Source organism: Aythya fuligula, chromosome 17, assembly GCF_009819795.1.
Source record: "Aythya fuligula isolate bAytFul2 chromosome 17, bAytFul2.pri, whole genome shotgun sequence".
NCBI lineage: Eukaryota > Metazoa > Chordata > Aves > Anseriformes > Anatidae > Aythya > Aythya fuligula.
This window is the reverse complement of record NC_045575.1, coordinates 8041524-8285316: the sequence shown is the minus strand read 5'-3', so window position 1 is coordinate 8285316 and position 243793 is coordinate 8041524. Positions and strand designations below refer to the sequence as shown.

The 243793-nt window shown below is 46.2% G+C and overlaps 11 protein-coding genes across 22 annotated transcripts; 4 read left to right on the top strand and 7 right to left on the bottom strand.

Annotated features, from left to right (window-relative positions):
- The first annotated feature begins 1247 nt into the window (after nt 1-1247).
- On the top strand, nt 1248-19046 carry PATZ1 (POZ/BTB and AT hook containing zinc finger 1). Of its 3 annotated transcripts, XM_032199110.1 has the most exons (6): nt 1248-2597; nt 4974-5037; nt 8384-8455; nt 11470-11641; nt 16080-16217; nt 17556-19046. In XM_032199110.1, the coding sequence occupies exons 1-6, from the start codon at nt 1309-1311 to the stop codon at nt 17972-17974; spliced, it is 2154 nt and encodes a 717-aa protein (XP_032055001.1). In that variant the 5' UTR covers nt 1248-1308; the 3' UTR covers nt 17975-19046. The 3 variants fall into 3 exon arrangements, with proteins under 3 accessions (XP_032055001.1, XP_032055002.1, XP_032055003.1); XM_032199111.1 differs by lacking the exon at nt 8384-8455; XM_032199112.1 differs by lacking the exon at nt 8384-8455 and having other exon boundaries at nt 16145-16217; nt 17556-17653.
- An 11968-nt stretch (nt 19047-31014) lies between these two features.
- Nucleotides 31015-37647, top strand: PIK3IP1 (phosphoinositide-3-kinase interacting protein 1). Its single transcript, XM_032199259.1, has 6 exons — nt 31015-31150; nt 31259-31378; nt 31493-31609; nt 33608-33793; nt 33925-34003; nt 36014-37647. Exons 1-6 carry the CDS (start codon nt 31072-31074, stop codon nt 36219-36221), a joined length of 789 nt encoding a protein of 262 aa, XP_032055150.1. The 5' UTR covers nt 31015-31071; the 3' UTR covers nt 36222-37647.
- A 780-nt stretch (nt 37648-38427) lies between these two features.
- Nucleotides 38428-68542, bottom strand: LIMK2 (LIM domain kinase 2). 3 transcript variants are annotated; one of them, XM_032199158.1, is made up of 17 exons: nt 68503-68542; nt 66393-66492; nt 53097-53232; nt 51762-51871; nt 51316-51504; nt 50863-50968; nt 49809-50005; nt 49028-49214; nt 48229-48245; nt 46528-46636; nt 45617-45748; nt 45289-45345; nt 45040-45105; nt 44057-44231; nt 42566-42621; nt 40601-40758; nt 38428-40420 (listed from the first exon to the last, which is right to left on the bottom strand). In XM_032199158.1, the coding sequence occupies exons 1-17, from the start codon at nt 68516-68518 to the stop codon at nt 40264-40266; spliced, it is 1968 nt and encodes a 655-aa protein (XP_032055049.1). In that variant the 5' UTR covers nt 68519-68542; the 3' UTR covers nt 38428-40263. The 3 variants fall into 3 exon arrangements, with proteins under 3 accessions (XP_032055049.1, XP_032055050.1, XP_032055051.1); XM_032199159.1 differs by lacking the exon at nt 48229-48245 and having other exon boundaries at nt 46528-46614; XM_032199160.1 differs by lacking the exons at nt 66393-66492; nt 68503-68542 and adding an exon at nt 66002-66032.
- Nucleotides 68543-69262: 720 nt separating this feature from the next.
- On the bottom strand, nt 69263-82998 carry RNF185 (ring finger protein 185). 3 transcript variants are annotated; one of them, XM_032198921.1, is made up of 7 exons: nt 82922-82998; nt 77263-77453; nt 75660-75678; nt 74894-75006; nt 74260-74314; nt 72413-72530; nt 69263-70973 (listed from the first exon to the last, which is right to left on the bottom strand). In XM_032198921.1, exons 2-7 carry the CDS (start codon nt 77442-77444, stop codon nt 70876-70878), a joined length of 585 nt encoding a protein of 194 aa, XP_032054812.1. In that variant the 5' UTR covers nt 77445-77453; nt 82922-82998; the 3' UTR covers nt 69263-70875. The 3 variants fall into 3 exon arrangements, with proteins under 3 accessions (XP_032054812.1, XP_032054810.1, XP_032054811.1); XM_032198919.1 differs by lacking the exon at nt 82922-82998 and adding an exon at nt 82698-82766 and having other exon boundaries at nt 77263-77494; XM_032198920.1 differs by lacking the exon at nt 82922-82998 and adding an exon at nt 82698-82766.
- Nucleotides 82999-86069: 3071 nt separating this feature from the next.
- On the top strand, nt 86070-89997 carry C17H12orf43 (chromosome 17 C12orf43 homolog). The gene is made up of 6 exons (XM_032199094.1): nt 86070-86205; nt 86417-86462; nt 87226-87324; nt 88002-88075; nt 88406-88496; nt 88831-89997. Exons 1-6 carry the CDS (start codon nt 86070-86072, stop codon nt 89177-89179), a joined length of 795 nt encoding a protein of 264 aa, XP_032054985.1. The 3' UTR covers nt 89180-89997.
- A 2015-nt stretch (nt 89998-92012) lies between these two features.
- On the bottom strand, nt 92013-106895 carry HNF1A (HNF1 homeobox A). 2 transcript variants are annotated; one of them, XM_032198917.1, is made up of 10 exons: nt 106561-106895; nt 99416-99615; nt 98506-98692; nt 97948-98186; nt 97038-97195; nt 95079-95280; nt 93549-93740; nt 93170-93312; nt 92746-92887; nt 92013-92140 (listed from the first exon to the last, which is right to left on the bottom strand). In XM_032198917.1, exons 1-10 carry the CDS (start codon nt 106893-106895, stop codon nt 92013-92015), a joined length of 1926 nt encoding a protein of 641 aa, XP_032054808.1. The 2 variants fall into 2 exon arrangements, with proteins under 2 accessions (XP_032054808.1, XP_032054809.1); XM_032198918.1 differs by having other exon boundaries at nt 93191-93312.
- An 8287-nt stretch (nt 106896-115182) lies between these two features.
- Nucleotides 115183-172822, top strand: SPPL3 (signal peptide peptidase like 3). Of its 2 annotated transcripts, none has more exons than XM_032199018.1 (11): nt 115183-115477; nt 147789-147866; nt 154473-154561; nt 157529-157648; nt 160859-160937; nt 161697-161809; nt 166974-167080; nt 168022-168185; nt 169463-169662; nt 170743-170852; nt 171601-172822. In XM_032199018.1, exons 1-11 carry the CDS (start codon nt 115455-115457, stop codon nt 171670-171672), a joined length of 1155 nt encoding a protein of 384 aa, XP_032054909.1. In that variant the 5' UTR covers nt 115183-115454; the 3' UTR covers nt 171673-172822. The 2 variants fall into 2 exon arrangements, with proteins under 2 accessions (XP_032054909.1, XP_032054908.1); XM_032199017.1 differs by having other exon boundaries at nt 154473-154567.
- A 5461-nt stretch (nt 172823-178283) lies between these two features.
- ACADS (acyl-CoA dehydrogenase short chain) lies at nt 178284-184602 on the bottom strand. The gene is made up of 10 exons (XM_032199093.1): nt 184539-184602; nt 184217-184359; nt 182584-182733; nt 182271-182382; nt 181711-181862; nt 181271-181441; nt 180630-180767; nt 180262-180357; nt 179999-180055; nt 178284-179635 (listed from the first exon to the last, which is right to left on the bottom strand). The coding sequence occupies exons 1-10, from the start codon at nt 184600-184602 to the stop codon at nt 179483-179485; spliced, it is 1236 nt and encodes a 411-aa protein (XP_032054984.1). The 3' UTR covers nt 178284-179482.
- Nucleotides 184603-186962: 2360 nt separating this feature from the next.
- UNC119B (unc-119 lipid binding chaperone B) lies at nt 186963-191137 on the bottom strand. Its single transcript, XM_032198936.1, has 5 exons — nt 190927-191137; nt 190371-190484; nt 189745-189856; nt 189345-189517; nt 186963-188444 (listed from the first exon to the last, which is right to left on the bottom strand). Exons 1-5 carry the CDS (start codon nt 191135-191137, stop codon nt 188332-188334), a joined length of 723 nt encoding a protein of 240 aa, XP_032054827.1. The 3' UTR covers nt 186963-188331.
- A 6889-nt stretch (nt 191138-198026) lies between these two features.
- MLEC (malectin) lies at nt 198027-202931 on the bottom strand. The gene is made up of 5 exons (XM_032199353.1): nt 202816-202931; nt 200820-200998; nt 199255-199431; nt 199032-199089; nt 198027-198326 (listed from the first exon to the last, which is right to left on the bottom strand). The coding sequence occupies exons 2-5, from the start codon at nt 200982-200984 to the stop codon at nt 198097-198099; spliced, it is 630 nt and encodes a 209-aa protein (XP_032055244.1). The 5' UTR covers nt 200985-200998; nt 202816-202931; the 3' UTR covers nt 198027-198096.
- A 2733-nt stretch (nt 202932-205664) lies between these two features.
- On the bottom strand, nt 205665-231380 carry CABP1 (calcium binding protein 1). 4 transcript variants are annotated; one of them, XM_032199134.1, is made up of 8 exons: nt 230769-230830; nt 218928-219176; nt 214145-214321; nt 210739-210769; nt 209934-210077; nt 208584-208693; nt 208034-208181; nt 205665-206283 (listed from the first exon to the last, which is right to left on the bottom strand). In XM_032199134.1, exons 2-8 carry the CDS (start codon nt 218970-218972, stop codon nt 206258-206260), a joined length of 681 nt encoding a protein of 226 aa, XP_032055025.1. In that variant the 5' UTR covers nt 218973-219176; nt 230769-230830; the 3' UTR covers nt 205665-206257. The 4 variants fall into 4 exon arrangements, with proteins under 4 accessions (XP_032055025.1, XP_032055026.1, XP_032055024.1 ...); XM_032199135.1 differs by lacking the exon at nt 230769-230830 and adding an exon at nt 227319-227605; XM_032199133.1 differs by lacking the exon at nt 218928-219176 and having other exon boundaries at nt 230769-231380.
- Nucleotides 231381-243793: the final 12413 nt, after the last annotated feature.

The following is a 243793-nucleotide window of genomic DNA, read 5'->3' as shown; positions in this document are numbered from 1 at the left end:
CCAGCCGCTCCTGCCGGGGGGCATCCCTGCACCGGGGGAGAAGGGGGTGAAGGGAAAGGGGGTACCCCCCAAAAAACGCACAACGCCTCGCTTTTTTGGCCAAGCTGAGAGTTGCTGGGGAGGGGGTGAAGAATGCAATGAAAGGGCGGGGGGAGGCCGCAGCCCCCGGCCCCTCGGGGATCGGCTCTCCTCGGGCGGGGAGAGGAGGTGGGGGCCGCTCGGCGCCTCTGCAGCTCCGGGAGGGTTTGCATTGGCCGCTCCGCGCCTGGGGAGGGGGGGGGGAGGCTGCCTGCAACCCCCCCCCCTTCTCTCCAGCCCCTCCTCTCCCCGGCGGGAGGGGGGCCCGGGGGGGCGAGCTGCAGCCCGGATATTTGGGGGAGGGGGCGAGCGCGGCCCCCCCACCCCCCTGTGCCGAGGGGGGGGCCCCCGGCTGCCGGCTCGGCATTGGAGGAGCGGTGCTGGGGGAACGGGGGGGCTGCAGCCCCCAGCCCCCGCGGGCGGGCGGGGTGGGGGCCGGCCTGCTGGCTCGGGCTGCTCGAGCATTGGCGGATGCGGGGAGGGAGGGGGGCAGGAAGCGGGGGGGCAGGGGGGAGCCCGAGCGGCTGGAGGGGCGGGGGGGGGGGGGGGGTCTCTATGAAAAGGGTGGGGGGCTTCTCGAGCAAAAGAAGAGCGGAAAGTTTGCGGCGCCGGCGGTGAGGGTGCGGCGGGGCGGGCGGGGCCCGGGCCGGAGCCGGCGGCGGCGGCGCTCGGCGGGGGAGCAGCAGCCGGGGGGCCCCCGCTGGATTTTTGTAGGGGGGGTGGTATCGCCCCCTCCTTCTCCTCCCCCCAGGGGTGAAAGTGCAAGAGGAAGTGCAGCCGCTGCCATCTTTCCTCCGCTCCAAACACACAGGGACGGACGGGAGCCGGCAGCCCGGAGCCGCAGCCGCCGGAGCCCCGTCCCTCCCGGCTCGCTGCAGCCGCGCCGCGCACGCCCCTTCCCGCGGCGGCCGCAGCGCCTCGTGGCGGCCGGGCCCGGGCGGAGCTCGCAGCGCTCGGCGGCGGCCCCGCGCCCCTCCGCAGCCCGAGCCTTTTGTCTCGCCCCCCCTCTCCTTTCTTCCCCCCCCCCTCTCTTCTCCCTCCGCCCGCCATCCCCTCGCACTGGGCAGGGAGCGCAGCGCGCACCGCCGCCGCCGGCCCGGCCAGGGGCGGGGAGGAGCAGGAGGAGGAGGAGGAGGAGGAGAAGAAGGAGGAGGAGGAGGAGCAGCGCGCCGCCCGGCGGCCCTGAGAGTGCGCGCCCCCTGCGGGCGCCAGCGGGGCGGCGCAAGCCCCATGGAGCGGGTGAGCGAGGCCGCCGCTTGCGGCCCCTCGTCGGGCTGCTACACGTACCAGGTGAGCCGGCACAGCGCCGACATGCTGCACAGCCTCAACCAGCAGCGCAAGAACGGCGGCCGCTTCTGCGACGTGCTCCTGCGCGTGGGCGACGAGAGCTTCCCGGCGCACCGGGCGGTGCTGGCCGCCTGCAGCGAGTACTTCGAGTCGGTGTTCAGCGCGCAGCTGGGCGACGGAGCGGCCGGCGGCGGCGGCGGAGGAGAAGGGGGCACGACGGAGGCGGCGGCGGCCGGTGGTGCCGCGGCGGCGGCCGGCGGTGCCCCCGGGGGCGGGCGGGAGCTGGAGATGCACACCATCAGCTCCAAGGTGTTCGGAGACATCCTGGACTTCGCCTACACGTCGCGCATCGTGGTGCGGCTGGAGAGCTTCCCGGAGCTCATGACGGCTGCCAAGTTCCTGCTGATGCGCTCGGTGATTGACATCTGCCAGGAGGTCATCAAGCAGTCCAATGTGCAGATCCTGGTGCCCCCTGCACGCCCCGACATTATGCTGTTCCGCCCGGGGGCTGCTGACCTCGGTTTCCCTCTTGACATGACCAATGGTGCCGCCTTGGCCCCCAATGGCAACGGCATCGCTGGCATGCCCGAAGACGAGGCCACGCGGGCTGCGCTCACCGCTTCTCAGTCCTCCCTGCCCGTTCTGCAGGGTGTGGACCGCCTGCCCATGGTGGCAGGCCCCCTTTCCCCACCACTGCTGGCCTCACCCTTTCAGAACGTTGCTGCTAGTGTCCCCACCTTGAGTACCAAGAGGGGCAGAGGGCGTCCCCGTAAAGCCAACCTCTTGGACTCCATGATGTTTGGTGCCCCTGGGGGGCTGCGAGAGGCTGGCATCCTGCCTTGTGGCCTCTGCGGGAAAGTGTTTACGGATGCTAACCGTCTTCGTCAGCACGAGGCTCAACATGGGGTGACGAGCTTACAGCTGGGCTACATAGACATCCCACCCCCGAGACTGGGTGAAAATGGTGTCCCTGGTCAGGATGACCCCGATGCCCCCCGAAAGAGAAGCAGGACGAGGAAACAGGTGGCCTGTGAGATCTGTGGCAAGATTTTTCGGGACGTGTACCACCTGAATCGGCACAAGCTGTCGCACTCTGGTGAGAAGCCTTACTCTTGTCCAGTGTGTGGGTTACGGTTCAAGCGGAAAGACAGGATGTCCTATCATGTGCGATCTCACGATGGCTCAGTGGGAAAGCCCTACATCTGCCAGAGCTGTGGAAAAGGCTTTTCCAGGTAAGAGAGCACTTATAAGGATCGTAGGCACACACACAGAGACCTAGGAAGTTGCCTTTCCCATCCCTTGGGAAACGAGAACAATTTGTGTTTAGGATAGTTTCACTGTTCCAGTTTAAAATGCCTTGAGAAATGAGACTTCATCATTTCCGCTGGGAGGCTGTTCTACAGTCACTTGAGAGGATTTAAAAGTAATTAAGATGTAGAACTGGGAGTCAGTTGGCTTCTGGGTAACATTCCCAGCTTTGTCCCAGACTTGGAGTATGTGTGTCCTTGGGCAAATCAGTTAGTCTCTCCCTCAAACGATGAAATGGGTGTTGAAATAATTACCTACCTCACATAAGTGGCTAGAGACTACTGATTTGTAAGTAGTTTGAAGGTGCTGTTGAAGTGCAAAATATTAATACATCTCAAGTTTATTATTTTTCTCGTATCCATTTTAAATTTTCTTTTTCTTAACTTCCCTTCATTTCTCTTAGTTCGTAATGTTTTTTATCACCCAAATGTGAAGGAAGAGGTGAGATTTCAAAGGCTGCAGCATCAAGTATCTTTTAATACATGATCTTTGTGTCCTTTGGGTTTACATCCTTCTGAAGGGGATCCTGTTTCTGCCCTGCAACATACGTAAGATCTGTGCATTTAATGTTGCTGATTTTTTGTTGTCGCTGTTTGTGGGAGTTAATTTAATATAAGTAGTTTGGTACACGTAGTTATGTTAGTGGTATCTTACAGTCTAAGTTAATGCATTTGCAACTTTTTTTTGTAAGTTTGCTGCTCGCTTTCAGGCTAGAAGTAGTGGGGGGAGGGGGCATGCCTACACTCCGCGTTCCTTTTGTAGCAGCCGCCGATTTTCTGCAGCAGTTGGTTTGCTCCAACAGGAGAGGAGGAATTGAGGCAGAAAAATGAATCAAAAGGCTTCTAGGGCTAGAATTGTCCCAGCTGTATAAACGTAGGAATTGTGCTCCTGCTAGTTCTCTTGTGGGTAGAGGAACATTTTGTTACTGAAATAAAGAAAATGCAGATTTTTCTTTAAAAAATGAATAAAAAATCAGCAATAATTAGGGGATGCACCGTCTTCGGGAATGCAAATTTAGTGGTGGAAAGTCATAAAACATGAAATTTTATCTGTTAGCTAAAAGTGAAAGTATGCTTTTTACTCTAGTACTACCTGAGATCATCTGCCAATAGTCACGTTTAAAATTTTCTGTTGCTGTATGAAAGATTTTTGTTAACAATGGGAGGTGAAAGATACGTGTCGAGTTCTTAATTATCCCAGTAATTTAATGTGACCAAGCAGGAATAGCGTTACGAAAATGAACAACAAAAGTGTCGATACATCTTTGTAGAGTCCAAGTAGGCAAAGTAGAGAATCTTTCCTAAGCAGAAGTGTTCAGGTATAGGAGCAGCCAAAGGAAAGCTGGAAGCGCAAAGTCTGATTTTGGTGTCCTTTCCTCCATTCAGTAGCGCGGCACTGAGGTTGCCAGGCTTGAGGCACCTGGAAGGACCCCAGCCAGGCTTTCCGGTTGCACAGCTCCAGCCCCCGTGCTGCAGCATCAGGTTTAACAGCCTGCCTGCAAAGTTCAGTCAATTTTCTGTCTGCCGTGCGTGAATTCCATCCCGCGTCCTCTCATTGGCGCAGCTGGGAAGCTGGGGGAGGAGAGGGTGGAGAACTTGTTTCCAAGCAGTTTGGGCCTCATACAATGAAAAGCTTTCTTCCCCCTAGGAGAAACTCCCACCAGGAAAATCTGCAGCTATTCAGTCTTCTCTTCAAACTAGGCTTTACTGATTGTGAAGAACGGTCTGACTTTTTCAGTAATAATTTGCTCTTCCATTGCACCTTCTAGTTGGGACCTCCAGAGCACTTATTTGTATTAATGCAGTCTCCCCACCAAGTTGTGAGTTAGGACAGTTTTTTTTGTCTTGCTGACAGAAAACGTGTTGCAGCAACAGAGTTAGTCAGTCTTTTTTGCACAAAGGTGCTTAAAGTTGGCTTCTTACATCCATGTTTGGGACATAAATCAAAAGGGACCAACTTTCAAATATTCAGCAATTGTAAATCAAATTTCCCTGATTGTCAAGGTCTGAATAGGATTTTGGAAGAAGACATGCAGGTTTGAAAATCGTTGTAGCTTGCATTTCTGTTTTCTTTGGTTGTTCATTCATAATTTTTTCTTGAGAAAATGATGCTTTTGTAGCAAGTTGGAGAGAATACTTACCAAGGTAGAGTCCCAGTTATTGGTGATCTGGTTCTTGCAAAGTTAAATGTTGCTATATTTGGAATAGATCCGCCACAGGGATTGTCTCTTTTTTTGGTTAAAATTGTAAGTTTATTTTTAGTATTTGTTTTAAGTGTGCGTATGTGTATTTTCTTTTAAGGCCAGACCACTTGAATGGACACATCAAACAGGTGCATACCTCAGAGAGACCTCACAAGTGTCAGGTAGGAGCTGGAGGGGTTTAGACTGATGTATGGGTAATCTTTTTGTTTTAAGGCACTAGATTTATGAGTATGCAGAGAATTATGAAGTATCAATACAAATTTGTGGGTCTACATGTGTGAGGCTGGGACAAATGTTTGTAAATAATGGTGTTCTACAGCAGTAGCTTTACAGTCCTCCTGTCCCCCAGCCCCTTGTAATCTGCTGCTTTGGTCCTCCTGCCTCCCTCCCCATCCCCAGATGTTCTCCCTGCTGCTCTGCCCCAGTCTCCCCCCCTGGATCTCTTACCCAACCACTTTGTCCCTGGGCTTCGAGCCGATGACAAAGGCGATACCCCCTTTTTTCCACACCCACTTCCACATTCATGGTTGTTACCAGCAGGAGGCTCCAATCCTGACTTTTTTTTTTTTTTTAAAAGAATAATTTCAAATAAAATTGGTGAATTAACATCAGTTTCTAAGATGCTCTTTTTATCATGTAGCCTTCAGAACATTGCACTGAGCAAAATTGGAAGCTTTTTTCTTTTTCTCCCAGTGAGAGTACAGATAATATTAGCACAATACCATTTGTGATGTAATGTCATAATGCTGTTTATAGTTTTTTGTTGTTGTTTTTGTTTTTTTACAGTCAATAAATTATTTGTTGGGGTTTGAAAGAACAAATCCAGAAAGATATTTTGTAATTAATTTGTACAGAGATTTAAGAGGTGCCTGGAAGTGTTAATTAAGTTGAGAACCTGCTTCCGTTATCACCCGCTGTCTTCACATATTTGTTGGGCAAACATCTAAAGCATATGTTGAGTGAACAGTCTCCATGCTTGTTCTCTGAGGAAAGGTTTAGCTATTTATTTATGTTGAGAAAGTTTGAGCAATATAACTTCATTTTCTTTGAAGACAGCGAAGGTTAGAAGTTTTTTTCCTTTTAAAATTTTGACCACATTTTATAAACCAAGTCAATCCTATGTGACTGCTGCCTTCTGATCAGCTTTCCTTTTCCATCTCTTGACGCATCTTTGCTACGTTTTCTCAAAATTGTGAAAGTTTTGAAATGTTTTTGCAATTTTATTAATCCAGTGAACAGATTTTCATATAGAGAGAGCTATCTAAAGGTTTCTGCTGACTTAATCTGACAGCAGGATCTTTGGGGAGTTCATCACCTTTGAAAATCAGTCCATAGAGCTTTCATGTTGATTTTACATCTTGCCCCATCAAAAACCTAAGACTCATTTAAACTTCTTAAGATGATTTCGGGCTGCAGATTCATATAAATTGGGAAATTCTGCTCTCAAGAAAGACCTCACAATTTGGAGATAGCAAGGCATCTGTGTGGATACACAGATAACACAGAAGGTGACTGAAAAAAATTATCCATAAAGCATTTATTTGTGTGCAGATACAAAAACGAATATTTAGGTCCCCACATAACCGGAAAGTCATCAGTCTTTTGCCACTTCATATCAAGGTTTCTGAACGTGTGAAATTTGTGAATAGCACTGATGAGAATGGATTGTCCTTTGCCAACTGATACCTGATAATTTTTTTTTAGTTTTCTGATTGAATTAAGAGTGTTAAATATAACCTCTGCAAATGTGAATCAGAGGGTATACACTAAGAGCTAGGAAGTCAAGGAATACAGAAGCTAAGATTGTACAGCCAAGCTTAACTCTGTCTCCTTGCACACATGTATTTTGTGATAGCATTTGCTAAGAACAGTCTTTTTCATTGTGGGTTTGTTTTTTGAAGTACAATAATGTTACAGGCAGTGCTCATTTCAGTTAAAAGATACAGGCTATAGGGTACAAGCATGAGGGCAGAGATGAGGTTGTCATTTCAGGCTTGGTTTGTTGCTGATTTTTGACTGCTTAACCTTGCAAAGTTAATTTGTTATTAATCTTAAACAATGGGTAGACTTTTTTTAAAGAGCTGTCATGAGTCTTTGCGAAAAATACTTCACGATATCCTGTCAGATTAAGAAAGTCTTCTTGAGTTTGCACAGATCTGATACACATGGTACAACCACGGAAGGGATGATATCACTTAAAATTTGTTTCAAATCTGAAAGCTGATACATAAATTGATAAAGTTCTCTTTCTGCTTATCTCATAACCAATAACACTTCTGTTCCATGACGTGTATCTAGGCACAGAATCTGGCTGTTAGGAAGGAAAATAGCTTAATGTTGACATGTTGCTTCGCCACTTTCCATTCAGTTTGTCATTGATTTCATTTGGCAAACTATCCCCCATGAGAGTAGGCCAAGCAACATTGAACGTCTTTTTTGAATTTGTTGAGTTCCTGTCGAAAATTCCTGTTATTGTCACACTTTGTTTATATTTACCGCAAAAGAGTATTCTTTAGGTAAACAGAAAACCTTCCGGAATCCTCTGTTCTAGTGGAATTCTTGGAAGTAGTGTGCTGCTATGATCTAAACAAAATCCAGACTGTTTACCTGAGTCCTCATGTTTCTTGACATACCGGTGAATATCTAATGTTTTGTAGGGGTAACAATGTGGCATCAATGTACATTTTGGACTGCCAAAACAAAAGAGGGAGGGTGTCAACCCAACTTCAGAACAATAAAATGAAACCATGAGAATCAAGGCAGTTGTAAGCTGACTGTTACTGCAGTAGTGTAGCTCGGCATGTAGTCCTGTGCTCATCTCCCTAATGTAATGGTTGGGCTTCACAGGTCTTTGAAAAATTCTCCCAACCAACTGCAGCACATGATGCCAGACACAGACCTGATTCCAGCTTTTTCATTACTGTTAAAATAGATTCAGAATGGTGAATGCCTCCACAGACCCAAGGCATCTGAGAAATCAGATCCAAGAAATCGCTTTGGTGTCCAGATAATGACACTTTGGCTACATTTCCCCTGGATCGTTGCATTGTTGATAAATATTATTATATTTTTTAAATCTGACAGTTGAGTTCTGGATAAAGGAGAAGGGGTAAGTTAGTTTTCTGGCCATAATGGGGTAGGTCAATTTGCTGGCTCATGGGAAGGAGCGAGGCTGGATTGTTGGCTTTTGAGTATGAATGGTATAAAAGCTAGGCTGCAGTTTGGGAGGAAACTGATCAGAAAGTCTGTGAATGGGAAAGAAAAAGGGGAGAAAACAGAAGTTTGCGCCTTCTCTGAGAGAAGAGCCAGGTTGTTCCTCTGGCAGTTTAAATAAATAAAATAGAACAAAGTAGGTTAAATTAAAGCATGACAAATTATGACAAATAAAAAGATCTATTTATTTAAATAAACCTGAAATTGGCATCCCAAGTCCAGTGCTTTTCCCATTGATTTCAATGCAGAATGAGTTTCTTCCTGTCCTAATTTCTCTTACTTCCTGCCTATTAGCAGGAAAATGGCAGCCACCATGGAATAAGCTCAGAGACATCCACAGCCATAGAAAAGTTGAAACTTCAAGAGGTATTTCTTCAACAATGTTTTTTAAACTTTATATATATTCTTTTTGAACTATTTATATACCTGTGCAATGTTTGATAGGAAAGCACTGGAGTTTTCTTCTATGATTAACAATTAATGATAAATACTTAGTACTCACTTAGCACTTCACATCTTTTATAAAATAAAACTTTTTACTTTTTTGTTGTTGTTTTTGCTCTATACCTTTTATAAATATTAACTATTTGGATATTAACTTTGGGGTTTTCCTTAAGCATAGTCCTGTCTCCCATTGTTATGATTCAGCTAAACTGATTCTTGCTTTCTCCACTGGACTGATTTTTTTTAAGCTTCTTCACAGATATTTGCTATATAGATTATCCAAAGGTGAACTTTGCAAAACTCAGCAGCAACACAGAAATGATTATATTGCCTTTTCCTAAGCTTTCAACTTGATCAGTTCAATATGGGACAGATACGGTTTTACTTCTGGCATCTCTGTATTTGTGTGGTTTGTCTCTGGTCTGCTTTATAAACTAATGCACTCCCAATGCAGTTGTATGGACGCTTACTGTGGCTCAATGTTACTAGGGTAACTGATGATGCATCTTTTGGCTGTCATCCTTGATTGTCTAGTTATATACCTTCAGTTGATATCCAGCAGATTGATTAGTGTCAGTGCTAGAATCCTGACTTAACTGAGCGTTTACCTCTAATAACATTTAAGTAAGTGAAAGCTGCACCTGTTTTGCTCAGCGCTGTGTCCTGAGATTTTGAACGAAGAGAAATCTTTCATGTTCAAGAATTTGCCTCTTGATCTTCACTGCTTGTGATTTATGATTCCTTGTCTGGTGAGCTGAGTCAAATTTCTGTGTGTCATGGAAAACCAGATAAACTTCCTGTTGCCTTCTTAAGTACATTAAATCCTGATCGTGTGAGGTGCTAAGTCTTGTGTTTGCTGCAGGGTAGCCTCAGCTCCGCAGGAGTTTACCATACTTAAGCATCTCAAAGGATCAAATCAGTCTAAAGCTCGTTGAAATTGGTAGATACTTTTCAGCTACCTTCAGTGTTTTTTGGATTAAGCTCTTGATTAACTTACATGGGTTACCCTCTTTTGTATTTGTCAATTCCATTTATCCGAAGTTATCGCTTTGAAATTTTAGTAGCGTTATTACTTCTACAAGTCTCTCTCTGGTAAAGATTTGTTTAATTACACACTGATACTTGAAAAGACAGAATGTATCCAGTTCCCATATCACTTAATATTCTCATGTTATCTCATAAGGGACTCTGGTTATACATCTTAAAACTGCATTATTTTATACAGAGGTGTGATATAAACCAAACACTGTACACTCTGGAATGTCACTGTTCCCTGCTTGGTCAGATCATTCTAACATATGCTTGCTTTTGTTTTTGCTCTTCCATTTGTAAGCAATGTTTTTGGAGTATAATGACTTGCACAGTGTATTACTGGTAGTTTATTATTTTAATTCACATTAGAGGTACAGCCAGCCTTTCAGAACTGGCAGGCCATTGTAGTGGGCCATATACACAGCCTGTGTGCCTGTCGACTGCTATGATTATAAAATTGGGAGGGAGCCTTCCCTCAGCTGTTATATGGATTGTCTCTGGGAATTGGGCAAGTAGTACACTAGATCAAGAGCTGGGAAAGAGTAAGAAAATTTTGAAGAAAATAGGGAAGCCTGTAGCTTGTGTAGTCTTTTGCTGAAAGTAAGAGACAGGTTGCCTTGAGCTAGCAGAAGCAAGGAAGATAAGGGATAAAAGGTAAAAAACAAGAAGGAGAAAACCAGCTCCAGACTGACCTATAGTAACCTTTTGCTCATTAAGGGTCATTAACATTAAAAATCACACCCATCAAAATGCTAATGTATGCTAATGTAGGATTTGATGTTCCCCTCGCTGTTCTTCTGTAATGCACAACCTCAGCAGAGATAAGTTAGGTGAGCTGTAATAGCCAGTCAAAAGTAGCCCAAGGGAGAGTTTTCACAAGTTTGCTGTGTATAAATGACAGGGATTTGAATCAGAGGTGTGCGTGCTTTGCGAAAGATCGCCAGGCACCTGACTCTGCAGAGTTATATAATTAATTCTTTAATTAAAAGACCTCTGTGTGGATTATTGGATTTGTTTGAATTGGATTATTCATGTGGACCCTCTGTGTGCTTATTGGCATGGCATGTTGGGCATGAACCTACAGACAACAGGCCATATAAACAGCCCGTGTGCCTGCTGACTGCTATGATTATGAAATTGGGAGGGAGCCTTCCCTCAGCTGTCATATGGATTGCCTCTGGGAAGTGGGCAAGTGTTACACCATGTCGAGCTTGTTTCACGTTAGTAAGTGGAATATGATAACTTGATCAGGGGTAAGTTGTCACAGATCACAGTGTCATTCAGTTATTTTGGTATCTGCTCATTTCACTCCCACACTTTTTGTCTCTACTGCTACTGTGGATACCAGAATGGCTTTTATTGTCCTTTGTCCTCTCATCCCAGCCAATTCTCTGACGCTTCCTTTTATGTCTGCTTAGCCCAAAGGGTTTGATCCTCTGTACTGAAGTCAGATTGCTCAGATCGAAGAGTAAAATTTAGGAAGGTGACAGAGAGGACATTTTGAGTGGTCTAAAGTGATTGTAATGGCTCAGTGAAATGGTAGACTTCACTGTAACTGGAGTGAATTGGTTTGTGCTATTTCTTTTACTTAATATTACTCAAAGTGTCAGTATCTTCATCCTTAATGAAGGGGCTACAGCCTTAGAATTCTATCTTGATTTAAGTTTTACTGTCTGTAGTATGTTAGAGCTATTTTCTTGCTTCCTTAATTCTTTTAAGTAGTAACATCACACCTTCTGCAGTATGTTGGTGATCTGCATTGTTTATTTGTGGGGAAATGGCTTGTGTATCGTGTCATTTGCATACACAGGGTCTAAGGTATTTACTCTAAACAATACAAATTTGACAAATATCAGTGCTTTGAGCAGAACTGATGAGTCACATGGTTCTTGTTGTACCTGCAGACTTGTAATGCTTCCTTTGCCACTCGTGACCGACTGCGTTCACACCTAGCATGTCATGAAGACAAAGTTCCATGCCAGGTGTGTGGGAAGTACTTGAGGGCAGCATATATGGCAGATCATTTGAAGAAACATAGTGAAGGACCAAGCAATTTCTGCACTATCTGTAATCGAGGTAATGAGGAAACTATTATTTATTTATTTATTTATTTATTTATTTATTTATTTATTTATTTATTTTTATTTTTTATTTTTTTATTTCAGTGGAATGGGAAAGTGCTTGAGGGAATCTGTAAGGCTTTGTGACTCTGCAACAGGAGGAGGTTATACCATTTGAGTGTATATATTCTCTGTTTTCCTTATTGAATACTTAACCTTGAAACTGATGGAACTATAGGACTCGCCATTTTACATGGCCAATAGCTACTGAAAAAACTCTAAAAAACTTATAATTTTAAACAAATTATTTTTATACAATTTTGAGAATTTTATTTGCTAAATAGCCAGATGCCTATTAAATAACCATGATATGTTGCCTTGCCACTGTTCATCATGCCCGTATTTTCCTATACCTGGTTGGAACTGAGTTCCTGCATTCAGTCTGGAAGAAGAATCTCTGAAATAAACATGAAGTTGAAAATTACATACTGTACATAAAAGATCTATATCAGTCTTGCTTAGCCTCCTGGTGCAGTAGTAGAATGAAGCTGCTTCTCTCTCTTCACCCAATAAATTGGTTTGTATTAATGTACATTTCCAAAACACGTCTGGTAAAGAGCACTAGAAGTGTGCTTTACTTCTATTTGTGTAAATACAGCTTTGAAGATTTTCCATCTGTTTGTGGTACCATCCTGTTGGAGAGAGAGTTGTAGATACAGGTTATGTGGGATGTAAGGCAAGCTGGGCAAATTTCAGAAAGGAGAATAAATCATTTTGACTTACCCATGTCTGTTTTGTTTTATTTTGAATGATTAATAATTAACTTCAAAGTATATTGCTGGCTCACACCCGTGCACGTACCTAGTAAGTGTTTGATCGGGTTGCTGCTGTGTTTTGTGATCGTGTTTTTTCTGATGAGTTGCTTTTTGTTAATGTGTGTTCACTTCTATAATTTAAGAGAGGTGATATCTTTTGAGAGAATAAAGCTCTTCTGTATTTAATGATGTGAGGATTTTAGGAGCTTTTAGATGACTAGAAGGTGATGAGTAATGAGAGACATTAAATTGTGAGAGAGGTGTTTCCAGTATTTAAACCGTGTTAGGTCCTGAAAATGATACTATCAGTTTGAGTGCAAATGTCATCCGGGTTGAAAACTTTCAGATTCTGAAGCTCCGGGCAGATGGTTTGAAATGAAGCTTGGCCTCCTCTTCAGGTAAAGGCCTATCTTCTGAAACACCCCTTAGGCTTATCGTGATCCTTTCTGTGGTAACAACATGGAGGACAGTATTCAAGATCCAGGTGCTATCCTGCTCTCTTTCATCTGAACATGGTGCTAAAGAAAAACTCATACGGGATGTGAGAAATTGTCACTTTTCCAGGGCTCATAAGCTTGAGTTTCAACTTAACTACCACTGGATGTCACTACAGCTCTTTAAAAATTTAGCCAGCATGACAAAGACAGATCTGGCATTCAAACAATGAAACGATTAAAAGAATTTTTCATATCTTACAAGTTTAAATATACAGTGGAAATTTAAATAAAATAGGCACTTTGGTGTAGAAGGCTAGGGAACCTGTTGTATAGCAAACTGTAAGCAGCTACTTTATTCTTACAGTTTGTGTATTTCGTATGTGTTGCTGTGAATTTCAGTATACATCAGCACTTACAAGCCATGACTGAACTATTGAATAGTTGTTAAATATTTACCTTCTTTTAAAATTCATAGGAAAGGGAAGTTACAGACTGGCGTTGTCAAAATAATGGTGTTACGAACTCGTTATGTGCCGTGAATTTTGATTACAGATTTATGATCCGTGATACTGGGATTTTTAATCCAAAATGTTCTAGAATCAAATGATAGTGTTCATTATTTGAAAGAGATATCTCTTAGATTGCAGAGGCTGGAGACATGAAACACAGTGGAAAATGTACGAGTTAGAAACCTCTGTTTCATAGGCATTGGTGCCACCAGAAGCTATGTGCTGTCCTCCCAGCTGTGATCATGCCATGGCCACAGTGCTCATGCAATGGGATTTTTGATTTATTCTTTCCCTTGCTGATGTGCTGGTGTGTTGAATATGAAACCAAAAATGTGCATTGTTTGTTTCACAGAAATCAAATGAGTTAGGAGATGAGTGAATATTCCAGTCATAAGTAGGATGCATTTTTTTACAGTAAAATAAGTTCTTGTCTTTTTCATGGTGGATACAGAGTTGATTAAAAGCGGAAGCATTCTCCAGATGTTCTGGCTAAATCCAAACCAGAATTTTTGAAAAACGAGTATTCTGCAGCTATTTCTGTAGTCTGTCTCCTTGTAGATGTTAACTGAGACATCAAGGGAGAGATCCTGTCTATCAAAAGCAGATCATTTCCTTTGTGTGCATGTTTTTAATGTTTTCACTGGAATGAAGAAATCTGCTCTGCAGAGCTGTGAGATAGATATGGGTAAAGCAATGAATACATTACATTGAAAAATACTGCCGCTTTATCTTCTGCATTAGCCTGATTTTGTTTTTAAAGAGATTTTAAAAAGCAAAGGATTATTGACTGTGAATTCCCCTCGCCCTCCCCCCCCATCTACCTAGGACAGCTATTCATAATTAAGGCCTACTGAAAAAAAAAAGCCAGTGCTGAGTGCTTTAGGGAAAAAAAAAAAAAAGGATAAAATCAAAAAAATCTCACTTCAAACAGTTTCCTATGAAGCAGTTGGCATTCGTACTGCTTGATGGAAGTTGATGACTCAAGTGTTCATCTGCCAAGTGTGTGAAGGGAGGCTAACACACTTTGCAGGCAGCTTTCATTATACAAAACAATGTATTCTACAAATAGAATTGCAGAGTTCAGAAAAAATATTGTATAGCAGAGATTACAACTCTAGATTTTCCTGTGTCAGTTGTACAGAAAAACACTGAATAACTTTATGCAGTTCTTTTTTTAATCGTTGGCAGTAGGATTCTAATGTGTTGCTAAAACGTGTTAGAAGGAGGCTCATCTCAGCATGCATTTGGGTTTTAGACACATGTAGGAAGCAAGGGAAGTATGTACCTTGTAACTGGAAGCATCGTTGTTCCATCTTTTCTTTACTGGACAAACACCAGTTCTTTCCATATCTGCAGTGGATTTTGGTAGTTCTCTTTTGGTAGTTTGGGAATATATTCTTCTGCAGCCCAGAGACATTCAGTACAGCATTTTGTGTGTGAGGGTAGGTCTTGTCATATTTCAGAGGGGAATAGCCTTAGGTTAATTCCCTGGATGACTTGGCCTCAATAGTTCTGCTCCCTAGTATTTGAGAGTAGTATGTTCTTGGTTTCTTCGCTTGTGCTTTTCTTGCTGTATTTACTTCTCTGTACTTCTGTCTTCAATTCAGGGATCCACAGCAACCATCTCTGTTCATTCTCAGCAGCCTACCCTTTGTCCCCATAAGCAAATTGCTGAGGAGTTTTGTCTTGCTCTGCAGGTCCTGTATATATAATTATTAATAACCCCTGGATAGTCTTTGGTCCTGGCTTCTGAGCTAAGTCTGTGCAGAGGGTTATTTTTTTGGTTAGCCAAAAGGAATTCTAGTGTAAAGCCACATTCATTATTAAATTCAGCACCTGAAACTAACAGCTGCTGTCAGAAAATCCACCCAAGAAGTGTGCCAGCATTGGTTTTGCATCCTTCCTAATATATTATTTTATTTCACTGAGTGTAAATGCAATTATATCACCATAAAAGTAGGATTGCAGTATAGATGAACAGATTACAGCGTATCTGTTCATTTTTGAAGTGAAGCATTGACCTGATAGTGCTGTTTCAAGGGCTTGTGCTGCAAATGCTGTATTGGTTTAATAAGTCTCAGGTTTTCTCTATCCAGAACAGGAACTGTATCTGTGACTGTGAAACATGTGTTGTGCTTTCTGTTCTTAAAGCAAAATGTTTCCAACATGAAAGTGTGATAATATTCTGTCAAAATTTCATTTTAAAAAATGGTTGTTGAAAGTCTTTAAAACTGTCTTCCGTGTGCCTCATATATGATCCAAATGTTTCTATTATTAACTGCAAAGGTTATTAAAATCTTATTTTAAAAATGTTCCTAAGTATTTGTTAGATAATATATTACATTAAATGAAAAGTCCTTATTTGTGAGAGTTAATAAATAAATAAGTACATGTACAAATGTAAAAAAAAAAAAAAGTTTGAAATATACATTTTTAATTTCCATGGTTTGGGCTTACAGATCAGAGCTAATAGAAGTACTGAAATCTGATTTTGAAATACTTTTTTGCTAACTGCAGACAAAATATGAGTTTAAGTATGTTATTTAAAACTGGGGGAAAGATTTTTTCAAAAATTATTATTTAATGGCAAACTTGTAATAGGGAATATGAACAAGAGAAAGATATAAAGAACTGGGAAGGCAGATGTGTGTCTTTGCTGGTGGCAGGATCTCATCTCCTTTTATCTTGTTTAGGTTTCTCCTCTGCCTCCTACTTAAAGGTCCATGTTAAAACCCACCACGGTGTTCCCCTTCCCCAGGTCTCCAGGCACCAGGAATCCATCCCGAATGGGGGAGCAGCATTCCACTGCGTCAGGACCTATGGCATCAAAGGCAAGAGACTCCCTGCTCTGCACCTTGCTGCTCTGTGCAGAACTTTGTGTTGTAGGTTGTTGGGCTGGGTGTGAGAAAGGGAAGGGAGGAAGGACAAGGAAAATACTGGAAATAAGCTGAGGGAGATGTAGCGAAATCAGTGTGTGTAATGTTTGCCCTTGAACAGCTGATTTAACAAATCTGGGGGAATGACATAGGCAGGTGAGAGGACTTGAATGTTTGGCAGCTTCTTAAATTTTAGAGACGGGAAAAGCCATGCTCTTTCATCTTGACCTAGGAACAGGCAGTATTATGGGTTAAAGAAAGTCTGTATCAGTGCAAAGCTTCGTTTTTTTTTTCCTGTTGGAAGTCCTTATAGAGTTACTACAGAAGCCCTTTGGTTCTGGGTGGTGTGCTGATTTAACAAGAGATTTACTCCAGCTCAGTGCTGTGTTGATTTCATGCATATCCTGTTTGGTTCATAATGCCGAATCCAGAGCAAATCTGTCTTTTGGGTTGTGCCAAGTGGTTCTTTGGTCTTTTAGAGTTAATAGTAGATACAGCTTATTTGTATTCAGAGGCTTGTTTAGGGAGTATGTCTGGGTTTCCCACGCTCATTCATATACACTGAGCAAAAAGTGTGGACAAACTTTCTTGGCATAGTGCCAGAGAAGAATGGGGAATGCTCCAAAAATACCAATGGCTTTGCCAGGATATGTATCCAAATGGCTTAAAATAGTTTCTCAAACTCCTGTTTCACACTACAGTGTTTAAACACGAAATAATTTTAGATTATAAAGATCACTTCTAACAGTGTTGCACTTAGCATTTAAAAACGAGTTCTCCAGGATTAAATGGAATTGCACCTCTGAAACTGCAGTAGCTCTCTACTGCCGTGCTGAGTGAATGAGTAAAATATGTCCATTTTTCTTCACATCTTCCTGTGGTTTATTGTACTTTATTAGGTTTCCAGGCTTACAGTATCTACTGTATTTCAGAAGTGTGGGGAGTGACTTCTACAGTTAAAACTCATAATCGGGTCCATGTATTTGTAGTGCCTGAGGTATAAACTTTGTGAGACACCTTTGGGGATTCAAAAACCAGAGACACGTTATGGATGCGTTCACTATCACAACAAATCCATGATAAAAACCTGGATCTTGCTCTGATAGCAACTCTGTAGTTTGTAAAGAGGATGTGCTCAAGGGCTTCAGAATACATGGGATTGCAGTGCTAAGTGTGTATCATTCTAACATGGCAGGCATTATTGAATTGGGTGGTAAACAGTATCATCTGTCTGAATGCATGTACTTTGGGAGATAAGGTTCTGAAATCTTCTCTCTTTTCTTTTTTCCATAGAAGGACAGAAATGTTCACATTCGGACCCGATTGAGAGTTCTGATTCATACGGAGACCTCTCTGACACCAGTGACCTCAAGACTCCTGAGAAACAGAGCACCAATGGGTCCTTCTCGTGTGACATGGCAGTCAGCAAAAACAAAATGGAGACGGAGGGAGAGAAGAAGTACCCGTGCCCTGAATGTGGCAGCTTTTTCAGATCAAAGTCTTATCTGAACAAACACATACAGAAAGTTCACGTCAGGGCCCTCGGTGGCCCACTGGGGGACCTTGGTCCTGCTCTGGGATCCCCCTTTTCACCCCAACAGAACATGTCTCTTCTGGAGTCATTTGGGTTTCAGATCGTCCAGTCAGCATTTGCGTCATCCCTAGTGGATCCAGAGGTCGACCAGCAACCAATGGGGCCAGAGGGAAAATGAGATCAGTTTGACCTTAAAGCAAAGCAGCAGTCTGGCTATAATGATAAGATGCTGTGAATGAAAGAGGAAATAATGAAATTTGGTTCTATAGCTGAGAATTTTTTATTAATTTTAGCTTCCCTCTTTGTCTCATGCTCTACCCCACCTTTAAACCTTCTCTGGGGAGAGGGTAAAAATGCTTCTTAGCTGATAAATTACAGAAGACTGTGACCTTGGATAGGAGACATGATTTAAAACACCAAATGGAGCTTTAGAGGCTGCAGTGGGTGTTTTGTCATGATTTTCTAGAATAAAAAAGAAGTTGCCAGCACTGATCTGAGAATTAGAGACAGTCCTAGTGACCAAGGCACACGGGGAGCTACAGCTACATGGAGCTATACTTTGTTCCCTCTCTATTCCCCATCTTCCCTAACCCACCCCAGAAAAACACAGCAAATTTTAAAAACAGACCCCTTATTGACTGAATATAACATTAAGAAAAATGCCCCATGGTTACAATGCAGTTGTCCTTTTAAAAACAAACAAACAAAAATGTGAAGAAGGTGAGAGAATTTGAACCCCTTCTGCCATTTGTGAGGCTGTGAGTGCTTCAGCAGAACTGAACTGCTGAGAAAAATTACCATTCAGAACAGGTTTTGTTATTTTTAACCATTGAACTTGTTGTCAGGTTTTTAATTCTCTATTATTATTATTTTAGGACCTGTTGTAGTGAATTGCTACTAAAAAGCCGGTCTAAGGCGATCACAGAGCACTCTTAAAGCAGCAGTCACATTAGGGTTAGTATTAATTTTTTTTAGATGTACCATGATTAATAACTTGGCTAGTTGATTGTTTTAAGTCTATGAAAGAAATAGTTTTATGGGGAAAAAAAAAAAAGGAAAAAATACCATTGCAGTCTGGTTGACTGGTGCTCATTTTTCTTGTGGGGACCTAGGGTATAAACATGATCAGCTATCGGGTTAACACTATGTACCACTGACTTTGTTTAGTGTGAATAAACCCAGGGGTTCACAGAGTGATTTTGGTTTAATTGGATTGGACTCTATTAAAGAAGTTAGTATGTTACTTTGTATCCCCTCGTTTTGTCTGGTTTTTGAGCAATTTAGCCACCTGTCCAAAAGGTGAGCAAATGAGAACCAGTAAATATGATATTAATCCCTCTCTCCATTGTACTGTACTCTTCAGTGACCTGGGCTTTTTGGCTACAGTCGTGCTTTCCTGATCTGCCTTTAGTCAGGTTTGCAAAAGCCAGTCTTACTCATTTCTTTTCCAAGAAGGGTTTCTGCTATAAGAGATGGGAACTGTGAACAGTAGATCTCTGAAAAATAATTGATAACAAAAGGCAAAGAAGCAGCACTTCTAGGCTGTTTGAGGTTCCATTTAATCTGAAAAAAAAAAAACAAAAAAAACACTTGTGCAGAAATAGTGTTCTTTCTTGGCCTTCCCTCTCCTCCCATGTAGTTTTTCAAGGTCTTTATGTACCAAATCCAGGTATAAATGTTTGATTAGCTCAACACAGGGTTAGGAGTTAGGAATACTCTGAGTTAAAATTATGGTTCTGCTATTGATGTTCAAAGTCGTGTAGGACAGCTCATTGAATTTATTCCTTGATTTCCTATCTGTGCAGAGTTTTCTCTACATCACCAAATAGTTGTTGTGAGGGTTAATGAAAGAAGATTAAAGAAGTGATTTGGTAAACCAAACTGCTATGTAGGTACTGAGTATTTCTAGAAAGGCCACTCTGAAGAGCCCAAGTCCCACACCATTCTCGTATTCTGTGAAACAATAGCATTCATTCCCCATCATTAATGCAATGGCAGGACAGACCACTGCAGACCAGGACCTACATCCTCTGTAAGAGGTATGCCTGCATTAAATGTGAACGTAGCCACAAACTGCTGCTATGGCACTCTGTGTTGTACAGGTGCTCCTAATCCAAACCCTGCAGCTAATCTATAACTGAAATAAGATGTTGTGGGATACATTCCTCTGTTAATTTTGCATTGAAAACATAGAATATTTTGTAAGTATATAGTTTTTGGAATGTCATTCTAAGCTCTACTGATTTAGAAGCACCAGCTTCTCTCATGTAAGAAGCTATATTGTAATGCCTCCTCTTGAATATTTTAAGTGGAGGGTGAATAATCAATGGTTTTCTCTTCACAGAACTAGCACTTTCTAAATTGAAAGCATGTTGCTGCCGTGGACTTGACATTTTGCTATTAGTTTAGGTTGGGAGACTGAAAGACACATTCTTCTCCATTCATCTTCCCCCAGAATCCTGGGAATAGGCATGAGCCTTATTTAAAAGGGAAAGGAAGAAAACAAACAAACAAACAAAAAACAACAACAAGGAGAAAAAACACTCAACCACCCCACCCCCAAACCAAAGCTTCTATTGCTGTTGCTGTACTGATAAGCTTATTTGGCAAGCAGAAACAGGACATTTCAGAAAGGTAACAAAACAGTTTAAAATAATTTACAAATCCAGACCATGGCAAGGCAACCCTATAAACTGCCAAGCAAGTCAAGATAGAGCAGGTTTCCCACTCAGCATAACAATTCATTGGGATTAGCAAATGCAACTGCAGTCACCCTGCTTTATGGGTAGCTGGTATTTAAGCAGTGAGCAGCAAGCCATCAGCAAGCTTTCTGTTGAATTGAGGCTGTATTCTGAAAGATGCAAGAAGTTGGTGTCCCCATTGTTCTATATACACTTGAAGAACATGCAGTAGTCATAAAATTCAAGACCAGAATAAGGTAGTTTTCATCCTAGTTTTAGCTCCCCTGACTTCAGTGTTACTAGTGGGTTGGATTTTGGCCATGTGCAATTTTGAACACTACAGATTTTGACCTGATGAAACAAATAAATGAAAAGCCTTGAACAAAAAAGGAAGCCTTCTAAAACACTAAGTGTGCATTTTGGTTGTCAGAGAAAATGCTTACTAAGTTGTCATGAATAAATTGAATGGAAGCTACATAATTCTCAGTCTAGTGAACAGGAAAACAATTAGGCAGTAAATTAACAATCCTGAAATTACAGTTCTAGATCATCCTAGTGTAAATGGGAGAGATTTGCACCCACACAGAGATTGGTGCAGACTAGTTCCAAAATGAGTTGGGCAGATCTCAGCAGAGGTGGGTTTTCAGAGCTCTTTGCTGCTTTGGAGGAATATTACTCAGTTCTGGATAGGAATTTAATCTATATACAAATTTTTTACCTTCTGTACTTTGGGAAGTGTCTGCTGCTCACAGATCAGAGGACAGATCCAAACAGAAAACAGCCTCACCAGTTCAAAGTTCAAATGGAAATACTTAATGTGCCCCAAGCTGCAACCTCACTTAACTTGTTTCTATTATGTTTTTAATTGGCATGTCAGTGTATAGATGGTAACTTTTTTTTTTCTTCTTTGCTAGGACTGCAATCCACTGTTTGAGTCAGTGCACTTCTCTGCAAAGAAAGGAACTTCAGTTCATGCAAATTTTGATAATCAGAGTAGTAGTATTTCTTTGTATTACAGGAGTGCTTAAACCCCTCAACTGTGGCTCAGGCCCTTGTATATTAGGTATGATTAAAATACCTTCAAACATTTATAATTTAAGCATTAATGATAGACAAGAAAGGAATAGATGCCAGCATTTTACAGGTGAATGAATGAAACAGGTGAAGGACTAAAAAATGATTGTATGCATGCTTAAAGGTGTCAAACGTAGGATCTTAGACTTATTGTTAGGCTTTTCTTTTTGCCTAAAGTAATTTATGTCCCCAAGAAATGCAAGGTAAAGCATTTTAATATGAGTTTATTCCATACTGAGTTACGTTAAGTGACATTACCTTGCATTTGCCACCTGCTAGATGTGTGCAGACTTAAAGTGTGGCTTGTTTGATGCATGGTAATGTGATGGTGTGTGAGCTTTCAGTCTTAAGTGGTTTGCCCATGATGTTGTGGGAAATTGATAGCAGAACCAGAAATTGAACACAGAATTTCCTTCTCTCAATCCAGTGCCTTAACTATAATAGGGCAAAGTATTATGTGGTTGGCGGGGAGGGGGGAGGCTGTTTTGTTTGTTTTTTAAAGCCTAGAACCATAAGATTGTGTGGAGTTGGTCTTCATTGCAATCTTTTGAATATTTAATTGCAAATGCCCAGTCACAATTTTAGATCTATTTGAGTGCCAGTGACTTAGGGAATATTTGTGATTTCCCATGTATTCCCCAAAATTGTTGTTCCTTCCTCAACTGCTATCAGCAGTAAGGAATGACTTGAATAGAAGAGCTGTGTAACTGAATGTCTATCTAACTCAACTAATTGAATTGATAGTATGAAAGCTAACCTAGATTTTGTAGGCTCTGTTGTAACTTTAGTGTCTTGTTTTTTCACTAAATCTTTGTTCCTAGAAATCAGTATCTGAATTTATGTCTTGAGTCTGGAGTGGAGTACCACTTTCAGCTTTAATTTTTTTTAAGGTGCTTGCTTGAGGAAGTAGATGCCAAAGTAAATTTGAAAGGAACTCTGGACTTCAGTGTTGGAAGAATGAATGGAGAGCAAGAGCTCTCTCTGGGTTTCATGAGAGATGAATGGACAAAGTAAAAAAAAAAAAAAAAAAAAAAAAAGTTTAAAAAAAAAAGGAAAAAAAAAGGAAAAAAGGGAAAACAAAGAAAAAACAGCTACTGAAGTTTAAAATAATGAAACAGGAAAGGCTTTTCTGTATCACCAACAAAAATAATCCAATATTTTTATTGTTCAGGATGGCAGAAACTCTGAGAGCAAGTGCCAAACAAAACCATGGAATGTGTTGGCTTTTTCAGCATTATGAGTATACCTTAACAGCATTATGAATATCTTAACACAATTTAAGCCAGCTTTGTACTGTTCACCTTTTGCCTGGGCACAGTACATGAGTTTTAATTGAATAGAACATAAGCTCACATTGAATCCCTGAGTTTATGCTGTAAATTCCAACCCAAGGAACAAAACAAATAAGCAAAGAGGGGAAAAAATAAGAAAATTTGAAAAAGGAAATAGACTGTGGAAGAGTCCCATGTCTCCTGAGAGAGTCCCGCTTTTTGTCCTGAACATGCTTTTCAAAACAAGATCCTTTGGCTGTTGTGAATGAGCCTTTGGGAACAGATTTGGCCTTCAGCCCAACCTGCTGCTCCGTGTGCCTTTAAGAAGGCGGTGTGTTTTGGAGCTCTCAGCCTGGGACCCTGGCTGGGATGCAGCCTGAGGCCACCCTTTACTGTTGAAGAATCAGTAGCAGCAGCATTGGCATAATGTCTTTGTGCCTGCTCCCTTGACACCTTCACCCTCCACACATTCCTTTGCCTGAGTGTTTACTTACTCAGATACATACAGCTCTGCAAATAGCTGTTACCTGTAAAACAAACCAGAGAACTATTTGGCTAAAGAGAAAAAATAAATTAAAAATAGTTATGTGACATAGCTGCAAAGTGGTGCAGAACAGGAGCAAGAACCCTGGCTGTAAGGGGTTGTGGAGGTGGCTGGAACAGTTAAAGCATGCTAGTGGAAAACCACAGTTGTTTGCTCTGTGGTGGTGGGTAATGACTGCCTGCTTGTAAAGAATTAACACCTTGTGTCATCTCTAGCCTCTTCCTGTGTTTGGTTCTCATGTATAAAATTAGATGATGATAATCCATGAGTGGGAATGATTCAAGATTTAATTGATGTGCCAAATTGTGCTGCACAATCGTGCTGCTGAACTCTGCTACAAACATTTGTCCCTGCTGACTCCAGGCATGACGAAAAGTTAAACATTTGGTTACATTCTTCCTGAAAGGCAAAATATTTAAATTAATTTAAATACTGCCTGGCATTATTGATCTGCTCTCAGGGTTTATGTGAATGAAGCTGTTCCTGGGTGGCTTCTCTACTTGTACTGCGGTTTTGGAGACCTGGAAGTGTTCTGAGCTGAGAAGTGCTGAAGGAAGGAGGCAACTGGTGTCTCTCTGATCCAGTGACTCCCTCCCAACTCCTGGGTTCTATGTGGACCACGGGGTCACTTCATACAGCCACCGGCAGCTATAAATGCTCTTAAGCTTCCTGCAGTCACATAGTGAGCTTGGGTAAGTGCTTTTGTAATAAATTGGTCTCATTCTTGCTGATAGCTTTTTGGCTCCTGTGTCTACAAACTGGTGCCTTCTCCAGGCAGTTTTTACGTGCCCTTTGCAAAGTTGTCAGACTGACTGCTGGCTCTTAAAAAATCAACCAAGCCTTGCTCTTGGACTCAGAATTTCTCTTCGGTACTTTTGTAACCTGAAAGTTTGCTGCAATTAGTGCTGATACACATTGTAAGAGAAAATAAAAGGCTGTTCTCAGATGTCCTGTAGAGTGAACAACTGAAACATGAGTGTGGGATGAGCCAGGAAGACTGGCATTCTTTCCTGGCTGCATGCTATATGGAAGAGACAGTGCCTTGGAAGGGAAGGAGCAGAAAAGTTTGCCGTTGACTCTGATGAATCCTAATCCTGCTTCTACTGAAGTTGTTGGGAATCCTCCAATTGTCTTCAGTGTGAGCAAGAAGGGATCTTAGGTGAGGATGGATGACTCTTTCCCTACTTGAATGAAGTCTCTTGCCTATTTACGGGCCTGCTTCTATTGAAACCGAGCCTGTTTTAGCCTTTTTGGGTTCTTAGGGACCTGTTTGTATAAAGCAACTTACCTACCTATCTTTTTTTTTTTTTTCTATTGTGTGTATTTTTTGTATGTTCTGTTGAAAGGTGAAGCCTCTGTAGAAGGGGATGCAAAAACTGATTTTTAAATAGTAATAAACCAAAAGAGAATTAAACTCTGCAGGCTGCATGCATTCTTTTTATGGAGACGGAGAACAGAGACCATGAGTGCCCAGAGACAGCCTGTATTTCTCATATCTACAGATCTTCCTCTTCAGAGGTGGTTTCTGCCTTTGCTCATCTCCACAGCACTGTATGAGAACCCATGGGCAGGTTGCAACATTGTGTATCAGGATGGTCTTTTGATCAGCAAATCCTTTCTCTGGGGCTGTGCGATGAGATTTCTTACATCCTTTTAGTGTAAGTGATGGAGTGGCAAGTATCTATGTGAAATTTGGTATTGTCCTTATTGAATATGTGGAAGACGGTGAAAATAAAAATGAGATAGAATGTATAAATATATTTTTGCGATGCTCCTGGCCTGCCTACCTCAGGTGTTGGGTCATAAGTCAAATGTACAGTGTTCCAACTCAACGCCATTGTATTTTAAAGAATTAAGTGAAGTATGAGGTGAAGCTACCAATCCTTTGTTCCTTCCAGCTCTTTTTGCCTCCTTATGGTTTTAACACTTTGAGCCCTAACTTTCTAAGAGAATGGCAAACTCAAGACCAAAACAACAACAACAAAGATTTGCCCTATTCTGTAAATATATTTAAGGAACAGGGTCTTTGCTTTTGCAAATAGACATTAAAAGTCCATGTGCATTTATAACAGTCATGAAAGAGGCTATCCCTGCATGCCTATGGTATGTGTGCAACCCACAGAGAAAATAAAGAGGTTTGCCTTTCTACACAGGAAAGAAAGGGCAACTTCCCAAAATAAACACAGCCCCTCCCACAGCCTTCAGGCAAACACCTGTGGAGAGAGAGGTCTTTCACAGTACCTGTGTGCCAATGGTTTTATCTGCTTTCAGGTCAGCTAAGGAAGTAAAATCCGGTGGTGAGAGCTCTGCATTTTAAATGTCTGTGAATCCTGCGCTTTTATGAGGAAACACTAGTAGCTCTGCTGAAAGGTTTGGTATTTGCTCCCATGTTGAATCACAAAGACAGCTTGGATCTGAGTCCTAAAACCCTAGGTAGATAAGAAAATCTCTCTATATGTATGTATTTTTTTTTCTCCAATGTGTACAAGTTAATAATCTCATTGCCTTTATGTTGGCATGGGATATGGGAGTTGCTTGCTAATAATGAGTGTTTTTGCTTTTTAGAGGTGGTGCACTTTCCAAAGGAACTGGAAGTCTTGTATATTTAAGTGCAACTCTGTAACCTAATTCTTTCCACAGTGGCAGCTAACTCTTACTTTGACAATATTCCATGATTACTGAAATTTAAGCAGCAATGTTTTGGGCTATCACTTCTGTTTGCTTGTGAAATCAGTTCCCATGGTGAGTAAAGGATTGGTAGAAGGACGTTTAAATAGTTCTCTCCAATTCACTGGAAGTTTTTCTGTTACCCAAACAGAAATCTTTATTCCCTCTGATTCAAATCTCCAGATATCTCCAGGTGCTGCCTTTTTCATGCATTTCATCTGTAGATTTACATCAGCATTTTCTAACGAGTAAGGATATTTGTTTAGCTGACTATTTAGCTTTGCTAGTTACTGCTGTGCACCACGCGGAATGAAGAAAGAGGAAAGCTAAAAAGGTACTTCTATACCTAAAACAAACAAATAACAACAACAAAAAACACAAAACACATCCTCATATTTTTCTTCTTGCATTAATGTTTGTTTGTGCTAAGTCAGCACTATACACATAGATAACATGGGAACATCTTAGACTTTCTGTGCATATCCCTCTTCATGATTCCTTCCCCTTGAATACCATTTGATAAGGTATAACATATTTGAAGCTTTCAAAGCACTTTGCAGACATGTAATCCTTTCTCCCTTCTGTGATTTAAGTAGTATTAATATGACAAACAGAGGCAGAAGCTTGCCTAAGGTCAAACAGCAAATCAGTAGAAGAATTTAGAGCAAGGCCTTTTTTCCTCACTCATAAACCTATATATTCTCTGACTCCCTCCACCCTTAAACATACACGTTCTGTTTTTTTGTCAGCAGCAACCTGTGCTTGTAGAGGAGAAAAAAAAAAAAAAAAAAAAGTAAGTGGAGGCTGAAACCTCTTCAGCTCTACCTTATTCCTAGCAGTTTTGGGACAGTTTTATGTTATCTTGCTTGGAGACACACCCACTGGAAAGCAGGTAAAAACAGCATCTGTGATCTGTATGCTGATTTTAGAATGCTCTGGAAAGGGGAAAGAGTTATGGGCCATGATCCAGTCTGAGTCCTTTACAACAGTTGCAATGGACCACTGTGAACACACATGTCTATGGGCAGTTGGGCCTGTCAAAACCACTCAGGGAACTGTGGTAAGGCAGTATGTAGTTTGTCACAAAATGGACAAAGAGGTGTTGCTGCTAGAGAGGACTCAGTGTGAAATTTCCTAAATCAGGGATTGCTGAGAGAATTTAGTGCTAATCTCAGTGCTAGGAAAGTGTAGCTGCACTGCTTCTCCCCCAGTAAACAATAGGACCCAGATTGCCCTCCTGAGGCCCCTTTCCTTTTATTACAGCCCACACAGAAAGCTCATCTGAGAAGGCACTTTGACTAAGTAGAGCAAACTCTGAACCAGTCTGAACCAGTTCAAATATCACATATGGTTGTTTTGCTTCTGCAGACTTCCTTGTTAGTCCTTGGAGGCTGTGGCTGGCATTTACTTAGCAATAGCTCATGCTGTCAGATCGAAGGGGGAGGGGAAGCCTCTCCTTGAACATGTCAGCAGGGGGATGCAACAGAGCAATCAGATATTTCTATCGCTCCACACTGACTCCTTTGTAGTGACTGTCTCTGTCTTGAGTCGCAGTTATACTTAGCTCACAATTTCATAGATTCAACATCTGATCTGCTTGTTCCAACCCTGATGTTTTTTTCTTCTATGCAGATTATTTCTAGGTTAGGAATAAAATGTATTTATTTCTGACTCCTACATCATTGCTTACGGAAGGCTTTTCACAATTGAGAATCACAGTTCTTATGATCCGGACAGAGGCAACAAAGGAGTAAAACCCAGTTTTGTTGGAGTTGTAAGTACTTAACAGTGTTTGGTAGCATTTGATACTTAGTGTTTCAGGCTTTAAACACAAATTGCTCTAATACTCTGTTCATTATGGATGAGACCTCAGTTTACTATCCTTGGCATCACAGTTTATAAAGTAAGCAGAGAAATTGGAGAAATGGTAAACTGGAATGAAGAGAACTTCCGAAAAACCAGTTTTGAGGGAAACATTTGGAAAAAAAAAAAACTAGTTTTGAGGGAAACATTTGAAAAATTATTTTGATTTGCCTATAAAGAAATTAGAAGTGATAGGAACGTGGACAGTTTTCTCCATATTAAGCAGTCCATGTTAATTTGTCTAGGAAAGAATACTTAGATTGTGAAGGTGACTTTGCTTATTCCCCCCAGTATCTTATTTAGTAAGATTAAGTAATAAGCATGCTAGTTCTTTCAGTAGGAAATTAGATGAACTTTTGGCTGGGAAGATCTGAACGTACTTTGCTGTGGCCAGAGAAAGAGGGTGGGTTTGATGACTTCTTGTAAAGTTCTTCCAGAACTGTGTATTTTTAGTTGCCTCCCTTTGTGTAACGTGCTGTGCTACATGCTAGCTTCCTTGTAGTTTTCTTCTTAAAGAAAGTTCTCCATATACTTTGAATTTTTCCACAGGTAGGGGGGGAAAAAAAAAAAAAAAAAAAAAAAGCCCAACTGAGAGGCAGGAGAGAGAAAGCAGACATTTTCATTCTGGAACTTGCATAAGGTGAACAGCAGAAAGGTACCAGCTCACAGTTGAAACTGGTTCATGCTGAGTTTAGGGAGGATGCTTGACCTTCCTCATTCCTAAAGATGGCTTATGTATTCTGTGAAGTGTTTGTCAGTGTGTGTATGCATTATGGTGCACATATGTGTATGTACATACTGACTTTTACACTATGTGAGGGTACAGTTATAGAGCTATTTGTTTAGTTAAAGTTTGAGTAGTAATGTCAGGTTTAATCTCTGAAGAGTGTAGCAAGAAGAGCAAAGCCATTCCCAAAGAGCAGAAAGAACAATTGACTCTGCCCTTGACAGCTGCTACTGGCATCCTATTAAACTTAACTCCATGAAACTGCCAGGCATAAATCATCCCTTATCCTGGGGAAAGCTAGAGATGAAAGAGAAAAAATGATGCTTAGAAGTCAGTTGTGGAAAAGACTTTGATCTTTACCGTTAATGTGATGGTTTTTGCATTTCTCCCAGATTCCCCGTTGTCCTTCTATGGACTAAAAGCTCAAATTGTTTGCTGGAACTTGGCCGCGTGTAATGAGAAGTGCAAATTTATCTTGTTACATAATAGGAGAGAGAACTGAGGAAGGTCTGAGAACTGGGAAGGTCTGAGGTTTGTTTCCACAGAGATTACTGCCTGGCCTGCAGTTCTTGGGTCAGGATGTACAGGGAGAGATGCTTTCTGTGCGAGATGGCACAGAAGCTTTAGTTTCATGAAATGAGCTAAAAGAAATTAATTGTACAGGTTGGCAGCCCTCTGCAAACAGTTTTGGACAGACTGTGCCTCTGGATGCATGTGTGGCCCTGCAGTTTCTGGCTGAATGGATTTTGTCCCATAAAATCTCTTATGAATAGCTATTACAAACAGAAGGTCTGATTCAGCAGCCCTTAGTCAAAAATCTCTCTTCAGTTAGTGTTGCCTTCACAGAGGGTAAGTGGAGAGCATAACGAATGCAGGAACTGAGTGTCTGCACACAATGAGCATAATGACATGAAGCAGACATTTTAGTTGGTGATGTCGGTCAGTACAGATACACAAAGGATTTTTCCAACCTAGCAAATCTGGCTGGAGGTTGTTTTTTTTTTTTTAATTTTTAATTTGATGTTATTAAACTAAACTTAATGTAGTGTTAAATTGTATCGTTAAAGCACGAATCACACACAAGTGCTAAGGTTACAGTTTCATGTTCAGTGGTAGTGCAGCTTAATTGACCTGTTTCTGTCATTCCCCCTCTGTCATGCTGGTACATCTGCTTTTTGGCGGTTGCACTGTGGACTGGATCCAGCAGGCAATCTGTCTGTAATGGGTTAAAGTGTGTGTGACCTGGTAAGAAAAGGCTGAGAGCTGGGTTGGATCAGTTCTTTGAGCCTGCTTGTCACACCTGTAGCAGCCTGACAGAAAGCACTGCCAGGATGGAAACATCTGGGAGTGGAGGGAAGGACTGCTGCTCCGGCCAGCACTGCCCTGCAAAGTGATTCATCAAACGCTGAGTACAACACGCAGCTTCCCGGCATAGAAATACTTTCTGTGCGTTCAGTAGTTCCCATGTGATTTCAAAGCACCTTAAAAGAAGGGAACTTCCATGTCCTTTTCGGGGGAGGAAGCTTTGATTACCCCTTATTTAACAGAAAGGAAGGGAAAGAGCAAAGAAGTGAAGCAGGCAGACTGGCCAAGGTCAGAAGGAACGCTGTGGGAAAGCCAGAAATAGCACCTTGTGCTGCAGGCCGGGGCCTTGGCTGCAGCCCTGTCTGTTGGCCCAGGCCATCCGTGTGAGCTCTGTGGGCAGGTCTGAGGGTTCAGCTGCTTGTTTGTCTCTTGTGTCAGCCAGAAACCTTGCTGGTGACTCCAGGTGCTTTGGTGCTCTCACTGGCATCTCAGTATCTGAATACCTCTGCCTGTTTGGAAGATGGGCATTTATTGTAACCCATCTGAACTGCCTGCAGAAAGGCATTATTTATCACTGTGGCTGGATGCCTGCACTATAATTAACGTAAAGCATTTGGGGGCTGTTTATCTTGTTCTGTAAGCAGGCGGCTCTCTGAGCACATGGAGTCAATGAACAGCAAGAGGTGAGCGTGTGCCCCCCGTGCACCCGACTGGAGAACCCGACTGGAGATTTAGGGGAGCAGAACGCACCCCTCGCTGCTCGGCCAGGGGCAGTGCCCGTTTTACCCCCCGAGGCCAGGCAGGGGTCGTGCCGCGGCTCTCCCCTGCGGCCCCAGCCCTTCTCCCGGCTGCGGGGCTCGGGGCCGTGTCCCCGCGGTCCCGGGGCTCTGCGGGGCTCGGGGCCGTCCCCCGGCGGCCTCCCCTTCCCCTCCGGGGGGCTCCGCAGCGGGGCCGGGAGCCGGGAGCCGCCCGGTGGCGGCAGCGTTAGGACCCGGCGGCGGCTGCGAGGCGGGAGGGGAGAAGGGAAGAGGAGGGGGGGGGGGGGGGGGCGCGGAGCCCGGCGGTTGTTTACCGGGGAGGGGAGAGCCGGGGCAGGTCTCGCCGAGCACAGCCGGGGCTGCTCCGAGCCCCTCTGAGCCGAGGATGCTGCGCGGGGCCCCGCGGCTCGGCGCGGTGCTGCTGCTGCTGCTGCTGCTGCTGGCCTCCGCCCGGGGAGCAGAGGGTGAGCGGGGGCTTTGTTGGAGGCTGGGCCCGGGGGGGATTTAAGGGACGGGGTGTGCAGCGAGGGCTGCCCGGCTCTCCCCGCATACCCGGCCTGCTCTCCCCGCAGAGTGCCTCCGCGGCGACGGCGCGTCCTACCGCGGGAGCCGGAGCGTGGCCTCCGGAGGAGCCCCGTGCCTCAACTGGGGGCTGGCGGTGCGGAGCGGGCCCGGCGCCGAGCTCCCGGCAGGTGGGTGCGAGGGGTCTGCGTTTTGTTGTGTTTTTTTTTTTTTTTTTTTTTTTTTGTGGGGGGAGGGATCGGGCCGCCGAGGTCCGCGTGCTGACGGCCCCGTGCCTCCCGCAGCCGCCGAGGATCACAACAGCTGCAGGAACCCCGACGGCGCCGCCGCGCCCTGGTGCTACGTCCGAGGTGCCGATGGGGTCCCCGAGAGGAGACCCTGCGACATCGCCCCGTGCCCAGGTAGGAGCGCCCCCTCCCTTTCTTTCCCCTCTTTGCTGCCCTCCCCTGGGCTTTGTTTTTCCCATCCCGCTGCTGGGGTTGGGGTTTGTCACCAGGGTGGGTGGGGTCCCCCCCCTGCGCACGGACAGCCCCAGCTCCGCCAGCCTCCACTGCCCTTCTCCGGGAACAGAGTGTACCCGGGGCTCCCCCTCTGGCCCTTATCTGCACATCTGCCTCCCAGCTGCACCTTGCTCCACCCCTAGAGCTTTTGTGTTGGCACCACAAAATGCCTGTGCAAAGCTTTGCCCCTGCACCTATTTTGCTAGTCGCTATGGGGCTGTTGGGTCGTGTTGCAAAAGGCTGAGGTCTGGACATCTAGGAACTACAGAGACGTGGGTAGAACATTACCGTGGGGCGTGCTACAGCTGTCTAAACAAGTATGCAGCTGCTAAATGAGTGCCAGGGTGAGTTTGGACATAGGTAGGGGGAATAGAACTTGATAAAAACAAGAACTGAAGGGAGGACAGTAAGAAAAAGAAAACCCCAAGCATTGGATTCTTCCTGGATGGTCAGACGTGTCAGGGTGTGAAATGACCTGCCGAGAGAAGAACTGTAGCTGAGAGCATGCTTCAGGGAGAGAAGATATTTCTATTGCCTGAGGGCAAAGTAGCCACTTGTTTCTTGAACTTTTTGTTTATCTCTGGGAGCCCCTCGAGATTTACACACTTCACTGTCCCTCGGGATCGCTAGCCTTGCACGTAAACAGTTTTTCCCCACATGTACTTCCTCCACTTTTCTTCACTGTGCTTGTCTTTTGCCTGCTTTTCCCTAAAGATAAAGCAAAACAAATGTTCTACTGCCAAGATCTTTACTCAAAACAGCCCTGCAGCTTTGGGATCTGGAGAGTTAACTGACCTTTCAGCCAATACATGATTTGCATGTTTAATGGTTTGGCTATTTTTATGTCTCAGAGTGGGTACCTTTTTATTGTAGTCATGTCCTGCAGCTTGCCTTAGTTCAGCTTCTCTGGCTGACTTTAAGTAAAATAACTGTGCAGTGCAGGGGACCCTGATTTCTAACTCCCCTTCTGTACTTCCATTTCACATTCCACTGAGGACTCAAAATGGCTGCAGATAGAAAATCCACATGGAGTTATTGCCAGCTGTGGGGTGAGATCCAAGGGCCTACTGAGAGATGGAGGGAGTTTTCAGGTGTGGATGCATACCATGTATGGCATTTCCAAAAAGCATTATTATTTTTTTGTTTGTTTAGGACAAGTAGTAGATGCATACATTCCACTGCCATAGCTTATATTGTGCTACAGCTTCCATTTTAGCTGTGACGTGAAAGAAGAAGCTGTCTTGAAGATATCCATCCTTAAGCACCTTTCTTTGGGCTGTGGCTGAGGAGGGACTTGCTGTACTTAGGCCAGTCAGTGACTGTGCTGCCTGAAGTGTAGCTCTGACTTAGCCTGTCTCTAATGCTAAAGGAGTTTGCGATATGGCTGCAAAGAGGGGCTGCATAAGAATGTCCCCAGGTTGTTCTTCCACCAGCTGGAGTCTCTTTCCATCAAACCTTTCTGTGTCAGAAGGATGGAGGCAGGAGAAAGATAAAGACTCCTGGGAGACTTGGGATGGAGATCCTCATCATCTTGTTTATGTCTGTTCAGCATGATTGAAGCTGCAGCCTGTATATCGATCTATAGACTAAATGAAGTCATTCTGCATCCCCTGGACTCATGCCCTGAACCTGGGATTCATTCTGCTGTCTGACTTCTGTCTCATATGTGGTGGTGCCTTACACTCCTAGTTAAATAGATTCACGTAGAGGAAAGCAGGGGGAGGAATACGTGTTTCTTGCTAGGATTTTTGGCAACAGCTTAAGAGGGAAGAAATGTTTGTCAGTTATTTCGAAGGTAGTCCGGTGATAGCAGTCTAGATCTGTTCCACTCACAAAGCACATGTTATGCTAAAGTGCTCATCAATGCTTAGTATTTTGTCTCTTTTTTTTTCCCAACAGATGCTACTGCTACCACAGTCCCAGTCCCTACAGCAGAGGTTAATATTTCTCAGGAGGTCAACCAGGTGTTTGAACCAGCTGATACCTTGCCCTCCCGGAGCGAGGCAGCCGCTGTGCAGCCAGTCATTGGGATAAGTCAGAGAGTGCAGATGAACTCCAGAGAAAAGAAGGACTTAGGGACACTAGGTACAAACACTGGATTGTGTGCTGGATCCATCCATTCCTGTAATTCTGGCAGGATGGACTTTTTTGAGGCTCTGAAAGCAACGCTGTAACTGGATCTAATGCCTCCAATTCTGCCTCTTTTCTTTCCACAGGGTATGTGCTGGGGCTGATCATGATGGTGATAATCATTGCCATTGGAGCTGGCATCGTCCTGGGATATATCTATAAGAGGTCAGTGGCTACTCTTCTTCGTACAAAGGCTGGTTGCATGAAGCAACCTACATAGATAAGGAAAGTCTGAGCAGCATCTGCAGACCCAACTAGCTCCTAGTGAAAAGACAGCTACATGCTTCATGCTGTCTTTTCATACAAGTGTTTCTCTTGTCACAAGAACTATTTAAGAATTAAGATTGTTTTTGTTTTGGGGCTTGTGTGTGCAGGCATGTGTGTGTGCTTTGATGTGGCTTTCTCAGGTGCTCCCAGGGGAGCTGACTTTCAGGTAAGAGCTGAAGAGAGCAGATCCCAGGTGTCCTCACAGGAAATTTCTTTTGTGGTCAGAAGCAGCAATCCTTTTAGCAGGCCACCTGTTCCCCAGCTTTTTCTAGCATAGGTACCTTTAGAAGGAAAATGGCAAATTCTTTGCACACATGCATTGTATTCTGTGAAGCTGCATATCAAGTAGTGCTCTTTTTGAACAAGTTCTTTTTACCAAAAAGGAACCCTGTCTGCTCCTGTGTGCTCTAAGGTCAGTTTTGATTCATGTGTAAGTTATAACTTGTTCAGCCACTTCAGCGTGTTGGAAAGAAACCTTTCTGTAGCTCAGCAGCATTTGAGCATCAGAAGGGTTTGTGGTAACAGCAAGCAGCTTAGTTATTTGTAAGGGACAGGGCAGGATTAACAAATACCAGTGAATATGGTTTGCAGCAAGTGAAGGCCCGGGCTGTCTCCTCTGGAAGGGTTTGTTCTGTAGTTTGGCTGTCTGACAGCAGTCTGACACAACCAAGCAGAAGGAGCCCTCTCCCAGGCTGGGACACGTCCTTATGTAAGTGTTTATAATAAACGCCGGCAGAAAAAAAAAACAGAGGGAGGAGTGTTACATAAGGGGCAAAACACAGAGTGCTGCTTGTCGAAGAATCTGATTTGAGGTGTCACTTCAGAGAATGCTGTTTCATGTGCTGGCAGGAACAGCAGCCACTGCTGCACGCTTGTAGGCAGCTTTGAAAAGCTGCCAAAATGCTTATGTGCTGACTGGAAGCCCTCAGCAGCTCTGCCTGTTTGGGATCACAAGCCCCAGGAGGCGCTGAGTGGTGCCTGTCGCACCTCACTCCTGTCTTTGGCAGGAAGGAGCCAAAAACAGAGGCTGAGCTTTGTCCAAATGCAGCTTTGCTTCTTCAATCCCATAGAGCCCACTGCAGGGTTGCAGTGCAGGATGTTTCCTCTCTTCCCTGGTGTCTTGCTCTCTAAATTGCATGTGCAAGCTGGCAGGTTTGGGTGGGTGTGGTGAGAAACCTCTAATGTGTTTAGCAGCTTTTGGTATACACGCTTTTTCTGGAGACAACGTGCTATTAATGCCATCCATTTTTAAAGCAAGGCAGTTCTTCCTTGGCACAAATTACAGAGGTGTCATCTCCTCTAGCTACAGGCTGTAAAGCGAAGTCAGTTTGAGAAGCCACTTGTGGTACTAAGCTGTTAGCTGCAACAGAGCCAGCTCTAAAGTAGGCTTTAATACTTCCAGTAATGGTGTAATTTGCTACACAGGTTTGTTTGCTGCAACAAAAGGCAGAATCTGTCACTACCTCTGATGGTTGTTTCTGCTGGATGAAGCAGGCTACAGAAGCTCTTTTGCACAGCAGTGTGCTCTGTGCTGTCTCACTGCTCCCCTGGGCCTGCACCAGGCAGTGCTGTGGGACTGTAAGGTACTGAGTAACACGTCAGCTCCGTGGCTTGAAGCAGGAAGTTGGCTGTACAGTCATCATTAAGTCGAAGCACTGTCAGTGAATAAGCCAGTTAGAGAGAGGGACACTTTACTTGGCTGCTTTTTTTGTAAAGGTTCTCAACAGGGGCCTCTGTTTACGATAGGGAATGTTTCAGGGACCACTGTATGTAGCTGGAACATCCTTTTGTTAAAGAAAGAGCTAAATCTGCCTTTCTAGTATATTGTCTTCACTGGAACTCTGCCTCTAGCCAGTGGCACTCGCCTCATGCACATACCTATGTGTTTGTTTTTTTTTTCTTATCTAGGGGAAAAGATCTGAAGGAAAAGCATGAGCAGAAAGTTTACGAGCGTGAAATGCAGCGCATCACACTGCCACTCTCAGCGTTCACCAATCCTGCCTGTGAGCTTGTAGATGAGAACACAATTGTGGTGCACACGAACCAGACGCCTGTGGAGGAAACACACGATGGTAGCGGCCCGCTCATGGGGCAGGCAGGTACCCCTGGTGCCTGAGCAGCTGGGGCAGGAGAGGTGCAGGCTGAGCGAAGCTTCCAGCTTCCCACTGTGAGTGTGGGGGTTGTGTGTGTTCATTTCTATTTTGTTTTCTTTTTGATGAAAGCCAGATGAAGGTGATGCAGGGGGACAGAGCAATGGGCTATTCATCACAATCTGTTTGAGGGGCACCATTCAGTGCATGACCAGCTGGGGAGTGGTGGGGTGGACCCTGCTGCTTCCTCCCACCTGTCTCCACAGAGTGCCAAGGAGCTGGAGGGGATGATGGGCCAGGCTCACACCTAGCCACAGATCCCATAGCCCAGAGTGTGGTCTTGGCTTCCTTCTTCTGTTCCTTTCCTATTTAACGGTGTGCACTGTTACTTACGTTTCAGCCTGGAAGCCCAGGAGGGAGCAGTACTGCAGGGACTGAGGGGAGCTTCACGTCAGACTTAGCTAGATAATTACACTCTGATTATAGTTCCTGTCTTTTTGCTTTAGTGGCTGAGAGCTGGGAACACTATCCAGAATCCTGCTACTAGAACAGGGGTTGTTTTTTTATGTTTGTTTTCCCCAAATAAGTATTTGAGGGATGGCTCTGGCCAGGAACAGTAGGTTTAGCCCTAGTGTAAAATTTGGAAAAGCTCTCCTCAAGCTCTCGAAAAATCCAGGTCTTCCAGGGCTGAGGCCACTTCTCTATTTTCCTGCGGTGCTACATGCACAGCCACACTTGTAGGTGTCCAAGTGGTCTGCTTCCTGCTCACGTACACAGATCAGGAGACCAAAAGGCCAGCAGCAGATAGTTCTGGAGTAAAGAAAAAAAACCTGTGCCCTTCTGTTACCTACAGCAGGTTGAGCACGGAGGATAGACATCTAAGTTCCCCTGACTTTCTACAGGGCTAGCTCTGGACAGAGTGGCCAAGTGAGCTGTAGAGGTCACGCTGACCATGAGGCAGCAGCTCCTGCTCTTCTGGCTGTAAGGGCAGCTGCTCTTGCAAGATCCTGAAGTTACAGCATGGCTTCTGGCCCAGCCCTCTTCACACACAGCTTGTGCAGCAAGCCTGCTTGCTTACAGAGCCTGGCCTTATAAGAGAGATTTTGTAACAACTTCTATCAGCATTCCAGGGACTTTGGAAAGGATGGCTGCTGCACCATCTCCCCAATGGCACCGAGTCAAGGCCAGTTCAGGGAAACATCTATCCCCATCTCAGGGGAATCAAGCCATTCAAGTAAGTTTTCTAGCCATCTGCTTTATAGCTGAGGGCCTAACAGGGAATAGCACTTGGCAGCAGGGGTTTTAGTGTTAATGTTTGATTCAGGAAAGGGAAACATTTTATTTTTAAATGCCTTTGAATACCATTTCTTTGTAAATGTTTTAAATACCTCAGTATGAGAAGGTGCAGATTGTGCTACCTTGTATTAAAGCTTAAAAGAAAAATGCTCTGTAGATCTGTGTGGACTGTGGCTCAATCTCTACATTCCTTCCTGCCAGAGCAGAATCCTTTTGCTTATTGCAGATGTCAAACTGAGAAGGGAAGATGCTACTTCAGTTTGCCAAGCCCAAAGGTAAAATCCCCTACAAGCAGTGCCTCCGCTCACCAGGACTGACAAGGGGTACAGAGCTTTATCTCCTTGCTGCCAGCAGCTAGCCTAGTACTGGGACTGTTCCTGAAAAGCAGCCGGGGGTATGCGAGCTGTGCTGACTAAGCAGGCTGGCCCGTGGGAAGACTGCTCTCAGTTACAGCCCCTTCCTGCAGTGACGCAGGTCAGTTGTGCTTTGGTGCCACTCAGCAGCAGCTCCATCCCTTGGGGCCTTGCACTGGAAAGTATGATGGAGACAGATCACAGCAGGTTAGAGGAGGCACTGACGTAGCTAGCATTTTCCTTCTGTCCTGGCATCAACAACTGCCTCTTGAACTACATAGTTCAGAATGCAGTGTTTCCAAGAACGGGCTGTGTTTTTATCCCTGATTCAGAAAAGGAAAGTAGAGAGAGGCTCCATATTCTGCTGCCTTGTGTCAACTCTTAAACAACAACAACAAAAAAACATGTCACCTTCTTCCCTTTCCACCACTCCAGGTGACTAGGACTACAGCACACTTACACTGCATCTCAGTGATCCTGTGTGTGATAGAGCCCTCTGGCTCAATAAAGGGAGTTCTTAGATTTTGTGACAACAGAAACAAGTTAGAGCTTGATGTTTTATGTACCACACAGACAACACAAACCTGTTTCCACAGCATACATTTACTGTCTTTTAATTTAGTTAGATCATGGAGCTGTGCAAATCACAGTTCATAAACCTCACCCACACATGACCCAGGAATCTCCCCTTCAGGGGTCCCCTCACAAACCAGCCTAAGCAGGGAGGCGGGGAATCCTATTAACAATCCTGAATCCACTGGACCCAGTTCCAAGAGGCTCCTTCACTGACTCACAGCACGAGCCATCCCCAGGGTTTCTAAAATACCACTACACAGACTAGCCCCACCCCACCCCCACTCACACTTTGTCAGGTGATGACTGGTCCCATGTCATTTTACATGATACTTTAAATTAACAGGTAAGTGGTGGAAATCAAAGTAACTTAACACCCATTTCCCACCATTCAGCGCTGAGAGGGGTGGGGAGGACACAAGGAGAAAGCACACTAAAACTCCAGTTAAACCAAGAGGTTTGTAGAACTTAAGAGCAGGACTTGAGCCAGCTTTTTGTTCGGTTCTGACAACCACATGAGCTACTGAGACAGTAGCTTGCTTCCTTCTCCATCAGCTGAAGTGCTGGAAGAAAACAACCCCCACCCCCCTCCCAGTGACTCCAAGCCCTTTTTTCTTCCCCAAAGCAGGGAATGACCTTGAAGAAAGTTTCTGCTTGGACAATCAGCTCAGGGGCTACAACAGCAGCTGCAAGAAGACCTTCAAAGGGAGCAACTTGCACAGCCTGCAGGGAAAGATGAGGTAATGGCAACGGAATTATTAGTTCTCCAGCTGCCACTCCTGGCTGGATGGGACAGTCTCCATCACTTTTCTGTTTACTACCAAGTCCATCCTTGAAGTAGCCTTGGGCACATCTCTCATGCACAAAGTCTGAGCCACTTCAGACCTTCAGCTTCCTGAAGAGCACCTTCTGCCACCCTTTCTGTGACCTCATGTCCACAGGCCAAGCACTCCAGCAGCTTCATCTCTCCATGGATGAGCTCAGCCAGTGCCTAGTGCAGTTCTACATATTCAGGTTCAAATAATCTCATATAGGTTAAGGTCCTTAGGCAGGCAAGACTTGCTGTGCAGGCTCAGGGTCTGAAGATGTTCAAGTGCCTCATCTGCTGCCTGCCTGGGTCAGTATCAGGAGGGGCAAGCAGAGCTCAGTCTTAGTGTTTCAGGCTTTTGGAGGTATTCAGAGAGAGAAGAAGAAAAAACCCACAAAAACAAAACAAAACAAAAATGCATACACGTTTCCCCATGAGAGTTGTCCATTTCCTAGGCTTTTTCACTCCCTATACACTGGAGGCCAAAATTTCAACAGGCTGTTTTGGAAAACACATGCACAAACATACACACGCACAACACACACACACACACACACAAACTGTCCTGGTGGGGCCTTTTGCCAGATGTCCAATTTTCCCAACTTTCTGAGCAGGGTAGTCAGTGGAAGGAGTTCCAGAAGTTCCAGAAGTGCTGGTCCTCGCCCAGGAGAGTTTCCTATAGCAATTCCCTCCCTGGCAGACAGGCCGGGGTGGCTTCACAGCTTGCAGCCAAGTTCTAAGGCACCACAGTAAAGAAGCCTAAAAAGGCCAGAGAAACATTTCTCAAGCCAGAAAAATAGTGTTGAGCAGCTTTCATAGGTGCAGTTGGCAGGAAACAGCCCTTTTTGCTTCTGAAACATGCCAGAAATCCACAGTGAATCAGGATGTCCAAAAGGAGGAGGGTTGGGTGGGGAGAGAGAGGCAATGCAGCGAACGCACAGCACGGTGCCCCATTAATGCCCTGGAAGTGGCTGAAGTGCATCTCCCTCCCCGTCACTCAACTCCAACAGAAGTGGTGCAGGCAGCAGGACAAGCTGACTAGGTTGTGTTTTCAGGGAGCTTGTCACGGGTCAGTCCGTACTGCACGCTCACGTTGTGGTCCAGCTCTTCCAGCTCAGACGGGAGGGGGATGGCAAGTTCTCCCAGGTAGAGAGAGAGAGCTTCGAAGGAATCTTCCAGCTTGGAAAAAGGGGGCCTAGAAGCAGCAGTGAGGAAATGTGAGTGGGGAAGATGAAGCAGAACAGCACGTGGAATAGCTGGGCCAGTTGCCCAAATATGATTCCCCCCTCCTCTGCTGTGCAGAGCAATCCTTCCACCAAGGGTGGAACACACCCTCCAGGCTTACTAAGAGGGGTGCTCCCAGCACCAAACCTACCTGCTCTCTGGTTCCAGTCTGCAGCAAATGGCAGCCAGAGGGAAAAAGGCTGGAGGACAGTCAGCAGGAACAAACTTTTCCCAGAACAGCTTAACATTAAGGCCAAAATCCAGTGTGCGTGGGAGACAGTCTGGGTCAGCATAAACCTGGCCTATGATCTAGGGAGAAATGAGAGGTATGCTTAAGTACAGTAACAGCCCCAGAGCATTAACAAGCTGCAAACTCCAACATTAGGCAGGGACTCCTTCAAAGTTTTAGGTTGAAAGAGAAAGAGCAGAAATGCTGTTGCTCCTCTCCAATGGGACTAGCTGCACACGGGAATAAGCAAGACACTGCATACGGGCAAACTTCAGGTGAAACTTTTACAAGACCTGGCACATGGTTACTGTTGTAGAGGAAGGCCCAGACACCTCTTGTTTCTCCCCAGGGTTTTTCTGCTGGACAGGACAACATGTACCTCCCAGGGAGCTCAACAGTGTTTCATTCTGATGTATGGTGCTGGGGGAGGATGCAGCCCCTCCTGATCACAGGTAACTAACGCAACCTGCATCCCCATCCCATCTCTCTTCTCAATCTTACATCACCACCAGCAAAGCTCCCTTGTCATATGGAACTTGATCAAGGAAGTGCTGTAAATGCAACAGCACAACAGATTCTGAGCTGCTCAGTTACTGGCAAATTCAACTCACCCACACCCAGAGGGTAAGGAGTAGAAAGAACAACCGTAACCAATGCCTAGGAGGTTGCAGACAAGAGCCAGTAGAGGAAAGGGATGGGTGGAACAAAGAGAAGCCTTGTCCCAGCACTTGAAGTCCCAGTTCTCGCCACATACCCCACTGAGGTACACTCACCACCTACAGTGCTAGGGGACTCAAAGTACACTAAGAGGGAACATACCCATTGCAGAGAGCTGTAGGGTGCTCTGGGTCCAAAGGAGGCCAATGTCAATACAAACTCTCACATGGGAAGAGTGTTAGGTATAAAGACTCATCAGGTATCACAGAAACGGTGTTATTTGTAACTACTTACGCTTTTCTCTGCCAATAAACTCAGCAGTACAACCACATCCTGTAACTAGCTAGTGAACGCCTATTATGTATTTTGGCAGGGTTACTTCCTTTTTTTTTTTTTTTTTTTTTAAGCATTTTAGCATCTTGGTTTTGGTAACAAGTGAAATGTTCATATGCTACCACCCCCTTTGTCTTTTCTTTTTTCCTCTAGATAAAACAATTGTTTTAGTTCCACAAACAGATTTTCCGCATTCCTAAAACTATCGCTCATAGCCACAACATTCTCCAAAATGAGAGCCCAGTACAGAGAGAGCTCCAGATGAGGCCACAAAGATTTATGCACTGACATCTTCTGTCCCCTTCATCCAAACACTGAAGATGAAACTGTGCTGGTCTCTCCTGGTGTTCCTGTCAGTGCTGCGTTCCCTGTACACATAACACCGCAGCTTTCATCTGTACTTCCACTGTCTTTTAAAACTGAAAATACCTTGCAGCTTAAATGGTGCTCTCTGCTCTGCAGACAGAAAAGCCCAATATAATAGTAAGAACGTGCATTGACTCGAGATATGCTAAGCCAGCAGACTTCAGGGTGCATGCTTCATTAATCCACCTGCAAAGAAGTTTCGGTTTCCTCTTCTTTGAAAACATGTGCCATCCACAGGGGAGGCCCTGAATTTACTGAGATTATACAGCTGACTGTTCTTTTATTGAGGCAATATGAATAAATAAATCACAATTTTGGGGAACATCTCTTCTAGCAAAATGGATACCAGGGCTCACTCAGAACCTGACAGAGAACAGATGCAGGGTAAGTTTTATACTCCCAGCCTAACTCACGGTGCTGTCACAGGCTGCATACTCAGCCACAGGGAACTGTCTGATACAACATGTGGAAGGAGATGGTAATGGAAAAGGAAAAGTCCACTGAAGATGCCATGTGATGTCCTGGACTTACCTCACAAAGAACAATCCCAAATGAGAAGATGTCCACTGTCTCATCATAGCTCTGTCCTACAGGAAACATGAGGCATTCAGCTTTGTGACAGACAATTCCCCACCCATCTATTCCAGGAGCTGCCAGCATCTGTCTTGGGCTTGGCCTCCAAAGCTTAACTAAGCGTATTTCCTGGAGGGCCCTCCACACAGGATACAAAGCAAGGTTTAAATCTGAGCAGGGTCAGTTGCCCCAAGACATGTATAGGAAAGTGCAGCTGGTATACATCACCTCCACTTATTTTAAACTCTGCTTCTTCCTTCTGCTGGAGAAGAAAAGGACAAGGCAGGGAAGCCTCACATATCAGAGGTCAAAGCAAATGCTAAGGATGACTGGAATGCCCATTTCCATTGACTGCTGTTTTAGTGCCTCTCTACACAGCAGTAAGTCAGTGTTCAGCTTCCCCAGCAGTGAGTCCCTGCTGCAGTGACTGCAGAGGTAATAAATTACGTACCAGCAGCGCTTAGAATCTGGGAACTAGACTGGCTCCAGCACGCCACTCTGTGCGTACAGACACACCCCTCCCAAGCCAATATCCGGTATAAACAGCCTTTTTTGTAGAGGTGATGTCATACTGCATTCTTGCTGTTCTCCTGACAAATGCCAGGTCTGAGACAGCCTCTGAGAAGCAGCCTTGGACTCAGATGGGCCTGTAGGCCTTGAGAGGAGGAAAACAGGAGAGTACCCAAGAAGGTAACGTGAAGAACTGTTGAATATTGGAGAGAAGAGCCAAGTCCTCTCTTCTCCAATGGACTACGTCAGGCAATATTGATCACATAGGCAGCCCAGCTGCTCAGCCTGGCCAGACAGACCTGCTCACTGGGAGGACATGGTGTCCACTGTATTTCACCTTTACCTCAACTCCTGCTGGGGCAGTTTTTTGCCCAAAGGGACATAGTTCATCCTTAGTGCAAGTGTGGGCTATATGCCAAAAAACAAACAAACACGGATTTCCCTGCACTTGGGCAACCCCCACCCTCACCTCAATCCCAAGATTTCAGCAAAGCTGGCAGCAGATGGCTTTTCCCTGGATCTACGCAACCACACACATAAGCCTCATCCTGGAGTTTAATGACTCCCAGTTCAAGGGGCAGCTACAAAGCAAGTGGCTCTAACAGAAATTGTTCTTGGGTTCAGATTTGTTTCAGGCCTTTTCTATCTTCCCTGATACTGGACTGTAGGAAGTTTAGGTCTGCTGCCCTTCTGAAGAATCCTGCTATCTGCCAGAAACGTTACCTTTGATGGTACAAGGGCTTATCAGGGCAGGTACTGCAAAAGAAGTGCAGCTCAGGTACCTGTGTGTATAAATAAGCTTGTGTATTAGCAGGTCTAAAACCATAGGCTCTAATAGGTTTGATTGTTACTAGGGGCCAAGAGCTTTCAGTAATCCTATCATCCCTATACCTTGACACAGGCTGGCTCCTTGCCTGTGCCTTGCTATCAGTATCTTACCATTTAGCATTTCTGGGGCCATCCAGTATGGGTTGCCAACCACTGTGTAGCGCTTCTTCCTGTCACTTTTCCGCAGGGTTCGTTTCTTGGCAGATGGTTTCTCCAGAGTGGGCTTTTTTCTTTCCTCCACAATTAGCCGAGACAGACCAAAGTCAGCCACCACCACCGTCTTATCCTACACAAGGGATTTAGATTAAGCCACCGATTCTCCTCAACTTAATTCAGGAGCAAAAAGGCTGCAATTCCTGTTCACTGTCAACTACACTGTAAAGACTACTAGCAAGGTTTTCTGCATCGAGTGTAGCAAGCTGTCTAGACAGGTATATGACACCCAATTCACAATTCCAACCTATTATTTCCTCTCATATTTTTTCCTTTTGTGGTCACTAGCATGAAACCCATTAACTTTGCTACACTTGCTGGGGCAAACTTGGACCTTTCCTTTCAGACCGTCCTATTCTACCTGGCCAGAAATTAACTGAGCCTTTCATCCTGGATCACTTGAAGCCTAGATACTCATCTCATATTCCAGTCAAGTGAACAAGGGCTTGAGCAAATGAAGTTACACAAAAATCTTGCGACCTAAAAGCAGTTCAAAAGAGAGTGTACACATGTGCACACACCTGCACACTTGTCTGAGTCTTGAGTGGTAATAAAACAGTCAGCAAGTGGCTACAAGAACAGAGGCAGCTGTAGAGCTCTACATTTCATAGTTCAGATGTACTAACTTATAACACAACTTAATAGATGCTACCACAGGAAAGGAGGGGAAGAGAACAGAATGAAGAAACGGTAAAAGCAGGATCAATCTGGGAAATCCCACATGAAGACAAAGTTCCCTTGTTTAGGGCACTAAGCCTCTCTGAAATCAGTCCCAACCTGACAAGACGGGGCTCTGAACTCAACATCGTGTGGAGAAAACCAGGGTAGGAAGATGACAAGGAAGGGAACAGCATGCTGTGGAGAACAGAGGTATAGCTCACCAACTTAATTAGGCAATTGTGTGAATTCAGGTCTCTGTGAATGATGCACATGGAGTGCAAGTAAGCCTGGAATAGAGAGAAGTCACTGTTAGGGATTTCCAAGCAAGTATGTCCCTTTACATTTACAGGCCTCAACAACTATTTGCTAGTAGTCACGCAGGATCCACAACCCCTCATACACCACACTGCTGAAGCTGCTAACCCTCACCCTGGAGGTCTGCTCAGTGATAAATGAACTGTCTGACTCACCATGCCAGAAGCAATTCCTTTGGCAAAGCTGACCTTCTGCTGCCAGGGAAACGGGTCCTGAAAGACAAGTCCTCAGTCAGGGTCTACATTACCAGCCAGCTGGTGACAGCGATTCCTCAACAGGGACTCTTACGGCAGTCAGAGAAATGCTACAGCCCCAGGAAGAAGGCCCTTCCTGCTCCAAGCCACCCACAGCTAAGAAAAAGCTTTTCCACATAGCTCCAAAGCAAAAGACTACCAAACATCGTAAGGTTGGCACAGCCACAGCACACTGTCAACCTTGTTCCACAATGGAGGTCTACGAGGCTTCTCCTCAGCACATACTCACCGCATTGCGGAGGAAGTCCTTCAGGGTGCCACCCTCGATGTACTCAGTGAGGAGATTTAGCTTCTTGTCCTTGTACAGTACACCGATGAACTTCAGCACGTTGGGGTGATCCAAGCTGCGCATCACTTTCACCTGGGAAGCAGACATCCCACCCCAAAGTGCAGAATGGAGTAAGTCCTGGCAAATTCTGTCTGCAGTGATGTGTGTACTGCTCCTGCCCCAGCAGAGGACAGCACTCCCATCCTGTAAGTCACCTCCAGGCCCCACAGAGTACACTCAAACCCTAATCTTAAAGCAGTCAATTATGTGTTGCCTCTTCTTTTCCACACTGTGCGATTAACCTGATCTTAGTCTTTAAGGAGAGCATCCTTGGGTTTGGTTAACTTTTAAGAGAGATAGGAGTTCTCCAGGGCAGCTATCTGTTCCATATTGTGCATGCCAGGATCAGAATAGCAGTGTCAGCTGTTTAGAGAGCTGCCTGCTTTTAAGCTAAATCAGACTTTGAAAAACATGGTAGGCAGCCACCAAGAAAAAAGCTTAGTTTAAATACAGCAGGAGTCTTAAACATCTTATGGATATTGGCCCTCATCACTTGTATTTGTGCACAAGGCTCAAGGGATAAATCCTTTATGTATTTGCACAGCTCTATTTGCTTCAGACTCAGACCACTTTTTATCATTGAAAAATTAATGAACTGGGAGCTGAAGTCATGCCTACTGCTCAGTTTAAGCAAGTCACACTTCACTGCAGCAAACGTTCAGCTGGTATCAGGCTTTCCCCAGTGTAACGTCTCCCTCCTTAGCACCTCAATTCCTGCTAGTCTGCTGGCATGATCCCTTTTTCACTGGGGGAGGTGGAACGGAGTGCCACCATACTACTGGCTTGGTCATTTTTGGAAATCTTGCTCCTACCTCTGTCAAAAAAGTCTTCTGTGTTTCCTCATCACAGCGAATCAGCTCTTTCATCACCATCACCTTTCCCGTTGCTTTGTGAGTCACCTGGTGGAAACAGACACCACAACTACAGGCAAGGTTCAAGAATACATAGCTCCAAAGCTCTTGCAACTGTTCTGAAAGAGAGCGTAATATTCCCCTTCTATCTGGAGGAGGATATACAGAGGAGAAAACACAAGAGCCCAGGAATCTGCAGAAAACAGCATAAAATTTCTCCTTTCAGAATTCAGCAGAAATTCTGTAAGAGAAACAGAAATCCCCTCAAGCTGACAGAGGGTCATACCAAGAGACCAACAGCATCCCAAGAACCAGAGCTGAAGTCTCCACTTTAGGCAGCATAAGGTTGAGCTGTCAAAACCTCCGAAGGCATCAATTCCATACTTGTGCATGTCTCAAGTTCCTCTAGGAAAAACACTTGCCCAGTGTGATGCTCACATTTTGTACACGGGTCCTAACAGCTTCATTTGTATCAGAAAGGAACCAATGTTCATTTGCATCAGGAGTGAAACCCAGCAATGCAAAACTACATTACCACATGCTTTGGTGTTAATGGTGACTCTGAAGCTTGCTCTTTCTAATGAGCTTATCAAATTTAGTCATGCAAGAACTAGGATGCACAGCATATTCAGGTAAGGCGGGAAGCACTTGTTTCACCATGCTCCTCGGAACAGTGTATTGCTACCTGCAAGAAACATCCCGATATGGTGGCAAACCCAGAAATCCACACGGTACGTATTCAGCAACATATTTCCTGGCTCTTGACACTGAAAGCATTTCAAATATCTCAAGAGCTGCCTGTATCCAACTAGTTTCTAACATTTTGCTGTGTTCTAGAGGTTTCTTTTAATCAGCTCTGCCTTACGTGCACAAGGTACAGGAATAAATAGAAAGGGGCCAAATTCTGATGAGCAGGTTTTACTGGAAATCCTCTGTCCCTTCAGTCGCTTTGCTTGGACAGCTCAGTCTCCTTAAGATCTCCAGATAACTAAACAACCACCTTTTCTCTAGGAACAGAAGGAGACTGTTCTGACTGGATACAGTACTTGTTACACCAAAAACATTCAATCTGAAACTCAAATAAATTATCACTTTTTTTTTTTTTTCCAATCATACCTTTTAAAATAAAAAGCCTTTCGGAAAACCTCCAGAACTGTAACCCAGAACACAAGACCAGTTACAGGATTTAGAAAGCTTGTGAGCTCTTGCAAACTCTGTGGTACAAGAGTTGTTTGGAACCATTGGACATAGCAAGCTGATACAAGTAGAATACAATTTTATGGAATAACAGAATGACACAACAGAAGCAGGAGTACAATATTCTTCTGCTCCCATCTGAAATCAAGCATCCATATGTAAGTAGCGAGCCAGGGAACACTACACATTTCAGCCAGGGACATGAAAGCCAGGAATATCTAATACCCAAAGATAAAGGGAATTGAAAAGACAAAGACAAGACAAGGCTAAGTGGAATTCTTAAGCTGACATACCAGCAGAACTGAAACAGGTGTCATCATGAAACTCTAAGAGGGCAATTTTAATTTCCAGAGCATGCACCAGGATGGCTATCAGGTAATTTGAGCAGAAAAGAAATGCCTTTGTGCCATTAACTGTGGGGACGCAGATGACAAAAGCATGCGACAGAGGAAGGGTTCTGCTTACCTGGACCTGTTATTTGTCTATGAGCAGAGGAGAAGAGAAATATGCTCATTAGTATAGATCAAAAGCATTGGGTTTGTAGTACTGGCTCACCACCATCCGTGGAAGCATGAGATGAACAAGGTATAAGGAGAAAAGTCCCATAACATGGTGAATAGCAATCCGAGTACTGAGGAGATCACAGCACCTTTGGTAAGGCAGAGACAGCTGCCTCCTGATGCTGTCAGGGATGCTAGGAGAAGAGCTCCTGAGCACCCCTAGTCAAGATCAGAGAGCTTAAATGCAAGAGAGCAGAACTGCTATTAATGGAGATTTTAACTATGAGAGTCATGCAAGACCTGACAACTACCACCACATTCAGGCTCCGCTGGGGGTTCAGAGTTCACTACATCAGCCTCACAAACCCTTGAGTATGCCACACTAATGGTGGGTGAGAACGTGTTTAACTCTTCATTCAGCATCTCTTCTTCACAAAGATTTTTATAAAAGCAAGTGTAACTTCTTCCCCATTCTCCCTCCCAGCCCCGGTGATTGCTGTGACACAGGCACTAACTCAGGAGATGATCATGTATGGCCAAGGTTGACGTTCAAATAGGACAACGTCAAAACCATCTGCAGCTAGAGATGCTCATGGTCAGGGAACAAAACAGAGAAATGGATCTCACTGAGCAACCCAGGTGAGTTCTGAGACTGACCACTATCAGCAGAGCAAAGAAAGGCTACTGGGACAGTGGCAAGTTTCTGAGACAGGCAGACACTGCTTAATCGGAGTAACCGATGAATGTTTGGGGAGCTTCCTCACCTTGATTGCTTGTCCAAAAAATCCTTTTCCTAGTACTTCTCCATGAATCAGGTCGCAGGGCCGAAAGATTTGCTGGGAGCAGCTAGAGGAGGAACGTAGGGATTCAGAGCGACTGATGTCACGGCTCAGAAGGAGCGGTTCCTTCGGAGAACTGGGGCCAGGAGACTTAGAAATGCTGTTACTTCGCCTAGAAAGCAAAAGAAATGAGAAGGTCAGGGAAGTTGCTAGGAAGCTTTATGAGTCAATGTATACCATCATTAACTCCTAAGAGACCAGTTTGTAGATGTACTTCAGTGCTCTTCGTATCTCAAAAGCCAGATGTTCTCCCAGCACCACAGAAGCTCTCTGCAAACCTAGAGCAGCCTTCAAGCCAGGGCTGCCCAACATTTCCTGCAGAGTCAGAGATGGACCTTCTGAGAAGGAGGAAGCTGTGAAGATGAAGCTCTTATTACTTCTAAACAAAGATTAAAATATTGGTAAATGACTGAATGAGCAACTGAGCACACCAGCCTAAGAAGACAAGATTTTTCCCAAATACCAGGCCTGAGTCATATTCCGTTTGAGGACACATTCTTTCCCAGCCATTTTGTTTTCTAACTAAAACCCTGTAAACCCTGTATCTTTTCTATGGTAAAAGTAGAGCTCCTCAACCGCTTCACCAATGGCTCATACTAAGGCTCATACCACAGATTAGTCATGTCTCTGCAGTCATTTTCAATCACAGAGCAACCCAGCCAGGGCAAAGCAAGCAAGGTCAGAGACCGTGCTTTCAGGTCTTTACCTGAGGGATCGCCGGCGGAGCGTTCCTTCCAGATTCTCCTTGATGTCCAGTGGAGAGATGGAGCGGGGGGAAATGGGTGGCTTTATGTGGGTGGGAAGCCGTGAGTCCAAACGAAGCCTGTCTAAGCGCTGTGAAACAGGGTCATGCTCTATCAGCAGCTGAAGCGTCTGGCTTGTCTTGCGAATCAAGTCCTCCACCTGCAATCAAACCAAAGAACAGGATGATAGCAGATAGGAGGAACATGAATAATAGCAGATAGAGGAGACAGAGAAGAATGCCCTTCAGAGAGTTCAGTGAGATCACTCCATAGTTGTGGTTTAATTACACACACCACAGTTGTCTACCAGACAAGCCAAGAAATTGTGACAGAGAAATTTCTCATGCTATCCAAAGCCTCTTCTGTTCTGGTTAGCTACAAGAGACCAAACATATTTATTTTTTCTGAGAAGTGTTTGAAAATTACTCAGGATTCTATCCTGAACAATGCTGTAGAAAACAGCTTTGCAAAAGCCGTTGTGCTCCTACTGTTCTGTTCAATACCAACAGAATATAAAACCTTTGTGTAGTGCAGGTAATGGTGGTCTCACTACACACTTGCAGCATCACCTGGTAACTGTACAAAGCATTTACTTGTAAATATAGACACCAAATACTTTTTTTTTTTTTTTTTTTTTTGCAATGGGAAACTCACCCCTATGATCAGCCAAGCCTTTGTCTATTACTAGCTGCCTCTAAAGTGATCAGAACATCAGACTTCACCAGTAATACACGGAGGGTCTTCACAGCCTCTGTCCTCTAAGATGCTTCCCTTATCTTCCCTTGTGACTGAATGCCACAAATTCAAAACCGCACCCTAACTGCATTTCCATTTGTTACACTTCCCTCTTCAGTTGGGATGGGCAGCAGAGTTTGTCTTCATTTCTGTTAGTACTGTTACCATGAGTACTATGGTTGTACACACACACACTACGTAGGGTGGGAGAACAGTGCCAACAGACAGGAAAGTTCTAGAAAGACTGATGAAAAGGAGGCTTCACAACGGAACTCTACATACCTCCTCCACCTGTAGTGTACGAATAGGAGCTCCATTAATCTCCAGGATACGGTCTGCAGGGTGGATGGCATTTCGGACATCTGGGCTGATGTGCATCCTGTTAACTCTAAACATGGGAATTATAGCGGGGAGAAAAAAAGTCATTTTAGGCAGAATTATAAAAAATACTTGATCTCTGATGCTTCATTTTGAATTGGTATTTTGAAGTAAAATCTTTATTATGAATACTAATCTCTACTAGAGTAAGTGCTTAGGTCTGAGCTGGTTTGGGGAGGGCTTTTCATTTGCCCAGTTGCAAAATTTGAAAGTCCATTACAATTCTCAAATGTTCCTGTTCCACCAAGACCGATCCCCACAGCAGTTAAAGCAGTTGGCAGAACAGCAGTGTTGCAGAAGATTTACCTGCTCCCTCTGCACAGGCATGAACTTTGCACACAGCTTTGTCATACTCACTCCTTCACTTGGACACCAGTGGCATAGCTGGAGCAGCCACCTTCAACAGATACGGAGAAACCTCTCTTGCCATCAGTAGCTGCTGGCATGGAGATGAGTGTCAACGTGTAAGGCAACTGCTCACGCAGAGACTCAGTGGAGTGTTTTTCTATCATCGGTGTCAGCACAATCTGGTTATGGCATTTTCCACTAAAAGAAGTGAAGAAAGTCGTTATGGCAGTGTCCTTCCCCTCCCTGCCACCCTCACACTTCTACGTTCTGTCATTGACCCTAATCCATAGTTTTTGTGCTTACTCCATTCCTTCCTCCCTCCCACAAAAGGCAGCTTCCCAGCATTCCTTAGCATGGCATTAAGCTGACCCACACGGAGCCAGATAAACGTGCTTTAAACATACAGCAGGTAACAACGCAATTTCCCAGTGGCAAAGCATTCAGCTCCATCTTACCAGTAGAGAGTGGAATGCTGCACGAGCGCGTAAGTGTCCCCATCTTCAATGATCACTTTGCAGCTCATGCAAGCAAAGCACTCGGGGTGATACTTGTATTCGCCAGCCACCTACAGACAGAAAAGGGAAGCGCTTAGTAGAACTAAATGCAATCAGCAGCTGCAGCTCCTGCTTTCTTCTCATTAATTTGTTCATTCAGATCTCACAGCCAAGTGGCATTCTTTTACTTCAGAGTTAAATTAGCCCAGTCTACCTTTCCTGAACCTCATCCTTGGCACCTTGTTTAAAAAACTTCTCTGAAACAAACATATCAACACGCAAAGCAAAGCTTGTGTCCCAGGAACCTCTGTTATATTTGGCAGCTGTTCAACTATCAAAAATAGTTGATAGCCTGCTGCAGACTAGTAAACAAGATATTAAACCTTCCTGTTCAGTTGCTCTTGGCATGACAACTAATGCTACGCCTGAATTAATAAAGCTGAAAGGGCTTTTTTTTTTTTTTTTTTTTGGCAGACAGGCAACGCACAAATTTATATACTTACCAGTCAGCTGACAGAAAAAAATAAGGCAAGCTGAGACAACAAAATACCTTTAAAGACTATTCTTATTCATTGAGGTCTGTTTTTCTGTTTTCCTTGTAATAACTTCCCTTATTGATGATACTTCGCAAAGATTCAGGCAGACAATGAGAAATGGTCTCAGTACTGAGTACCATACTGCTTTTATTTAGGCCCTAGAAAATAATGGCCATGTTTCATTCTTGACAGTTATAAAGGTTAAATATTTGCAAGGCTGTGGCAAGGAGTGGAATATTTAGGTGAGCCCCGTATTGTCCAGGCAGAGTTCAGTGTTTCAAAACAAATAGGACTAACACCACTTCAGGATACCACTGGCCAGAAAACCACTTTGGCTATAGCCCAGCTGGCACCTGGATGGCAATCTAGCCCAAAGCCACAACCCATCACTTATCCCGAGCTGAGAGGTATCCACTACAGGGCAGTGGAAACCCCCCCCCCCATGGAGAAACCCAAACACTGTGCTACAGAAACTGAACAAGTGTCCCATTAATCACCCTTCTATTTCTTGTATCTGTGCATTTCAGCACCTTGCTCTCTTTGTTCTTAAGCTTCACATCCTCACAGCACCCTCCTTTAAGAGTTACTCCTCTTCAAAATGAACCTTTATCTAGACAACGCACATACAAGCCTCTTTGTTTACCTGTGACACAAAAGCTGAGTAGCAAGGAGACTGTTACTTTCAGTTTGATATTTGAATAGCCAGGACAACTCCCAGCCAAGGACAAGGAGTTGGAGGCAGGTATGCCAGAGTCCTTACCATCACAGGACCAGTCATCAGCAGAGAGCAGCCATGGCAAGATTCCCCAAACTTCCCCCAGTAGTCTTTGTGGCAGTACAGCTTCCCATCTTTCTCGTAGTACCAGTTCGTGAGGGGATCCTGACATTCAGAGCACCTTGAAGGAAACAAAAGAACAAGGTTCCTGTTAGCAACAAGTCCCAGTTCAATGGAGAATGTTCTCTCCTACGTGGGGAAAACACATTCAGCAGCAGCTCACTGCTGGCTGTTCTGGTCACTGACGTACTAAATCCAACCACTTGGCAATGCATTTTCAAGTCAAGATTAGCACCAAGGTTTGTAAGGAGGGGTGGTACCAAACAATTCAAGGGCAAAGACGCACTTTCAAAGTTTCAAATTCCATCCACTTCTTAAAACACATCAGCTGGTTTACAAATTATGTCATATAAATTTTACTCCTTTCTCCCTCTTCCCGGGAGTATGCAGGTTTCCAGTTGCAGGCTCGCCCAGCACTAAGATGGCTCTGCTACATTTCTGCCTAGGCAGTGTTTCTACAGCATCAAACCTTCTTGCACCAGAGCACCTGCCCCTCAGACATCAATAGCAGCTCCCTTTCCGAGAAGTGATTATTCATCCCTTATCTACAAAAAGGAAACAAACCAAACCCCCAAACAAGGAAAGAGATGCAGCAATTCTGTTGCAGATATCATTTCTGCAAATCACAAGCAGAACCCAGATCTTCAGGCCTGAACACCAAATAATCCTGCCTCAGCAGGACATACTGGGCAAGGGAGTTTAAATTCTGCAGCACAGAGGTGTGACTTAACGGAGAGATAAGGCACAGACAGGACTACATTCCCTCAGCCCTTGCATCATTGGAGATTATTCCATTAGCCCTGGGCAGCATGTTCTGAGGCTTTAAAAGAAAAATTAGTCTGGTATTGGCCATTTCTGAGTGCAGCACTTAAGGCAGGTTAGTAACCATTAACTGGTTCAAAGGAACACCTCCAAGATCAATGTCTTTGTCAGCACAGTGCTTTCCCAAAGGTAGGAGTTTCTTCTGCCCCTACCCCAACAACTGGCTCAGTTAGTACATTGGAGGGCAACTCATTGCACTGGTGGGAGGGAATTTTTAGGTGGAACTGTGCCCTCTGGGCAGCGTGCCTCTCTCCACAGCACCAAATGCACTTCAGTCAGCCCGTGGCAGTGGAGGAACACTTCTTACATGCTTCATTTCTAAGAGGGCTGCTACTGGTCTCACCTTTCACAAGCTTTCTCGAAGCTTATTTGTGCCAAAGGCATTCCTTGTAAATTCCACCAGCTTGTAACAAGCGTGGTGATATGAGAAGCTGGTTGTGCTCCAACAGAGAGACGTTCTCCAATATCTCAAGAGACTGCCAAACAAGATGAAGCTGCTTGTAAGTAGCCTATGGTGTTAGGGGAAAACACACCTCGTGAAGTATTTAATGCCATACCCTACCCTCAGGAAAGCTGCTCCTTCTACTTTAGACTGTTTGTTCTCCCAGCTGAGCAGCTCCCAGTCCTGTCCTTCCCCCTCCCTGTGACGGGAAAGAACTCCAGCACGTGCAACAGGCCCTGCCAATTTTGCCTGAGCAGGGGGAGCAGTAAGTGAGCATCATGCTACCAGGTACGTGCATTATTATAGCCTCAGCCTTGGGGCACTGTCAGGGTTACACCCTGCTCATGGTATGCAAGAGACCTGGAGGGCATTGCGATGCATTTTGCCTTCAACCACTAGTCTTTGGCTTTCATTTGCAGTAAATACCCCACGCTGAATGATCAAGTAGGTGAGTGGGAGGGAGAAAAGAGCAAGTGGAGACTAACAGCAAAGATTTCTATCACTCTGTGGCAGGAACATCTGGCTCAGCATGGGCAAATCGGATCCCTCAAACTTATCCAACTTCTGCGTGCATGCCTGTACCAGTGCATGCTCCATGAGTGATTACATCTTCAAACAGGGAGCTGTGACCAGACCTGCACTTGGGATGCAGATAGCAATACCGGAGTCTGGGGACTGCTCTACCAGGACTTCAAGACCTGGCTTTCTGACTAAGTTCTCTCCAAGCAGGTGGGTTATTTTATTTATTTGTTTTTAAGCACAATACCTTCCCTTCCTCACCCCTCTCCAACTTCAACTCCCTTTTCTTCTTAAGAAAATCTAATGTTTCCTCAAAAGCAACACAACTGCAGTTTGTTTTAGACACGTTCCAAAGGATCACGTACACTTGTCCTCCCACTTCATCAATTCCAGCCTCGCAGCACTTTGATTACTTTGCTTCCATCCGGAAACAAGCACTGGTATCTAATTTGCAACACACCCTCAGTGAAATGAAGGTGAGGGGTGGAGCCAACAAGCAGTCAGTTCTTTGCTATGCAATTAAACAAATCTGGGCAGGACAAGTTTGCAGCTTAAGGCTCAGAACCCCACCCTGGGCAGTGAGGCAACAGGAACAAAGCAAGCAGAGAGGCTAGGTGCTGGTAATGGGTCTAACTGGCTACTTCGTTAAACACTGTCACTTAGAAAAGGCTTTAGATTTGTCAGGTGCTGAGAACTGACAGCACACAGGTATAGTTATAACAACTTTTTCAGCTGTTTCAGTGTCTTTGCCCAATGATAAATGCATCACATGCTAGTTCCACAAGACTCTCATTGAAGAGATACGTCAGATTTTTATCACAGAAGATACAAGCGTTAATACTCCTTCCTTTTTCCTCCTCAGTGGAGCATGTGGCATCACTGCACTGCCATTGCTGGAGTTCACATTGGCTGAAACAGGAATACAATTACTTCTAGAGGCATTAAGCAAGCTAATCTTTGCCAGTCACCACCACCAAAAGGAAGGAAGATTTCTTCCTCTTCTTTTAGATTAGAAAAGGCTAATCTTTTCCTAAATGATTTGGTGTTCTTATTACCAAGTAATGAAGCATGGTAATCAAATCTCTTGGAGGACTGCTAACAACTACACTTAATGTGTTTCCTCTTGCAATGCAGCCACCATTTTCAGATCTGCAGAGCTCTTTTCTGATTATACAGACCCATACACTATGAGTCTTCACTTCCCATCCTTGGTAATCAAGAATAGATTAATCTGCCTTCCATAGTCATCCTCCAGGAACCCCAGGCAGCATCTGGAGCGCAGTGTTCAGCCCTGCTCTGTATGATGCTCTGTAACACAGAAAGAGTTCACAAATCGGTGCTTGATGGTTTTGCAGGTAGTAGGAAGATCAGGTCACAACAGGTAACCAGCCTGGTTTTCAGCAAGATGGAGATTCAATCCATGTGGCATCTCTTTTACATCTAAATGAAAGCCAATACCCTCATGGAAGCAAAGACTTCCCTGGCACTGAAGAGCCGATCCCTTTGAGAAGGGCTCATTAATAAAATCCACCCCCCGCACACTGTCAGGCTAGATCAGTTAACGCTAGACAGGCTTGAAAGAGCTGCGGTTCCAATTCTACAGGCAGAGAGGGGAAGAGGACAGTCATGCAGACAGAAGGCTGCGGAATAAAGCATAATCCCAGCCTGCAGCTAACCCAGAGGCTTCTCACCCAGGCCTAGCAGAAGCGTGTGCACTAGCTACATAAGAGATGTTTGCCAAGCAAGAACAGATGTTAGAAAACACAGAGTAAGTACTAGACGATGCAGTATTTCAGCTCTGACTATGCAAAACCACCTCCACACCACTTAGTAAAGGTGCATCTATGGCTTAGCATGATGCCCTGCACGTAGTACAAATAATGAAAGGCTGCTCCCTTTCCTTCTGGAAGTGGATGCTTTTTCGGAAGGTTGCCTAATGAAGCTCTGCAGTTGCACATTAGTATTTACTCCTATCACAGGTTGTTTTAACAAAAGGCCCACTACCCCCAAATCAGTACACCAGTGTTTGTAGGAACAGGATCAACAATAATGAGCAAATACAAGCAGAGGGGATAGGACAGAGACAATGAAACTGCCAGCCTTGCCTTTCCCCATACATTCACCTTATCAGCACATCAGCATCGCTCACAATCCTGGCTGTGCTCAGCCCCACTAACAGTTTGCACCATGGAGATGCAATGCAATCAAAGCCTTATTCTCTAGCTATCACCTTTCTCAAGCCTTACTTGTTTGACTGAGCCAACAATGTTTGTTAATGCAAACCAAAATATCACGGGACAAGAATCCTTTCCACGTAAGTGAAGCGTGTTGCTAGCCCCTAGTTACCTGCAAAGTACTTGATTTCTTTCTTAAACAAGATTGCGCACTGCCTCACTGCAGATTACATCACCTTCTCAAACTCTGCAGCAGCATGTGGCACTCCCTCAGCCTGTGCTGTGCACAAGTAGCATTGGAAGAGACGCAAGCAGCAGCAGCCATGGCGATCTCATTCCTCTGGCTGTGGAGCAAAGCACAGGGGCACAGGATAAAGCAGTGCACAGCGTCGCTCTGAAAGGGAGCCTGCTCGCCCCAGAACACGCAGACACTGCCTTGCAACACAGGTACCATTCTCTCGTACCTGAGAGCCTTCACCAGGGAGGCTGGCAATAAGAATCTCCTCCTCAAAAATATGACAGGACCCCGCATTGAGGCCAGCTGCTTCCTGCACACAAGCACCAGACCTGACTTCACAGCTCACATGCTAACTGCTTAGGATAGCATTACAGGAGCAAAATGACAGCTTGAAGATCCACTGCTAACCCTGTGCAAAACTTACCGAAAGGGATCCTTGGGAGCGAAGTAAGCAGGGGCAGACAAGTAACTTCCCATCTTCAGTACAGGATAAACCGGCTCAGCCACAAACTTGTCCAACTGCCTGCGAACAGCTCTGCTCTGCCAACATGGCAGCAGCCAGTGCTCATTTCGTCTTGCGCTGATTCAGATACCTCACCTCTCTTTCAAGCTGCCCAAGGAATGCCAGGTCTCTCTTCTGCTCATTCCTTGTCAGATTTTTCCTGGCTCCCATGGCTATGACCATCCTCTCCTGTGCTCAGCAGCTGCGGCACCCTTGGGAAGGACAGAATAACTGCTAACCTGGCTAGTTGGACATGCTGCTGCAATAGTTCTTGCGAGCTCTGTTGCTTGCTAACTATTGTCAAGTTTTCCCTTCTCTGGTTCCACCCAAGGGTGGGAGGGGAGGAGGAGCCATTGCAGGAGGACAGCGTGTGGCTACAGAGCCTGAATAAGCTGTACTTCTCTAGGGGTGGAGCTTTGATCCAAAGGGGGCTTGCATTAGTAACTGCTGAAAGACAGTAACTTTTGCCAAATGAATGAGCGTGAAACTGCTCTTTGCAGCAGTGGTACATCTGGTGGACAAGTCAAGGAAGGCTGAGTCTGATGGAGACAGCTAGCCACGTCTCCAAACACTTCAAATCAGTGTTTGCTACATACTTTCCCAAATCCTTCACAGTGAGCTGGGGTATACTACCTTAACAGTACCTTCAATATATTTGGTCATCCTCTTGCAGGAGGTAACTTCCTAGTGTGCTTCGTCCAAGGAAAAATAACTTTCTTTCCCACACTTTTAACACAGAGATCATTCAGTCATTTAACTGAATCTGCACCTCCTGAAAGGAAGCTGAGAAGTGTAAATCAGCACAGACGAGTACTCTCTCCTACTCGCAGCACATGTAGCTATATCACTTTGCTTGCTCTGAAGCCAAGCATGATCTCTAGTGGCCAAACCAGCTAAAACTGTTTGCAAGACACCGAGCGATGCAACAAACATATGCTGCTGCACTGAGCCTCCCATTTTTGTACAGTCAGCAAAGCCTGGCATGCCTGAACACAGCCTGAAAATCATACTATGTTCCAGAGGCAAGAGTACTCAAATGTGCTTTTACTGGAGCAGCTCATTCTGTTGGCATATTGTTCAAGGGATGCTTGGGGCTGAGACGAGGCAGTCTTGGCTACAGATTTGACAGCTGCTGCTTGCTATTGAAGTAAGCAAAAAAACAGGCAGCTTCTCTCTGTCCTGTCCTGTCCCGTCCCCCCCCCCCTCCCCCTTCATGAAAGAAAATATCATTTTCTTCCTTTTCTCCCATTCAATGCAGTTTCTGAGCCTGGCTGTAAAAGCACAGTGAAGCCTAGCGCAGCAGAGCCCAATGTGATTGTCAGTTCCAGCACGGGTCTAATTCCTTTTAACATTTCACACAGCTCTACTGGAAGCAGCAACACGGTGAGTCTGTGTCTAGGAATGCACTCTGGTCTCCCACATTCTCTATATGTTGCATGCTGAAAATGGGCCAGTGCTCAAAATCCAGCGCTCCCCTGGTTATCAGCACCACCCCACAACACACACATACCTCTGGTGCATCGCAGAGCCTCTCCCCTGCCCAGTATCACCTACAGACAAAAGCTTTCCCCCACAGAACTGCTACCACGGGCTGAACTCCCTCCAAGGGGGATTCCACGTGACCTCATAAATCCCAACTTTTCAGACAAAACCTTTGAAGTTTTGATCCACAGATGTGATAAGCAGCCAGCTAGTCTGTGAACGAAGCCAGCAGATAAAGCCCAACTTCAAAGTAATAAAAACCACCCAGACAGCCAAGCAACTGGGAAGGGATTTTGCTTGAGACTTCCTTAAAGCAAAAGGACACATAGTCCAAATGTCTATTTAAACAGGAAACATCTTATCAAAATGATTCTACTTTTGCAACAAGCCCTAGCAGCAGTCAGTAACTTACCTTTTCCTACGCAGAGCTCGTTACTTCTTGCTTTTTGTCTATATGACCTATTTGAAACCATAATAGCCCTGATAAAAGGGCTCTAGAAAAGGTGTTAATCTATTCATTAGTTCTAGACCTGAATTCCTGCCAGAATGAGTGTACTTCAGAAATGCTGATAAACAGGTGGTGGTGGTCAGACCTTTTCTGTGTAACTTTACTGATACTATCTCTGAGAGCCAAAATGCAAGGGAGCATGAGCTGAAGTCAAAGATATCCATATTTCTCTCCTGCAAATTCTGACAGCATCTGCACTACAAACACACAGCCACCACAGGGGTTTGCTTTCCTTACTATGGTTTGGAATTGCATAGTCATTTTTGCCAGAGATAAAAGCCTGAACATTGTAACTGGCAAATGAAGGGGACAAATAAAAACTTCAACAAACCCTTAACATGAAGTTTATTGCAAATTGAGTTGCAAAATGTCATAGATTTTATCATTTTATCCCCACAGAATGGCATCATAGCTGTTGTGATATTCAAGTCATTATGATCTTTAGACAGTAGGGGTTAGGTTGCACATCTAGACACACTATTTACCATGGTTCATGCTGTCCACAGACAGATTCATCAACAGAATAGCATGGTTACAGACAGATGCATTGCTCAGCATATCTACCAGCCCTAAGATATACAAATTTATCCTGGCACAGGCAGGCACTTCAGTATGTGTGTGGGATTGGTATAAACTGGGGAAAGGCATCTGCTTGATGCCTCAGGAGGCCGCAGCAAGTCTTTGTTTCAGCATGGGTGCAGTTTGGAGGCATTCCAGCTCCTTCAATACAATCCCAACACCTCATTGTATTTCCAAGGCACTTACACCTAACATATGCTTCACTGGTGTTGAAAGACAGAGTCAAGCTCCTGACATCAGGTACTGAAACAAATACTGTTTTGGTATGCATGTACCTCTGAGTGAAAGCTCTTGCATGCAGCTCTTGAGTAAACTAAAACGACTAGTGAAGTGAAACTCATCTTTGTCACAGCACCTTACTTCTAAACAGAGGCAGGGCTTTAGGCAGAGTGATGCCACCTTAGTATCCAACACCACTAAGCACATTAGGACAGAGGGAGTGCTTTTACCTCCAGCATACTTAGCTAATGCCTGCAGACCTACTGACTTCGTACAGGCTGAGAAGCAAAGTAAAGAAATGCAGCCTACCAAAACTTCATTGCTTATACATATTTTTAGAAGCAGTGACTTCTGATCCGTAAACACCTGACAGATGACTGTAAGACTGGCACTTACACCACTGCACCTTCACTTGCTTTCTAACTCACTGCTTTCAACTGCAGACTGCTAAACTTTTCAGGGGAAGGATCCTGTCTTACTCATCTGGAAAACCCAGCACACACTGCACTGTGTGAGTAATTCTAATTATATTGATACAAGAATGCTCTGATAACAATGCCCTTAAGGACAAGGTGCACCAGTTAACTAAGAAGTTCAGACCGGAATGCCCGGCTCCTTGAATACAAACAGTTGTCATCTATGTGCTGTAGCTGATAGATTGGCCTGAGGAATGTGACCATGTCCACCTGCAGAGTGCTTCGCTGTTCCTTTGGATTTTTAAGTCCTGAGCTTTTATGGCCATCTGTGTGCAAACAGGCACTTAGCAACTATTTCTCCCTGTATCAGATAGTGAGCTGCTGAATTTCAATGCCCCATGGAGACACCATCAAAGAGGCATTTCCAGGAATCTGCGGGATTAGTGGGGAAGAGCTTTCACCTCTCATGCCCAATAAGCTTTCTGTAAATGCCAGAAATTAGAGAAGACATGGAAAAAGAAAAGATTCTTGTATTCCTGCATTTGCTACATTTCACCTACGTTTTATTACTACTCATATTTCCCCTGCTCTCAAATTCAGCTGTTGCGTGTACAAACCTGCGTTCACAGCTGAAAAGTTCAAGGAAGAGTCAGAGTAGCAAATATCTCCACCTTTCCAGTGCATCTTAATAACACCTTTGTTTACATCTTTATCTGTCAACATTTGTAGCTTCATATCCTGACACTCTAGATCTATTTTTCCAGTTGTCTGTGGGGGAAAAAGCAGCCCTTGGAAAATGAAGGCCTGTACCAATCTGAACCAACAGAGGTGAACCAAAGGCCCAGATCCAGGGCTGCTTCAGTCTAGCAGAGACTGACAGGTGATGTGATTGCTGCTTACAAACTGGCAAAGAGAAGTTGAAGTTTAGCAGATATCCTAAGAACCACAGAAAATAGATCTGCAAAATACCCCTTCCAAGTCATCTAGTTTATCCTCCAACCCCCATAAGATATGCAACAATACATACACAATTCCTAATGCGAGGTTGCCAGGCTTGCCTTCCTGGGCCTCCACATGTAAAAAGAATCAAGGTAATTCACTACGGTTTGCTGGGCAAAAAATGTTTCTATAACACACAAAACATGCTATTCAGTATAAAAAAATCAAGTCTTTGTACAAAAATCAAACCACTAGAACTGGCAAATTAATAGTGGGTCTCTTTCTCCCCCGCGGCCGGGAGCTCAGGGCACCCTCAGCGCACAGGACAGTGAATGCCGTTCTGTTTTCCCAGCGGACACTTGTCACACTGCAGACCACACAATGGGCAGGCAACGAGGGATTCCGGGAAGAATCCACTTTTAACCTTGTTCCACTACTGAGAAATGGGCAGAAGGAGAACTTGTTTCAAATTCACTACACAATACCCATAGGAGACAGGGCCAGTTGTTGTTCTGCACTCTGCCAAAACCGGTCTGCTTTTTAAAGTGTTCTGGTGGTTACAACACTGTGCCTTTTAGTTTCTAGCTGCAGTAAAGGTTAACAAAAATTTAAATGGTTGAGTAACAGGTTCAAAAAAAAAAAATAAAAGAGTGCAAGCACCTGAATGCAAAGCAGTCTGTCAGGTGAATTGATTTAAGGAACAATGCAATTTCCATTGTGATTTAACCAAATTTTGTTTTATTACTTTAGACTTTTTTTTAACAAGTATAAGTAGTTTCTGAAATATTTCAAGACTGTATTTAATTGTAGCCAGGATGTTTTACTGGAAAGTCAACTTGCTAATTAACATTGTTTAAATATAATCTTGTAACCCCTAATCAGCATTAAAAGGTTTAATTTATGCTTAGATATCAAAAGCTTACACTTTTTAATCAGCTGTTTATATGATTAACTTAGCATCAACTATTTCATAACGTATTTTTTAAAAAGAATTCATAATGCCTTCGGGATTTTTCTCCAGGTCAAACTGGGTTGTATATGCATAAAAAGCTGGTATATTAAGCAAAAATGAAATTCTTTTCTAAATTGAATTAATAGTTTATGGTCACCATCATCTTCAGTCCCTTGATTCTTTAGACCTACTAATGAAAAAAAAAAAAAAAAAAAGAAGTATCAATATAGAATTTCCTTTTTTTTTTTTTTTTTTTTGTCTTCCATAAAAAAGAAGATGAATTTTTTCATTCTTCAAATTCCCGATGATTTTCTGTTTTTAATTAACTAGTTTGGGGTATAAACTAAATAGTGGATATTTAAATCTTTGACTGTAAAATCATTAGTAATCCATTACCTTCAGTAAGTTCAAGTATTTTGAAGTTATACTTTGGACAGTTTTTTCTGTAATGTGGTGGGTTTGTCTTGTGTTTCAGATTCCTGCAGCAAGCCTGTTTTACTTGGCTACTTAAGTTAGATTTTTTTTTTTTAATAGACCATAGTAATATACATCCTCTGTTATTTCAGTTAGGAAGGAACTGAACCTCAGCTGTCTTCCTTCCTAAAAAGTTCTTACAAAGCTTGCTACAGTAGGGATTCCTACCACCATTCCCAGTAATTTTCTTCATCTGGATCCAAAAGCATTTTTCACCTGAATGCATTCAACAGGCTTCATCTGAATTAAGTTTTCAAGTGATCAAAACTACGCTTTTCAAAAATACTGTGTCCATAACAAAACCATGCAACTACACATGGGTCTTCTCATCCCATCCTACTCAGATTCAAATACACAATATTCCTATTAAAAAAGAAAAAACGAGGGAATTATTCTTGTTTGTCTATCTGTGGGGTAAAAAACACCACCAAAGCAATGTACATCAAAACACGAGGTATCAACACTCAAAGGTGTAATTTAAGGCAGTATCTTCTACTTTGTAATATGAAAAAAAAAAAAAAAAAAAAAAAAAAAAAAGGACCAAAAGCAGTAAGAACAGCATGGTCTAGGTTAAAAACAAACACATACACACAAAAACCACATTCTTCTTCCAATAGTCCCCTTAGGTTAAAGTGATCCAGACCTAGGAAAAAGACAGCAACTTTCTTTCCTTATCGAGGTGGAGAGTTTGAATTTTTGTGCGATATTTGTACCAAATCCAGTGGAACTGTGTACCAATGGAACAACAACGACCTTTGAAAGCGACTGCTATCTCAACAGAATTCAGGGGCAAAAAAGTACATTCAGAGTTAATTCACAACAGACATTGTGACAGAAACATCCAAAAACGTCCTCTGCCAGATCTAACCCACCAAGCCTAAAGATCAGCTAGCCAAGGAACAATTGAAAATATTCAAGCTACACAAATTGGGATTTGCTTGGCCCTCCAGCCAGAGCAGAGTGAACGCAGGTTTCAGAGACAAAGCTCCTGCACATGCAGTTTGAGGAAGGAGGGAAGTGACAAAAAACTTAAATCCTCAGAGACACGCATGTACGTCAGCTACTGCCAGTGCCAAGCATGATCAGCAGCCTAGCCTGACCAAGAATAAACAGAGCTAACGAGCCTGGAGCGGTGCCAAGCGGCATTAGAGAAATTATGTGCCAGGCCAGAGACTCAGCTAATCCACAGGAAGACTGTAAAAAACACTCCACAAGAGCTGCCGGAACTCACAGCTACTAGCTGCCAAAGGCTCCTACCATTAGAGGCTTTTTAAAAGTTTGGCTTTGGGATATGAAGCACAAGACTGCAGCCCAGCATGGCTTGGGGATAACAGAAGAGAAGGGAGAACAGAGAGCAAACCGGGATCTGTTTTCATGTACAGTCCTAGCCTGGAACTAGGAAAAAGGGAAGGGCAGCTTCCTTTAGTGCAGGTTCCAATTGTTCACTCAGCATGGCAGCTTAGCTGGGTGTTGGAGCTAGCCAAAAGCACAGAGTGTAAGAAAAGTGCATCAGCAAACACAGAAAGCTACTACTTAGCTCAGGAGAAAAGCTGGCATCGTCACTTGTATGAAGAGGGGAAAAAACCCTTTCATTTTACAATATAAACTACAATATAAAATTCTCTGTAAGGTTCCCTGAGGGCACGATTTGCCTCCAGCTCAGCTGTTAATCCACCTCCACAACAAGAAGCACCCAGACATTCACAAATCAAGACCTACATCAGAAATAGTCAAAGAAAAAGGAAGACAGGCAGACTTACTGGCACACACAGATTTGAATTTGGCTAACTGGGAGAATTTTGGGAAGTTTAATAACAGGACACCGGCTTGTTAGAGAGGAGAGAAAAACAGGGTTCAGAGAAGCTGACTCAACATAGCTGAACAGGAATACTCAAACCCATAGAAACCAAAGAGACGGGGATTTGCAGTGATTTAAAACAGTGACTGTGATTAACAAGTCATTCTAACTAACTGCATTTTCGAAGTCAGAGCTAGCATTGCTTTGGCAGCCAGATATGCTTTTTTTTTTTTTTTTTTTCTTTTAAATGCACCAATAACCACAATACTTCATCAGTCTTTTTAAAATTAAACAACAGCCAACCAACAACAACAACCAAAACCAACAAGAAACCACAAAAGGACAGTAAATGCCTGTGCTGGCACAGCAACCACTCCTCCAAAGCCATGCTTTGACAGGGTCCAAAACATCAGCCTCTCCAGATTCAAGCTACAGGTACCCCTACACAGAAGCCAGTAGAAGCTGCAGGTACCCCACCACTCTCCCAAATATAAACCCTTTCAGAAATGGGATTCTGGAGCAAGAGAAATCGACGGAATATTTATGAAACACCCACAGGAGGCATTACTCCTGCTGCCAGGATGCAGAGCATGTCAGAGAGCCTTTTCTGTCCTTGCTGACAAAGGTGTCCAACATTATCGAAAACATTTCTGGCAAGTTTGCATGGCTTAGCAGTCAGACGGGGAGACAAAGCAGAAGGCAAGAGCTCCCTCCCCCAAATCAGCAGCTTTTTTCCCCAGCACCCTGCTATCGCCCTTGCACCTACCACATGTGGAAGCAGCGGCAGGCTATCCAGATTGCCCAGGCACTACTCCGGAATGCAGCTGAAGACAAATGTGCAACCCATGGCTTCTGCTACCGCCAGGAAATCAGAGCTTTCATGTGTACTTTATCTGTGTTCCCGTACGTGTTTACGTCAGCGTGGTGATGCTTTGCCAGCAGCAGCCGACTGTTAGAGCTGAAGGTCAGTTCCAAAGGGCTGCTGCAGGCACTGAGGTATGGCTGCAACCCGCAGCGTGCATTTTCTGCAGGAGGCTCCAGAACAGGTCAGACACAGAGGTGACAGCAAGATATTGCCGCTAAACTAACCTCCTGTTAACGCTTTGAGCCAGCTGAACAGTCCCAGGAGAGTTTAAAAAGGCTAAAATTTTACCTACCGGAAACAGGAGATATGCCAAGCTTCATTAACAGTCCTGTAGAGGCGCTGACCAGCAGCGATGCTGTCCCCGCATCCTAGGCATCTCCAGACTTCTTCACCTGTGTGCAGAAATAAGGTGACATACAGCAACCATTTCACATCAAGGAAAACTCAAGCATTGCTGCATCCCCGATAATAACAACCTGAAATTACATAGCTGACATTAAAGGCTTCACACACACACACACACAGAGCGATAAGCCAATACCTGGCATTTTTCAGCCCCAGAGAGTGGAGTTCCCAATACGAACCCTAACATCTATATGGACTTTTTCCCTTCAGACCTAACATCACCACGTGCTCCTTCATAGTCTGCAGAGGACAGCAATATCACTTTTCACAGAAAATGGCTCGGTTACAGCTGCGTTGCTCTTTAGAGCAGAGATTTCAGGAACTTATTGTCCCAGTGTGACAGCTCCTACAGAGAATCATGCTATGCCAGGAAGCCACGTTACCGTTTCCCCTGTGCCACTGACTCAGCACCTAAGATTTTCACTCACTTGTATAATTAATTGGATTTCCCAGAAAAGAAAGAAAGGGAAGAAAAACTCTACTCGGCAGAGTACAACTTGACCACCAGGAAGGAATTACACACTCGAATGGATATTCCTGTAGAGGCTGTACAAGCAACGTCACGCTAGAGCCAGACTTGGGAAGAGGGGTAGATGCTACCGGCCTATTGTCCCTTCCGAAAGCATTGTGAATAGTCAGAAAGTTAAAATAACTTCTGAGAGAACTGCCATAAAACCCCAGAGACGTCTAGGATGCATACAAGCAAGGAAAAAGCAGCAGGAAGACCCTTGCACAAAGAGCATTTGGCACACAGATAAATGCTATCCAAAATCCAGGCAGCTGTTTGGGCATCTTCAAGTAGGAGTCAAGGATCTGGATGGGCACAGGATGGTGCAAAGAACCCGCCATGGAGCTGGGCGCGTCTCAAACCTGTTTCTTCATGCTACCGAAAGCTGACTTGCAGTTAAGTTGCACAAGGAAAGCCTGCTTAGAGGAGGAAAACCACTAACCACTGACTTCCAGTTTCTAAAGAACGTTAGAACTCAGCAGTTGCTCAGGCGATCGCCCCTTCCTTCACTGACGGGGACACGTTTCTCTCTGAGGTCAGTGGCGATTACCAAAAACTCGTGGTGGGGTGAACCTGCTCAGAGCATGCGGTCAGATGCAGCCTGCTTCCTCCTGCAACTTCACCCCGAAACATACAGCTCCTCTCTTGACCACATCAAATGGCTACTCCAGACAAGCTCCCTCTCACTCTGCAGAAATCCCTCTGCTGCAGCACAGCCAGTTGTGCGATGCCGAAGGAAGACGCATTAGATTAACAGTTCAGCATTCGGAAGCGTGCCTCTTGCTCACGGGGAGGATGATTTCTTTAGTCCCCAGTCTCTCTTTATCTTCACGGTTTAGATGTGGAGAACGTTACTGGTAGATATGAGTCAAAGGGACAACCACGAGGTCACACGTTCAGCAGGGCAACAGCACGAGGCGAGAGGACAGCGCGGTGTGACTGTGAGCGGTTAATGAAAGCAAGCAGAACCTGCCCGTCAGTGCACGGCACGGCACAGCACCGCAGCCACCACGGCCCGGAGGAGCGGGGCGTCAGCTTGGGGGGTGGCAGCAGCCGGGAGAGCGCAGAGCGGAGCGGAGAGCCGGGCCCCAGCCCGGAGCACGGGGTGCGAGCAGCCTGCGGGGAGCGGCCGGGCACAGCACGGCCCCGCACAAGCGCCCAGGCAGAACCCAGAACCGAGCCCCCCTCCTTCGGTGGCCACCGAGCACCTCCGGGCGCTCCCAGCGCGCTGCTCCCCGCCAGCCCCTCAGCGCCCGCCCGCAACCGGCGGAGGCCGCCCCCTGCCCGGCCCCAGCCCTGCCCCTGCCGCCCGGAGCCGCTGCCCGCAGCCGGGCCCCTCCGGCGGGCCCGCAGCCAGCCGCCACCGACGGCGGCGGAGCCCGGAGCAGCCCCGGGATGAGCTCCCCCGCCCGCACAACGCCCTCCGGGCCCCGCGGCGCCCCCGCCCCCGCCCAGCGGCGCCCCCGGGCCGGGCCGGGCCGGGCCTCACCTGGCGGCGCCTCCATCACCGCCCGGCGGCCTCGCGGGGCGGGGCGGGCGGGCGGGGCGGGGCCGCCGGCGGGACACGCCCCCGATCGGAGCCCCGCCCCCCGCTCATCGCCGCAAGCCAATAGGCGCTCCGCCCACCTCACGGCTGCGAACCAATCCGCCGCGCCGCAGCGTGGCGCTGACCGCGGCGGGGACCAATCGCGGCGCGGCCACGCTGTAAGGCCCGCCCACCGTGCGGGCTCTGAGGCGCAGGGCGGGGCCGGGGCGCGAAGGGAGCGCGGCGGGGGCCGGCGGCGGCACCGGCACCGCGCCCGCTTCAGTCACCCCGCCGCTTCCATAACCCCGCGGCCTAGAAGGGGCGGTTCAGCCCCTCTGCCCCCGTTACGCGTCTGCGGCCCCGCCGAAGGCTGCCCTCAGCTCCCCGCAGCGCCAGGGCTGCTGCCCCGCGCCCGCAGCGGCTGTGAGTGAGGCGACCTCCGGCCTGTCCCCGCTCCTCGTCCTCAGCACCCCGTGGAGGTGAGGTGAGGTTCCGTGCACTTGAGAACCTCATGCAGGACACGGTAAGGGTCTGGAGGTGCTGTAGGACAGACCTTGAACCCGCACTGGGGCTGGCTTCATGTGAGCGATACGCTCAGCCAGGGGAAGGCAGGCCTAAGCCTGACAGGCCGTGACACAGCTGCCACTGCTTCTCAGACTTGGACCTGCCAGGTGGAAGTGTGGAGGCTGGGAAGTTAAACATCAGTCATCCTCTGACACGCTGCTCAAAGTAAACGTTTTATAGTTACATAAATATGCTTCTACAACAATTAATCAAAGTGCCCTGCCCGTACACATAACTTATCCATACACATGAGAAAAAAGTCTAACTATTGAAACAAACTTTCTCTGAGTTGATCTGTTTTGTAAGTCGTACGTCTGTTGTGAGGGAAGTCACAATATTCACCTTGCAGGAAATCATTATGACTATGGGTGATCTGAATCAAAACAATCTAAAAACAGTAAAAGAAAGACATGGAATTGCCTCGTCAGAGAAATATCAAAATTGTTCATCTTGTTAGGAAATCCATCGTATCTGCTGTTCTGAAGGAATCTATACAAATACATCAGGAATACTTTTTAAAGCTGTATACCCAACAGGATTCTGAAGAGGCTACAGAGTGCTCACCTTCTGAAATATTTTCCCCTCATCACAGAAGTGGTTGTGGTCTTCTCCAGCACTTAAATGAATATCTTTGGTAGATACTGCAGGGACTCTCGCACAAGAGCCGTTCTGTTGTGGCATGTTGTAGCTGTACACAGGTGCAGAGAGAAGCTCTTCCAAACGTTCCCTACTGTGGCACGTGCCAGCAGAGGCAGTATCTCATTTTTCCTTCTGTATAATTTTACAGTTTGACAAACTTAAGCTCAAAGCTCACTTAAAGATGGCCCTTGCTCCTCTTCCCAAACAAGCTGGTCTCAGGTCTGTTACAGGATTTTATTTGGAGTACATGACCTTGCGTAGAAAGTCTCACAGCCCTGGGAAAAAGAAATGTAGCTATGGTGGCAAGGTTGTGAGGGGATTATCCATAAGTGCAGCCAACGGCCGCTGCACAGAACCAAGGAAGACAACACTGTTTTGTCAGTAGGGAGCGGGGCTGGGGGAGGCAGACAGGTATGTCATACTGTTCGGCCTCCCCACCCGGCTTCACCAGAAAATCTTCCAGTGTCTGGCTCCAGAAAATTCAGGCTTTAAAAAAATTGCAGCATAAATTTGTATCCCTTCTAACAGCCACTTGAGCTGCTTCAGGCAGGAGTTTTCCATCACTCTGGTAAAAAATGGCAAGAAGAGAAACCAGTCTCCACGGCTGGTTCCATTTGCATCATGTGCTGTGCCCAAGGATTCCCAGCAGTGCTGCAGATGATTTCCTGAAGGTGGCCGGATGTTGATGTGAAGACAACGAATAACACCCACAGCTCTGGCAGATCCGTCACATTTGCCAAGCACGAGATGCTGTTCACGCTGCAGAAGTTTTTCCTTACCTGTCCAGCCTACCTTGAGGCAACTGTCTTTCACATGAACCTGCTGTAACTGCTTGGCACAGGATTTCAGAGCAGCACTCTTTTAAGGGCAGAGCTCAAAGCTAGGCCCATGGTTTGTGGCAGGAACCTGTTGTACAAGACAGCTGAGCTGAAATACACTCTTTAACCAATGTTTAATTTCCAACTCTGGTGCAAAATGCGAGATTCTTCACTGTGTTGTGGTACCATCGATTTCTGAAACCCATGGTTAGCTATGGAACCAGACACCAAGAGGTTTAACATGGGAATGGGGATGCAGTTTGTAACTGTTTCAATGGCCTTGCTGGCCATGAATAAAGAGAATAATGGAAGAGATTTATGCAATCAACAGCCAGAACATTATCACCAGAGCCACAAACAGGAAGAGGCGGGATAGGAACTGCTCATCCACATATTGAGGAGTCCCTGGAACAGCTGGAAAACAGGAAGTAAAAAACAGTTCAGCACCTTCCTCTTCTTCAGGATATTGTGTATTCTGCATATACTACATCCATAAATGGACAAATAGGCAAGGAATCCCTCTGCTGAAAAACTGTTGCTGTCAGTATTTCCTACTCTTAGATTGGCCAGCCGTGATGGAAAACCAAAAGGAAGACAAGCATGAGCTCCCTGGATCAGGACCTGCGGTAAGCCTGCTCGTGACTAATAGGAGTGGGCCGCTCCAAGTGCTAGAGTATGCACAGGGCTGTGCTGAGAACTTCTGGGGACAGCGCTGAGCTAACTTCACTGCTGCCAGGTGTCTCCATTCTAAGGACTCTTACCACCTCTGCCCGAGCGCTCCTTCCTCTCGAGGTGAAATCTCTCTGAATAAGCAAACAGTAAAACAAGGCTGCGTGTATACGCTTGACTAAGAGAACTAAGGAGAAGCACACAAGGTTAAAGCTCAAGACGTGCCTTTCTGGAACTGCTGAACTGAGACCACAGATGAAAAGCAGATAAAGGGGTTTGTGAAACAATGGCTGTTACAGCAGCATACATTTTCATGTTTCTTTGCTCTGTCACATCTCCACACGAATTTTCAGTGGAGAGTGAAGTGCAGTTAATAGGCAAGTTCATCTGACTGACAGACAACACAGGTGTGACATGAAGAACGTGCTGCCAGTTCTTACTATTCCTGGGCCGTATGGCACATGGAAAATCTGCCAGGCAGAACCTTTCACAGAGGAAGTCCAGAAAACCCTGGGCAGTAGGTTTTCTCTTTCAAAACAGGTAGACTCAGTTTGTCTACAGCACAGATGGGGAGGGGAGTTTTCTAGGGATTACTTAATTTTTAGAGAGGCAACACTAGTTGAAGTAATTGGCTGTTTTTCCTTAATTAAAAACAGTGAAGTAATTTCACCATAAATTTATTTCTTGTGGAATACAGCTGACTGTCTCTGAAGTAAGTTTCTGAAAAAAGGATCAATCTTCACTTTCATTCTGTTGTGGCTAAAAGCACCAGTTTAATTTTTTTCATTTTCACCTTTTATATATTTCAAAACACTCCTCCATACACCCCTGTGGACTCTTTTTTACTAGAAACTCAAGTCCAACTTGCCTCATTTTTCAGAATTAAAGGGGAAAGTCACCAGTGTCACTGTCCCTCCCTCATTCTAGCCTCTCAACAGGGCATCCAGCAAATCATACAGAAGTGACAAACTTGCTTGTTATATAAGCCCTCATACAAAACACGTAAGAAATAAACTGCCTTTCTCCACTGGGCATTTTCCCCTCATCCTCTGTTTCTATATACAGTACTGATTTACTTTACCATTAATGTTTGTCATTTAACAGGCTATTTGTCCAAGTTACGAAGGAGTTTGTAAAAGATCTGTTTGTGATAGGACCCTCTGAGAAGACAGGATGCACGGTACCTGGAGGAGGTCGCCCGTCATTTATGTTGAACGCTGTGGCAAATATACCAAAGGGAAACGCCCCAATTCCGAATGACATTTGGAAGCCACCATCCCCAAACCCAAAGCCCTGGAATCCCTGCAGAGAACAAAACAATGGAAGAGGAGAAAAAGGTACAAATAATTTAAAGCCTATTTCAAAATATTTTACAGAAGTGCAGATGTTCCCTCTCACTGGCTTTCTTAAGGCTGAAGGGGTATCATGCAGCCTGGCAACTTTCAGTCTTCCACTATTGTTAAATACTTCCCAAGTTCTCATGGATAAAGTGTTTTACACAGTAGCAAACTTGCCAGAGGCACCTAAGAGTTTGAGAAAATGAAAAGTAGGAATCACACTTCTTGCTTGCAGGCTGCAAAGTAGCAGAAGTGTTTCTACAATTTCTCAATTTAGAACAGTATAATGTGTATATATATGCATCAATGTATCAAAAAATCAACATTACCAATTCTTTTTGAAACATTTAAAAACTCTATCAATAATTCTGTATTAATAGGTATTAATCATATAGCTATAAGAAAGATACTGTGAAAAATAAACTGCATTGATTTTTCTGATACATGTGCATCATCTAAACATTATGTAAAAAAAAAAAATGCAAGTGGGATGCAAAGATCATCATAAATAAGAACAGTATCAAAAAACAAAACAAAACACACCGCCACACCAAGGTTCTAATTGAGATGCCATATAAAGTCATCTGGGACAGGAATGCAAGATGTGGATAAAAGAGGGGAAAAAAAATAAATAAAAAGGAAGATTTACAGTGCAACAACATTGATCCCAGAAGCTCCAGACTAAAATTCCATGTCAAATCAAAAGGTAAGTGTTCTGAATTAAGATGAATCCTGCTGTATAAAAGCAGTGTATTATTTGGGAACCAACTGTATACAAATCCAAGTAGTTATGTCATGTTTGAAAACTGGACAACTCACAGTTTTATCTTTTATAATCTGGAAACCCATCCTCTGGTTTCAGAATTAAAACAGTGATTTCAACTCTGGAGATGATAGGCCAGAGTGGTTTTTCAAACAGTGGAGAACCATTAGGATTTCACTCATATAATAAAAGCTAGACATTTCTGGGCTGATAAGTATTTGATGAGATTGATGATAAGATTTGATGAGTTAAGTCTTGACCACAACTCTTGTCAAGTGTTCTGTCACTATCTAAAAGGGACAGCAAAGTACCTTGCATGGCAAGTCCTACCTTTGTAGGAAATAAGAAAGCAGCATGGCTACTGCTGTCTTCATACCAGACTCTACTGACTTCCTGCAGCACCAGCAAAAAAGTCGAACCAAGCACAGCAAATGATTTAATAAGAAAGCAACTCCCTGGCGAGAGAGAACAACTAAGATGTTCCTTAATCACACCCAGCAGAGTTGTTTGCTTGAATCGTGAGGTACATGCTCTCTGAGGACCCTAGGCTGAGTTACACGGAAATAGGCAATTGTTTCATCAGGTCACTGTCATCATGCTAGAAAACACTGTGGTCTGTCCTACTGCCTCACTCCTATGTCTTCACCATATGCCAGCTGCTGTTTAAGTTCACTCTGCAATCTCCTCAACAAACCACAGATCCCACTTCAAGTGCAATTGAACTTAGTCCATTCTTTAGGATGCTAGAGTACTATGCAAATGGAATTTTCCGCCACATAGCAGCTGTCAGTTACTCACTAACAACCTCTGGTGATCTCTGCAGGACCCTCATACAGGACCTTATGCACACACTGTGTCCTCCAAGATGAAAAATACCACCTCAGTAAAAACAACCCAATTGCTCAAAGTCTTTTTTTTTTTCCCCACTTACCCCTCTGTTCTCTGGTTCAGGTCTCTGTCCTTGGGGTCGTGGCGGAGTTTTCTCTCTGCAGGAAGTTGTGGAATTAGCTCAAGTGCAAGGATGCATGACAACAGTATCTGCAATATATCTGACTAATAAGATCTAATAAGTATCTGCAAAAATCTGACTAATAAGAACAAACATGGAGCACGCTCTCACAGGGCCGTACTGCAGCAAAGCTGGAGGTAGTGTGTGACGAACTACACTAGATCAACTAGCTACATGAACCTTCAGGATCACATCCTTAACCTAAGATATTGCACTTTTGAGTAATAAAATATTCCATTGCAAAGGCTGGAAACTGAGGACCAATGAAGGCCATGAACATTTGATATAAGCTTCTCCAGTCAGATAACATAATTCCATGCAACCTACCATTTATAACTGATAATTAACACTCAATTCAAATTAAAACAAATTGCCAGTTGAACAAGAAGACCTTGGTCTGTAGACCCAAGCCCTGAAAGGGCCGGAAATATTTGGCAGAGTTGAATGTTCTGTCCATCTTTTGGCAATGTATCTCACATTGTGAATCAAACACTTCAGTAGTTTTACCTTAAACCCTGGTAGTTTTCACACAAATAGTTGTATTTGGGTTCATTACCTGGGGTCCTGTTGTCCAGTGCTGCCTCTTCCGTACAGAGGAATAACTTTATCTCGACTGATTCCTGCTTTGCACACAGGGCATACTTGTCTGTTCGGCCTGGTTTCTAGCCACTTAAAAAAAAAAAGAACAGAAGGAAATTATGAGAAAACTAGTAAAAGACCACGGAAACAACAACATGCAAACCTAACTTGCATCCAGGCAGAGAGATTTAGCAACTTCTCAGAAAGCCACAGTGGAAAACATTATACTAAATGCCAAGTACTCTTGAAGTGTTGGCATTTTGCCTGTCTGCCATGATCTATTTGCTGATGCATACAGATTCAGAATGGCACTGGAGAAAATGTTATGAAATAAACAGTACCAAAGTCCCTCACAGGCCAAGGGCTAGCACAGGTACCTTCCTGTCATCTTCCTTTCTTATAATGGTACCACAATGTGCAACACTACATATGCAACAAGTGCACTCAGCATTTAAGCCTGTAAACTACACTTCTGTAAACAGCCTACAGTAATTCTCCTAACAAAACCACAAATGTCCAGTGGTTAATAACATGAAAAGTCGGAGGTAAGCAGAATAGAATCTAAGTTTTCTTTTTTCTAAAAGACTCGATTGCAAGTTGTTGCGCATGAAGTTGCATTAGCACGCTGCAGTTGCCCTGGAGAGAAAGAAGCGCATTTGAAGAGGGGGATACTCCAGAGAACCGAGGGCTTTATTGAGTCATTGGAGCTGATGAAAGACGGAGTAAAAGGAAACCTGTCTTACCTGGTGTAAACAAGGCCAACTGTGAGCATTCCCAGGACAATTTGTTCACAGAGAAGAAAAAAGGGAAAAACAGAATTAGTTACTGACAACTCGATCTGACAAACATATGAAGTGTACCATGGATAGCACAGCTTACAGACAACAGAACCCTGGAATCCAGCTGGGCCAGTTCCATAACCTCCCATTAAAACAATTTTTGAAAGCACAGCCCAAGCCTGATCTCCACTGGTCCTTTCAGGTTATGCAATCTAACTATGTTGCGAACACGATTCTCTCCATATTGCCTTTGATTCCTGCATCTTCATCTATACCAAAGCCCCATACAGAGGGGGACTCTTTAGAGAGATACAATTCATCTTCTGGTGTTTACTGTGGATTTTCCCTACTGATCCCATGGAAGATACCCCTGAGCTAATATGCAAATTAGAAAAATACCAGTAATGAGACTCCAGGACCTTACCAGAAGTCATGCAAGAGACATTTAGCTAAAACACTGGGCACATTCATAGAATTATGGGATAATTCAGGCTGGAAGGGACAGATCTCAGGCAGCCTCTAGTGCAGTCTGCTGCTTAGGACAGGGTCAGCTGTGAGATCAGACCAGGTTTCTCAAGACAGAGAAATCTCCATTACACAGTACTACTCCTAAGGTTAAATTAATGTGGCAACTCAACGTTGAAGGCAAACAAGAAAACTACAAGATAAAAATGCTGAATAGCCATCTGCTCTCAAAACAGTCTTTCCAACATTATTTGAACAAGATAAGTGTTATTTTTTACAGTTCCAGTTTTCCAAATCCTTTCGCGATATTAAGATAAAATTATTGCAATAACTTCTATGTCATCATCATGTGATTTTCTATCTCCTTTAAATTAAAAACCTGTACCTTTAGATGTTACATATATTAGCAGATAGAAGTGCTCTTTTAGGCCTCCTTATTAATAAGCACAATTTAGCTTCCACTGTAAACCAAACAAAAAACCCAACACATTTGGACATGTCAATCCTACATAAGGGTTGACCAAGCTACTTAAATAAATGTGACATGCTTAACATGCTTGTGCAATACATAACCAAAACAAATCAAAGAACTGAAAATTTAGTAATTACAACTGCATACCATGGGTAAAGAGAATTAGATCACATGTAAAAGCATGTTTTTTAAGAATAAAAAAATAACTGCTTTCAGATGTAGTTTTAGGTATGCACAGGTTAGAAAGAATTTAGATAGGAACAAGATAACTATGCTAGACCAGGCAGCACTGATTAAACAACACACACAACTAATCAACATCGAACTGTTTAAGGAGGTTTCCTCATTTGTTTGCTTTTACAAAATAATCCAGAAGGTTTAAGATGCAAGAAACTTGCTCTTAGGAACATGAACGTTTAATAGATAAAAGCAGTTTAGATGCAAACGCAAACTGCTTCTAACCCAAAGACATGGTCCTTATTCAGCTTAAGACAAACAGATTTTTATTTGACATTTAGAATTATATATTAAAAAAAAAAAAGTAAAAAAAAAAAAAAGAAAAATATGCTTTTACATGATCATAGAGGTGCACGGTGATCTGGTTTATCTGTGGGGACTTGGAGTACTTACCAGAAGAGATGTCCACACAAGCTGATAACTGCATCCTTGGCAGTGTCTAAACAGATGTTACATTCAAAAGTGTTGTCCTGATTCGTATTTTCCCCAGCACCATTACTGCTACTGCTGCCACTGGTCCCTCCAGTACTGGAGCTCTTTGTTGATGTGGAAGTTGTGGGTCCTTTACTTGCCATTCTGAGGAGCTGCACAGATACAAGATCAAGAAAATTTTCCTGTTGGAATCCTAAAAATGAGAAAGGGAAAAAAAAAAAAACAAAAAAAAAACACAACACATTATTGGCATTACAGCATTGTATTCTTGACCTTTTACAAACTGGCAGTGATTTACCTAAGAAGCACCTGAATCCTCCTGTTGATGGTTTTAGTTTAACATATCCAAGAGATAACTTGGTCCTTTAGTACAACCTGGCTTTTAACACCACTTGCTGTGAGAAAGATGAGCCCACCTAGTCATACTTTCAAACTATCAAACATTTCTAAGTGCTAAGCTTAAATGTGCTGCTGACATGCTTTCAACTCTCATGATCTTCTTTGATAAATACGACGATAACTTATTTCAGCAGCAACAACCTCTCCAGTCTAATTCCTCGATATACAAATTCCATAGTACTTGAAACTCTGAGATTCAGCAGAAGACATTTACATTTCCAGAAACACTTTTACTATTTCAAGACTTAAATATAGGAACTAGAGACAGTTTCAGCAGTTACAAAAATTATTTAACCAAAACAAAAATGTTTAAAAAAATCCACTGTGCTTTTTATAAATCTGTTATCATGCTGCTGTTGCAGGGATATGAATATCTAGAAAAGGTTGAGAGAAAGAACCAGGTGACTATCTGAACCTTTTGCAAGTGCAGTTAAACATGTGAAAAGTGCACCCTAAATTTTTCAGAAGCTAATTTCCTTACAAACTTACCCCACAAGCTTTAAAAGCTTCCTCAGTGTTCTGTCTTTGTAGCAGTGCTGAAGCACAAGTGTGTGGGAGCAAAATAAAACCTCAGCATCTCTAGCTGTTATTCTCAAAAGCTTTTTCATAAAATATAATCCAACTGCACGGTCAAGAAAACATCAAGTAAAGCATCGTACTCGAGCGTCACAGAAGTACTGCAGCAATGATACTAAGTTACAGCAAGAGAGATGAAATTTATTTCTGTAGAGCTTTTCACTCAGTTACATCATTTCACACAGTGTCCCAGAAGGGCAGCTCAGTATTCACAGATGCTGTACTTCAACATACACTGCTTTCAACACTGCTGACTCTTAGCATTTCACACTGTGACCTCATTTACACTCAGCAGCAAGGTAGTTTATTGTACAAAATTAAAATTCATGTTAGTTCAAGGCAGATGGAAACACTGCCAGCCCACAAACTACGCGCTAAACAAGCTGAGTTTTCACACATCCTTACTACCAGAATCTTTAGTAGCATCAACCTATCTTCTTCAGTGATGTTTGAAAGCTTATCAGCTCAGACCAATACAAGTGTGCTGGAAATTAATATCAACATTAAGAAAACCTCCCTAAAACTAAGGAGACTAAGTCTCCTTAGTTTTAGGGAGTTAAGGAAACTACAACACATTGTAAAAAATGCTGGCATCATTTTATGGAACGGGTACAAGAGATGCTTGGCTCTCGTATCTAACCATATAACATAAGGTAAATATGTGCAGGAGGCAAATAAATTAATTTACATGTCCCTAAATCCAATGCGGGAAGCAAAGTTCTTTTCTCCAAATCAAATTTCATATATTTAACCCCAGAAATATGAAGAATCATTAAAAAAAAAAAAACACTTTATCTTCACAAACACCTGCTTAGAAAACTAAACCAAACAAAAAAAAAATAGCCTTCAGTAACTATGAAAAATGAAAAGAAATCAGCAACTTATGAAGACATGATAGAGAAATCCACAGAAGTATAATTAATGCAATGGAATAAAGGTGGCTGAGACAGAAGAAAGATTAAAATGATATAACGTGACAGGCACTGAATCTACTCTCCTGGAAGGTCATTTTTACTTTGTACTGGAATCCTCTCTTAATTCTTTCTCCATAGGCTGAATGTGCCTAATGACCTATTAGGATTTAAACAATTTAAAATATCAAAAATGTATCAAAATGTAACAATAAAAATGAACTATCTTATTCTGGAAAGCCTTCACGATCCTTTATTCTTCTCTGTGGAATATGTCTTAACATAACTAGGTCCACAGCAAGCGCTGTCCGTGGCTGTTGATCTGCAAAGCATGCTGGACACTTACAGAGATGCAAGCATGAAACAGCATCCTATGACTAAAATGTACATTTGATAATTGTGTATCGTGTCACTTGCGAGTGTGGTCTGTGAATCCTAAAGCAGAAGCTCAACTGCAAATTCAACTTGTTCCAGATGTAGGACAAGCTCAAAATTGTTGAAATAGCACTTGAGCCACTTAAACTGCAAGACAAAATTGGGGGTGGGGAGGGGTGGAGGCAAATAAACAGAGCAGGCCAAGCAGACCCCATTTGCTGTTCAACAGAGAGCTCAGGAGGAAGACTGAGTGCACTGGGCTATCTTAAAATTTTTGGAGCTAAGTTAACAGAATTTAGAGAGGACTGACTGGACAGATGCCAGTGCAGTTTGCTAAACCTTTGCCCTTGATCAGGTGTCCAAATTAACACTACAGGCATGATGAGCTGCAAACAAAACAAAAGGAAAGATACAAAAATCAGCTGTTATTTAACTACAAGCACTCAAAACTTTTCTCTTTTTCTTTATTTCTTTGCTCTCTAGATATTTATAGGAAAATCTTTGATCTTTGAAATTTATCTTTGAAATAAACAACTAGTACAAATGCCTTTTAATTAGCATTTTAATCATCACCTCTGTGATATCCCAACAGGCTGCTCTGAAAGTGACTGAATCGCTGACATTGACTACATCAGGAGACCAAGAGTGGCAGTAGATGAGTGGTTAAGAAACAAAAAAACATCCTCAATAGGCTTCCTAAACTGGCAAAGTCTGGTGGAAGTCGAAGAAGATGTGTAAGGAAAGTTACATGTTTAGGGATCCAGCATGAATCCCACAGAGCTGTGTAAAGAGTAAGTGTGGCTGAACAGAGCTGGTGAAAGCAGACCTCCAAGAAACAGATGGCACACTGGGACCTGAATGTTTCCTGACAGCTGGGAGCTGCTCCCTGAAAGAATTAAACATGGGAAACAGGTAAGGTCTGTGTGCTAATATAAATCTCACTAACAGGCAATAAGAAAGAAATTTTACTCAAATACTTTAAAAACTAATCTGTAAATCTAGTGGGAGAAACTGCACACCAGGGAAATGTAAGCACAATAGATAGAGTAAAAGATCATATTTCTGGACTCAGCAAAGTAAAAGTGACTGTATTTGCCAAAATACACTGACATGACTCTAAAAATACAAGAAAAACTGTTCAAGACAGACTGGGAGAGTTTTCAGCATAAGTTAAAGCATACGAAAATTCCATTGGAAACAGAGCAGGTGAACAATAATTCAGCCTGAGAAAGACACAGAGAGAGAACGTAAATTAGAAGCTGATATCATCAGTGTGAAACAGTTGTAGAATATGTTCACAGCACTACAATATTAGAATGTTTGAAGTATTTACTTTTTAATCTTCTTTCATGAGCCATAAGAATAATATCCAGTGAAGAGATAGGACTCTGGCTAGATTATTTATAAAACCTATAAGAAAGAATTTCTTTTTGCAATGTCTAACACATAACAATGAAATAAGAGGCGCCTAGTTAGATTTCAAATTCCACTAGAAAGACACTTTTCCATATTTCTTTGCCAATGGCTCTTATTTTGTCTGGAATTACAGAAACAGTCCCAAATGTAGTTCCTTTCTGAAAGTTCTGATTTAGTTTCTGAACTTCTTGCTGTTCAAATGGAAAGGAAAATGTCAGCTTATTTTTCTTATTACCACAATGATAATGGTATTTTTAGATACATTATAGATTGCATAAAAGGAATATTAACATTAGAAATCCTAGCTAAATCTAGAAAGTATTGCTCAGTATTGTTTGTATAAATACCTCCTGCTCACAAGCGTAACAAGAATCTGATTCTTAACCTATTACAGTTGTCTGGACTTCAAGTAGAAGTAACAGATAATCTGAGCTGGTAATCGTTGGCAGTGTCTCGAAGAAAGTACATTTACTTCTTGACAGTAACTTTAAGATAGATGTTACCAAGTACATGGCTGTCCCACAGTTAATCATTAAATACCCATTTATCTCTGACTACCTTTTTACTCTGTCCACCAAACACGTTACATTTTAACTCCTCAGAAACATTTTCTGCAACTTCATCTTTTCACTTCCTGGAAGCTGGCCAGCATCACGTAGCTGCTTTTTAGTACTGCCACAAAGTGCTCCCAACATACAACTTTGTGTGATCGCTTGATCTTTCAAGAGCACCTGTTTGCCTTACAAACCAATGTGCCCTTGCTTGGCCTCATTTCATTAATTGGGATTCTGCAGCGCAGGTCTGGGTTAGTCGCTGCTTCCAGGGTAAGAGCCCAGCTGAAAGGCGCTTTTGGCAGCTCCGAGGATTCAATGTACCTCACAAATGCCAGCCACTGTCACACGCTGTCAAAAAAAGGAAGTGACTACAATAATCCTCTTTCTTTAACCATTCCCTAGAAGCGTAATATAGACTGCAAGAAAACATTGTACAAATCCTTAAACAAAGATTTTATCCTCTTACCTCACAAAGTCTACAGGAGGAAAAAAAAAAAAAAAAAAAAAGAGCGAGAAAAAGCAAACTGATATAACCAGTTGGGTAATACTGCCCCAGCATTTTCCTGGTTTGGAGTGTTATGTAAAACATTAAGTGCTCCGTGGGCTAACCACGTTAACATCACGATGTAAAAAAAAAAAGAAAAAAGAAAACAGAAACCCACTCAAACTGGGTTCGAGGGGCGCCAGGCAGCTCCCAGCCCAGCACCCGAAGCGGCTCGGGTCCCTGCGGCCGCCCCGCACCCTGCCCAGCGCCAGGCGCCCCTCGCAGCAGCAGCAGCAGGAGGAGAAGGAGGAGCAGGAGGGTTTCGGCTCGGCCGGGGAGGCTCGGGAAGCCGCCCAGCACGGGAATTTCGCCAGAAAACGCCGCCGGGTGGCCCCGGGCCCAGCACACCGCCACGGCGGCAGCAAGGGCCGGAGGTCAGGCAGCGGGGGCGGCACACGGCAGGCCGCCGGGACCACCGCCGGGGCTGTCCCGCAGCGCCCCGGCACCGGCACCGGGGCTGCCCCTATCCCCCGCAGCCCCCCGGAGCCCCCGCCCCGCTCGTTGAAGGCGGGCGGAGCGGCCCCGGCCTCCCGGGGCTGCCCGTGCCCGGCCCCTCCGGGCCGCTCCCGGCTCCCCACCCCGCACCTCCCCGCGCCCCCTCCGCCCCCGGCCCACGCTCACCGGGGTCCCGCCGCTCCCCCGAGCCGCGGAGCCGCTCCCCTGCCAGCGGCCGCCGTCACCTGACCGCCCGGAAGCCCGGCCCCGGCGGAAGGGACCGGCCCGGCCTCCCCTTCCCTCCCCGCCGGGCCCCGGGGCCGCGTTCCGCCCGCACGGGGCTCCCCCGGGGCAGGGGGCGGTTGGTGCCTCCTGCCCGGCCTCCCCCAGGACCCCCGTGCCGGTCTCACATCAGCCGGGCCGCGTTCTGCCCGCGTTCAGCCCCCACGGCTCCCTGTCGGCTTTCTTCTCTGACGTTTTGTTCTGCTTTGATTGCAGCTCGGCAGCCTGCGGGGGCAGCGCCGGGTGTCCACTTCTGAAAAGAGCGAGAAGTGCAGGTCGTCAGCCGCAGCCAGCGTTTGGACCGGTGGGGAGAGAAAGGAAGGAGGCGGATTTGAGGGGAATCGTTGTTCAGATGTGTGCAGTGCTAGGATCTGAGCAGAGGAGCACATCCGGGATGGGAACAAAGAGCTTTATAAAGGTATTTACACTGCTCTGAGGTGCTTTGGAAGAGGGAGAGGAGGGGGCCTAGTGTCTGAAAGAGTTGTCAGAGCCAAGGTGACACCACCAGAGGGCTTTGGTCCTGCTGTGAGCGTACCCACCAGTCCCGAGGACGCTGAGGTGGAAAACAGCTTGGAAGTGCTGCTTGTTCTACCTGATAGAAACTGGGTGAATCCTGAGCTAAGGTCTCCTGCTAGAAGTGAGCCTTACAAGGGAACAGGTAAGGTAACAAGTGGAGATTAGTGCCAAGGGAGCCTTTCAGAAAGAGACCAAGGATATTGCCTGAGGCTTGTCCACTGACAGAGATGGCCTGTGACTATACAGGTCTCGTGTGGGTTTGAACGTGCCAGCTGGGAAGTGTTCAGCAATATAAAAACAGATGTCCTGAGCCTTCGTACAGTTTACAGTAGCACGTAGGCTTGGCAAAACCCATGACAACACAGTCATCCAGCAGCCCTGCTGGAACTGTTGTGCATGGTGATGGATTGCACTGGGAAATTTGTAGCTGGGGTGCAAATGGAGATAGTATCTGAAAATTACTGTGGTTATGTCCTAGGACATGCATTGTGAAGCTCCACTACCCACACTAGCAGTGTATTTACTGTGTGAAAATTTCTCTATTGAGACAAGCTTACTCATTTTCACCAAGACAGTAAAGCAGCATGGCTTGGCACAACTTCAGCACGTAAGCAAAACTTCGGCATCTCAGTGTAATATCAGATTACTGAGAAGTTAATGAGGCCCCAAAGGTATAAATGGTGTCCTCCAGATGCTGGTTAAAACAAGGACGAGCTTCTGAAATTTGGACCAGCTTAGACTAGTCACCATGTACGTCTATAGTCACAGGAATTTCAGTAGTAATAGAGGATTTTTTTTCCTGTGCTATTTTAATCATGGAAGTAAGAGCAATGCTATGAATAGCCTGTATTGTTTGGATATCTTATGATAACAAAAGCAATTTGTAAAGAAATACAGTTACTGCTGTAGACGACATAGCCAGGGAATACTTACAATGCCCAGTGTTCATTTTAATACTTTCCTTTATGTCTCAGAAAAAATGGAATATAATTATGCATTTCTATAATGCCATGTTTACAGTACCCTTGTTCCACTCCTAGTGAGTATTTTCTTTTTAAAATGGAAAATATCCAGAGATAGACAGTGAATAAGACTGGGTGAGTGGAAAGGATGTTCTACAAGAAGAGACTGTAAATGTTAAGCTTGTTTACAGAGAAGGCTGTTCCTGTCCGATTAATCTTATTTAAAACAGTAGGTAAACCCAGATTTACTCCCACTGGTGAAGGAATTAAATTGAATGGCAATAATAAACGATGCAAGGGAATACTTTCCTTGATGAAACTAAGAAGTCAGCTAAATATCACTTGCACGATAGGGATATAAATACCATTAATGTTTATGTATATTCTAAAGGTGTTATGTGTATTGTTTTTCAATGTATCTGGTAGTCAGTAATTGGTTAGAGGTAGGAAAAAAACTGTAGCCTGGTTGCCAGTTTATTCTCATGGCATGCAGGAGAATAAATTAATTTGATGTATTCACTTTTTCATGATCTAAGTCACAAGACTCAAACGATGGTTATGGCACTATGTATCTGTGCTATGCACAAACATTCTCATAGTTGTGGAAGTCATACATATATCAAGAATCAAAGACACAGAACTTCCCATCAGCATTTTTCTCATCAACTCTTTGTTTTACTTGTAGTTTGAACTTAATGGTATCTTAATTCAGTATTAAACCACATTTGGGAATATTCTTCCTTCCTTAACATTTCCATGCAAGGGTTTCTGTTTGGGAGTTTTTTGCCTTGTCCAGCCAGAGGAGCAGTTTGCAAGACCTCCTGCTCATTTCACTTTTCTGTCTCACCAGAAAGGTGGGAAACCACACAGCTTTCTGTTATGTGACATGCTTCCATCTGTTTTTTTTTTTTTTTTTTTTTTTTTTTCCCCTGTACTTTTGTCTCTGGGAACTGACACATTTCAAAAACCAGGCCCGTAAGCACACTGAGCTCTGCCTGATCTGCCTGAGTAAAACATACTTTGAAGCATCTGGTGCTTTGACATCTGTGAAGCAAAATAATCAAGCTGAAATAGTGTTACAGTCTGTGAGAGGAATCCCAGTGTCTGTAACAGCTAGAAAGAAATCGCCACAAGGAGTACTGCTGGGCTGGGATGAGATCCACCAAGCCAAGCTGGGAAAGCACTGAACAGAACAGCTGCCGGGCAGCCTTCGGGTTTTGTCAGTGAAGGATTTGATGCCTTCGTGCAGGTCAGCTGGAACGTGTCGTTCCGTGTTTGTGGATGAAGTGGCTGTGAAAGGCGCAGGCAGAGGAGATGCACGTCTCCTCTCCCACATCTCAGATGTTTTTCACTTATCTTTTACTAAAGAGATGAGATGTTTTTGCCTTATCTTAATGAAATTTATTTTAATGAACCTTGCACGCCTAGTACCTTCTCTGACCTGCTTCTCAAAGCTACATTCCTACAGCAGACAGGTGCCATCCTACCAGGCACTTAATGGTAGAAGGTTTTTGTGCTTGCCAGCACATAAGGACGCCAGTCCATCTCAACCTTCCCTTTGGGTGCCCTGGTTCAGTCGCTCTGAAGCCGTGAAGTTACAGCCTCAGAGCTTTGTTTCCCGGGGGAGCGGGGGAAGGGCTTTGGAAAGGCGTGGTGCCTGCCGCCGCCATCTTGTCGGGCAGCACCCTGCAGGCCTACAGCCCCCAGCATGCCCCGCGGCCGGCAGGTGCGGCGCGGCAGGCGTACAGCCCCCAGGACTACAGCCCCCAGCGTGCCCCGCGGCCAGAGCCGCCTCAACATGGCGGCGCCCAGGGGTGGCTCGGGCCCGGACTCGGACTCGGACTCGGAGAGCGGCGGCGAGGCGGCGGCGCGGTTCCGGGAGGCGGCCTGGGACTGCGCCAAGCAGGCGGCCGTGGGAGCGGAGCCGCGGGGCGGTGAGGGCTGGCAGAGGCCGGGCTACGCTCACCCGGCGCGGCGGCGGCGCCCAGGGTGGCGGCGAGCTTAAGGGTCTGCCCCAGCCCGGGCGGTGGGACGCTTCCCTCTGCCCTCCCGAGGGGTTTCTCCAGCCCCTGTGTCTGGAGGAGGGTTAAGGAGGTCCTGGCCGCGGGTTTCTTTCTCACATAGCTTTACTTCTTTCTTTGCCAGGTGGCTTTAAAAAAGATCGGTTACAGTCTGCGCAGCAGAGCCTAAGGTATTTGTGCTTCTTGTTTCAGAGCTGTGTTTCTGTGGAGAAAAGCCTAAGCTATGTTGTGTTTGTGCTACTTACAGTTAATACCTTGTGGCGCTTCCATTCGCGGAGCCATTTGGAAATAAATGACTGCTGATGGTTAAAGCATTAGTTCAAGTTGTCAGAAATGTCCTATTAAGGAATTAATATTTACTTGTAAGAATTTAATAAAGTTTAAAATAGAGAGTTATATGTAGAAAGACATTTAAAATATTGCAATTGCAAAGCCAATCATGTGTAAGCTGGGAAAGCAGCACCTAAGTTAGGAGCCTTGCAATGGAGGTGATGTTGGGCTATCTACGTTTGCAGCATTTCTGTAGGCTCAGTTTTGAAAGTTGTCAGCCAGGCAACTTCATAAAATCCTTTCTCATGGGACAAGATTTACATGAATTGTATCAATGTACACAGGAAGCACATAGCAGAGAAGGGATGTCCTGACATCACTTGTTTGCTTTGGTAGGCTATTTATAGGCTGTTTTGTAGGCCATTTCAACTACAAAATCATTGGATTACTAACTGTCAGAGCTAAATAACATGAAGTTCACTCTTGGGAGCTGAACTGTCACTGTTGAGCTATTTTCCACCTTTCTTAGTAGTCTTGTCTAGCAACAAAGTATAAATTAGTTCCTACAGAGTAGGAAACTTTACAGTCCCTTATCTCCTGTTTGGGTGAGAGCACCGGATGTTATTGCCCTTGGAAGAGATAACCTGTTTCTATTTTAAACAGGCGTGAGGTGAATGGTCATGATGAGGATGGAAATGAGCTACAGACCACACCGGAGTTCAGAGCACATGTTGCAAAGAAACTGGGGGCAATGCTAGACAGGTATTGGCATGTGATAGTAAAAAAGCTTGTTCTATGGGTAAAGTACAAAGATGCTTTTGTTTGCTAAAAGTAAAAAATTCCAGATCAGAGTGTAACCTGGATATGCAGGGGTAGCTGTTTCTCTTCTCATTTCTTTCAATCCTGTATTTAATGCAAACTTCCAGTATTCTAATCTGGCCCATCTCTTGTGTTCCCCTGTTAAAGACTTACCTCTGCAGCACCACCAGTCTCCATTTGCTTCTGCAGTAAATGTATGGTGGGAGGAAAAAGCACAGTTTGTCTGCCTTAGCGCTTTGGTCATTTAAAGGTCAGCACAAGAATCTTCCCTTTGTTTTTGTGCCTTAAAGCCATACTCTGTTCAGGGTTGTGCTGGCAGCGTGCGTCTGACTGGGCTGCTGCTGTCTCTATTATGTGTGTAACTATTGCCCTGAGAACTAGAATTCCTGGAGTTTAATGTAGCCTTTCAGAAATGTTAAGTCATTCTTGTGGCATGTGTTGCTAAGGAGAGAAGGCATAGTCTGCTTTGAAAGCAGAGAATTGAAATACTGAGAAAAAAGTAAGGAAAAAAATATCTTCCTCTGAGCTTGTTTCCTAGAAACACCCACCCAACTTTAGCTCATTTTTTGTACAAAACTGAGATCTAAGTGTCTAAGATCTGACTGGGGTTTTCTGTTTAGTTTCATCACTGTCTTGAAGGATTCATCAGGACCTTCACAGACTCATGTGCAACAGCCTGATGGTGGAGATGATGGTGAGTTCTAGTCACAGACCTCATGGGTGTTTTGTGATCTGATTAGTTAAATGGTGACGGGTGGGATGGATCCTGTCCAGTGCCAGCTGCCTAAAGAGCACTTGCAACAGCAGATTTTGTTAGCACCATGGCAGGCTGTTACTTTGATGTTCTGATTGTTGTGCCCTAAGTCCTCACAGACTGTTAGTCCGAAATAATTTCTGTTAAGCCCTGTAGCTATCCATTAACAGCAGTGAGGTTTCCTAGTGAGATTACTGCTGGTTGCTCTCACTTTTTTTTTTTTTTTTTTTTTAATCTTGGCTAAAATTCCTTTCTAAATGCGTATTTTAGGTTTTCGCCTCTTCTCCTCCTCTGTCCCGGGAGACTGTGAGAAATCCGAGTGTAGCCGAGCCTCAAGGAGGAGACAGCCATCTAGCTCCAGGTGAGGTGCTGTCAGCTGCTTCACTCCTAAACGCTGTTCTAATCCACATTTCAGAAGCATCTTGGACTCCCCCATGGGAACAAGAAGCTGAAGAGCCTGAGCAATGTTTTCTATGACTCTGAGTATAGCGGACTTCTTTTGTTACTTTTTTAATACTGGGGAACTACAAACTTTTGTGGGAGATACAAACTATTTAAACGCTAACTGTGGGTACGGGAGCCCTGGAGCCCCTGGATGTCTACCAGGTGCTCTGGTCTTAGATTACTATGCTCTCTCTGCATTGAATTGAAGCAAGCATATAACATAATTTCCTTTCCTTTTATTGCCTTTCTAGTGACCTGGACAGTGATCAAGAGTGGCAAAGGTACCAGGAGGCTGCTGTGTCAGCTGCAGACATTTTGAAGCAAAGCGCTTTTCCTGCGCTGTCCCAGGATTCCAGCCAGAATCCAAGTCAGGGTTATGTAGAGCACAGCCAGAAGAAAAAGAAGAAAAAGAAAATTAAGGGGGAGAACAAGACTGAAAAGAAATTAATAGACTCAGTGGAGTGTGACCAGGTCAGCAAAGATTTGCCACAGTTGTCTGCAAATGGGCTGCATAAGAGACAACACAGCAATCATACAGAGAATGCAGCGTTGCCAGGATCTGTGAAGAAGAAGAAAAAGAAGAAGAAAAAAAGTGAATGAAGGTTTTGCTCTGCAAATGACAGGTGATTGTGATGAAGAATGCAGAAAATAAAAACTAAGAGTTGCTAATTGGCGGAGCTTTGTTCAAAAAGCTCAGTGCCTTGAGAATCTAAGTGACTTCCTATGTTGTTGGCATCCCTCATGGAAGGGAATATTGTCCTAGTGCAGTGTTTATCTGTGCTGCTGCTTATGCAGACCCAACACAAAGGGATTAAGTACTGCACATGGACTAGTGTGGCAGAGGGATGTAACCATAGCTGTGTTCTTCCTGATCTGTTCTTTCATGTCCTGAAGCCAAGTCACATGTCATGGAGACAGTGTATGATGAATTGAATTTGGTTTACATGGCAACAGGTGATCAGCTCCTCTTTGCTTGCTCCTAGATGCCTACTAAGAATAGCTCTGGCCTGTGGCAGACTCATGTATCAAAAGCACCCTGGCAGATGTCAGCCCCCCCCCTTTTTTTTCCCCTTGTGATTGTCATAATGATCTGCTGTTGAAACCTGCCATGTTACTAATCCCTCTGTAGTCTGCACCTCTTCAGGGTGATTTCAGCTGTAAACAAAGGGTGTGCAGTGAGTTTATTTTGGGATTGTTACAAATAGGTAGTTCTGTTCAAATGGTGTCCTTTGAAATGTGTTTTCTACGGCATTTTTTATTAAATTCTACTACACCGTTAGTCTTATTTAATTTGGCAGCTTTTTTGTTTTGTTGCATTCAGATGTCTCCTTCAGCAAGGCAAAATACAGCTGAAGATGGCTTTTCAGTTGGTTGGTGGTCAATGCTATGAAATTGCTACAGGAAGAACTTAAATCTTAGTCACTGTGTTTTGGACTTCATTTTGGTTGACTATGACTTTTGTTTCTGAACTACAGTGGGCTTTAGTAGTTTTCAGTATGGTTCTTAATCTGTTGGTATTTCAGCTCCAGTATTTCAGGAAGCAGCCTGTTATTTGGATAAATATTCCGTTTCTGGTTTTAAGACTGTTGGGTTTCAGTAACTAACTCATTGGCCTTATTCAGGGGACCTAAAAGCCAGACCAGAGAAGTCAAAATAGTGAACTCTTGTTCTCTGAGCATGGGAAAACCAAAGATGCTTGCTTTGCTACTGTAAAATCCTTGCTGTATTTCACTCTAGAACACGCAGTTGGCATCCAAAAAAATGGAGAGACTGAGTAGAAGATTGGCTTGTAAACAAAACGAATGTGACAAAAAAATATAGCCAGTTAAAAGTTCAGCATACTGAAGCTAGCACCTGGGGTTTCAAATATATAGTGGTTGAAATATTATTTTTTTGCCTTGTTTTATGATGACTTTTTTTCTGACTCAATGTACTTGCAAGTAATGCACATAGGAAACCAGGAAGCCATTCTAGGATAAAGTTCCTCAGGGAATGTAATTACTGCCACTAATTTCTGATGCTTGACAGTATCAAGAGGAAGCTCTTGACAAAAGAAACTCTAATGGACATCTGCAATATTGAAATTTCCAGATATGATATCTGAAGAGTTCACTGCTGGGCATTTTCTTTTTTTTTTTAATTCTTCCTTATATCTTAATGTTATCAGTCTTGGGCATATTTTATTGTCAAGGAGTTCTGTCCCTTTCACAGCGGAATGAATAGCTCTGTTCCTGTCACAGTGGCAGAAGCATATTGATTGGGGCTTTTCTTGTGTCTGGCTAATGACGTATCAGTGATGTAAAGATTCAGAGCAAATAGAGAAGATGTAATTCCTCCTCTAATTATTTCTATAAGCAGATCTTCAGGGCTAAAAGCCTTCACTTAGTGCAAGCAAGACTCTTAGACCCCAGGGAAATTATTTACCTATCAAGAACTGTAGAATCTAGTCTACAAGGAAGCTAAGAATGAACAATTTTGTAAAATCAATCCAAGTTGACATCATTACAGAGAACAACTGAAAGAACTGCTGCTTGTGGAGCATGGGAACCCCCCCAGATGCTGTGCATTGTCAGGGACCTGTAGAGAACGACACCCCCATGGTTCAGCAAGACAGAGTTCATGTGGTTAATGCAGAGAGCTGGAATCTCCTTGCTGCTGTTAAACTTTAATTTCTGCATTTAAAACAAAGCAGAGCTATACCAAAAAAAATAATAATAACCAAGCCATTTCCACTGGGATAGCATGATTTTAGAACAGGTCATTTTGAGCTGGGACTGACTGGGATTTGTAGTTAACTAAAGGATTTGTGGCTTGTAGTCACAGGTTGTGACCCCAGCTTGTACCAACAGGCTTTTGCCAAGCCATTCCTGATTCAGTTTCTGGGTGATTTTTATTGCAAAGTTGAAAGCCAGGTTCTCACTCTTGCCTCCAAGATTAAACAATTTCTTGTAATTCCCATTTGGGATTCCTTACAGCACAGGAGGTCAGTGTTTTACAGGCAGTGTTCCTCTGTTGGCAGCTCAGTTTTGCTCTTTTCTGTGTGGCTTGGTTTGGTGTTGGCAGGCTTGTGCAGGCCCAGCCTCGTGAAGGCTGAGCGGGATGCAAGTCCCATCCACGCCCTGGTGTTTTTGCAGTATCCCAGTCAGATCCCTATCTTAACAGGGCTCCGGCAGCCAGGAGATGTCTGGCTGTTCTAGGCTGGCTTGTGGGGTTGGGCTTTGGGGGGGAGCAGTGGGTTTTAGCAGTGCCAGCATCATTGTTCCACAGCTCCTGCTCTGAGCCTGCGCCGCCTTCTCCCCTGGAGGCAGCTGAATGAGGGGTTTGTGAGGCGCGGCCGCAGCCTGGTCTTCCCGCGGAAGGCAGTGGTGGCAGATGGCAAACGCAGCTGGAGTCGCACCTTGTGTCATGGCAGTCCCCATGAGCTGGCTATCGGTTACTGAGTGGAGGAGGCCATCTGCGTGGAGATGAAGGTCTCGATGACGTTGTGAGAGGATGGCAGCAGCTGACTGTGGCTGTTGGTGGAGTCAGAGCTCTGGTACAGCACCAGGCTGCTGGAGGACACTGTTAAAAGCACAGGCATCAGTTAAGTACAAATTCTCACTGCAGTCTCTTTCTCAGTTGTGTTGGAAATACGGGCACACATAAAACTTCCTGGCATAGTGTCATAATTACTTTTTCTACTTAGTGTGCCGTTACATACCTAGCTCAAGTCCTGAGCTAGCTTGAAAGTGTTATGGGAGGCAGCTCTCAGGGAGTTTGGACTGGAGGATTCGACTTGTTTTTTAATGTCCTAGCTAATGTCTTCTCTTGGAGCAGAAAACAACCGGAGTCCCTTAATGAGAGACTTGAGCTCTCCAGCCCTGAAAACCACCTGCAGGACTGGCTGTGCATGGACATTGTTTTTGTCAGTCTTTATAAGGTTATTTTCCTCTCTCAGTTCTGGCGAAGGGTCCCATTTCCACAGTCTGGCCTTTTGCAGCTTGCACAGACCGTGCGCAAAACCATTTCTTCGTGCCACCTTTTCAGCAACCTCCATCCCTCCCCCAAGACCCTGGGAGAGCCCTCTTAGAGAATGCTGAGCCCCAGGTGCCATTTTTGGACTGGGTTTTACGGCATTGGCAAGAGAAATTAGGCAATGTGGGCGTTAAGGTAGTAGTGGCTCTTACCAGCAGGGCTTGAGGTGAGGCGAGGGCCGGGCTGCAGGTGCTGGATGGTTGTGTCTTGGTTCTGCAAATGTATCGTCGGAGCCTGCGATACCGGCGTGTGCATCCCAGACTCTGTGTGGGTTTCTGAGTCAGGTGTGAATGCCTAGAGGAAAGAAAGTTAGCGGTGCCTGGCTTCTGCATCCCTGCTAACAGGCACTAGAGAAGAGTATTAGAAGGAGCGAGCAGGTGCTGTTTCCAAGGAGATTAAATTCTCCTTGATGATGCAGTGACCAGTTTGTTTTAATGCCTCCAGTACTGCAGCTGCTGCCAGCGAGGCAAGGAGAGGAGAAAGGTGGTTCTGCTGGGACGGTGCAGACCACACACCCAGAAACTCTGACAAGCAAGGGGCTCCCAGCAGGTGCATTTGTGAGGTGGGAGAACAAACAGATGTGCTAGAGGCTGTTACCTGTTTAGTTGGTGTCAGGTTAGTCAGGGCGCTGAGGTTGGCGGTGTCTGTTATCACCATGGTCTGTGGTAAGAGGCCTGTGTGTGTGTACTGGGCCACCTCGGACTTGGGGCCGTAGAGAGCTGTGCACGAAAGAAAACAAGACCATGTGGGTGCTGGAGCTGTGCGTGCCATTAGCTTGGCTGAGCTTTTCCTTCATGCTGCCTGTGTGTGAGCCAGTGGGAGCGGAGGGGCAGGGAGGTGAGTGCAAGAGGAAAAACAATTCAATAATGACAGCACTTACGTTTCAGAACCAGCAAATGCTCCGGAGCAGAGCCTTTTGTTTGTTTTGCTTGAGCAAACGAGTTCACGCTCTTACCGTGAGGGTTCTGTATCTGGGCCATGGTAGCCATGAAGGGGCTCTGGTTTATGTGGCTCTGGACCTGCTGCATGAGGGGCTGCTGGTAGGACGGGTGCAGCTGCTGGGAGAACTGGACGGGCTGCAGGGTGGTGAGGCTGCTCCCCATGCTGTTTATCACGGGAACGCTCTGGGGCTGGGTTGAAGCCAGGCCTGAAAAACAAGGAGTGATGTCAGTGGTGTCTCACACCGCGGGAGGAGTGGCTGCTCTGCAGCAGGGCCTCTGAAATCGTGGTCATGGCAGGTCTGTTGCAGCAGGGCGAGTTCGGATCCTGCTTTTCAGGAAATCGGTTGGTTAGCCATGATTATGAGTAGACTTCATGCCTGTGAAAATGAAGCGGGGCTGTGCAAAACGTGTAATGCACACAGGTACCATGAAAACCCCCTCTGACTTCCCATGTTTGCTCCTGGGGTGCATCCCTTCGTAGATCACTTGCCAGTTTAGTGATAGCCCTGTGTAAAGCTCCGCTGGAGAATCCTCACTCAGAAAGGAGCTCAGAGCTACATCTCGGTGTCCAGCTCGATCCTTTATTCTTTTTTGTTATGAAGTTGTTGGCAACAGAGATCACTGTGCTGTAGCTGCCCAGCCACATGAAATGAAAATTAAACTCCTTTTGTTTGGGCTGCCAAATTTTGGAACTTGGACCAGTGAGAAAGTGGTAGAAGGTTTCACACATCAGTACTCACTTCTGTCTGGACCCTATTCATGGAAGTCACCAAGTCTCTAGCACTGAGACAGTGCTAATGCTCTGGCAATCTTTTTTTCTCCTCTTTTTTTTTTTTTTTTTTTTTTTTTTTTTTTTTTTTTTTTTTCTTGCACAGAATTAGAAACAATGTTATAATCCTGGACATAAATGAGGAAATGGAAATTAGCTCCCAGTTGTCACCATGGAACAAATAGGACTGCTTTCTTCCCAGGAAGAAGGTAGAAGAAGAGAGTATATATTTTTATTTTTCTTTATCTAATTAAATGCATTTTGGCAGTAGCCTAGTCCTGGAAAGAGAAGTAATCTCTTAAGTCCAGAAAAGCTGTCAAAGTAAAAAAATGTTTTTACTGCTGTAGGTTCCAAAGGCATATGCTGCTTTTTACAAGAAACAGAACAGGATGTTTTGTCTTTCAGGCACTAGGAACATGTTTCCATTTCCATGGGTTTAAGGAGGCATGACGTTTATCTTTGGGAAGATGCACAGGAGCAGGACAAAACATTGGCTTGGGAATAGATTGCAAAAGTCCTGTGCTCTCAAGGCTTGGGTTTATGTGTAACCTAATTCTAATATGAATAAGGAACATCTGTCCCCTAATTACATGGGTACCTGCAAGTAGTGCAGTTGAAGATCGTTAGTGTTTGTGGCAATTTCCCCAGGTACCTATCACTGCCAAATTAGTGCTTTTGTCCCTGAAAGCAGGGAGGTGATGCTGACAATTACAGGCAGCTCCCTATCCCGATAAGCAGTCATTCCAGAGAACAAACAGCCGGGGACACAACTCACCTATCACGAGGGTGGAGGCACCCGTGTTGGTGAACGCTGGTGTTAGGGATGAGGTCTCGCCAGCTCCGATCGCCATAACACCGGGCAGCGAGGCCATGATCAGGTTCTGAGTTTGCTGGCTCAGTGCGTGTGGATTTTGCTCCAGGCTGTGCAAGGCGGTCAGGGTGCTGACAGGGGGGAGAGTTCCTCCAGAAGCCGAGATCTGTGTGGAAGGAGAACTGTGAAAAAGCCACCTGCAGCGGGCTGAGTTGGCGAGTCTCAGGGCTGTGATAAAATTCTGCCTGCCCTAGGCCCCTTGCTAACCAGGAGTTCACACTTGCTTGTCTGCAGTTTTCCTGGTTTCTCATGCTCATCAATTAACTACCACAGGTCAGCTGATGAATTAATAAGAATAAATCCTTGCTCTGTTTTATTTTTTTCATACTTAAAGGGCTCAGAAGGGCTGTACACACATGAATGAGGTCAGTCCAACTGCACTCTGTAGGGAAGGCTTATCCTGTGCTTTACAGCTGAGGGAAGAAGATGATGCCCAGAGAAGTTAAGAGGCTCAGGTAATTTTACATGATAATTCTAGCTGTGAAGCTCAGTACAGAATCCAGTTCTCTTTTTGTTCACCCTTTCCTCTGAGAAATGTCTGTACTTTCTCCCAGTGCATGTCTTTTTGTGGCCAGTGAGTTTTCAGACTGAGACCTTAAAGGGATTGCTGAAAAAATTCTTTATATCTCTTTCCTTGTATTTTCTTCAGGCCACGTTAACTGACAGTTCCCTGTTCTTAGAGATAAAGCATATCTGTTGGGTAGAAATTATTCTATGCTTAGATGTCTTTCTGATTTAGTTTGTGACCTTGAGTCACCAAAAAAAATAATAACTGTTTTCTCAGCCCCTGAAATGAACCACATCACCTTTGTTCATGCTCTAACAGGGTTTTGAATTTTCAAGGCCCTTTAGAGATCTGTAGTTGAAGTACAGTGGAATGGCAAAATATCATTCTAATAATTCAGCTGATAAAGAAAATTGACATTTATACTACTTTTTTTTTTTCCTCCCGTCAGAAAAAATCTATAAGGACTCTTTAGGAAGTGCAAGCACTAACAGGTTAAACAGTGGGACAAATCATTTTGGTAGCAGTTCTGGAAGACAGCTTTAGAAGATGTTCAGCACTTCATGAAAGCCTTTATTTTTTTCTTCAGGGAGAGACCAGAAAACCAGCCAAGTGAGTGAGTGACTGCAGAGATTTAAATCATACTCATTTATAGTGAACGTAGCTTTGCCTCAGGCCAGTATGTGCAACTTCTGCCAACTGATTCCTTATAAGCCAGGGAACATGTGCAAACTGAAGGTGGCCAGTCATGTAGCCTTAATGTTTCATTGTTAATTATGTGGAAGGAGGTATAGTTTAAAACAAAACCAAAAAAATCTCACAAGGAAATTTGAGAAGGTAAATTGCTGCAGTCAGATAACAGGTAAGTGTCTCAAGGGTGTGTGTTGCAAACAGGCTATTGGGCTTAATTTTTACAGGCAAGTAATGGATCAGAGACCAGTTAATCTCATCTGATCAACTATCCCCAGATGTGTAGAGGTCAAATGACAGATGGAGATGATGAGAGACTGTCAGTGGGGAAAGGAGAAGAGAAAAGAGTCTCCTGGGAGGAGGGAAGTCATGTCATACCTTGAGCTCTGTGTTTTTATTTTTTATTTTTTTGCCAGGACAGACTTTTTTTTTTATTATTTATTAATCTTAAGGAAATGGCCATGGTTCTTGCTTTCATGTCTGAATGCTCACCCTTCCCATCAGTCACAGGTATCCCAAGCATGATCATATTACACAGCCAGTGCAAAGTGGCTCTGACACTTATCTGTAAGAAGGTGGCTTTAAGAGTATTTGAGGAAATACTGAGTAACCACAGGCAGAGGACCTGACATGGTCTAGGCAGCGGTACGTCAGTGTATGTCACTTACCAGCTTAGTGTCTGTGCTCAGTAGGTTCTGGCTGGGCTCCAGCCCAGGGGGAGAAACCTGATGCAGGATGGTTTGGGTGGTCACCATCGAGTTGTTCCCGTGGTGGTTGCTGCTGGAGGACTCAGCCTCGCTGGCTGGCTGCTGGTTGTACCTCACTCCTGCACCACAACGGGGGGGAAACCGGTCATCAGAAGTGAGAAACGGAGCAACTTTGGCAAGTGCTAAATTCAGCTTCCTTTGTGGGCACTTCAGTGTTTAGAGTTACATTTTTACCAGTTTGCCCTGGCTCTCCGCTGTAACTTGGCCTAGCTCCTTCCTCTGATCCTGACTTTAAGGCATGGCTGTGTGCTTGCTTGCTTGCCCTGCAGGGAGCAAGCAGGGTGCACTGGAAACCACCTCCTGGCATGTGGGTGTAGAGATGATCTTGCTGAGACTCCTCTCTTCCCAGGGTGAGAGCAGTTTACTACCTCTGGCCTATGAAGCTGAAGAAGCTCTGTTGTTCTAGGGTGTAGAATGACCTTTCCTGATGCCTGAAAACTTAAATCACAGTGTGTAATGGTGCTGATATGTATTGGAGAGAGCAATAGGCATGCACCAGAGTGAAAAGATACAGAATTAACCTGTGGTGGCAGCCCAGCAAATAAATTCTTGAAAGGGGATTACTGTCTGCCAGTCAGGAGGGAGTGCAGAATGTCAAAGAGTAAGTGAGGAGATCTGGCTGAAAGTTTTGTTACTGAATTTAATGTCACCCTGGCTTTTCTAGCCACTTGGGAGACATGATCTCTATGCTCTTTCCTTATAGCATGCTTTTTCTATCTGTGAATTCACTTCCTAAAAAGTGTTGGTTTTAATGACCGAATTCAGACAGGTTTGAGTGTCTCTTTCAAATCTCCCTCTGCTTGTTTCTTACCATGAACTTTGCTGGGTGAGAGAGCAGATGGTGGCTGGAGGGAGGACGAGTTGTGAGGAGTTAGGGGGGGAGCAGGCGTGGGCTGTGGCCCGCTGAAGGTGTCCATGGCCAGCTTGTGCCGGAAGGCCTCCTCCTTCCTGCGGTTGGCAAACCAGTTGTAAACTCGCACCTCGGTCACCAGGTTCGAGCCCAGGCCCTGGGCCTGGGATGGGGAAACTCCTCTCTGAATACACTCTGCTCTGTTAGGAGGAAGCACAAGAGGAGTCTTGCTGAGCGCGCCTTAGTCAAAGACACGGAGTTAAGTGCACAGCCCCAAAGTGGCTGTGGCCTTGCACACCATGTGGAAGGATCCTGCAAGGTGTAGCAAGACATGGGGTGTTACTGGATCCTGTGTGAACAGGAGATGTTCAGCAGTGGCATTTCATTCAAGTGTGGCTGGTGGCAGTGGTGACATGCGCTGCTGTGTCACTGCTGTGCCACCTCTCACAGGCTCTAGCATACCGGGAATGCAGAGAGAGCCTGCTCTGCCCTTCCTCAAAGCCAGACACCCAACTTTACCTGTTGCACTCCTCCACCAGTGCCTCCCTCTCTTCTTTGCTGGGGTTTTTCTGTCTCTCGTAGGCTTGGAACAGGATCTGTTGTGAGGCAGGGCCCCACTTAAAGCGGTTTCTTCGTCCCTTCTTGGTGGGCAGATCGTCTCCCATGGGTTCCTCTGTCAAGATACCCTGGCCAGCATGTGTGAATTCTGCAGGCACAAGAGGGCAAAGGAATTTGCTTTTGGGAAGCAAAAATGACAGGCTGCCTGTCCTTTTCTGCATGGATTATATCTTTGCTCACACCTTGGAGGAGTGAAAGCCGATGCAGGAGACTTCAGAGTAAGTATGCCTGGAGTCCTGTTCTCCAGAACAATATGAAGGTCAAATGCCTCATTTTACTTGCAACCCATCAATACAAAAATAAGTGTGGCCAGTTCCAGGCAGACTCTTGGAATACAGAATTGCATGCTGCAGGGATGGGTTCCCAATGGGTGCCCATAAAGAGAGGGTTTAGAATGCACGAGGTGACAGTCAACAGTGCTTTGCTGTGGCAAGTACTGCTGCATGCTGCTTTTTGCAGCTAGGGGAACTGTTGCTTTAGCTGAAACTGCAAAAGCCTCGTTCTCAGGTATAAATTTTGTCTCTGTTAGCCTACACTGTTTTAATCAGAGGATGGGTATCAAACTGTAATTGCAAATAGATAATGTTAGGTTGCTTCTCTTTAGCCAAATGAGGGTTGGGGTGTCGGATAAGTGCAGGCTGCTTCATGAGGGTTTTTTTTTCCATGTACAGTTTGAGTACTGGCATGGACTTCTCTAAGCTTCCTGCCAAAAGTGGCTTTTCCTTGATATAAACGGGGAGTAAGGATTAGCAAGAGACAGCACAGGCTTTTATGGAATTAGGGATAGGAGAACAATTGTTGCCATACTTACGCTGGGCCACCTCTCGCTGCTTGCGGACGTACCAGGTGTAGAGGGCTGCCCTTTTTTGGGTCTTCATGGGAGTGCCCTTGTTGAGGTGCTGTGAGAGGTGAGATTGGTTCAGACCAGTAGTGTCCACCACCTCGCGCTGAGGGATGTTGTGCTGCTGGAGGTAGGATTTCACCATCTTTGCTACCCGCCAGGGATCCTCTCTGGAAGGAGCAGAAAACATTCCTCAGGAGAACCATCTCTAAAGCCGGTGCTCAGCAGACCTGGATGCCAAGGATGTGCACTAGAGCTTCCTGAGGCACATCAGCCATCACCACTGCACGTAGTGAGGCAAGAGCGTTAACTGGCTGAATAAGGGAAAGGTATTCTGAAAGGTGTCCTGAACCTTGTTCAATTTTGGCTGTGCATTCAGGGTAAAAATTGCATGGTATCAGAAATAAGGTGGCAAAGAAATAGCAGTAGCTTCCCTTAAACTGATCTCTGCAGGCACTTTGATTTCCCTTTAGAAGAGGAGTCATCTGTGGTTATCAAATGAATTTCCCAATATGTAGCCATGTCTTTGCCATCTGTGCTCAGTTCTGTGCAAGGTTTTGCCCTGCTCTGTCTAGGCAGTTGTCATCTGTGAATGACAGAAAGCACTGACCAGCAAATGAGCAAAGAATTCATCTTTCCGCTGGAAAGTAATGCAAAAGTAATTTTTTTTTTGCTGCTAGTGAGAAATAAATGTTATAAGGAGGGAAATGACATTGCATTTCAGCATTCAGCTAGATGTTTTATGGTTATAGATATTTTTTCCAGAGTTGACATCTCTTTTGCCATTCTCATCCTTAAGGCATAGGTGCTGGGGTAAATGTACCTAATTTTTCCTGGACAGATTCATTCGGATACTATGCTGAACCTCGCTCATGCCCTGGAGGAGATCCCATACAGTGGTGTAGGAAATGAGAAGAGGCTTTCATCATAGTGTCACACAACAGCTCTGTATGCATATGCACACCAAGCCATCCAGGGTTACGGTTTTGCACATCAGCTGTGTTGTGCAATTCCACTGCTTTGCATCTAGACCCGCTCAAACTTCTACATGCTTCACAGAAGAACAAGAAACCTATTAATTCCTCTTATTGCCACCTTCCTTTGGGATAACAGCTGAAGGAATAGACAGACCTACTTGAGACCTATTCACAAAACTTGACACTAATCTGATTTGGGATTTTATAATGACTGAATCTCTGACAGTGAAGGTCACCTGTTGGAATATCCTTGTCAGTTCCTAAGGGAAACAGAGGAAACATGACTTTGTGTGTATCAATTTCACTAGCACTGAGAATTACAATAAAAACAGATGTGAAATCATGCAGTCTAGAACCAAAAAGTGCAGGAGCCTCTATGGAAAAGATTCTGGGTTAGTTTTTAACAGAGAGCATCCTGCTGTGTATCATCTGTGAAATCTCTGGTGGAAGTGGTTTGTGTGCTGTAGAAATGCAGTGGTGTGGCATCCAACACCAGCATCAAAGGAGTAACAGCAGGGGAAAAATGTACCTAGGATTATGGAGAAACTGTTGCAAGTGCACACAGGTCTGAGCAACAGGCAACAGCTGTACTATTCATGGCTTTGTTGACTCAGTAAGTTGCCGGAGGCTGCAAAGTGATAAGGAGGACAAAGTCCACACCTGTTCTCTCAGTGCAAACACCCTTATCTCTGTTCCCCTCACAGTCTCTTTCCCAGTGGCTGGATAGTCCAAGGAACAAGCTCTGCTGCAGTTAAAGTATGACAGACGCAGTGTCAGTTATAGCTCTGAAGATTCTGTTTTCTTAAAATAGAACCGTTTGCTTCTCTCCTATGATGGTACAGTTGCTATAGAGGATTCTGTCTTCTAGCCTCTTCCCTTTACCGTCTTTGTCTTTCAGTAGCCTCAAGTTGGGCTGAACTCATGAAAGCTTTCCCTTTCTCAGTGTCTTTTTCTTCTCTTACCATCCAAACCAAGGATAAATCTCTTCCCTCTCTATTTGTGATAGTCTAGCCAGCATACGTACCCTGAATTTGTTGCGCAAGTTCCTGTACAAAGGAGAAAAGGCTCAGACTTGGAATCTCTGATCTCTTAGATTTGAGCCCTGGCTCAGATGGGGGGAGGAGGGACTGGTATTACTGATGGGAACCTCTGTTATATATTGATTTCCTTCCTGCACCCTGATCATGAGTCACTTCTATCTCCTCTGACAAGGAGTCTCCTTCTGCCTTCCTTACTTCTTTGAGGTAGAAATAAAGCAGGAAGAACCTGTGAGTCTCTTTTAACAGGACTTCAAAGCCTTGTGTATTTCCATTTTGTTTTGAGACAAAGCAGAAAGAGTTCTGTGAGGTAAAATAGTGCAGGGAAGTCTTAGCCCTGTATGATTTTGTAGGGCAGCTGTATGAAATCCAAGCTACTCTGTATGCTGTCAAAACACAGGCTGTAATATCAATGCAGCAATTTTTTTTGGCCCTAGGCTACATCACAGAGCAAGTGGTGGCAGTTGGTCAGCTGGACCTCACATGAACCATTGCCCAAACACTGAGTTCCATGTCTTTATTGTTGTCTAAGACACCATAAAGTGAAACCTTCACTGGTGGTAAGACTCATTGACTGTCAGAGGGCAGGATTTCACTCTAAACCTAGTTTTCCTGGTTGTAGGTGCACTAAAATCTCAATTCCTGAGTTAGAACTGTAGTAATGGGTCTGCCTTTCTCAAACTCTTCTATTTGCAAGCCTCTTCTCTGTTTTTTTATCTCTTATTTCTTCTCAGATGCAAGCTGCTTCCCCACTCTTCTCTTGTTCTCCCAGGTCTAATTTCTGCCTGCAGATTCTTGTCACATAGTTTTTACTTCCTTTTTTCCTAAGTCTTGCTGTCCTGCTGTCAGCTTCATCTCACCCTCTGAGAATAGCCCTTCTCCCTGACTCATCTCAGCCACAGGGGCCTGGGTCCTCTCTGCATTCCGGCTTCCCATTTTCTTAGTTCTGAGGTCACTTTTTAAGGGCGTTTTCACCTCCCTTTTGTTACCTGAACAATAAGTAACCCAGGTAGTTAGTTATAAACTCAAAGGGAACAAGAGGCTGGTTGATAATTTATAGCAACATCTCAAATTTAAATGGAAAGTAAATATCAAGTTGTTAGCATTAAAGAAAACCCATTCCAGAGAGCTGGAGATGTAACATTCAGGGGACCTTCTCCTTCCTTCACTATTACTGACTTTTCTTTCTTTTTCCTTTGTTCCTTTCTTTCCCCTCCTCTTCCTCGTTTTTTCCCTTCTCTCCTTTCCTTCTTTCCTATTCTCAGATTCTCAGGTAAGAGAATCCTTCATTTCCTCAAGATAGGTTCTGAATTTCTGCTTTGGACCAGACCTCGCTTAAGCAGAGGTTCAGAGCGAGGAAGTTCTCTGGACCATCCTCTGGCCCTTTCTTCTGGAGCCTGCCAGACAACCCTCACTGATGTCAGTGCACAGACTGGAGCCGGGCTAGGCAGAGAGCAGGGAAGGTAAGACCATCCGGCAGGGTTCCTTTCTATTGAACTTGGCCTGGTTTGCCTCATCTTGGTTTATATGTGGAAATGAAAGGGGTGTGGCAGCTTCATCTCCAGATTCCCCAGCTAGAGCCATTCTAAGACGCACTGTCAATGGGGAAAAGATTGACCCTTTATCATCACATCTTTTTTTTTATTTTTTCCTTGTGGAAAACATGCTTTTATCCCTGCCTCCAGGGGAGATCTGTTGCTTATCTCCATTTCTGTCTGTCCTAATAGAATTTTACCCCTTGCCCTACAGGTGAATTGTTGCTGTACGTCTCTATTTGCTGTACATGTATGATCTGTCCCTTCTCCCAAGGTAGCTTCTTTCTTGCCTTCTACTCTAGGTAATACCTGATAATTACTCCACACAGCTCCACCTTACTAGTGAGTTATTTATTCTTTATCATAGATGCAGTTCTTTGTGTAGAATAACAACATTCTTTCTAAATCACTCAAATTGCAAATTTACGGAAGATCAGTAAGATAGGGAGGAAATAGAATATTAATTCCTCACTAGAGAAGCCATTGTATGCAATTCCTCTGTCAGCTGTTTTCTGCAGGGACAAAATGTAATAAATGCCCATAGGTTTACCCTGTTCGTGGATGTCTCTTGTCTACATCCTGTTTTGCTCATCTGTGCTTAGTGGTTCTGAAACTGTGGCTTCAACTTCAGTGGTCCTGTGAGGACATATTTGGTGTCTTGATGCTATCACTTTTCCTTTCCACCACCTGGTAAGCCTAGCAATGGTTTCTTTCCTGATGCTACTTAATGAGCAATGCCTGCAGTTACCACAAAGACTTTCTTCTATCGCTTGTAGCTGCCCACAAGTCAATCTTTCTGTTCAAATGTGGTTTACAGTGTTAGACCAGGAATTGTTAGGCCAAAGAAGCTTCTGTCTAAAGGCAGAAGTGCCTCCATCGAGTTTCTAGATGTGAAATCCTCATGTGGATGCTGAAATAGCTTTGCAAGCATTAAAATTCTAATGTGGATACCTGGGCTTGGAGATTAGTTCTTGCCTTCCTTCCTTTTATTTGTGGCTGGCAGTAATTTCCACTACAGACTGTTCTGCCTTGCCTGTAATTATTTACAATATTATTTTAAGGACATTACCTTTTCCATATGTTAATGGAAAGGTTTGTTCTTAAAACCAAAAAGATGTTTATTAATAGGTAACAACTGCTTAGATATTATCAAACCCTGATACTGGTTCGGATACTTTGAATAGATCCCCAGACATACAATTGCTTTAAATGCATTTTTATATATATCTTTGATCAGAAATTTGAAACTTGACGATACAGATTTCCTACTATCTTCACTTTATCTTGAATAATTTTGATCTATTATATTCCTTCATAAGTGCGCTTCTAACTTACTGGCTGAAACTGGGGCTTTTGGTCCCCTTCATACTGTCTGGAGCAGCAGAAGTGAATTACTCTATCTTGTAGTACTGGGGAGTGACAGAATAAAGTTTTGGAGTTCAGAACAAAACTTTGCAATTAAGACCCAGTATGAGGCTTAGAAGTTCCTGATTCTTGCCCAGTCCTCTGTCTGCTCTCCTAATGTTTAGGTAAGTCATAGAATCCCATTCTGTAAAAGGGGAATGCTGCTCAGTTGACTCTGCAGAGAGATGGGAGACTGATTGGAAAGCATTAATGTTACAGGTTTGCAGGAGAGGTAAGTGTTGTGCTGAGGCTGGTAATAAGCACAGGAAAGACCAGTAGCAAGATCCCAGAATGGCAGGGAGGGTCAGAAAACAGATTTCACACTGAATTGAAGGTGACAGGAAAGAATTCCTTCCATCTGCGAGTCTGTTCTCAGATCACAGGGGATGGCATGTTAGTCCTGCTTCACCCATTCATCAGAGAGAACGGGACAAAGCCAGGTGCTCCTCTTCAGCTTCCATGGCTGCCTTTGTGGAAAGATACCTGATCAGAAGTTAATGATCAAAAAGCTTATCAGGGGCTTTTCATCTATAAATTTATAAGACAAAAGAGAAATAATAAAGCCATTGGATAATTAGTAACTAGCCAGGGCCCGCCCGGTGCCACTGGTCTCAAACTACCCCAAGACCTGTACGCAGACTCAGGGAGACGAGAAGGAGACAAGGATGGGGGGAAGGAAGGAGAGGGAAAATTAGCCAGGAAGGCATCAAAATGGGAGGATTAGCAGCAGAGACAAAAGCGAGGAGAGAAAAGGGAATAGTTAAAAAGAACAAGGGAGAAGAAAAGTAAGGGGAACAGAGGAGACTAAAAGATGTAACAGAGCTGGAAGGGGGGAAGACAAGAGGAGAAAGAGTTACTGGTCCAAAAAGAAGACTGGATTGCTGGGAATGCTCTCCCCACCCAGGTAAGAGCTGATCCAGTGAATTTACCTCTGATGGGTACTGCAGAGTCATCAGCTCCCAGTCTCCCAGGGAGCTTTCACCTCTTAAGTATTTACAGTGAAATCAAACTCTTGACATGGTGTTTTTCTAGCTCTGGCCTTTGTGGTGGGATTTTAAGTTTGCCTCTTGTTTTTACCTTTTATATTAATTTCGTTTGCTTATGAAGAGGAGTGACCAGAAAGCTTGAGAAATTCTCTAACTGGGTTTTAGTGAAGATTTTAAGTGCAGAACGTTGCTGCATCCTGTGTCTTCTGTCAGCTTGTGATTTCAAAATACCCACCCCTAAAACAGATGGGCAAGATTCTGCTTCTGTTGTGCTAGATAGCTTGGGATGGACCCGGTCCTTGCTTGGGCAAACCTCTTAGCTTGCTCTCAGGAATAGTATCCCAGGAAGAATCCCAAATAGGAATCTTGGTGAATGTTTCTCTGAGTCTGTTACAAGGCTTATTGCCTCAGGGAACTCTGCCTGTTTTTCCATTTCAAAAATGCCTGTATGCAAAGGCAAAATTGTGTGGCAGTAAAACCTGTAATTGTTGCTGTATGTGTTCTGTTGTAGTTGTGACAGGCAGCAGATGGTAGAAGTGTAGTTTGTTCTGCCTAGATTTTAACCTCTGCGTCTATTTGATTTGTGCTCTTTCTACAAGAAAAATCTCCAGTGAAGTGAGGAGAACTTTGCACTTGCAGGAATGACAAGAACAAGTTCTCTTGGTTTGTCTTAGACCAATAATCTGTAGCAAAAAATGGTAAAACTAAAAATATTTATCTCCTTAAAAATAGCAGGAAAGCATTACAACTTCAATTTACAAAAAATTCATAGGCTAATATGATACCAGTTAAGAGTGACCACGTATGTTTTCATTTTTCATCCCTCGATGACTGAAATTGTGAATCCTACAAAAATGTAAATCTTAAACACTAGCATTTAGTCAGAGATATAAGTTATACAGGCCTCGGACTGTCCTCAAGCTAGATGATATGAGCATTTCAAATATGTAATCAGGGTCCAGGGCTCCCTTTATGCATTTTAAGTGAGATTAAAAGAGAAAGTTTGAGCATCTGTAAGGAACTGGGGGAGTGTTTTGGGAGAGCTGCTAGTCTGGGCATGGTTGAAGACTGTCTCTCCAGCTAGATCAATTGTGAATACCAGGAACATTGAGCGGAAGGGATAAGGAAAAGAGATTTAGAGGGAGAATACAAGAAAGCAGCAAAGAGGAGCCTTACTGTAATAGTCTTTCCACCACAGCCTTCTGGTGAGCAGCCTCCTCAGGGCTCAAGTTTTCCAGCTCCTTCATTATCGGAGGGGTAAATTCCTCCCCGTCATCAGAGGTTTCATCTTCCGATAACCTGGATTCCCCCATTCCATTGGGGAGATTGGGGATTTCGGGGCAAGATTCCCCTTTCTCTGTCTGGAGGGCATTGATGGCGCGCTGACTTTCACTCTGGAGCATGTAGGGTTCCACTTCGCTCAGTGCCTTAATCAGGGTCTCCTTGGTTAGCCCCGACTCCAGCAGCGCTCCCAGCAGCTCCACTTGAAGATGACTCAGCTTCGAGACCATGGTCTTCAGGCTGGTGTCCCTTGGCTCTGAATTCCAGGTTATCCCGCTTCCAGCTTCCCTACACCATGTTCCTGAGGTAACGCGCCCGACTGTCAGCAGAGTGGGCACAGCACAGCCTCCCGCCTTTACGCCCCCCCAAAAAAAACAAAATACAAAATTGAGCCACTTCAGACCCCCCACGACTGTCCTGAGCCAGTGCTGATAAAGGGACCCTTGGCTATCTGTTTACATTGGAGCAATGTAAATTCTCCAAGGTTCATATTTATCTGTGTGCTTAGCAAGTTACTGAACTTTGGACTTCAGCACTGCAGCAGCAGTTCACAAAGTGCAGAGGGAGAGAAAGCAGGGGGAGGGGGAAAGGGAGGGAAGCAGAAGGGAGAAGGAGAGTAAAACGAAGGGGTAGAAGTTCTGCCAGCATGGAGAAGAAAAGTAAGCTATGGAAAAAGAAAAGGGGAGAACGAGAAAGGAAAAACATGACTTATTTTTGGCCCTATTGGATTTAGAGAAGGAAGGAGATGGAGTAGCTAAGTGGAAGAGGCACGTTGGGCTCTGCCTGGTTCAGGAGAAGGTGCTGCTGTTGGAAGATGGCAGAGCCTACTCAGAGCACTGGCTGGGGTGAAGTTGAGCTACTTGCAGCCCTTAAGGAAGGCTTTGGGCTGAGAGAAAGCTGCTTGAGGCTGCGAGAAAGCTGCCTTGGCAGCCTCGTTAGCCCTTGTGCAACCCTCCAGTAGAGAAGAGCAATGGCTGGGTTTATATAAATGTTCCCAAGACTCACAGGACATTCTGGAGATCCAGCTGGCTTCTGTGGCAGAACATCAAGTGTTGAATGACTTTTTCACTTCTGCCTTTTTGTTTGCTGTGTATCTCGGTATACAAATCCCAATCCCACCATTATAACTTGCCATGTTTATTGCTTAACTGATGAGCAGGTGCAGCATACCCACATAATTCAGAGGATTACAGGGCTTGCCCCATTGAGCTTGTGATTCAAGCACATGATAAGGAATAGCCCTGGGTGTTGGTATATGCTGAAAGTCCCTCTCCTATCTTCAGTTGCCCTACTTCTGAGAAGTGCCGGCTTTGGTTCCCATTTATTACTCTCTCTTGATACCAGCCCCTCTCTAATGTTCTACTCCCACCTGTTGGGTGACTTCTGAAAACGTGTTCTCTAGCTCAGCTGGAATTACTTAGTGCAGTTCTCGGGGAGTCATTATGACAAAGGTCTTCTCTGCTCTGAAAATATATAAATGACTCTATCTGCTTCGTGTGGCTAAATTAGGAAATATCATGGTGTGGACTCGATCGTGCATGAGCATCTTGTGCAAGTGATTCCTTCTTACGTGATCAAGAGGATTTAAAACCGATGTTTTAACGGTGGTTTCCTAGGGGCAACTACTTGTCTCTTTACACGCTCCCATCAAACCCAAGCTAAGGGGAGCCCAGTTTCAAAACTCACTAGTTCCAAAACTCACTGGTGTCCTGAGACAATGCTGCAAGGTGACCTTGGCTCCGATTTCCCTTTGTGGGCAGCATTAGCCATGCTCTCCGGGCTGCAGTGACAAAATGCTGAAGTCAGCAGCTGAAGGATAAAGCTCTTTTTCAGACTGGATCCCTTCTTCTGCATGGCAAACTGCAGTTGGACTGCTGGGTTGATCCTTTCCACCAGGACTTGTTAACTGTTAGCTTTTGTTTCAGATGGCATCTACGCCCAGGGTACCACCAGCTCCCCTTGCAGCAGTGACCTGAGACAAGTTCAGATGGCTGCAGAAGACTGAGGCAAAAAAGAAGTAACCATTTGGAATCCATGTAAAAATACTTAATGTAAGAAACTTTCTTGTGAATATTAATATATAAATACATCTTTGGTTTCTAAAGGTTTGTTTATTGTTATACTGCAAGAGCATTTAAGGAGCGGTGAGTTCTTTGGGATCGTCCTATCACTGTTTTGATACAATTTATATGCATTTTACTTGTGATTTCAATTGTGCTCATTTTTCTCTTCCAGTAGACATGCCAATGCTGGTCAGTAACAGTAATTGCAAACTGTAATTATAGTATCCAACTGTGATATATATTTTATTCACAATACATCCTTATAATTTAAGAACTTTGCAAATGGGGATAACAGATTGTGGGCCTACTACCATATGTGACAGAAGATTCTGTCATACTAGGTTACTTCTGTTTTTCTGTGGCATGGTGATTTCTTTTACCTAAACTAAGATGGAAAATATCACTGTTGTTATTTAAAAGATTGTCCAATCTGTTTTCTGTAAGTCTGTCTCTTGCATGCTTGGGGAGGAATGAGAGGGCCAAACAACCTAAACTTCAGGCAAAAACGGCAGTCTTTGTCAAGGGAAACCGTGAAGAGAAGAAAACACAGCAACAAATTGTCTGTGTTGTGTGGTTTCGAGGATTCTTTATGCATCCAAAAGCCCTTTCCCTGTTGCTTCTGCTTGCCCTGGGGACCTTCAGTTGCAGGGGGTTTTAAAATAGCCTGTTTTGAAACTGGTGAAATTTGAAGACTTTAGAAACAGAAATGAACATCTGTTTGTATGTTAGGACCTCATTGAATGCTACAGCCGGCTGCCATGTGGAGAACTGTGAGCTGAAAATGGAAACCTTTCAAATACTGAGGAGGAGGTAAATACTCTATTGCTTTCACCTGAAGTGCTTTTTCCCTTGGTCTATTAGAGTTGCCCGCTTTAAACTGTAGTAGCCTAGACAATTAACAAAACATGAAAGAAAGAAACTTTCTTTCAGCTTCTACAGCATCACCTCTATATCCACTGTAACCTGCCAGACCCTGCTAATTAATGGTTCAGGACTCCATTAAGTATTTCAGGTTCTTCAGCGCAGGAAAACTAGTGACCTTTTTAGTGTTTCTTAAACATTACAAATGGCTAGCAATCAGACTGAACACTTGGGAAGTAGACAGGAGGCTGCTGCTGTGAATTACTCCTATTTTAGACATGGACAATAAAGATTGCAATATCGTTTTTTCTCAGATTATTACGAGTGCCACAATATACTGTTCTGAGGTAATAAGGACAGCAGAGGTCAAGGGTGGAGGCTGCAATGCGGTGCAATGCTTTAACCAACTAAATTATAGTTCTAGTAGGAGAGCAGGAGCTAAATAGTAGGGTGCCATAATCCATAATACTCTTGTAACTAAATTGTACCTCACAGATTTTGCCTTGAGAATGAGTATTTGAAAGAAAAGGAGATTGTTGCAATTAAGGAAATCAACATATACTAAGCACTGGTAATAAATGAAAATGGGTATGGCAAAACAATTTGCTGGGCCATTACTTGATTCTTAATTTACCCAGACTAACATGATCTTTGTAATTGTGATAGGGCAAGTTTTTGAAGTTTGAAAACACTGAATGATGCTGCTTATTCTTCTCTTGTTTACAGTATCTGTTTTTGTTTTTCTGCAAAATTGCTTGGTTTTCCCTAGATGTAACTAATATGGTTGCTGAACTCCCTCAAATTCAGTGCTTCAGTGACAAGGCACAAGCAGCTTTACAATGCTAAACTGGCCAGATTAACAGCAGGCTCACAAAAAATGTTTTATTATCAAATCGGTTTGGATTTGGATTGCAAAAATAGATCAGTAAATAATCACAGGAAGACTGATTTCTATTTTATTTTAATGGCAAGTTTAATAAAGATTGTTTAAACACACTTGAATACTTTGCCTTGTTTTCTGTGCACTTTAATACAACTTTGCATTTTTCTGCTGTTATTTTCTTCATTTCTCCTGAAGTAGCAGGCAGTCAGATAACACTGTATGACAGCCATTTCATAAAGCTGGGCTCCTGACATTCTCCAACATCCTTCCTAGGTAGGCATTTGTTGCCATTTGAGGCAAGGATGTCCATGGTTCCTCCAGTTTTTATTGATGTCTAATAGTCTGTCTCAATTAACTGTCCCAATGTAATCCTTTCTCCACTACATGTAATAAAGTGGATTATTTAACACTGATAACTACTGCATGAAAGCATAAATAGGTAGAAAACAGGAAAGTTATTCTTATTTTAGATTTACTGGTCTGTATTCTACTTATTACACTTATTACCAAAGTAACAGATTGTAGAGTCTGGTGAACAGAATGGAAAGCAGATAAGACTCCTAAAGCCTGAATTCTCAAATCAATGTATCTATTACCTTTGTTTCCATTTATTGAATTATATCTATCATTAAGTGTACATCATGAACAATACAGTAATATGCTAGGATAAAGCCAGCCTCATGTGATTTCAAGGAGCACATTGGGAAAGAAAGAAAGAAATCCAAATATTTTTATGATATAAGTGCTAGTAAAGGGAGCCTGCAGAGTTCTATGAAAAGGGTGGTAAAATTGCCATTGGCAAAAGAAACACAGAAGCGGTTCTCTTAATAGTTTATTTATTTTCCATTTTACTATTCTTCCTGCTGAGATCGCTAAATGCTTTATTGGCCTGAATGACATTAACATCCTCACCTCTGTGATATCTGAGTTGTTATATGTTCACCCCTATTTCTGTGCTTGGGGAAAAGAGTGTTATGCAAATAACAAAACCAATTATTTGTGCCCTGGGAGCTTGGCACATGACTCTGAAAAATCCAAGGTAATTGTCATTTATATATTGTTTTCATAGGGTTGGATTCCAGCTGTTTGTGCAAACCCTGAGTATCTCAGTGGGAAAGAACTTACTTGAATACATGCTTTTAATGTTCCAAATATATATCCATTTTATGCTTTAATTGAGTAGTCTCTTGTAAATATGTGATAATGTAACTGAAAATGTGATTTTCAGAGGAGAGTTGTGTGTGGGTTTTTTTTGTGCCTCCTTTCTTACTTTTGAATTAGAACCACCAAAATCTTCAGAACCCAGAGATGGAGGCTATCTTTCGACTGAGACACAGGAATAGGTTCACAAGTTTCTCCTTACCACTGTTTGCAGGTTGCAGTTTCGTTCAGAAGAATTCATGTTTTCCTCTGTATCACCAAAGATTGTGCTCGTTAAGTTTTAGGAGCTTCAGTGAGACTTAGGCTAAGGTGTAACAGCTATTAAGAACTGAACTAACTGGCTGCAGAGCTGGAAGGTGTGGTGTAATAATGCCATAGGACATAATGGGTTTAAAGTATAGGCTGGCTGTCTCTTTCTCTCTATTCCTGTTCTGGTATGGAGAAATAGGACTGTGTCATTCTCATTCATCACTCCATTTCCCCTTCGCTTATACACTGTTTCTATCATCAGGGTGAGGATGAGTTGGAGAACAGGAACAGCTCTGGAGTTCAGTTAATGAAGGAGTTTCCCACTAGGTGGTAGTGAAGAGAATCCTATCACATAACTGGTCAGTGCACATTTTAATTATTTTCTCAACAAGGGGAATCCCATAAGGATCTTACAAGCAGAACAGCCCAGAATAGCTGTGAGCTATACTGTCAAAACTGGATCTCTTGATTTTTGCACTCCCTAGTTGTTTCCATGCCATTTGCTCCTCCTAAAACCAAGCTGCATTAACAACTCTAGCTGTCATGTCCTTTCCTGAAAGGTGAAGTGAATCTACATGATGAATTTGCTCTGGTTTTCTTCCCACCTCCATTATAAAGGCATCAAGACATGGTTAGCCAAATGTCATCTAATGACATTTAAGCTCTTTGGAGATGAAGACTCTTTGTAGTCAGTACTTTCATCTGATTCTCTACCATACTTGCCTGTCTGTGTTCTGGGAACTACATAAAAAAATACAATATTTGTTTACTGCTAGTTTTGAAATACTTTGACAGGTCTAGGTAGTGCATCAGTCTGCATCAAAGACACCAGAAAGAACAGCTATTTTGGAAGGGCTTTGTAATGCCGGAGTAAATTGTCACTGAAATTCAGAGTAAAGCTCCCTTGTAGGTCCAAAGAAAATATACACAAAAGAGATGCTGGAAAAGCTACCTGCAGAATGCAAGCTGTGCTCCCTTTTGGTGTGAGGGCAGATGTTGAGTCTGCGAGGAGGAATAAGTTTCTCCTGTGAATTCATCTGACCAGTGTAACATGATGGAGCAACCTTGCAAAACCATTTAGTAATTTACACACAAAGTCTGAGATGCTAGAAAAAAATATATACTTCAATGCTCATCAACTAAGAATCACTTTTGTCAAATTAATGTGTTGCAAGTTTTGCAAAACTGATAAACTGGAAGCTATTTCAGTAAGGGCACAAAGCAGGGATATTGTTTTATAGATAGTGTCTTTTACATTGTCTCAGAAAAAAACTAAAAAAGGATATTTAGTATCAAGACAACATTGAAACATTGATTTATCTTTGCCTGCATTGATTCAGAAAGTCTTCTCTCTTGCATTTATTGTATCAGAACCATTGAAAAGGGTAGTATAAACACACATCCCAGATACTGGGATAGCACCACAACAGAGTGAAGATTCCAAATTATTTGTCAGTTTTCTAGTTGTTACTGTAGATTCTTCTGCTGTGATAAGGAAGGAGAAAGCAAGAGGACTTCTCCATTGTGCAAGTCCTATCACTAGTCTGAACGTTTTTTAATTTTAAACAGGGAAAACCCTAATTTCTACACAAACTGATCAACTAGGCTATGTACCCTACAGCTCAAGGTTTTATGCATGACTCGCTCCTCTCTGTTTATATCCTATCCACCAAAGCTTTAAATCTTACTGAGATAAGCACAAGTACTGTGTATGGGGTGCAAATTGGGAGATATATGGTCAGAGGAGAATTTTTTGCAAGGTAGCCTTGCCTGAGCTGGGTGAGAGATGTTAGTGTTGCTGCCTAATCCTTCCCCAACACATCGCAGCCATGACTGACCCCAGCAGGAATCCCACTAAGCCAGTCAGTCATGATGCTTTGATTATTCACACCACCTGGTTGATAAATCCAATTCCCAAGCAGATTTTTCTAAGCGTCGGGAGCTCTAAGGTCATTCCTGTCCACAAGGAATATGAAAAGTGCAGAGGATTTGTATGTTGAGGTGTGACAACACCCCGAAGCTGTGAATCACTTGTAAGACTCCAGAAAATAAAGGGGAGAGAAGATTACTTCCTTTGACTTCCTTTCATCTCCAGTGCAACTCTTCACCATGTTTTCAATGCATGCACAGTGTAGAAGCTTTTGAAGCTTCTTACTAAACACTTGTTTAAAGTTAAGCACAAGAATCCCTGGCCTTCCCTCCACCAGTAACTCTGCATCTGCCCATGCAGCATCTTCCATTGACAGTGCCCCTACACTTCAGGTGGCTGGAGCACGCTGTGTTTCTTTACTGATGAGGAAACCAAGCTAGCAGAGAAGTGAGCCACCCAGGATTACACAGAACTGAGAAGAAATTATTTGTTCTCAGCTTTTAATCCTGTCTCATGACTACACACAAACCTAAGCTGTTTGTTTTTTTTAACCCCCATTTAAGAGAATAACCCAGGTGAGCAGAATTAAATCATATAATCTATCCACCACTAATAAAAATAAGCCCAGGTGGGCTCCAGAGGCCATTTTGGAGCCGTGACGCACCTGTAGGTGCAAGGAGGCTGTCCTAACGCCCATTCGTTTTTCTGTAGATTCTTGCGGAGTTATATTAAGGCACAGAATTTCTACATACCTCGAAAAAAAACCCCCACCAACCCCAACCACCTATTTTTACCAGACCTGGGCGTTCTCCTATTTCGTGCGGTTCCCTCACCTCCAGCTGCGAGCTAATCTCGGCTCGCCTCCCTCCCCCGCCGCTAGGAGCAGGGAGCGAGGCCGCCCCGCACCCAGCGGCCCCGAGCCCAGCCCCGCGCACGGGGAGGCCCGGGACGGGACGGGCCGGGGGCAGGGCCCCGATCCCGGTGCCCCCGGGGGAGCGAACCCAGGCTGTTACCGTCCCGGCACAGCTTTCGCTGCTCGGCAGCTGACACAGCCCGGACGAACCAGGCTCCCCCGGCACCCCCACCGCAAGGGGGACACCCGGACCCTCACCGTCCCTCACCCCGACCCTGCGGGACCCCCCCCCCCAAAATCCGCCCGCCCGCCCGGTGTCGGTGCGGCCGGGCCCGCCAAGCAGCGCCCCCTCGCCCTGCCGCACGCATGCGCGCTGCCCGAGGGAGGCGGCGGCACGTGAGCGTGTTGTGGGCACGTGACGCCGCGCGGCCCCGCCCCCGCCGTGCGCGAGCGCGGGTTCGCGGCGAGGCCCGGCCCGGCCCCCCCCCCCTCCCTTCAGCCTCTCCCCCCCCTCCTCCTCCTTCCCCTCACGCCTCGCCCGTCCCCGTCCCGCCCCTCCCCGCCGCCGCCGCCGCCTCCCCGCCGGCCATGAGGCCCCGGCGGCTCCTCAGCGCGGCCCCGCGGCGCGGCTGCTGAGCGTCCTCCTCCTCCTCCCGCCGCCATCGCCCTCCCCGCCCGGGCGGGGACCCCCCCCCCCGCTCCCCTCCCTCGCTCCTCACAGCCGCCGCCATGTTGGGCCGCCAGCCGCAGCGGGGCCGCCGCTGAGCCCCGGAGCCTGCGGGCGGCCAGGAGGAGGAGGAGGAGGAGGAGGAGGAGGAGGAGCCCGGGGCCGGCCGGCCTGCCGCAGCCATGGCGGAGCAGACCTACTCCTGGTGAGGCGCCGGGCCGCGCTGCGGGCCGCGGGGGGGGGGGGGTGATGGGGGGTGTGAGGGGAGATCTGTGAGGGGATCGGTGTGAGGGGATCTGTGAGGGGAGATCTGATGTGAGGGGATCTGGGGGGGGGGGGGGATCCTGTATGTGTGAGGGGATCTGTGTGAGGAGGGATCTGTGAGGGGAGATCTGTGAGGGGGGGGGGATCTGTGTGTGTGAGGGGATCCGCTGTGAGGGGGGGGATCCGGTATGTGTGAGGGGATCTGTGTGTGTGAGGAGATCTGTGTGAGGGGGGGGGGATCCTGTGTGTGAGGCGATTTGTGTGTGAGGAGCGATCCTGTGTGGGGGGGGGATCCCTGCGTGTGAAGGGATCCTGTGTTTGTGTCTGCGTGTGTGTGTGAGGGGATCTGTACATGAGGAGGGATCCTGTGTTTGCAAGGGGATCCTCTGTGAGGAAGGATCCTGTGTGTGGGGTGCTCTGTGTGTGTGTGTGTGTGTGTGGGGTGTGGTGTAGGGCTGGGGTGCTGTGGGGGGAGGGTTGGGGTGCCCTATGTGTGGAGGGTGGCAGTGCTGTGTGTGGGGCTGGGGTGTGCTGTGTGTTTGGGGTGCTGTTAACGTGTGTGTGGGGCTGGGGTGTTTGTGTGTGTGGCATTGGGGTGCTCTGGGTGTGTTGGGGTGCTGTGTGTGGGGTTGGGATGGGGTTGGGTTGCTGTGTGTGGGGCTGGGGTGCTGTGTGCCCAGCTTCTCTCCTGGCCCTGGTGCCTCACGGCAGTGCTGGGGCTGCCCGGAGCAGAGGATCTCCTCCGGCCTCACCGTCCTGGGGCTCCTCGGGTCCCCGGGGGCTGCCCGGAGCTCAGCACCTGCCCTCCCCGGCTGTGTAGGGCTGGCTGGGCCCTGTGTGTGTGCGCGGGGGGGCTCGCCCGGTGACAATGGGCTTGTTCTGTGTACAGGAAATAGAACGAGGAGGAAGAGACCAGTTCCTGTGGGAAGACATCAAGTATAGCAAATCAAAGCAGAGGGCATTTTTTTCGGCGTCCTGACACTGTGTTGGGCCTAGCCGGCGGTGGGTTGAGGAGCCGGGGGCTGTTTTCTTCGTGTAATGCTGGATTTTTGGTATTGTCGAGGATCGCAGCCGAAATACATCAAATGATTTTCGAGTGCATCCGCTCTCTTGACCTGGCCACTGCAGAGATTTGATTGTGATGCTCTCGCTGCATTTAAAATTCATTCTAGTGAGAACATCCAGGGTTGTTTCTTGCGGATTTTTTTTTTTAAGAGTTATGATATTCTTATTAAAAAAGGAGTTAGATCTCAACTTTTGACCTTGGAGTGTGCTGGATGTGTAGATGGGATTTCTATTCTAAATAGTTCTGGAAATCTTTCCTATTACTTTTAAAACTTGGGAGCCAGCGGGGATTTCTGTCCTGCCACATGTTGAGACTTTGACAACCCCCACTCCTGTGTTCTGTCACTTCTCTCTCAAGAACCAGTGGATGTATGGGGCTTTTGCTTCTGGCTAGGAAGAGGATTAACTCTTCTTTAGGTCAGGTTCATTAGGGAAATGAAGCTGGGATTTAAGTTTTTCTGTGTTGCTTGTTAGACGGATCCCAAGAGCAGCAGCTCTTTGTTGCAGATCAGGTTTGTAGCAGAGCAAGGATGTGAGGCTAACATCTCAAAACACTGTAATTTTGTCGTGTCTGTATTCACTGACGTGTCCTCCTATTTTTGAGGTTTCTGTCACTTCCCATTTAGCCCTGTGATCAGTATTATCTGGAGGCTGCAGAAAGATCAAAATCCAGTTTCATCCTAAGGAATCCTGCCCTGTAACTTGCGCGCTCTTGTCTGCGTACGTGTTTAATTACTTACACTTCTAGCAACACTCTCGCATTTGCTTATTTTTAATTATGGCAATACAGCTCTGCATAAAATTGGCTGGTGCTTTAGGGCTTTTAGGAAAAGTGGGCATGTTAAGTTGTCGGCTAAGGAAACCGATAGCTCTATAAAGGAATTGTGCAGAACTGTGTCCAGTAATTCGTGCTGCTGTACAGTTTGGAAGTTGGCAGGTTTCATCCTGTCCATTTGCTGGACCCAGTCCTTTTTGTGTGTTGCAAAGGCTGCTTTCTCAGAACGAGCACTTTTTGTGTTCCTCGGTGTCGTGGGTAGCTGCTGTCAAGATTAAGTGTTTTCAGAGATGTCAGATCAGGTATTTGACATCAAGAAAAATCCTTTCACGTACCTACCTTTGGACAGATGTAAATTGAGAGTGAGGAAATGGGTTCCTGGCCTCAGCAGTGCTTCCCTTTTGTCCAGAAATCTGAAGCTTGATTGCCCCTTGTAGTGCAAAGCTATCAACATTCATCATCAAATCACTGCAGGTTCATAATAAAGTTGTTGCTTTCCTTTTCTGAATTGTCTCTGATGTGTTAGAAATACCTCATAAAATGTACTTTCACGCTATGATTGCTGGACATCAACACTGCAAACATTTACACAAAATAGGCCTGCTGACATCTGCTAGCGATGGTATTTTGAAGAGATGAGAACTGATTCTGTTTTTGCTATTGTTTTCTATGTAAAATTCTGAGATGTTAAGGTGGGTTTATATCGTTAATTACTAAGTGAAATTGATTGCAAGTATTTTCTTATATTAAGTTATTGTAAGAAGGAGGTACCTGTACTTTTCCCCCATGCCTCTCACAATTTCAAATAGATAAATTGTCTTCTGGCACTACTCTTGTGCATTGCTTTTTGCAACAACCTCTTTTGTTTCCTTTTTTTCCGCAGTAATGCCCACACCTATAACCATCCGTACTTGTACTTAGCTCCTTTTTAAATCTCTTGCCAGGATCTCAGATACAGATGTGTTCTCCCTGACAAGAGGAACTACTGAGAATTTTGCCACTGAGTGCTGTCACCCTGAAAAAACTAATTTTAACATGAAATGCGGGATAAATGCCAGATGGAAATGCTCTCTCAAAGGATATGCGCTCCTTTTTAAAGAGAAGGTGTTTGAATAGAATGCCTGTCAGTAGTGAATAGAGACTTTTTCTTTGGCAAGTACCTGCAATAATAGAAGGAAGTTAGGAGAGCTGCGTATGGTGCTGCTATTACTCAAATGTGTAAGCCACAGAGAAACATGACTGCTGCATCATAGGGTTGCTCATGATTTTCTATGTTAAATGAGAGCTGAAATGAGTTTTATGCAAGTGGAATGGATTGGGAGAGGAAGGAGGTCATGGAATACCCACCTGCCTTCTGTGTCCTGTGGGTTCCAGCAAGGAGACGGGGCTGGGTAGTGACAAAAGTTCCTGCTGCAACACGGGAGGGGGGAATAATGGGGGCAGAGTTACTTGCCCAGTACTGATGTGGATGTGTGTGGGTAAGAGGTTTGTAAATGGCAAGGATTTGATTTTCAGGCACCCGCTGTTGGAAATATTACAACAGGTGAATCTGATCTAGATCACGACCCCGTGCAAACCTTGTTGCTCCTTGATGTCCAGTGCCTCATGGTGATGTTTTTGCAGTCGATGCCATTTAGAGAGCACAGCAGCACATGTATCTTGTTTGCCTTCAGTCAGTAGGTGTTCAGTGTTCTTCAAGGCCTGATGTAACACCCCGTCCCTTTTCACTGTTGCCCAGTCTGGCAATAGAGATTGCTTTGTGTTTTTTGTTTTGCCCTTTGAATGCACAAAAGATTTTCACAGCTTCTTTCTTATGTGCGGAGAGGAGAATGAAAATTCTCCAGAACCAAATATATTTTTAATTTGTCCTTTCCCAGAGTGTTGCCTAAGAGCAATACGGGCTGCAGCACATGCAAACCCATCGGGGTAACGATCGGGGAGAGACGGGGAGGCTCGGCTAAGAGAAAAGGGAGCTGCTGTGTTGAGTCAGTAATCTCAGAACCGACTGAACTCCCTCTTAAACGTTTTAACCAGTGGAATGATTCTTGTGTTAGCCATCAATTGTTTGATGACTGAAATGGTGATATATTTGGAAACTTCTCTACGTAATGCAAAGGGTGTGGGAAATTAAATGTAATGATGTGTCAGAGTAATCCATAAAGCTCCCGGGTGCTGGGCTAAGTGTAGATGCACAATGCCATCTTTGTTCCTGGGAGAACTCCTATCGGTTGTTGCTAAATGTCTTTCTAGGTTCAGAGCTCTGAGAATTCGTTTTCCTTGCGTTTAATGCACAACTGCCGTGAATTAAAATGCGATCTCCTCCAGAAGACTGGGGGTTAGTGCTTCGAAGGCTTCGCTGGCTGGCTCAGAGGTGTATGTGGGAGGGCAGGGAGTAAGGGGAGCTGCAGCTTGTTCACAGAACTTGTCAAGCACTAGTAAAATCATTTTATGCATTCAGGTTTTTTACTTGCCTTGCGCTGTTCGGGCTGAGAGGCCCTAGCTGTCTAATTAAGGTGTTTTGAGGCAGGGAAGCAGCTTACATCACAAACAAACCAAACTGTTCCCCTGAATTTTCCAAGTGTTGCACTTCTTAGGAAAAGAACTGCAGAGAGCACAGACGAAGTTCTGTTGGGTGTGCTGCCTAAGATCTTTTCTGAGAGCTTGGCATCCAACCCCAGAGGTTGGCCTTCAGTTTTACCTTTTTCAGGGGCTGGCTGCGTCCCGTTGTAAGGCTTGTCAGAAGCCTCCTGAGGACAGGGATGTCCATTTAAGGCATCAGAGAAGTGACTTAACCGCGGTAAATTTGAGGATGTCGGATTTATGGTGAGTGCATTTGTCTTTCAGTACCAGGCTCGCTTCACTTGTTTGTTCTCCTCCCTCCAGCTTTTGATAGCTCAGACGGTACTTTGTGTGGGCAGGGACTGTCTGCAATGCTGGACTGAAAGACAAACAAAGCAAAGAGCGTGAGATTAGCTGCAGTTTACAGTTACTCGAATGTCCGTGTATGTACAGTGAGTGATTAGCGAAGGAAGATTCTTGCTACATCAATACAAAGGCTGCATTTGGTAATCTAGTAATCATTCTTCAAGAAACATCTAAAAGTGGAGACCATAAACCGATGTTTTCTTGGTGCCGGAGTGCATTCTGCGTTTTAGTTCAGAATTACATGGGTTCTGCCTTTTTGGAGCATTGTGGCAGTGGAAGTTACTGGTTCCTTGCTTTTCCCCAGTGATTTCTGAACTTGGCCAGGACACAGGAGATCAGTTCTGTCCCTGAGCGTTTTGGAGCTTGCATCCCTCACCTTGTGAGCGAGTGCTCATCACCAAACTGTGGCATTCAGAGGCTGAACTTTGTGTGTCCTTCGTGGACGTGTGCTGGGCTGGGAAGCAGGCATCGGACTTAATGGTTAAAAAATTGATTTGGGATTGCCAGGGATATAGGCTCCCCTTGATAAAATTGTAGGTTGAAAGAGGGAAGGGGCTGTATTCCAGGGGGTAGCTAGGTTGCTGCTCTTGAGATGAAGCTTTGGATTCCCACTAGTAGAAGGCAAGGCGGAGATGATTTCCTGAGTCATAGGTAAGTGAGCTGGTAGCTGTGTTAGGGGCCTACCGCAGTCACTGCTTCTCTTCTGGTTTTGTTTTTGTCAGGCTAGATGAAGCCTGGGAGCTTCTCTTTCTTTTACTGAAGGATATGATCCGAAGTAATTGCTTTTCTGTGAACTTTGGGATTTTGGTCTGTGTTAAGCAACCTGATGCTGTTGGAATTCGAGGGATTGTGGGGGGGATATTAGATAGGGCAAATTAATTGAGGATATTAATTTTGACAAAACACATCTAATCTCAGAAGAATGACACAGTTTTAAATATTAGATTTAGGTCCTGAAATCTGTCATTAATTGTCACTGAAACGCAGTGCCAAACAAATGTATTTTGAACTATGTTTTTTAAAATACAGTGATGCAGACTTCCTGAAATTTGGAAGAAGAGCAGAACCAATTCTGTTCAGATACTTTATTTCATTGTTTTAGTGATGTGATGTATCATCATCTTCTGCATAAGTGCCACCTTTGTTATTATCTTTATTGCCCTTTGGCATTTTACGATGGTGATAAACATTATAATATACTCCAAAGCAAATAATTGACACAAGCCATTGACACCAGTAACTGATTTAATTCCGGTGACATCTGAGTAAAGTTTCCAGGAAGAACCAAGGCTGAAATTGGTTAAAAGAGAAATTGTTGTGCACATTTTCTTTTTGCAGCTACATTGCTTTAGTGTAACTGATGAGGATTAAAATTGGGAATGATTCGGTCAGTTACATGGGCTGAGCGAAGCAGAGTGAAACACAAGTTAGTGCGCCAGCTGAACTGGATCAAGGCAATCAAACTGACTTTGAAAGGTGATGATTTAATAAGATTAATGGGGCATATGTGTCATTACAGCCCTTCCTGATCCCCTTTCTCCCTCTCTAATTCTTCCAAGGATGCTAACATTGGTGATCTTTTCTCCTGCCCTTTTCACAAGTGGTGTCTATGCTTGAAATGCTTTGATCTGCCACGTCTCCTCTCTACAGGAACGCTGCTCTCGTGACACAGCAAGTGTCCTTCTGTCCACCAGAAGCGCCACAATGAGATTATCCTGGAACTGACTAATTGTGTAGCTCTTGTGCTGTCATCTTCATTATCAGATTCTGTTGAGGGTTTCTTTTCAGGGCCAGCTCTGCACCTCAGGTCCTAACTTCACTTGGATAGCCTCTGTGGCTGCATGTGACATTAAATGGTGTGGAATACACAGGAGTGTGAGAAAGTAAGGGTGGTCAGCTGCCTTTTTGGAAGGCTATTGGGTAACTGATAATTTACAAGTTAGAACAGAAGATTTTTTAATAACCCATGACAATTATGCTAAAGTAATACATGTATTAAACGGGGCTAGCCGTGTACTGTGCTTGTGGAGATGGGGACTAGGGATGGAGTGACTTACTTTTTCAGGATGTCAGAACAGAGATTCCTTAAAATCATCACAGCCGGCCTCCTCAAGCCGAGAACACACTAAGAAATGATTTGCTATTGCACAGCCTTGTGCTCAACATGCCTCCCTTGTTCCTGAAGTTGCCCACGTAGAAGCTGGTGAGAGAGAATCATATCTTACAGTTTATGTATGTTAGCATTTTTCCCTAACCAGCGGAATCTGAAGGAAAATGATGGTGTTGGACTCACATTTTCTCTCCTTCTGCCTTCTGAAAATAGTATTTTCGTTTGTTTCTCTGCCTGCTCTGTATGTTCTTTCTTTCCTTTCCATAGCTAGTTCAAAGGTTTTTACCCAGGAAGGTATTTCCTTGTGCAGCATGGCTATGGAGCTGAACTGTGGAATGACTCCTTTCCATTTTTACGCCGTAGCTGCCTTTCTGCAGAGGTGGCGTGGGGGAAGCGGGAGGGACCCACGGGGTTGCACCCTCTGTTCACACACAGTCTCTGACTTTAGGCATGAGCTGGCAAGCTTATCTGAAGGAATAGGCTTGAATCTAGGTTGGTCTTCAGTTCAGCTGCTAAAAGAAGAAACTGGGCTGTGCACTGGAAGCCACTGTTTTTTCCAGCCCCCAGTCCTCTACTGCTACCCGTTAGTTCTGCCCTGCCAGGCCTTTTCTGCTTGCTGTTTTTTGTCTTGAAAGCCCAGATTTATTCCTTCACTCCTATGGACTCTGCTGTATTGGGACAAAGGTATCTTTAAAAATTCTTTTGTTATCTGGTAACTAGTCATAAGATGACTTCTAGTAAGCTCACACTGATTTTTCCTAACTCCACGCACCATTTTAAATAGCTTTAAAAATTTGGCAGAAGTTCACAGAGATGGTTGCTAGTGTTCCACTGAATCACAGAGTTTGGCAATTCGTGGCACATGCCATTTTCCCATATCAATGTATTTCCAACTAGTGCCACAGACAGCAGCTTCAAACTATAAGAGCAGGAGCACTGCACAAATGGATTCCCAGCACAGCCTCGTTTTGGATGGTGCCAGAAAACCGAGTGCTCTCACCCATGCGTTTGCTGCGCCCATCTCCACGGTGCTGGTGCACAGGTAACGTTGCAGGGGGGTTTCGTGCAACTCCAGCTGGCAGCAGGTGGCTTCATTTTCATTTCAGTAGATACTTGAATTAGTAAGTTCACTTGACTCCAGTTTAAAGCTTGAATTAAATCTTTGGTAACTTCTAGGGCAGTTAGAAATTCAACGTGAATTCTGAATTGTGGTTGGAATAAGCTGGTAGGACTTCCTACCCATAAAAACTTCGCCAGCTGGTGGTGCAGATATGGTGGACATAGGAGAGCAGAGCTCGGTGGTAGTGGTTATACAAAGGGCCGTTTTTACTAGTCCAGTTTTCCTGCTTACAGGGCTACAGTGGTGGTTTATCTCAGCAGCATCTGTGTCAGACCCATTTGGCGAGATAAAATAGGTGTAACATGACTTCAGCCCAGTTAGTCATTGGGAAGTGCATTCTGCAGGTGACTGTTAGCTAAAGGTGAGGTTGGCGAAACAGCAGTAGGCAAACAGAGCTGGGCTGGATGGATTTCTGCGGCCAGTACTGCCGGCTGGTGAGGTGAGCGTGTCTTGCTTTCGAGGTTTGAAGGCACGAGGTCGTTCTGGTCCTTTTTGGACGTTCAGATTGGTGGTTGTTTGCTGGAGGGAAGATCGTCTGCTCTGTGAACCCTTTTCTTGAGATGGCTGATCCTGTGCCTTCACTTGAATTGCTGCTCCGAGAAGTTAATCACAAAGGGCTAAAAGCTCTCGTGGGGAATATTACGAGCTCTGTACGGTTTTGAAGATGAAGAGTAGAATCTAATTAAGCTTTTTGGCTGAACATAGTTTAAAGAGCTTTATTTTTTTCTTGAAAAAGGAAACTTTAAAGCTAAATAGCGAAGAGCTTTTTTTAAAAAAAAAATGCTATGAACTTGCCTACTTTTTAGGCAGATGCAGCTGTAAGCAGTTACAGATGGTACAGAACAGAAGGAACCTCTTTATCATACTTAAGTGCCTTACAAGACCCCCAGTGTTAGTTTTCCAACTAGTTATCTTTCTCTTTATTTTTTCATGGTTTTGCAGATGGAGCATGGAAAAAAAAAAAAAAGCTACCTTATAGCTAAATCAAAAGATGAAAAGTCTGCCATAAAAGAGAAATACTTCTCTGCAGGGTGCTTCTCTGCAAGAAGTTTCATAAGAATCCCAGAGCACCATCTCTAAAGAGTGCTCCTACTTGTTGTTGTTGCAAGCAAAGTTTTTTAGATATTGGGCTAGAATTTGTTGAAAGCCGTCTCCATCTGCTCTCCTGCTGCCTATTCCTTGCACGTGTGACCGAAGCCTGACAGGCAGTGTGTTAGTGCACCGTGCTGCTCTGGCATTTGGGCTGTAGGGCAGGGATCGGGCCTGGGCCAGTCCTACCACTGGACAACTCCTCTCATGCACATGGTGTGTGTGTCTGTAAACTGGCCACATTTGCCCCTCATGAGAATTTTTAGTTTTTAAGTCAGCCTCTCTCCTCATTGGGAGCAGCAGGACCAGGGTGCCTGTTTTGGTGGGCTGGTGCTTTGTATTCCCATGGCAGCCGAAGCCCCTCTCTCTGCAGGTTGCGGGTGGTCTCGTTGACTGCCCTCTCCCCAGCCGCTGTCTGATATCGGTTTTTCTTGGTGCAGGCCTGGTACCAGGAAGGCTCCCGGCTTCATCTAGGCACGCTTGGGCTACGCTGCAGCTCTAACTTGTGCAGGAACGTGCCGTCAGCATTGTTGCTGAAGGTTCATGGCTTGGTGTTGGTGGTGTCAAGTCATTCTTTTATGGATTTCTTTATGAAAATAGTGTTTAATTCTACCCATAATCCTGTACTGTGTGGGTAAGTGAGCTCATCAGCAGTACACAGAGCTGCTCATGCTGTATGACAAGGTCGTATTGATCGATTTGACTTTGATTTTGGCTTGTTGATTCTAAGACCTAATTGGTAAACACTTAGATTGAATGGTTGGCTGGCTTTACTATTCCTTAGTACTCCTTAGTGCTCTTTAAATTTTATTTGATTTTGGTTACTGTTTGTCTCCAATACTGTTTCAGTTTTCCTAGGTGACAGCAGACTGCTGGTGTTCCTTTCTGTTCTGCTGCGTAATCTGAGCAGTGTTGAACCTGAAGACTCTTTGCCTAGCAATAAAACAGTGGTGGTAGGGACTATGGGGCTGTTCCTGGTGTCTAGGTGGGAGTAGCACAGCAGCATGTCTTGGCTTTATACTCCAATGTGCAGTTCTGCAACCATCAGGGATACAAACATGAAGAAAAATCAGAATCCTTTAGGCTATTTTAGTACCCTACGTCTCCTTCCCTTTGTTTCTCCGTGCCTCTGGGAAATTAGTTCCTCCCAGTGGTGCTGCAGATGTATGTCACACGTTTCTGTAGCAGTCGTTACCAAAATATCAATGTTTCATGGAGAAACCAGATGTAAGGTTCTGGTACACATACTCCTGCGTTTTCCCAGTCTCTGGACCGCTGTGAAGTGTTGGTTGTTGCACTTCCTTTCCGTGCACTCAGTGACTTACATAGAGGTGGGACCTGCAGCGTGCTCTGTTGTCAGAGTTCAGCTCTGTTCGATCGGCTCTATCACTTCCAGAAAGAAGCGTTATGAACATGCACGAACACCTGTTTGATTGGGCTTTGGCTCCAAGGAGTGTTAAAGGAGTGTTATGTGACCAAGGCTGGTGGCCGGGTACCTGCACTGCTGCCCCTGGGTGTGTTGGCAGTTACAGAGTCCACGACTGGGTACAGATTTACAGTGGCCCGGGGCTGCTGACTCTCCTGGATTGAAGCAGGACCTTGGGCTGCCCGTGCAAGACGAGGAGCAGTGCTAGAATGGGAGCCCAGCGACACAGGGTGGAGCTCAGGAGGGAAGTTGGGTATATGGAAACAGGCACAGGACGTTTTTAGGTGGGAACTCTGAGAATGAGTTAGGCCGCTCAAAATGTACTCCCTTGTACAATGTATGCCTTGAGCAAAGCTGTACAGGTAGAAGAGGACCAGCTTAATCTTTTGGCTCCTGATGAGATCAGATATATCATTCGGTAGTGGTATTCCTTTGTACGTGTGTGATGAAACCTGCATTTTTAATGTGTTCTTGTCTGTTGCTTCAGATGGGGATACTCCCTTCCTTAAGTCTGACCTTTGCTTTGGTCTGTTACCTGGCTCTCTGGGTCCCATAAGAAATCAGATTAAAGGTGTGTTAGGGAGTTTATTGTCTTAAATACTTAGATATTATTTTTGTTCAGTGTCTTGTTCCCTGTCCAAGCACAGCTGCCAAAATGAGTATCTATTTATCTTAAAATGCTTTTCAATAAGATTTTCAAGGTGAGGTCATTTATTAGGTCCTCAGAGGCAGGACGGGCTGTCCCGTGTAGTGCTGGGTGATTTGTGCTTAGCAGCAGAGGAGTGCCTGGCTAGCTCTTGCTGTACCCAACCAAGACTCACCCCGATCCACGTAATTAAGCCACGGAGCAGGTGCCTGACTGCTGTGGCCACGCTAAATCCTCACGGTGTGGATGGGCTGAGGACAGGCTCAGCACAGAGGTTCTGGTGTGGAGCTCTGCTCTTCGCCTTGGGATTTCTTTTGCAGGCTAGCAGAGGTCCAGGAATTTCCTTGAATATCCTGAGTCCCCTCTTTTTGGCACGTAATTAACCTGTTTTCTTTTGTCAGTGCCCTTTAACTGCTTGCTGGCACCGTGACAGCCGTGGCCGTGTTGATAAACACGGCTGGGACGATGCGCAGTGCGTCAGCCGCGTGGTCAGTGAACTTAGCCCTGGATCTTCGGAGGAAGTTGGGTGTTTGGGTCCTCACGGCGTAAAAGGAACAAGAGGAGGAAGGTGAAATGGAACTAGCGGTTGTATAGGATATTTATCTTGAACAGCCTTCTTCGGAAGAATGCCGTTTTGGTACTTGGGTGACTGACAGCCTCCGAGACGAGGCTGAATTGCATTACTAGAAGACAGGCTGTGCTTTCTGATGTGGAAGACTCAATTTTCTGGAACCTTGTTCAAATAACTTACTGCTTCAATTTTGGAAAACATTAATACGGTTTCTTTTCATCATGGTAAAGCGTGAACATTTGTTATCCCTTGTTACTAATAGTAGCCATGAATTTGCTATTTATAGCTGAACTGTTGCGGGGCTGATTTTTTTTTTTTTTTTGTAATGGAAGTTTTCAGTGCTATTAGGAGACCTGCTGTTGAATATCCTGTATCCTGGTAATGCAAAGGAAATGGATAGCTTTGGATGAAGAGGGTTCCAGAACTCCATGGCAATTTATTAATAGGCTCTAGATGAAGAATGTGGAAAGGCTGCAGTGCCACAGTCTTTCAAAATTGAGACTTGCTTGTTGAAGTGAGATACTGGAATCTTCTGACCCCTCTGGACATCAAATAAATTCTCCAGTCATCTGAAGGGGTCCAACATAGTCTCCTTTTCTCTGCCTTACTAATTCTTTTACTGGCAATTTGTGCAAGAGAAAGAAAGAAAGGAAGTAATTTAAAAATAGTTGTAGGGAACTACCTGAACTTATGATTCTTAGGAAGTGTGGTGCCTTGTCATGGGAGTGGATGTCCCATAATTTTTCCGTGCAAGTTAGACTCTGCAAAATGCCCAACTAATAGAAAGCCATGGTGTTTGTTGGAAAAAAAAAAAAAAAAAAAAAAAAAAGGTTGCTTTGAGTAGTAGATGTTTTATAACTAAAAGTCTTGGGTCTTAATATGTTGACATATTTTTAGAAGTCAATGCCAAATGGACTTTTTCTTGATGATACGATGAACTTTTCAGTTAAATGTTGAGCACATGGCTAACAAAATATTTTTATTAGTCTTGGGATACTAAATTTAAAGGCCTTCTACCCCCATTTCTGATACAAGGCAAGTAGGGACCATAAGGCTAAGTAGTAATAAAAGGTCTGCATAGCTCTGTAATACCATTTGCAATTCTCGTAACAAAGCTCCTCTTTTCAGATCTTTTTGTTGGGGTATAAAGACACCAGATGTGTGTCCAGAACCTGCTTGTCACTTAGCAGTTAGGGCAGTGACCAGCTTTTGTCAGACTGGGGCCCTCTCTCCCCAGGAGGACAGGTCCTAGGAACATGAAGGCATGCGGGTGAGGTTCAAGAAGTGTGCTGTGTTTCTGCTGGCATGTGGTTAGCTGCAGTTCCTAGTTCTTCTTAGGGTGTTGCTCCATTTTCTGTCAGCTACAAAACCTTGCTACCTATACCTGCTGTGCCCTACCCAGAGGGGAGTTGCAAAAACTCTCTAAATTTCTCCAAGAAACCCTTTACTTAACTGTTTTGGTTGGCTTTAAGGTCTGTGTTGTTTTTGTGATATTAAGAGATGGGAAGTCTGTGATCTGAGCAGAATTTAATAGCAAGGTAATCAATCAGTTACCTGCTTTGCTAATTGACCAAGCCATTGCATTCTGCACCACGTGTAATTGTCACCTTCAGGCCTGTTCATTGCTATAGGTAAAACCATACGCTGTGTTTTGTAGAGGAATTGTTTCACTCAGCGCAGTAGTCTAGGCCTAGAAATGCTCTGTTTTTTCTTTGTCCTTTTGCTAATAAATTCTCAGGTGGTGTATTTCTAGCCAGTGCCTTCTGTTTGAACTTTCAGGGAAATCATCATTCTGTGCATTCATTCCCCTATTACCATGGCAAATAATTCATGCTGCTAATTATGACACTGTTACAATGGCACAGGAAAATGGGCAGGGAAAGAATACAGCCTAATTATACTCACAATTTATCTGTCTTATAAATTTGTAGAATTCATGCCAAGGTAGCTCCCAGCTTACAGATAAAATACAACCTTCTGACATGTGATATCTGCGTACTGAAGGTAGAAGAGAAGAGTCCCGTATTTTGAAGTGTCCCCTTTTGCCTGGTACACAAGGAGAGATGCGGTAAGGATGTGTTGTGCCCTGAACCAGATTCATGTTCCACCAGGGGGAAACAAGTTCAGAGAGACCCTTCTGTTTAGTGCTGAGGGCCTGAAACTGGGGAGGCCGTGAGTTCCCTAAATAGCTGCCTGCTGGCAGTTTAATGCTGGGCAGAGTTTACCATGCAGGGCTCAAAAACCACAAAGAACCATTTCTGTAGTTGTGAGCTGAATGGGAAGGCATTGCAATGTCTGGAAGTAGATGATAAATCCTATTTTTGTGTTAGTTGGAGTTCAGAGAGCTGAGGAGGCCTAATTAACGTATGTGCTAAGCACCTGAGAAGCAGCAACAGTGGGGAAAACTGATAGTATCTTCACGGTCCACACCTAATACTGGAGACTCCAAAACTAATGGTAGCTCTGTTTTGTGTTGGGACTGCATATTGCAAAGCAGATAGCCTCTTTTCTTATCCTCCTGCTGTGTTGTGGATTCAGTTCCATCTTGTCTGAATAGTGATGGATAATTTGTCTCCTCTTTCCCATCTTCATATAATGTTATTTGTAATTAATTTTTTAATATAAAATTTGAAGATCATCAGCATTGCTAACGCCCCAGAGTCTAAGATGTCCTCAGTGTAGGAGTTCGCACTGCCCAGGATCTTCTACTGGGTAGTGCTGCCCCATGCAAACTGCCTGGTGCAGGAGAAAATACGATGCCTGATGTTAAAGGACGTGCTTTTCTAGTCTGTCTTCTTAATAAAAGATGTTTTCTTTTGTTGAGGACCTATGTGATTAGATATTTATCCTCTTTCATTCTCAGGAGAGTGGACACTGTGGTTCATACTTTTTTAGTCCCTGTGTGTGAAACTTGATTTCATACAGATGATTACATTTCTGGAATCTCTGCAGCTCTCTTCCGAAGAGGAATTGATAAGCAAATTGGCTTTCTGAAACATGAAAGAAGCTTAGAGCAAACACTTCACCATCACATTCCTGATCATGTCCAGCATTTGCCTTTTGCAGAGTTCCTGGTATTTAGTAATGTCTGTGGTTTCCCATGGGGCTGCTTAGCTGAACATAGGAATTGAGAGCTGATCAGAGGGAAGAGAATGGAGAATGACTTCACCATAAGTTAAACTGGGTGAAAACTGTTTTGGATTGTGTGTATGTTTGTATTTAGTCTTCCAAAATCATGTTAGCGTTGACCCATATGTTTCTTACTTTCACAGTAAGTTACTCATCAGAGAAAGAAAATACCAACTAGCATACAAAGTTTATGTAGATCAATTGAATTATTACTCATATCTGTTTCAGAAATTATTCACATCATCTAATTTTAGACTCCAAATTTAGGACTGTATAAATACCTGAACTGAATGGAGAAGCCAGAGGATAACACAAAACCCTTGGTAGCAGAATGCCTCTCTGCACTGACTTGGGGAACTGAAATGGTGAATGAAACACTGAAGACGCTCTTTGTAGGAGGACTTGAGCATCCATTTTTCGCCTCTATCCATTTGCCACAACTCCATTTGAGTGAACATCTCAAATAAGTTCATAGAGAATATGACAGTTGGGGAAAAAAAAAAGGTCAAGTTTTCCCCTTTGTGCAGTGAGGTGTCAGCAGGTACTAATTAGTCTGGAAACCTTGCCCCGATTTGCACAAATGCAGTAATTTAGGCATCTCTTGTAGGGTCACAAATAAATGTGAGCCTTTGTCAGAAGAGGGATGAAAATGTGCTGAGAGTTGTAGTGCTGTAGTAATTCCTGGAGAGATTAGAGGAAAACAGTTGAACAAACCAGTGTTATGTCCTGGATAAAGAAAAGTTCTCTTCAGTTTTTCATCCAGAAATCCTATCTGCAGCCTTTTTGTCACTATATCACATTAAGATGTCTCCCAACTTTATTCCTTTCACAGAAAGATTTGGTTTTTCTTGCATTTCAGATACCTTGATTTAGATCTGTTTTAAAATACGAGAAATGAAACAGGCAGGAAAAGTATCTTAAGCTTTGTGCTGGTGGATTTCAAACTGCTTGAGCCTGTGCTTTGCCTCATGTGACGTGCTGGAGCAGCTCGTGCCTTGGTGGCAGCCTCTGCTGGGCTCCAGGCTGTTAGAGAAGCCTAAAGGGAAAGTCTTTGTGTGTGTGTGCTTCTTTCCGGATACAGTGCCATGGGATTTCAGTTGTGGTTTGCGCCAGCACTTGGGGAAGCTTTTCCAGCCCCGCTTTAGGCCGCCCCTGGACTAGCATCACTTTAATCTTCATTTACTGCTCCTGGCAAAAATCTGGCCTGAGCGATCTGGGATCTCTGGTCTAATTCTCAAGTGGTCACTTGGATCTGGGGAGAAATAATGCCCAGTGGAGATAAATGCCAAAGCGCCTTCTGCTTCTCATGCAGAGGCTTCTGTGTTGTCATACAGCAGCTCAGCACTAGTGGCAGTTAAATGGTTGTCTAGTACCTATCAACTAGTAACTGAGTGGTTGTCTAGTACCTCTTAGTACTCGGAAGGAGACTGAATCACGCTTTCCATTGTTTTGGTTTGTTTTTTTTCTCCAGCTTGGGATGAAATTGTGCAGAGCTGATTTTTATTTTTCTACCTTCTTGATAATTTAATTTAGCATGAGTTTGTTCTAGCTAGATACTACTTATAAATTTTAAATGTTAAAATTATTTTTGAAGGTCGAGAAGCGTCAGCACATTTCTTCTACTGCGTTCTGCATCTTTGCTGCTGTAAACTTTTGGAATTGGTGTGTGTGGATGAGATGTATTTAATTTGCTTTTCTGTCTCTGATTGTAGTATTTGATTTATAACTTCAGGCATGGCTGATGAAAGTTAATCACTTACATATTGATGAAGGTCATTTTCTCTTCTTGTATTTCAAAAATAGCAAATTCTGTTGCTCGTGTATAGACTCTTGTAACTTTTGTTGAGCTGAGGTTATCTTCCTGTAGTTCTGAGCTGAGCACTTCTGCCTGGGGGGCACACTTAGAGTCAAAGAGCGTTCCTGGGGTGAATTGTGTTATTTTTAGGAAGGTTAAACGTCTGGATGTTTACTACAAAGCCTTTCCAGGAAAGCATTTTGTTCCTGAGCAAGAAATATCAGCAGATATATAAACGTAGTACAACAGCGTGTAATCTCTGGCTTCCCAGGGGACCCCAGTGTTTTCAGAACAGACTGTTGCTTAAAGTAACTGAGGATTACTGAAGGATATCGGGAGGATTTACCTCTGTAGTATTTTTGTAGGTGGCTTTGAGACATGGCAATCCAGACCAGCTATGAAACTGAGCTGAGGTGCCAAGTGGGATGGGAAGGGCTGGGTACAGGAGACACACAAAATCCGTTTGTAATGTTTCTGAGACTCCAGGTGTCTGCATTCTGGCTGACAAAGGTAGATTTTGACTGAGATAGGTTGAAAAATGTCCTTCATCTGTTTTCTGGATTCAGAAAATAGGTACGGTGTAGGACTGGGGAGGGAAGTCATAGAATAACAGGACCACAGAACGGCTCGGGTTGGCAGGACCTTAAAGCCCCCTGCCTTGGGCACAATGCCTTCCCCAGCCCAGGCTGCCCAAAGGCCCATCCAGCCTACCCTAAAAGCTTACCTGGCTCTCCAGTTGTGTGTTAGCTGGTCCACTGGGAGGTTGTTCCTCCCCACAGATATCTGCCTGCCTGCATTGTGACGGCACCAGACTGTTCCTGAGTTGTGTAGTTGTATTGTAGGTATTTTCTTTCACAAGGCAGTTATGTTTATTCGTCTTGTTAAAACCTGGTCACTTTTTTTTTTTTTCTTTTTTACTACATATACTTAAAGAAAATGTACATTTAAATTCCTGCTGAAGGATCAGCATTTAGGTTTCCAGCAGGTAAATTTTCCTGGAAAGCTGAGTCCTCTATTACAGTGTCTGCAGCACGTCTTCCAAACCAGGCAGTATTTGTTCTACAGCAGCTCCCAGATGCCAACCATACATTACATCCTTCCGAGCCTGCTGGTACATGGACAGCCGTACCAAGCCCAGTGGTTCTGTATTTTTCCTAATAGTATCGAGCTGTTATTTTCCTAATCTATAACTACTGTAAAAAGCAGAAACTGCATTGTTTCAGTGGGCTTCAAGATTCATGCAAAAGTGCCAGCTTGCACTTTTCAAAGCAATTCTGTTAAAGATGGGAAAAATAGAAGTTAACCCGACTTGTATTTGTAAATTTTCCTTGCCCTTGTGGTTGGGTGTGTCACAATTTTTAATAACACCTGAAAATCTGATATGTCTGCTCCTAGAACTGCTGGGTTAGCCTTCTGTCTGGTTAGGGTTCCGTTGGTGGAGATTTTATCTGACTGCTGGAACATTTAATGAATACATAAGCAAAAAATGGTTTTGGAAGTGGCGCACTGCTCTGATGTGTTCCAGTTTGTCTAGCACACAACACCCATTCAATTACAATAATTTGAATAAATGAAGTAAAAGGAAAGTTACACTAACAGGCAGATGCGGAAAGAGGTTACCATCTCTGGTGCTTTTGCGTCTTTTCTGGTTTGGGATGACCACTGCAAGTTCAGAGATGACCTCTGAAGGGAAGAGAACTTGCTGCCCTGTGTAATGTTACCTGGGTGCCCTTTAATAGAAGTTTGCCTTTAAAAAGGTGAGCAACAATGTGAACCTGCTCTCCTTTGAAGTTCCTAGGAGATTTTGAGCCAGTTACCCCTCAGCTTGCAGAAATATTACAGGCTCACCCTCTGTGTTGTCCGACTGGATTTGGTGTGGACATTTCAGTTGTGCTTGCAGAAGACTGGAAGGTACTGAGATGAGGATATCACTGATAAAACTAGGTAAAATTGCAGGTGGCTGTAGTAATGGTCACGTTCAAATTTCACTTGGTCCTGTACATGAAGATCCACGTACTTCGATCTGTCCAAAAAGGTGATGTGATGTAATATTGCAGACCGCTGTTTTACAAAAGTTTGCTGTTGGTAAGCATTGCAGCTTTCAGAGGGACAGGTTAAAGCTGAACATGTGAGTTTCCCCTGATAATCCACCCAAACATTATTGCTTCATTAGACCTCTATACTAGTTAGAAGAAGTGGGTGCAAAAGAGCAGTAGGGCATGTTCTCCTCCTCCTTGTTTCTCAGGATGGAAAAAACAAACTGGGTAATATGCTTGGAATGGGTCCAGGTGATTTTTTTTTTTCTTTTTTTTTCCTTCCCTCAGAAAGCACAATGCACAGAACTGGAAAAACTGCCGTCTCCTGTGTTGCCACTAGTGCTCATGGGACTACGGAGATGTTAATCTGAAAATTAACTCGAATTTGATGGGGTGGGGGGAATTGTTCGACTGGATCAGCACATTGGTTGGTGTCAGGAAAGAGGGTGAGTTCCCCTATTGCTCGTAGCACGATTTGGGGTCATTCTAATCCAGTAGTTGCCACACTTAGTGTTCCCTTTTGCATGCGCGCCCACTTGTCCTCTTACTGTGTATTTTTCTAGGCTAAACAAACTCCGTGCTTATCTCTCCTAATCATCTTAGTAACTCTTTTCTGCACTCGGTCCAGTGGCAGGCTGATAATTCTGCTCTCAGGAAAGCTATACTCGCTGAAGTACCACTGTCTGCCTTCCCCTCCCTAGCCCTCTTTCCTTCCTGTGCTGTCTTCATTGTTTGCTCTTATGAAACGGGATTAAAAAGAGAGATGATGACGAGAGAACACCTCAGGAACAATGTGAGCGCAGAAGTGTCTATGCAAAATACTAACATTAGGTTCCGTGATATGGAGAAATAGTAATGCTGCTAAGTTAAAACTGCATTGACTTCTGGACTGAATCATATGCAGCGTTAACGAGTTAATTGCATTAGAGTCTGTTCAGATGCATTTAGTGCCATACCAACAATTCAAGCCCATGTTCTGTTTTCTAGCTTTATGCCACACCGAGTCACTGAGCCTTCGGTGCAGGTACCTTGGAGATGTGCTGCACTAATTGCTTGTGTTTCTTTGTGGTGTATTGTGCTGGTGCTTTATGCTCAGAAATGGTCTTGCTGTAATAAATATACATAGCCCTCTGATTCACCTGCTTCTGTGTTATTTCTGTACTAAGTAAAATAGTCATTTGTTCTCTTTGTGGCATCTTGTGTGCTTGTGGGTGTGAGAATTTTATCTCCAGTTAGTTGAGAGTCAATGACTTGCATCAGAACAAGAGCAAAGTTCCAGCTTTAAGCTTAATTTCCTCCCCACACCTCAATTGTAACTGAACTAATCCTGGGAATCCGTGTGTGTTGAGGTGCAGCTTTGGAGGGGATCCATTCACTGGCAGAAGACTGCTCTTTGATATACTGGTGATGTAGATCCTGATGGTATTTCATGCCTGATTTTTTTTTTTTTTCCATTTAAAGTAATTTATTCTTTGTAAAGGGTTGCCTTACATTTGCTTTTTGAAATATGTATAGAAATAAGGAGTTATACTTCTGATTTTGTGGGCAGCAGAGCATTATTTCTCCACAACGTAGGGGGACCATGTAATATTACCATTACAGAACAAGGGTGTTATTCTCAGCCAATGCTTTTGCTTCAGTGGATGAATTAAACATACCTTAAATTTTCCGTGTTCAATTGCTGGTTGTTTCTTGACTCACTTACGGCTCATTTTTTCTGTCTAGCACTTTCTTCTTGTATTATCAGGAGCAATGATGATACTTTCTGCTTATATCGATACAGCTTTTGATCATACTGGTATGTTTGGAGAAAAGATTGATTCATCTTCAGTGTTTGATATTTGCACGTGTGTGTGTCCCCATGTCTGCCGAAGTCCTTTGATGCTGTTGGAGAGCTTTCAGTCTCTTACAGACCCAGGGGGCTTCTTACTGTTCTTGAGCTGGACAAGCGTGGAGCTGTCTTACTATCACCTACTTTCCTAAATTTAGAAAAATGTAAAGCATGAATGGCACAGTTTTACAGTACTCAAAGGTAAAGCTAGTGCAGCATTATCAATTATGTGAGCTTATTTTTGATGCACAGGGAATTGTTGATTCTTTGAATGCGTGGGAGGCGAGGTTTGCTATTTATTGTTATAATTTTAGGCAGCCATGGCTTCCCTAATACGTTGTTTAAGCTTTTTTTTTTTTGTTTTGTTTCAGTGAAGACATACCTTAATTATTTTTTTGTTCAAGACACTTTTACAGTTCATATTATAGTTAGAAGCTGTATGCTAATTCTTTGGCAGTAGCTTGAGAAATCAATGTGAATCTCTTAACTGGGAGACAAACATGAGATATTTGCTTGCCACCCTCTTCTCAATCCAGATAGAGCAGTAGTGAAGATTCAGACAAATACTTGCCTTCCAATAACAAAAACTCCCGTTTTCTTAGCTGAGACAGCTTCTAGTTACAGTTTGGCTCCTCTGAGATGCTGGTGGCTGGAAAGCTCCGACTCCTGCTGCAGCACGCATTGTGTCAGCAGCGCTAGGTCAAGCCCCAGCCTAGCTGTCAGTGTTGTCGCTGCTGCAGCAGCTTTTGCCCTGCTCTGAGGTCTTCCTGCTCTGGTGGAGCAAAACACCCCGCTGCTCTGTGTTGTGGCCATCTCGCTGTGCTGCCGAGGACCAGACTTTGTGAACAGCCGGCAGTTCTTGCAGGAGAGACCTGGCCTTTGAGCAGCGAGTGGATTTTCCTCCAGACAAAGGAGGAATCATCCTCGTGTTTTAGGTGAGTTACTGTTAATGAGCTTCTCTGTTAAGTGGAAAAAGGCTTACAGAGGTCAAAACGTACAACGTGGGAGCCAATGCTGAAGACTTTGAGGAAGTTTTTATCTTTTTATTACTAGAATAAAATTAAATCTAACTCTGCACGGTCTTATGGCTAATGCAGAGCTGTGCTACCAAGCGACTGAAAACTCCAGCTCGCATATGTGACAAGGATATAAATGGATACCTCTATAGCCCCCAACAGTCTCAGCTGTCAAAATTCCAGAAGACTTTCCTGCACTGGGGATCACCATTAACATCTCCAGCAGCTCCTCCTGGAAGCGCAGTGTTGCTTGGATCATGGTGAGGCTGTCTAGCATAAAAGCGTAGGCAGTCTGCACAGTGGTTCTCTGTTGATTTAAATTACAGTAACCACACCCTTGATTTGCCTTTTTTTCTGATGTAAAAAAAGGCTATTTATGGAAAATTCATACAGTTGCAAGTGGTAATTTAGATAGAAGAGCTGTTTCAGCAAAGCTTCGGGGTAGGCTAAATATTGGACTGACCTTTGCAGAGTTCACTGCTCTGGTGGAATCTGAAAATTTACATAAAGAAATATGCTTGTGGCTGTGATGAGAAGGGATTGTGCGTAACAGATCCTGATTTGACCTCTTCCCCCTCCTTCCAGTCCTTCTTTTGATTATTTGTGGAAAATGGAAACAGCTCCACAGGAGGAAAGTCTTCCTGTGCGGATTGTGCAACTTCACTTCATTCTTGTGGTCGAGCCATAACCATCTTGCTTTGTCAGACAGATCATGCATACGTGTATGTATGTTTTCATCTTTATATGTTTACTTCTTGTCCTGATACTTGCTGGTTTTCTCCTTTCCCTGAAAGCACTATCTTCCTGGTTTGGTTTGGCTGTCTGTGTGAAGTGAAGGCAACACTGAATCTGTCCTGCAGCACGCTGAACTCTTCTATAAATCAATAGATGTGAAGACAATTACAGGCCGTACAAGTGCTCCACTTATTCAGAGATCAGCAAATGAGTCTAATCTCTTTCATTCTCATAAACACTTTTTTTTTTTTTTTTAACATACTGATGGTTTGGCCTTTGCAATGCAGCGTGGTTACCTTTCATATCCCACTGTATACTCTGTGTGCCGGTGATGCCCAGGTTGACCTGGTGGTCTCCTTGCTGGGTGGCCGGCACCTCAGGGTGCTGTGCTGTGGCAGGACCCTGCAGCTGCAGCAAACGGATCTGGAGAGCTGGGCATTGGAAGCCTCTGCATGCTCAGAGGGCTTGTGTGGACAGATAATTTTATTAAGGCTTTCAAGAGAAAAATGGATGCTGCTGCACAGTGCAGCTGTAGGGTTTACTAGTGAGAACAAATGGGAAAGGCTGCCGAACCCAGGCTGTTCCGAAGTGCCATAGGTTGCAGGAACCTCAGTACCTGAAGTCTGTTTTGAAAGCTAACTTAATTGAAGCAGTGTTAGCTTCTGCGTAGGCAAATAGGAGTAGGCAGGTTAGTTTTGTTTAATTGACTTAGCTCCAGTACCGCTTGGGTTACAGATGTATGTGTTACAGTGTGCTTAATCACACCTAACTGCGAGTTGCTCCTGGAGGAGTTTCAGTCCCACCTCGTCCCCGGCCACGCTGACTCCTTTCGTCTTTGTTTCCCGTCGAGTAATTGTGCAGCTGCTGGCCGGAACGAAAACCTTCACAGGAGTGATAAGCTGTCAGGGCGCCTTGCTGTTCTGCTGGTGTCATTTTTCTACCTTTGTCATTTCCTTTCCATGAGCAAAGTAAGTTTTTCTAGAGAAAGGGCAAAGATGTGAAAAGGGGGTTTTGTTGGCAAAGCTCTCTTAATGTTCTGAAGTCAGAGGTGAGCTAACCTAAGGCGGCAGAAATCTACAGCGCAGGGCTGCCTCTGAGCCTCCTTTGCCTCAGACATCTGATTTTCAGGCCAACACAACCCAATCCTGTCCTGAGCAGGAGTCCTTTGCAGCAAGTGTCAAGAAGGGGAAGAAGTACTGCTTGCTCTCACTTGGAGCTGTCTGGGCTCAGCCGTGTGCTGGGGCTGCTCTGCAGTCAGGAGCCAGCACCCTGGGACAAGTTAGGTGATCTGGGGCAGCTCAACGGGAATAAACCTGACACTGGAAATACAGAGTTGAGTAAAACACGCACTGTTATCAGGCTGTGTGTTTTGTTATCAGATGTGTTTTTCCATATGTTCCTGTTTGGCTTAACACATTGAACAGTGCTGTCTATTTTCTTTGATAGGAATCCATTATTGCAGACATTGTACGGATGTTTTGCTTACTTTTTCCAAAAAATGTTTGCAGTCATTTATACCTGTGACACAGCTGTAAAATCTTTTGTTGGAGAGGCTTCCCTGCCTTGTGGTGACATATATCTGGCAGTAGAAACATGCCCTGTTAATCAGGACATCTTTTCTCTTTCTTTGAGAAAGGAAGAAGGGAAGATTCCCTGTTCTGTTTTCATTTGTCCATTTTGCAGCAAAAATCAGATCAACCAACCAACCGGCCCTCCTTAATAAAACAACCTCACAAAAGTGGATTATCTTTATGTTTAGGGAAGGGGTGAAAGTCCCCCCATTTAGTCTATAAATACATAATATGAAACAACAAAAGCCTGTATTTTCTATTGCAGCAATGTGAAGGGCGTTCAGTGTCTCCTGGATGTTTATTTGGCTGCTGGATTCTCACACAAACACGTACGCCCAGTACAAATTATTTGAAGATGCAGTTTTTCTCCCAAGTTTGGTGGGGCATCACCGGGGAGGTCAGCAGCTGACGGTATTAGCATGCTTTTGGGGTGCAGGGCTGCTGCTCTGTGCTGCTTGGAAATAATGCTCTTTTTAATGAGTATTCTTAGGCGTTCGCACAGCGAGTGGAAGTTGTGCTCTCATTCCTGCCTGGAAGTGAGTGCTCCAAGCTGAATGTGAAATCTGGAAATCTTCCAGTTGCTGTGATTCTTAAACACTGTGAAACATATAATTCTTTGTTCTGTTGGCAAACAGTCTGCTGAACCAAAAGGGTTGCTCAGATAATGTTTTTAACAGAAAATGTGTTTTTGCAAGATCGCCTCTCCTGATGCCTTTCTGAATGTACACTTCAGTTTCGTGTCACAGTGAGCTCAGAGCAGTTTCCTCTTAGCAATTTAGTCGGGAGCTCGGCATTTGTTTGGAGGGGGAGAGTTTCAGAAAAGCAGCTTTCTGTAAAGGATAGAAGAGGGAATTGATTTTTTTTAATTGGATGTGTAAAGACATAGGTTTGGTACCTAATAATGTGAAAATGTTCTGAGATCTGTGTGTGATAACCAGCAGGATTATCTCGTCTGATAACTTAGAAATGCCTGCCTGCGACCTAGCTGGGCCCGCATAGGAAAATATGGCTTAGTGGGATGTCTCACGTTACTTGTTTTCACTTCAGACTCGCTTTAATTATTATTTTTTTTTCCCCTGATAGGAGTTTCAGTAAATTACTCAGACTTAGCAGAGCTTATCTGTACATGACAATGAGATGAAATGGTAAGCTTACTTTAGAAAACAAGCTAGTCCTTTAACATAAGTGAAGCCGTAGCAATTTGCTTATTTTTCCTATGAATCATCCTAAAGAATGGAATAGTGTTGAGATATGTTTACAGCTGTGGGTGCCATGACTTCACGCTTAAAATTATACTTTTAACTGTTACACTCAGATTTAACTTTGGTTTGGCGTCAGGCCTAATGGAGGCTCTTAAATATGTATATATCTTGCACATGTAAGGCGGTTGAAAGAGGCTTTTTAGTTATACCTTCGACCTGGAATCCAGCAAAGGAAAAAAGCTGTGTTGGCTTTGCCTACGGAGGGAGTCCGCCCCCGAGCAAAGTGAATATTTGCACAATGAACTGTAAACGGGCTCGGTGCAGCGATGGAGCTCTTCTTGAAGGTGCCCCAGGGCTCTGCTCGGGAGCCCTTGAGTTTGCTGTGCTCCTCTTAATAAATTAAGGATTAATAATTATTAAAATAATTAAGTGTTGCAGGGACTGTGCACCAGTGACTTGTGCTGTAGCTTGGAAAATGAATTGCTTTCAACAATGAGCTGTCCTGATCACTCTATTCTCTTGTCCTTCTTTTAAGGAATAGAATAGTAGAATGGTTGACAAATGTTGAGACAAAGAAACAGAAAAAACACCACGTTTCCTCTGTGAGTAGCATACTTCTGTATGGTCAAAGGTGCAGGATCGCTGCAGCCAGGTGAGGTGCAGGTGCAGGCTGATTGCTGCCGGCAGCTGGTGGCTCCCAAACCAGGGGTGGGGCAGGGGAAGCGCGTTGTGAAATGTTCTGCTTCTTGCCTGGGATTTACCAACGAGTATTTCTTGACTTTCTGTTCACGTTTTCTCTGTTACAATAGCAATCACTGATGCAATAAGCGCATTAAATGGCTTTTGAAATAGATGAAACCCGTGGAGGAGGGGAGGGGGATGGGAACTTTTCCCATCCTTGATATTATCACTGGACACCAGCTTTCCAGCAAATCTTTGTTTCCTGGTTCTCTTTGAGAGAACTGACAGTCTGCTGAGACAGGACACCCAAACTGAATGCTGGCATTCAGCAGGTTTTGAAAATGAGTGATGAATGATAGGGCAGGGAAGGAGATGCTTCGTGGCTGCCCTTTCCGTGCTGGTACCCACCTCCAAGGAGTTCCCTTTGGAAGAGAATGGAAATTGGAAAAGGAGGATAGATGTTTTGATGGGCATGGGTTATTACCACTTACCTGGCGAGGAGACAGTGGGCATTTGATAGAGAAGTCATATTTTAAGCCTGGATGAAAAGTACCGTGTTGATTGAATAAATAGTTGTGGCTTTTCATGTGGGCTGGAGAGCCTGTGAAGCTTTGTGTGGCCACTTCTCAGGCAGCCACATCTTTCAGAAGCCAAAGCATGCAGATGAACTCATGGCTGGAACCTGCTTACCCCAGTTGTGTCTGGTGTGACACGGCCCCCAGGAGTGCTGAAGGACTTTTGTGGAGGATAAAAAGTTTGGACTGGAGCTGCAGTCAGAAGGACTTCCATTAGGTGTCAAGACAAGCCCTGTAATTTCACTGGTGGGTGGTTTCAAACAAGAGGTGAGATAAGTCATGACGGATCGATTGTCTTCCCCCAAAGTAAGATCAAATTATAACTCGAATTAAATGATCTGACATTCCTATCAGTGCCAGTTTTTGTGATTCTATCACAGATGCCTCCAAGTTGTAGATTTGGACCCTTTAAACAACGCAAAAGCTCTGTCAGATTTTAATCCATCCTTACACCAGCCTGTCTAGTACATTTACCTTCCTTTTGTAGTTTTGTTTTCCTTAATCTTGAAAGCGCCTGGACATTATGATCACTGCCAAAGGAAAGTACCTGATGTGATGCAATCTTTGGTCTCCATGCAGCCTGGGGTGAAGTTGGTCCATGTGCACTTCTCAAGTTGGTGTGAGTTATTTGCTGCTCTGGTGTATGTACAGGAAATGCAGAAGTTTATCTTGCTGCTGTTACAACAACTTTTGTGTGAGGATGATTCACGTCCAAGGCCCTCGGTGTGCATTGCTATGGAAACTTCTCCCTCCGCCTCAGCAGAATTTTTCACAATGATTTCTTGCACCTGGAACTCGGAGGAACGGCTTTTGCTCCTGAAACATTGTCTGAGGGACTGAATTTATTTGATTCTACATGGAATTGACATCTTGTGCAAACAAAAAGAAGGTTTTGTTTCAATTACACAAAACTTTTCCTGATCTCTGAGGAGTTTTGGGGCACTTAAGTCAATGTTGCTGCTGAAAAAATTTTCCTCCTTGATTTGTATGTCCAGCAACATGCCAGATTAGGAATCTGAAGCATTTGAGAAAACTTTCCCATCCTTTCCATTACTATTCAAGCAGACAAGTCCCTGATCTAGTTTTCCATGTAGTTTTGCAAACGGCTGTGCTAGCAAAGGTTGATGATGGAGCCGAGATGACTGGAGAAAGCTGAAAATAAGCTGCTTTTGCAACAGCAGTGCTGTGGCTTGTAGTCACATCAGGCTGGCCCAGGACAGGCAGGTTACGCAGCAGGTAGTGCCCTGCGCTGTCATCAGGACACATGGGGTTCCTACTTCTCTCTTTTTCTGGCTCACGGCTAAACAAATGCTCAGTGCTCAGCACAGGGCAAAAAGGTCCCTGGCTTTGCCTTCGGAAAGGCTGGTGGGACTCTTGGAAGAGTCTCGCCAACTCTAATCTTTTGCTGGTAAAGGAGATCTGCAAAGTGAAACCCCAATATTTTAATATATTAAATTCCTCAGCAGCCAGCTGGCAGAGCCCCCGCAAGGTGAAGGCTCACAGGCAGGGAAAAGCCAGGTGGTGTTGGATCTGGGGCTGCAGGGCTAAGAGAGCTCGTGAGTGTCTGTAAGCCACTGCAGCTGTCATTGCTGCTTGTACGAGCTGGTCACCGTCCTGCAGAGCTGGGAGTGAAGCGGGTCTCTGTTCCCCTGGGCATACAGAGGTTCTTCTCTGCGTCCCACAGAAGGGCGAGGGCTGCGTGGCACGCCAGCTGTGCCGGGGGATGTTTTGCGCGGCCGCTGGGCAGCGGTGGCGTGGCTGGGTGTCCCTGGGAGCCTCTGTAGGTAAAGGCCCATGGAGCGGCCCGTGCCAGGCTGGGGAGCTCGCTGCTTGGATTGTTGTGGGGACAATGCTGGCACTGTGGAGCTGCGAGGCTGACCCGCGGAATATGTTGCAGAACAGTGCTTGCTGTGTCTCTGTCTTGGCACGCCTTAGCAGGCTCTGTGCTGGAAGCACTGCCCGTGGAGCTGCCAGGAATAGTCCCCACTGGCAGGGAAGTCACTACAATCACGCTCAGCCTCAGCCTTGGAAAGGTGCGGGGTCAGTGTGGGGTCTGGAGCCCTGGAGCAGGTCTTTGGGAAGTCCCCTCCCTGTCCTTGGCCAGTGTAAGGAGCTTATGGAGAAAAGTTCACCACCAGTGTGCTTGGTTTTATAATGTCCTTGGCCTGACGGTTGGTTTAGTTATTAGTTGCTTCACCAATGTAGCAAGAATCTGCCCAATAGCCCGATTAAATGACTTACTTCTAAACCAGCTTCCTCACAGGGATGTCGAATTGTGGGTGGGCTAGTCTGAGAACTGTGAAATGTTCTCAGCTGGGAAAGCCAGCGGTGTCTTCATATTCTGAGCAGTTCTGCATATGTAATAGAGCTTAGAAATGGGTTGGTGGTTCTCATATTATGGCACGCAGATGAACTGCATGAAAATAAGTCCTTCAGAAGACAGCAGCCCTTAGCATAGTCTTAGCCAGGATTAATTTTCAGAACAAGAATGAAGAATAACTGTCATTTCTTTGTATAGTAAGTACCAAGAATTGCTTTTAAAAGCACTATTTAAGTCAAAGGACAACTTCTATGCACAGGCATGCCATGGGCATTTTCTATGCATGCTTCCGTTAGTTCTGAGAACAAATTCTTAATTTTATAAAAGTACTGTAAAGGAGGAAAATGGTTTCATTTTTATATGCACAGTGAAAGGCAGGTAAAATGTTAATGCATAAAGTACACTCCAGCTCCCCCAAAAATTTCCAAAGTGTGGGGATTTTGTTTTGGTTTTGGCTGATACCATTTGCAAAGAACATGGCACTGGCGCCGTGCTCAGCAGTGGAAGTACGCAACTTGCGTATTTGAAATGTGTTTTAGGAGAATCCAGTTTTATGTGTATGGAATCCATTGGATGGTTGAGCTGTAGATAATCACTCAAATTTCAGTTAAAAATGCAAATGGGTGTGCAGATTACTGTCTGGCATTTTGCATTATATTCAGTACGTTGAAGTAATCTTCTTTCTCAAACTTCCACGTGATTCTGTCACCTGCTGATTGTCTCGAGTCCAGATTAATGCGTTAGGAAGTGTTTACTTGGAAGCTAGGTGTTCAGGCTGCTCGTGAACTGTCCAGTGCCAGATTCGAGGAAGCAGTTCTATTTTATGCAATGCCTTTTATAGTTTAGGGAGGCAAAATATTAAAAACCCCAGGATTTTATTACGACGAGACCCACTTCATCACTACGAACTTATTCCTGGAGTTTGCTTGAGGGCTGCCTGTGTGGGACACGTAGGATGGGAGCTGGATGTTCCTGAGTTGCTCGGTTCAGTCCCACATCGCAGGTACTCCTGGGCTTGCCGTGCTGGCCGCTTTGCATTGCTCTTCTTCCAGCTGCATCCCGAGGAAGGGAAGTATGAATATTTGCTGCCTTGACAATGAGCAGGAGCTTTCCCAGGCCGTATCTGTGACACCAACAGTGAGATTTTAGGATATCCTGCTGCAGATATCTTGAGAAGTCAGGAAATATCACTGGGTCTGCAGTGGGCAGATCAGTACCCTATTGCACTTCTCTCGTGTAGAACGAGAGGACTTGAATTCTGGCTTCTCCCTTGCACAGAAGCAGCAGATAGCTGCCCTAATCACTGCTGCAGCGTATCAGTAGGGTTATGTTGGGTCATGGTGTAGAATGGGTTTACATATATTTGATTTCTTTTGTTTTGTCTAAGGGCCTTCATTTTTTAATAAAAAAAACTCCATGGATTATTCCAGGGCTGATCCACATATCATCATTGTTTTATCTGTTTTACCATTCTTTCTAACACTTACAACCTTGTTTTGACTACTGTTTAGTAATTAGGATGAAATGTAATTGTAATTATCATAGCTTCCAAAGTTGCTACTGAGTGGTGACTTACTTGTACAGAAAACGTTCTTCTCAGAAGCATGTGCCGATTTATGGATATAGGATTTTATGAACATCAGTTCATAAGTGTAGTGCATAACCCTGGACGTGTTTACACCCAGCTGAAATTCCATTCCCTCATTTCGCTTTTCTTACACGTTTGGCGTTCCTGAGGATTCTGTTAAGGGAGAAGTTCCACTATTAATTCTCAAATCCAAACAGGACACGAAGTTTCCTTTGCCTGTAGCTCAGAGTTGGGTGAGGCAGTGTTTTGCCCTGAAACTGAAGCTAGTAACAGGACATAGACCTAGTGCATTCATCCGTCTGCTGTTTCTTCTGTCTGCTTACATGCAGTCATTAGCTAAAGCTAATGTGCTCTGATCTATGTTGTCTACCACCTGAAGGCCATTTATATAAACTAATTGTAAGTGCTTATTTACATGGCATATTTGCAATTAACTGTTTTCATCTTTCTGGATGCTTTTAAAGCTTCTGATGCACAGCCTTGAAACTAAAGGTCAAACAAGACTGAAATCAATATAAAGATGATTTTAAGCTTTATAGATATATGTGTTGGTCTACTATGAGCAAATACGACTTCTGTTTTTCACTCTTACTGGGGGGTAACATTGAAGTTATTCATGGTAATTAACAAAAGCAGTTGGTTTCCCATTTCTTAAAAGCTTACTGCACAAGCATACAATTTAATCTAGAAGAGCAGTCTTTTTCAGTGATGTTTAATATTAAATTTCTTTAGTAGAAGATCATATTTGTGTTTATATATTAAAAAATATTTTTATGCGTCTGTCAAGTAGTACAATTTTCTCTAAATGGCTTCTAGATTGGCAGTGGAATTGTGTGATTCTCTGTCTTGTATCGTTAGTTTTTATTTGCTGACATACATTTACTTTGGAACTATCACATCATTCAGCTGTCTTTGTTCCATATCAATAATCTTGTTGAAATTAGGCCTTTTAATTGGCTTTCAGAAAAGCTTAGTGATCTTTTTTTGTAGTACAAGACTAATGCAGTTAACATTGTTCCTTATTCTTTTCCATTACTTCAGCACAAGTGGCTGTAAAACTGCTGGGAGTTGGGCTGTGGCTCCTGAGCCTCTCCTGTCACGTTGTACCCTGAGAGTCTTGGTGGTTCTCTGCTTGGCTCTCTCCAGTTACTGGGGCTTTCTCTTTTGGGGCCCCCAAAACTCTAGATACAGTTTCATGAGTGCTGAGTAGAGGGTGAGATCATTTCTCTTGACTTACAGGCTGCGTTCTTGTTGCTTTGCTCCTCAAGGTCCCCTCTTAATGATTTCTCTGTCCTCAAGTATGTCAGCCCCGCTTGTGCCAGCTGAGAACTTGCTGAGGTTGCTTCTCTCCCATTGTACGGGGCAAAGAAAGTTTTGGTGTAAGCTACGGAGTACGGTTTGGTCTGTCAAGGGTAGGAAAAAAGGGGAAAACTAGTATTTACATTTCTGTGCTTTAAACATGGAAGTATGTTATATTGGGAAATCCATCTAAATAAAGATGGGTTTTAGTTCTCCTGCTGAAATTTTTATCAGAAATCCTCTATCTAGTGATGTGCAAGATGTAATAGAGAAGTAACTGCGTGTGGTTTAATAAATGCAGATTGCGGCTTATTTTGTTTGTTTTTTTCTGTACTGAGTGAACCTTGACTTCAACTGCCATAGTGCAATTTAACTATTATCAGCTAAGGCATAGGAAAAACAGAGATTAGTGTTATTAACATGCAAGATGGCATGCTGAAAGCAATTCCACATGTTTGTGGAAAAAGGAATCTCAATGCAGTGAGTTGAGAACAAATCTCTACAAGGCTTTTTGAGCTGTTCATTGACTGTTGTACAGATTTTGTATGCTGCAGTCTTGAATATAAAAAGTTAATTTACAAGCTATGTATTTTATATTCCTAAATGATATAACAGCTTTAGAAATAGCTGTCATAAAGATGTCATTCCGTTCTCTGTTTGTATAATGCTAAGAAAAAGAATTCACAAATGGTACTGGAGAAATGGACACTCAGGATAACACACCTGCCTTCTCTCTTCCCATTCCAGGGCATATTCCCTCGTGGACTCCAGTCAAGTGTCTACTTTCCTGATTTCTATTCTCCTCATAGTCTATGGCAGTTTCAGGTAAGATTTTTCTTTAAGGCTTATGGATCTTTTCTTTTTCAAATAAAAATGTGACTACAAGTGACAGTTTATAGTTTATGCCTTTTGTTTTTGTTGTATCTTTGTTAGAATGACAGCTGAGGTAAATGCAGTATTTCTTGGTTCTGAAAAGGAAATAGAGACGGAAGAAAAAGAAGCCAGTTGAGGTTTCTGAAAGACATAATTGTATGACAAGTTGCAAGCACATATAAGATAGCTGTGAAGTCAATCCTTGAAGACAGTTCTGTAAAATTGTGTTTTGGAGGGTATAAAGGACCTGTTGAGAGATATATGGACGTAATGTTGTCAATAGTAGGCTTTTAGATACAGTGTTTCAGTGTTTGATTCAGAGCATTCTTACTCTGATTGCAACCAAATCTCGTAAAATAGATATTCCTGAGTGTAACAGCACAACAGAGAAGTGAGAAACACATCAGTGCTGAATTCTAGCAGTGCCTCAGACCAACTGCTGCTTAGGTTTGAATCTTCAAAAACCAAATTTGCCCCACTTCAGGGGACTTGAGTATGTTTAGAGAAAACTTTGTTGTCCTGCTAAGCTTGCATCTTGTATCATACCCAGCTTTTAATGTAATGGCATATAAGGAAAGAGGTTCATACTGACATATCAAAACCAATTTACAACTTGGAAATATTATTTCTTTGAAACTTAAGTTCAGGATGTTTTTCTTCTCCCCTCCTTTTTTTTTTTTTTTCTTTGAAGAACATTGCTTCGTTTAACAAGTCTATGATAAAAAGCCATCCATATAGTATGAATTCTCTGCACCACGTTGAATATTCCTGAAATAGATGATAACCATGGTCATAAGTATGATGTAAGCTGCAGCTATTAGGATAAGAGGCTTTAAATCCCAGTCATAAGTTAAGGAAATCATAAAATGAAAGAGCCAATTTTTGGTAAGAGCTGTCTGTTTTTGCTAGTGAGTATTAGGTAACAGCACTGCTGCTTAAATTAAAAAAGAAAGCTTTAGGAAGACAAAATCTAGAGAAACTGCAATTAAATAAAAGGTTGCATTTGAATACCAATTAACAGTGTTTTTTTCTTTTCTTAAAGTTCTGAGTCAGTCTAGCATATAGTTGAGGGGCTACTTCAGTCTTTAATTTAATTCATGCAGTTCAGTAAAAAGGAACTATGCATATGGCTGCAAGACCTGTAGCTTTTATTAAAACCAAAATTAAATTGAGAAAACATAATTCAATATGGAACAGCAGGAGTGCTTGAACGTAAATTGCCTCTCCTTCTCAGAGCTTCTAAGCTTTTAAGAATTTTCCCTTGCTCTTTCCTGTCCTGTTGCTATATACGCGTGTTCTTTTACCATCTTATCCTGTGATTACATTTAGAACCGCTCATTACAAGGACTGAGCTAGGACTGACTTAAATTCAAAAGAATCTAACCTATTGGATGACATGGTAGAATGACGATGGATACAAATCAGTTGAGGAAATGCCCTCTTCTAGCCTACTTCTGCATGTGTCCTAAGGACTCCAAGACATAAGCTATTGCAGACCAAAATAGGGCCCGATAGTTTTGAAACTGATTTCTAATGAACTGCCTACATTTAGCTTCTTTAGTAGATGCCTGAGCCGAAACCCACAGTTTCGATGATGACTTGGGTAAACTTCCAAGCTGTTTGGTCAATGAGTGAGGTTAAAAAGCAGTTATTTACAGAAGATTGTGAAGTGCTGTTAACAACAGCGCCCAAGATGCAATTCAGATTTGTAAGAAATTTAAGTGTGGTGCTAAGTTGCAAAATGATGCTTATCTGGAAATTCCCGTAGTAAAATAAAAACTTCTGGCAGTGGGTGGATTTCCTTAGAATAGCAACTTGCCGGAAAGACAAAAGTTACTGCTTAGGGTGCTCATTCTCAAATGAAAACAACATCTTCATCTAGATTTGAGTGCTTCATCTCAAATGGAGCCATGGTAAGGCAAAAAGAAAATGGCACTCCTCACATAACCTTCTTGTTGTAGAAAGTGGGCATGGTTTCCAATTTCAGTCTGAAAAGAAACAAGTAGTTATTGTAGAGTTATTGTGATACTGCTGGCAAGTGACATAAACAGAAGTTCAATAATAGGATCAGAAAGAATTGGGTGGGTGAGTCATTAGGATAAAATCCTTGTGTGTGGTGGATCTAATCTAATGCAGGAGGTTTCAGGGGAACAAAGGAAAGCCTGGTCCAGTGTCCTTAGTCATACAAGTAGCATTTGTCCAATGACAAATAAATAAATAAAAACCATACCAAGCAACAAACAAAAAACACCAAAATACTCAGAAGAATGTCTAATAGATCCTGGGAAAAGTCTGTCTCCAGAATGAAGAACAGTTTATGCATTTGAGATCTCACTTCTCTTACTGTGGCTGGAAGAGCATTTCCTTCCTGCATTTGTGCAGGGTCAGGAATTTTATCTTCAAGCCCTTCTAAACATCTCCCATAAATGTTCTTACCGTCTCTCAGCCCTTGTACTTGATACGCTTTGTTGTTGGCTGTCAGAGAGGCAAGTATAATCTTTCAAACAGTTACAAGATGTACACAGCAGCATGCAAATGTTTGTTCTAGTTATGGATTTTTAAAGAGGTGAGCTTAGCTGGAAATGGGTTGTTTTCTGGGGGTTCTTCCCATACAGTCACCTATTGTCCAGGTGCTTTGCTGGGACAGAAGTGCTGGAGTTACTTTGTATGCATGTAGCAGCTAAATCTTTTTCTATCCTATCACATACTCAAACATGGTTATGTAAAGCCTGATTTAACCCATACTCTACCTGTTCCAGTTCCTGCTTTTAAGCTAAACTGTTACTGGATCCTCCTCGATCGGAATGAAGCCCAGTTTTGTTTTGAAAGTATTTGCAGAGGATTGTTTGCCCTGCTTTTAAATAGTTTTTGTTTGTTTGTTTTCAGTGCTGCAATATTTACTGTTTATAAGGTGGTTTGCTCTCCACTACAGAAACAGGGACTGCAGGTCCTCACAGATCCTTGCTGTCTTCATTAGTTAATGCAGAACTCAGGTGCAAGCTTTATCTCCTGCCTGCAGATGAAGACTGACCTTCCCATACCAAAGAATCTCTGGTCTTCCCATATTAAGTATTGCATGCTTGAGAGCCCTTGAGACTATAGAATATATCGTGGTACTCAAGAACAATGCGTATTGGTTTTATTTTCCTATTTTTCCCCACTCTGTCTTGCTTGTTTAAGTTGTAAGTTTGGTAGGAAAAGGTCCTTCTCTTTGGTGGTTCGTAAACAGTGCCAACAGCCATGATGAGTCCACCTTAGTTAGTTAGCAGGGTGTCGTGCATGTGTGTTTGAGCTGAATGTGAAATTTCAAAGTAGGTGTAAGAACCCTAGATTTATCTCTATGGCAGTGGCTCAAAATGCTCAAGTAAAACGTGTGACTAATTCTGGTAATAGTGTGTGGAGTAATAAAAATAGCTTCTCACTAAGAGAAAGGGTGTGCCTGGAGTTCACAAGCATCTGTAGCCACAGCACTGGCAGGGCAGACAAGGGGTCTGGAGAGCCAGAAAGATACCTGCACGTGTGTGAAGCGCCTGCTGGAGGTGAGATGCTCGCATCAGGGCTCTGGGACTTTTTGGCATTTGTGGCTCTGCAGGCATAGTGAGGAGCCGGTACTCCATCTAGTCAGTGAGAATATTTTTCCATGGACTTTTTGCTACTGTTTCCCCTGTTCTTATTCCTACTCCAGATCTTGCATTGCAACTTGTCGTTTAATCTCACAGGAACACTTTATAAGCCACTGTGGCAATGTTAGATCGTGTAACATGTTCTAGCCTCTCTCTCCATAATACGCATGGAGATTTGATTCATTTGAATTAAACTATCTGAGCTCAGTGTCTGACTGTAATTTTTTATGTAGAGCAGTTGAAATCTGGCAATTCTCACAGTCCCAGAGCTGTTCATAAGGGTGACTGTCTTCACTGAGCAAAGCGAGAAGGAACTTCTCAATATATTGCCTCTCCTGCTGACTCTTTAGAGATATGCTTGCTTTCAAATTTCTTCCTTTGTTTCATAAGAATATTTTCCTGCAGGGTTTCCCCGAAGCATTATTGCAATGGAAGTGATCCATAGCTGAATCTGAACTTTCATGATAATAATGTGCCAGCAGCTTACTCATTGCTTTGGCCTCAGCGTAACCCTACTGAGTGCTTCCCTGTGGGAGGCTTGCTTTGAACCACTGTGCTAGAAATCCTACCAGCTTGAACTGCTGGGGCCCCCAGAAGAGACAACTGTAGTTTATTGCCTGACAGGAGATGCTGAGTGAATGCTGCTTTTGGAATCCAGGCGCAAACTTGAACAAAAGAGCAAATGCTTCTCAACTTGCTGTTTCTTTCCAGCACAGTAATTTTCAGTATGTCTTGTTTTAAAAATACAGTTTTTAACTTTCACGGAAGATGTTCTAGTGATCACTTCTCAATTTTTATCATGTTAGTGATAATTTGCAGCAGAGGTAAGGGCCAAATCATAAAATGGGTGCTGATGATTCAGAAGTTGGTTTGGCTCACCAACTGTGTTGCTAAGTGACCGTAATTTCATGGTTTATGCTTAATTTTGAAGTGAGGATGTTTACAGGTGATAATGTAGTAATTGCTGATTCTATTGAAATGAAAGCAAATGGGCTGAAGTTGTTTGTGAGCAGTAGGAATAATAGTTTATTTTCAGTTTCTTTTGCTGATAGCTCCTTAAATTATGAGGAGTTCCCCATTGCCACAGTCAGGATGATGGTGTGATGCTCTTGCTAAGTTGAACTAATTTACAGAAGAATGAAATGCTGCTCTGAGGAGAAAAAAAAGAAAAAAAAAAAAAAGCTTGTTTGGCTGAATCTTGGATCCAGCCCTGGAGGGTTGTCAACCCTTTCTTGAATTTTTATATCTTGAGAGGAAAATTTTAGGGCTTAATGGGGTTTAATGGGGAAAAAGGAAATGTGAATGAAAGATAAAAGATGACAGACATCTTTAGAACAGATCTGTTTGTTAGAAGCTGTGTTCTCTGTTGCCTGTTTGAATCTTAGATAACTTTTCAGCTGACACCCAGGTTCTGCATAGCAGGTCTGTAAGTCCAAGCTTAAAGCTTCCTCGTATTTTATCTGAGTCCAAAACCGGTTTTAACTTCATACTGGGAGCATGTGCATAATAGAAGCAGAACAACAACATAATTTTAAACTGGAAAGCTTTTTTTTCTTTTTAATTTTATACAGCAAAACTACTCAACCTCACTTTCTTTAATATACCGTATCTGCCTAGATACTGCAGACCCAAATGTGCTTGATTTCAGGCTGTATGACTGTGACACAGAACTGCTTACCTCTGCGTTGCAGTAGTACACACTAAAATGAAATAACTTTGATACAATCTTTTATACAATTCTGTAGGTGTTTTATTTTTTCCTTGTCTGTCAAATTAATAGAATTTGCTTACTTTTCATAGTGCAATCGCTTGCAGCTCAACTTGGAAAACAACAAAAATAAAAGTTGAATGCCTGTTGACCTGGAAGTTGTATCAAAATACGTGGTATTTGCTGCTGCTGCAGTCTGAAGGGAAGAGCCATACTGTGCTTCTGATGGTTCTCTGTAGCTTATTTGAGCAAATAAATCTGCAGAGAAGTCATGGACAACGTGCATGCATGTTATGATAATGAGAAACTATCATGGTAATCTTGATTGCTAATATTTTTATATAAAACAACATCGCATTTTTGCGATGTTGTTTTATATAAAACCAGCATAGAATCACTTTTGCCACAGCTCATCACTTTGATGCAACTTCTAAATTACATTCTAGCAAATTTTGATTAACTTTCTGAATTTCATTTAGGATCTGTTTTGGACAGCAATTATTTTTATGATTAAATTCTGTGTTATTTTGGAGTCTTTCCGGTATATATATCAAAATGAAAAGACAAAGAGGTGGGTACACTGGGAAATGTCAGCTGCTATGGATGAATTAATTTGTACTATTTATTCAGAGCTTCCTCTAGATATCTGAAATGCCTATATGGTTATTTTCTAGGCTTTGCTGAAGCTATTTCAATTAAATAAGAACTTGTATTCAGCAGGGAATTACTTACAGGCAAATTTTGGTCATCATTCATTACAAGAGTTAGAGGAAGGAAACAATGAATATAGTTTTAAACATGAAACCAAATAGTTAAATTTGAATGAAAAGGATCAAAATGATAACTCGGAAAGAGTTCAAATACATCAGAGAATTTAAACTTTTACTGTATTTCCATCATGTTCTACACTTCCAAGCAACACAGATAAGTATCTTCGTTGTGGTTTGTTGTCAACACTTAGCAGTTCAGACAGTACAGTGAGTAGTCTCAGTATTGGACCAAGTGTGATTCTGTGCCTTGTCTCTAACGGTGGGTGTTGTTTTTTTTAATTTCTGGCACATATTTTTTTTTTCTGTTTTGTTTTGTTTTTTAATAACCAGCACATAAAAAACAAGACTTTTCCAGGGAGAGAGTGCTGTAGCAGTAGAATGGTAATGAGACCGTAGCTGATAAACCTAAATAGGAGTTTGAAATTTGCCTATTAAGTTTGCTTTTTTTTTCCTGCAGGTCTCTTAACATGGACTTTGAGAATCAAGACAAAGAGAAAGACAATAGCAGCGCAGCTGGGTCTTTTAATGGCAACAGCACCAATAACAGTAAGGGTTAGCTTTACTCCTTATCTTTCTTTCATCACTTCAGTGTGTTGCATCTTCTTTTGTTTCATCCGGTCATGTGTTTCATGCTTTGTAGATTCACCTGATATAATTGAACTGTTTAGTCTAGGCACTTGACATTTTGCTTTGCACTAATACTGCTATCTAGTTCATGCTCATGGAAGCTAAATTTAAAACATCAGTGTAGTGTTTCCATAATGCATAGAAATTGCATGCTGCGCAATTTGTCAGGTCTTCCTGGAAACAGAAACTGCCTTATTTTTAAAAATACAGTTATGGAAGGGAATGTAATTTCTCTTTGTCTGCTGGTTGTCACTATGACATGACGTATTAGCCTGCCTGTAGACAACTAAAGGTTTAATCTCATGGTATGCTAATGAGTCTATACGGATGATTCAGCTTTATCAACACAGAAATTGAAGTATAGATTTCATGTGGCTTTGGGTGACTCATTTAAAATGGACAACAAAGTATGTGTCTACACACAGTCTATTCAGAGTGGGGATTAACTTGTCAGCTCTTATGCGGTGATTGTCCCCTCTCTTACTGTAAAAATAGATTCCAGACAGCTTGGCCATTTGAGATGCACTTTTTTGCAAGCAAAAGCATGCATGTGAACAGTTGGAGTGGACTGTGTTGTACACAATGTGCTGTAAATTCATGCCTGAGTTTAATTTACAGTAATTTATGTGGCTATACTCTGAGACTAGGAGTCTAGAATGAAGTTTCAGCGTTTTCAGAAAACAAGACTGGGACATGCGGGCAGCCCTGCACACAAAACCTTGAATGCTAAGGTTGCTTTGTTTAAAATGAGAAATACAGCTTAAAAATTACTACACAATAATTTACAGGGTGTTGAATGTGTCATGCATTTTTTGCTTTTTGTTTTTAATTCACTATCTTGCAACTTACATTGTTGTCAGATGACCGTTTCCGTTGACAGCACAGTTACAGAAAGAGGTGGTTAGTGATTCAGCAATGAACAGTTGAGGCTTTGGGAATCTGGGAAGTAAGAGAAGACAGTCTGGGGTTGGGGAACAAGCACATTAATGGGATTAGCTGTCAAAATGATCAGAAATAAAATGAGGAACTTTGACATTTTACATTGCACGCACTAATTCCCATATGCTAGGGTGGTTTGTAATATGTCATTTCTTGTTTTTCTCTTGGGAAATTGAAGGGCATGTGAATAAATTTTCTTTCTTAAAGCAGGAGGAACTAGATTTAAGACACAGATTAGAACATAGGAATTTCTGTCTTAACACTGTTATCTCTGGGCTGTCTATATTTTACCATTTTGTGTCACACCTCAGTAACAGAGATACATGTACGATGACTTGACCGTGACTTGCGTTCTTCTGCTTCTTATTTTTAAAATTTATTGTGCTACTTATGTTTGAAAGTAAGTTCTTGATCAGAAATAGTAAATAACCATGCAGTGTAAGCAATGTGTCCATGCTCATTGTTCAAGTTCTCTTGTTTATAAAAATAGTGGAATACATATGGCAGAAATTAGTGAGTGTATTTTGCTTGTGTTTGAGGGTTTTTGACATCCTTAGATACCCTGATAACGGTGATTTGTAAGTAACCCATTACCTAGACAACTTGCCACTCTTCTCCAGGAAAAGATAAACACACATTTTTATACACATACACACATGCTTACAGCTTGTGTGTATGAGTATACTTGTGTATGTTTGTGCATATGTTCATCCATACATATATAAATATTCTGCTTAATAACGTAAAAGCTTATTCTTAAAATCCTGTAACTGGTAAAACACTGCTTCATACAGCAAGGCCCGATTACTTTGGGGTAATACAGTGATATTAGGCTGGTTTTAGGTCTCACTTGGTTCTGAGTCTTGTACTAATTTTGTCATTAGAGGCACTTTGGATACTAATCGAGTGACTGGTCCAGATGTTACGTGTCATTTTAATGCTGTACAGGTATAAGTATGTCCTGTATGGTTCCTCCTGCCCTGTCACAATCAAATGTAAATACAGCTACAAATACTGGTTAAGTATCAGTATGATTTTGGAGGATAGATGGGCTTTCAAAGCCTGATCTTTAGTTAGTAATTCTAAAAACTTCTAGTGAATTATAGTAAAAAGTGGCCTGTCCCATTGTCAGTAAACCTGTGTAGCGACTCTGCGTGGTTGATTTGGGGGAAATAACCAGAATAAAATCCTTTAGTATCTCTGCACTCTTTAAAATTGCTTCTAGCTCTTAAATGTAGGCATGATTTTTTGTTGTTTTTTAGGATAAAAGGTGATTACAGTGCATGCTGATCTGACTTAGCAGTTTCATAAACAGGTAGATGACTTCGGTGTTTTTCAAAAAGTGCCCTATGTTGGTAGGCTCGATGGTATCTGGTGATTGCAATCGGTGATACAATTTCAGTGCATCACCCAAGCAGAGTTTGGAGCTGTAGCACCCTTTGCATGAGCTAGGTCAGCCTAATGCTCTGCAGCTCTGCTGCTGATCAGGCTCTTGTCCTCATGCTGAGTGGTTAAACCGAACCTTTGGATGCTCTCTTCAACATGTACGTGTGGCTTAGGGTAAAACATGGCACATAGATCATGTGCTGCATGATTCACAGTCCCTAGCTAATGTTAATTTTAACTTCTTATCCACTCTGTCATTGGCACAATGGCACAAAAACCTGAGATCTGTTTTCAACTTGCCGTTCTTGAATTGCCGCGAAGCCGGCGTGTTGGTGTACACACCCAGCTGCTGCCAAAGTGCTGCTTGGCTGTAGTAATTTCGTGCTGGCTGCAGTGCCTGGGTGTGGCAGTGCACAAGGCTCTCAGGGTCAATTTCTATTGCACCAGCACTGAAGTGAAGTCTATTGTTAAGGGCCTGAATTAACATTGGTGAGGACAGGCTTTCAGAATGTGTGTGGTAAGAAGTAGCCCAAATTAAATGTCACATTCTTTCCTCCACAGGTATTCAAACCATTGATTCTACCCAGGCATTGTTCCTGCCGATCGGAGCATCTGTGTCTCTCCTAGTTATGTTCTTCTTCTTCGACTCAGTTCAAGTTGTCTTTACAATATGCACAGCAGGTGACTAAGTTTTCTTCTCTTTATAATAATTTCAATAGAACAGAAAGCACTGATGTGATTAATTGTTGGTGATAATTATAATGCATGTCATAGTACGTATTAAGCAAATTAATTAGGTTTCATGATTGTTTTTTCATGTCTCTTTAGCTATGAATAGAGTGACAAATACTATTCGAGAAGTATTTTCCACTTAAAAATTTGCTAAATATAATGAACTATAAATCGCAGGAGTTTTGAAAGATGCTGGATGTGTTATTTTAAGTAAATAGTTCACTTGTTATAAGTCAGTACTCAAAACTGTTCATGCTATTTCATAACGCAGGTACTTTGTAGGATCATAGCATAATTCAGGTTGGAAGGAAGCTCTGGAGATCATATCCAGACATCTTTTCCTAGTTTAATTTTGGATTTTGCACTTATACAGATTTTCTTAGTTTCAAGGATACTTCATGTCTCCCTATCATTTTCAGTATTATTCTCTTGCACTGCTTGAATTTAGAACAAAAATGAGATGATTGTCTGCAAATAAATTGCAAGTCCTCTGATTCAGTTTATTATTATTTACATTTTGTCATTTAAGTAAATATCACAACTTTGATTTTTGGAAAATTTTAGCCTTTTGATCTTTCTGCAGTTTTTCAAGAGACCAGTGCTGTTCAGGGAAACAAGATTCTTTTTAACTGCTCCAAATGTGTAGGAGCTTTTAAAAGTTGTCCTCAGTCCACACGCTGAATCTGTGAAGACTTTTAAACCCTTAAATACTTCTCTTCTCCTATCTCATGTATACACAATGCATGCTTTTCCCTCGTTTTTTAACTCCTGAACTCTACATCCTCTCCAGCCTCTGAAACAGGACTGATGGCGAGGGGTGAAATCAAATCTCTCCTCTGGAAATGAATCTTGAGACTTCAGCTCTAATTGTAGTGGCACGCTCCTGCTGGTACTGCTCTTACAGCTTCGGCCTCTGTCACATGCATTCTTCCCTACTGAAAGTAGATCATTACTTCAAATAAATTCTAACATACACTAGATACAGGTGATAAGGGAAACTTTATGATGAGAAAAAAATGTTAATGTCAAGCTCATTGCTGCCTGTATTTCCAGAATGACCCTGACATTTGTAACTTTCTTTGTGACGCTGGTGGCATGTGGTGCGACTGCGTTGTGTCAGCTGGGGCATGCTCCAGGTTTAAGAGGATTGTGCCTACTTGCACTAGTGCCCTGGGGTATCTTTATTCTGCAGGCTGTGTTTATGATACTGTTTCTCTGATCTTGCATATGAGGGTGTCATTAAGCACGGGGGACCTTGGCCCCAGGAGCTCTGAACTTTGTGACTTTAGAGGCTACAGAGCTGGGCTGGGGAACTGGGGCTGGGGGCTTGGCCCCTCTGAAGCTGCAGTGGTTCTATTTGGCATCCTCCTTTTTGTAGATTTTAGAGGCTGATGTGGGTGTGTGCTTTTGAATTATAGCTGGTGTCTGGTTTCTTAAACCACTCATAAATCTGCCTGCCTCAAAGGTTTGCCTTTGGGGAACAGTCGAGAGCAAGGGAGGACCCGCAGGCAGGCTGAGGTGCAAGGAGCAGGCAGAGCTGGAGAGCTGGTGGCTGCCTGCAGACGGGAATTAAGCCGAGGGATTCCCAGTTGAATGATGGGTGCTGAGGCTGAAGGGAAACAGAAACACCCAGCTGGAAGCCTGAACAGTAAGGAGTGAGATCGGGTACTCCCAGACAAATGTGTCCTGGTGTAATTACATCTGAATTCATGTCCACTCCAGGAGAGCCCGGCTGCAGGCTGCGGTGGCTGTGGATGCCGGGACAGGAGGTGCAGGGTCCCCTGATGAGCAGAGCCTGGGGGGAGGAGGGGGAAAAGACAGATTTCAAGGCCAAAGAGGGTCAGTTCAGCTGTGATGGAGGCTGAGTGGGGAGCAGGGCAGGCAGGCAATGGGGATGTGGGATGCGGGGCAGCAGGAGCACAGGTTTTACTCTTGGCCAAGCACTTCTGAGAAGGGTCCTAGGCAAACCCATGCAGAGTTCTGCACTCTTCATTCTTTCTCTACCCGTTCTGCCTTTTTTTATATTTCCTTTCTGAAATATTGATAGAACTGTGAGTTTCCACGGTACTGTTTGCTGACACTTTTTTTTGGCGTGAATTTATTTGTTTATTTTATCTTCCTCGTACCAGAAGGGACAGAACCGAGAGGTGGAAAGATGTGGTTTGAACAAACCAAATTTTCTCCAGTTGACTCAGGCTGTGTAATAAAGAGACTCCCTATCATCTTAGCTTGAGAAAATAAAAAAAAAAAATTCCTTCTAAAAAGCAAAAACTAACACAAGTTTTTAAGGAACGAGTAGAGAACAGCATCCAGAAAATGTCAAACGATCCTTCTGTTTTCATGTTGGTCTGTTCTTGCTACAGCAGTTCTGGATGCTGTGTGAGTGCTGCTGACAAGTCCGTTTCTCCAAGTCCTCAGTCTTTTAAACAGCCCTTAATACAAGTTCACTGCTAATATTAAAAAAAAAAAAAAAAAAAAAAAGGAAAGAATGATTATAAATACCAGCACTTACTAAACGCTTTTACAGATGTTTGGCTGGAATAAATATGCTTCTTGGAAAAAAAAAAAAAAGTATTTATGGAAATAACCTTTTTGCTTATTTGTGTGATTTTATCATTTTTCCTGTTTTCAAAAACTTAAGAATTGGTAAAATATGCAGTGCTTTAAGTTGTAATGTATTTCAGTAGTCAATAAACAGTTATGAGTAAAAAGGGAGAATAAAGTGACTGAGTTGAAAAGCCAGAGAACCCCTTTATTACGCTGCCTTAATCTGTCATATGTTAAATAATTTTAGAAGAATCTCACAACCAGTTTGTAGCAAGTTCTGATGTTTTTGTTGACTCCTAGAATGTTTGGAAACTGTTTTTCTTGCAGACATTATCATGAACAGCTTTGAGTCTGACTTTTTTTTTTTTTTCTTTTTACACTTGGAGATAGGAGCATTTAATTTCTTTGAGAGCTTTTATTTTGATTACAGTTTGAAAGCAATAGAAGTTCTGCAGAAAACCTTGGAGTCTTTAACTGCTCTTGCTTCAATAATACTGCAGCATATGATAATAGGACATTGTTCCAAGAGCTTTTTCAAATTGGTGAAGCTTGTTTGTGTACTGTAGAAATCAGGTCTGAATGTACTAATATTACCTTTTCTTCCTTTTCTAGTCCTTGCAACAATAGCTTTTGCTTTCCTTCTGCTCCCGATGTGCCAGTACTTAACACGGCCTTGTTCGCCTCAAAACAAGTAAGGACTTGAGAAATGTTTTGTTCCTCTTCTCGTATGCTGTATTCATTTCTTTTAATGAGGATTCTTTAACAGAGTCTTTGGTTATGAGCATTAACCTCGGGGCTGAAGTTCGTGCATATTTTTTGTGTGTGTGAACGCTGTGTTTCCACTTTGAAACTAGGAAGCACAATTTCTGCAAGTCACGCATGCTTGGCAGCCTGGGGAATACAACACAATTGCGGGAGACTAGATTTCCCAACAGCAGCATTTAAGAAGTTTGGGTTATTTTGGCTGAGAATTCAGTTTCAGAATTAGTACTGGGTTTTAATGTTTGTTAACATTAAACTCTGGATGATAATGCTGTTTTTTCAGGGATTGTGGTTATGCTAGTGAAAATGACGATTGTTCGAGCCATGTTTTGAAACTAATTCTTTCCTTACCTTGTGACTGGAGTTCATGCTCCAAAAAGCACTATCATAGATGGTACTAGGAAATAGCATTCATACTAACAATTTTAAGAGACATGCCAGGATTTACAGGTTTTTATTATTTTTTTTTTTCCATCTTCGTAGTTCAGGCTTTACACACATGATTTGAATGTGAGGAAAGCTTGTATTTTGTTGCTGTTTTGGTACCTACTTGTGGCAAAGGAGCTTCCCCTCAGTTGTTCTTGGCGTCTTTCATCAGCAGTTGAGCTCTGTTCCGGTAGCATCCATTTTCTGTTCTTTAAATGGAAGCATAAAAGTCTTGCAGCTTATGTTTACATGTTGTTCCTAGGATTTCCTTTGGCTGCTGCGGGCGTTTCACTGCTGCTGAGTTGCTCTCATTTTCTCTGTCTGTGATGCTTGTACTTATCTGGGTCCTCACTGGCCACTGGCTCCTTATGGACGGTGAGTATGTGAATCAAGGGATTTGACTACAAGTTTGTGCCTGTTCTGACACATCCAGTCACCTGGTGATGATCGGTGAAATTTGCTGTTATTAATGCCTTGCTGGATTGTAATGTTTGTGGTAGACTCCCTGAGAACAAGCCCTGTCAGAAACACGCCGGGGTAATGTTCGGGACACCTGTTTTTCTGGTTTGGAAAAGCTTCCGAGGAATTGCCAGAACATCCATGAGAGATGATCTGCACTCGTGTGGTGTAGGGTGAATTGCCAGTTTTAGTTAAAGATGTGTGGAGACAGCAGTTACTTATGAATCATAACTTGGTCTCAACAATCTGGTTAATTTTTGCTGTGTGTCATGTTGGGTTTTGGTTCAGATGATCAAATAATTTGTTGTGAGACAGTTCACAGTAGCTAGCTGTCTTTGATCTCTTTGATGCATGCCAGTTAGGGTGGTGAGATGGGTGAAGCTGGCAGGCGTCCAGTTGGCTTGAAGGGGTGATTTATTTATTTTTTTTTCCTTCTGGTTGAACTGAATTTACAGCTTGCTGTTCCTACAAAGAGCTTTCCTCCTTCCCTCCTGCCTTACAAATCTCTTGGGCTAGCTCTGGCATTCGTTTAATCACAGGGCAAACTGATTCAGCTCACCAGAATGGCAGGGTACTCTTTTGCCAGGCTATTTTTCTGCTGCTTGCAGTGAGGTGAATTGGATTGTTGTGCAGTCAGGTATGTGCTAAATTTGGCAAAAGGTAAGCGGTGAGAGGACGGAGTGGATACGATAGCAAAGGGATGAAGGGGTAGCCAGGAGCAGGACCTCTGCTCCTCAGCAGTGTCAGGCAGCTAAATTGGCTGAAGACATCTCGTGAAGTGGCACCCTGAGGTGGTGATTGCTTGCGGAAAAATAGCTGGAACAGCATTACCTACCCTCGAATTTGCTTCTTGTGATAAAAAAGCCTACATCCCATCAGCTTTCTAGCTCCTCCTAAATGAGATGGCAGCAGCAAGTCCTTAGCACTGGAAGCTGCCATGGCACCTTGAGTGTTTCTCTTGTATATGGGGATTGTGTTTCATTCGTGTTTTTTGCTGCTGTAAAAGTTCCACCTGTTACATACTAGGGTATACCTTATAAAATACTCAAATAAAAAATACTCAAAAAAAAAAAAAAAAAAAAAAAAAGAAAAATGTGGGTGGTGTTTGGTTTGTTCAAAGCAGACTGGCCCACCATGAAATCAAGGGTGCTTGTCACTCTGCAGTAGCTACGCAGGTAAATGTAACTTCAAGCGTGGATTTTGACACAATCTGAAAAGACTTGTCTACCCTGAGAAGCTGACAGAAGCATTTACTTAAAATGGTTATTTTTGTGAGCACTTCACTCTGAAATAGCGGGCTGTGAGATAATTGCAGAGTACTGAACTGGCACAGAGTGGCTTCTGGGGTTTATTTCCCTGTGGTTGTTTATGATTTACGTGTAGCTTTGGAGTATTTTATGTATTTTATATTAAGTGAGATTGTACAATACAGGTAAGCCTCCTTTAGTTTGTTTAAATGCAATTACACCGACATCTGTCAGTGACATTGAGCAGAGAACAGCATTTATTGGCATTCATCAGAGGACCGAGTCGGTTTACTCCTCGTGCTGTACTGCTGCAAGCGGGATCACGTCATCTCTGCCTTTACCCTTCTCCTCTCTGTAGCTGCATACTTGAGACCCCAATTCACCTTGTTTGGAGCGAAGCGTGGGCAGGAGGTGGTGCTGGGTAGCACAGGCAGGCGGAGCGCTCGCTAGCCTTTCAGGCTGCGTCTGCTCGCGGTGCTGCGATCCAGCTCCTCCCCTGCGCGTTGATCTTTGGGTTCGCTGTCAGCAGAAGCGAAGCAGATGTTGTGAATGTGCCTCGCATCGCCCGGGCTGCTGGCTGGAGGGAGAAGTGGGGCAGGGCTCGTTGTGCGGTTGGCTCTTTAGGAGAGAGTATCTCTACTTCAGGGCTAAGTAAAAAGGAAGAGAAATACTTACTGGCCTTTTCCATTTCCTGCAGAATCGAGGTAGAGTGCTTCCTGTCAGAACAGCCTTCATTGTGCAAATACCACAGTTCCCTCATCTCTCCAGCAGCTGGTCAAACTGTTTCTAAAATCTAGGGATGTTATCAGATAGAATGAGGAGACGTTGTCTCCAGCGGGTTGCTGTGGCCTGTGCTGATGTACCTTCATGGGTCTTGAAATGCTGGTTCTCAGGGGGGACGGGCTGGTGACAGAATCATCTAGAGTCATCGCTGTCAGCTGGTAAAACTCGCTTAGAAGCTTTCCTAAATAGTAGAAATACCCAGAGATGAAGAATGGGAAAGCAGTAGATTTATGCATATCCACCCATAGCTATGGGGCGAACTGAAGAGGCTGGGATGCCCTGCGAACTGCTACAGGCCTTAACGGCTGCAGCAGCTGGGCAGAAGCTGCTTCATGATGCGTGCTCGTATTTCTGCTTTTTAAAATACACTTTGAGGGTTTTGTAGATACGCAATTAGATCAGAACTTCAGCACCTATTTGTTTCAAAGGTCAACTGGTGGCTTGTGGGGAAAGTTTAACCCCTGCCAGTTTGCATAATGCTTTGTAAGTGAGAAACCACAGCAGCAGAACCTCGGTAGTTTCATCTGTTCTGGCTGCACTATCGCAATAAGACTGAACAATACACTGCGGCTGAGTCTCATCACATACGCAAGAGTATTGTTAATCCTCAGAATATCCTTGTTCCATAAGAGTGTGCTTGCAAGGACTTAGAAGTCAATCCATTCACTTGATCGAAGGTTAACTGTTTCAGTTAATGCTTTCACATTCAGCTCTGAGGAGCAGTGCAGCAGCGCTTCCAGCTGAGCTGCCGTTTGCACAGTGTGCTCCCCTTCTTTCTGCCTCTTTAATTTAGAGTGCATTTCAATGGAAATCGGCCTTACATAGTTTGTCAGCACCATGCACAAACTTGGGTATTGTTGACGTGGTTTCTCGTGTGATGTCTGAATTTTTTCATTGGAGAAGGAAGCTGGCTTCATTTTACAGAAGCACATTGGTGGCTTGGCTGCACTTCGGCCTGTATTACTAGCACTTGCTCTTGGGCATTCTGGCTTCCTTTTTGTTTTTTAAACTTACCAATATTTCTTAAAGCAGTTGCAAAACTGCATGATTATTAGTGTGTGCGTTTCACTCTGATGTAAAGGAGTTTTTTCCATTCCCTTTTAAATCCAGTACTTGCTTAGTATGATGGAAGTGTGTTGCATATGTGTGCCTGTGTTTGTTTCAGTGGCACAGAAATTGAGTGTGTGAACAATAGCTAAAACTCCACATTGGTTAAAATATTCCCTCTTCTAGTTAATTATAACCTGGAAATCCTCTCTTGAATATAGGCTAACTTGAGCTATTATTAGCATTGGCTTTAGAGAAATCTCTTTGATTTAAGACAGACTGTTCCCTTGTATTTGCTCCTCTGCCAGACGAAGCCTGTAACTGAAGGCTCTATTGAATTACTGAGAGCAGTTCTTTTTCTTGCTGCTTTGCTGTGTCAAATTCTTTAAACCTCGATAATTTGCTTATGTTTTATATCGAGTTGCAATTATGCAGCGTGATTTAGGGTACATTTTTATCTGAATAATCCTATTACTTCATTAAAACTAGCAGCTGTGCCACTTAGAGTTATGTTAAGCTTGTCAATTCTCAAAAGGTAAGGTGGGTTTGACCAAGTCCTGGCCAGGATGCAACCCCTGGGCATTGCAGGCGGCCACCTTGGCAATTGCTTCGTGTCAGCTTTTTCTCTCGAATCTGCACTGAAATGTTTCCATAGTGTTTTGATGGAAGAACTCCACATCTTACAGATGAAATGCAAGCATAAAACATTTTTACAGTTCCATAATTATAGCGTTACAGTGTTAACTCGTGAGCTTGGCGGCTCAAGCTGTTAGGCTGGTGGGCTTGTACTTAATGACTATTTTCCCTAGGGTTTCACTTGGTCAAAATAGGATCTGATTTTTTTTTTTTTTTTAATGAATTCTGTGGCATGTTAAATGAGTGCATTTTTTTTTTTTTTTAGAATTGTCTGCGTACTTAACTGAAATCTGGTCCCAACAGGGCTCTGTTATTCCTCGTAAACAGCAGAGATGAAAGATTTTGGTTTGGTTTGTTTTTTTCTCTAGGGATTTACTTGTAACCAGTTGAAATGTATTTATAGTCCGCTGAGTGTCTTTGGCATCTAAGGTTAGACTCAAAGAAGCAGGAAATCACAAATATGAGAAAACTGGGATTTTTTTTTTAGTGTGACATCTTAGTTTTCTACTGTGCCAAAATATATAGGGAATTTGATTAAAACTGCAGAGAAAGGGCTCCCCCCCCCTCCCCTATCTGAACATGCAAGTTACATTTAAGGTTTAATTTTGCATTGCATGTGTCTGATCGTGGAAGAGAACTGACAACGCTGAGCGTGCAGCAGCACTCAGGTCAGCTTGTCAGTCTGACTGAAAGCTAGGCCTTGGGAGAGAATTTAGAAGACTTGCCTGCATTTTTTTTCCCATTGTTGGGTAGGCTTTCACATTTATTAATTGTTACTGGGAAATCCCTGTGTAGCTAAACAATTGTACCCCATAGTGTTTGGGCAGCCTTGCACAAGCTTGTTCAAGTAGCGGATTGGTTTGAGTGGTTTCTTTGGCCGTATCATGTCATACTACCATGCTGATTTCTGAATTAAGAGCCAAGCATTTTATTTACTTATTTTACACGTTTACTGTATAACCTCCTGGCAGTGTAAAAGTAGAGTTCTCTGTTTGGTGTTTGTTGTTCTCAAGTGGCTTTCACAGAGGAGATGTCTCTGGGATGCTTGTCATGAAAATGTTTCTTTGTAGTAGATGGTAGGAGTGGAGTGCAATGGGTAGTTGTGTCTGAAGAGGTATTTCTCTTTGTACAGGGACGTGTTCACAGATGGCTACATTCCTGAATGTATTTTGTCTTTTCTTAACTCTGCTAAGAATTTCACTTTCTGGAAATACTAGAAAATATACTGGAAAATAATCTGGTGCTTGCAGTGTTGCACAGTTGCAAACTTTTTTTTTGAGGGGGAGGGAGTGTTGGTTTGGTTTTGTCATTGTTGCCTTTTTTTTTTTTTTCTCTTTAATGTACTAATTATGTACTTGCATTTGTAGCTCTGGCTATGGGCCTGTGTGTTGCAATGATAGCCTTTGTCCGGCTGCCCAGCCTGAAGGTTTCCTGCTTGCTACTCTCCGGGTTACTAATTTATGATGTCTTTTGGGTAAGTGTTTTGTTTTGTTTTGCTAAAACTGTTCTCATCCTTTGGATTTGTAGTTGGCTTTGGGCCATTTTTACACGAGATGTACTAGTATGAAATTGATGAGCTTCATTGCTCCGTTCCGAGAAGTTAAAGTCTGCAGCAGAATACAAAATGATCTCCTCCCTAATTACTTAACAAAAGCGGGAACATGATCAGAATATTTCAACTTTGGCATATTGTAAGAAAAAGTTAGACCTCAAATTTTGAAACCTTGGCTGCGGATCAGAATAAGTGTTTCCAAGTAAATGGGAAGCCTTATCCACGCTCATGCAGGACATGCATGCCAACTTCTGATTAGCAGTGGAATCTGCAAAATAGAAATGCAAACTGATTTACAGCCAGTCAAGTTGGCATAAAATCTTACAGCAGTTTTACAAGAAACCTGACAGAATGATGTCCTTTGTAATACTGAAAGGATTTGGTTTTACCTTTGCATAACAGCGAGCACTGATTCAGGAAGGCACTTGTTGACAGCTCTGGCATTGAGTCAGTTTCCCAGCACGATGAGCTGTAGTGTAAAGGCCTATTTGAAATAAGTGTTGCATCATGCATTTTATGAGTGAGCACTGTACTCTCTTCTCTCTTCTAGCTTTCTCATATTTTCAGTGCCCTATTACCTGCCTTTGCTGGTGTTTGTAATCTGTTGATCGGTATCTTGGCATCATACAGTATATTCCAGTTATTCTACAGGATTAATAGTGTAAAAAACTTCATCTGATTGTTTTTAAAATACATTTTGTTTTTTATTATCAAACGTAGAATGTTTGTATCTGGAAAAGTAGATCCTTTCTTTTCTTGAATAAATGAAGCAAAAAGGAAAAAAAAAAAAAAAAAAAAGCAAGCCACTTTGAATTGCTGTGCAATTGCAGTTTGTCATTTTTAATGATTTCCTTCTTCTGTAGGTCTTTTTTTCTGCCTACATCTTTAACAGCAATGTTATGGTGAAAGTGGCCACGCAACCAGCTGATAATCCCCTTGATGTTTTATCCCGGAAACTTCACCTGGGACCAAATGTGGGTAGAGATGTTCCCCGCCTGTCGCTGCCTGGTAAACTTGTGTTTCCAAGGTAAAATCAGCAGTTCTTTTACAGTACTATATAAGAAAAGTATTTCCTGACTATACTTTTTATTAGCACTAACTCTTGGAAAATACCAGCTTAGTTCCCTGTTTAGTCACTCCTCCTTCATGATGAAGATCTGTAAAATAATGAGTTGTAAGGATTGGACGCTTTGCATTTGCTGTCTCATAGCACACAGATATGATGCTAATTGGGGTAAAAGAAGTGGCCAGTTCGGACCAGGATATTTTTTTGACATAAATGTGAGTTCTACCATTTAGTGGTCACTGTTGTAGTATGACCTAATGCTTAAAAGCAAAAAGAGCGTAAGTTTACTATAATGTTAGTCTTGATTAATGCATACTTGTGGGATGGGAGTTAGAAACTGATCTAAGCAACAAAGGTTACTGGGTTAAATGCTATGTTGAAGGGAGATTATTCCACATCTATCTGCTGTGGGGGTTCCTTGATGTTTCAGATTTTGAGCTAGTTACACGTAGGCCTGATACAGCAATAAACTCAAGCACTTCAGAAGTCGTGCAGTAGGCTAAGTTGGCTAATTTACTCTGTTCTTGTTTCTTTAGAAGCTGGGGTTCTAAAATTGCAGGGATTAGGAAATCGTTCTCTGCAATGATAAAAACAAAACTGTTTGGTTCATTCTGTGACAAATTAATTTGATATCATTTCATGAAAAAGATCCTGGGTTTAAGATACTGGCTGGTTTTAGTTCGTAATCTGCTTAGCGGTTGGCTCTTTTCTGGGAATCTGATAAAGCTGTAGGTTTATGTGCATTTTGTCCGAATTAAGCCAAAGATCATAAATCCATAAACTGACTTACTGTCACATATTAGAAGTGATCTACGTACACTAGAATGGAGGTGCAGTGTCCATCAGCGATGGTCAAATAGTTTGGTGAAATTGTTGGCTGGTACCTACCTCCCAGTCACGTTTAGGAGAGAGATGACTGAAATACCGAGCTGATGGATCTGTTACATCGAGTGACTTAGAAGAAAGAAGTTTAAACACTGCTGGTAGAAATAAACAGGTTTGGAGCAAAGTGTTATTAGTGTCAAAATAGGTAACGTTTAAAACTGAGCTGGAATGGTGATGATGTCACGTGAGGAAAAACCGTTAGTAGCAGGTATTTATGTAGGAGCTTCTACTACATAAAAGCTGGCCAGTTGATAGTCCAGCCCGTGCAAAATGAAGCTCAAAAACAAAGTGGAGGAGTCTAGAGCTTGTCACCCTCTGTACTGGGCACAGACCCAATTTCAGTTGCTCTCCAGTTCCACAGGCAGCCACTTCTCCATGCTGGGGATCGGAGATATTGTGATGCCAGGTCTTCTGCTCTGCTTTGTCCTACGTTATGATAACTACAAAAAACAAGCCAACAGTGACTCCTGTGGTGCCCCAGGACCAGGGAACATCTCTGGACGTATGCAGAAGGTCTCTTACTTTCACTGCACACTTATTGGATATTTTGTAGGTGAGTAATTGGTTTAATATGGATAGCTGCTTAGTGAGCAGGAGTGGGATTATTGTAGTAGGTTTAAAAGATGATGAAACAAAGGGTAAAGAGGCTTTGGGAGACTGCTTGGTTATGTTCTTTTTTGATCTTCCTCTCTCCATTTTCATTGGCATGGTCTAGGGAGAACAACTCTTCTAGAGTTCTGTTTTAAATTATTTTTGGTGTATTTTATTTAGAGGATGAAAGAGATTATCAGTGTATTTCTGTGAGAACTTTTTATACCTTGCTTTACTAGTACTGAAGGTGTCCTAGCTCACAGCTGGGTTGCACAGAAAAATATGGGAGTTTCTAGATGGGTTGTGCTGTGCAATAGTACATCCTGAGAATTAATTTTATAGATTCCCGCCATTTTTGTATTCTAATGTTAATTCTTATGATCCTGTGACATTTTAGCTCATGCAGAAAATTGTAAATAGCCACAACTAGAATCTGTTTATAATTTGATGTAGCCATTCCTTTCCTCACTAACACAAAATAGATTTTCCCCGAAGGTCAGGATATGTGTGTGCATATCCGGAACCTGTGTAGTCCTTTAGAAGATGAAAAGGAAAGATTGTCTCCTGCTTGCCTCACCCCCCCGTCGCCCCCTGCCTTTCCCCCATATGTTCCTTTTGGGCACGTATCCAGGAAAAGCATTCCTGGTGTGTACAATCCTTCCTTGCAGCCCCTCGTTTCTCAGGCGAGAGGCCTCAGACCAACAGTCTCGAGAGGTACCGGTGCTGGAGGAGCACATAAACCAATTTGGTGTGTGCTTTCAGCTTCCTCCCCTTTGCCTTTTATTATGTTTGTGTTGTGTTATTATTAGCTTAGTTTTTGAGATTTAAAACCGAAGCAAGTGGCTCAACAGTGCCTAATACTAAAATAGAGCAACTTCCCTTTTTGCTTGTTTTGTATCTCTTCAGGGAAAGCTAAGCACAAGCAGGTAACTTTTCCGTAGACTGTCTTAAAATGGTGGGGAAGGAAACCACCTGTGGATGAAATGATAGAGAACATCCATGAGCTACTAAAGATATTTATAGGCACTTTTTTCTTTTACAGGTCTATTAACTGCAACAGTAGCTTCTCGTATTCACCGGGCAGCCCAGCCTGCCCTCCTGTATTTGGTACCTTTTACTTTATTGCCGCTCCTCACCATGGCCTATTTAAAGGTAAGATAGGATTATATATTCCTGTCAGGAAAGTGGGGATCAGCTGGAAGCGAGATCAGTGCTCGTGCACTGGGCACCGGTTCTCACAAGGATGCTGCATGCCCTTGCTCCTCCTTAACAGCCGCAGCCAAGAACTGAGGTACTGCTGCTGCTGGGGTGGATCCTCATTTTGGAGGACTAAGTAACAGACTTGTTCCTGAACTAGAAAATAATCTATGCATGTAATACTTCTGAACTTGTTTAGTTTACGTTTGCTGGTACTTTAAGTGCTGTTTAAATTAAATAAATGAATTTCTCCTCACCCAGCTGGTTGTGAAAGAAAGCATTTGCGCAAAAGCTGGATAGAGAGAGGAGAGGCAGATCCTTATTTACCTATTTCCAGTCACCTGTTCTGAAGTCAAATTTCAAAATGTAACCTTTACTGTTTCAGGGCTATTGTTGAAACACACATCTAGCACTCTAGACTGAAGCATAAAACAGGGCAAAATTTTCCACCCACATAAAATGTTTTTCTGATGGGAAGGAAATACTGAGGTCAATCTGTCACAAAAATAAGGCATTTCGACATGTTGTGGGAAGGATGTATTTTATGGTCTTTATTGTAATCTGCAAAACAGGTGGAGAATAGATTTGCTTTAAGATATGCTTACGTGCATTTTACGTATATACATGTATTTTTAAATCTGGATTCTAAATGGGCTTTATGGTTTCTGAGTGAATGGTCCTCTGCTGTTTCACTGCTGTTTAGGGCGATCTACGTCGCATGTGGTCTGAGCCTTTCCACTCCAAGTCCAGCAGCTCCCGTTTCCTGGAAGTATGATGGAACAGATAGAAAGTGACCTGAACTTCTGCCTTGGTCCTTTTCACTTTGACTTGTGGCTTTGTCATCGCCGAAAGCTGGACAGGCTGGTACTTGGGAAGGTACCAATTACAGGACTTGTATGAAAGGACTTTGCATTGAAAGGAGGAAAAAGAAAACAAGCTAAGGTTCTGGAGCTCCATGCGACTCCGTATCTCCCTGCAGATGTGGAACTGGGGACCCTTTGTGCAACTGCAGCCACTTTCCTCTTTTCCTCGCTCTAACGGATTAGTACCAGACTATTACCTATGTGAGAGAGGAAGAGACAGACTAGAAACTGAAAACGGCTTGAAGTCGTTCAAAAACTTGTGAACACTAAAAGAAAAACGGTTAGGCAAACTGAAGCTTCTTCAGCAAACGCTCATATACATTGGGACCAGTTTCCTGTTGGACTTCGGTTTTGAAAAGAACTGAGACAGAAGGTCTTCTGTCACAATATTTTTTTTGTTGTTTTTGTTTTTTTTTGATTTATTAAATATTTCCTGTGGTGTGAGGTTACTTATTAAATCCACAGACATTGAGTGACTTCTTGCAGTAAACATATAAAAATTTGTTGTAACAAGTTACGTTTCCACCCAGATGTCATGTTGCAGTGAAAAAGGGCACGATTTTTATACATATATATATACACACATATAGATATATATATGAATAAATAAAAAAGAAAACCTGCTAAGATCATGCTATGTAGCAGACAGGGGCTTGCTGTAATTTTTAGCATGTAGAGCAGTTTACTCTGGCTTTCTTGTATATGAATCTACAATGAGCTGCTGTTTTTTCTCCCCCCTCCTGAAACTGAACCTGCAGTTTAAAAACAAGTGTAGTATTTGTATTGGTTGTACTCACGGACTTTAGGGGATATTTGATTTTGATCAATGTAGCAAACTAGGGAAGAAAAAAGTTGAAACCCACCCCTGTTGGTTTGAGGGGGGAGGGGATGGGAAGGGTGTCTTTTTTTTCTTTTTTTTTTTTCAGTTTTTTTACAAACAGCTCCCTTGCAGGTTTTTAGTAGATCCTTCTTGACCCAGTGCATGTATTATAGCAGCAATTGTCTTTGTGCTTTCTGATCATAGTAATGTATCACTTGTAAATACATTTTTTCTATTTTCTATTTTTTTGTATTTTTTTGCATTTTGTTTCATTAGTGTGCTGTATTTTTTCCATGCCCCTGCCCCTTAAAGAAAAAAAAAAAAAAAAAAAAGAAAAAGAAAACTGTCCTTTACTGTTGTGACTGGTCAGAGTTTGTGTGTTGACTGCTTTGTACCTGACAGCCTGTTAAAATGTGTTGTGCTGTTTTCTTAAGCCAGCAGTTCCAGTTAGGTTAATTTATTAACTGAAAGGCCACCCTGAGATAACCAGAACCTTCGTCCATTAAAATATTTTACCAAATTGTGTTTGGGGGGCAGCTCTGCTAAACTTGTACCTCTTGTTAGTCTGATGCTGATAAGTAGCTAGCTGAGCAGAAGGAAAGCAGGATGAAACCTGACTGAGCAGCAAGCTCCCTCGGGGTATCGCTGCTTTGCAAACAGGTAAGGGAGCTTCGGTGGAACGTCTGACCCTTTCTGCTCTGTCCGTTCTTACAAGAAGAGCAAATTCAGCCTGGTAGAAAATATCGTCTGGCCGTGCTTCGCAATGCAGCTGTCTGGCCTGTTTTTAATTAACGTGCTCCTCTCTCCTCCTCAGGCAGGTCTGTCACGGCTCACGGGCCGTGGGGCTGAAGTGGCCGAGTGGCCTCTGAACCAGCTGTGAGTGCTCTGACACAGGTAGGGCACGAAAAAACGTTGGAAAGCAGCACGGCAGTTCGGGTGGGGGGGCTCTAAGGTTTTCAAGTGAGTGGGTGGCAGGGGGGATGTTGTGTTTTTATTTTTTCCCCCAATTCCTATCTTTAAGTCAGTTGAAAACATTTCATCATCAGCTCAGTTTTATTGAAGTAAATCTTTTTAAATTAAAACTTTGCATTTACAGTTAATAGCAGGTGTAAGAGCCCGGACTTGCAGTCAGCTTGGGCCAAAAGGAGGGTGTTGTTTTTTTATCTGCACACCTCAATCTTAAATTGAACAAAATATTGATAAGGGTGTTCAGAAAGAAAAAACACTTTTTTTTTAGTGGTAGCAAGCAGTGGGATAACATTTCTAGATCCAGTATCCAACTGGTAGCAATGCACATCTCAAGTGCTTGCTGTTTCTTGGGAGCATCTTCCTGCCTTTAGAATTAAAATAAGCGGTCTTTCTCTGGTTTTGCGATGGCATTTTCTAGTCCGTTCCAGGAAGCATGCCTGTGAGTTTTCTACACTTTCTACATTTTCTACACTTAAAAGGCATTCTGGAGAAAGTTCTAGAAGTGTCAAGTGACAAATGCTTAATGAGAATTAATCTAGCTTTCCAGAAGAGTCTTGGCCTTCCTCTTTTAAGCTGTATTGCCCTGTGACACCGTGTAAATCTGACTTGCACCAAGATTGCAAGCCACTTTCTCTTTACAACCAGTTGGGTTGTAAACGCAGCCGTTTGTTTCTGAACCTACAGGTGGTATCTGCTGCTCCGAAATGAGCCCCTGGCTTCCCAGGTGGACACCTGCAGCTGCCAGGTGAGCAAAACTGAACTGACAGATGCTTGCTGCCCCTTCAGCGTGGAACAGCAGCCCACCGCTGGTAGGAAAAGGATTTGGTGCATTGGAGGGGTTAACTGAGGCATGACTGTTCTAAATGCAAAGCTGTTATATTTGCAGAGGCACAAAAACATTCTCCTGTTATTTATTTAAGTTAAAGCTGTAAAACTTTGTCCTACAGCTCTCCTGTCAACAACACCTCAACTTTTGGGGCGGATTAGAACAGGTTCCTACCTCAGCACGTAGCTGCTGGCACCCTGAGCAGACACACGTACCTTCTGGCCTTGTTTCTTCAGCGTGGCCAACTGCACATTTTCTCAGATCAAGGATGAAACTGTACAAAGTGCTGGGTCCTTTGGCTTTCTGAGGGTGCTCTAGGGCCTAGATTCCCTGTCCCTGTTAGGTCCTGTTCATGCCTTCTTGGTTTTACATTTTGTTACACTCCTTCATTAAATACTTGATACAAATTCGTGCATTGTAATCTCCAGCCATCTGCTCTTTCTTGTGAAAAGTTGTCAGAAGAAATATTCTAGAAAGTATTCGACTAATAAAAGCTTTTATGTAGGAGGTTAAAAGGATACTGGCAATAAAAAGTGATTGACGCGTGTGTGTTTATAGCAAAGTTAGGACAGGGACCAGAATTGTGAAATGCAAAGCTGTTAAAAGTTCTGGATCCGGTTTTCTGCTGTGCCTTTAGGAACAGTCAGCTTAGAAATGTCACTGTTCGTCTCTTGAAGTTTCCCCTAAGGTCACACCCTTAGTCTAGAAAAAGATTCTGAGTTCAGAAAAGACCTGGAACAGTTTTGCCAGCCAGTGCAGATGAAGTATTTTACAGCACTTCTATACTTTTACAATACAGGCTGCTAATTCTGTCTGTGTTGGCCCAGCAGGTACAACCTGTGAAGCCTCGAATCCGTGCCCGGACCTCTGCAATATTGCACGGCGCTGCCTGCACAGGCTGAGGAGCACATCGGGGTGCCAGTGCTGTGGTTTCCATCGCCTCACACAGAAGCCGTTTGTGGAGATGAATGTTTCCTGTCTTGAGCGTGGAGGTACGGTGTGTTCTCAGAGAGAAGGGGAAGGAGTCACTGAAGCAATGAGGAAACACAAACTGACTGTTGGGTGGCTTCCCCAGCTTAGGGTTGACCCCCGTTGGAGGGGGAAGTGCATGCGCAGCTCCCAGGTATTTTTCTTTTTGTACAAGTAGTGAACGTGTAGAATTTGTTATTAATATTTAGCTAAACAGCAGTAAGCTGCATTTTCATTCAAGTTGTAACACTGCCAGATTTTCTTATCTCGGTTCCATTTATTTTTGTTATTCTTACAAGTATTTTGCCTTTTAACTTCAGCGTGTCTTTCACATTTGTTATTTTTTAAGCCGTCCGTGATCACTAACAAAACCAGAATGTGTGACTACGTTGTCTGTGCTATTTTATGAAGGTTCTCCAGTTAGGCAGAACAAAATCTAATTTAAAAGCAAAATCATTTGTCCTATTTTTCTTAACAGTAAAGCTGACAGAAAAGACCAGTAGAGGAGAAAAGTGTTCTGGTGTGAAAGCAATACTGTGCTAACTTCAGCTGAGCCCCAGCAAAACCTTTCATACACTGCTTAAACACGAAAGACTGAGGGCATTGCTTGGGTTTGTGTCTAAGAGGTGTGAAGCTGACAGAGGTGAGCCCCATCCCTGTGCTGGTAGGAATGGAGAAGTCAGAGAGGGCTCCAGGCTCCGGCAGCTCCTCGGTGCCACACTGAGCGGCAAGGCCGGGCCAGGAAGGATGTGGCTAACGCCTGCGCTCCCCAGGAAGAGATCTGTGCTTCTCCCCTGTGTGTGCTCAGCTGTGACAGCCCAGAACAGCTCGTCTTCTCCTTTAGTCTGCTGAGAACTCATGGAGGGATTGTGAGCCACATATATGTGGTATGAAGTGTGTCAATTCTAACTGGTGGGTGAGGGGAAAGCAGCTCCCCAGTCCTGGAACTGTGTTTCTTCTGCTGAAGGATTTGTTAGGGCTCCACAGGAACTGCTGGAGCAGGAAATGCCAAATAGACCTGCTGCCATCGTGTGATCAGTCCTCCTGCCCTGGAAACTGGTCTTGAACTGGTGAGTTTACCTCCAGATGGAAACACTTCCAAGGTTTCTCCTGCTTCATTCCCTGCAGTCTGTTGTAACCGATCTAATGTATGTTTAGACCATTTGGGGGCAAAAGTGTCCTTGAAAAGTGCAGCTGTGCCTTTTTTTTCCCACTCTTAACTTTCATGTGACCTGATTTTCACATCTTGGTGCCTTAACTTTGCAACCTTTGCCCAGTTTGTAAACTGACAAAAATGTTCAGCTTCAACCTGAAATAGAGCCTTTCCTGAAAGGAAGCCTGGCCCTGCCCACCCTTACCAGGGGAGCGCTCTGTCTGGGGGTGGCTCTTTGTAAGAGCTCTCTATTTAATGCTGCAAAACTTGTTTGTGTTTTGCTCTCTCAGCAGTTCTCTTCTGTAACAGCCCCGAGGAACAGACGTTCATGTGTTAAAGCCAAAATTACCTGACAGCAGCAGAGAGGAGTCAGATCTCAGCATCCTGCTCAGGAAAAAGCCAGCTCTTTGCTCTGGGAGCTCTGTGGAGGTCTTTGTGTGTGACTGTGCTGTTTAACCCAAAATATTGCTGAGAACAGTGCTCTGAGACAGGTTACAGATCCCTGCCTGAATCTGGCAGCAAGGAAGGTATTGGAAAAGCTTTTGTTTGAAAGACTTTGCACCCTTGCAGCATGGTGGTTTTTTTGTTTGTGTTAGTAATAGCAAAAGGGAACTCTGTAAGAGGCTCTGAGCACATTCCTAGGCTCCTGAAGCTGATTGTAATGCTGTACCTAGACCAGTGATTTTTGACCAGCTGCACCCTTGCTGTAATTCAATGCTGTGCAGTGTAATATGATTACAGACTATGGCAGAGGTGCAGCACTCAGCAAATTGGCATCAACTCTGCAGCTGGTAGCCTCAGTTAATATGTTGGCTAGGTCAGCTGTCGCGCTGATGTCAGAGCCAGCAGGCAGCTTGTTAACAGGCACGCAGCACACTCTCAACAAGTTCCCAAAGGTGGGCTGTGGGCACAGGTGCAGCAGCAGGGCTCCCCAGGAGCAGGCAATTACTTGATGCTGCCCCTGCGTTCTCTGCAGAAGGGCCACACGGGATGCTGGTGCATCCGTTTGTAGTTTGTAGCAGGGTGCTGTTGGCTGAGATGCTCACAGTTGGACTCCCGCTTTGTGAGCGTGCGGGGCAGCTCCACTCTGCTCCGAAGAGAAGCAGCAGTCATTTAATGGGGTTAAGTGAGGGGGCGTGAGGGGGAAGAGGCACAGGCTGAAAGCAATGAAGGTGTGGGAAAGCAGATCTAAGAGAAGCAGCGAGATGAGAGGGAAAACAGCAGCAGGTGTGCCCTAAGAGTGACTGTTCTGGTTCACTGCAGCTGCAGCTGGACCTCAGTGGCTGAGACCAGAGAAGTCCAGCACTGAACAGTCATGGTGTGGTCCCAACGTCTTCCCTTTCTTGCAGCAGCCAGGCCTGCAGCACCTGCTGCAGCAGAGGAGAAAAAGTCTTGTGTAAATAATCTCTTGCCCCTCCACAGCCATGCAAACAAGCCTTCCAGTGGTACAGGCAGAAAGCAAGCCAGAGGAGTGTCTCATGGCTAGAAGCCTTTCATAATTTACAACACAGCTGAAATCGCTGCCTGGCTGTTTCTGGTAATTGTTGGGTCTGTGAGACCAGCAAGGAGAAATGTGACGCTTTGCCCCAACGTGCCATTGCCCTCTAGTGCCCAGCAGAGGTATTTGTGTTACAGGGACCTGTGCACGAGCAGACACCCCCTGCAGCTCCAAGTGGTGTAACGTGTGGGCAGGCCAGGGTGGTTTACGCCTCGACCTCGTGGGACTGGAAGAAACTACTCTACATGAACTCACCTTTGAACTAAAAAACAAAGTGTGGAGTAGAGGTGCTTTAAAAAAATCAGGTTTTATTTGTCTTCTGTGTTCTCTTTTATGTAATAGAATTGTGCTGGTTTTGGGCCTTTTTTTTTTTAATTTGCCACACAAATGACACCCCAGGAACATAACCATTTACATCTAGTGTATGCATTCTTTGGACAAGGGTGTGGGCCACACAGGTTTTAGTCTTAGTCCTGGCCCTCTTTTCCTGATTTTAGAGCTTCTTGTTTGGCTGTTTCATTGTCTAAAAGTTTTTTTTGGCCAAGGATAAGTGGTTGAGGATATGTGCTACTGCCAAAACTTCCTGGTAAGGTTTTCTGTATCACCTGCGCGTTTCCTAGATGTTGCCCAAAATACATTATAGACTAAAGGCTGTTACTGCCACTTCGTGCACTTTCTTTCCTGTTAGATAGTTGTTCGTGTAATAAAAGCAGTTTGGGGGACATTTATTCTCAGTGTCTCAGCTATTGCAGCTTTTCTGTCCTTTGCTTTTACAGCTACATCCATAATGGCCTGAGCAAGCAGGGTGGGGGCTGTGTTGTGCAAGATGGGTTTTCTTACCTTTGTTTTTCCATCCACACGCAGCATCACAGCCTGTGTCAGAGCCCTTTGTGTGCAGGCAGTACCTGTGGCCTCCCCTCTAGCTCCACTGCTGCTGGCAGTGGGGAGCAGTGCGCTGCTGCTGCTGCTGCACTTCTTGGTATGGCCTGTGCTGCACAGGGAGCCCACCACAGAGCAGCCCACACCTGAAATTCCTGAATCCAGCAGCCAAGGCAGTGTAACCTGCAGCTTGGGACAGCACAGGGGGCACATCCCCGTGCCTCAAACCGTGGCACTGAATATCACATAGTGCTCGTGACAAAGCCTCACAAAGGAAGCCACAGGGAAGTGCACAAGAAGGCAGCTGACTTTACTGCACAGCAGGGTCACTCGCTGTGCTACCACAGAAAAATGCTCTGCTAGGAAAAGGCCTGTGCTCACCTACACCCACAGGGTGCCTCCTCCCTCCTGCACTCAGGCCATTGCTTACAAACCTAAGTATGGTCCATGCACCATACTTTGTCCGAAGAAGAATCAGCACATTTCAAAAAGAAGGGCAGTTAATCACTGGTGAGGAAAACTTCCATCATTGTCCTCGTTCACAAGACTGGATCGCTGTTGTGCACCGCTAGGAGGTACTTTGGGGCACCGTGGTGCTCTGACATTCTTCAGCCACGGTAAGCCTTCAGCAGTTGACCTGCTATCACCAGTCTTTGGATCTCGCTGGTCCCCTCGTAGATCTCAGTGATACGAGCATCGCGGTAGTGACGTTCTGCAGGCATCTCTGTCACATAACCCATCCCACCCAAGATCTGGATGGCCTGAAACGAAGGTAGCAGGTTACAAAGGCAGCAGGTCAGTCCCAGGACTTTGTTCTCCACAGCCGCCATAAAAAGAGTTAATCGTACTGCGTGCATTCCTGGAGGGGGCACACAGGGGAATTACAATTGCCGAGTAAACAGGATTAGAGCTGGTTGTAACAGCAATATCGACATCCCAGGCAGCAAACAAACTACTTCAGGGGTATTTGTTAGTTCTTCCATGGTCAACTCTTTTTTTTATATAAGATATATTCTAGCAAAGATTAAATTCCACTCCCCCCCCTTTCCCTAGGAACTTTCCTCAGCTTGCTGTGTGAAACGGGGAAGTACCACAACCCGGCTTCCAGCATGCTGTGTAGTTACCTGATGAGCGATGCTTGTTGCAGCCTCTGATGCCGCCAGCTTGGCCATTGCCGCTTCCTTTGGGGAAGGAAAACATCACTGAGGATGCAGCGATCACAAAGAAGGAACGCCCCATTTGGACATTGAACCCACTTGGTGGTTAAACACCAGCAGCAGGGGCTGGGCATGAGCTGAGCGCAGCACTGCCGTACGTCACAGGGGTTTCTTGCCTCCTGCCTGTGCCCAGAGCTGTCGCTGCTAGACAGACAGAAGGGTGTCAGTACCTTCGTGAAGGGCTTCCCATTGTCTTTCAGCATCGCAGCTCTCCAGGTCAGCAAGCGCGCCCCCTCCAAGGCCACAGCCATATCTGCTAGCTTAAACTGCAACGACAAACACTGCCTTTGGCCAAGGTGGCTGCCTCTGACTGCACAAGCACATACACCCGAGTGTCCCACCTCTGAGGCCAATACCGCTGGAAAAGGAGCGGCTCCACCCTAAGAGTCTAACTGTTTGAAAACATAAACAATTACCTCGCGTGCCCCAGTCAGTGCTGAGTGCACACTGTGCCCCTGGAGCCAAGTCCCAGTGCCCACGTGCACCTTTCTGCCAACCCCAGCAACATGTGCACCTGATGGGGCAGGCAAGTGTGTACCTGGATGGCCTGCAGCTTGGTGATGGGCGACCCAAAGGCCGTCCTCTTCTCAGCATAATCCACCGCACAGTCCAGGGCTGCCTGCGCTATTCCCAGTGCCTGGGAGGCGATGCCGATCCGGCCTGCATCCAGTGTTTGCTGAGCAAGACAAAGTATGTGTTAAATCAGGTTGTAACTGATCAAATGGTACACACTGACACACGCACACAGACACGCGCATGCGCCCTGTCTGATTTCATCCACCTTTAGAGATGACCCAGGACAGCTATCCTTGGCCAAAGTGTTTAGGGAAAACGCAAGGTTTTCCCTCAATCTACAGGTACAAAATGGAAGGCTAGAACATTGGGAGATGAAAAAAAAAAATAATAAAAAAATAAAACCGTTCCTGCTCACACCATGCCTCAGCATCATCCCTCAATCAGAGAACTGCCACACTGGGTCTATGAAAAAAACACTGTCATTCACCAAGCTCTGTGACCGTGGTCTCACGTGCTGCCCAGAAGGGGCTCTGCACTAATACTACAGCTCACACTGGCAGCTCTCACCAACGTTATCCTAAGTCTGAAAATGGATTTGGAAGTGGCCAGCTGGGGAACTACTGCGTCACACGGCCACAGCTGCAGCGCTGAGCTGCCTCTTACCATGGCGATTTTGAAGCCCATTCCCAGCTGCCCCAGCAGGTTGGCCTTGGGTATCCGACAGTCCTCGAAGATCAGGTTGGCCGTGGAAGAGGCGCGGATGCCCAGCTTGTCTTCCTTCTTCCCCAGTGACAGCCCCGGGGTTGGCATGGGAACGAGGAACGCGCTAATGCCCTGCAACAGGAGCCAGACTCCTAGGAATGGTGACGACCTCCCACCCACCTGGGTGCCAGCAGGCTTCCTGCAGATGCTTTTCACAGGAGCCGTGCGACCAGAAAGAAGGGGAGGGCTGAGGCAGAACAATAAAGCCTGCACACATCAGCCCTGCTCTGCAACGCCTGCACAGCTTGAAATACCCTGCATGGTCCCCCCAGAGCTCCTTCAGAGCGGTGCTCCCGTCACTTCCTTTACTCCCACTCCTTTTCCCGACTCGCGGAACACACCCTGTGCTTCAGGGCTTTATCTGTAGTAGCAAACACCACGGCGGCCGAGGCGTCCCAGGCATTGGTGATCCAGGCCTTGGTGCCGTTCAGGACCCACTCGTCACCATCCAGGCGTGCCACTGTGGTTGCTGCTCCCGCATCGCTGCCATTTCCTGCGCAAAGCAGCACAAAAACCATTCAGGTGGTCAGCGGCAGCTGATGGTGCAAAGCCAGCGCCTGCCTGCAGCCCTGCTGTCAGCTCGTGGCACCACCTGGAGCTGCATGGTGTCACCACTGTCACCACCGTCCCTCCCACAGTGGCTCCACACAGGAAGGGGAAAAGTCAGTGGCAGAGCTGCCATCTCCAGGGCTCTGCTGGCACAGAAGGGATGAAACTTTTCAGCACGGGCCGCATGGTGCCACGCGTACCTTGGGCGCTGAGACTTCATTTAAATGAAGCGCTATAACCCAGCTGTCTGCAAACTGTTACAGTTTGACAGACCTGAAGTCTGTTCTAAACCCGACTAAGGAAAACAGGTTACCCTGTGCCCTTTGCAACTGAACGGGAACAGTCACATCACCTGGCTCACTAAGAGCAAAACATCCGATTTTCTCCCCGCTGGTGAAGGGAGCGATCCACTGGTGCTTCTGTTCCTCAGAACCAAACTTGAGAATTGGCCCTAAATACAGAGACTTTGAGAACAGAGAGCTGAGTTAGTGCCTGCTGAAGGCACGAGCAACCTACAAACCCCTGAATACCTCAGTGCTTCACCAGAACCCACCCCAGGAACAGCTCCTATTTCTCCGTTTCTCCCGTACGCCCCTCTCCTACCACCACCCTGGTGCCAGGCTCGGTTCAGGCCTGTCCCCCTGGCGCATCCCCAAGGCACTTACGTTGTTGACACTGACGATGACGCCCGTGGACGCGCAGCCCCTGCTGATCTCCTCCACCGCGATGGAATAGGCCAGGTAGTCCAGGCCTGCGCCTTTGTACTCCTCCGGCACGTCCATAGCCAGCAGCCCCAAGTCCCCCATCTTCTTCACCTGCACGGGGAATGGAGCAGTAGGGCGCTCTGCTCCCCCAGCGTCCCAGCACACACATCATGCAGACACACGGTGATACAGGACAGCTCATGGCAGGGCTGCACACGGGTGAAGATGTGCCTGACTCCTGGTGAAATGGGAATGTGGCTGAGCAAACTGGTAGGTGACCCCAGTGGCTTCGACAAGAGCTGTACATGGTCACTGCTGGCTGGGATGAGCTCCTGGAGCCCTCTCAAGGCCAGACAGGCAGCTACACCCTCACCAGAATTACCTCAGCCTCCCACTGTTCTCCCCTCACACTGCCCCTGTGGGTTGGAAGCCCTGCATGGGAAATCTAGCTGATAAAAATGTCAGAACTTTACCTTCCAGTCTGCTGTGCTTCAGCCTAGGACCGCACAAGGAAAGAATTTTACAGAATGAGTGACCCACAGAACACCGCAAGAAGGCAATTTTTCATTCCCATTAGAGCCAGGTCTTGCTTTCCTGAGAATTTAATGGCTGGTCACGTTCCAAATTATTCCAACCTTCAAATTATACCCCACCTTCCTCAGCTGGACCCCAGCTTAATTCAGAGCACTGCCTTGCTCTACATCTCTTATTAATACCTGGCAATATACAAGGGAAAAAACAAGCTGTCCTCTATTTTTATATTTAAAATGCAATATAACAAATTTAGCCCAAGCTTTTTCTGTTGCAGAAGCAAGTGTATTACCAGGCTCTGCTTGCTTTAATAGGACCTGTGAATTTTAACATTTTTCCATCCTGTACAGACACCCCAAACACTCACCCTTCTCTTCAAATCCAGAGGATGAATGAAGGACAGCAGCTAGTTCTACACATGTTGCTTTACATTAATAAATATTGTTTACAATTTGAGTTTTCCCCTACACATTCACGTGAAAATATTCAACAATCAAATGTAAAAATCTCAGGTAAGACCAGTGAAGTAAGACAGAAGCTGTTTCTTCCTTAGAACAGGTGTGCCTTTCCTGGCTATCTTCCTTACTCCTGAATAGGAAGGAGGAATGTAATATAAGGAATAGAATAAAAGGAATATAACAAAACTTGCATGCCTCTGACACTGCTTGCTTGGAGCCTTTTGGCTAATGGTGTAACTGTTTATTTTGCTTGGGCTTAGTATTTCACCACAATGACACCGGTGCAGCAGCCTGCTCCCCACGGCACAGACTGGCTGCAGTGATTTGCACAAGGCCTGAGCAGCGCCTCCACTTCCTCACAGCCCTGGGGGTGCCCATCAGCTGCCTCCCGACCTTCACACAGCCAGAACCGTGCCCAGCTCTCCTGGGGCTCCTCACTGCAGACCACGTTCAGGTTATGTGCGTGCAATAACAGCATCTCAATGCCTTGAGAAGTCAGTGCTGTTACAGCCCCCGGGGCAGTCACTCAGGGAACTTAAAGAGCCCGGAGGGTCCCTGAGCGCCCGGCACCGACACGGGCGGCGGCGCTGCCGATAACCACGCACCTGCTGCGCGGGGAAGCGGTGCTCCCTGTCCAGCTGGGCCGCCAGCGGCATCAGCTCCTTCTCGGCGAAGTCGCGGCAGGTCTGGCGCAGCATCAGGTGCGTCTGCGGCAGCTCCGCGCTCTGGTACACGGTGTGCAGCCGCGCTGCGGGCGGGGCAGGCGTCAGGACGGCGGCGACGGCGGCCCCGGGGTCACCCCGACACGGACCGGCCCCGGGCGGCGCCGCAGGGCCCGGGCCCGACCCCCCCAGTCCCGAAGGGCCCCGCACCCCCCCCGCGGTCCCGGTGCCCCCCCCCCCGGCCCCTCCCCGTCCCCGCCCTCACCCCGGGGCGCGCCGCGGGACAGCGCCAGGGCCAGGGGCAGGGAGCGGGACAGCGCCGCAGCCATGGCCGCCGCCGTGCCTCAGGGCAGCGCGCACCGCGCATGCGCCACGTGCCGAGGGCGGGGCCGGCTGTGAGAGACACCCCGCCCCCACAGCGCCACGGTCCCGCCCCCCGCATGGCCCCGCCCCCCGCGGGCAGCACCGGGCACCCGCAGCGGCGCAGGGCGCGGGCAGGGACCCGAGCTGGGCGCTCAGCGCCCCCGGCCAGCACCGCCGCGACACCGCCACCTCCCGCAGTCACCTCTAGCTCGAAACCACTTTATTCGTCCCCAACCCTCAGGCAAGCAGGTGAACGTCCTCGAGCACGGAGGGCAGGCTGCTGCCGGTGCTCCCCGGCAGTGAGGAGCCTTGAAAATCCCAAGGAGAGCGCGCAGAGGAAGGCGGTTCCCAGAGAAAGCGGGGGACAGGGACAGCAGCGCCCAGCCCGGGACCAGGGACGCCTTCCTTCACGGTTTACGACGTGGACATGTATTCCTCAGTCAGTCCCCAAACAGCTGTCCAGGAAGTTCACTGGCATGACTCCAAAGCACTCACTTCAGAAGTGTGAAAAAGAGGTAAAAGAGGTCCTGGTCCTAAGAGGACAAACACTGGAAAGATTCAGGATGCGTGGGGTTGGTCCCTTTGTTAGCGCACAGCACGATCCCAGCCCTCTTCCAGCTCGGCACAAGGGACCTGTGAAGCTGCCTGTGCAGGTTCCTGTCCTCGTGCTCAAGCTCTGCCTGGCACTAAAGCATTTCCCCTGCTGTCAGTGCCCAGCTGGGGCTGTTCACCTGACAAGGGGGAGATGCCAGCAGAATCCCTTCCTAGCTCACGGGCGTGAGCAGCTTTGCTCCATCGTTACAGCATCAGAGCGCACGGAACCGAAGGAAGCTGCTGTTAGATCTGTTAGATCACTTCACCAAGGACATCACCCCGCCTCAGGGATGAGTGCAGAAGTCCCTGACCTTTTGGATTACAATCAACTTTTTCAGTGCTGGGTTGCCCTCTTGTAGGGCCTTATTTCTGCAGCATGCTTTTTGGGCAAAGACCTTCTGATCCGGCAAAGCAAGCATCCAGCTAGAAACTGAGGGATGCCAGCGCTGCCTGCAAGCCTCCTGGTTTTCCTCCAGCTTTCCTTCCCTTATTGCTGAGTAGATGATACATTCACCAGTGGGAAAGCCGCTGCCTCGGTGCTTTTTTCTCATCACGGCTGAGGTAATGACTGCTTAAGACAGGAATCAGCTTTCCTCCAAGCGCCCACGCTGTACGTACCAGCAGGGTGCTCAGGCTGGCCCGCGGCACTTCGCAAGGCAGCGGCCAGATGGCAGCCGCGGCCCGAGCAACGCTCCCGGCCCCGCAGAGCCGCCCGCAGCCGCCCGCAGCTCGCACCCGTCGGCACTCACCCGTGCAGTGACTGCTGCTGCTCGCTCCGGTCTGCCTTCCCCTAAGTATCTGTACTCGGGGACACGGAAAGCAGGCAGGAAACGTCACACCCATAAGAAAAACAGTTCGCTTCATACAGAAAACGAGATAAAAGGAACGCTGAAAGGCACCTGGATTTATACTACATAAAAATTCAGCTCAATAAGCTAAAACGCCTTGGGAACAGCTAGCGGCCTTCTCTGACCCTACCTGAGCAGCTTCGAATGCTTTGGGGTGGAAAGCACACCTCTGGGCAGCTCTGCAAACATTCTTCCAGCAGAACAAAAGTTTCCCATCTCAACAGCGTGACATGAGGCTGCCCAAAGGGCTGCTGCAGGAGGCACCTCGAGCTCCACCTGTACTAACCCTGAAATAACTAACCAAGATCCCCTCGGTGCCTTTGGAGATGCTGGCGGGGAGCGATGGCAGCACAACTGTTCTTCATCTTTCAGCCACGCAGACCTCACCCCTCCACATTCCCAAGGCATTTGTTGTGGTTGCTCATGATTAATGCTCCACCCAGAACAGGTCATTTGTTGTGGTTAATCGTAATTAAAAATCCTTCCCAAGAGCTGAAGATTCTTTCGTGACTGCCCCCCCACATACTCTCACTGCTTACGCTGCTGCTCGCTGATCCTCTACGCCAAGGCTCCCATCATTAATCTGTGAGGGAAAGGCAGCGGCTTCCTAGTGCTGTTTACGCACGAACACGCTGTGATGCCCGCCCCAATTAATCCTGCTCACACACAACCTATGCAAATCAGCCTTAATACAGCAGGTATCCGACTGCATCTGCCAAGGGGTTAGGTTTCAGCTATCCCAGGGAACGAGTAGGACTAACACCAGCAAGTGTCTCTAGCCCAGACACAGTTTAACTCCCCCGCCCAGCAGGCAGGGCTGACCAGCCCAGAACCGCCAGACTTGAACCAAGCAAGCAGAGAAGGGTTCTGCTCGCTGGGGTTCTGCATGGTCAGGAGCTGGGCACCAGCGCAGCTGCTGGGAAGGCAGAGCTCTCTGCTACTTCCTATCGCCAGATCCCAAACGCTGCTGTGAAGACACCCTCTGGTCTGGCAGTCGCTAACTCAGCAGGAGACTTCCTCAAATATAAATAAGCAGCCAAGTAGGCAAAGCAGTGATGGGAACTCCGACAATTACAAAGAGAGTGTCAGTTCTCACGTTTTGGTCATTAAAGATCCCGCTCTGTAACACTGAATAATTTGACCTGGGGTTTTTAGCTGCTAGCACCTCAGCTGAAACAAAGCAAATGGTAACAGCACCATCCCTCCTTCCAGCACCTCCGATATTCAGGTTTAAAAGGTTTTAAAGTATCCAGAGATTGAAGCCTAGGAAGCTTTGCTTCCTAAGTGATTTTCCCCATTCTCCCTTTCTCCTCTAAGCCCCACTAAACCGACACCTCCCCTGCACCCCAACTAGACTGACAGTGTGCCATTGGTCCAAAACCAATACATTCTGTAGCAAGAGCTAAAAATCCTACACAAGGGGAATCAAGAGGAACGATAAATACACCGAGATTAAATTCAGCTCTAAGGTTGACCTTGAGCTCCAAAATTCAGCAATTTGCTTGCAAAAGCTCAGACAGAAATGCTGTCAGACTGACTCAATGACCAAACTGGATAAAGCCTCTTTTTCCCCTCATCTCTTCTCCCTAGTGACATCTCTGGCAAAATACAGATCGAGCCATTCCCAGGGGGCTGCTCAGACCCCTGGAGATAGAAAGAAGATTCCTGCATCACTCAGAAGCTGAATTAGTCTCTTATTTTATCTTTCCCACTGGAGAATATCGGGATGCACCCTAAAAAGCAACCTCAGCCACGCTACAAACTAAACCACTATGCACGGAAGAGATGATCTATCCAAGTGAAGAAGAGATCTGCTCTTCAGGTGTCAGTGGTACCCGAAGGGGGCAAATTGTCCTGCTAAGAAATAGCTTACCCGAATAATCTGACCTCTTGAAAGAGGGTAGTCACCCAATAGGTGAAACATCAGAAGCACTAAAAGTGCAACCTAAGCTATAAAAACTGTAACAGCAATAGTTTTCTAACAGTGCCTCTGATCCATAACCTAACCAGGGTACCAGAAGGTATCCAGAAATGGAGAATGACAGAGGCTGGATATGTTAAGAATGGTGGATAGTGAAGCATTGCAGGGAGAGTTCCTTTACTTTTGGGAGCTGTCTTCGTTGCTTCGTGTGTTCACTCTCATGCAAGGAAAAAAGGTTTGACGAGAAGTCTTGTTGCATGAGACGACAACTCCAGTCTGCTCCTGGACATCTGGAATGGTAACGGCAGCACGGCATCCACGGACACACACGGTTACTGTCCTCCATTGTACGCGTAATCGGCCTTGTTGTGCATTATCAACTTGTTGTCCACAAAGTAAAAGCTGTCTGAGCGGGTCTCGTATGGATTTTCAACCATCAGGCGGACTGTGAAAGAGAAAGCTCAATTACATTCAACAGCCTGCCACACTCCGGTGGGCAGCACGAAGTCAGAATAAGAAGGGCCCTGCCGCTCTGCTGGATTTACCAGGCTGATGCTCTGCCCTACCCAAGGAAGAGAAGCAAACCACTCTGCTGGGCACGCTTCAAAGGCTCCGGCCTGCCCTTCCTATTCACAGGACAAGCACTGCCAAAAGCAAACAAACAGGGGTGGAGTAATCTCTCACAAGGCATGGAAACTGTCAGAGCCTCCGCTAAGGCAAGCAGTAATCATCGTCTGTAGGCAGAGAGGCTGCAATCTGCAAATAAAAGCAAGGGGCTGCACTCCCCATGTGTACACAGAGGAGGTGCAAACACTGCGCCTCCTCCCGCAGCCACAGAAGGGCCCACGCCACACGCCCCTGCTCTATCCACCCCCTGAGGTCAAACATACCCCGCACAATGTGTATTTGCAGAGATTTGGGCGGCTCAAAAACACACCTCTCAGAGAAAAGCCAGATCTGTTCCAAAGCTGGAGGCTCAAGCTGTAACAAGCAAGCGCTGAAAACAGCCATCTGACTACTGGGAGAACCCTTCTTCAAGGCTTCCTTACCTTCTGGACTATTCTGTTAGGCATTAGGCACAGAAGCCCTGTAACTGACCAGTTCTTGCAGTCTGTGACTTGACAGTACAGGTTGTCTTAGGCTTTCATTCCAAAGGTGGAGAATTTGCAGCATAAACGTGTGACTCAGGATTAAACACAGCCTAAATGAGGAACGTGTATCTACCTATCCCTGTCCCTTCATCCCAGTCACAACTCTGCACAAGCAGAGAGAAAACAAGAGGGAAAAAATGAGCATATATGCATACAAAAACAAAACAGCTCAGTATGGAGAGGGAGGTACTTACTAAGGTCTTCTGAGAGCTGAGGGAACTCATAGATGTGTTCGCATGTGTTCCTGCTACTGGGGATGCAGAAGCCAAAATCAAAGTCAAAGTTCTTCAGCAAGCGATCTCGGAAGTAATGTCTCTCGATCATTCGAAAGTTTGACACTGGCTTTTCTCCCACTGTAAATTCCACTCTGTAAGCCAAAAGTAGGAAAAAAAACAGCTAAGAGAACCTTCCTCTCTTCCTACTGAGAAGAGCCTTTGACCCAAGACTACACAAAAATCCAACAGATTGTTCCAGGAAGAGATGCTTAGATATTCTAAGTGCAAGAAGGGTTCTCTCTAGCCTTTGACTCTAGTTACAAACCGCCAGTGACACTGTATAAACATCTCATTCTCCCCTCTATGAACTCTTACTCACGTTGCACCGACAGTCCGAAGACGAAGAAACGCTGGGGTGAACTGGTAACGAACAAAGCGGCCTGCACTAGCGTCAAGTTCACTGTTGTCATCTTCATCGTCATCGTCTTGCTCTAGAAAATGCACCAGCTCAGAGTTACTCTGCCAACAGCATGCATGTAAAGTAATACCGGCTAGCAGGAATATCAGGACAGCCTTGCTAGTACTTAGGCATTGAACGTGAAGGTATTTAACAAACGGTTTGAGACGCACACTAGCATTAAGAACTACAGAGAAGATCTGATAAGACAGCTGTCTCAGCCTTGGTGGTTCCGGAGCTAAAACCGCCCTCAATCTCACAGGATATCCCCCCTAGTAATTGCCAAAACACATGTAAGAAACTCTGTGCCCTGCCCAGCCAAGAAGGGAAGATTCGCAGCTGATAATATTTCCCCCATCACACTACAATCACATTTTTATGGCAAAGCTAGGAAACTCCACAGCAGAGGAAAACTCAGTGTTGAGGTAAAGCAAAGGGATTTAAACACCAGGGATACTGAAAGCCCTTTCTGCTTAGCATGAGCCCTGCACTGCAGCTTCTCAGTTCCCGAATCCCTCTAGCCTCTTTGCAATGTTAGGATAACATACCTGAAGCAGAAGGCTTTGCAATTTCAAACAGCACTGTTCCAGTCTCGAGGTCTCGGATCTTGAACCTGGTGAAGTCGATGTTGTAAATGTTGTCCTCAGGTTTGCATAAATAATCTAGAATAAAGAGAAAACACATAGTAGCATTTCAAATGATCTCTGAGTAACTAGTAAAGGAATCTGTGTTCCTTGTTTTTCTTTTTTTTTCTTTTTAACTAGCCTCTTAAGATACATACTGCAAATTGCTTTTCAGAAGCTTCAGGCAAGCAGGACAAAACTGAGGCTAGAAGAAACAAAAGCACGCTAGGTGCCAGGGAGCAGAGCAAGAAAGGAATCCGGAGAGAAAGGCAGAGAGCGGCATCCCAGAACAAAACCAACAAAAAAAAACCACACAACTTTCTGAAAGTTGTAAGAGAGCCGCGGGCAACGCAGCCCCGGCACCCCCCGTCCCCAGACGGCAGCGGCACCGAGCCTGAGGGGCACGGAGCGGCGTGAGGGGGGCCCAGAGCGCTGCCCCTCAGCCCCCTCAGCGCCCGCAGCCCCCTCAGCCCTCACTCACTCTCCGTCACCCGGCACAGCCCCAGGACGTGCTCGGGCCGGACGGTCTCCAGCGCCAGCAGCTCGGATTCAGTCCACGGCGCCCCCGGCCGCGTCGCCGCGTCCCCCGAGCCTCGGCGGCCCCGCAGGCGGCTGAGGGCTCCCCCGGTGCCCGGCGGCGGCTTCTTCTCCGGCCCCGCCGCCGCCGCCGCCCTCGCCTTGGAGCCGCTCATCGCCCCGCCGCCACCGCCAAGATGGCCGCCGCCGCCCGCGGTAGCTATGGGAGCGGCGGGCGGCGCTGCGCGGGTCAGAGGGCGCGGGCGCTGCCTAGCAACGCCGAGGGGCGTGAAGCTAAGCAGGGCCCGCCGCGTGCGCGGTCCGGAGGGGAGACCGAGTGGGGCTGTGTGTAACCCCCGCCTCGCCGCTGTTTGGCACCGTGTACCCGCCCCAGGCAGTCCCGGCCCCGGTCCCGGTCCCGGTTTCCCACCTGCTGGGCGGCCTCGGCCCAGTACGGCCCAGCTCGGGGTGCCTGCCCCTGTGCTGGGAGCCCCTCCATCCCGGGGCAGTGGGGCATGCCTCACGGAAAAGCCTGGAGTTACCTAGGGAAATAAAAATTATCTGGGGAAATAAAACCCAACCGAGTGGGAAAATAAAGCCACCGAGCAGGCAGCACGGCCCGGTTCCCTGGCACAGGGCCAGCAGCACCACAAGCCGGCCCCCACAAAGCGGCTCCCAGGCCTCGCCGTGAGGGAAGCTACGTCTCGTTAATTGAATCAGGGCCCGAATCCCGCAGGGCTGTGGGTTAATTACAGGGAACAGGAGGCCTCTGTCCTCTGGGGAGCCCTGCTCCTTCTAGGAAGCAGCAGCACGCACTGTGCTGTGTGCCAAGGCTGCGGGGCAGCAGGGACTCCGAGCCCACAGAGCCCAACACTGAATGCGTGTGGGGTGACTGGAAACATGCTTAGAGCAGCAGGTACTGATGGCTGCTGCTGCTGCTCATAAGCAGCTATTGCCAACAAAGTGCTCTTTCTGGAGCCTGCCTGTGTTGGTGCTCCCAAATCCTCCTGGCTGAGGTGGGTTCAGTCCCTCCCAGCCACAGGCAGTGCCTCAGAAAAGGCACAGGACCAACGTCCCTCATGCCCCAGAGCAGCTGGGATCGGGCACCCAGGGCAGGAACGTGCCACGTTCCCTCTGCTCCACCTACAGCCCCTTCCAACTGCCATCACCTCAAGCCAAGAGTGGGACAGCTCACAGGCAGATGGCATCTCTGGCACTCCTGAGGTGAACAAGGGGCGAGGAGGGCAGCAGCAGTGCTGTCGGGAGGATGTTGTGCAGCACAGGTCACGGTCTATTGCCCCGACCAGCAGGGGAGGTGGCAGCAGGGCGGTGTGGGACAAGGAGCAGCAGGGACAGGGGCTCAGCTGCAGGCTCAGGGCTGCAGCGGTGCTGGGGGGCAGGGTCCCCCCTTTCCCCAGCGTGACAGAAAACCAACCACCTCGTCCAAGTGACAATATAATTCTGTTTATTTTCCTTTAGCACACTGCTGGTTAAAACTGCCAGACAGTAGATTTCAGAACGTTCCCTCAACCAAACATCCTGGGGAAATTAAAAAATAAAACAGCTACCGTGTACCAAAAATAAAATAACCCACCCCCACACCCATCTTTTCCCCAAAACAAGTCTCTGCAAAGCCAATGCAATCAGAAATAGACATCTGTGCTTTTCACCCAGGGCCCAAGCTTGCTGCAAAACAAACTAAAAAAAAAAAATGTCACTGCAAGTTGTTATAACACAAAGCAATGGACAGTAAAATAAAAAAATCCTCCTCCAAAATCCTTTGTACTGGTGACAAGCGCAGGTGGGGATCCCTCCCCACGCTGCTTCAGCCTTTACAGACAGCTCAGACCTACAGCTTCGAGTAGTTTGCGATGTGCCCTCGATGCCACGGGCACAGGTCATGGGGCCAGCTTCCAACATTAAGGATGCAACACCCACAGCACCCCAACGTTACCGCTGAACCAGGCCAGCAGCTCACTGTCCTGGCCACTGCTTTCTGGCACGAGGAGCAGATCCTGCCTCTGCTCTTCCTTTCTCCAGGGCCGCTTCACCGAGCAGGCTGGTTTCAGAGTGGGAAAGCCCTGAATGCCCGTGAAAGCCCCAAAACAGCAGTCCAAATTCAGAGAGTTTCCGGATGATGTTTCGCTCCAGCATTGGAGCCAAGAGCTGTTACCGTGCGACAAACGGCCGCGGTAGGACAGGCGAGCACATCCTCCCTGCATGCGACTACAAACAACTCCGGGGCAGGGATCTCGTGTTTCCGAGACGCACTCGCCCCAGTTAAACTGGTTCAAGCCGTACTTTGCCCCTTGCCTTGAAACCTCCATCGCACAAACTCTTTAGCAGAGACCTTTGATGTTTGCAAAAGATTATTCACATTTTCTAATCAGCCAGCACTGTTTCTAGGAGGGAGGAAAGCACTTCTGTTCGTTTTTTTTTTTTCCTTTTTTTTTTTATTATTTTTAAATAAAGCACTTTTTGGGAAAAAAAATCAAAACCTATCAATAACCTGCAGTAGCGTCCCACTGATCAGCGAAGGGACAGCGCTGCCACATCCCTCCCCCTCCCGCACCTTCCCCCCAATCTCCAAAAATAGTATTTAATATACAGCAATAAACTCTGAGCAAGCCAGAGTCCCGGAAGACATGGACCTGCTTTCACCTCTCCCACCCAGCCCAGCACCATTCCCACGTGCTTGCTACGACGCTCCTGGGACGAATCCCTTCAGATCCAGGGTGATGCACGTGCCCCAGCCCCGCTGGGCCAGCACGTGGAGCAGGGCTGCAGCACAGGAGGCCTCTTCCACACAACCTCGTCTGAGCCTTCGCAGCCCCAGCCCAGCGTTGTTTGTGCCGCTGAGAACCCTCGGCCGAGCCTGCATGGGACTAGCCAGTGAAGCCAGACTGGTGCAACCAGGCTGACGTTAAAAAAAGCATCCTTGAATTGTATTAGACTTTGGCATTTGTTGCGGAGATGCAGAAGCGCCAGTAGGTAAATTAGCTCAGCGCTGGCCCAGCTCCCATTTCCCTTGGACTCTCAGCAAGGATATTTCCTTCCCTACCACATAAGTGCATGGAGCAGACAGAGCTCTCCCACATTTAGGCACCAAACAGAGCCTGAAACACTCGGTACTTTGCAGCTGCTCAGAACCTGGCTCACATCAAGGGCTGAAGCTGCTCTGCTGCTCCTCTCCCCTCCTCCTGCATCAACAAAAGGCCTGTTCAGCCCCGGCTTCCAACACCAACACATCTCCCTGGCTGTTGCAATTTCAACTTAAAGGAAGACCAAAGGACAAAGCGCAGGTTCCTGCTCCCTGTTCAGACTCCAACGGTGCAGGGGAAGCCCTCGGCAGGCGAGTTTTGGGAGCAGGACCCCCAGCCACGCTCAGCACACAGCAGCCCTACACAGCCCACGACTACCAGGACCCAGCTGTGACTCACCCTGCTCCCAGCTGCACAGACACGCAGGCACCAGGCTGTCTGCAATTCTCCGTCCTGCCTTCAGGAGATGCCTGGGGGAGACCAGACCTGAAGGAGCCCTTCCAGTTCTTCTGTTCCCTGCAATGTTTTGTTTTTTTTTTTTCCCACTGGCCCCAAGGGCTGGCACCAAAGATACTCGCTTGCAGTTCTGTGCTTCAGCTGTGACCTCCGGAGCTGGCACCAAGGGACAGCAAGACAGTCCCCAGCTGATCACAGGGGCAGGGAACGCCTGTCCCTTGGGGGGATAAAACAAACAGAACAAAACAACAACAAAACAAAAACACAACACAAAAACTCAGAAGCTCCTTAAAAAGAGAAGCTTCTTCAAATGGACTTTTATTCAAAGCCCGACACAAAGGCACCAAAAAGACGGGAATTCATTTGGCTTTCTGCTCCCTGCCACCTGGGATACTCAGAAGGGTCAGAGCTGTTGTTTCAGCCTCGCACACAGACGTGGACAATGGCCTGGCCTAAAGACATGGAAGCTGAGAGCACAGACTGTGAGACAACTGCCAGCTGCGCCCCTGCACGCCCGGGGGGGAACGCAGGGGCTGATGAAGGGGAAATTAAAGCAGCACTGCCCTGAGGCTGGATCCAGGCTCAGAACATGACCGACAGCGTTGCCTCCCCTTTACTGAAGGGAAGCTTTATTCACATTGCCCTACCTGCCCCTCTCTACACAAGTGCTCCAAGCACTGAGCCGGGCTCTGTCCTGACCCAGGGACTCGCACTTCAGCCACCTGCTGCTGGCTGGAGGCAACAAAGCACGGCCAGGCTCATCTCTAACTGGCTTCAGCTAAACACTGCCTCGGATATTCCCTCAAACACCCGCGCTGGAAGCTCACAGCCAACACAAATGCCTACTTTAAGAGCCAGGTACCTCCTTCCACCCATCTGGCCGCCTTGCAGGTGCCAGGCAGATGATGAGGGCAGCCAGCCTGAGCACACCGCTCCCAGCGAGGTGCTGACGGGTTATCCTGCGCCCTCCTGGGTACCTACGGGCTTTGTTTGAAGGCTCCTCCTGAGTCAAACCTGGCAGGGGGGACAAAGAAAACTGCTCACAGCACCATCATGGGGGCAGGAATGCCCCAGTCACCCAGAGAGCTAGCATCAGCTTTGCAGCAGTGACAAAAACGCAAAAATCAGAGCCAAAACGACTAAACCGAAGCCAAGACTGAACTATTTCTCCTCCCTATTCTTATTCAAATGAGACAAATTCATCTGAACTGAGAAACTAGAAGGCAACAGACCAAACCCTGCACAGCTTCGCCTCAGGGTGCTGGTGGCACCAAGGAGGTGCCCTGGATGCCGGGAGAGGCAGGCAGAAGCCACCCTAGAAGACTTGGACACCTCCACGCACACCCCTTCTCTCATGCTGTGCAAGCTGTGGAGATTACTGGGTAAGCCACAAGAAGCTGAGTGATTCCTTGCTTTGAGGATGCTCAAAAAAAAAAAAAAAAAGGCAACCTAAAAAGCCTGGAGGAGAACACCTCCTCACAGAGGAGCCTGCTTTCAAAGCCAGGTTCTTTGCTTAACAAAGTAGGGCAGTTTATGCTTCTCAAACTGATAAAGATCTACATGTCTCTGTGCTCCAGTTAGAGTAACCCAAAAAACACCGGGGAGATCTTTGCAGGCACCGTCACTAAACAACACGTAGCTCGTGCTGAAGGCTTCTGTAAGCACCTGGATTTTAACAGCAGCTGGAAGATGAAGCAGACAAGCTCAAGCCTTTTCATCCTAGGGTTTGTTCTTAAGATCTGCTCTCTAAAACTTGCCTTTTCCTTCCAGCATGGCAGGGACTCACTTCTCCCAAACCCTGGCTGTTAGTACTCGTGTAATTGCAGAGAAGCTAATTAAGGTTCAACAGCTTGCTTTTTAGCTCCCTCAGAATTATGGCCAGGCCCAGAGCAACGATGAATGCTATCAGAAGGCTCAGTGCCACTGCTGCAGATACGAGCACGGTGACACCTCCCCTAGCTCCTGTTTCAGGACCCGTGAGCCCTGCTTGTATCTGAGCCCTGCTCGTATCGCGGCTCGAGGGTTAGGGAGAAACAAAGGCTTCAGCTGCTGGGCCCAGCAGAGCAGGAAGGCTCTGCTCAAATGCTGCCAACCACTCTCAGCTCAAAGAAAGGCTGAGCTGCTGCAGAACAAACCCAAGAACAACCCCTAGGAAAGTCAGGTGCAGGGAGGAGCAGCAGCACCAGGTGAAAAGAACACTTGTGAGATCCAGCCAGCACGAGGTAAAGCTCACCAGGACTGAAGCTGACCCTACCTGGGCCAAATCCTTCTCCCTGCCGCCAGCCAGCAGCGCTCAGCACAGCAGCACGGGAAGGCAGCTCCTCGGAAGGTACCGCGAGGGCTCTCAGGGCTCTGCTCAGCCTCTGCATGTGAAAACAGAAATCTCCTGCAGAAATCTTCCCCATGGGACAGCGGGTGACCCGGCTGGCCAGCCTGTCACCAGGCAACCGGGGAAACCGAAGGCAAACCGAAGGGCCTCGTCTGCAGCGCTCTGCCTGCCTCAGGGTCTCCAGAGAGCCACAAAGCAGCTCGCGCCACAGCACTGAAATGTCAGATACCTGCCCCTCCATAATGCACAATCACGCGGACTCTGATGGCTCTGCACCTCTCACCACCGCAGGCAGGCCTGGTGGGACCAGCAGGGAGCGAGAGCTCGCAGGAGCAGCCACCGAGCTGCCCCTCTCTGCACGGGGCAGGGAGGGGACCTGACGGGCAGGGAACTCAAGGACCAAGAAGCTCCTCTTTAGGCCTTCTGCTTCTCAGATTCTTCGGAAGGACAGGTCGCTTGCTAAAAAGGGCAAAACAAGGAACTGGGCTTAAAACGAACCTTTGAAAAGAAAAAGATACTAAAGGAAACAAAAGCCATAATCAATACAGAAAACAAGTGCATCTGATCAGACGCAGGCGCCAGCCTCCTGCAGGCTACATCGGAATCCCTCAGCCACGGCTCTAACATTACAAGGCTAGGAAAGTCTCTCCCAGCTGGTGCAGCACATCAGGCCAGATAAATCCCTCTGCTCCCGGCACAGCTTGCACCCTCAGGAAGGGAAAGGTCCCCCCAGAGGCTGAGCAGCCAGCTGGAGTCTCGGTGTCTTTATGCAGGCGAGTACCATACATCGTGCTGCACGTTCAGGGAGATGCTGAAGAACCAGCCTCTGTCCTCCACAGTCGTCGGTCACCCAACGGCACCACAACACCTCCAGGCTCCCGGACAAGATGTGCACCCAGGCCTCGTTTCACGAGCTGCGTCCCTGCTTAGAGAACCGTGTTCCACCCAGCGACGCAGAGATCTCGCAGCACATGGCTTTCTTTCAGCGTGGGACATGGCCCAGGACCGCTAGCATCAGCTTCCAGTAGCCCAGTACACAGCCAGGACTCAGTTTGCTCTTGGATGCCCCAGGGAGGATCAGAGGCTGCACATGGCGAAGGGGAAGGTGAGGGCCTCACTGCTTGCTGGCAGGGGGAAGGTAAGCTTCCTCTTACCCGAACCTGCTATTCATTCCAAATGAATCACCTTTTTTTTTTTTGTTTTTTTTTTTCCTTAAATTATGAACAGTATGGAGAAATTGAAAGCAACCGTGTTTGGTCCAACTCCTTCCCTCCCAGCCCCTCGGCTGATGCTCTGTGGGGCTTTGCTCTCACAACCGGCAGAGGCAGAAGAGGGTAGGAATAAAGACACCAAAGGCCACCAATATAGGGAACATGAGGCTGCTGTTGTCCGAGGCATAGGGGTTTGGTGTGCGTGGGCCTGACTGAACCCGGTTCTTATTTGCCTGTTTTTTAACGCTGGAGCCATCGTCGTATTCATCCTCGTCGTCGTCGTCCTCTTTTTTCTCCAGACCTGGGTGTGGCTGTAGCTTTGGAACATCTGGTGAACAAGACCAAAGGTTGCAGGATTAACCCAGGAAATAACTCCAGCAGCCCCGTTCCCAACCACCACACACACACCAGGTACAGAGCACTCAGCGATCCCTGAACACTGCTAAGGAAAACTGAAACACCAGTCACAGGGATCCTCAAACTCCCCTGTTCAGGAGCTAGAGGGGCTCCAACTCCAGCACAGACTTGCAGAGAGGTTGAAAGAGCGAGGACTGTGCTACCAGAGGAACTGAGATCTGAGAAAAAAACAACACTGCCTCGTCTTCAGAGCTGAGGAAGCAAAACAAAGCTCCAGGTAAGGAACACAACCACCAGCTAGAAGAGCTCCATAAATTACTTGTCTGCAGGGCCACTGCTGACATCTGAGGCCAGAGGGAATTCATCTGCAGCTATAACCCAAGACTGACCAGACATGCTCCCTTCTCTACCCCGTACTCAGGAAGCCCTGAACCAAATTCACAGTACTCATTCTGCCAACGACGCAGCTTTGTGCGCTTACAGGGTAGGAAAACACTGACACCTATCTCATTCTGCAACTGCACCCTGTGGGAACTTGCTGAAAAAGAAACAGTTTTGGCAGAGGTGGGTCAGCAGGAACTATGATCTCATGGTCTGAGAAGCAACAGGCTGCTCTCCAAGGGGAAGGAGCCCTCTCCAAGGGGAAGGAGCCTTCTGGCTCAGGAATGAAGCTCACCTTCCACTGTTCCTTGCAGAATGTACAGGGCACAGATTTTCGGATTGTCATAGTAGCCCTAGAGAAAGTGAAGAAGGAAATCAGTGAGCACATGAAATAATGACAGAAGAAATGATCTCCCCACCTCCCATCACCTCTCCTCCCCCAGCACACAGCCACATCGCACGGCTGGGGATGGAGGGGAAAAGGAATCTCGGGGCTCTGACCAACAAAGCCTTGTTACCTTTACAAACTCAATGTGGAGCTTTCCTGTGAACGTGGAAACCTCTCCCTGGACACTCAGCTTCCCCTTTTTGATGCTCATGGGAATGATCTCATCGTGAGCCGTGCTGTGTCCAACTCTGTCAAAAATGTCCAAGTCCTTCACCACTACATGGCCATTCAAGCGAACATCAAAAACCTTCGGGGCAGAAGGAATGACACTGTCAGAACGGATTCAGGCAGGCAGCAGTTGAAAGGGGAACAGAAGAGGAAAGGTCTCTGCTTGTTCTGCACCCAGAACAAGAGAGCATTGCAACACACACTGTACCACCACGCATGCTCCACTCCCTTGGGGAGGATTCAGAGGCCAGAAGCAGACAGAAAAGGACACTGAAGCATTAAGGTTGCTTTTAAATACCCTGAAATTCGCCTCGTACCTTCAACATAATTCCCAGAGGACAGACCAATTCTGCTGTTTTATTTGTGCTTTTCTTTCACAACTTTACACCTACTGGCTGAGGGCCTGCTCCTACCACTCCGGGGAGGATGCGGCACACCACAGCGAGGGAGTTGGGCCGAGGGAGTTGGGCCGTTTCTAACAAACTGCCTGAAGCAAAGCAGGGAACAGGAAGCACTCAGTGAAGCTATTGACAGGATGCAGGGGCTGAAGGAGGTAAAATGCTGAACTGCTAACCACATCTGAATTCAAAGTGAAAGTCCTCCTCGGGGCCATAATGACTCAAACTTCGCTCAGCACCTGGGGAATCCCAGCAGAACCACATGAAGAAGAACTCGGCCAAAGATGCCTCAGCTCTTCAGCCTAATCTGCGGTTGTTTTTTTGCATCCCATCTGTAAGCCAGCCCCACCAGTTCTGTTCCCAGAAGTACTTCTCTGGCAGGAAGGTGGCACCCTGTTTAAGAAGCAGGGCTCTAAAGCAGCTGACTGAGGGGGGGAAAGCCAGACCAAACCACACACCACTTCTCTCCCAATTTATCACAGGGCTTTGGGTTCTTTGTTCTGCTGCTTCCATGTCTGTACAGGAAGGATTTCAAAAGTAGGCAAGGATTATTTATCTCCAAAGAGCTATAATGAGGGTTGAATTTAACTCTATGCTTCCACGGTCAGTTTGAACCATTATCAAGTTTTATTACATTTGTAAAGATTGTTTTGAGTAGTTTATTTTACCCAGACCACTTCCCTGACTCAGTGTGTGCAATACTTGCTCTGGCACAGGCATGCAGTTGCATCAGGAGCCAGTGGCCAAGAGAAAGGTAAGAACATTTCTCAAACACAGCACAGCCTAAACAGATCCTAAGACTTTAATGCAAGTCATGCAGAGGTGCCTGTGTTTGTTTGTGTGAACACTCCTTTGTAATGCAGTTTTCCAAGCCAAATGTGTGTTTGTAATGTGAAAGAGAGCTCCACGTTCCAGACCTCCCTCTTCAGAGCTCTGTGATGAAGCTGACCACTGGTGCCTCACCTCACACCTCTCTATGCAAAGCAGCAGAGGCAGCCTGGGCATGCAGGCTCAGCCAGGAATTTGCATCAGAGTCAGTAAAACTCAGTGGCACGGAGCTGTTGCTTACCTTCTGCTGAGACTGTGCAAAATACACTTCTGCAAACTTCAAGACCAGCACATAGTCACCCTCCTCCTTGATGGGAACTTCGTAGCCAAAGGTTTCCTCGTTGTAACGCTCCGTCTGATACAGAATCTGATCTTCCGCGTTGGACCGCAAGATCGGCAGCTTCATGCCATAGTCGGAAGCTGGATTTCAAGCACAAAACAGCGAGAGGAACGGTTAATTGGTGAGGCACAAGGAAGAGACACTTGAGTTACTCTTACACGCTTAACTCCCGCTGTGGCCTTAGCACTTGCTGCCCCAGTAAGACCCCTCTGCCTCCCTGGGTCAGACCAGGAGGAGGCACTACTGGAGGAGCAGAGGTAGCCAAAATCCCAGAACCTGGGTCTTGTACAAAAGCAGGTCTGGGCCTGCTGCAGCCTAAGAGAGAGCAAACTCACTCGCACCATTTCAAAAAGAAGACTTGGTTTCACAAACAGGGCACAGAGCCAACGGACTTGGCCCTGGACTCCTGCTTCAAAGAGGAAAAACGCCTGGAATATTTTTACAACGTTTCCAAAGTACAAACTCTGAGTGCGAAACCAAAGCAGTCACTTCAGGACTGACTGGACTCATTCATTCAGCACATCTGAAGTCAGGAGGCAACGGCATTGGGTTTTAGAGACGTGTGCTCCTTCAGCGAAAACCTGGGGGGTGGCAGAAGGGAGAAAAGCATTGCACAGATCTTACGAAACCCTTTCTTCTCACCACAGCCACGCAGTAAGCATCGGCTGGAAGACAAGAAAAGAATGCAGGAGGGTACACGAGGGTTTCAGGAGCACCAGCAGCTCCATCAGCCATCTGCAGGTACCTGTAGAGCCCCCAAGAAGGGCCCAAGCAGTACAACCAAACAGGTTTTTCTTTTTTTTTTTTTGTGATTTCTGTTATTTTCTCAGGTGTTGTCCCTTCTTGCTCACTAATTTGCCACCTCTCAAGCAGCCCTCAGAAGGTCTAACCCTGCCGTGGCATCCTGTTGTGTCAGGGTTACTGCCCAAGTGCAAACCGCTGCGTGCCCTGAGGGCTCAGGATCCATCCCCCACCAAGCAGGGGCAGCGAACACCCTCTGCCCGCCAGCACTCCACTCAGAAGCTGATCCCGACCAAGTTCTCCGCTGACACTTGCCATTTCCACCCCTATTTCCATGGGAACAGACACGGCACCGGCCAAGACAAAGCAGGAACCACCAACCCGGCACACATTGCCGAAGATGGAGCCAACGCAAACGAGCAAGAGGAAATTAATACCAGCTCTCAGTCTCCTGTTTCACACACAGCTGCTCTTTACCACTCAAACCAGGGCACAGAGACCGGAGGCTGTGATCAGCAGAAACACAGAGGGCGAGGAGCTGAACCTGGCCTCCCACCCGCACATTTCGGGTCAGATCATAGTGATAACAAGCCCGAGGCTCCACGAAAGTCAGCTCCTGTCAGAGGGAAGCCTGAGTATGGAGAGAGTCCATGAATAGCCACGGAGGTAACCGGAGAGGAAGAGCCGGCGGCCACGTAGCAGAGGCTGCTGGCAGAGCTGTGGCAGCGAGCTGGGCTCACAGCACGGGCTGTGCGCGGGGCGGCTGAGCGGGGCCGAGCCGTACCCACCGCACGCACACAGCCCCCAGCCGTGCTCTGTGCCCTATGGGGCCTATAGGGCTGAGGCTCCAGCAGCCCAGAGCAGCGGCGTGCTCCCAGGCAGCCACCCCACAGCTGCCTCCCAGCCAGGAGCAGGGCAAAGGGGCGATAAAAGCCCAGGGGGGGAGGCACGGCCCCGAGGGGTGAAGCCCCCTCCGTGTGCCCGGCCCCGCGGGCTGCCCGGGGGGGCTGCACCCAAAGGGGGCATCGCAGCGTGCCGGGGGGGGGGCCCTGCTCCCTGCCCGGTTCCCGGCTGAGCTCCACAGCCACACCGGGAAGGGACGAGCCCCGTGGGCAGCGGTCCCCCCGCCCGGTCCCTCCGCCCCGGTTGCCCTCACCTCGGCCCACGCGGCCCTCGAGCGGGTCCTTGCGGAAGTGGATGCCGTTCACGTCCACATGGGCGTCCCCGCCGGCGTTCACGGCCCACACGACGCTGTCGGCCAGGCCGCCCGCCGCGCCCCGCACGCGCCCCGCCGCCAGCAGCAGCAGCAGCGGCAGCAGCGGCCCCGACAGCGGCAGCGGCGCCCCCGCGCCCCCCATCCCGGGCTCCCGGCGCCGCGCCCGCCGCCCGCCCGCCCCTTCCTGCCGCCGCCAGGGGGCGCCCGGCTCCGGTCCCGCCGCCGGGGAGGGCCGCGTCTCAGCCAATGGGAGCGCGCCGCCGTGAATATCTTAACGCCCCGCCCGCGCGGGATTGGGCGGAGGAGGGGTGTTTTTGCATATTCATGAGGCGGCAGCCAATGGGAGGGGGGGGAGGCAGAGCGGCCGCGGGGACGGCGGGAAGGGGGCGAGGCTCCCTCGCCGAGCCGCGGCGTGGAGAGCCCCGCCCACACGGTGCGGGAGCCCCGCCCACCCGGGGCGCTCCGCCAATCGGGGAGCTCCAGCGCGGCCGGCGCGCGGAGCAGGGTGGGATGGCGGCGGGAAGCGCGGAGCCGGGCGGGTTGCCGGGGCAACGGGCGGGGGGGCGGGGCGGGCTGAGGGGGGCGGGGGGGAGGGGGGGGCCCGGCCGCTGCCTCAGGGGCGGCCCCGGGGCTGTGCCCGGGTCCCCATCAGGGGCTGGGGGAGACCTCCCAGATCCAGCCTCTGAGCTGCCACCTACCAGTCCTCCCCACAGCACTGAGCCCTACATCTAAACGGCTTCTCAAGCCCTCCAGGGATGGTGACTCCACCACGTCCCTGGGCAGCCCGTCCCAGTGTCTCACAGCCCTCTCAGTAAAGTTCTTCCCAACTTCCAACCCAAACCTCCCCTGGTGCAACTTCAGCCCCTTCTCCCTCGTCCTGCCCCAGGTGAGGGTTCCCCCGCAGTGCCCAAAGCACCCACAGGTTGGACACCCGCTCCCTGTCACCGACCCGCTGAGCCACCCAGCTGAAGGCCCCATCTGCACCAGTAACCAGCCCCAGTAACCAGTAACCCGCTGCTTACAGTAACCAGTAACCCACCGCTGGAAGGCTCGGGGCTGTCTTCCCGCCCCCTGGGCCAGCTCCTGACCCCACAGGGCTGTGGGGCCCGGCTCCTGGCCGCCCCGCTCTGCTTTGCTGCCTGGAGCTCTTTGGAAGCCTCCCTGGTAGGGGTTTGAAGAGGAGAGCAAAAGGATTATCTCTGGAATTAGATTATTTAGATTGGAGCTCTAATCTCTGACCCTGCCAGCACAAGAAAGTAGTAAAACTCCCTGGGATTACTCGGGTTTTCTTATGCAAATAAAGCCAGGCTTGCAGCAAGAGCTTCTGCTGGAGGAAAAAACAGAGCTGGGAGATCTGCCCTGTGTGACCTGCTCAGTGTCACCGCAAAAACTGGCAGAAAGCAGCCAGGGGTCATTTGGCACAGGCTCAGCTTTCCTTGAAAGCAGCTGTGGCTCCAGGGCTGCCTCTGATATGGCACCAAGGTGCCCTGTGGCCGCCCGTCCCCTAACACCGGCGTCCCCGTTTCTTGGACAAACACGGTTCTGCCAGGCTGCAAACACAGGGAGCATGGATGGGAAAAGGGCAGCCCCTGCTCGGCTGTAGGCAGAGCAGTTGGTGTGCAAGCACTGCCTGCTCCAACAGGTCCTGCTCCCTCCCCGGGGTGAGCACAGGCAGCTCACCCGTAAATACAGAGAGCTGTAAATACACATTTTCCAATTTCTTGGCTCTACGAGTGGGCCAGCTACACAAGGAGAGGCGCAGAGCCCGCATGCACCCAACTTGCAAATAAACCCTGCTGCTGCTGCGCTCGCAGGTACCTACCTGCGCTCCCTGCCTTCACGTGTGCACACACAGACCTTGCCCAGCGCACATGGCTGTGCAAACACAGCTACACACACACACAAACAGAACCACAGTTTTCCCACTGCTGGGATATCAGTCACTGCTGCAGCTGCGCTGGCTGGCACAGCAACAGCAAAGCAGAAGAGAAAATCCTTGTTGGGGACACGGATTTGTGGGACCAGAGAATGTGAGAGGAACCTGGGAAGTGAGAGATCTGAGATGAAGGAAGCAGAAGGATATCGGTCCCTAATCTCTGAGTTGAAGGAAGAAGGCAACTGAGAGGAAAACAACTCCCATTTACACCGAGGAACCCACAGAAACGCTGAAGCCCTTTGAGGCAGAGCAGAAATTAGTTCTGGTGACTTGTGACTGGGACTGCATAGGGAAAAGGGACAACTGCAAGTCCGGCAGGGTAGGGGAAGGGAGTGGGAGGTTGTGAGCATCCTGGTGAAAGGGGGGACTGTGTCTGGAACCAGCATGTAGGGCATGGACGCTGCTGCCCTGGTTGCTGCTGCAGACAGGTGCAGCACTGTCTGGTGGGATGGAGCCACAGCATTACAGCACAGAGCCCGCAGCATGGCCTCGCTCTGTGCATACGCTGACAGCGGTGTTTGAAACAGTCTGGAAAGAGAGGTTTGGCTGTTGCTGCCTGTCCCCCTCCCACCCAGCCCCACTCCACGCCATTCCTCCCACTGCTCCTTACCCTAGGTCCACAGGGGTGGGGAGGAGGGGTGGGGGCCCTCCACGCTGCCCTCACCTCCAGGCCCCTCAGCACGGGGCCAGCAGAAGGCATGGCAGAGCCCAGCTGCAGGCTTCATGGCCAGCTTCGTTCCCATGTCCTGCACCATGGACTTGTCCCCGGACCCCGGTAGATGCCCCGGTATCCATCTGGCCCAGCCCCTCTCCCCCAGCCCCGCCACCTCTCACACGGACACCCAGGCTCCACCTCGTTTCAGCGTGCAGATTTATCGCTTTCCCCCCGCAAGACATGTATTTGAATTTTCTCTTGGTAAACATAACCACAGGAGATGCGAATATGTGCCGAGGAAGCATAAATAACCCCACACAGATAGACACACACACAGACAGCAAACACAGACACGGTTCACCAAGGGAAACCAAGAAGTGCAGAGCACGCCCTGAGGCCGCCACCAGTCCCAATGGCTTTGTTCTCATCCACCCAGCCACCAGGATTTCTCCCACTCTCGCTTTGCAGCAGCTGGTGGGAGAATAAAGCTGGGGAGGAGGAGTCTGAAGTTGCAAATATCCCATGAAAGCATCATGGCAAGTCCCGGCTCTGCGGTTTCCTGCAATCGTCTTGAAGGAATGGTTCCAGTTGTAGGAAGTTGCAAGTCTTTCACAGTGTGAAAGGGTGGAGGGGCATGGGGACCACCGTGAGGAAGGAGCAGCAGGTCATCTTGCAATGTCCCAGTTGCAGCCAGCCGATTAACCTTCGTGTGGGAACATCGGGGCTAGATGCTCCATCTAGGTCCTCTTCTGCCCTCTCTAAGGTGCTGATTCGTTAGCTGAGAATAGCCTTCAACGGGACATCATGCGAACAAACTCTGCAACCGACAAGAAAATACAGCCCTGAAGCAAAAGACCTCCAGGTCCCCACCCCAGCTCTCACCCCCTGGAGACAGCATGCAGCCGGGGTGGAACTGGGGAAACCGAGTCCACACGGCAGGTCTGTGCTGCTCCGGGAGCAGCCCTGGAGAGCCCCCACACACGAGGGGCTCTGATCCTTGCGTTAGATACAGCCACACAACCCCGCCAGCAGGGCAGTGCATTGCTCCGACTCCTTCCCAGCCAGCCTACACGCAGGCAGGCTTGTTTGTACAAGCAGCCCCTTGCAACACATCATGGCAAGTGTCGCCTCCCTTCGCCGTAATTTCAGGGAACATTGATTTAGAGCCTTGGGAGCACGGCAGGTTCTTAGTGAGCTTGCCAGCTGAAGGAAACACCGGTGTTGGAAAGTGTTTTGGTAGGTACCGGTGCTCTGGCAGAGAAAAGTTTACTTTGATGGATTCCTTGCTTTGGAAGATACAGGTTAGCGGTAAGGACACCCTGGATCTATTTCTTCACCACCCTGCAGCTTGTGGAGTCAATTACACTTGCTAAAATTGAGTGTGGATGCCATCAAATAGAAATGCGTTTTCACTCTGTGCTTGAATTGCCCAGAAATTAATAACTCTGCGAAGAGGAGGGCAGTGGAAATTACCCCCTTGACTTCTCTTTTTCCGTTGATGGAGCTGTCCTTTGACAACTAAAGCAGCAGTTCACAGAGAAAATGATACTGGGCTAGCATTTCATGTATTTTAGCTGTCTAACATAATTTAGCTGTGGGAAACAAGGAGAGCTACTGTCAGGTAATCAGCCAGTGCATTAGAACTGCTGCAGCTACCCGATGCTTTCTAGGGAGGCATTTCCAGTTTTTAGCATTTCCAAAGCCCTCAGAAACTTCAGGACTGAGACTCCTTGCCATGCAGGAGATCCAGGAATGCCTCTGAGCCAAAAAATTACATGCATTTTATTTTAATTCTGTCGTTACTGTGCTTCACCCTGATTGCAAAGGGTTGCACCAGGAAAACAAGCAGCCTGCCACGCTCTCACACCTTCCAGCTCTATTATCCTCTTAGTTGTCTGATGATATCAACTGCTTCCCTTGCCAGGAATCCTGAGCTCTATCAACATCACTCCTGCCACGGCTAATGGCTAGGATAGTAGCCGAACTGCTCGTATTTTTTCCGACTCCTTCTGGCACGGAAAGTGAAAGAAGAAATGAATTATCTGTGGGATTTAACATGACACATCTAGATTAGATATATACAGTGCTACTGAGCACATCTGGCATGTGACCATCTCCTGGCATAACAGTGCAGAAACAAATTCTCTATAAACCCAGATAATAAGGTGAGACAGAGGAAATGGAAGGTGTAATGTTTTTTTCCAAATAAATACAGCCTTCTCACAGCTCTTGCAATAGATTTAATGGAAAGGAAAATGCCCTGTAAAAAGAAGTCTGATGCTGCACGGGTTTAGCAGAAGCTGTTTCTCTGTGGCAGGGCATCTCCCTTTCCATGTGAGAACTATGGAGACCTGACTGAAATTGAGGTGCAACAAGAGAAGATACACAAATGAACACTTCAGCTGAAGAATTGTATTTGTTTTTGTTTGTTAGTTTGTTTGTTTGTTTGTCCACATTTTGGATCCCTGGGCCCAGAGCATGCAAATCTTCCCTTCTGCTTCCGCCTCCGAGCTGAAACTCTGACTCACACTAGAGCAGCTGCACAGGGAGCACTCATCCCCTCTCACCTTCAAAATCAACACGCCCATCGCCGTTCAGGTCCACGTCCCGGATGATCTCTTCAATATCCCGATGCCCCACCTGCTGCCCTAGAAGCTTCTTCATGGCTTCTCGCAGCTCACTGGTGCTGATCTCCCCATCGCCGTTGGTGTCAAACTGCAAGCACATGAAAAATACCAGCCGGGGAAATACAGTTAGTGGAAACGGATCTTGCTCTGGGTTGGACTTTGTACTGTCCTGCTCCTGAGTGCCCTATTTTTTCTGCATTCCTTTACATCCCTCCTTTTCCTCTTTCAGGCTCCTTTTGGTCTGGATCCAGCCTGTCTTTTGTCCTCAGAAACCCCTCATTACTGCTCTGACTGCATCAGTTTCCTCTTCCTTGCCTCAAGGGCTCCCTTATCTTAGTGACTTTCTCTGCTCCTCCCTCATTTCATGTCTGGCTTGACTCTTAGTCTTCCACTGTGCTGCTCTCTCCTCCTCTTCTCTTCCCCAGTGAGTCTCTCTTTCCTGTCTCCTGTTGCTCACCTCTCTGAGGGGCACACGGTGGGGAGCACTCACCTCTCGGAAGGCATCACGGAGCTCTTTTACACCAATCATGTCTGCAGTTTCTGCCAGCAGCTTTGGTCCCATCAGCTCAACAAAATCTTCAAAATCCACATGGCCACCCACTTGGGATAAGACGAAAGATTGCGTGTAAGAACTCCATACATTAGCCAAGCCCAGTGCTCACTTTGCACTTCTGTGTGCCCGGAGGGCTTGGTTCTCCAGGAAAGCAAAGCACAGAAGGTGCAGGAGAGTGGAAGGAAAAGCAGAGGTAGTTTTACACTGCCTGTTGTATTTCCTGGATTGTGGGATATGCAGAATGAGCCCAAGCTACTCCAGCCTGTGTTGCCATGGACTGCTACATCCTTATGGCATCACGTACTGAGTGTTAGAGGCTTGGTCCCACTAGAGCTTATAGCAACCCTCTGCTGCACTTGTGCCAAAAGAAATGGCGAGGGCACTGCATGACGTTCCTGCATGCCCTGGCAGTGCCCTGCAGCAGTGGTGGAGTCTTGGTTCATTAGCAGTGGCCAATGTATGTCCAACTGTTTAATTTTCATATTTATCCCTTTTCTTGTTTGTTCCCCATCTGACAGCTGGCAATAACACTCTCAAATTCCTAACTCCTTGTGTGCCGTGGTTATCAGCTGTTTTTATGTGCAAGCGGTTGTGTATGTCACAACTCCTTCCATTTCCCTGTCCAGGTAACTCGTCTTTCCTACATCAGCCTATGTCAGGAACAACATGCACTGAGTTTCCCTTCTCCCACCTGGCTGAGGGCTAATACCCCACACTGTCACGGACAAGTCGTGACAAAAACGACGGTGAAAGACGAGAGGCACAAGCACAGTGACTCCAGCAGCTGCCCCCCACCCGGCGCTGCCAGCACAGCTTGCTTGCAGCCTACCCGCAGGGGCACAGCAGATCACAGACACCCACAGCAGTGAGCAGCCCATCCGCCTCCCACTCTGACCCAAACATCTCCATCTTCCAGTCGTCGCCTTCAGTCCGACATCATCTGACACCAGCCTCAGCATGATGATGTCCACGAGCTGAACACCAAGGTCTAACTGCCCACATCGAGGGCAGTTTTACACCTGGCAGCATAAGCAGGGAGGACAACTCTTCCACATGCTGCTCCCATACGGCACGGTCCACACAACCCATTCATCTGATAAGCAATAAAAAGGGCATCAACTGCTAGGGGCTACGAATGAGCAGAGGGATGAGAGGGAGCTAAAATGACAACCAAAAATGAGAGGGAAAGGAACACCAAGTAACAGAGACAGCAGGAAACAAACAGCCCAAAGCAGCAGCGCGGGCATGGCAGCCACAGAGAGGTTCAGCAAGGTGGGCGTTACTCACGGTTCATGTTGATCTGCTGGGAGAGTTCTATCAGCTCCATCTCAGTAGGCATGTAGCCCATGGTTCGCATGCAGTTCCCCAGGTCCCTGCAGTTAATAAACCCATCCTTGTCTTTATCAAACTCCTTAAAGGCTTCTCTTAATTCTGTGGGAGTGGATCCAAAAAGAACAATGTTGTCAGAAACAGCTTGAAACACCAAGAAACCTCCCCAGTGCCAGCAGCACTTTATGAGGCCGGTCTCTGAGATCCTGCAGGTGTTCCCAGCAGATCTCGCTGTGAAGAAGCAACGACTGCAGCAGTGTCAAGCTCTTCTAGCAGCAGCACTGCTGACCCATCCCTTACAGGAAAGCGTGCTGTGACTACAGAGGCTTTGAAGTACCACAAAGTGATTTTTCCTGAACTGCACTCCTTAAAGGCACTGGAAGCAGTGAGTTTTCCCAACTTTTACCTCTACACAATATTCCATAGCCCTCACTGTAGGGGTTAGCAGGTAAAACAGCTTCCTTACAACCATACTTTACAACGCTTTCCATGGGAGCTGGGGTGTACAGCAGTTCTCTGGCAGCCCATATGCCGTTACCTCACTCATCCTCCCACCTTGAAGAAGCTGCATTAGATGCAAATTCCACAGCCAGCACTCTTGCAGTTTTACATACTATTTCTTTTGCTTGGGCTGCCAGGAATTATTCCAGTAATCACCTCCCTTGATTTGCCACAGATTATTTTACCACCCCTTGGGGGCCAACCTGGAAATGACCAGCCTGGACAGGGAGAAAGGTGACACAGAAGGAGCGACAAGTTTTACCTTCGATTTCTTCTGGGCGCAGTTCTCTATCCTGCAAAAAGAGAACACACTGTGTTAAAGTCTTTGGCTTGCCGCAGCTGCAGTTTCAGAACAGCACTCGGTGGTGCAAACAGTTCTGGGACGAGCCAGAAAGTGAGAGAAGAAACAAGAAGGCGATGACATGTTTAATACCATCTACCTAGCAAGGCTTCCCAGCTCTCCTCCCCACCAGGGCGGGTTTCAGCCTGCACACTTCCCCGTGGAAGCCCCTCTCCTTGTCTGCTGGACGGGGGGTGACAGATGCTCCCCCGGGACAGAAGGAACCTGGGCCAGCACAGGCCCTGCGTGTGGGCTCCCCACCTCTCAGGGCTCCTGCATCGCTCCCCAGCACCGAGTCCTGGAGCAGAGACCGGCGCTGCAGCAGCTGCTCTATGGCTGTGACTGCATCCTCCTGAGCTCCTGCTGAAACGGCCAGATCAAACCAGCTGGAAGCTGCTCCTGTAGCCAGAAGCTCTGTAACATCATCTGCCTGTGTCCCTGCTTGATTCCTGTCCTGCTGGCAGGACAGGGACAGCCAGGAGCTCTCTTGCAGCCCACGTCCCAGTGCCATCTCCTGCAGTCCCCCCAAGAAGGGAGGGACTTGCCCCTTCCCCCCAGCCTCGGCTCCCCATACAGGCATTCTGAAACCAGGCATGAAGGCAGACACACGACAGGTACATCGTCAAGGTCATCTACAAACGAAACAGGACGAGGATTCACCATGTTCAGGAAACACTGCAACTTCAAACATCCAATTTCAATTTCGTGGAAGGAGGGGGAGGATATAAAAGAGCATAGGAAAATTCCACCACTGCACCAAGAAGAAGAGATGAGCATGGAAATGCACTGCTTTCGGGTTTAAACGCCCTTCCTAATTCCTCTCATTGCTCCCAGGCAAATCCAAAGCATCTGAGAATTTGGAAACACAGAAACGCCATCTCTTTTGTCGGCTGACTCTCGGCTTTTCCCCTCAACCGTGGGGACTTTCTCCTTGCCTTCCAGGTGTCCTGCAGCCTCCCCACACGGCCCCGGAGCCAGTGTCCTTGCTGGGTTTGAGAAGGATGATCCTTTGCTATTTAACCACGGGCTCCTCTGGCAACTAATGGCGGCTGCTCGGAGCGCACAGCAAACTAGGACACCCGCTGCTTTACGTCTGTGCAGAGGGGGCTGTGCCAGAGAAGTGACCAGCTCGCCGCTCATAACCTTCCCAGAGGCATCTCTGTGCTGGATGGAGCTGCCGGAGCGCACTGCCTCCGCGGCTTCATCCCTCACAGACCTGGTATTTTCAAACATGTCATCCCATTTGTTCTGCTTCCATCAGCGCCAAGAAATAAAACGGCTCCCCCCCAACACCTGGGGCCGGGCGCAGGAGGCCTTACCGCCCTCCCACCCCGTTGCAGCAGGTGACCGACGGTCCCGACATCTCCAGCGCAGCCGTCACGAGAGCGTCCTCCTCCCCGCTCACCGAAGGCCACGTTGCGACCGACACGCGTCGGGAACGGGGGCTCCAGCACCGGCTCGGGTGTCGCACCCCAGGGCATTGGCGCCGGCGGGGCTCTGCGCCTATCCTCGCACGCGCGGCTTCGAGCGTCACGGAGCCGCGGGCTGCGAACGCAGGAGGAGGGGGAGGGTTTTCTGTCCCTCCAAAAATGTGACTCAAGCGGGAACTAACGTCACGGAGAGGTTTTCTGGTTTAAATTTGAAAAAAAAAAAAAAAAAAGATCCCCTAAAATGATTAAGGAGGAAAAGCGCTCGGGAAGAAATGGGCTGAATCACTCTAAGGCTCTTGGAGAACATATGGAAAGAGGAACAAAACTGTTCAGAACCTAGATATGAGCAGAGGTGACCCTCAGAGAGTCATGGTACGTCATGGCCTTACTCTCACTTATTTCTGCTCTATGCACAGTAAGTCCTGCTGCTCTACAGCCAGTAGAAGTAAAGCTGTTGATCAGGTACACTTATGCTACACCAGGGTAGAGACATCACTGATCTCATTTTGGAAACTCTTTGGGGTACGGTGAGTTCCCAGGGCCTGAACAGGATGGATTCTGTCAGCATGAGCCTTCCACTGGAAGCTGGACCCGTGTCCTGTGGTGGGGAGCCAGCACCAGTAGGTGCACTGGTGTGAGAACACCATGCCCTGTGGGTCAGTGAAGTGGCTCAAGGCATGCGTGATCACTTAGCGGCTGAAGGTTAACAAGAACAAAGGCCCTGTGATCAATAATGACTGACGGATCCTTTTTAGGTTGATGGTTGAAGATGAGGTTTCAGAAATCAAGCTCTAGGTGTCTCCTATGGCTGCAGATAACCGTGTCCATGCAGAGGGATATGAGACATTTCTTATAGGGGCGAGAAAGCCCTGACTCTCAGGAAACTGGGGTGAGCTTTGTTTCACCAGAGGATATGGAGTGCACTGGATTAATGTAAAACAACACATGTCCACTTACGCATATCCATAAAATGTGTGTTAATGATTCCTTTGCGTAAGTCTTTACGTTCATGTTACTGTAGAAATTTAATGTATATGTGCAGAAAATATGCTCTACTGCTTATAAAGACACTGAATTTACATGAAAATACCTACTTTCTTTGCTTATATATAAACATTTACATCAGAAGCATATGAGCACAGTTACAAGGAGGTGTGACGGAGTGGACAGATGTGGTTCTCTGTTTATTCGTGTGTGCAGGGACAATAGCATTTGGTAGCCTGGCACTATTTGCAAATATGAGGCCAGACTGATGTTCTTTGATTTATTTGGCCAGGATGGCTGCAGTGTCAGGCTGTGCATGAAAGCGTACAAAAGACTGCATTTGGGCTTCTGTGAGGAGGCAGATGCATGCTCATTTCTGCTTGTATTAGCGTGCTCACTGGGAGCTGACAGGAACAGTAACAAATACGGGCATCTCTGTGGGACAGCTTGTTCCCAATATGGATACTCTGATTTGCATCTAAGTGGCTACTTAGGCCCTAAATGCTAATTTGAGCCTCTGGGAATGAGATGTGAATGTCTTGTTGGAATAACAGCTTTGAACACTGGACTCCTCCAGAGTCCATCTGATTATACAAGTCCCGGGGTCTTAAGTCCTTCTCTTGAATCCATGTGACTACATCTACTCGAGTGTAGGCTTGGATCTATCTTCCATAGCTGCATTTTTTTTTGTTTAAATCATCCTTTCTTGCCATTTAGGCACAGAGACCTCTCTGCACATGCTTCAGCTTTGACCTTTGCCTGTGACTGCGTTAGCTGGAGCCGGGATGCTCCAGGACCCAGGGCTGGGGGTTACGGAGCTCCACGCACAGGGAGCACGCGGGCAACTCCGCGTCCCCGGCTCGCGTCCACACGGCTTTGTGCGTGTCTCGCCCGGCTGGGTGTAACTTACGTACAGGCTGCCTGTTTTCTGCGAAGCCCTTCCTCAGGAAGATGCATGCTGGCCCCAGCAGGTTGTGCATGACGGCGCAGTTCTGGGCCAGCACCATGAGCGGACCCTGGTACTCGCAGGCCGACGGCCCCTCTTCGCTCGTCTGGACAGCCTTATAGCACGTCTTCTCCTCATGGCGGATCTTCCCAGCCAACCAGCAGCAAGCAAACAACACAACAGAGGATGTTACCTCCCCGTCTCGCCCAGCCTCGCCTCTGAAGTTTTACTGAACCGCCTCGCAGAGCCATTATTGCTAAATTTCCTTCATCTGCTTCACGCCGCGTCCCCCCCGCTGACCTCTTACGCTTTGTGTGGAAGCCGTAAATCCGGGAGTTCACTTTCAAAAGCCGACAGAAGTACGGCCAGCCCGGGGAATTTCGCTTTGAACCGACATCAAACCCTCCACGAGCTGCTCACGTCTACCCAGAAACAGCCCAAAGGGCCGCGCTCCCGCTACCAGCCCCGCAGTTCAGGATTCCTCGAGCAAGTGTGCCCCACGGCACCGTACGCGTGCCCAGGGCCACGCTGCTGATGGCTGCAGTGGCCGGAGCCTCCCCAGGAGGCGAAATGGAGGCTGCACAGAGGCAGCACGTTGGGCTCCAGGCTGCATGGCAGCAGCACGGCTGGGTGACGCTACCACGAGGCCGCTGGCAGCATGGGGTGGCTCTGCCAGCTGCGGCACGCATCGTGCTCCACTGGAACTAGCTGCGTCCTCGGGGTCTCGGGCACTCAGCGCGCTGCCCTCTCCTAAATCGCTTGCGGTTCGGGGCGGAGGTCAGGCACGAGCACGGTTGGGTCTGTTTGCCTTTGCACGTTTCTGTGAGTGCACACGGCTTGCTAAGCTGGGGCTCCAGAACGCGCTCCAGCACTGGATTTTATAAGGAGGCACTGCTTTCCTTTTATAGAAATGCATTTCCCTGGCTCTGCAAGAAAAGTCTTATCCTGATATTCCCATGCAGCTATAAAAAGCCAGCACAACCCACAGGACCCTTGGTTTTATAGAATAAACATTAATCATGCATCAGATTCCTCTTCAGGAACAATTCTACTTTTACAGCCGGTGTTCCCAGGGGTGATCAGAGAAGCTCTGTCAATTGTCATCGGCTCCTTTATTAACTCTTTCCTTAAAGCCTGAGGTGCTTTTTCAGGCTAAAGCACCAGACGCGCAGGCACACCCCAGGCACACTTGTCCAAAGCTATCGCATCTCCTCGCTGTGCCTGCCATGTGCTATTACCTTGTGCACACAGTCTGCGTTTCAGACAGCCTTACCCCAACCTGCTCGTGTATAACGTCATGTGGATATCAAGCACCAAAACAAACAGAACCCAAAAAGCAAGCCACGAAGAAAGAAAATGATGGAGCAGAAAAGCACTTTTGTCGCAGTCATAGCTGAGGAGGAAATCTGTCTCTGATTCAGCGTGACACATCGGACACTTGTCCTTAAAAACCTGAGAGATGAGCATCCGTCCGCAAATGGCATATTACTAGCTCAGCTAAATGTCAGGGCATCTGTGTTGAACTGCATAGCTTCATGACATCAGTGCAAAGTATTTGCAAAAATTACCAGCTTTTTTTTTTCTTGGCACATTTTTGAGTTTAATATACCAAATAATGTGACTCACTGAAAATAGCCCACATCAGTTCTGCATTGAATTCCAGCAAAGAGACACGAAAGCTTAAAGGTCCCATAGCCTCCACCTAATCCTTGCCTGCTGACCCTTCCAGGCAATTTCTTACCTAGCCACATGGCAGCACCAGAGCACGGTCATCCCGTTATTTTTCTGTGTGGATAAAGATCACCAGCTCGATCAAACAGCTGCCCAGAGCCACAGAAGGTGGCTGCCTTACTGAGAGACCGATGGGGGCTCCCTGTCCTGCAGCTCCAGGCAGGATTTACAGCAGGCGATGCTCCCTCTGCCCAGCAGCCTCCAGGTTTCTCCTGCAAGCACCCCCAAAAATGTCCTCCAGCACACTCCTTTATCCAGACAGAGCTGGGAAGGGAGCTGCGATATGGGTACAGGGCAGAGCAACACCAGGTGCCTGCTACAGGGGAAACAGCGGCATGCACAGCGCAGAAACACAAGGAAAGGACAGGGGGGCTCAGGCTTTCTCCGTCTCTTGCAGGAGCAAAGGGGCACTACCATGCCTGGCTGGGTCAGGCCAGATCTTGGAGGGCCTCTTCGAGGGAAAGGCCACCAAGGCTGGCCACCAGGGGCACCGGGGGAAAGCGAAGCTGCCAGCAGCCAGCACTGGGGAAAAAGGACCGAGCGTTGTCACCTGGACAGGCAAGGAACCAGCCCCTGGCTGGGCCAGCGAGCGCCTGGAAGTGTTTCCCAACCTCCCGGTTGATATCACGCATTGGAGGGACCACATCTCCCATCACCCAGGTTCAGCTCCCACCCCCACATCGCCTACAGCCCCTCCTCACCACTTCAGCAAAACTCAAGGAAACCATAAGCAGGCAATGTCCATCCGCCAAGCTCCCTGGGGAATGGGCATCAGGTGCAAAAGGCCTTCACATTGCCGAGCCGTGCCCCTCATCACCTCAACCCTGCTCCCACTCACTGCAGCAGGGCCACACAGTGGAGATCAGAGCAGGAGGAAAGCTGTGCCTGCCCTTCTGGCTCAGCAGCGCTCAGATGCGGGCAGCTCCTCAGCCCCAGGACATTCACACTCAGAGGAGCTTTGTGGAGGCAGGGATGGGGTGAGGACAGGGATGAGCAGCAGGCAGAGAGCGAGCGCTTCCTCCCTCTGTAACTTGGTACCACCCAGGGCCCAGCTCCTCGTCCTCCTCACTGAGTTTCCTCTGAGCTTGCCCCAGGTAAAACCTGGGAAAAAAAAGACCAGGGTCACCAAGCAGCCAAGTGAAGCTGTGTGGCGTAAGGCTGAAGTATCCCCATAGCCACAAGTGTTGTGATCCAGAGGTCAGCACAGCCCCACAGGAGTGGTGCCCGAGGCTAGACCGGAGTTGGAGAAATCCTCCAGTTCAGCTCTGCAACTTCCTCTCTTTAGTCCTGCCAACCCAGGCCTTCTAACGAGGCACAAAGTGCATCTTCTGAAGCAGTTTTTAGGAATGAAAGCATAAATTACCTAAAAAAGACTGACCACACAGAGTTTACAACTTCTTCAGTCCATTGCAATTCAAGCAGCCTGGCCACATTTCAGGCTTTAATTGCAATCTCCTTGATCGTGCTGAGCACAGCTGCAGCCAACTCCTTTTATTGCAAGTTGGAGACGACCTAGGAATAGCCAAATTGTTGTTTTTTTTTTTTTAACCTGTGATGTTTGGGTAAACCTCAGCTACTCCTGCCCCTTCCTGGGGATCACCCTGCCACAGGACTGGTCTCGGCACTGTCCAACTGCTCGATGATGAATTCTCTCCTCATCTATCCCAGCACTCCTGCAGCAGCACCGAGCCTTGTTAATAGGAGCCAAAATAACAAGGAAACTGTTTAGGAGGTAAATCTGAGGCCAGAAGAAACTCCTTGCTAGGACTCCCTCTCCACAGCAGATTTTCCTGAGGGCAAGGCCTCCTGGTGGCACAGCCCCATGGCAGCGCCTTCACTGCCAGCAGGGTCTCCCCAGAGCCAGCTCTCCATCGCTGTGCTGGGGATGCTCAGCGAAACTTCATCACTCCCGAGGAGTGAATCGAACAGCTTTCTGCTGAGTTATCAGATTTTCAGCAGTGCCAAGTGAGATCCGTGGGGCTGACAGGTACACGGTGCTGCTACACCTCCCTCAGCCAGGCAGGAAACGGTACTGGGGCGAATCGTTCCCGCCTGTCCCTGTCAGCAGAACGGTTCCTGAATCTGATCAGTCCTGGGGTTGTTTTCAAAACCTCAGCAGTCTGGGGATTGCAGCCTCACAGACACGGAGCAGGGCCAGGCCCAGGCCCCCGTGCACATGGGCCGTGCTGCCAGGCACGCGCTGGATGCACACACACACGCGAGGGATGCACACAGGGGTTAGGCCCGGCGTGTCCCCTCACAGGGCACGGCCAAAAGGGTCACAGAACATGCTGCTGTGCCCGAGTGCATACATCCAGATGAGATGTGTGCGTGCGGAAGGATGGGAGTACACAAAGCCACATGCAGACTGCTGTGAAGAGGCACCCCAGCACCCGGACCATGCGCGTGCAAGCAGGGAGAAGTGTGTGAAGCACACGGCGAGCACCACGCGCCTGCTCACAGCCCACCGGATGGGTGTGTAGAGGCACAGACAGCTGCGGACACCTAGCACAGCTCGGATCCTGAGGTCACACACACACACACACACACACACACACACACACGGCCACTCGTGCACAGGAACATGTCCCTGCAGGAATGACACACGTGGCTGGGCTCGTGCAGACACCCTCGACTGAAGCACATGCACAGCCGTACACAAGCTCACGTGCATACACATACCTGAAGCTGCCTGCACAGACGACGTGTGCCAGCGTATCGAGCACATCAACGAGCACAAGCGTGCATGGACGCAGTGGGCACGCACCCACGGAGCAGGACACACGCCTGCTGATGTATACACACGTTTATTTACACACACATGGTGGCGTTCAGCATCCTGGGCTCTAGTGGCTGCCCTTGCACGAGCAGCTCTTACAAAAAAGACTTGTGAAGAGAGCTGAGCCCCTCGCACGCACCGCTGTGGCTCTCCCACCTCCCTTGCCCGTCTGCCCACGACGTTGCCCGTCCCAAGAAGCAGGGCTGGAAAAGCACAATTCACTTTGATTTAGGGAACATACCTTTTTTGAGAGGTTTCTCAGTGGAGACTTCACACAGTTGCCCATAATATGTTGAGTCTGCCTTTCCGGTGAACTTGGTTATAAAGGAACTGAAGCAAATGATCCCATTAAAGGTATTCCTTGGGAGCAAAGCAAGAAAGGCAGCGCCAGGCAAATCCAAACAGCTACTGGCTGCTGGGGCTTCCCTCTTCGGGGAGCTTTTTCTCTCTCTGCCTCTCTCTCTCCGTGTTTTTACTTTATGTTCACTTTCTTGAAGAGATGAAGCAGGAAGGAGAGGGAGGGGAGAGAAACAGACAGAAAGAGGGAGAGAGAGGGAGTGAGAAGGGGAGAGAGAGGGAGGCGGATGTATAATCTACATCAGATTAATGTTCAAATCCCTCCCACCCCCCTCAATCTGCAGGCAAGATTGTTTCACTCATGGGAGAGAGCTGATTCAGGGAGAATTAAAACAGAGAGGCACCGCAAGAAGCGATTTTAGTGATGAGTTCAGTGAATCCAGCTAGTTTGGGTCCACACAGCCTCTGAACACTGCAGCCCTGCCCACCCCCCTCCTACCTCCTCTCAGCTTTTCAATCATCAGAGAGCAAGGCTGGCCAGAAGGCAATCCACTTAGGGGCTTGGGGCAGAGTCCAGTGCTCGTTTTGGAGCAGAAAGGGACCATTTAGCTGGGTGGGACCTGTTTCAGCTTATAAAGACTAGCAGACCTGCAAGTCCCTCATTCTTTTCCTGCCACAGTGGAAGCAAGCCCGGAGGCAGCAGTGCAGGGTCCCTGCAATGCTCTCAACCCCAGGACAGAAATTTTTAACCACAAGGGAGAGACCTTGAGCCAGTCTTAAAGTTTTTTTCCACCTTTCTGCGAGTAGAAACCAACCAGAGGTTTTCCTGTACAAGTCTGCCAAAGATGGGCTCGCCCCCGAATCCTAAATCCAAACAGCCCCAGGCTGGGTAATGTGAAAGCAAGAATTTGTGCATCAGACCCAACCACCTGAGTCCGGGGATAAATAAGGGGCTCCTAAGCCCAGCCCCAGCTCCGAATTCTGAGCTTCAGGCCTGCTGAATCATTTCTGAAAGAAAGGGGATGAGTCCCCAGTACTTCCTCTGTTCTCAGGCTGCACATAAGAGCATTCAGCTTGAAAGGAGATTTAAATTGCATAAAAACTCACCATCAGCCCGGGCAACAGGACCTGAGCAGGGCAGGGAATGCATCCCCAGCCACAAAGCCACCACCGTGGCAGCAGCTCAGGGAGGTAAGAAGCCACGGCATGAGGAGCTACCTCCTGCAAGGGATGCGAAGGCCAAGCTGGCACTGATCCTACACCTGTCCGTGTACAGAGAAGATGGACTGTCTGTATCACAGCAAAGCAGGGCTTTCTCTGCTTCCACCCAGATGGTGCTGTGGCAAACTCAGCATGACTGTAAGGTGAACCACCAGCTGCTTTAGAGCCTGGAGGCTTCTTCCACCTGAGGAGATTAGTTTAGGAGGCCAACCATGACAAGAGTCAAGAGCTTCTCCAGTTCCAGACACAGCCAGAAGCGCACGGCAATGTGGGGTAGTGTTTCTTGCTCTTCCTCGTAGCAGCCACTTTCCAGGAGTGCAAGCAGTGGAACAGCCTCCTCTCCTCTCCTCTTGTCTTCTCTCAGATCTGCTCGGTGCCTTCCTCACCGCACGGGCTGGGAGGAGCTGCACGAAGTCCCACAGTTCCCCCAAAGTGGGAAGCTGCGGTAGCAGGCACTGGAAGATGCCCGTTGTACCCAGAGCAAACAGACCGGGGGACAGAGGGGATGGGGAAACTCTGGTCTGGAAGGTCTCCGTATCGGAGCACACCCATGGGGCTGGGAAGGAAACCTTCCCTAAGCTGGCCCTACCACCTCTTGTCACGGTTGGGGGATCCCTGACAGAGGGGAAATACACGGTCAGCCCTTGGGGCAGGCACAGCCCGGGGCCCCTGCAGCAGGAGGATGCCAAAACTCCCAGCTCCTCTCGAGGCTGCCATCTTTGGCTCTATTTCTCTTTCCCTTCTTAAAGCAGCTCATGGGAGGCTGATCTACCCTTGGCCGAAGTGCTGGTCGTTAATAACGTCCTCTGTCAGCTGGAGCCATTCCCCAGGCTCCTTGTTTATTGACGAAGTGCTTGTCTCCCTTGAGCAGAAGCTGCCATACAGCGAGTGAGGCGCCTGGACTCCCTCCCGAGACAAATGACTCCAATTCCGGAGCAGAGAGGAGAGAGAGCATCACCTCCCTGCCGAGCATAAATCTCCCCTTGGCAGGCAGCGCGGAGGCCAGGAACGCCCCGCAACTGAGAAGTGCCCGTCTCGAAAATCCATCGCAGCTCCAAAATGCCAGGGGGCTGTGAAGGACAGGCAGGGAGCACGGCTGGCAGGGCTCTCAGTGCCCCTCAGCAGGAGTTGAGGTGGTCACCCCTAACCGGGAGCTTGCACAGAGCGTCGGGAGCCAGCTAGCACGACACACAGCTGCATTTCCCTGCTCTCCTACTTCTCTTCCCTGCAGTCGCAGCAGTCGCAGAAAACGCGCAGGGCAGAGAGAGAGCGCTGGAATCGGCTGCCAGGTTCGGGAGGGAGTTCACAATCCGGGAAGGGAAGGGAAGGAAGAGGCAATGGGTGGGAGCCCACTCGCAGCAGGTTCGCAGCACAGTCAGCCCTCGGGCTCTGCAGGAGCGCTGGCAGAGCCGCAGCGGGCCTGAGAGATGTGGCCGTGAACAGTTTCTTTATCCCCTTATTTACCCTGAATCCCTTAAGAGCAATCGGGCAGCACATCGCAATCTCGCAGGCAGACCCTGCTGACCTTCCAGGAGGAAAATCACTTGGACATTGGGATCTTGTTCATCGCCACCAAGGGCAGCTTAGAGAGATGCAGGGGAGTGGGGTTGGTGGAGAGGTCATTAGAAGATTAGGTTAGAAGGAGCACATTTTCTCCCTTCCTCCAAACGAGGCTGCTGTAAGAGAACAGGATGCTGAGAATAAGTGTGTCAAAAGCATTTGTGTGTAGGTGCTGATCTGTGGGTATGCCTATATCTGGGGTAGTCAGGGTGCGTGTGGGAGGGCTGCACATGCATGTATACCGGCTTTCCCACACTGTTCTTTGTGGCAATCACACTGTTCTTTTAAGGCCTGGGGCTCTGTTGTAAACTTTCTAAAAAACAGAAGGAATTTTGCGAAATGCACGCCTTGCCGTTGTGCCTGCATCCCCCCCTTTTCCCTGAAACCCACAGAGGAGAGCAGAGACCTTCACGGATGCAGTTTGGCACAGGGTGAGCTCCGCTCCCAGGCAAGGAGCTTGGCACATGGACTGACCTGGGCGAGGAGCAGGGAGGAGGCTGGATGGCTTGGCATTGCCAGGGAGTGATTTAGGTGGCTTCATGCGCTTGGATTCTTTAAAAAGCAGCAGTGCTTTGTTCAGGCTGGCACCACGGGTTCAAATATTTATTCCATAGGAAAGGGTTGGACCCCAGCACGGCTAATCACTCGGTAGCTGTAACAGACTTCATCCAGTGACAGCAAATACCCGACCGCTCCAACAGAAAGGACAAAAATCAATCCAAAATGTGGGACTGCAGGTTTGCTTGGCAAACATTTCCCGTGGAAGTACAGAGCCGTACAGGAAGACTGCTCGGATGCCAGGCCCGTTTCAGTACATGGACCTTCACTTGCTGGAACATCAGATCAGGTCATTGCTTGTAATGCAGCGCTGCAAAGGGCACCCTCAGCACCTGGGGGTGGGGTAGTCTCTGAGGAGAGCACATGGCACAGCATTCCTAGCATCTCTTCATTGAAATCCACAGTTTTCCCTAAGAACTCGCTGCATGCTTGGAAGATTTAGTATCCTAAAATATGCCGCCTTATTTAATTTCCCCTAGCAGGCTAAGAATTTTTCATCTATTTTTTCTATGCCGGAGCAGAGAGTGCACATACTGCTTATTAGCTTTCAAATCTGCTCCCAGCCAGCCTTCAGCTGATGCCTATAGATCTGTGTTTTACAAAAAACAGCCCTGTCTTGTTTACTGGATGACCTCAGATGAGCCTTAGCATTTGGATTTATTAACATCCTTCCTCTGCCAGTGCTGTCAAGGGCCTTGCTTCAAAGCTCCCAGCCACTGGAACAGGCACCGGCACTGCAAACCTCTGTGCCTGGCTTCCCCTTCGTCTGTGTCAGGCTCCCGAGTGCTTTTCCTGCATCCTGAGTTATCTAACCTCGGGTGAACCTGGGATGGTTCCACGCTGCCATCAGGCAAGGACAGGTCCGTCTCAAGCAGAGGCACCAGCAAGCACTGGCAGATGCAGACCATCCCCTCAGCTGGGAGGAGGAATATTTCTGCAGAGAGTTTGGGAACTTTCTTTGCTGTCAGCTGTTCCAGAAAGAAAGTGTTGCTGACTCATGCTGTGCATAATATTCTCCTCCATTAGAGCAATTGGATCATATTCAGTCCCAAACAACAGAAAGGTTATTAAAAAACCAAGGATGCTTTCCATCCCTCTCAAGGTAACAAACCCTGAAGAGCCAGCTTCCGTCTCACACAGCTTTGTCTGTAATTAGCTAGCTTTATTCCGTGTTTGATGAAAAGAGATGGGAACGTGCCACCTCCTGACACCTTTCATGCAGATCTGGTACTCGCATTTTGCACTGACCCAACAGGAGATGTGCTGGAGGAGCACTACGTGCTGGGGGTATTTTCTGCTTTTAAAGACCATCCATGGGCTACAGAAGGACAAGCAGCAGCTTGACAGCCCACAGGTTGCTAGAGCAGTTTGCCAGGTATATGCAGTATGAAGAGGGTTTAAAACCAACCTCAGAGGGTCCCTTCCCTTCGTTCAGAAGTATGAGAATTGTGAATCGCTCTCTGTCAGGGCAGCTGGTGCAGCCCTGGGTGTCTCACCTCTTCCAAAGGAAAAAGGGGCAGGGGCTCAGCACCCGCTGGCACGCTGCGGTGCTGCCGGTGTGGCTGACTAGTGGGTGGGCAGAGCCCTAGGAACCATACCAACCCCATACTCCAATCCAGTCCTGCAGCAATAGACGAGATACAGCATAAAACTGAGGTCTGCCCCATTTCTGTTCTGAGCAGGGACCTGACAGCACCTTCAGAAGGACCAAACTGCATATCCCAGATGAGCGCTCTGGCTCAATCTCAGTGCAGCTGGTCACAAACTACCTACACTCTTTTTTTTTTTTTTTTTTTTCTGTTATTTCAGCAGAATACAGGGGGGTTGTTGGCCATTTTCTGCTTCCTGCCCTCAACTGTTGTGACACGATACCTCACAGAGGTACACGGCTGCTTGTTTCCTTCCAAGAGCAGGGAGCGTATTTCATCTGAGTGGGCTGAAGCAATGCTATGTGTTCTTTCCAAAGGTGGTTGCAAGGTGCAAAGTACTCTAAAGGAGGAATGGACAGAAGAGAGATTAGAATACTGCAAATGACTTCATTTAGACATTGTATTGAGCTCATGGTCTTATGCCAGTGCAGAGGGCTACTGAAAAACTCAGTGTGACTGTATGAGCCACGAAAGCTGTTTGTCTTTATTTCGAAGAGGGGCATTTGACTGAAATTGAAGGATTGCTCGAGCTCATGGGCACTGCTGCTGCTCTGTAAGGTCACAGGAATGTCAGAGGATTATTGAAAGGGAGCCCAAAGTTAGCTAAGCGCCTTTTACTGGCTGCACACCACATAGCTGCTTGTTATTGGAGATCAATACCACTCATGGACTCATCAGGGAAAGCCATCTCCTGAAGCTGCAATGCTAGAAAGAACCACAACGAATTCAGCTGCCAAACCTGCAGCCCTTCCACTACATCTCCGGCTAAACTCCTCCCTGACACTTTGTTCAAAGCCAACATTGCATCAAACAAAAACCAAGGCAGTATAGGGTGGTGGAACACACAGAGGGCTAATTTAGATGATGGTTAATTCATTATTGAAAGATTTTATTCTCTCACAAGCTAAGCTGAACCCAACCAGAAGGGCTGCGCGTTTCAGTGCATCAGCTCATGTTGCTGTATATTTCATGAGCTGAATATTTAATGAATGTTCCTTTAGCTTGGTTTTATTTTGATGCCTTTCCATATCCTTTTAAAACAGATTTGTTTAAAAGTAAATCACTGACAAAGATTAATGTTTGCTGGCAGACCCGCTGCAGGCAGCAAGCTTATCCACTGCCCCTCAGTGATTCTGTGTGTCTGGCTGCCATCCCTCAAGCTTTTTAGAAGCAATAAATGTGATATTTTTTTTCTCCAAGCTGAGCAACGGGGAGGCTGGGTGGATGTGCTCGAGTGGAACACTGTTCCTCTGTATTTGTGCCCGTCACATACAGAAAACACATGAGCTACACCTCATACAGCAGGGTCTCAGCAGGCAGGGACGTCCCTACGCGCCGAGTATTTAAGCACAGGACCGCGTGTGTGCACAGAGGTACATGCACAGCCACACCGAAGATCTAGCAGGGGCCGCACAGAACAGGCTGTATGTCTGCAGGCACGGCGTTTACGTGGAGGCTCTTTACGTCAGGCTGCATGAGTGGACGTGGGCTGTGCCAGCACGCAGGGCAGGAAGCACGGAGGCTGTACGAGACGCACGCAGGTACCCGGACTGCTGTGAGTAGGTGCCCGGCCATCAGCACGACGGGTGCTTCCCCACTCAGACCACGCTCCTGGCACCAGGACACCCGCAGGCTCCCCGGGCACAGCCAGACCCAGGGCTCCAAGGGGCCTGCGGGGTCCCTGCCCGGCCAGGGAAGGGGCTTTTGGGGGCAGGAGCCAGGCCCTCAGGCTGGTTCCTCCTTGCCCTGCTGCAACCAGCGGAGCAGGCCAGTCCCACGCAGGGCCATGCAGTGGAGAAGGAGGATTTGTGAGCGAAGCTGAAGCACTGCAGCCCTGGGACCGTGTGTCCTGAGCACCCCTGCAGGGCCCAGCAGCAGCCCGTGCCCGCCTTCCCTTTACGGGCACCTTGAGGATGCTCCTGGGGGTCAGAGCAAGCTCTCAGAGATGTCTGAAAAAGAGGAAGCAAAGCAGAAAGAGGGAATGCAGAGTTTCTTTGGGGTTTGTCTCTTCTAACCTGTGTGCCTTCAGTAGCTGTAAGCTACAGCTACACAGCATGGCCAGCATCCTTGAAACGCTGGTCGTTTTGAGCTACAGGAAAAATCCGGTTACCCCAAGTCACTCTGCTGATTCCACACTGTAAAAGAACAGCTGAGAAACTGCCCTTGGTTCGCCGTGACCCTGACTCACCAGCGCTGCCTCTGCCTTACAGCACGGGGCAGCACAGCACACGAGACCCTGCAAGCCAAGACATTTCACCTTCACCTCCGCTACCCCGCAGCGCTGCATCCCACAGCTTCCACCAGCAGCCCGGCGCACAGCAGCCTCCTCACTGGCACGCGGGGCAGCCAAAAGCTTCCATCACGGGGCCATTAGCGGTGCCCCCCTGGGCTGTGCAGGGCTGCCAGGCTCTCTGCTGGCAGAGCTCCACGTGCGGTCCTGCCGCAGCATCTGCTCTTAGGCAAAATCCCATTAGAGTCGGCTGGAGTCGAAGCCACTCGAGGGAACAAGGTCGTCCTGCGGGTGAGGAGACCAGCCAGGCTGTGAGGCTGGGTGAGGCGCGTTGTCCTTACCCAAAAGGATGCCTTTTGCACCTGCTTCCCACACAGGCAGCCTGGGGACACGTCCTGCCCCAAAACAGGGCCGCTTCTGACATTCTGGTTTGCTCCAAGGTCCATTAAAACCTGTTAATATTAACTAAAAGCTCTGAGTAAAGGAAGATCAAGCGGTACCAGAAAAGGAAAATGGGAGATGTAAAAAGATTCCTTCCCTATTTTAATGGTAATTCGGATACTGAAATTAAAATGGGACCAGGAGATGGTGCAGATAGGAGTGGCTTTTAACTGCCTGTACAAATAGAAATACAAAAGCCCCTTTGGCCACAGTGCTAACAGCAGCAGCCCGTAAATATTTAATGATTCCCTGTGGCATTATTTGACCCCCCTGATCCCCACGCTACCAGAAGCAATTGACAGAAAACTGTTGGGGAATCACTTCGCTGAAAAATTTAACAGGCAGGCAGGGTGTGAAAGCTAAACGGCTCTGAAAACGGTCAGGTCTCACATGGCAGGATCGCTTGCAAATGAATATTGCATAGCAAAGGCCACAAAAAGCTCTCCTCAAGGTGCCAGCCAGGCTGACCCCGGGGCACAGGAGTGAAGTGCAGAGAACCGGCGGGCTGCGTGCCGCAGGACCTGCGCTGCGAGCCCAGGGCCAAGCTGTAGGTGCTGCTGTAGGTGCTGCCACATCACTGCTGCCCCACAGCTTTGCATCGCGGTCCCTGTTGTTACCACGCTGCTGTCCCAGCCTCTGAGCTGCTCTTGCTGCTGCTGTCACATCAATAACTCACCTGCTGCCACTGCACTGCTATCCTAGTGGCCGAGGTAGCGCTGCTCCTCTGCTGTTAGGGGCGTGCTCCTGCTTGGGACGGCACCGCTGCTCCCCTGCGTCCTGCAGCCACCCCACGGGACCCTCCAAGGGGTGACAGCACGCTCCTTCTTCCTACACCACACTCCTTCGCTTCTCGGCCACTCCAGCACTCCCCTGCTACGGGCCAGAACGACGCCACCGCCCTCCCCACGCTCCCTCTTTGCGCCACTTTCCCACGTTGCTGCACGATCGCACGTTATCCTTGCCAGCTCCACGGTGAGTCAGTGCCCAGCTCTCGCTGCTGGATGGAGCAGCCGCCACTGCAGCGCCGCCTGCAAACACGGCAGCCCGCTGCCCCTCGCGTGGGGCACTGCCGGCCGTGCTCCCGCAGTCACCGCCTCGCTCGGCGGCGCTGCCTTCGTGCCAAGTCCCGGCCGCGCGACCGAGACAGCATCCCGGCGATAACACCTCGCTCGCTGCCTCCTGTGCAGCGGGGTGGTGCTGTCACGCCGGCACAACCCCTTGCTAACAGCACGCCCAAAGTAATCACTGCTGCACGCGATAGCTCCCACCTGGAGTATTGCAGAGCCCCCCTGAGTGACAGGGTGCCTCCCTGCAGCCGCCTCCCCGACCCGCTGTGGGGACGGGTCGTTACCCCAGGATGGCTCCTGGCTCCCACTGAGGCACCGTTACGCTCCCCTGCATTCGGTAATTCGTGTAACGCTCGGTTACAGAACGGCCCGAGGTCCTAAGGAGAGTATTACTGTGGTTTTTATATCACGGCATCACTGCACCAATATAGCACGAGGCTAATTAATAAAATATCACTGCATCCTGCATCCCGGCGGTCTCTTAGCATTCTCCCGGAGTACACAGGCAGAGCGCTCCACATCGCTGTGCCGGTTATGTAAAGGCGGCACTTCTGCCTTCGCTCTTTTTTTCCTGCACAGCTACAAATCTGCCTCCCTCAGACACAATCCTCCAGTCCTGGACTGCTCCTTTCGCTCTGACTGCAGTAACGACGTCCCCCTGTGAAGTCAGTCCTGCAATGTTTTTGGCGGATCTGATCTGGTGTCTGCATCCGCGGCCACGCACCGCGCCGCGAGGGGAGCGGGATGGAGCCCGGCGGGTGCGCAGCCGGCACAGGACGCACCGGTGCCGCCGGACCTCAGGGCGCTGCCGCTGCAGATACGCATCACCAGGCTCCCCTCCTTGCACGTGCTGCAAAATGACTGTCTGAACTGTTTCACAGTGGGCCGTGTGGGCTGGAAAGAAGTTCTCGGATTAAATAAATTGCCTGCTGAGCTGTTGCTGGCTCCTAATTGCGAGGTGCAGACCGGTGGCACAGCACCTGCAGCTTTACGCTGCAGTCCTGGACACTTCTGCGCCAGCGACCACGGCTCAGCCCAGGCTGCAACTTGTGCTCCCGCAGGTTTAAATCCTTCTCTGTCTCAAGATATTTTTACACAACGCTTAGCATCTATGTCTTCACTCGCAGAAACAAAATTTCCATCATTCCTTTCCGTTACAGAATTTCCTGGTTCTTATCCTAAGACCCGTATCCATCCCAGGATTTTGAGATCACTACAAGAAATCTCCACGTCTCTCCTCCCGCATACAGCCCTTCGCATAGCCCATATTGTAGTTCCCCTTTATGCCCACGAAACCCTGTACTGCCCTGCTCCTAAAACCTCCCCTAGATGGTCGTTTTCTCATGGTTACTTCAGAGAAAGCAAGGCAGAGCTGAGTACAGAGAAACGGGAATAAATAATATTATGCTTCTAAAAAGAGATGCTGGTGGTTGCTGTTTCTCAGCCCTGGTGCTATGCACCGAGCGCAAGAAGGAAAAGCAGAGCTGTGCCTGTCCCTGTTCTGTAAGCAGCACGGTTCTGCGCTGGAATTCAATTTTGCTAAGTTTGCGGCATTTGGGAGCGGGTCACAGCACTGGAACGCAGCACAGCGGGTGCAATGAAGGTGCTGCTCGGGTAAGGACCGAGCTCGAAACCAGAGAGGTCTCTGCGAGCAGGAGCCCTGACACAGGTTTGTTTGTACTTCGGCACTGGGGACGCAGCTCCACAGACTTAAAATCCGTTCTCAGACGCGTCTTCATCTTCCTCAGAACCATGGAGACAGCACCAGCCAGAGCTGAGCCCACGGATTTCAGTCTGCAGATTTTCAAAGAATACCGATTGTGCGACCCAGCTGAGCACCCAGCCACTCACTAGGCCCTTCCTTAGTGCTGCTACAAAATGTTAATCTAGGCTCCTGGTCCCTCATGGGCACGGGGAGGGTAATATCTGTCCTGAGTTCAACACAACGGTGACACTCATAAATAATGGACTGGTAGCAAGGATGCAAAATTGCTGAGGAAAGCAGAGGAGGTCTGATTTTTCTCATGAGAAGTGAGGATGAACAGAAGTAGACAACACTTCCTGAGAGCAGAGCAAACAGGTACAGGTGTATCACATCCTTCCCCTCAAATCACAGAAATTCTTGTTACCTCCATAACCTCAATTTCAGTGGGCATCCTGCAGAGTCTCCCAATCCCGCTTTAAAACGAGACATACACACAACAAAAAAATCATGAAACAACAAACAACAAAACCCCCAAGTCATAATTCTGGGTTAATCGATCACTCCCGGGCTGGAACTCAGCCACCCAGGCTGCTGGTTTATACCTATAATTGTGCTTCTGGGAGATTGCAGTTACATTAATCTTCCTGGAGATTACATCTCCCAGTAACATCCCTAAATGGCTCTAAAAGAAAATTTCAAGCCGGTCTTCCCTCTGCCTTTTCATTTTTAAAGGGTAGCCCTGTTGGGTAATTTCACTACCAGAGGCAGCTAAAAATGACAGTTTTGTACCCAAAGCGCTCGCAAACACCGAAAGCATCTGTTCCACCCTAACACAGTGACTGGGAAGGCTTCGGAATTGGGTCAGGATTTTTTTGTCGTCCTCCCCGCTACCTTCCCCTGACAGCTTCTGCCATCAGAAATGATTCATATGCTGATCGCACAGAAATGTACCATAAGGAGATGTAAACAAATACAGCGAAGCAAGGCGGGGAGCCAGAGAGATGGCACCTAATAAGTAAATATATAGAGAGAGATGTTTAAAATAAATAAATAAATCGCTTCCCTGACACTCACCCTCACCAGGCAGAGCCACAACTTCCCCCGGCTCCAAGGGTTTTTCCCCCTCCGGCGAGCCCTGGAGCGCCCTCCGCAGCGGCCCCGGGGGTCGCGGCCGTGCCCGGGGGGGGCACCGAGCCCCCGGCCCCGCTCGGAGCCGGCTCCGCAGCGCCCCGGCGGTGCCGCAGCGCTCGGGGAAGTTTGGCCCCGTTGGGCAGGAGGAAGCAGTGCATTTGCAGCCCCGGAGCAGCAGAAGGGGATGCAGGGGGCGGCGGGGGGGGGGCGCCTGGCTCCTTACCTGGCCGAAGACCGAGCTGAGCATGGGGTGCAGCTGGTGGAAGAGGGGGTCGGCTTCCAGCGGCCGCTCGCCGCCGCCGGACTTGGCGGAGCACTTGCTGCCGGCTCTGGACGGAGGCGAAGCGTTTTCGGAGAGCTTTAGGGACTCTCTGCTGGCCCTCTGCCTGTGCCCGAAGAAAAAGTCCTCCTCCTCCTCCACCTCCTCCTCCTCCTCCTGCCCATCCCTGGCCGCGAGCTGCTGCTGCTGCTGCTCCGGGGGGTGCCCGTGGCTGCCGTGCGGCGGGAGGTGGCGGTGCCGGTGCCTGGCTCCCCTGCCTCCTCCTTCCACGGGCTCCTGCTGCCCGTCCCCCCCGGCGGCCGGCAGCCTCCCCGCTCCCCTGGCCCCGTCCTCGCGGGCAGGGGGCTGGCACAGCGGCCTGCGGGCGCTGGGCTCCCCGGGGAGCGCCTCGGGGCTCGGCTCCCTCCCCGCCTGCCCTCTGCCGGCCCGGGCGCGGCCCCCGCGGGGTTGGGGTTGGGATTGGGGTTGGGGGGATCCTCCCGGAGCCCTCCTGCTCCCCGCCGCCCTGAGCAGCGAAGTGCGGGACTCGCTTTTCGCCATGGAGGAGCCGCTCATCGCGGGGCCGCTACCGCCGCATCCCCGGCCGGGCGGAGCGCTGCCGCTGCGGGCACGGAGGGCTGCGGCGCGCCGCTCCCGGCATGTCCTGCGGAGCCCCCGCTTAAATCCCGCACCCGGCCCATGTGACAGCGCCACAAAGGCCGCGGAAGGGGCTGGCGGGCACCGCTGTCCCCCCCCCCGGTCCCCGTCCCCGTCCCCGTCCCTCCCCAGGTGAGCCGGGCGGCGCTCCCGCAGCGCTGCGGGGAGGGGACGCGGGGTAGGGGAGGGGGCTCAGCTGCCGTCCCCCCCTCCCCCCCTCCGAGCATCGCCCCCGGTGGGTGGCACCCGGGGGTGGGACCCCCCCAAAAAAAGAAAAAGGGTTGCCCGTGGAAGGGGTGGCCCCGCAGAAGGAGCTCCCCCCTCCCCAGGTCGCAGCCCCCCGGGGAGCGCTGCCCCGCGCCCAGCCCCGGTGACCCCGGGAGGGCTGGGACCCCCCCAGGGCTCTGCTTTGGGGCTGGGACACCCCCCCCCCGGGGCTCTGCCTTGGGACCAGCTCTAGGTCTGAACCCTGGGGCCTCATCTGTACTGCACCGGGGGTGCAGAGCCCCCCGGCACACAGCCCGGGCTGCCCCAAGTTCAGGAGCTCAGTGCTCAGCCCCTGCCCACCCCAGGGATGAAGCTCGGGAAGTTCTCATCCAGCCTCGGAAACGGGCACAGAGGTTTCCTTAGGGCACGGCAGAAAAGGATAGGAAACCGAAGGAGTTTGTACAAAAAAAAGCAGCTTATTTAACGTCTTTGTGTTCCGACGCAGGTAATTAAGCGGCAACAGGCGGTTCAATAATGACGCTCTGTTTAAAAACAGAACAGGATGGCGGTGGCAGCTCCGACGTGTTCCCACCGAGGAGAGGACCCCGCTCCTTCTCGCTCAGCTGCAGGCAGCGACTGTGCCTCGCCACCAGCCCTGGGCACCTCGGCAGTGCGTGCACCCAGCAGGACAGAGGTGTGATTTCCGCACCAGGAGCTCGCTCACGCTCGCTGGCACGTGCCCAGCAGTTACTACGCGATGGCACAGGCTCCGGTGCAACGACCAAAGGGCATCTCCCCTGCTACCCGGGCTGTAAATCTCTGCACCAGGGCCCCACATCCATCCTCAGGATGGCAGAGAGGAAAGGCTGGGGGTCCCTCTGCATCATCCCCACTCTGGATGCTTGGCAGCAGCTCTTGTGGTGCCTAAAAGGGTTGAGTTGCAATGTCCTGTTCATACATGCAGCATCAATTCAGCTCCTAATCGCAAGCAAGATGCACTTACTGATTTATTTTTCAGAACAGGCTGCTCCTCTTTGGTATCACCAGCCCAGAACCACAGCTCGGGGGCAGCCCGGCTGGATGAGCACCATCTTTCACTGCTGCGGTGCTGGATCCAGGGCTGCCAAAGGGGTCCTTTGGCCGGGAAGCTCAGAGGGAGCAGGAGGCTGAAACAAAACTTTCTGACCCCCTCCCTGTGCTGGGGAGGCTCAACCTGTCGGGATGCAACATTGCTTCCAGAGAAGCTGCCATTTCTGGAGCCGCAGCCGGTGCTGTAAGGCACAGCTGTAAGGATGCTCATGCGGTAAGATTCCTGCCTAGCCCTGACTAACACTACCCTCAGCCTCACTGGGGACTTCTGAGCTGTTCCTGAGGACTGTAGGGATATTGCTGTCCACAGGTGGGTTGTAGTTCCTTGCCTCAATCAACTGAGCCCTGCAGAATTTGGAGCAGATGCCTCATTAGTGAGCAGGGACTCACTAGCGCAGGTGTGATTCATCACTTTGGAGAGCACTTCAGGGATCAGGGCAAGAAACAGCTCGCCTAACAGAGGCAATAGCAATGCAGGCAAGGGCTGTGTTACAGAACAGAGCAACGAAGAGACAGCAGCTGAAGCAACTGGGAAATAGGATGGCGAGAGCACAGACTGGAAGCCTACTCGTTCAGGACACCCACGTTTGGGTTTCGGTCGGGAAAACCCCGGCTATTCAGAGAATCCCCGAGTGTACCCTCCTCCCGAATCCATTTCTGAGGTTTTTCATGAATCTCCTTTTCTGACAAGTTAATCTTGGGATCGCAGTGCCTGCGTACCAACCACTGCAAGCTAAAAAGCCAGCGCTCCTGGAGCCAGATGCCAGGGAACAGCAGCGCCCGGCTGCGGAGAGCAGCACGTAATTCCAGCCCGGCTGAGCAGGAGATGCGCAGGGACATCTCTCCAGAGGGAGCGTGGCTTCTCTTCCAGCTGGCAGCACAGAACAGGACAGGCCCGAATCCTCAAGACACCAAGATTATATTATGTAATGTGCGTGCTCGCTGCTTCCAGAGACGGAGCTAAGTCAAAACCATCAGGGCAGTTGGGGCAGAGGGAGCCACGCTTCGTGCCCCAACCACGGCCACTGTCAGTGAGCGAGTCCCCGGGGACTCTGGTTCCAGCCTGGGATTACAAATACAGCACAGCCTGCAAGTGTGACGTCCTGTCTTTCCTTAAAAATAATAAAAAAATGCATGGGAGCAAATGCATGAGCATTTTTGGGAGAAAGGATTTGTCCAGTTCTTTTTCAGCCCCTAATTATATAGCGAAATTTTTTGGAAAAAAAAAAAAGTAAGAACACAAGGGTTTCATTGCCTGCCCTGGACTCAGAAGGGTCTATTTCATTTCCAGTTAAAGCCAGCAACCCAGAAAAGGAGTTTGAGAGTGAAGTGAGTGAGAACTGCTCCAAGAAAAAAAACTCCAGCAAACTGCTGATGGGAAGGCACAAAGGGCCTGATGTTCTGGAGTAGTTCTCCTGGTAGCAGTTTTCCAGTCTCTGTTATTTCTCTCACCTGCACTTGCAAGAACATCACCGTCGAGGGTAAAGATGATATCATACAGTCTGCCAAAGCGCAGTAATATACAAGCTGGACTGGGCTGAGAATCAGGATGCTAACCAGGAAGCTGTCCCCTAAGAGATGCTGAGCTGCCCAGCCCTCGTTTATGGCCTGCTTTTCCCTTCCCTACCTTTCATCGCTTTTAAAGGGCTTCAGAACCGTGGCGTGTTTCAATAAAAGATGCCAAGTATTGGTCTTCTGGCATATTGTGTTTGGACAGGCATGTGTCTGCCTCCAGAGGAAGCAAAAGCACCGACAGCTGGAGATTCTGTTTGCTTGAAGACTTGGGATTGCTCTTTAGGTTTTACTCCACGGGAGAGGAATAATCCCGACAGCATTACAAAGGCATTATTGTTCTGGCTGTAATCCCTGTGTTCAAATCCACCCCGGTTACTTGCTTCCTGATTGCAGACGGGGAACTTCTCTGTGTAACTGTCGGGATGAGGCTGGCGGATGCAGTGGAGGTCACTTTGCTACAGTCAGGTAGCTTCAACGGGGGAAAGGCTGCAGTGAGATCCCGTGATAAGCCCGTGGGCATGGGAAAGGAGGATGGGACAAAAAAGTCCAGAAGAAGAAAAGAAGAGCTGTTGGAAGGGAGTTGGAGGAAAGCAAGATGATGGAGATGTGGGGGGGGAATAAAACGTGTAGGGACAAAGGTGAAGCTCAGTACACATTGTAGTACAAAACCAAAGGGCTCACCAGAGGCAGGACCAGGCTGTGCCTTCCTGAGCTTCACACTGAGGCGATGCCCCAACCCTTTCCTTGCTTCCTACATGAAATAACAGGAAAGGAGATGCAACAGAAACTGCTGCTCAACAGGACAAGCTCGCTGTCCTGTTGCCCCCGAGCTAGTGTGCATGGCCAGGCTCCATTGAGACCCAGCCTTTGCTATTCCAGGCTTGTGAAAAAAAAAGTTATTTTTTCCTGGAATTACGTCTCACCTTACTTGCTTCCCTCATGCCATTTCTGGGTCTCAGGGTCTTCCAGCTCATGCAGCTAGGAATGCAGTTAATTAAGCTGGTGAAGCTGGCTCAGTTTCACATTTTTATGTGCCCACAGCTGGCAAATGTCACCTCTTTCATGTCAGACATCTCTGTGCCGGACTCAGACCAACGCTTCACAGCCACATGGATGTGGAAGGCACTGCTCTGCGAGTGGAGGAAGACCACAGGGCAGGCAGGAAGCCCACTAAGGTGGAGATTTGGGTACAAGATGAACATACTCGGAAAAACACTGAAGCAAGACCCGTGTGGTTTTAACAGTGACGGTGGTGCCTCTCGCTGACGGTGCCAAGGCATAAAATGACCGTGTGCTGAAAAGTAAACAGCAAAGGAACGCTCAGTTCGTCGGCCTGTCTTTGGCTGAAATTGAGACCAGCAATTAACATCAGAAGGAAAAAATTAAATCACTTCATGATTTTTCACTTTCACATGACCTGAGCTCTCCCTGGGAAGAGCAAACCTTTTCACGAGCTGATGCAGCTGTTTTGCAGCCACAGTAAGCTAGGTACATGAGGCAGAGATCTCTTCTTGAAGCAGGATCTGGACCACAGGACTGTGGCTGCTTCTCAGAGGGACACGTGGACTCTTCAGCTGCATTACATGGATCCCTGGTTATCAGGGAAAGAGCCTGTATTTTTTTCTGACTAGGATCATTTAATCTTTGCCATTAAAAAAAAATTAAAAAAAAATAAAAATAAAAGATTCTTTATCAACAGCCTAGAGAATTAATTTGAGGGAACAGGAGGGAAAGAGAGTAGCACTGAAAGCCAGGTACTCGGGGTCTGTGTTGCAAGGAGAAATTAGTTTGGGGACAAGGCTGAATAAATTGCTAAACGTTGATAAATGTGTATTGCAATAAATTGCTATTGCTCATTGCCTGGAAGCCTGATCTTTGACCAGGCTCCTCCTGGCAGGGAAAACCTCTTGCTGCTCCTGTGGGAGAGGGCTACTTTCAAATGCAAAGGTTATTAAAGTATATCAAGACTATGATAGATCAGGCCTCATATTTTATTCTGCCAGTTCTGTGGTACCCGAGGAACCGGAATAAAAGTAGCTGCTGCTTTTCATCTTTTGACCGACTAAAATACAAGCTACCAGCAGGAGACAGCTCATGTTATGCAACAGAAATTCAGTTATACAACAAAGAGGCACGAGCAGGAAAGAAATACAGGAGTCCCGAGCCACCAGTACTGCCAGGGGGAAGCGGGTCAGGAGGGATGGATGCCCTGTGTCAGTAGCAGAGCTGCCCAAAGCCATGAGAGCGTGCCTGCTGACCGTGCCACCGAGCATGAGGGCACGACGTGCTGCTGCTGCTGGCACTGGCACAAGAAACTTAACGTGCCCGCGGATTCATAGTCTCGGGGATCTAATTTTTTTTGCAAGAATTTAATAAAAGTCCTGACATCCTGAATAAATTACGACGGAGGTAGCCATGTTCTGCCTAAATTAGCCTGCAGTTTCCGATTAAATCATTTGTCAGTTCTCCGAGTGAGTTAGTTGCAAAATGCCTTTCTTGTCTCGCTTCAGAGGGCTGCTACATTTTGCTGGTTGCTCTAATATCTCATTAGTACAACCATCAAGTGAATATATATACAGAATGGATATACTGAATGATTTAGGTTTTTAATATTTTCCAACAAATCCTGTTAAACATCTAGAGAAGCATCTCCGCTTCATACTTATCAAGGATGACACTTCCTAAAGGATCACATTAACTCCTATGGAGCGAGTAATTTTCTGTAGGACGTTACAAGTGGTTTAACTTTTAGACAGCAACACAAGGAACAGATCGTCTTTCTTCTCCAAGTTGTACAGAAGGGCCCAACCCAAGTCAGCACGGTGGCGACAACCAGCTGTCCAGGTTTTGGAGAAGCAGCTTGTACGCTGGCGTATGGAGGCTAACACCCATTTCCAAAGGTCTTCTGAAGTCCTTGGATTTAAGAATTTCTTATGAGATACACACCAGAAAGTGTTGTGGGCTTCTAAAAACCCTTGAAAGCAGCATAAGCAGAAGGTGGAATAAACTGAGATCTGTTTCTGGATGTACCTTCTAATTGCAGACTGCAGACACGTGCTCGTACATTCTTTATATTTCATGTGGGATTTAAGGAGAGGTTTGTATTTGCTCAAATTCACATCTCTCCTTTATCTGCTTATTAATAACATCTACCTCTATTAAAGCAGTTGGTTTCCTACATTGGTTTACAGAAAGGCTCTCTGTTTAGTCTCTGCGCTTCGCTCAGTCTGAGCTGAAGCACTCTCCTGAAGAAAATCCCCTTAAGACATGTAAACACGAAGGTTCCTCTAAACATGCCAGTTAGTTTTACAGCTCACTTCCGTCTTTGCTAAAATACAAAAACATCGGGAAAAGCTTGCAATTGCCTGAAAAAAATGAAGCCATTGTAGCAGGGAAAGGGATGATCATCTCCAATGAATGAAAATCTCAAGAACCATACTTCAGAAAGGCTTATTATTGATTAGCAAAAGCGCCTCTCTTATTTCAGTGACTGCCTGGGATATGCACAGGGAGGAAACAAGTAGTTCCCAAATCCAGGTCTTCTCATCTATTTACCTGGCTCGCAAAACCTAACTCATAGTAGGATCTTACCAACACTGGCACTTTATGAAACACCTTAATTGTCTCCACATCCTATAGCTCCGTTCACTTTCCAGGTGATTTCGAGCTGCGTACCAAGGCCCCTAGAAGACTTTACAGAGACTTTTCTGACTGCGTCACTTAAATCTCTCTACGACAGCAAGTCACACTCTTTCTAATAATAGCAAATATTTAAAAATATACACCGATTGAGCTTAAACATTTGAAAGGTATTGTTAATTTCCAATGGTTTTGTGCATTAAAGCCAGAGGACTAATGACAGACTAGGCAGATCAAACAGTTTTTTCCTGACACCCCGTCTCCAAAGGACTCAAGTATGGATAAGACTGTTACATAAGGCAGGCTTTTGGATATCACTGGAGTGCTTTACAATTAAGATGGAATATTAATAAAAGACTTAAACTGAAAACCTCCAGCTATTAGAGGGATTAGGACTTTGCAGTGGGCTGAGGGAACACATACAATGTCAAAGCCGTCTTCTTGGCTCTGATCAAACGCAGAGGAAAAGGATGGGGAAGAAACAGCATCTTGGAGGGAGGGGGCGAGATCATCACAAATAATGATAATAATAACAACAGCTGCAGAAACTGCAAGCCACAGCAGCAAAAGACAAGAAGCACGGGGTGGAGCCCGGAGCTGCTTCTCTTGCTCAGTAATGTGCGCTCTGACAGCAGGTGTCCCTGCAACCAGGGAAAAGATCTGCTCATTGGCACCCATGCACTGGCCCTCCTTGGAAAAGCACAGCAGAACTGAATTTGCAGTCGCTGTGTTTGCCATTCAGCTGCACCCGCAGCTCCTGCTACCTGCAAAATGGCCAAGGGGAATTAGCGCCACAGCTCCGAGGGCTCGGTGCTATTTAAACAAACTGGGTTTTATGAGATCCGTTTTCTGAGACTGATTGTGTTTCTGCAAACAAAGCTCCTCGATGCAGTGCCCTGAAGGGAATTTCCTTCACGAGCCCAGGCCATTTCCCCGAGACTCTCATGGGAACAATTACTTGCTGGCTTTCATTCTGTTCTACAGAAATTTCACTGTGTAATATATGGCAATCAGGCACATAATATTGACTGCGGTTTCAATATTCTTCTTGCTTATGAGATAACCTCCTTGTGGAGACACCTGGGGACTGGCCCCCCTGCAATCTGCCATTCCCACGCAGTGCCCTTATGGTAAGGGCCGTGCCTGGAGCATGTTCCCTCCCAAGCCACGGCCCTGGCAGCTGTACCTTTACATGATTTAGTTGCCCAAATTCAGGAGCAGAACCATGGCAAAAGCCTTCATTCTGGTAAGCAGAGATCAGAAGTAAAGAATGTGAGAGTGTAACCTGAATGGAAAGCAAGAAGCCACCAAGGTGCCCGGAAGAGCTGAAAGTCTGAAAATACAGAATGCAAGTGGGAAAATATTCAATTGCTTGAAACCCATGTTTATCTAAAAGCCATCTATGGCAGTAAAAGGGAAGACAAATCAGAAGGAAGCTTTATTTTTTCATAATGCTCAATTTTCATCATTTTGAAACTTTTGAAATGCTTAAGAGGTTCCAGTCAACTCTGGCTGTGAAAACCCCTTAAAGATCTGTTTACATTCTGAGATATTTACTCACAGAAAAATGAAGCGTAAAATGTTTTTTAGGCAAATATAAGAAAATGATATGAAACTGAAGAAATGTGTGTGTCAGGCTGATTTTTATCTTTTCAGAGATTACTAAGTGGTCTCTCCTGGGGGATTTTTGCTGAAAATTCAAATTATGGTCTGGCCTCTTATTAGGCAATTGGTTTTCCCTCAAAATATTCAAGGCTGATACAAGGTCAAAGAACCAATCCACGGCAATCATCCAGTCCAGAATTAAGCACAGGGCAGATCTAAACACAATGAACACACAAAATACACCAAGAAAGAGATCCGAGGAAAGCATGTTAAGCTCAAAGATAAAATCACATAGAATCAAACACACGCTACGACAGCCAGCATGGACCAAGAAGACACTTGGCATATGGGAGAGGATGCAAGAAACATCATGGATCAAACAGTTTCACAAATGTGGCAAGCAGCAGCTGAGCTTGCACAATGCTGACGAGGTTGTTGCCTTCTACCTCAGGTAAACTGTGCATAGGAAAAAAGCTCAGTGTCTTAGTGCTAAATGAATATGCTACCAGCTTGGAAGGAAATGAAACATTTATTAGGTTGGACAATGACACGAGTATGTATGATGCTAGCAGCAGTCCTATGAGCAATATAAATAAATAAATGAAAAACAGAGAGCGAGAGAGATCCAGGTAAAATTCCGAGATTACACCGATAAGCCTGTCACCATTAAAGGATTATAGAGACGAGATATCTGAGTAAATAGGAGACTGAAAAACATCTAAGTGGCTAAGACTACTGTTTACTGTGCCAAAGGCACAACAAATGGCAGACTTGAGCAACTGACAGCACGCATGGGAAAGTTAGTACATGAAAAAGGAAGAGCTCGATAACGATTTTCCAGCTGAAAGACGCCAGCCGTATCTCCGAGCCCCTCCAACGCAGGCAAGGTTTATTGCTCTCAGAGTCACCGACTAAGTAAAAGAGACAAGGGAAAGAAAATGACCCAATGCAATGCTCTCCCAGTGGTATTGACACGGCGTTCTGCCATTATAGATAACGTCTCGTCTCCATTATCCTCACACTGACAACATAGTGGAAACCAGTGTTAAAATAAAAGCTATGGGGTATTGATAAATGCTGCTGATAAACCAGTGTAGATGTGTGCTGACATGTGTTTGATATTAGGTATCTTGATCTGCAGCTAGTCAATGCAATGGGTAACCCACTGCATTCACAACTCACACCTTTGTCAAATGAAACAATAGGGACTCGGGAAACCGTTCAACCAAAATATGAATAAGTGTTACTAATACAACACAAGAAATCCAGAACAATGCTGAAAGAAGAGAGTATTTAAAAAATAATTATTTTACGCATACATGTATTTGTCTGCTTCCTTTCTGTGGTGACCAAGCACACGTTAATGAATCAGTTACTGTTGCAATAAAATCTCCACATTTCCAGCAGAAAGACTAGACAGAAATGTTAAAGCTCCCTTTTTATTCATATCTAAGTCAATTTCTTTTTAAGCCACCAGCAAATGCCAATTAGCTGTCATTTTTTACGATCTGAAGATATGGAAGAAGAGACTTGCCTGTATCAAAGGTGCAATAATTAGCTGAGGCTTTCAGGCTAGGCAATATCTACTGGTCCATAAATTAGTGCTCTTTTCTACCCTACAGAATTAACATGATTTTATTAACACTTACATTTACTGTTCCTGGCTCAAAAGCTTAGGGATTATTGACAAGTTTGAAATAAAAATACTATTACAAGCAGGAATATGTTAACTAAATAAAGTAAATAATTTCTGATATGCTGGTAAAGTATTTACAACTAAAAATTCAAAATATGCTTTATGTATAATTGCATTTATAAGCTAATAGTCCATTTTGCAAGAAATTTTAAAACCACACTAATAAAGTAGGGCTCTCACCTGAAGACCATGCATTTAACAAAAAAAAAAAAAAAAAAAAGAAGAAAATTAGAGTACCTATGGTGAAAAAAGCTGAAGTTAGAGGAACTGGGATTTTATAAAGATATACACAACAGAATAAACCCGCAAGCTGCATCTTGTACATCTCCGGATCCACCAGCCTTATGAGACTGATGCAGCACACGTCTATGATGAAAATCAATAGCTCTAACCAAGTATTCACACTGTGACACTTGGCACCTCTGGACACACGAGGTTGTCCTAGAAGTCAGCATACGCTGAAGACGAACACGCAACACATTTCCAGCTCCACGAACAAGACTTTTATTGACTGAGGAAGAGACAGCTTGGTAGCAGTTATAAGTTGAAACAACTTAATCTAGACGTGGTATCACCAAGAGGGCTTCGCACCCCCTAACAACAGTGGTTTTACACATTGTGAGACATTGTCAAGTTCACACACCACTGTAAATCCTTCAGAAGACAATGAGGACCTTCAGCATGCTGGTTAGAAGTTTTTATTAGACCATATATCACGGAACCATTGCTTTGTTCATTTTTACCATGTTGATGATTTGGCTTGGATAGAAGGATGAGATATTAAGCATTTTAAGTTTAGCTTCCCCGACACATGGTGGCCAAGCAGCTAAAATTCTGGCTAGTGAATATTACGCAAGTAGAGCCCTTGCACAGTTCCCTACGGTGATTTCTGCTAGTAGGAGAGGCTCGAATTGTAATGAGAAGCAATATCTTGTGATTACAGCAGCAGCAGCTTGAACTGTACACATGTTAAAGCCTTCTGACCACCTGGACAACGCTTCAGTCACCAGCTCTCCTTCTCAGCCTTGGAGTTGCCTCACTCCCAGCTACAGCTGGGGGCAATGAAAGTTTTCCCACAGTGGTTTCCCCCACTCCAGTGCTATTCCTAGGTGCACGCTTTGGTCATATTATTTGTATCCCTATTTGCAGCAAAACCACTGATCTGGAACATGGCATCAGGACCCCTTGGAACACCAAATGTTTTACAGGTTGTCCTATGACCCAACAGCCAGAAGGACAGCATGGGAGGAATCATCAGCAAAGAAGCCCTAAATGAAGAAATGAAATACATTTCCCCTGGAGAGGAGGCTTATTGGAGTGTAACGAAAACAAGCCCCATCCCTCCTCCCCTGCGCGCACACACACACCCTAGAGGCTTTTGCAAAGCCACAGGAACGGAAATAATTTTGTTTGAATCCATCAAGCATTAAAATCCGTTCGCTGAGGGATTGAAGTGAAAAATGAGCCGGAGACAGGAATTAGAAGCTCACCGCCTGGGCTGTCAAAAGGGATTTTCCCCAGATAGAAAACAAGCAATTGGAAATGCAGGGAGGTAAATCCCTTCCAGCCTCTGACATCTATGCACACTCCTGGTTTCCCTTCCTGGCCCTCTCACTTCCGGGTTTGTGGAGCCAAACCTGGACACATCTCCTTGTGCTCTCCAGAAGTAGTGCCCATCCTCGGGATCCCCTGCTGGGGTTGCCGACAGCAGTCGCAAGCCTTGGGCAGAGGAGAGGTGGCGGTGACAGGCAGGGGGGCTGCCTGCACCTCACACAGCGTATGCGAGCTCACTGGTGCCTAAGGCCCCAAAGGGAACACAAGGCAGCTGCTGAAAGGATAAGCCAAGAGCTCTGAGAACCATTTTATCTGCTGTGTAACATTTCTGAAGACAGAGACAAGGAACATAGTTGACATTACTCCTATAATCACTACACATCTTAGTTTACCACTCAGAAGAAATGAACATGACACTTCATGTCCCTGGAACATGGTCTTGTTCTCTCAAGACTATTACAAACATCTCAGCGCCAGCTACATTTTGATGAGGTTTCAGAGGCTTCTTTGCAACCACAAGAGCCATAGGTCTACTTTTTCCAAAACAAAACTGAGATTCAGAAAAAGAAGGTGGCAGCTAGGGAGACTTGGGGCTACTCAGCAGAGGCCACCTCCGGTCCAAATTTGTAGACGAAGCATACAAGGAACATCTCACAGCCACAGGTCTCTACAGTCTCATAACTGGGCTTTGAGAAAGAACTGGCTGTCACAGCACTGTTTCGTTTAATGCAGAGTAGACTTCCCCTTTAGATAGTTGCCAAAACCGAAGGCAAGAATTATTTATAGTACAGCTTCTGTATGAAGATAATAAATACAACCCACTGCAAAAAAAAAGGCCAGCATGCCTCCGGGTCTATAGCTCAGCGACGCAGGACAGCCAAAAGAGAAAATGCCAAAGAAAGCTACAGATCTACCAAATGGCCTTGATGAGACGCTGAGACGTTATGCTCATCAAACTGTACACTGGTTGTGTACTGAGAAGCCAGTTATCTATGTGGCAAAAAAAAAAAGGAGTGGGAAGAAGGAG

Excerpts from the sequence above, each read along its gene's own strand:
- PATZ1 (XM_032199110.1), top strand. The coding sequence starts at position 1,309 with ATGGAGCGGGTGAGCGAGGCCGCCGCTTGCGGCCCCTCGTCGGGCTGC. Across the intron at positions 8,456-11,469 it reads AAAAGTTGAAACTTCAAGAG|ACTTGTAATGCTTCCTTTGC; the intron begins GTATTTCTTCAA and ends TTGTACCTGCAG. Across the intron at positions 11,642-16,079 it reads CTGCACTATCTGTAATCGAG|GTTTCTCCTCTGCCTCCTAC; the intron begins GTAATGAGGAAA and ends TATCTTGTTTAG.
- RNF185 (XM_032198921.1), bottom strand. The coding sequence starts at position 77,444 with ATGGCAAGTAAAGGACCCACAACTTCCACATCAACAAAGAGCTCCAGT. Across the intron at positions 74,315-74,893 it reads ACTGGACAACAGGACCCCAG|AGAGAAAACTCCGCCACGAC; the intron begins GTAATGAACCCA and ends AACTTCCTGCAG. Across the intron at positions 70,974-72,412 it reads TGACGGGCGACCTCCTCCAG|CTGTTCCAGGGACTCCTCAA; the intron begins GTACCGTGCATC and ends CCTGTTTTCCAG.
- PIK3IP1 (XM_032199259.1), top strand. The coding sequence starts at position 31,072 with ATGCTGCGCGGGGCCCCGCGGCTCGGCGCGGTGCTGCTGCTGCTGCTG. Across the intron at positions 31,151-31,258 it reads CTCCGCCCGGGGAGCAGAGG|AGTGCCTCCGCGGCGACGGC; the intron begins GTGAGCGGGGGC and ends CTCTCCCCGCAG. Across the intron at positions 31,610-33,607 it reads CGACATCGCCCCGTGCCCAG|ATGCTACTGCTACCACAGTC; the intron begins GTAGGAGCGCCC and ends TTTTCCCAACAG.
- ACADS (XM_032199093.1), bottom strand. The coding sequence starts at position 184,602 with ATGGCTGCGGCGCTGTCCCGCTCCCTGCCCCTGGCCCTGGCGCTGTCC. Across the intron at positions 182,383-182,583 it reads TCATCGTCAGTGTCAACAAC|TCTCTGTATTTAGGGCCAAT; the intron begins GTAAGTGCCTTG and ends CTGTTCTCAAAG. Across the intron at positions 180,768-181,270 it reads TGGGCTTCAAAATCGCCATG|CAAACACTGGATGCAGGCCG; the intron begins GTAAGAGGCAGC and ends TGTCTTGCTCAG.
- LIMK2 (XM_032199158.1), bottom strand. Across the intron at positions 51,872-53,096 it reads TGATGACTGGTCCTGTGATG|GTGGCTGGCGAATACAAGTA; the intron begins GTAAGGACTCTG and ends TTCTGTCTGTAG. Across the intron at positions 51,505-51,761 it reads CAGCATTCCACTCTCTACTG|TGGAAAATGCCATAACCAGA; the intron begins GTAAGATGGAGC and ends CACTTCTTTTAG.
- UNC119B (XM_032198936.1), bottom strand. The coding sequence starts at position 191,137 with ATGAGCGGCTCCAAGGCGAGGGCGGCGGCGGCGGCGGGGCCGGAGAAG. Across the intron at positions 189,857-190,370 it reads TGCAAAGCCTTCTGCTTCAG|AGCAAGACGATGACGATGAA; the intron begins GTATGTTATCCT and ends TGCATTTTCTAG. Across the intron at positions 188,445-189,344 it reads TCAGCTCTCAGAAGACCTTA|TCCGCCTGATGGTTGAAAAT; the intron begins GTAAGTACCTCC and ends TCTCTTTCACAG.
- SPPL3 (XM_032199017.1), top strand. The coding sequence starts at position 115,455 with ATGGCGGAGCAGACCTACTCCTG. Across the intron at positions 147,867-154,472 it reads ATAGTCTATGGCAGTTTCAG|GTCTCTTAACATGGACTTTG; the intron begins GTAAGATTTTTC and ends TTTTTCCTGCAG. Across the intron at positions 169,663-170,742 it reads ACTTATTGGATATTTTGTAG|GTCTATTAACTGCAACAGTA; the intron begins GTGAGTAATTGG and ends TTTCTTTTACAG.
- CABP1 (XM_032199133.1), bottom strand. The coding sequence starts at position 231,380 with ATGAGCGGCTCCTCCATGGCGAAAAGCGAGTCCCGCACTTCGCTGCTC. Across the intron at positions 210,770-214,144 it reads TCGCAGAAAACAGGCAGCCT|GATAGAGAACTGCGCCCAGA; the intron begins GTACGTAAGTTA and ends CTCTTTTTGCAG. Across the intron at positions 206,284-208,033 it reads TGGGCGTGTTGATTTTGAAG|AGTTTGTTCGCATGATGTCC; the intron begins GTGAGAGGGGAT and ends TGTCGGTTGCAG.
- C17H12orf43 (XM_032199094.1), top strand. The coding sequence starts at position 86,070 with ATGGCGGCGCCCAGGGGTGGCTCGGGCCCGGACTCGGACTCGGACTCG. Across the intron at positions 87,325-88,001 it reads CTGGGGGCAATGCTAGACAG|TTTCATCACTGTCTTGAAGG; the intron begins GTATTGGCATGT and ends TTTTCTGTTTAG. Across the intron at positions 88,497-88,830 it reads AGACAGCCATCTAGCTCCAG|TGACCTGGACAGTGATCAAG; the intron begins GTGAGGTGCTGT and ends TTGCCTTTCTAG.
- HNF1A (XM_032198917.1), bottom strand. The coding sequence starts at position 106,895 with ATGGTCTCGAAGCTGAGTCATCTTCAAGTGGAGCTGCTGGGAGCGCTG. Across the intron at positions 93,741-95,078 it reads TGCCTCCACCCTCGTGATAG|GCCTGGCTTCAACCCAGCCC; the intron begins GTGAGTTGTGTC and ends CTTGTTTTTCAG. Across the intron at positions 92,141-92,745 it reads CCTCACCTCAAGCCCTGCTG|TGTCCTCCAGCAGCCTGGTG; the intron begins GTAAGAGCCACT and ends TGCTTTTAACAG.
- MLEC (XM_032199353.1), bottom strand. The coding sequence starts at position 200,984 with ATGAAGCTGCCGATCTTGCGGTCCAACGCGGAAGATCAGATTCTGTAT. Across the intron at positions 199,432-200,819 it reads TTGCACAGTCTCAGCAGAAG|GTTTTTGATGTTCGCTTGAA; the intron begins GTAAGCAACAGC and ends TCTGCCCCGAAG. Across the intron at positions 198,327-199,031 it reads TCTGCAAGGAACAGTGGAAG|ATGTTCCAAAGCTACAGCCA; the intron begins GTGAGCTTCATT and ends CTTGTTCACCAG.